This window comes from Pleurodeles waltl, chromosome 9 (assembly GCF_031143425.1).
Source record: "Pleurodeles waltl isolate 20211129_DDA chromosome 9, aPleWal1.hap1.20221129, whole genome shotgun sequence".
NCBI lineage: Eukaryota > Metazoa > Chordata > Amphibia > Caudata > Salamandridae > Pleurodeles > Pleurodeles waltl.
The window spans coordinates 1,041,492,993-1,041,781,350 of record NC_090448.1 but is presented as its reverse complement, the minus strand read 5'-3'; positions in this window follow the sequence as shown (position 1 = coordinate 1,041,781,350).

Here is a 288,358-nt window from a genome sequence, read left to right as displayed (position 1 = left end):
TGTTTTAGGTTTACTGGTTAAAGGGAAAAAATACATATGTGTATTTTTCTTTTCTTTTTTTAATTAGCATTGACACAAAATATTGGGTAGTCTGGTAAAATGGCAGTAAGGTGCATAGCTGCCAAGTTTTCCAGGTCAATGTGTGATGCACTAGTTCAGTCCAGGTTTTTTTCTTTAAATTGTGAGACTAGCTGTCCTGTTTTATAATAAAATAAACTACAAGTATCACAATTCAAAGGGAAGAAATTGGACTGGAGCAGCACACTATGCATGGATATGGGAGGCTCGAAGATGGCAACCTAGCTACTGCTTGAATGTAATCAAACATTTAATACTATTGAACTTACTCTGTAAGCAACGTGTTTGTCAATTACAATTTGTGACATGTTCTTTATATAAAAACCGAAACGCTTTAATTCACGGTTTTCATCTCTTGCTTGTCTTCATTGCCTTTTTCTTTCCTTTACCATTTATTCTTTCTCACATTTTTATGTTGTTTTTCTTGTTGTGTCTTTCTATTGTAAACCCTGCCACTAATTCCATTCTCTTCCTTTTTCTTGCCAGCATGTTTATTTTATTATATGATCGTATTTCCTCCAACAAATATTTTCATTGCTTTTACTGTGCATTTGCATTTATTTAATTGCTATTTATTTCATGTTTTATTCTTTGCATTATGCGCGCTTTCTGCCTGTCTCTACTCGTGCAGCAGTGACCCTGGCCTGCAGCAGTATTTAACAAGTGCCAGGTAATTTATAGCCTGAGCTGAGTTTGTTTACTCTTGAATCATGTATCCCGCAACTCAGCAGGAAGAGAAATCTGCTACTTCTGTCTGACTCCGCTCGAGTCGTCGTTTCCTTTCTGAAAAGAGACGAAGAGCAGGGGATACATGAATCTGAAGGGATACCCGATAATAAACAACACCGGGATGCTGAGAGCATGCCTAGGTACTTTGATTGATAGGTGGGTGTTTGGATGCGAAGTGGAAATCTAGAGGAGTTGCGGGTCGCTTAATAAGGTCGAAGGTTGCTCTCTGCACAAGATGTGGTAGCAGTACAGTACACCCCACATTCCGCTGCTGAATGTGGCCTCGCGCACGTCGAACCTCTCACCAGACTCCAACAATTCGTGCTATCCTGTGAGAACTGGTGTCCATTTTTAATTTCCACAAGACGTGGACAGTCGTGCTCATTTGAGGTATAGAGCTAATGGCGTCCCCTCAGTTTACCGTTCAGTTCAGTGGCACTGGCAGGACCTTCTTAAAGCCGGCACTAATTATACACCAGCTGGGAGCACAAGATGCTGACCGGCAGCAAGGCCTGAGACCCAGAAAGGGGAAGGGTCCTCAGCCTACACTTATTGATCAACATGCACCAATACAAATCCAGTCACCACTAGGAGTCAGTGAAATTAGAGTAATTTGCTTTCACATAATTATGCAAAATTTGGCAAATTTATGTAACAGTACACATAATTGTATCTTTTTGTCCTACATTGTAGCACAAAAAGCGACTTCGTGAATTTTTGGCCAAGAACATATCTAAACAAAGCACAACAAACAACAGCAGTTCATGTTATGCTATTTCTGTGCATTTGCTGTATGTTTTTCCTACATGACACGTAATTACACAAAATGGGAAAATGGTGTAATTTCAGGAGTTTCACTTGAGAAGGGCAATGTGAGATTCCTCAAATTATTCTAATTACGCTCTCATAATTTACATTTCAAGGAAGCCTGCACTGAGCATCACCAGTTAAAATTGGGTAATCCCCAAATGGCACATTTCATTATCCAGTTAGGCCGTACTATTGGATGCATGAAAATGCACCAATAGCATGAGAAGTTAAATGTCACCTGTGGATTGCATCCACTAGGCTCACAAAAACCAAGGCTACAGGTCTAAAGGTATAGTCTGACTGGTGTAACTTTTAATCCTGCAGGAAAACCTGTCAAAAAACCCTTTCGACAGCAAAGAACATTACATTTAAATATTCACTAAATCACACCTAGGTAGTCCATGAAGCCCATGAGGTTGTGGTCCAGTATTTAAAAATAAAGCATAGAAATATAACATTATGAGCCACCAAAAGCTATTTCACTTTAAAGTTCTGTGGCAGATCCTATGAGAAAAACTAATGTGCAATTAAAATGCTATTTCTGCTAACTTTTGTTTCAGATAATTCAACCTCCGTTTTTTAACATTCATTAAAATCCAATTCAATGGTGATGTTGAATTTTTGCTAAATATCCAAGGAGAATAGCTTCGCCTTCCTGACTCTCCAGTGGGCTTATTATTAGTATACAAGCAGCTTCTCCATCTGTGCTTTTCCCTTAAAGAGGTGCAAAAATGGCTCCTGAGAAAGTGATTTAGGCCTTTTGGGAGGAAGATATGTTTGTGAGGAATGACATCCTCTCTCAGAAAGATCAATTGGGGAGGATTTAGAAACCTCAATAACTTAAAAGGGACTAGGAGGCCTGCCATTCATAGTTCAGTGTGAAGGGAGAACAGGGGAAGATAGATATTTTGATCCCAGGGCCCATTATAGCCATTCCATCACCAATCCAGTGGTAGGAGAAACAGGTCCCGGAACCAGTTTGGTGTGTTCTGCTATGTTGGATTTTTCTAGGAATGATGCACAGTGGGATAGTTTGCAGTAAGGTTTTGTTAGAAATGGGGTCTTTGGTTGGCAGTCAGGATATCCCCTGTCCAAGCAAGGACCCTCACTCCGGTCAGGGTAAAAGAGAATCACCCTCAGTTACCCTCCGCTCACCTCCTTGGTAGCTTGGCACGAGCGTGGAAGCTTAACTTCAGAAGCAAGGTGTAAAGTATTTGTACCACCACACACAGTAGCTCAGTAAAAAAAAACTACAAAATGACGAAACACAGGTTTACAAAAATAGATGATGTTTATCTAAACAAGACCTAAACAACAAAAATCCAACATACACAATTCAAGTTATGCATTAAAAAAAGCAATAGAGACTTAAATCCTTTAGAAAACAGTGAGAACGTTGTTAGCGTAAAAAAGTACCTGGCGAGCGTGTGTCGAAAAAGGCCAGCGATTTGTCGATTTCTCACTCGCAAGCAAGAGCATGCGTTGTTCCTCCTCTGCTCGGGTCGGCGTGCGTCATTTCTTCTCTCCCACAAGAGAGTGATGTGTGGATCTGGATGGGCACCTCAGTCCAGGCAGGTTTTGCATTGATTTTCCACACCCAGCAATGTTGCGTCGAAATCTGGTTGCACGTGTCAAGAAACTGCACTGCGTGTGGGCTTGCGTCATTAACAGCAGCCACTGCGGGTGTTGCACGTTGTTTTTCCAGCCGTGTTGCCTTGGTCTTTGCGTGGATTTCTTTCCTTTTCCACCAGCTGCACCTTATAGGTTCCTAGAGACAGGTTAGGGCACCACTTGGCAGGCAGGATTCTCAGCAGAAAGCCCAAGTGCTGGCAGAGAGAAATCTTTGCTGTCCCTGAGACTTCAACAACAGGAGGCAAGCTCAGTTTCAAGCCCTTGGAGATTCTTCACCAGTGGGAAGTCACACAAAAGTCAGTTTTTGTCCTCTCTCAAGTAAAAGTAGCTACTGCAGGCCAACCCAGCAAAGCACAGTCACAGGCAAAGGGGCAGTACTCCTCCTCCCGCTGCTCCATCTTTTCTCTTTGGCAGAGGTTCCTCTTGGTTTCAGAAGTAATCTGATATTCAGCGGGTTTGGGTGCTCTTCTTATACCCCTTTCAGCCTATGAAGTAGGCCTACTTCAAAGGAAAGTCTCTGTTGTTCTTAAGATCCTGCCTTGCCCAGGCCAGGACCCAGACCTGGCCAGGGTTCTCCAACCCCCAGGCACCAGGGGGTTGGAGATTGCATTGTGTGAGGGCAGGCACAGCCCTTTCAAGTGTAAGGGACCATTGCTCCCCTGCCCTCAGCCCAGATAGCCCATCAAGATATGCAGGCTACACCCCAGCTCCCTTTGTGTCACTGTCTAGAGGAGAGGTGCAAACAGCCCAACTGTCAAACTGGCCCAGACAGGGAATCCACAAACAAGCAAAGCCACAGAATGGTTTAAGCAAGAAAATGCCAACTTTCTAAAAGTGCCATTTTCAAAAACACAATCTAAAAAACAGATTCACTAAATGATGTATTTTAAAATTGTGAGTTCAGAGACCCCAAACTCCACACGTTTTCTGCTCCCAAAGGGAATCTGCCCTTTAATCATAATTAAAGGCAGCCCCCATGTTAACCTATGAGAGAGATAGGCCTTGCAACAGTGAAAAATGAATTTGGCAGTATTTCAATGTCTGGACATGTAAAAGTACATGTCCCACCTTTAACATACACTGTACCCTGCCCATGAGGGCTACCTAGGGCCTACCTTAGGGCTGCCTTACATGTATAAAAAGGGAAGGTATAGGTCTGGAAAGTGGGTACACTTGCAAAGTCAAATTGGCTGTTTAAAACTGCACTCACAGACACTGCAGTGGCAGGTCTGAGCCATGTTTACAGGGCTACTAAGGTGGGTGGCACAATCAGTGCTGCAGGCCCAATGTGGTATTTGATTTACAGGCTCTGGGCACCTCTAGTGCACTTTACTAGGGACTTACTGGTAAATCAAATATGCCAAGCATTGATATTCAGTGTACACATACAATTTATACAGGGAACACTTACACTTTAGCACTGGTCAGCAGTGGTAAAGTGTCCAGAGCAAAAACAGAGTCCAGCACACAGAAACAACCTGGGAAGTAGAGGCAAAAGGTTAGGGGAGACCATGCCAATGATGCCTTGTCTAACAGGTATATAGGATGTTCTAAAAAAGTAGAAAGGGTTTCCCTAGTGAACTTTTCCCCCCATTAGATAGAAGGTGTCTAGGAGTTATTCCCACCAATTCCCACCCACTGGCTTGCACTTTTTACAAAATTCGCACCTAACCACCTCGTCCTCCAGAAAATACATTTTTGAACCAGCAGATGAACAGAAGACGACTAAATATGCTCTCTGCGACCTGTGTGAAGACCTGAAGGGCTGAATGTACTCCAAGGTTCCGTTGGCTGACCTCCTGTGTGGCTACAGCCACATTAAATGTTGCAAGAGTCCTTTTTCCTGCAGTGACCAGCAACCTAGTTGTAACTGCACCTAGAGTGGACCCTCCTGTTGGCATCTGCTGTAGGTGCAGTCCCTGATGGTCTGCGAGCCACACAAGTGACCTAGTGCAGCAGCTCCAGAAAGTCTTACTGCTGGTGTACTTTTTCTTGGCCCCTTTTGTCCTAAAATATTAAACAATCACCTCTCTTATTCCCCTTACTGGATTCCAAACATTTTGGGTAATTTTTCCAAATAAAATTGCGTCTATTCTAAGAAATTGTTTACGGGATTTTTACTGTGTTGCGTTTTGACTTTTTAACTGTTCTGACACTGGTAAAAACGTACATACTTTTCCTTACGTTAATCTTGTCTCCTGTCAGCCATAGCTACCAGGGGCTGAGCCCACGTTCATTTATTGCACTTGTACATTGGACCTGGCAATATTTTTGGACTTATGATCTGGTAAGAACTCACAACTAATAGTGCATTTTCTTACACTACTCATAAATACAGTATTGCTGCAAGAACTCTTCTTCTCTTCATGCCATATTGTGCATATGTTTTGGTAATTTTAACGTTATTTGTCATTCAACATTCAAGAAGTTGCTTTTCTAATCTTTTTAAAAGATAGTTTATTTACATTCCAGCATATAAGAAAAAAGATGTGAAATTATTTATTTATTTGTCATCTGTTTTTTCTTCAGTTTCTTCTTATAGTACATTATTTCTCTTGTTATGCATCCCGTTTTTTGTTTCACATTCAAATTTCAGGTGAGTTGTGAAGGCGTCCCTTCGTCACGCTTGCAATCATGGTATTTTCAGCTCTATGTTCCCTTGTTGGTTGGGTGTAACTGAGTAATGCTGTAATGCTCCTGAGCAGATGGTTACAAGATTCCTACTTTAATTAATCCACTATCCGAATGCTCATGTTTTTTCACAATTTCAACTATAGTGCAAGCTCCAATAATAAAATATTTCTGCCGAAGTGTTTTGCACCTATGATGTACATCTGCTTTAAGAATGTATTTTTGAATTCCCAAAATAAAAAGTGATATTGTGTGAGACAGAGTGCTTTTTCAGCTGTGAACATTCCATGTTGGGGGTAAAATGCAGAAAAGGTTAAACAAATGATAGTGTACTTTCAGCACTGGTATTTCTGACCCCCTTCGGAGGGCAGATTTCAGACAAACCAGATGCCAGTGAGTAACAATATAAAGAATAGCTGGGAGGCCAGTTCACCCAAACAATAAGACATAGTTCCACATATCTGGGCCCTTGTCAGTCTTTCTGCCTCTCTCCCCCATGGCAGACTGAATGTTCACCTTAATCAGCCCACCCGCAGTAGCAGAAGGTACATTAGACAGCAGTGATACTTTATACAGAATGGTGCAGATGACTGGCTCATGCTACTATCTGTTCTCACACCTCCACAATAGCAACACAGTCAGCTGCTGCTCCTCTATGGACAGATTGGTCAAGTTAGTCCCGATCTGTTCACTCCAACCAGGCAGAAAGTATAATAGGCATCAGTGATTTTCTCTTTATGAGGAATGGGATGCAAAGGCAGCTTGTCATGGCATCAAGTGAAAGATCCTCAGTCCAGAATTGACAAAGGCTTTCGCCGCCCTGGGGTGAAGGGCATACTGGGAACCGCCCACCGCCCACCGACCAAGCACGCAACCTGGGGTTCATCCTAGACTGCTATCAATGACTCAGCAAGTGAACGCTATCTTTTCCTTCTGCTTCAACACCCTCCACATGCTTCGGAAGATCTACAGATGGATCCCCAGCAGAACGAGAAGGACGATCAACCAAACCCTCGTAAGCAGCAGACTGGACTACGGCAACACCCTCAAGGAAGAGTAGTGAGCTCTACAAAAGCTTGATTAATTGATTTATTGGCAGTTTACCCCATTCTCAACCACATGGGGGACAAGGCACAGCTAAGACTAGGTATTTGTTTATGATAATAAATAAATGGGGTCGTCTTTCTGTCCGCCTTAGGGAGCATATCTTGCAAATGATCCACATACATCAAAATAGTACATAAAAAAATAATTAGCTCTCCACTTCCCTGGAGAGTGAGGTGGATTTGAGCCCTTTGTTGGAAAATCTCCAAGATTTACTGAAATCTAGAAATCAAGGGATTCCATGTTGGTGAGCTTGCCACGTTTTAATTCAGAGCATTCCCTGACAATGACAGAAATGTATCTAAAAAAATGTTTTCCCAGGTGTGACTTCAGTAATTAGGCTTGGGTCGGCCAACTCATAGTGACCTTAAAAATCACAATACTTTCTGGAATTCCCAGGGAAATCCTGGTGATGTGGAATATATAGATTGTGGTACACTTTCACAGAATGTCCTGAATAAACCAATCTACACTTAAAAAAAACAGAATTTGCTCTCACTTTTCATAACGAATAACTGCTTTACTTAGGAATGGTGTCACTAGCATCCAGGTAATACTAAAAGCCCAAGTTGGTAACAAACCCAGACCGATTAGATTTAGGTGCAGGAGGCCCAAAAACAAACAGAGGGAACTTCTTCATAGGTGATATAGGCAAGTGGCAAGAAGAAAAGACAGGGAAAACAAAACAAAGGTGCAGGGAATGCAAGCATGGTGATCAAACTGAGTGTACAGGACTTTACAATAAATAGTTGTGAGGAAACTTGTTTTAGCTATTCTGCTGCTTAAATTGTCCTGCATGAGGCCCTTCTGTTTTGAATGGTCTTTTTTCTCTAACTGAATTCTCCGAAGTTCCTGGCCTTGATGTTTTCTTCTATATCCATATTGCTTATTTATTGTCTGGCTTTACATTACATCCTACTTCCTGACCCTTTTCTACTCATGATATCAAGTTAAAATGTATGTTGCACCTCTACAGAAACGCAATCATAGATCAATATGTCTCACCTTTAAAATGCTAGTGACAAATTATTGTCCTTGAAATTAATTATTTCCCTTCACACTGCCAAAAAAAAGAAATCCCTGCATGTGCAAATATGGGTGACCATCTTTGAATGTGTCTACTTTACTTCACCACCTATTTGCATGCTTGGTACTCCATATCGGAAAGCATTATCTTATTTAAAAAAAAACTCATTTCAAGGTTGCCAAATTTACATATGCATGCACGTGCATGGCACAGCACAATGGCAAAGTTGAATTTTTTTAATAACATGTTTCATTGAGTTTGATCGGCTCTTTGCCAGTAAAGTCACAGTTACAATGGTTTCTTTTTTTGTTTTACAAAGTATAGGTAACAAATACCATTAGTCAACCATTTATCCGCAACCTCCTCCTGACCCGCTCCCTTTCCCAACAGCTCACTATCCCCAGTCAGCAGTGGCCTCTGCAAATCTCAAGAGGGAGGCGGTAGGAGGGAGGGACGGGAGAAATAAAAAAAATAATAATAATTAAAAAGTACCTTTTGCAGTCGCCTCCTGTCGTGGTGCTCCTCTTCCCTCGATGTGGTGTCCAAGCTTTCACTGGGACAGCAGCACAGGCTCCCCAGCAATCCTGGTGCTCCTTTCATGCTAAGCCTAGCATGAAAGCAGCGTCAGGATTTGTCTGAGTGGCTTGGACTGCCACTTAGAAACAACCCTGGGGTCTGTGCAGTTTCTCCAGCCCAGCTGTTCAACACAACACTTAAGTGTGCATGTGTCTTTGGCCAGCCTGAGATAGCCAGCCAAACACACATGCGCACTTAGGTGCACTCTCTCCTCCTCATTCCTTCCATGGCCCAGCCAGCCCCTCCCTTCACATGAAGCTGGCTGAGCCAGCAGCTGAAAGATAAAATTATAATGAAATATTTATCTTTCAGTTCCTGGCTTAGCCAGGAGGGCAACGCTCCTTCCCCATTGCGAAGGAGCCGCCTCTGCTCCCAGTGTCATTGCCTTCTACCTTATAGTGGCACGGCCTCTACCAATTTGGAAGTTTTGCTTCCCGAAGTACATCTGATATTCAGTTTTTTGGGGAGCTGCAAGTTATAAGCAAATTCCCCCATAGTCAGCCTATGCCTGCCAAATCTTGACATTTCCCAGGCCAACCTTAGGCTATGTATGTTGATTTTTCCATGTCTATGCAATACTCTAGGCCTATGTTTTAATTCAGTGACTTCTAGGGGGATAGTGCCCTTCTATCTGCTTGCCACATCTCTTTTAGCTACCATTACCCACAGGTGGAGTAGGAATTTTAAGTACCTGCCTAGGTCCTCGCTTATATGTGCAAGCGAAGGTTTAGGGTCTAACAGGAGTCTCCACCCCAGAACCAACCCCAGGCAGACCAGGACTCCCATCTAATATGTTCTCAGGGTTTTGAAGCCGACACTGTGTGTAAGATGTCTCCCTCTTCCACTTTGCAGTGGAGGCAGGCAGGGAAGGCCACCACTCCCATTCTTTACAACTTAATTCCTGTCAGCTATACCCTAGAGGTATTTTAGTTGTAGAAGGATTACATTCGTCACTATGGCTTCCTGTAGAGGGAAGGCTCTGAGATGTGCCCATTCCTCATCTGTAAACTACCTTCCTGTGTCTGCCTCCCAAGCTGAACAGAGGGCCTGAAAGTAGTCCGGCTGATTAAGGATTAGTGATTGATGTATTATGTTACCATGTTGTCTCCCAGGTCCCCATTGATCAGTTTGCCTTCTAGTAGGTTGAAATCAGGGAGTGCTTCTAACCTTAAGATGTATGGTGTCATTGCATGTCAGAGCTGGAGGAGTTTATAGAATTGACTGTGATGTAAATCAAATTCCGCTTGTAGTGCTTGGAAAGTTTTCAGCATGGTGGAATCTGTTTTGTCTCCAAGTGTAATCCCTATCATGTCCCATATCTGGTATCCCTCCAGTGTTGCCATCTGCCATAGTGTCTCTCCTCCCCATAACAGTGTTTGTTCTGTATGTCTGCCACACCAGCCCATCTGGGTCAAGGTTGATTTCCATGTCCTTGCCACTAACTTGGTTGCTAGTGGGAGTGTACACTTTTCCCTCCCCCTATAACAGGAAATGGGCTTGGAGCCCTTAGTTGACCCTTTTCTCTACAGCATATGCTCGGTTGCCCTGGGAGTCATTACCCTAATCATTAACAATAAATAAGTGTGATGCTCTATAGTAGCCCTTGACATCTGCTACATCGATTTAATGCATTTTAGTAAGGCTATGTGGAAGTAACTTTGGTTCCACAGGAAGCTGTGGAGCATGAAGTTAATTTTACGAAATAGGGAGTGCGAGTTCTTGCTGGGGTAGTTCTGCAGTTGGTAATGTAACAGGGGCTGAGACACCTTTTAAAAAGGTACTGAGATGCCTAGTAGGGATTGGGGAGTTTAAAACATGTTACAGCTAAGTTTCTCCATTAACGGTTGGATGATGTGGTACCACCTGTTTTGTGTCTCTAGCGTGATATACACAACAAGGTATCAAAAGTATTGTCTAACAACCTGCAGGTTGGTTACCCATTTGAGGCTTTGGGGGGTAAGACTTGGCTGGGAATACTGAGGACTTTGCAAATTTAGTATGGAGCCCTGAGGATTCCACAAAGACCTCATGGATCTTTAGTACTCTGGGACCTGGTTTGTTGGGGTGATTTACAAGGATTAAGACGTCATTTGCATATAGTACCACTCGATCAGATATTCCTTCTCCCAATGTCCAGTCTGAGCCATAGTGCTGAGGGCTCTATTGCACTGGCAAAGAGAAGTGGGGACAATGGGCACCACTGCCATGTGCCCTGTGGCACTGGAAAAGGGTCAGACCAGTCATTCCCCATCTTCCGCACCACAGTGATGTCAGTGCATAGAAATTTTGCAGGTGTTATGAATTTAGGTCCAAAACAAAGGCAGCAAAGAAGGACAAATAAGTACCACCATTTTACAGAGTAGAAAGCCTTTTTTATGTCGGACAGCAGTGCTGGCCCTGGCTTCCCCATAGCCAGGGCATTGTGGAGTCTGCTAATACTATGCCTGGTTTGCCAACCATGAAGCACACCTGGTTGGGGTGTATTAGTGTTGGGTTCACTCCCTTCCTTTTATCAGCCTGTCTGCCAGTGCCTATGAGATAATCTTGACCTTAGTATTAAGGAGGATGATTGGGAGGGATGAGGAACATTTATCATGTGGGCATCTCAGTTTGGGCACCACTACAATTTGTGCTCTTCAAAAGTCAGGTGTCAGTCATCGCTTCTCTGTGGCTTCCCTCAGCACCTCGGCTGTTGGGTCTCTCAAAGTGTACATGAATATTTTAAAGAATTCACCTGGGAGGCCGTTCTGGACTGGGGTCAGTTTCCCCTGTCGTAGTGCGTCACTTTGGGTGTATAAGTGTTAGTAGTATCATGCAAACTTTGGGGGGGTGAGTCTAGAGTCTGTTGTTTTCAGGTCCACTGAGGCTGTGAGGTAAGCATTTGTTGGGTAGTGTCTAATATAAAAGCAGAGGTGGTGCCATAATTTGCTTAATTTGTCTCCCCAGTGATAAAACCAGCTTGGTGAAGCCTTATATATCTGTTTTGCTTTGTCTAATTCAGATGGTCTTGTGCACATTGGCCAGTTCTCTTTGTGCTAGATTCTTAGTGGTTCCAGCTCTGTCTTTTTAAATCTAGGATATGGGATTCATGCAGAGATAAAGTGTGGGCTCTTCTTCACTTCTCTCCAGGCTAGGAGCTTATGCCCACTTCGCGTATAGTGGTCTTAAAAACCTTTCAGTGGGTTCCCCGGTAATCCATCAAACTAGTATTTTGAGCAAAGTACAAGATTATTGAGTCTCAGATGTATGTTTTGTATTGTGTGTTTTGCAGGGACCAAGTGAACATATGCCATTTGCATCATAGGGTGTTGATGGTGCAGCAGGAGGCTTAGGCTAACCAGGGAGTAGTCAGACAATTCTCCAGCCGGGATGTCTGTTGTCTAGGTCCTGTGGGTTTGACCCTGGGGCAGCAGGAATAAGTCACGGCAGGAGAATGGACAGTGCATGTGGGAGTAAAAGGTGTAGTTGGTATCTTTTGGGTGGAATAGTCTCCAGGCATCTGCCAGGCTCAGGTTCAGCAAAGGGGGAGAGGAAAAATCACCCTCCTGTCTTGTTGCCCTCCCCTCTCCACCTATCTACAGTTTCTTCCATCACTCCATTCCAATAGCCTTATGACCAGGAGCCCCTCTGGAACCTCAATTGTAAATGTAGTGATGGTCTTTAGGAATGTTGTTTCAAGTGTAGGGGTAGAATATACACTGCTCAGTGTCAGGGGTTTGCCATATAGGAGTCATGTGTTTGCTGGAAATCAACCCCATTGATCTCATCAACCCCATTGATCTGATTACACCTTCATCAATTCCAATGGTATGTTGGTATTTACTAAGCGGGTTGGCCCTCTGGAACCACTCTGGAACCTCTTCCAAGGCCCATATGATATACCTGACTAAATTCTTATCAAGCGAGGTAGGAGATTTTTGTTGCCTGCTTGGCAGGTTTCCTGTAGCAAGGATGTTGCCCCCCTCTTCTTGGCATTTTTAAGAACCGCTCCTCTCTTAATCTTGTGGAGCATGCCATTTAGGTTTCTGGTGACAATGTGCAATTGATCATGTTTAGTCAGTGGTGTGTTGTCAACCATTCGCCTGGGGGACGTTTGGTCCAGGGGAAGGAGTTATACCCTGCTGGGGAGATCAACATGATGCTGACTTTATAACCAAATTACTCAAATCCACCCACCCCATTTTGTTGTATCTGTCGCTGAACAGGCTGGAGCTCAGCACCAGCAGGCCAATGGAGCAGCCATGCACCAAATTTATTCCTGTCCCAAGCTCATGCACCCTAACTGTGGATATGATGGTGTTCCTTCTACCATGAAGAGGAGAGTAGTTTATGATCCTGAGTGTTCAGGGTAGTTCAGGGGCGTGTCTGGACTCCCTGTGCAGTCTGTTTTTACTGGATCCAGCCCCCTCTTGCTAAGGGCTCTTTCTTGCCCTGACAGGTGTTGCAGATATGTGTGTAATTTCTCCCTCAACAAGTCTGTGTTTACCCAGTGTTCAGGGGATCTGCTATTTCCTCATTTTCCATGTCTGTCAGATTGTCTCATCAGCCGTCCTGACCACTGGGCCTCTACTGTTTATTTCTCCATGTTGAACAACATCAGCTTATGGTGCGACCACCGGCATAGCTCAGACCACATGGGTCTATCTTGTGGGGGATAGTCATTGTTCAGTTGCAATAGAGTTTTAGACTTAAGGGCAATTCTTTCATCCATTTAGACAAATATTTTCTCTGGATTGTCAAAGAAGAACATCTGGGAATGGTAGATGACTTTGAGCCTGGCTGGCTATATGAGTAAATATCTAAATCTGAGATCCTGCAGATGCTTTTTGGATGTAAAGAAGGTTTTTCTCTTTTACTGGACCATTTTGGAGTAATCTGAGAAAATCATTATAGTGCCAGTCTGAAATTTTACCCGTCCCATTTTGTCAGTGTGCCTCTGTAGTTAAGGATTTGAGCAACCATGAGCAGCAGTGAAGTTCTGGGGGAGGCTGTTGGGTCAATAGTCTATGTATTCACTCCATTGAGAAGTAGTGAGTCAGGGCTTCCTTGAGCATAAAGTATTTGAGGCAATAAATTAGGAACTTTTCAGGGGAGGATTCCTTGCAGCCTTTAGGAATTCGCATAAAGCATAAATTATTTTTCTTTGCTTGGCCCTCTGCATTTTCCACCATATCGGCTGGTCCTTTGGTAGTCGACGATAGGTGTGCCAATAGTTGTGGCAGTGCCTGAACTGAATGTTTCTTTGCAGAAATCTGTGTTTCGGCATCAGTAATTTTATTTGCAGCCCTACAGAGGTATTGCCACAGAATTGCGATGTCACTATTAACTACGACGATTTGGGCTTCCAGCATGTCTCTGTTTTATGGCAACTAGTATAACTGCTCTTTCGGAGGGCCCAGCGTCACCTCATCCAGCCCCCACTTTCTGAGTGATCACCTCCTGAGGTTGCAGAGGGACCTCTGGCTGAATAAATATACCCAAAGTGCCTTGTTTGCCCAAAGGGCCACATTGTCTTCAACTATGGCAGCAGTGGGTGGTCTGTGGAAGAGTCTCTCAGCCCCTTTTCCCATACATGGACCAGGCACCCCTTGTTGTCATTCTGATGAGGTGGCGTGAGCAGCCGCTGGGACACGTGCAGGCCCCTGAGGTTTCCCATACAGTGTGACATGAGATCTTTTGGTGTCAAGACTATTGTCTGAGTTCATCAGCGGAAGGGAGAATGTGGACATTGTCTTTGGCCCTTTCCTTCTATTTGAGAAGGAGGGGATGGTCGCCCTCCTTTAAAGTATGTTTCCTTCTGTGTTGGCTGTCAGCTGGTGTTATTGGGTTCCTGGCTTCCCCTCTGTACTCTACTGTACTGTGGAAATATCCCATGACATGACCTTTCGGGTGTCCCACTGCTAACCTTGGCTCGCCGAGTTGCATCACCAAAGGGGACTCACAGCTCATTGTCATTTTATAGGCAGTGACGAGTTTAACTCTCACTACCTTGCACTGACTCCACCAGGGTTGGGCTGTTTGACCTTTTCAGAATTCTTGGCTCTCCCTCAAGTCTGTTTCTGACTTTGAGGAGGCCCCTGGTGACATTATTCCCAGGAGTGTCTTCCGCTCACTGCACGGTGATTTGCTGGCAGTGTCCACATTGGATTTGTTCGGGTCTCTCCCCCAGTCATGGACTTCTGCCATCTCTTGACAGCAACAGTTTTGGCAGCTGCCCAGCTGACCCACCCCACTGCAATCGTGCCAAGTTTCAGGGATTCATTTGGTAGGTTTTCTTCTGCATGGCAAATGTAATCTGTTGTTTGAGGGAAATATTGTTACAGGATGGGTGTGGGACACATGGAGCTACTCTAAATTGTGACCACCATCTAGGCCAGTCAGGCCACATACCCCAATTTTGATATTTCAATTTCAATGTTATGTTGCCAGTCCTGGTTACCCAAAAAAACTATTTTAGGGTATACATTTTTTAAAAAGTATGCATTGAAACACATAAAGAAAGAAGCCAGTGGTAGCAGTGTAAAGCTGCTGTAGGTGCTATAGCAGTAGCGTCATCAGAAAAATAATTAACACATTGGGAAAAAAGGAGCATGGGAAGGACAAGAGAAGGTTAGAGGCGAGGTAACAAAGAAATGGTCAGATAGCACGTGGCCTGTTAGCAGTGTGCTGCTGATGGGCCCTTGTAAACAGAATTTAAAAAATATATATACACTTTTGAAAAACTGATGCCGGGGGCAACAGAAAAGTGAAGAGGGTGGGAGTGGTAAGCCAATGGGGGAAAGAGCGAGAAAAGCAATGCACTTCCTTGGAGTGATGAAATACAAATTAAAAATATTTCTTGATGCCAAAAATGGAAATCATCCAATCAAACTGACGGTAAAGAAGCTATGGTAAAGGTGCGGGAAAACCATCACATTAGGAGAATCAAACTAAGATAGATAACAAGCTACCCAATCATGAGCAAGAGGGTTATTCAGAGCCACCCTATATATCACTCAATTCTAAAACAATAGGTATTCGACTACAATAAGCTAAACCTCATTGTATAAAAGAACTACAAATGATAGGTTAATTGGATCAGGTTGTCCAGAATTCTTAAGGGGTTTTCCTAGTACAACATAATTGATTAATTCTGGGGACTGATAAGACAGGTGAGAGGCCTACCTGATAGTGGCTGTGTATCATGTGTTTCCCAACACATTGCAATTAACTTTGGAAAAAAATCTATGTCAGGTTTTTGTGATGGCTTGGAAATTGAATCACTTTACCATTATTTACTCCCAGGATATGAGAACATTTAAAAACTTTTATTTCTCCTTATCCTATTTATTTTGCATGTTTAAAGGAACTTGACTTATTGAAAACATACACCATGGCAAGTACATGACTGGAGTCATAGGTTGTAAAGGACTTACTAATGATAGGAATGGTAAAGACACTTGGCACTGAATGGTAAATTAGTTCTACACAAAATGGTGCTAAGCCTAGAAACAATCAGTGCTAGGTTTGAGACCTAACAGCTCCCTACAGGGTATTTTAAATGATAGGAGAAGACAAAAATAGCGACATGCTTCATCATAGGCATATTCTCTCATCTGGGCAGGTGAATACCACCGGAATAGACTCAACCAAAACGTTTGAGCTTGCCATAAGATATTATTCTGGGCAAATACAGAGATCCAGCTGATCTAAAAAATATTATAGTTATACCCTTGATAGTTCTTTTGATTCAATGAGTACCAATATCAGAGTAAAAACTAAAGTATGGGTATTTAATGGCACATTTGTTTTGACATCCAACGTCCTGTTTTTCGTGCAAATTTCAAATGAAAACAGTTTGCCCTAATGAGTCATTCATCTTTCATCAGTGCATCTAAACCTCCCTGCCTATCTTCTCCTAATTTGTGGAAGAGTGTGTTAAAAAAACGAGGCATAAGACTCTCCTACCTGACAATACTGTAAACCTGTTAGATAAAATGAAATGGGAAAATCATGAAATTAACGTGTTGTCATGTTTCAGATAGAGATTTCGAATTCGGGATACAGTTACACCCAATTCCATGAACACTGCAAGCCAAAATAATCTCAACTGCTATTGTGAAATCCTATATCCCCTGGTAGGCATATATGTACGCTTCACACCACTAAAAAGCATAGTACTCTGGTCATATATAAAGATTTTTGATGAGGTTTGCGAGCCACTACTATATATGACGTACAACAGTGTAACTGAGTGGCTTTATAATAGTCAGACTCACCCTATTTTGCTTAATTTGAAACAGCTGCGAGGGAGTAGGCACTTCCTTGTAGTCAAACTCTTAAAGATAATCATAAGCAGTCATTACCAGAAGCTTCCTTTTTCTTTTTCTCCATTTCTTATTACAGTAACTTCTGTCATTAACATATCTGTTAAGGTGTCTCTCATTCATACCAAGAGTATTGTTATACATCTGAATGACAGGTATGAGATGAAAAAAACCACAAATGTAAGGTTTTTCAGTGAATCTTTCACACTGGTGGTGATGTAATATCATATGCCCAACACACATATATCTTACTCAGAAGCTCTTAAAGATGCACAAAGTGTGCTTAATACAATCCAAATTCCTCTGCCTAAGCCCATAGTTGGCCCAAAATCCACTCATAATTGAGCATTAAGATCACATAGTTGTGAGTGCACCAAATGGGTGTTCTGTCAAGGTAATAATTCTCCCTTTTATGTGAAGCCAATTAAAAGGATGCACCCCCTCTCCATATACAAGTAGGTTATGCTTCTTGAGTGTTGTACTCAATGCGCCAAGGGTACAGTACCATTTGTACCTCACCTACATGTCTCTCGTATACCACACTGGACAAGGAAATGTGTGGCGTCTTCCTTATTTGCACTCTCATCTCCCAGAATCATCTTGTCATTTGGCATGCACTGCTCATCGGAGATGTAGTCTCTGGTTGTTGTATATTCTGTATATGCTGGCAAAGTAGCTAGAGCAGTTGACATTTTAGGGAACTCAATTGGTAGATGTTCACCAGGGGTACCCTGACCCACAGCCTCTGAAGGACTCTTCCTGGGGTCAAACTAACACAATACTGCTGCACCGCTCAGTGTAGACCCATCTAAATTTGCAGTGGTGCCATGGAACTGCACTGCAGCAAACAAAAATGGCCAGCCTTGGGGCACTGCAAGACCATGGAGGGTGGCCAGCAACAGAGCCTTGTCCACCCATAGGGTATTGTGCCCTGACCCTGGCCTTATATATACTTGTTATAACCTGTCTCCAATTTATTGAGACCGCCAGCCTTGTGATGGCAGTCAGGACCACTGCTGCTGTGGGGGTCTGACTGCCACAATAAGACCCTGGTGATCAGACCCCCCAGGTTCCATTGTCTCTTCCGGGATCAGTGATCCCTATGGGTTGACGGCTGATGAAGGTCACAATCTGCCAGGGCAGCGCTTTATGGTGCGTCGCCCTGCTGATTACGACCTCGTTCTCCGCAAGCCTTTTCATGGCACTTTTACCACCATGAAAACGCTGGCAGAGAACAGGTGCAGGCCTGGGCAGTGCAGGGGTCCCCCTGGACAGCACCTGCAGACAGTGAACATTGCAAAGGTGCTGGTGCACCAAGCAGGTGAAAGCATTGCCACTGGCTCAATTTCGAGCTGGAGACAATGCTGACCACAGTTTCCTGTTAGGCTGATGGGCATAAACCTCGTTTTTTGCCCATCAGCCTAGCGGGAAACTCCTAATAGGTCCGGCAAAGTGGTCGCCACTATGGCGACAGCCACCCTGCCTGAAGTTTGGCAGACCGGAACACACGTCCGCCAAACTCATAATTAGGCTCTAAGTCGCTTTTTTCACTATCAGTGCTATAGAAGATTTGAAAATGCATTTTGTGAATAGAAATTGGCCTGCTCTTATATGTGTGTGTGCTTTTGTAGGAACATGTATCTCCCTAAACCCCAACTTAAATTTCCCTTAACTCCACTCATTTGTATTAATGATTCCCCATTTTCCCACCACATCCACTTGTTTCTCCCATATTTACCTGAAGCCTATGTGTGTGGAGATCTCTGCCACCAAGTCTGAGGTTTCTATACAAAAACCATAGGAGAGACGAAGGTGGATATCTCCAACTGTAAGTTTGTGAAATACATTATTTGGTACTTGAAGAAGTAATACATGCAAACTACTTTACATACTCCAAAATTATTTTTATAAATATGTACAGAAGACCTTTTACCTGTTTAATTTGTACACATGCCTACCATTTTGTGATGGCACTGAATAAGGAGAGATATTTCAGATTTGTTTTGCTTTTCTTTAGGCGTTAGGCATGATTTTTACATTTTCATATAACTATTTAAATTAGCTATGAACAAGTTAGGTGTTCAATTCAGTGGAAATGTGACCAATATTCTCACATAAATAGGTTGAATGGTCTATTATATTGACTGCAGGGATCCAAATTGGGTTATAGCCATCGATTAATGCTAAACAGAAATGTATGTCTGAAAAGAGGATTAGAGCCTTATTCAGAGATAACTGAATTTATGGGGAGATGGATGTCACAAATACCAAGAACTGTTGATTTATTGTGTCTTGTGAAATCACATTCTAATGGTTAGAGTAGCCATTTTGGTATAAACTAACGAAGTAGAATAGTATCACCTGGACACCTGGTTAGAGTATATGCAGTTAAATCAGCAACTTAACCATTGTGTCTTTCCAATATGGGATGAGACAAACATATCTGCAGTGTGGAAAGTGCTTTTTACAGTAAATGATAGGAGTACCTTAAACAACTAAAGCTAAACCTCTCAAATTACAATTGAACTGATTGCTTAAGAGTGGAAGAGCACACAGCTTCTTTTTGGATTTCTATTTTGAAGAACAAAATGTTGTCAACCAAACTGACAATTGTCAAAGCTAATGATTGGGCAAGCATGGTAGTAAAGGATATTCAAAACTAGTATTTGATCAATATTATTTTCTAACATGTTTTAGCATGGGCAAGGAAATGAAGGAGTTAGCATGAACAAACTGAATATGTAAAGACAAGCTGTAGTAGAGGAGAAACACCTCATGAGTGTCTAACTCTCATTTGACAGCAACATGTCTGTTTTCTTATGGAAATTAACTAATCCTGCTACATTACATGTTTTAAAATGTTCAAATGTCCATAAGTAACCTTGAGCTGAAGATGTGAGACTTTGATCTGACAACTAATAAATTGACTGTCCACTAATCCACTGAAACATGTTACTGCTAATAGAAAAAGCTTAAACTTAATTAATACACATTTAAGTCTCTGTCATCATACAATGTAGGCCACCTTTCTATTATTTTGAGTAAATGCATGTCATTCATATGTGCGTACATTAGTGTACTTTGTAACTGAAACAATGTTTATGGCTCATTTTGAAGTTACATCCTATAATTCATTTTATTGTGCACATAAATTAGAAAATTTTGTTATTAGCAGTGAGTTGTTAGAATGCTATTTTGGGATCAGACATATTTTTGAGAGGTCCCCTACTTTTTCAAGTAGATTTCTGGTGATTTGTTGACATTGTGCACTAGGGCACAGCCTTTCAGTGCATCAGTGCATGTCCTTAAACCCTACAACATGACTTAACATTGGCTACACTAAATTGGCTTATTTAAATTTCTTTACGGCCTCAGTAGTTTGGAAGTGGTGTGGAAGCTGAATTTCACAGATGGAATGCAATACGCATTTAAACCACACACATACATGCCTGAAAGGGTGTGGCTCCATGTAGCTGGCTGCATGTAAAAAGCCTCAGTAAAAGGGTAAAGAGTACTCCCAATCAGTAACAAAATGTGTCCTGTATTCCACCGATTTGATTGCTTAATTTATAAAGTTGAGGCCAGCTAAGTATCAAGGAAAATGTGTCTCTAGAATGAACAGTCACAAAATGCAGATTTCACTCTTTGGGTAAAGTGGAATAATTGGAGTCCTAATACTGCATTAACGATACAGCACACTGTTCAGCTCTAGTTTGTTGTGCACCCTTAAGTGTTTACACCAGGTGCAGACTGGGACACAGTGTTAAGCAAATGGACTCTCAGCAGTGCAAGTGCAAACACTCTTCTACACAAAGAACAACACATTAGTTTGTAGTTGCCAGTCCGTCTTTCACTGCAGGAAGCAAATAAGGATGCATTAAGGGGGACAGAGATCAGCATTCAGATGGTTGCAGTGAGTGACTGAGGATTCTTGCCGGGGGATGCCTGGGAAGTACCTGGGAACCCTGTGCCCTCCTCCTAAGTAGCACCCTTTAGGGGAGCCCTGACATTGCTTAACTTGTACGTTGCGCACATTCAGTGTGCCTTCAGGTCACATCTTTGACTCTCCTGCTATGGCACAGTCATAAAGACAAAGGATTTAATCATTTGCATAGTGTCTTTTCCCAGGCAAATGAGATAACACCTACCTGCACATATTTAGTACCAACCTTATCTGTATCATAGATGTGGCCACAAAAACATCTGCGGCCACTTCTGTAAGACCGAATTGTTTAAGCGTTGCAGAAAAAAGACACACATTCCTGTTGTGCCCTTGGTTTGAAAAATAATTTTGACGAGGAAAGTTTAGAAACCTGCTTAAAAGTTCATATTTATTGTTTATAAAAAATTTAGTTATTTGGAGAAGGTACATTTTGGATATCCAGAGTGGGATTTAAGGGCCCGATGCACAAAACAGTTTTGCGGTTGCAGAATCAGGCCTTTTGTAAATGCAAAAATGCCTTTTCTTATGTAAAAAGTCAAATTGCAATTCGGTCACCTGTTACCGAATTGCAATTTGGGTTTGTGAATCGGTATTTCAAGGGGCGTGTATGGGCATCCCTTTAAAATACCAATTTGCATTGGTATGTACAAATGTTTTGCAACTGAAATGCGGTTGCAAAACACTTGCACTTTACCGTCAACACAAAGTTAGTGATAACCCATTTGCAAATGGAAAGGGGTTCTCTTGTGATGCCTTCCCCTTTCACAGTTATTCAGTTTGAATAAATATTTTTAAGAGCAGGCAGTGGTCCATTTTCCTTTAAGGGAACTTGGCTGAATTTAGTAAACAATATAGATTGATTTGAAAGCAATCACAGATATGGTGGCCTGGTGACCCCAACAGACCACCATTACTGTGGAGGCAGCAAATTGTAATGGGTCACAAATTGCAAACCTCAATAATATTCATGAGGTAGGTCTATTTGTAACCCACTACAAATCACTTTATAGGGAAGATGAGCTAAATAACCCCTTTGTACAATAGTGTTAGCAATTACCAAATAGCAATTCACAAAAAAATCGCGATTTGGTAATCGATATTTCCGTGATTCGTACACCTAACCCAAAGTGCCATGTAGTAATAAGCTAGTTTTGCTTGTTTCCCTTCTCACCAATGACAGTAATTATCATCCTTTAAAAGTGTGAAGAGGTGCTCTAAAATAGATCAACTTCTAAAAGCGGAACACAAAGGGCACAGTCTTGGAACATTTATCTTGGATGTGCCATTTGGCTATGGATAGGAGAGGTGGCATTACAACAGGCCCAGGAAAAGTTATCATTTTTGACATGAACATGATAGACCTGTAGTGGAAAAACTCTTGTCTTAGCTGAGCACTTTCAGTTATTTCTCTCTGCTGCTTCTTGGGGAAAAGCCACCACCCTAGCAAGAAGAGGGAGCAGTAAATAATTTCCATACTGTTTGACCTAGCAGGGGACTAAGGGCCAGATGTAGCAAAGGGTTTGCACCTCGCAAACGGCGAAAATCGCCGTTTGCGAGGCGCAAAAGCCTCTTTGCTATCCAGAAATGCATATTGCGAGTCGGGACCGACTCGCAATATGCATTTCAGAATCGCAAATAGGAAGGGGTGTTCCCTTCCTATTTGCGATTCGGAGTGGAATGCAATTCCATTTGCGACCGCATATGCGGTCGCAAATGGAGTCGCAGTTACCATCCACTTGAAGTGGATGGTAACCCACTCGCAAATTGGAAGGGGTCCCCATGGGACCCCTTCCACTTTGTGAATTGTCCCACAAATATTTTTTCAGGGCAGGTAGTGGTCCAGGGGACCACTCCCTGCCCTGAAAAAATACCGAAACTAAAGGTTTCGTTTTTTTTTTAAGTGCAGCTCGTTTTCCTTTAAGGCAGTCACGAACATAGAGGTCTGCTGACGACAGCAGGCCTCCATGTTTGCGAGTGCCTAGACTCGCTATGGGGCCGCAATTAGCGACCCACCTCATGAATATTAATGAGGTGGGTCATTGCGACCCCATAGCGAGTCGCAGTCGGTGTCTGAGACACCGTACTGCATACCAATTTGTGAGTTGCCAATTGCGAGTCGCAGGGACTCGCAATTTGCAAGTCTCAAATTGGCGTTTTGCTACATCTGGCCCTAGGTGCTCTAAAAAAGAGAGCCTGACGACTGCAAACTCGAATAATTGCTTCTGTGGCAGTTTACAGTCAGGCAAGACAGTAAGTGCCAGCAGAGAGGGATATCTAGAGGTACATGGATGAAGTCATCGACCACAGTCTAGAGTACTGGATAAAAATTGGCCCTCACCAGCAGCTCATCATAACATTTTAGGACCATGATGACAGTGTATGAAAGAAGGATCCTGTTTGACCTGCTTGTGAAAAGACTAAGGTGTCTCACAATTTTCACTTGAATCCATGGACTGGATGTTCTTTCTATGGGTCAGTTGTCTTGCCACCTCTGCTGCCTCATGGACACAAAAGGTTAAAGATGGATGTCACAATGTTAGATAGAGCTACTTGTCTTTTGGGGGATTAAATGCATTAGACACTGTGAGAGCCCAAGCTGGAGAAAGACTTGGACATCAGCAGCATTCTTTGGAAGCCTAGGAACCTCAGTAGAGACCTAGAGTGACTTTTCCAAGCAACTTCAAAAGTATTACTTTTTCATTCTGTGGTCTCTGGAGAATAAAGACACAACACCAAATCCTTCTGGGGAATTTAGATTCACAAGGAATAAGGGATGATGGTTTCACCTACTGGGGGATTTTTCCAGTGATATTCGGGGCTACTGTGGTGATGGCAAAAGGCCGTATTTGACTCTTTGGACTTTTGCCTCCTACAGCCTTTTTGTCAAGCCACAAAGTAGATTTCTGTGTGTTGTGCTTCACTGTTATACATTATGTTCCAATGCTATACCAATGCACAGTATTTCTATAGTTAATCTAGAAACTAACTAGATACACCAATGGTATTTAAGACAAGGATCCCAGTAAATATTGAATATTAGATTGATTATGTCTTCAGTCCTTCTGGTTGATAATTACTCTCTGAGCCAGGCACTAATAAGATTCTAGCTTTGAATCATCCTACTGAGCTAAGTTAATTATGCTGAAGACTAGTAGGGGGGTCAAAGGCTTCTTGCACAAGAGAACAACTGGCCAGTGAGAAAGCATGTCACTGGTAGAGGAATGTGCTGAAGATCTTTTCATGTTAAACCAGGCCCAGAATAGTTCATCCCAAGGAGAACAAAGCTGGGCAGCCAGACCTCTGGAGCCAATCACAGGAGTGGCATTCCTTTGATGTTTTGGGTGAAAGGGACCATACAGCTGTGTCAATTAGGGGCATGGCTTAAGGTTCTCAGAAAACTCTTTCAGGAGGCCACTTGAAGTTACTTTCTTAGAAAGTCCAAAAATGCTATCCACGATGCTTGAGACAAGTGTGGAGTAAAGATGTTTCACCCTAGGATTGAGCAGAGGTGCCGCCCCTACCTAAAATCCTCTACAGAAGGGAGATACTAGGAGCAAGAAGAGGACCCTAAAGAAAACTCGATCCATGTCTAAAGTGCTGGAATGTCCTGGCTTGGACTAAGATCGACTCTATGGATCCACATCTCCGGGACCAGTGATGATGGCCGTCCATTTCCTCTGAAGGCTAGAAGAAAGGTGCACCTGATAGGCAACTCTAGATGAGAAGAGTTCCTCTGGAACTTCTGTTAACTGTGCCTCTCAGGTTCTGACCTCCAGCAGAAGTGGGCCCTCCTATAACTCCTACTAACACATGGATGCCATGCTGAAAGTGGCTAGGAAGTTCTGGGACCTTGGTGTGCAGTTGTACTTTGCTTTGAGGGCCACAGTGTGCTACTAGACAAGACCCTTTTCTGGGGAGAGTGGCGTTTGCTAGGCAGACAGCTGGTCCATAGGGAGCAAATGATCATCAGGGGAGGCCATGAGCTCTCCCTCACTAAAGGGCGAAAAGTGATGGAAACTGATTCTAGAGACAGGAACATTTGGAAGCTTGAAGATTTAAAGAAGACACTTTTGTTGGCTAGAGGTCAGGGAAAGGCGCATAAGAACTAAATCCATGTAATTTGACCTAGCGGGCCAAAGAAACCTCCTGTTTTTGGGCCCTTTGTGTCTGCACCTGTTGAGACCATCGGGCTGAGAAACAATGCTGATTGGTGCCCAGGGAACCTTGGTACATGAGGTGCCTCCTGAACAGGTTCTAGCTGGGGCACAATGGCGCACCCCTTCTCCATATTTAAAAATTCCATGGAATGGATCATGAATCACAGGACAAGACTACCAAAAGGTTCTCATGTGGTATTCTCACCTTATAAACTTTGACATACCAGGCAGGGTCACCCCCTGTGCCTAGGGGACCAGTCAGAAGAAAGAAAGGAATGCAGTGAGTTCCTGTCAAGCTCTAAGTTTGTTCCATGGAGACACAATGTTGACCAAGCTGCTTGTTCCCAATTCCACCTAAACGTTGCGTGCCTTCCACTTAAATACACATGATTGGCATCACAATGCCCGGGGGAGGGGATGGATGAGAGAAGGAGGGAGACACTGGAGTCGCAGAGCTGGATCCAGATGCTTAGTGATGGTTCTTCAAGAGGCTGTCTTTCCTGTTGGGCCCCCTTTCCCGCTTTTGATGGTTCACCCTCTCTCTAGGAACTTTCAGAAATTATGTGAATTACCTAGATGTACTTTGACATTCAGTGGATATCTTGCGTGTTTCACCTTGATGGGATTTCTCAAGATGCTGACTCACTCAATTCACAGACATTTACATAGGCAATAATAAAAAGAACAAACTCTCAGGGAATTAGATTCTCCAGATATTCATAGTTTAATCATTGTCCTGTGCTAGTTTTGCAAGGAACACAATTCAGTGTTTAAATCACACTGAAAACATAGGGTTAATATCAAGGATTATGATTGTATTACTCTGAAAACATAGGGTTAATCAATAGCATTCAACTTCATGAACAACCTGCAAATCACTGTTACATCACAGTGTAATTTTGGCAAAGATAAGCTTCAACTTCATTTAAGTGCCAAACACAGAATGTTCTGCATCATTAGCAACATTTTGAAATAATGTAAATGCCACTTTGAACTCAGCAAATATAAGGGTGTCCACAGTACATCATATCGCTAACAACAATAGTAATGCTACAATAAACTCAGCGATAATAAATGTATTCACAGTTTATCGTTTTGAAAATAATTGTTCAATAGAAACTCCTTTCTGTGGTATAATGCAGGTAACTACAACAAGTGTTATAGTGGCGAACATCCCAATGGCCATAAAAAACAACAGATGTGCCCTTTTAGGTGCATCGCATCCTGGAACAGGAACTCAGCTTGTAACAAATTTTAGCAAGGAATGCTCTTAATTCACGCGCAGCACACTACTGCCTTTTTAAGGGTTAATTCCCTCGGTCTCTTCTTCTTCCAGAAGAGGTCTCCAAGTTGCTGGACAGAACAGAACGCGAAGATCAAAATCGGAAGAGCAGAGATTCCTTCTGTGCGGCCGATGACCTTTACATCAAACAATTCACTCAGGCCTGGTGTGGTTTAGATGCCTGCTGCATCCAGCCACACCTAGTTTGAGTCATAGGGATGCTGGACGCATGTGCATCGTGTGTTCTCAAACAAGCTTTGGCCTCTATAAACAAGCATTAGTCTCTGTAAACAAGCACTGGTCCCTGCAAAGGCAAATCATCAATTCTGAAGTTTTTTACTGGGGCATATCCGGGTTTGTATACACAACATCTCCATCATGCCCTTTTATTCAAATGTCCTGAAGATTACCAATGCTCAGGGAACCTGCATGCTGAAATATTCAGAGATGCCTTGGGTCACCTATTGCTTTAGGGAGTGAAAAGGGACAGAGTCCCACCAAACTCAACCAGTATTTGGCTCCTGGGAAAGGGCAGAGCCTGACAAAAGGTGTTTGGTGTATCACTCTCCCTGATGCCCATGATGGGTGGGGAGCACTTAGCATAGAGCCTCTCACCCAGATGTTTGTTGTAACCTAGGTAAAACATGGTTGCTTCATTGGAAGAGTGAGGCAGGTTGGTAGACAGATGAGATGCTACGGGGAGAATTCATTTGTAACCCCCAAATGTAATGATACCTCTGCTCATGGGTTTAATACATCATTCTGAGAGATGCTGTATTCCAAATTCAGGCTCATATGAGAGTTGGCACCTGAATTGGAATATGTGTGCAAAATGTTTGCCCACATGAATAGTTTTTGAGATGTGGAAAAAATGCGGGGTTAAGAATTTTAAAACCCAAGATGGGTGAAGACTTGTTTTCACCAAGTCATTCCACATTTTGGCCCTCATTATGACATTGGTGGTCAGCTGACCACAACGCTGGTGATGGTGGTAGTACCGTCGCCAGGCTGGCAGTGAAGACCGCCAAACTATGACCATGGCAGTGATTCCCCTCATAGACAGCCAATGTACTACCCGAACTGCCAGTGCGGTCCATCCACTGACCACAGCGGTAGCCATCTTCAGGCAGGCAGAAGACAACAACCTGCCACCATATCATGACACAGCAGACCACCAGGATTTCCAGGGCAGGACCACCGGCACCAAAAGCCTGGCTGAAGCACAACATTTAAAAGGAGACACTCACCTCTAGGGACACAGAGGAGTCCATGGCCGCCATGGACCCCAAACTGGAAGTCCTGCTGATGCTGCACCATGCAATAACAGTCCAGAAGCAGTAATGCCGACGATGACGGTGAGTAAAGCTGCCTAGCACACAAGGGAGGGAGGGGAGAGTGACATGCCCACATGCACAACACACACCATACACACATACCACACATTGAGAACCATCTGCAGAGTAAATCAATGTAGGAAAGTACCATCTTGCCTGGCATGTTACCCCCATTTTTCACTGTATATATGTTGGTTTAGTTGTATGTGTTACTGGGACCCTGGTAACCTAGGGCCCCAGTGCTCATAAGTGTGCCTGAATGTGTTACCTGTGTAGTGACTAACTGTCTCACTGAGGCTCTGCTAACCAGAACCTCAGTGGTTATGCTCTCTCATTTCTTTCCAAATTGTCACTAACAGGCTAGTGACCATTTTTACCAATTTACATTGGCTTACTGGAACACCCTTATAATTCCCTAGTATATGGTACTGAGGTACCCAGGGTATTGGGGTTCCAGGAGATCCCTATGGGCTGCAGCATTTCTTTTGCCACCCATAGGGAGCTCTGACAATTCTTACACAGGCCTGCCACTGCAGCCTGAGTGAAATAACGTCCACGTTATTTCACAGCCATTTTACACTGCACTTAAGTAACTTATAAGTCACCTATATGTCTAACCTTTACCTGGTAAAGGTTAGGTGCAAAGTTACTTAGTGTGAGGGCACCCTGGCACTAGCCAAGGTGCCCCCACATTGTTCAGAGCCAATTCCCTGAACTTTGTGAGTGCGGGGACACCATTACACGCGTGCACTACATATAGGTCACTACCTATATGTAGCTTCACAATGGTAACTCCGAATATGGCCATGTAACATGTCTATGATCATGGAATTGCCCCCTCTATGCCATCCTGGCATAGTTGGCACAATCCCATGATCCCAGTGGTCTGTAGCACAGACCCTGGTACTGCCAAACTGCCCTTCCTGGGGTTTCACTGCAGCTGCTGCTGCTGCCAACCCCTCAGACAGGCAGCTGCCCTCCTGGGGTCCAGCCAGGCCTGGCCCAGGATGGCAGAACAAAGAACTTCCTCTGAGAGAGGGTGTGACACCCTCTCCCTTTGGAAAATGGTGTGAAGGCAGGGGAGGAGTAACCTCCCCCAGCCTCTGGAAATGCTTTGTTGGGCACAGATGTGCCCAACTCTGAATAAGCCAGTCTACACCGGTTCAGGGACCCCTTAGCCCCTGCTCTGGCGCGAAACTGGACAAAGGAAAGGGGAGTGACCACTCCCCTGACCTGCACCTCCCCTGGGAGGTGTCCAGAGCTCCTCCAGTGTGCTCCAGACCTCTGCCATCTTGGAAACAGAGGTGCTGCTGGCACACTGGACTGCTCTGAGTGGCCAGTGCCACCAGGTGACGTCAGAGACTCCTGCTGATAGGCTCCTTCAGGTGTTAGTAGCCTATCCTCTCTCCTAGGTAGCCAAACCCTCTTTTCTGGCTATTTAGGGTCTCTGTCTCTGGGGAAGCTTTAGATAACGAATGCAAGAGCTCATCCGAGTTCCTCTGCATCTCCCTCTTCACCTTCTGATAAGGAATCGACTGCTGACCGCGCTGGAAGCCTGCAAACCTGCAACATAGTAGCAAAGACGACTACTGCAACTCTGTAACGCTGATCCTGCCGCCTTCTCGACTGTTTTCCTGCTTGTGCATGCTGTGGGGGTAGCCTGCCTCCTCTCTGCACCAGAAGCTCCGAAGAAATCTCCCGGGGGTCGACGGAATCTTCCCCCTGCAACCGCAGGCACCAAAAAGCTGCATTACCGGTCCCTTGGGTCTCCTCTCAGCACAACGAGCGAGGTCCCTCGAATCCAGCAACTCTGTCCAAGTGGCCCCCACAGTCCAGTGACTCTTCAGCCCAAGTTTGGTGGAGGTAAGTCCTTGCCTCACCTCGCTGGGCTGCATTGCTGGGAACCACGACTTTGCAGCTACTCCGGCCCCTGTGAACTTCCGGCGGAAATCCTTTGTGCACAGCCAAGCCTGGGTCCACGGAACTCTAACCTGCATTGCACGACTTTCTAGGTTGGTCTACGGCGACGTGGGACTCCTTTGTGCAACTTCGGCGAGCACTGTTTCATGCATCCTCGTAGTGCCTGTTTCTGGCACTTCTCCGGGTGCTACCTGCTTCAGTGAGGGCTCTTTGTCTTGATCGACATCCCCTCTCTCTTCAGGTCCAATTTGCGACCTCCTGGTCCCTCCTGGGCCCCGGCAGCGTCCAAAAACGCCAAACGCACGATTTGTGACTAGCAAGGCTTGTTGGCGTCCTTTTGGCGGGAAAACACTTCTACACGACTCTCCAAGGCAAGAGGGATCCGTCCACCAAAGGGGAAGTCTCTAGCCCTTTTCGTTCCTGCAGAAACCTCAGCTTCTTCTGTCCAGTAGAAGCTTCTTTGCACCCGCAGCTGGCATTTCCTGGGCATCTGCCCATCTCCGACTTGCTTGTGACTTTTGGACTTGGTCCCCTTGTTCCACAGGTACCCTAGATTGGAAATCCACAGTTTTTGCATTGCTGGTTTGTGTCTTTCCTGCATTATTCCTCTAACACGACTACTTTGTCCTTAGGGGAACTTTAGTGCACTTTGCACTCACTTTTCAGGGTCTTGGGGAGGGTTATTTTTCTAACTCTCACTATTTTCTAATAGTCCCAGCGACCCTCTACAAGGTCACATAGGTTTGGGGTCCATTCGTGGTTCGCATTCCACTTTTGGAGTATATGGTTTGTGTTGCCCCTATCCCTATGTTTCCCCATTGCATCCTATTGTAACTATACATTGTTTGCACTGTTTTCTAAGACTATACTGCATATTTTTGCTATTGTGTATATATATCTTGTGTATATTTCCTATCCTCTCACTGGGGGTACACTCTAAGATACTTTGGCATATTGTCATAAAAATAAAGTACCTTTATTTTTAGTATAACTGTGTATTGTGTTTTCTTATGATATTGTGCATATGACACTAAGTGGTACTGTAGTAGCTTCACACGTCTCCTAGTTCAGCCGAAGCTGCTCTGCTAAGCTACCATTATCTATCAGCCTAAGCTGCTAGACACCCTATACACTAATAAGGGATAACTGGGCCTGGTGCAAGGTGCAAGTACCCCCTGGTACTCACTACAAGCCAGTCCAGCCTCCTACAATCAACATCACCATAATCCAGGAGAAGAGAAAGCCAGGACACATACCTCAGGTCCAACCACTGTAATAATGTGGGAACAGCAACCTCAATTCAAATAATATAGATAATAGATATATCCATGTATACAAATATACAGAAAGGATCATTGGCCAGTCCATAGTCAATTATTGGCCCCAAGGCAACGTCCAAGACCCAACTTGACTCCTTATAGCCCATGTCACTCCACTGGGCAGGGGCATCATGGTGATGGTAGGCAGGTACCTCAGGGGGCTGAGGTGTAAGGATGGGGGGTTTCTTCTCGGGAGGGGAGGCTCCTTGGACTTGGGTTTGGGAGGGGGAGGGTCCCTACTCTTATGTTTAGGGGCGGAGGATTGGGCTTGGAGAAGGGGTGGAGTGGTAGTCTTGTGTCCCTTACTGCTAGGTTTTGCTGCAGGGGGAGGGACATGAGAGGACTGGGATCTAGAGGTACTGGGCTGGGAGAGAGAGATCTTTCTCTTTGGAGGGAAGAGGTCAAGGTGGGAAAGGAAAACTTTCTTAGGTCCAATGGGGAGGGTTGTTGGAGGTGGTTTGGGAGTAGAGGTAGAGGGGTGGTTGTAGCAGGAGTACGTGTGCTGGACTTGGGTGCAGGTGCATGGACAGTGTACGTATGTGAGGTGGATGGCTTTGAGTGTCTGAGTGGGAGGGTTTATGTGTTATTGGAGGGGGCAGACAGGGTGGGAAAGGACAAACAGGACGTATGTATGTAAGTTGTGGTGGTGTCTGCAAGTGAGGTGGGTGTGCTGCATGAGGTTGTGATGGTGGTGTTGACTGCGCATGTGGTGTGTGGGGTGCTAGTCTGCATGTCTGCTGTTGTGACTGTGGGCAAGGTTGTACAGGTGGCAGGATCTGGGACTGATGATGCAGTGCATGCAGGTGTGAGTGTTGATGTGACTGTGAAGGAGGAGGGGAGACAGTGGAGGCAGTGGCTGTTTGTGCATCTGTGTGTTGGCTGTGTGGGTGCTTGTGGAGTGAAGTGTGGTGCCTGTGTTTGTCTGTGCGAGTCTTGTCTGTTGTTTTGGGTGCATGCTTGTTAGATTGTGTGCGTGGGATGGGTTGGGGAAGAGGGCTTTGGGACTGGGAACAGGTAGTTGAACTGGGGGATGGAAGAACCAGTAACACTGGCTGACTGCAAAGAGGAGCCCGGAGCCTGAAACAATCTCTGTAGGGCTGCCAAGCCACTGTAAATGCCCTCCAGATAGGCACTGCATTGCATTGCTGTCTCTGGGATGCCAGCCCCTGGATGGCATTCACTATGGTTGACTGCCCTACAGAGTTGGATCTTAGGAGGCCAATAGCCTCCTAAGGGAGGGCAGTGGGGCTGACTGGGGCAGGGCCTGAGGTGCCTGGGATGAATGAGATGCCCACCCTCCTGGGTGAGTGGGCACAGGCAACTAGATGGGGGCTACCGGGAGGGAGGTGCTGGTATAGGGTGTGGTGGAAGATCTTGTAGCTGGGGTGGCCTTAGAGGGGTCCACCACCACCAGGGAGCTTCCATCGGAGGAGGAATCAGAGTCTCTAGTCGTAGCTCCAGTCTCCCCCGTGGTGCTCTTCTCACCCTCCAACCCACTGGTCCCCTCGGCATCGGTGGACTCTGCCTCCTGGGTCCTGTGGGCTGCTGCTCTCCCACCCACCGGTGCCCCTGCTCCTTCACCAGATAATGCTAATGCACAAAAGGATAGGATGAGAAAAGGAGAGAGGGTGAGAGAGAAAGAAAGGGAGCAGAGTGTCAATCACACAGTCTGTTCTCACCCCCTTGTGGCTGCTGTGCTTCCCTCAAGTGCCCATCCAACTCAGGATTGGCCACTGCCAGTATGCAGGACATTAGGGGGGTCAAGCTCCGATAGGCACACCTCCATCGTTGGGAGGCCGTCCCCAGCTGGGCCTCCGCAGTCTTCCGGGTTCACCGTCTCAGGTCCTCCCAACTTTTCCTGCAGTGGGTTCTCCGTCAGCCATGGACCCCCAGGATCCACACATCCTTGCCGATGGCACACTACAACCCTTTCTTCTGATAGCCACTGACCTACAGAGAAGACACAGACAGAAGGACATCATGAACTCAACACTCCATTATGTAAAAGACATGGCTTTCATACTGCAGAGACCCCACATTAAGCACACACATGACCCGCACCCCTCCATACACATTGCATCCAGCCAAACCCCCCCAAATTACATACTGCCAGCACACATATACATCTTCATGTAGCCATGCCCCAAACCCTTGCACCCATGATGTACTCACCTGTTGGTCTGGAGGCCCATACAACTGCCCATGCAGGAGTAGGACCCCACCCACAAGCTCCTCCAACTCCTTGGATGTGAAGGCTGGCACCCTTTTCCCTGTAGCATGGGTCATTGCAGGTTCCAGACACAGGACACAGCAGCACATGCAGATGAGGTGTTGATCAGTAGAGAGTCAGGAATCAAGTGAAGTGGCACAGAGAAAATGGCGGTCACGTCCGCGGCAGTGAACACCATCACCTCCGGCGTTGATCATCATTGGTTTCTGTACTCCACAGAGCTCCATGTTAGCCAATGAGGAGTTGCACGGCAGTGTAGACTACATTCCGCCATGACTCCAAATGCTGATAGAGTGAGGTCACTTCAACCTGTTCCTGCATACAGGACAGGTGGTTGTTATTGACTCCAAATGCTGACGGAGTGAGGTCACTTCAACCTGTCCCTGCATACAGGACAGGTGGTTGTCATTTCCGTATGCTGGTACTTATGTTGGACAAATGAAAGTGTGTCATAGGTATTGATTGTACACACCAAGACAATTCCAGTATTCTACATACATACATGCTCTGTGTACTGTGATATTGTGTGTCCAAACTTCCTGTAGTCACATACATCTGATGTTTGGCTTACTTAGACTCTAACCACTGTGGAGGAGGCGGAGGAGACAAACACCCATGGACAGACCCCTAGTGGACTTAGCCACACTGGAGGACCGGCACATCAAACTCACCTATCGTCTGGACAGGGCCACAATTACTGAGCTGGGTCGATAATTGGAACCAGATCTGATTCCTGCTACCCATACCACTACAGCAATTCCCCCTTGTAGTACAGGTACTCTCAGTGCTCCACTTCCTGGCAAGTAGTTCATTCCAGGCGACAGTGGGCTTGGCTGCAGGAATGTCACAGCTTATGTTTTCGATTGTGCTTGGAAGGGTATTGGATGCCTTGCTCAAACACATTAGCAGCTACATCTCATTCCCCCAGAGTGAAGCTTTTCCCACTCTGAAGGCTGGACTCTACGCAATGGGACACATACCACATGTGACTGGAGTCATTGACGGGACCCATATTGCCTTGGTCCCTCCTAGGGCAAATGAGCAGGTCTGCCAGATACTGGTGGCTTGCTGCATGCTGCACAATTTAGCCCTTCGATGCCATGTGCCCTACCTGCAGGAAGAGGGGGGAGACAATGCACCTTTGGCAGCAGAGGACACTGAAGACAGTGATGAGGAGGAGTAGGATGTGGACAACAGGACACATATCATATAGCAGTACTTCCAACGGCACTCAGATAAAACTGTAATTCTGTTCATATCTCCATTTCAGTTATGTGCTGTGTGACAGGTGTGTGTTGTGCCAATCAATACCTTTACATTTCAATTGACTGTCACTTATGCCTTCCCTTTTTGCAGATGTTGGCAAGTTCACTGCTGTGTACTACAGACTGCTTAAACACAGTTGTTGGATGGATTCACACCTTACAGGACATTTGCACAGGATAATACAGTCCAGTACATTGCAAATTTCTGTATGATAGAGCACAAATACTCCAGTTGTGTTCAAGGGTGTTTATTGAAGTGACAAAAAGGAAGGGATAGTGCAATAGAGTGGCATGATGGTGGACAAAAATGTAAGTGTAGTGGCCCAGTTGGTTTGTAGCACAGGTCCAGTGTCCATGGGGCCATATGACAAGGAGAAATGGCAATCCAAAGTGACCAAGGTGACTCATTGGCACACAAGGTGGATATTCTGGAGGGGCTCGTTGCCTGGAAGTGGTCTCGGTCTTGGCAACAGTCTCTGGTGTCTGGGTCACAGGGAATGTTTCTGGGGTGTTTCACCTTCTGCAAGGGGGGGTGCTGTTGGCCTGTAGGTGGTGTTGCAGGTCCTCCTGTCCACTAGCTGCAACAGATGTTGATTGTTGGTGAGTGGACTGGCTAGTTGAAGTGGGCTGCTGGTGTGCTCTGTTCTCCCGCATGGTGTTGTCCATGTCAAGCAGCACCCCTACAATGGAGGCCTTTTTGGCATTTAGGCCCTGCAACTACTGCATGACCTCCTGGTGGTGTGCACCCTGCAGACGCTGGTTCTCCTGCATGATGGTGATTACCTGGCCCATCCTGTCCTGGGATTTTTGGTATGCCCCCAGGACATGTGTGAGTGCCTCCTAGGCAGTTGGTTCCCTGGTCTCCCCCTAGCGCACAACTGACCTCCCACTGTCCCTGCCCCCCCCTGTGCCTGTGTCCCCTGAATGGTGTGCCCACTCCTACTTACACCAAGATCTGTACCGTCTTGCCTGTGTTGTGTTTACTCAGGTCCCTCTACAGGTGGGCACACTAATGATCGACATGTCCTGGGGACAGGGGTTTGGGAAAATTGGCTGGCTGCTGTGGTGCTGGAGTCGGAGGGGTGGCCTGCGGTGGAGTGGCTGTAGGATGTGGAAGCCGACTGACCTGTGGTCCCAGATGAGCCAGGGAGTTCCTCTGGCTTGGGACATCCAGAGGTGCTGTCATCACTGAGGGCATGTACTGGTGGAGGACTGGGTTACTGTGGCACCTGCTCTCCGTTGACATTGGCTGGGGCACATGTGGAGATGTAAGTGATTTGTTAAGGTTATTGTCTTTCACATATTATGGTTTTCTGTATTTCCTTATGGGTTTAGTGTTGTCCTCCCACCTTTGGTTGGTGTATGGTGATGGATTGTGGAATTGGTAGTGCTACATTCTGGCCAAGCATTGCTGTTGTATGTGCATGCAAAGCTGAGAGGGGTGTGCTTGCAGTGGGTAGGGTATGCATGGGTACACAATTGAGGGTGGTTATTGGGGTGGTGCACTGTATGGGATGGAGTGGGGTGTTGGGAGTCAGGGTAAGGGGGTGACATGACATGCAGGTATCGGTGGAGGTAGGTTAGTAATGGTGACTTACCTGTGTCTAGCCCTCCAGTGACTCCAGTGAGGCATTCAGGATACAGGATTGCCAAGACTTACTCCTCCCATGCTGTCAGCTGTGGGGGAGGAGCTGGTTGTCCACCGCCAGTCCTTATAATGGCGACCTGGTGCATTGATGCAATGGAACGCATCTTCCACTGTATGTCATTCCACCTCTTTCGAATGACATGCCTTGTGTGTGGATATTGTCCAACGGAATTCACCCTGTCCACGATCCTCCACCATAGCTCCATCTTCCTGGAAATGGAGATCTGCTAGACCTGTGTACCAAACAGCTGTGGCTCTACCCCGATGATTTCTTCCACCATCACCTGCAACTCCTCATCATTGGAACGGGGGTGCTATTGTAAGGGCATGCCTATTGTGAGATGTGTCTGTTGTGCAGAGGCTGTTCAGTGTTGAGGGAGGGTGTGTGGGGTGTGATGTGTGACGGGTGTATAGGTAGACGTGGTTTGTGTGAGCAGTTCTCTAAGGGTTTGGCCTGGCAAGGTGTGGCAGTCTTTTCATGTTTTCAAAAGATTGTGGGTTATGGGGGGATGTGTTTTATAGTGCTGTTGGTGGGTGTGTACGGTGTGTTTATATATGTCAGGTGTGGGTTGTTTGATCTGTGCAATGTTGCCTTCTAGTGGTGTTGGGTGTGCAATTCCACCACAGCAGTGTGCACTGCCAATGGCTGACAGCCGTTGAATGTCAGCTGCAGTGACTCATGGGTCATAATTGGGAGGGCGGTGTATTGCTGGTGTAGCGGGGAGAGTCGTGGATTCTGACAGTTTTTCACCTTCGTTGGGTCTGGTGGACTTGTGTTTGCGGCTGGTTTCTGCTGTTTTTGTGTTTGTGTGTCATAAACTGGTGAGCAGATTATCGCCTCTGCGGCAGTCTGTTGGGGCCGTCACCACGGCGGTCTTTGGATAAGACCGCCAATGTCATAATGAGGGCCTTTGACTTGTGGAACTGGTAATGGAAAGTTAACATTGAACCAAGAAAGTTCTGCACACTGAAGCATCTAGGATCTCTGTTTACCAGGTGCAGTATTACCACCCAAAATTGTGGGCTACCGGGAGGGATGCCAATAGTAGCTATTTTCAAAAACAATCAAAGCTGAGATAACTAATTCTTGTAAACAATGCAAGGGGCTGGATGAAGATATTCTGCTCTGGCTACAAACTCCCACAATGATTTGGTCAGTAGCTTTTAACTTCCCAATTTTCCTCTTAGTTTATCTTGGCAAAGTACCTGGAAGAAGCAATTCTGTTGAACCTTGCACTATGTTTGAGAACATAAAACATCAAACTATATCTAAGATCAATACCAACAGGCCAATTGCTGGTCAGATTGTCACAGCCTGGTCTGTTTTATGTAACTACATTTTTAGACTATCAGAGTCATTTAGATACTGGTGTGTGACCCTTCGGCCCATCAGGTCTGCGCAGGCTACGCTCCCCCTCTTCAATGGCAGATTGAGGGAGATCAGTCAATCAATTATTCGTATTTGGGCATACACATCAATGACAATTTGATAGCAGGGCACTGAAAGATATGCTTAAAAACCTATATAAACTTGAAATCTGTTTTAAAATGTGAAGGTATTTTATACAGAGTAGAAACTAGTCCTTCTGTCTTCTAAGTTACTAAAGTGCGCCTGACTTCTTAATAATGAATTTAAGTTTTGTATGGTAATTTCTCCTTATGTGAGTAGATATAACACCATCTGTACACAAATACATAGTTTTTATCCTGAAAACTGTATGAATTGGAAAAATGCGCCTGCATTTAAATAAGCCAATTAATGAACAGAGATTATCTTCTGGTTGTGGATTCCACTGGAAAACAATTAATTTAAATAAAGATGTTCAGTATTTCCAAATTGCAAATATTTTGCTAACGATGATGATGTGATGACATTTCCTTTAATATCTGATACAGAAAAGGGCACAGAGAAAGGAGAGGTTTTATAGTCAGTAAAGCAATGAGAAAGATATTTACAAAAATCTGCCCTACTGTTTTATGACCCACAGTGCAGTTCACAAAGCTTAACAATGTTTATTGATGGAAGGAGGCATGGCTTAGGAGTCAGAGTTGATGACTGTTGCTGGGAAATCAGGTTTTTGTGTTCCATCATGGGTTTAACTTTCTGTGACTGTGGGCAAATCACCTAATCTCCCCATGCCTAAAAATACGAGTTTGGTCTTGTGTAATGTAGCTGGGTGCTTATGTAAATAACTTCAATGCCCTTAGGCTGAGTTTGCACTATATAAAGCTACAAAAAACTATAAGAGCAACTCTTTATTAACTTAGAGCCTGATTATGAGTCTGGCGGGCACAAGGCAGCCAGACTCGCTGTGGCAGTCAGAACCCTGCAGCTGTGGAGATCCGATAGCCACATTACGGGTTTGGCGGGTGGACCTCCGCCAGTATCCAAAATCCAGATGGACTGACAGTGGTCCTAGTTGTAATCAGCCAGGGCAGCACTGAACTCAGCGCTGCCCTGCTGATTACAACATTGCTCTCTGACAGCTTTTTTATGGCGGTGTCCCCACCATGAAAAGGCTGGCAGAGAATAAGTGCTGGGGGCCACAGGTGGGCCCCTGCACTGCCAATGCCTCTGCACTGCCTATGCCTTCCTGCCTAAAACCCTCAGAATGCACACTGTCTGCTTTGTAGACAGTACGCATTCTGAGGGTGCTGGTCGGGCCCCTCTGTGCTTTAAGGGAGCCGAGTGCTATCTTGTAGCACTTTTACTGTTGAAATGCTCTATTTAAAGGTTTCTGCCAGTCAGCCAGGTCAGACCAGCAGAAACCTTGAAATGCGCCGGGGGATGCCACCACCATAGCGGTGGCATCCTCCCCATGAGTTTGATGGTCCCGCTTTGGGAGAGCTTAACTTGTAACGAACTCCTTAAACTGCTTGACAAGGCAAATCTAAAAATAAACATAGGTGCAGTGCTTGACAAACTAAAATCACAAAATGCAAAGCAGCAAATAAAACAATGAAAAATGTCCAGAACAAGTTGATGTCAATGTCAGCAAAGGGGTTTTTGACATTGACATTGACATTAACCAGTTATCCCTACCACCTCACATACTCTGCTCAGTTAAAAGAAATGTTTGCTGAACCCCTCATAACTGTGGCAAACGCAGAAGCCAATCCACAGACAAGTGTGTGCTACATTGAAGCAGTACTCACAATTTTAAAGTAAAGAACACAACAAAATAAAAGTCCCAAACCTGTGTAAATAAATAGAGAATATTGAATGAGCACAAGGATCATGAAAATAAGTTAGGGGAACCTGTGAAATGCATTTTTGAGTCAGAAAAAGTAAATAAAAATACTTTGCATGGTTAAGTGGTTCTAGGCATGATGTCAGGCCCACCATGATGGAGTGGAGTACAGATATACCAAGTGAATCATCCTGGTCAAAGTTTCTACATACTTTTTTTTTGAAAGGCAAAATCTGTCAACTAGGCAAAGTCCACCTCGAGTGTGGAATCTCTGCACACATAACTACATGTTTTAGTAGTAAATGTAGGAGGGATTGGGGAGTAGCTATTATACTAAATTAGTAGGGAATAGGGAGAAGTAAGGAGGGGGTGATGGAGGGCTAGGGAGGGGTTTAGGGAAGAGTGTATACCCACCCACAAAACAGTACGCCCATTGCTATTCACAAACTGCAATTCTTAAATTAATATAAGCAGAAAGAGAGACAAAACTAGTAAATTACTACAGATTAGAGATGAAGTAACTCTAGCACCACACATGGCCATGCACTGGTACTGCAGAATCTTCCCTAAAAATCAGTGGAGTTAGGAACGTAAAATAAACCCTAACTCAAAAGGAAATATTGTCACATCAAAAAATTTAAAATATTAAAAAATATAAATGAATGTAATTTATTGTTAAAAAAAATATCAAAATAAATATATAAAATTAGCTCACTTTAACATTTAAAAGTAACACATTTTTACAAACTTTATTAAATGTTTTTATTTTTCCCTCTGATTTACCATAGGGGCAGTCCTCAATCAGGGTGGAGATCTCCCTATGGCGAAGATCTTCACATGGTAAAGTATAGGGAAGTAGTAAAAAAGTGTATTAAAGTTGCACACATATGATAAAACTACTTTTATATTAAATATTAATGTAAATGTTTTTATATTTATTTTAAATGTAGAACGAAATAAAAAAGCTATAGCACTACAAAAAATATTTGAAAGAAGTCTTAATTGATTGTAAACATATTCCCTTAAATGGAAATAATCTTCTCAATTTTAAATAAAAAAATCAAAATTCTGAAATAAAGTAAAAATGTCATGCATTAATAATGATTAGTGGTGGCTTATAGAGTGATTTAAAGGTAATGTAATTATATTTAATTAAATTGAAAAGGGTTATTAAATAATTAAAATATGAAATATGTTATATATTTGGTAAACATTAAAATATAACCATTTACATTTTAACTATTTTAAATAATTTAATTTAAATTTACATTATTTGCTATAGACTTTACATTTAAGTCCCGGCCTCCATTACTTTGTATGGATGGGTGTTGCAGTGGCAGGTGTTGGCCGTGTGTGGTAAATTAAGCTCTGTTCCATTTTTCATGGTGTGAAGATGTGTAAGTCTATGCTTTTAAGTAACTTTACACTCAAAGTTTTGAATAACAAAAAGCTGTAGAGTTACTCAAAAGTGTGACTTACCTTTGTAATTACCCCTGTAGGTCTTTCACCACCCGATAGTTTGCGCTGTCTGGTAGGCTAGGCCTAAAAGCACCACTGAGTGCATATAAAATTAATGGAATCACAAAGCCCCCACAGTGTCCTTGGGGTTCCTATATTGCACCACAAATGAAAGACAGTTTAAAGACAGACACTTTTTTAGTTGTCTTCCTTTTCATTGTTGACACTATCAACGAGGGGATAACAACAAAAATGAATACAGTATAGTAACTTAATACTGTATTACGTGATGTAACCTGAGCTGCAAATTCATACTGCAGCATGGACAACTACCATTAATTCCCCCCCTTAAACTTATTGTTTCTATAAATCAACTCTATTTCCCAGATATTACAGAATCAAAACGAAAGCTCCCCTTCTATCCGCTTTCTAAACATCAAAAACACCTCAACACAGTAGTCTAGTAACATAGGAGTTCCTTGCTTTTTAATCCTTGAAACAGCCTGACGTATATTTTGGCTATGGACCTTCAAAACAAGACAATTCTACTTTAGTATTTGGTGGGAAAAAATTGCATTTTAGATTTGTAAGTGGCCACATATTCACAACAAATTGCATTTAACAGCTTTACATGTTAACCCTGGAATGCATTATTTTTGATGTTTTGTCTTTATATATGCAGCGATTTGTGGATCATTTGTAAATGCAATAAAACACCCCAAATCTATGTAATGAATTATCGTACGTCTCCCAAAGCTCCAGGGTCATGAAACTCCTTACTGTCTCTGTTGCTTATAGTTGGACTACTCGGCACTATAATATAACAATATCTAAATGTATGGAAAGGGCCAGATAATTAGTTTGAAAGTTTCATTTTAGTAATTCAATAGTGAAAACATCCATTAGTTCATTAGGCACACTCCAAAGACATTACATTCAGTATGCTTACTTGAAACCAGCAGAGTCCCCATCTCATGGGTACAATGAAGATTAATTTACCCCAAGAGCCTATGGAGAAATTGTGAAAGAGAAAAACATCTAGATTAACTCCGTATTACCTTTGTGATCCATTATAAATTAAATACTTGTTTGTTGCCATCTAGACATTCGCCGGGAATTCCCAATGTGCAATTCAGTTGCCTTAATACAATTTGTTTAATAAACGTTGATGTATCATAGCTGTCTGCTGAGAATAAGTCTTGAAATCCCACTTTCAAAAAGATAGCAAGGAACGTCCTTGCACGCTGCTGAGAATGTTAATATTTAAGAAATATTTAACGATGGCGAGTAAAGACCAAAGTACATTTCTGTTCGCATTCTAAAGCATCACAAATTAAGGTTCTATTTGGTTAAATAAACAACACTCTAGTTGTTATGACCTAGGTTCGACCTAAAAAGACTCTTTTGATAGAAGGCGACTGCACTATCAAACGATTTAATGCCCTTGGTCACATGGCATGAAATCACATGCGAATGCGTTGCCTAGGGCCAGATGTACGTAACTTTTTGCATGGCGCAAACAGCAAATTTTGATGTTTGCGACATATAAAAAGCACATCGCGATGCTCATTGCCATTTTGCGAGTCGGCGAATCGCAAATAGGTCGGGGTGTTCCCCTTCCTATTTGCGATTCGCTTAGCGATGCAGAATTGCTTTGTGACCGTGAACGCGGTCGCAATGCAATTCGCAGTTACCACGAGTGTCACACTGTTGGTAACCCATTCGCAAAAGGGAAGGGGTCCCCATGGGACCCCTTTCCCTTTGTGAATGGCCCTGAAAACATTTTTTCAGAGCAGGCAGTGAAACAAAAAACGTTACATTTTTTTGTTTGTATTGCAACTCGTTTTCCTTTAAGCAAAATGGGCTGCAATACAAAAAAAAATGCTTTATTTAAAAGCAGGCACAGACATTATGGTCTGCTGTCTCCAGCAGCCCACCATCCCTGTGAGTGCTGCGAATCACACGGGGGTCGCAAATTGCGACCCACCTCATTAATATTAATGAGGTGGGTCTTTGCAACCCCCTTGCGATTCGCAGATGGTGTCAGGGACACCATCCTGCATCTGGGATTGCGACTCGCAAACTTGGAATTTGCTACAACTGGCCCTTAATGTCTTCCATCTTATCTTATGCTAAACCATGTTCATCAATCGTTACAGAGGATATTACCTTAGTAAAAGATACAAAACAATCTGCAAAACAGTATACCTGCTGTTACACAGACAACCAGAAAAACACTTTGCCTACGCATTTCCAAGGCAATGCTAAATAATTATTTAACCCTTTAAATGCTAGGCCTTTTCCCCTCCAGTGCAGAGCACTTTTTTGACTATTTGGAGTAGTTTGTACCTAGGCCCTATTATGAATCGGGTTTCTCGTTGGTTAGGGTATGCATCTAAGCCCCCCTCATGGCCCAGAATTAAAACAACAATAAACAGCGTTTCTAAAGGTTTGGAGCTCCAGCTGCTGCTGGCGGGGAGCGATGCTCCTCTGCCCTAACAGAGGAGCTGCCCTTGATGTACACCCTAAAGTTAACCTGTGCTCACCCCCAATACCTTGGCATAGAGCAGTCATCCCCAGAGGTCATGTGTAAAACGCTTGCACAATACACCACAACAGTGCCACAATAAATACACCACAAAAGAGATAGGGTTGTATAAAAATATAGTATATTGTACGAAACATAGACCAAAACAACATTGCTCATAGTCAGTACCCATTAACTTGGTTAAGCAAGAAAACAAAATGCCATTTATTACAACATCAGGGCATGAAACAGAGCAGTTAGGTTATAGCAGTAAACATATGAAGTACCTTCTGTCACAAACACTGTGCATGCTATGCAGATCCTGAGATTATACTTACTGTTCTACCAGTGGAGGGATTGGAACAACGTACATTATACATCAGGGCATTAAATTCAATTGTTTTGTTGAAAAACACACTTACATTACTAATTGCTGTCATGGGTCCCTAACTCACCCATGGTCATCACTAGCATACTATTAGTAATGAGCCCACCTCAGTACCGGGACTCCTGTCCTCCTACTAAGAGACTTACGGTACTCTTTGGAGAGGCTGGTAGAGAGACGGCGGTAGTGCCCAGGAGCACATGGGCACCTACCATTGATAATATGGTAATTTGGAAACAAACCGTATGTGGCAGGAACAGCAGCTCATTGCCTGCGGCACAGCTTCTGGTAGAAAGAAACAGGTCACGAGGCGGTCTCGGTGATGGGGTTTGGTGGGTAGAAGGAAATGCAAGAGTTGAACGGTGCTCCTGCCCTCCAAGAGGGGAGGCAAATGTGATGTCCACAGCCAAGCAGCCATCATGGGAAGGCTTCCTAGTTGCTTTGACAACACGGGGGACAAAGGATGCATTGTCTTCCCTCACTGAGTCCTGCCTACGGCACAGCAAGAGGAGGCAATTCCCGTGGTTCACACTGCCTCTCATGCTGCGGGGCTGAGAGAGGATAGGAGCATGGGAAACACTTCAGCCAGAAGCGTAGATAAAATCGCTCACCACATGCTGAAAAATTAGCCATGTGACTAATGAGTCCCATGTCCAAGTCTGGGCAGCCAGTCCCAGGAGAATACTTGTAGACACTAGGGAAGAGTGCAGGCAACAGATCAGCACACCAAGGCAGTTAACAAGTGGGAGTCTCTCCAACATGTAGGCAGGCCAGCACAACCAAGCAGGTAGCCTAAATGGTGGTTTCTTCTGATAGCCCACCAGTGCCTAGTGTAACCATGGTCAAGGAGCAGCTGGCAACAGGGCAACAGAAAAGCAATCCAGGTGAGACCTTTGGGCCACCCAGCAAATACCAGGCAGCAGTACAACAACAGGAGAGCATTCTAGATGAGTCATTTTGCAGCTCTGCAGTTCTTCTGGCACAGGTTCAGTCCCATTTCCAAAGTACTGTAAAAATCATGGGGCCAGAGCCCCTGTACTTATACGCAAGAAGGACATTTGATCGGGGTAACTTCAAAGAGCCCTTTAAAGTGAGGCACAATACCCTTTTAACTCAGCCCTGTCTCCAGACATCAGTAGGTGATCATAAGCCCATTGTCTGAGGGCAGGACACAGCCTATTCACAAGGTGTGAACAATCCTCCCTCTCCCTAGCCCAGGATGACTATCAGCATGCAGATGCCTCTTCTGGTGGCTGTCTGGAAAGTAGGCACCAAGTGGAGCTGTTACTCTGCCCCAGATGTGGAATGGAGTCAGGCTGCAAAGCACTTTGTTATTAGCACTGAGAAATGCACACTTTGTAAAAGTGGTGTTTCTAAGATAGTAATGTAAAATACACCTATACCAGTAAGAAGGATTTCTCACCACCATTCCAAACATACCCAACATGCCCACGCTACCCCTCACAGATCAGAAATTACCACTTAGACATAAATAAGGGAATTCCAAATGCAAACCTATGAGAGGAGCAGCACTCACAGTAGTGAAAAAACAAAATAGGTTTACTGTTATTTCTAGGACATGTGCTACCTTTTACATACAAAGCACCTGCCGGTAGGACTATCTAGGGCCTAACTTCAGGGTGACAGATGTAGTACGAAGGGACTTTAGGTCTTGGCACGTAGTTTCACTTGCCAACTCAATGTGGCAGTAAAATGCTCATGGAGGCACTGCAACAGCCTACCTCTGTGAGTGGCACAATCAGGGCTGCAGGCCCATTTGTAGCATTTAATTTACAGGCACTGGGCATATGGAATACCACTTTACAAGGGGCTTATAGGTAAATTAACTTGGTCCAATATAAATACAATTATACCCATTTTTAGGGGAGAGAGCACATGTACTTTAGCACTGATTAGCAGTGGTGAAGTGCCCAGAGTCCTAAAGCCAACAAAAAGAGGGTCAGAAAAATAGGAGGAGAAAGCAAAAAAGTTTGTTTGGGGATAACCCTGTAGAAAGGGCCATTTCCAACAAGCCACAATACCTTTTTGTCCACATAAACTATACTTGCCAAGTTTGGGCTAAAGTTTGGGTTTTCTGGGAAAAATTGGAAATAAATGCTGCAAAAGAAAGTGTCTGTTCTTTCCCCGCAAATAGCATCAATGGAGGGTTTGCAGTGCTAAAATCACCATCTTCCCAGCTTTCAACTACAGGCAGACTTGAATCAGAAAACCAACTTTTTCAACACAGTTTTGGCATTTTACAGGTACATAGCCCATTTTTCTTATTTTTTGTGCTTTCAACCTCCTTCCAGTTAGTGGTAGAAATGGGTGTAAAACCATTAGTGGATCCCAGAAAGCTGCACATTTCTGAAAAGTAGACAACATTCTGAAGTCAGCAAATGGTCATTTGTGTAGACCCTTCAATGTTTTTTTCTATAGAAAGTAAAAGTTTAAATAAATAAATATTAAAATTGAGTTGAGAAAACAGCCATGTGTGTATATTGTATCATCTGTAACTTCTTCTAACTATGGCAGATTCTGTAAAGCAACATACTGTTAAATGTGCTGGAGCCACAAATGTCCTTCCACCTGGCATTCCCCCAAGTCTCCCAATAAAAATGGTACCTCACTTGTGTGGGTAGACCTAGTGCCTGCAACAGGAAACATTCCAAAACAGAACATGTATGCAGTGCATTTTTCCACTGAAAACTGACCCTCTTTTTCTGATGTGGGTAGCTCTAGGTTCTGGACCCCCACTCAGCCGGACCCTTGGGAAACATAGCCAACCTAGAACACAGAGAGATATCCAGGGTGAGCTGACTTGTGTGGACCTCCCCCCATTCTTTTACCCAGAATCCCTCGCAAATTTCAAACTGTGAGAAAAAAAACAAATTTTCCTCATAGTTCTGTGATGGAAAGTCCTGGAAACTGTGAGGAGACACAAACTTCCCTACACCCTAAATTCCACTGTCTTCCGATAAAAATGGAACCTCATGTGTGTGTGTAAACCTATTGTATGCAACAGGAAATGGCCCAAAACACATCATACATACAGCACATTTTTTCCACCAAAAACTGACCCTCTTTTTCCGATGTGAGTAGCCCTAGATTTTGGACCCTAGCTCATCCGGCACCTCGTGAAACCTAGCCAACCTGTACATTTTTTTAAAACTAGACACCTAGGGGTATCTAGGATGTGCTGACTTGCATAGCTGCCCCCACGTTTGTTTACCCAGAACCCCTTGCAAACCTCAAACTGTGAGAGATAAAAACACATTTTCCTCACATTTCTGTGATTGGAAAGTCCTGGAAACTGTGGGGCGCCACAAACTTCCTTCCACCCCGCATTCCCTCAAGTCTCCTGTTAAAAATGGTACTTCACTTGTGTGGGTAGATCTAGTGCCCACAACAGGATATGGTCCAAACACAACATGAACCATTTCTTGACAGCGACAGGAAATGGCCCAAAACACAACATGTATGTAGCACATTTTTCCACTGAAAACTGATCCTCTTTTTCCCATGTGGGTACCTCTAGATTTTGGATCCTAGCTCAGTTGGCACCTAGGGAAACCTAGCCAACCTGTACATTTTTGAAAACTAAACACTAAGTGAAATCCTCCCCTACTCAAACGTTTCTTGAAATCACCCATTTTCCATACATTTCTGTGATGGAAGCTTCTGGAATATATAGGAATCTACAAAGTTCCTACCACCCAGCATTGCCCCACGTCTGCAATAAAAATGCTGCACCACCTGAGTGGCTGGGCCTAGACCTGTGACAGGAATAGATCAAACTGAGGACAATGGGATCGCTTGCGTGGAGACTCCTGTGACCTCAGATGGATCTGTTCTAGTCGCTAGCACTAGGCTCTAGTTTTTATCAGCACAGGTGGGGCAATGCTGGGTGGTAAAAATTCTGTGGATTCCTGCAGATTCTGGAAGCTTCCATCACAGAAATGTAGGGGAAATGTGTGACATCGAGCAAAGTAGAAGTTTTGCAGGGCATTGTGGGTAAAGAAATGGTGTGAAGTACATTTAAAGCACACCACCTGTACTTCCCCAGATGCTTACTTTTCAGAAGTGACTGGGTCTGGTAGGTTTTTCCAGGTAGCAGCCTACCGTAGACCAAAAAATGCAGCCGCTCAACATTGCAAGTGGGACGATATTGGGAGTTAGCCAAGCTCTGCTGGCCCATATGTAAAATCAACAAACAAAAAAAAGAGTCAAATCTCCTTTCCCTTGCCATTGGGATGAGATACTTTAGTCAGCGGGGGGAAAAAAGACTGTGCCCATTTTGGGGGGTGGGGGCATGGTGTGAGAAAGTAGCCTCTTTCTAGCCTTGTTACCCCCACTTTTGGCCTGTTTGTGAGTGTATGTCAGGGTGTTTTCACTGTCTCACTGGGATCCTGCTAGCCAGGGCCCAGTGCTCATAGTGAAAACCCTATGTTTTCAGTATGTTTGTTATGTGTCACTGGGACCCTGCTAGTCAGGACCCCAGTGCTCATAAGTTTGTGACCTATAGGTATGTGTTCCCTGTGTGATGCCTAACTGTCTCACTGAGGCTCTGCTAACCAGAACCTCAGAGGTTATGCTCTCTCTTTACAAATTGTCACTAATAGGCTAGTGACCAATTTCAACAATTTACATTGGCATACTGGAACACCCTTATAATTCCCTAGTATATGGTACTGAGGTACCCAGGGTATTGGGGTTCCAGGAGATCCCTATGGGCTGCAGCATTTCTCTTGTCACCCATAGGGAGCTCCGACAATTCTTACACAGGCCTGCCACTGCAGCCTGAGTGAAATAATGTCCACGTTATTTCACAGCCATTTACCACTGAACTTAAGTAACTTATAAGTCACCTATATGTCTAACCTTTACCTGGTAAAGGTTGGGTGCTAAGTTACTTAGTGTGTGGGCACCCTGGCACTAGCCAAGGTGCCCCCACATTGTTCAGGGCCAATTCCCCAGACTTTGTGAGTGCGGGGACACCATTACACGCGTGCACTACATATAGGTCACTACCTTTGTGAAGCTTCACAATGGTAACTCCGAATATGGCCATGTAACATGTCTATGATCATGGAATTGCCCCCTCTATGCCATCCTGGCATTGTTGGCACAATCCCATGATCCCACGGGTCTGTAGCACAGACCCGGGTACTGCCAAACTGCCTTTTCAGGGGTTTCACTGCAGCTGCTGCCAACCCCTCAGACAGGTTTCTGCCCTCCTGGGGTCCAGCCAGGCTTGGCCAAGGAAGGCAGAACAAAGGACTTCCTCAGAGAGAGGGTGTTACACCCTCTCCCTTTGGAAAATGGTGTTAAGGCAGGGGAGGAGTAGCCTTCCCCAGCCTCTGGAAATGCTTTCATGGGCACACATGGTGCCCATTTCTGCATAAGCCAGTCTACACCGGTTCAGGGACCCATCAGCCCTGCTCTGGCGCGAAACTGGACAAAGGAAAGGGGAGTGACCACTCCCCTGACCTCCCCTGGGAGGTGCCCAGAGCTCCTCCAGTGTGCTCCAGACCTCTGCCATCTTGGAAACAGAGGTGCTGCTGGCACACTGGACTGCTCTGAGTGGCCAGGGCCAGCAGGTGACGTCAGAGACTCCTTCTGATAGGCTCCTTCAGGTGTTGCTAGCCTATCTTCTCTCCTAAGTAGCCAAACCCTCTTTTCTGGCTATTTAGGGTCTCTGCTTTGGGGAATTCCTTAGATAACGAATGCAAGAGCTCATCAGAGTTCCTCTGCATCTCTCTCTTCACCTTCTGCCAAGGAATCGACTGCTGACCGCGCTGGAAGCCTGCAAAACTGCAACAAAGTAGCGAAGACGACTACTGCAACTCTGTAACGCTGATCCTGCCGCCTTCTCGACTGCTTTCCTGGTGGTGCATGCTGTGGGGGTAGTCTGCCTCCTCTCTGCACTAGAAGCTCAGAAGAAATCTCCAGTGGGTCGACGGAATCGTCTCCCTGCAACCGCAGGCACCAAAGAACTGCATCACCAGTCCCCTGGGTCTCCTCTCAGCACGACGAGCGAGGTCCCTTGAATCCAGCAACTCTGTCCAAGTGACTCCCACAGTCCAGTGACTCTTCAGTCCAAGTTTGGTGGAGGTAAGTCCTTGCCTCCCCACGCCAGACTGCATTGCTGGAAACCGCGACTTTTGCAGCTACTCCGGCCTCTGTGCACTTCTGGCAGAAATCCTTTGTGCACAGCCAAGCCTGGGTCCACGGCACTCTAACCTGCATTGCACAACCTCCTGAGTTGTCCTCCGGCGACGTGGGACTCCTTTGTGTAACTTCGGGTGAGCAATGTTTCACTCCTCTTTCCTGCAGAATTCCCCTATCACGACTTCTGTGCTCTTTGGGGAACTTTAGTGCACTTTACACTCACTTTTCAGCGTCTTGGGGTGGGCTATTTTTCTAACCCTCACTGTTTTCTTACAGTCCCAGCGACCCTCTACAAGGTCACATAGGTTTGGGGTCCATTCGTGGTTCGCATTCCACTTTTGGAGTATATGGTTTGTGTTGCCCCTATCCCTATGTGTCCCCATTGCATCCTATTGTAACTATACATTGTTTGCACTGTTTTCTAATACTATACTGCATATTTTTGGTATTGTGTACATATATCTTGTGTATATTTGCTATCCTCATACTGAGGGTACTCACTGAGATACTTTTGGCATATTGTCATAAAAATAAAGTACCTTTATTTTTAGTAAATCTGTGTATTGTGTTTTCTTATGATATTGTGCATATGACACTAGTGGTACTGTAGGAGCTTCACTCGTCTCCTAGTTCAGCCTAAGCTGCTCTGCTAAGCTACCATTATCTATCAGCCTAAGCTGCTAGACACCCTATACACTAATAAGGGATACCTGGGCCTGGTGCAAGGTGTAAGTACCCCTTGGTACTCACTACAAGCCAGTCCAGCCTCCTACTCATGGCCATGCCCATTCTGGGCAGACCCCACCCCTAATAGACCCTGGTGCCTCGTAGGCTTTGTGCCTCCCCGGGTGGCAGATGGGAGACTATTGCTGCCATCTGCTCCTCAAGGGGGGTGGCAGAAAGACTGTGCCCCTTTTTGCGGGGGTGGGATATTGACAGGGACATCATGGCCAGACCCACCCCTACACTAATAATAAAAAATATTCCCTGGTCTGATAGTGGACTTTCTGCCATCGGGGGCTATTGCTCCATCTGCCACCTACGGGGAGGCAGAAAGACTGAACTTGGAAAAAAACAACAGGAGGAGCAAAAACTCTTGCCCAAAAGGCCGCTCCCCCTCCCTTGGGTCTAATGGAGTGGATGCCGGCTTAGAGATCGGCTCCTTGGGTGATCCCCAAGCAGGGATCCACCAGGGATGGGTACCATTGGTTGAGAGTATCCCCCTTCCAATGATACGTCTCCCGTCTGGATGCAGAGAAAGTGAAATGAGCTGATCGGCTCATTTCACTTTCATTTTCAGAGAAATTTGATGTAATTTCCATGAAAACATAGAAACAGCATCAGGAGGTGGGGAAGCTTTTCCCAAGCTCTGAGGCTATTTTTTTGCTAAGGAAATCCCTCTAGTGCCTGCAGGGAGCTGCCAAACACAGACATCCGAGGCATACAAAGGGTTATATACACATGAATGTAAGCAACCTTGTAAAAAAAAAAAAAAAGATAATGATTGTTGACATTACCATGAAGGTACCAAATTTGCGCTAAAAATGTTAATGGTCCCAACATGTAGCATATATTAAACATTTTTTTTTATTATTACTTGAAGCTGGACAATTTGTACCGACTGGGCATTAAATTGAATGCCTTACTCCAACATTGATCAAAGTCTCCCAGTCCGATACAGTTCTGAAGATACATGATTTACATTCAACTCACCCTCCTCACCTGGTTGGCCCATATATCCCTATAAACGTAGCAGGATACATTTTACTGCGAATGACACTGCCTTCTCATTTGTGACAAAAACAGTTTTCAGCCAGATTGGAATTATACTAAATGTTCACAATGAGGTTATATCACTTAAACAAGAATGCACTCACTCACCTATTCACCTATTTACTGAGAAATACAAATTATTTAAGTAACTAACAAATGTTGATTTATTCTTCTACATCTTTTGTTGCTCGCACAAAGTAGCAAAGAGGAGCACTGTTTTTTTTTTAGTTTATCAAATAGATTGGAATTAAAGAACAACACAGTGCATGGTTGCTGAGAGAGCCAAGTAGTCAAAATAATTTTAGCAGGATAGAAGTCTCCATACCTTACTAGATGAAAAATAACAAATATCCCTGGTAAGCATCCCAGGTAATCAACATGCATGCAAGGTAAAGCAAAGGTGTACTGTGAGAAAGTAGTTTGGTAGTTGGGGAGGATGATAGACCACCACAAGTTATAATGCCACTAACTTGCTAGGATTTTTCAAAGTTTTCAATAATTAAACCTGAGATCAACTATTTGTAGCTAAGGCATAGACCAGACAAGTTTACCTTAGACAAATGTCTATGGCATTTAGAAGTGCTAAAATTGTTAAAAAGTCTAAAGCATAACACAGTAAAAATGGATTCCAGTTCATGAAAATAGAAAATAAATAATTGAAGCAAATGACATCAAAACAACAAACATAAGGAAAATTGCAGATGTGTTTATTTAAAAAATGTAAGTAAAAATAGTGTCAGAGAGTACAAAGCACCAGTAGTAGTCAATGGTCATTCTAGACCAGGAGTTAGGCACAAAATCAGGCTGACCTTGATGGAGCCTGGTTCGTATACACCAAACAGGTTTGACACCATCAGAGATTTTACCTATGGGCTTTGTCTATTTTTCTGTAGGTCAAAATCCTTCAGTGGAGCAGAGCAGTGGGATTTATCTGAGGAGGGCTACACAACATTAGATGGGAGTAGGATGTGGTTTGGGTAAAACCTAAACAGATACAATTTCTCCTGATGCTACTGCTATTGGTTTTGTGTGGGAGGGTGGAACTGAGCAAAGTGATTTTTTACTATTCGAATGCACAAGTGATAGTTGTTTTTCTGGTGTTAATTTTATAATATTGATTCTACTGTGGTTCTCTGTAGAGATGACTAAATAGAGCTCTTTAGTTGTACTTACTCCTGAATTGTTTCATTCTTTAATGTTCATTTCTTTGTGCAATCCCCATACTGCTCTAGAAAGGGAGTAAAACTAGCCAGTATGTTTGTACTGACAATCGATAACAGAGTCACAGAAGTAGTCATGGGATAATATTATCAGTTCTTAAAGCCTGTTAATTGTTTCTAGATTACTGATAAAGCTGTCAACAAAGCAGCATCTTTCTTATCCTGGTAATCTTTAATCGAATGCATTCAGGTGCACCTATACAGCACAAACATTCTCACACTCTTAAAAAAATACTACTTTTCCATCAGATGCTGACAAAGAAAAACTATTTATTGCATGATCTGTAAGGGCAGTAGTTGAAGCATTCATATGGAGTTTGCTCCTTATTTCTCAAAAAACTAAGATTAATTCTTGGATAGGTACTGTTAGGGTGTATGATTCTCTGTCCTTCCACGAAATAAAATGGTAGAAGGTCGCATGCCAACATTTTTGCATGCTTTCCATTATGTAAAACAGCTACTTTTTATTCTTATAGATATATCATTCTCTTACTGAATTGCTAGGGTAATGCTTGCATTTTAGGAATGGCCCTTTCTGAACTGACTTCTATTAAGACATGGTTTGAGGACACTTGGAAACTATACCATATTTTTTCTTACGAAAGCTCAATGTTTTTTCAACTGACTGCCAGCTATGGTACCTATCAGAAGCCACATTTTCTAGAATGCTAGTTGACCTGCATTAGTATTGCTAAAGTACTACAAAATGCTGTTCACTAACCTACATACGAAGATCTATGCCTCCACTTCCCCCCTACCTTTTTTGTGCGGGCCTACTGTTTGGGATCTGATGTGGAAAGCTAATTAGTGGGACTCGTAGACACTAACTCACATGTTAGAGTTGGCAAGCACATGCTGGTGGGCACAGTGCAGAATTCTTATAAGCACAGAAAGATCCAGCACTTATACCCAATGTGCCTTTAATGTGGGGGAGAATTTAAATAGTGGTTTTGAAGTGCACTAGTTCTCTTTCAGCCTAGTCCTGTCTGCCATTCTATTTGTGGGGGTTATCAGTCATTCATGTGGGGTCAGCCCATTGCCCTTTGAAGTGTAAGTGTAAGCCTCATCATCCTTTCTGCACAGGGAGACCCATAAGTATGCTGATAAATGCAGATGCAGTTGAGTGTCCTGGATTTGGGGGCATTCTGGATGGAATTAACAAGGGGAGCTGTCTCCCAGCACAGATCAGATATGTTTTGGAGACAGACTCTAAGGCACAAAAAGGAACAAGAGCAGATAATTGCCTACTTTATACAAGTGGCATTTATAAAATAGTAATGTTAAATATGACTTTACTAGTAAAGAAGATTTCTCATTACCATTCAAAAGATATGAAACATGATGTAGCTACTCTTTTCTGATCAGGAATTACAGCTTAAAAGTGTTTTAAGGAATTCCCAATGCTGGCCTATAGAGCTGCAGGCTTCACAATAGTGAAAAACAACTTTGGGAGTTTTTCACTACCAGGACTTGTAGAACTTAAAAGTATATGCCCTACCTTTTAAATACACAGCGCACTGCCCTGTCGGTCACATAGGGCCTACCTTTGAGGTGACTTATATGTAGTAGAAAGGGATGTTAAGGCTTGGCAAGGGGGTATAAATCCCAAGTTGAGGTGGCAGTAAACCTACACACACAAGCCCATACAATGACAGGCCTGAGACATGGTTAAGGAGCTACTTAGTTGGGTGGCACAATCAGTGCTGCAGGCCCACTAGTAGCAGTTGATTTAAAGGCCCTAGGCACATATAGTGCACTTTACTAAGAACTTATAAATAAATTAAATATGCCAGTTGGGTAGCCATGTTTAGGGGTGAGAACACAAGCACTTTAGCACTGGTCAGCAGTGGTAAGATGCGCAGAGTCCTAAGACCAGCAAAAATGAGATTGGAAAATTGAAGGGAGGCAGGCAAAAACTTGGGTGAAGACCACCCTAAGGCTGGCAGGTCTAACAGGCATACTGCCCTGTGCTGGGAGGGTAGAGGTGTTTCACTTTCTTCTCCGGTCTTGCTGGTGCAAGTGGCTGGGCAAACCAAGCAAACAGCACTTATGCACCAGCAATCCAAGTCACACACTGTATGTGACGATACGTGATAGTGAATTGTGGACCTCAGCATGATGATCCATTGTGCTACACCCTTAGCCTATGTGAACCGCTCAGCCTGCCTGCTGCTGCTCCACCCTCGTGCCCCCTGTCCAGTTTGGCCAAAGAAATCAGAAGACATTCTCAAGGCAAGTGCTCAGCCTGGCAAACACACTCCCCAGACATGTCAGGACTGCAAGTCTAGTTAGATAATTCACCCACACTCTAGCATGTACATTAACCTACTAGTCTGCCCTTCCAAATAGTTACACTGATAACCATAGGCATGTTTCACATTATATGATTACAGAGAATGAATGTGTGGTACACACAGTGAAATTGGCAAACTATCAACCAGAATGCTCATATTTTCTTTAAAGTAGAAAAAAAAATTGAAATGCAAAATTAAAACAGAAGATGACTAAAGAACCACTTCTCTCCCTTTAAAAATGCATCCTACTTGGACCTTAGAATTCATAGTTGATGTTTGTAAAGGGTATTTGCTTTCACTCACAAAAACATGTCACTCTTAAGAGTCATACATTTGGTCACTTGATGTCACTCATAAGTACCCTGAAACCATGAAATGTCACACATGATCAATGTTAAAACTTGGCATCTATGCCAGATTCATATTGTATGCATGGGTGGAGGGCATTTAAATGGGGACTGTTCTTCTTTTAGCAATTTGGTATCAATGGTTGGGTTTATATCCCCCTTTGAGTGGATCTTAAAAGATTTGTATTCAGCTCACCCTTGTTTCATTATTGGTTCTGGACATAAATGTTTTTTTGGTGTCATCATGGGCTAAGGTTATGAATACTGTAGGGCAATATAACTGTGGTTCCATATTAGGTACTTAGTCATGAGATTTTAGAATCCTATATGGCACAATGTGCTTAGTTAACACTGTAGGGTTTAACAACTATGGAAATAAGTTTCCTTTTGGTGGTATCTGGAGCATGAACAATACCTGATCATATTTACACTTCCTGTCAGAAACCCAGGAGTTATTGCTCCCTTTTATTATGCTGAGAGAAATTAGTTGATAATGAGGAGACAATGATTAGTACTACTGTATTGTTTATTGGTCTCGTCATGATAGAGGACTGATTCTGTACAACTGTAACTAAATAGATAGCAAATCCAGTATTTGTAAAGCACAGCAAATCACCTGTGAGGGTCTCAAGGTGCTGAATTGTAGGCATATGGATATTAAGTGATTTACCCAGAATCACAGGATGTTGAGCCAATGCTAAGACTCAAACCTGGTTCCTCCAGCTCTAAAGTCAGTGGCTCAGGCTGTTATGCCATACCCTCACCCTGTATGTTTTTCTGGATATGTTGGAATGTTATGATATTGTTGATATGTATTTATTTATCATGTGTATCTTTAGCTATTGATATACCAAAAGCCTCATGAACACTTATGCAGTATATTGAATATCCTAGCACCACTACAGTTATTGCCTAGAACATTTAAGGTATGATGGCCTTACATATTATCACTATATGGCACAGATTCTCTAACAGAAGATGCAGTCCTTCTGTTCTTCTACAGATCAAGAGTGTTCTAAAGAAGGTGCCCACAGGTGCCACCTTTAATCCTGGCACTATTCTATGGGTGCCGGTTCCTCCCTAACCAATCTGTAAAATGTCCCATGGGTAAGCCTACCCATGTTTGCAACAGATCATGTGTGCCCTACTGCAACCAATCTCACTATGATCCTCTCTCACTAAATCTAACAAGAATCAATACTTCTCCCAAAGTGCAGATCATGTGCTCTCCTTGAGGTGAGGCCATACTGATGACCAGACCTCTTTTCCTTGGTCACCCTCAACCAGTCTGGGGACATGACGGGCTTGAGTTCCCGCCTGACTGGGAGTTAGACAGGTACTAAAGAGACATCCAAATAAGAGATCCTGCGCAGGTGTGAAATTCTGCGGTGTGTGACTGGAGAGACACCTTTAAAGTAAATTAAATTCCTAGGTGCAGTCCAACAGGTTTTCTTGCCAGCAGAAAGAAAACACCACCCCACACAACTAGGCCATTGTCTCTGTTCTGAGGGCAGTTTTCACACCTCATCACAACTATTCATCAGCTGTGTGACTGCTGGGTGCTGTCACCATTCAGTTGAGCTATCAATAAATATTAAAAACCGTTCTTGAATTATTTTTTCTAGCTGGTAATTCTTTCAGGTAGCAGACTTATTATTTAATATTGCTTCCTACAATTTCCATATTGACCACCCATCATTCCTGCAGTGTAATAGGTTTTAGGTACTAGTCACTGCAAAGATATATTAACTTAAAATGTTCACATGTCCTGCTTTTAACTCTCAATTAGCATGAGTGACCTATTAGTATTTAAAACATAGTTTCTTTTTACCTATCAAAAGTTTTTTTTGACAAGTTGAGTTGCAGTGCTAAAACTGCCCCAACCAGGCGGTAGTGGTATGGTCTGAAATCATGTTTGTTACACTAGTAGATGACACAGTAGCGCTTTACTCCATAGGAGACATTTAACTGTACATGCCATGAGTGTACTTTGGACACCATATGCTATGGCCTCATAGTAAATTTAAATAGTCCATTTAGGGTTTTGGTCAATGTTCTCATGCTGTACGGGTCAGAGCACCTACAATCGACCTGGAAAGCAGTGTCATTGTGCACATAGTCAAAAAGCAGCATTAGTCGGCAAAAAATAGAGGTGACCCACAAAAAGTCAATTTCTCTTAGTACTGAAAATGTTTTTCAATAAATACTTCCTCAGTCATAAATAATTATTCTGACCCATCCCCACTATACTGAGAGAGTTGAATGATAAAGAGATAAGGTAAACCAGTACTAAGTAAATAGGAAAGTACTAATTACCACTCTGAAACCTGTGTGTAGGGATACCCAGTCAGCCACAATAAATGCAGCCCTTATAAAAAATGTCCCAATTTCAAGGACAAATTATCAAGAATCTATGTAATCAAGGAGTGTCCCTTTTGCCCCAGTCGGTGGGGAAAACAGGAACAATCAATAATAATATCTGGGCCTAAGGAAGGCCATGGGGCCACAGGACTGCACCAGGAAACGATCGAATTTTGATTAAATTGGCATGTGCACTCGAAGGGCAAGGCCTAACACATATCATGGTAATAGATAATCAATTTGGGAAAAAGCTAATGATTAATAAAACTATTTTAGGTAAGAAAGTGCACTCAGTGACCTGTAGACAGTGTTTGTCAGGGCCCTTAAGTCTGCATTACTCCCAACACAATGATTCTAAAATGTTGAACAAGTATTTCTCTCTCTCACACACACACACACACACACACATGCACACACATACACAAACATGCACACCCACACACACACTCAAGACAAATAATTCTCAAAAAACTCAATTGATTGCAGCTGTATGACTGTGAAAATATATTAAATCACATGTGGCATTTGCAGACTAATACACCTAGCCCGCACAGACAAATACTCCCAGGGCAATATTAGTAAAGCTGAACAGAAAAAAATGGAATGTTAGATAATATATTCCCAGGGATACATCAGTACAGAATAGAAAAAAATTGCACCTTCACTTACAGTACACCTTATCCCTTACGCACCACATGGGTCTTCCCTGAGAATGCATCCACATTTCTCAGGTCCTCTCCAATAAACAAGAATGAAAACCCAGAAATAGAAAACAAAATGGTGGTGTTGTTGTTCAAGATGTTGGACAAGCATCCTAAAAAGTGGTGCAAGGCCATTATTTAATACCATTCTTCACAAATTTCTAAATATTATCTCATACAATGTGTTTTGGATATTTTAGAGTTTTTAAATGCCTGGAGAAGCTGATTACTAAATACTAGAATGTTAGTATGTGGTCAAAGTGAGTTGGTCTACATTGGTTGCTGATTCATCATTATGTATGATTACTCAGTAGTTAACAGTAAGATGCCAGTTTGAAGAGTTTTCGAAGGTATGTCCATGTAGAAGTAGTAAAGATTCCTAAGGAACTTCCTGAGTGCCTGCAACGTAAAGCCATACAATATGCCACCATAATACTTCTGGATATGAGATTAATGACTGCCTTAGCACTTCTCTAGAGAAGAGATAGACTACATCATACTTCCATCATGAATAAAGTATGATGCTGAAAACAAAAAGAATCCAATTCAAACCTATAATATCCCTGGATCTTCCCTTTGATTGACATTTTATGAATTAAAGCAATCTGGGCTCCCATTATTGGCAGTGAACACAGTCTCTGTTTGCATGATGGTGTGACGTTACCTGGGTGGGAACAGTACAGAACAAGATAGTTCACTCTATTAGTTCACCCTGAATGTACTGGCTCGAGTGCAATCATAAATGTGTGTCTGCACTGTGGACAGCGCATTAGTAAGAGGCAAATTGGCTATTTAAAGCTGTAGTTTCTCTGTGCAGGTGGCAACCCTGCCTGCATTTGAAAGGGGACAGACAAACTCCTCCAGCACTGTACCATCAGAGGTGTTAGTTTAAAATGGCACCTGGGGCCATATGTTTGAAGCGCTTTTATCGGTCCCGTTTGCGACCAGTAAAACGCTTCTTCACATGTACCAACCCTATTTTGAGAGTCTGTAACCAGTTACCAACTTGCAAAAAAGGGTTGACAACTTGCTATTAGGAAGGGGCGTGCCAAGGGTTTCCCTTCCTAATAATGACTTGCACTGGTATGTAAGAATATTTTGCGACCAGGAATGCATTTGCAGTTACCACAAACTTCAAGTTGGTGGCTAGCCATTCACATACGGAAAGGAGTCCCCAAGGGACCTCTTCCCCTTTGAGAATAGGGGTGCAAGCAATTTTTAATTTGTTTAATTTACTCTTAAAAAATGAAAAGAAAACTTTTCATTCTTCTTTTTGTAATGCATCCCGTTTTCCTGCATTACAAATAAAAAGATTGCTTTATTTAAAAAGCAATCCCAGACATGGTGGTCTGCTAACCCCAGCAGCCCACCATCCTTGTGATTGTGGCCATTCCCGAATTGCGACCTGCCTCATGAATAATAATGAAGCAGGTCTCTTGTGACCCATTTGGGAATCACAAATAGTGTTAAACACAATGTAGTACATAGTTGTTTGGGATTTCCTAATAACAAAAAAGTAAAATTTGCTATTAGGAAATTGCAAACCTAAAGCTACATACATCTAGCTCCTGTGTTTCCTTTACAGGATGAATCAGATGAAGTTGCACGCCCACACAGGTACTATTTTAGAATTCTTTCAATGTACTGAATTGCTTTTTAATTTCATAGGGCTCATTGAACTGTGATTTTCTGCACTGGTGCTTTCCTTTTTTCTGCATTATTGTCTGTTTTTTGAGTTTTTTTAGGCAGTGTGCTCATTTCCCTTTCAAGCATGTGGGCGTTTTTCTGGATCAATCCCAGCCTGGGACTTTCCTCCATTCAGAGGGCTTATGACTAGGTTATGAATCCCTCTTCCCTGGACTAGACTGAAAGCAAGCCATTCACTTCTTAATGTATGTAATGAAGGGAATGACCAATGGCCTGTTCCTGTATCTCCTCCCCATTGTTTAGTTTCCTCAGGCAAATCAGGAGAAGTTCAGATTCAGGTTCAGAATTCCATTGGCCTGTTGATATTTTTAAATAATTTCACAGCACCATTTAAATGCTATTTTAATGTAAACAAACCAATTTTTGCTACATGTTTCTATGTTTCAGTGCTGCTTTTGAGTATTTGACTTATTTCCCTTTATTTTACTTGAGTTTGTTTACAGGCCTTTCCAGAGCAAGAAGTTGTTTTTGGACTCATAAAAGAACCTGCAAACCTATGACTAGGGCCGGCTTTAGCGTTGTGCGACCGGTGCCACCGCACCAGGGGCTGATTTCAGATGGGTTGCCTTGTTTGAAGGTATATTATGGTTTTAAAAGCACTTGCTGCATCGTTCCTTGCCTCCAGCAATTTTCAGCCAGCAATATAACTCTGCTGGTTAATGTTCTATCTGGAAAGAAATTGGAGTTTTCTCTAGTGGAAGATTTAAGGTAGGGGACAGAGTTAATATGCCTGCTGCAGAGAACATTTACTATGCAAATCACAAAGTGTATATAATGCAAATAGGTCAGGGGGTGACTACTTTTGTCAGAGAAGTACTTTTGTTACTTGCAGTTTATAAGTTAAAATCCTAATATAGAACAGTAAGCTATGAACTGTCAACAAAGAACTCCATGCATCCTGCAAGGTATAGATTAGAGCACTATAATTTTTCCCCTGTCTTTCATTATCTTAATGTTGAAAAAAGGTTTTGTTTCGGTAGAAATCAATTGTTATTATTAAAAAGAACTTCCAATCATCATGTTACGTGTTGCATTCTGAGTTTGTTTTTCTGTAGACCAAAAACTTCTAAACTATACAGCCTACCAGTATAGATGACATGTGACTCCTACTCCTTCTAGTCCTCTGTCTTATTTAACACTTCTTATACACAAATTTACACACCTATGGTTGATGGTCTCTGTGTAATGTGTGTGCAATGTAAAGTGCTCTAACACCCCACACTGGTATTGGTGGTCGTATAAAACTAGTTAAATGTATCTGTGAGAGAATGGTTATGGAGACTTGAGGGTCACTGTTAAAGCGTAGTAGAGAGGGAATCCATGGCAAAGGGTGCTTCCAGCACTAAGGCCAGCCCTGCCAACAGCCATAAATATGTGGGGACTACGGATACGGGAGCACTGGAGTAATGGAGTGTCAGAGTAACAGTGAGCCACACTATAGCACCCCACATCATACTGCTGCCTTCCCCACCATTTTGGCAGCTCATCCGCCAGAAGGAGGAATGCAGGAGAGGGTAAAAAACGATGCTGTCTGGAGTGGGGGAGGTGCAGTCATCCTGTAGGTTGTGAAAAACTCCATACTGTAAGGTCTGCTGAGTATCTCAGGTAAGCGGAGTGAGCCTTGCATCTCTGAGGGCAGCAGCAGTGCACAGGGTCCCCACCATCCTCTCACCCTATTTAAACTCAGGGGGGCAGGAAATAAGGGAGCCAAAGCAGGGGCCAAATTTTAGACACCTCGTTCACCACCAGGTGCTGCAGCAGCAAAGGGAGACAACACGTGGCTGGTGCAGCCTGCATCTGTGCTGGTCCTCCCTATGAATACAACAATCTAAGGACCTGGAGCTGCAGGAGCTGACAGAGTGCTCTCAGAAAAAGCAATCAGCAAGTGACTATAGACTAACGGACATTAGTGTTACCTGGATAGATCAAAAGTTTTGAAAGGCAAAAAGAGAGAAAAATGAAAAGACTCAGAAACCCCACAACCTGCAGAAAAGTAAGGAGTCACATTAGCATCATTTTTTGTACACTAGTGTGGTCCGATGAGGCCAAAATCGCTGCAACAAATTTACAGAGTGCTGCAATGTATGCATTGCACCACTTTGTGACCCTTTGTGCCACATTATGCCTACACCAGGCATTATGTGTGCAAAGGGGGCATTCCCCTGAAAAGGGGGGTGGGGGGCTAATGGCTCTAAGAAATCTAAGAGATTTCTTGCATCATTTTTCTGGCACTTTTAATGCCTGCTCAGAGCAGATGTTAAAATGAGGCTCCCAATAGTTTAAATGGGCCTCTGGGTGCTTTGATGGATTAGGGTCAGAAAGATGGGCACTAGGTGTTAAGCTGAACAGCAAGGAGGACAGAGAAGAGGGGGCAAGCAACACCAGGATCTAAGAGTCACTCAAAGTTTACCAACTAGGCCAAGAGGGTGAAATCTTCCAGGGAGGGCAATCGGTCATTGCCAGAGGGACCTGAAGCAAAGGCCAGCTGGTGGGCTTTTTTCTGCGGTACATTAATTCAGATTTGCCTGGGCCAGCATAGCAAAAACTTGTATTCAATCTTTGATCACTGCAAGATAAGTGTGAACAAGTTGTAAAAGGACTCACCTGCCAAGGTGCAAATATAAGCAACAGGCAAGGGCCAGGAGAAAAGTAACTTGCCCAATACAGAGACTGAGCAAAAAATGTCATTTGGCAAGAGCAATGTAAACAGAACAGAGAGCAAGCTGCAAAGTCACCATATAGGAGGATCCAACAGGGCAGATGATCCAGAATGGTGAAAGATGTAATCGAATTTTAGAGGATGACTTTCAGACTAGTCAGCAGCAGGAATTACAGGACCTTCATTGTGAAATGAATTACAGTCAGCAAACAGCTGGCAGCACAGGGAGTTCCATGAGATTAGGTGTAGCCACACCGAGCAAGGAGAAGCCCCCTTTTGTAGAAACAGCTTCCATGGCTACACAAACAGAGTGTGAGAGCCCCCAACTACAAAACTGTTCTACGAAGTTCTGATTAGGAAACCTGCATTCTCACCAACATACTGCAGGCTGGCACAAAACCATGTGGGCTTTCACAATAATTGACAAGGAGAACGATCTGGTGCAGCACCTGTCAGAATCATTAATAGTGCAAACTTCACAGTCAACTGAGAATCAGATGATGCTTAAAGATGCAGTCCCCAAGCAGAAACAGGTAATGAGTCAACAGGCAGAAATCGCAAGTATTTAAACAGGAACTGCATGGAAAATGATCAACAGTCTAATGCCAACCCACAAACTAGCAGTTGAGAACGACAGGAGGGAAGAAATAGTAAACAGCCCCATCAAAAATCAAACAAACATCAGTTCCCACCCTGTTTCAAACAAGCCTCTGTAGTGCAAAGAATACTAATCTAGGTGGAGGCAATGCATCCTCAGGCTCACTACAGAACTCTGAGATCTAACCAACATAAAATCAAAAGATGTCAATTGATTTTATCCCCAATGTAAAACACAAAAAACTGATTCCATAGTGTTAACCTTTGCCACATAATAAACTCGCTAAGCTCATTTACCGAAGGAAAATGTTAAGACATTAGTGCATAAAAATCACCCATTAAGTTGCAGATGCTTATCCCTCGGTGTTATCCACACTGAACCCACCCTTGTGGGTAACGCCTCAGTCGACTTCACCTTTAAGGAGTGCGGTGGGGCCAATAACAGCATTATGCATCACTAGCAAACCAAGCTCAAAATCACCACCTAATTCAGCCCCTCAGATGAAACAATGTAAATTACTACACGCTTACCAGCACCCAATGTACTGGAACTGTCTCATGGTGGTTTTCTCTGCCAAGGCCATCAGCAATTTACTACCCCAGAACAAAAGTCTGTCAACACCAATAGTGAAAACATGAGACCATCCACCCATATAGCAAATGATTTATAAATATGTTCTTGGAACCTGGGGAGCTTAAACCTAAAATCGATGACCATGACCTGACAAGCTATTGTCAACATGTATTTATAGTCATGCTGCAAGATACATGGGCTCAGACCACAATGCTGCTATTAGGATACACACAATTTATGAGCCTAACAATGAAGTTAAAAAAAATCAAGACATCTAAGGGGAGGCCCCTCCATTTATTTAAGCTGTGGGTTAAATTTGAGCCCCCACCTTTTGAAAACTTAGCCAGTGATCCTGGCAGTAAGCATTGAAGGATTAGCCTTGGATCCTGAGCTGCAATTAATTCTTAGCAACATACACATCAACCCCAATTTGAAAGAAAAAAGTTTAAGGATGGAAAAGCATTCATATTGTATTGGAGATAACAATTGAGCACAAGGACTGACAAATTATAATGAGAGGGCATTCTAATTTCAGCTTATTTCAAATTCAAGATGATGAACTTGGTCAATATGAGGTGAACAGTCTTGGAAAAATCCTAAATTAAACAGTTCTGGACAACCTGCACCAAGATTATCTGGGTCAGAGCATTCTTACCTTCTGCACACTAGTAGGACTAAGACTGCTGAAAAGCAGGTTTGTAGACAACATTCCACCTTCAAGGACTACTGAGAACTTTGTTCCCTACCTTGATTATATGTTAGCAACTGTGCTCTTGTTCGGCTACATCTAGCAATAAAGAATTGATCAGTCTACAAAAAACAATCATAAATCTCAGTCAATCATGTTTTCTGCGAGACTCCTCTATTGTCCTCCTATAGATATGCAACTAAGGTACCATTACTCAAGACACACACAACAAACCTGAGCAAATTGAGGTAGGATAGTGAGAAGCTGCCAGCAATTATAGATCAATGCATAGTTTTCCTTTTAAGCAACATTAAAGGAGGATATTTGATAAGCAATTGGCAGAAGTTCATGGAAAATATAGGAGCAAAATTCCCACAGAAGTATTGTGCCTGTGGTGATAACCACGAAGCACATTCACTTTAAGGGATTACACAGGAAATACAATTTATCAAAACACAATTGAATTAGGATCTGTGACAACTGAGAACCAGGCCACATGATAGCAAGCTAATATTAGTGGTAGAATTGGGCAGGAAAACCCTGAAAAGGGAGGTTTGGCAAATCAAAAAAGAACTAAAATGATAAGTACTGAGCTACCCTGGTATGTGCCAGAAAGAGTGAGAACTCTGCACATTTTAGCAGCTAGTCAATCAGAAAGAGTGTGGATCACAGAGTGTGAACAATGTGAATATCAGGAACCAAGAGTGGGTAGAATTTTGAACAACTCACCTGGCAGCCATAGAGCCCAAGCAGCATACAGGTAGAAGCCAGAGATGAAAACAAAGAGCCAGCCAATCAACTGTCAAACCCAAGCTACTAGACCAATTGGGCAGTAATATGCCACCTTCAATCAGAGACATATGCGGTGAAGGTAAGCAGGAAGACTACCCAATGGAAACCATAGAACTTATCAAGAGCAATATACAAAAAAACGATCTAAAAATCCTGCACTGACTGTGCATCAGGACCAAACAGGATTCCACAAGCTGTCCACAAAAATCCCCTAGAAATGGGCAGATAAATTAGCAATGCTTTTTAGGAAAGCACTTCACAAAGCAGTAACCCTAGTTCCTGGAGAGGCTCAATAATCCATAACATTTTTAAGGGAAGGAAGTGGACCCCATTATTGGCTGATATCCCTTTTGGATATTGAAGCAACATATTTTGCAGGATTACTGCTGAAAGACTTAAAGGCTGGTTTGAAGAAAAATGGCTAATACCCTAGAGCCAGACAGGAATTCGACAAAATCAAGGCTGCAATTCAAACCTGAATGCCGTCTCCATTTTATGGCCCAAGCCGTTCATTTACAGACATTACTGTATGTGTGTTTTGTCAACTTTAAGGCACCTTTTGACCAGGTCCCAAATAACTCTGAGCCGTATTTATGATGAAGTCACACAGTGCAGTGCAGCAAGTCACCTTGCTGCTCTGCAATTCATGATGGGGAAAGGGAAGGAATGTGCCACATTTAAAACAATATGGTGCATTCCTGCATTTGTCTGTGTGCTGCCTACATTTTGCCTGCCTAGCACCTATGAAGGCATCCTTGCATCATGGCAGGATTGCTTTTGTGCAAGAAGGAGCACCTTCCTGCAAAAAAACAAGCCCCTGAAGCATTTTCCTTTTTCTATGTGTGCTGAAAGATGCAGCACACATAGTAAAAGGAAATAATAGGGAGAAATAAGGATATTTATCCTTTTTACACCTCATCTGGGAAGATGTAGCATTTTGGCACATTCCCAGGTCAACAACATTTGAGGAATCTGGAAATGCTTCAAAAGTCATGGATGTTGCATGCAATAACCATGGAATGCCTCCCTGGGCCAGACTAACACAACACAGCAACTTGGATTGAATTTCATTACTCTGGATTTAGCAAGCTATAATTTGATAAATCATAGTTTGGGCTTGTGTTGCACATGCAGCACATTGCGTGGTGCAAGAGGGATAGAACTCTACTCATAAATATGCCCCTTTCTGTGAAAAAAACTACAATCATGGGCAATCTCCGCAAAGCTTCTGAGGGCCATATAACGTTTGAATACAGATACCTGGACAATGATAAAACTGGGTGATGGCAGGTTCCTCTATTGGAAAATCAGTGCTACATCAGGGTTGAAAATAAAAGGTGCATCTTGGCACCCCTGTTATTTAATCTGTACATATCGGAACTCACACCAGCACTGGACTTTGTAAATATTCATTTTTGGAGGGAGGTTTATTAGCAGGTGCATGTAGTTACCTACAGCTGGTAATAACACCACAATCAAAAATAAGCTCCAGTCAAAGTCTAAATAAAATAATCCTTGACCAACCCTTGGTAGATTGTCTGACCAGCAGTCAGACTTAACTTAGGTGGCAGGTGTGTAAAGTATTTTATATCAACAAAACGTAAATACGTAAGACACAACACAAAATAAAAGTCCCACACTAATTTATAATTATGGAGAATATTTTTATATTGCAAATGACACCTAAATGACAAATATCCAAAAGAGGGAACCAGAGACATGATTTTTTTAAGATTAAATGTAAAAATGTGCTTTCTAGTGCTAAAAAGGGAAAAGCGCAAACTGGGGCTATGTGGTCGCACCTGACCGGGGCAAAGTCAAAGTTTAGCTGATCTCAATGGAGCTTGGGTCGACTACACTGAGCAGTAGGCCTCGCTCAAAAATGTAAGTTCACGCTTATTCAGTTTTTTGGTTCTTTTTTCTCAACATTGAACAAATCATCTTGGCAGGCCTGCTTGCAATTTAATGATCCCCGCTTGCTTTAGCGTGAGGCCTTGGTGATTCTTTGAGGTCTTGGTTCTCTGCGTAAACGACAGAGAGCTCTGGAGCTTCAGAAGGGCAAACCTGAAATTCAGGCCGAGTTGTGGTTTGACGTTGCTGGCTTTATTCTCGACGGCGGGTTGGTCAACTTATCGAGCTTTTTACCAAAAAATCTCCAAATGATTCCAAACTTCTGGAGCTTCTTCTAGAAGGTCCTTTTGGAGTCTTGAAGGGTCCACAACACCATCCAAGGTTTCAGAAGCTCTGAGTTGCTCCTTGGAGAATTGGGACTACAGCTCCCACAATGCACCTGAGCAAATCCTTAAAAGTCCACTGGATGCTGGTCAGCTGGGCTCTTCTTGCAGTAATTGATGCAGTCTTGCAGTCTTGCAGTCTCAGTAAGTATATTTATACATTTAGCAAAATAATCTCTTACAAGAAATTATATATCCCATAAATTGCATTGAAGATTGTTCTCCGACAAATCACAATTCATAAATATAACTTGTTGCTGATCACCTGCGGCTCTTGGTAGCTCTTTTGTTGTTTTCAACTACTCCTTAAACTTTGAAGCAAGACAAAGACCTCTTTTGTGAAGCCCAAAGTGTGCAGCAGGTGCAGTCCTTATGAGTGCAGTCCTCCTGTGGTGCAGACCAAGGGTTCAGCAGGGCAGTCCTTCTTCTCTTGATGTTTCCAGACAGGCATCTGAGGTGCTGGGCAGCTCTCCAATATTTATCTAGGTTTCTGGGATGACAAGCAGGGAGGCACCCCTGCCCAATGACCTACAGGGTGCCACCCTCTGTGATGACAACTTCCTTAGAAGCACTGTTCCAGAAAACTCCAAAATGCAGAAAGACTCTCTTGGAGGTTCAGGTCTGGCTAAGCCCACCTACGGGTGTGGCTAACTTTTCCCTATACTCCCCTTCCATCCCCTCTCCTAATTCAATTACAGAGGCTCTCATTAGGTTGGGAGTGCAGCAAGTTGGGGTGGGCTTGGTGCTTCACTATTTGTCCTTCTCCCTTTGAAGACCATATTGCCTACCCATCCCCATTCCTGCCATAGTATCTACAGGCAACAGATCTCCTCTGACCAGAAGTCTCAGCCCAGGACACTTCACACCTCATACGAGCAGCTCTGCTTACCCTGTCAAAGGCTAATAAATTAGAAGAGGATGCTACAGGGCTGATTTTAGGCATTTTTAGGAAAGCAGTTCTAAAATTACTTTCCTGCAGTATCTGTAAGAAATCTAACCTTGGCAAATTGATGGATTTATTTTATCTTTTATTTTGACACTTTGAATGGGTGTTCTAGCTCACTCCTGTCACAAATTGGACTTCATTAAGGTTTAATAAAGCCTTCCCATATTAACCTATGGAGCTAGCAGTGCTACAATGGGGAAAACGAAATTTGCAGTTTTTCCTTCACAATGGCATATAAAACACCTTTTATAATGCCCTTCATATTAGTACCTTGCACCCTACCCGTTGGGCACCTAGGTTAGAACTTAGGGGTGACATATGTAAAAATAGAGTAGTTTAAGACTTTGTAATTATAGTTGACATAGTTTTATTTTAAAAGCAGCCTGCAAGGCACGGCTGGCTTTTAAAATGACAGCAGGCAATACAGTAGTGCACACTTAAATGTGTTAAATCTACTGGGTCTCTAAACCTACATGCCCTACCGTTTACTAGGGACTTACAGGTAAGTTGTCAGAGCTAATTATAATTATGCCTAATTGCCATATACCTTTGAAACTGAGCACTGGCCCCGGTTAGCAGAGCCCAGGGCACAATCAGAGTAATAACACACCAGTATCTGTCAAATATGGGGGCAAAAAGAGCGGGGACACTGCAAAAAAAGCCCTGTTTAATCTGCTGCACTCTGATGATCTGGCAATGTTAAGTGAAACAAGGGTGGGCCTCTAGCAGCTGTTTGCCAAACTAAGTGAATGCCTCAGGTCTAACAAACTCGAAGTTCATTTGATAAAAAACAAATGGCCATTACCTTTAACAAAAAATAATTAACAAAACTGGGACCTGGCAGCTGATATATAACTACATCGATAGAGTGCTAGAATACAAGTACTTAGGTGTGTGGATAGATTCAAGTGGAAACTTTGTATGGCAAAATAAATTGATCAGAAACAAAGAGCATACCTTACAATGTGCATTTACTGCTGCTTCAAAACTTCCATGGGGTCCCAGCCTTGGATTCTCAAAGTCATGAAGACAACGTTAATCGCAGTAATAACTTACAGAAGTGACATTATACTGGGAGAAGATGCACATCTTCTTAATGACTTGGTGGTTAAAACATAGAAGTTCATCATCTGTTAAAAGTTAAAAATAGCATCTCCAGTACGTCTGTATAAAACTTGGCCTACTCAATCAAATCACAGCCAGACAGTGTGCATTTCTTATATTCTGCCCTAAGTTGAGAGAATCAGAGGCAGACACTCTGGGTTATCTTAACTGAAAAAGTTATCAAGCAGATGCTACTACCTGGCCCGCCTATACCTTCTGAATAAAACCCTAGATATGTTACAGACAAGGGAGTTATAGGTTCTCCATGTGACTTATTCGGTGTTCGAAAAAAACGATCATCAGCAGCACTTAAAAACTGAGCAGATTGAAGGACATTTCAGGAAATAATTCAGTGACAGCTGTTTTAGTGTAAAAGGTCATTTATTAGGACAGGATTGCATAAGCAACAAACCTTAACTTTTAAACGAAAACCGCAACTTTAATAACGCCCTCCCTTTAACATCTCCTTGCTCATCCTTCCCCTCCAAACCCTTATTTTGTTTCCATTCCCCTACGCACTCCCCTTTTCCTTTCATGCCCCATTTGGTTTGTGCGTACCCCCCCTCAGAGCCTTCACCTGCTTGTTTATTCCCTGGAAGGGTGGCCAAGCCCGCATCTGACTCACCACCCTCCCCCATCTACTGCCCTCTCACTCCTGCAACCTGCCCTAACTGACGATTTCCCTCCCCCTTTTGATGTTCAACTCTAACTTCCCTCCTTCCAATCTCTCTTCCAATTGCCGGGTGGGTGGGAGGCCAAACTAGCCGCGTGATGGGCTGCACGGAAAGAGGCCGGTCCCTCCACCCCACACCCCTTTTATCCCCACCCAGTAGACCCACCCCCCACTTACCTGTTGCCCAATCCTGACTCCTGCCGTCACTTCCTTCCCGGAAGAGCCCGCGGGAAGACTAGATCGATGCTCCTGCTTCCCGCGAGCCCCTCCATCGGGAAATAATTCAGTGACAGCTGTTTTAGTGTAAAAGGTCATTTATTAGGTCAGGATTGCATAAGCAACATAACCTTAACTTTTAAACGAAAACCGCACCTTTAATAACGCCCTCCCTTTAACATCTCCTCGCTCATCCTTCCCCTCCAAACCCTTATTTCGTTTCCATTCCCCTCCGCACTCCCCTTTTCCTTTCATGCCCCATTTGGTTTGTGCGTACCACCACTCAGAGCCTTCACCTGCTTGTTTATTCCCTGGAAGGGTGGCCAAGCCAGCATCTGACTCACCACCCTCCCCCATCTACTGCCAACCAGCACAAACCCATTTGGCGTTTTGCTGCCCCACCCCCCCAAAAGCCACGCTACTGCAACCAGGACTCCTCATTCCTTATTCCTGATCCACAGGTTCTCTCCCCACAACTCCTCAACCAACAGTCTCAGATCCGTCAGATAGTATGCATTCCCTAGTGTGGACAGGTGCACACCATCGTCTCGGAATAGTGCTACATCCTGTTCTGTAATGTCCTCATGTTTCAGTGTTTTTATCCCCTGTGTCCAGCAAAAAACCCTCATCGCTCTGTTAAGCTTCCTGCGAGCCCGCTCCATGGCTCCATATTTGACAGCCCCTCTCCACACTCTACGGGGAACAAATTCTGTCCACACCAAGCATGTAACACGCAGTTTTTGTTTGATAATCTCCAAGTCTCTCTGCATGTGTTGCAGTGGCGTGAGTCCTGATAATTTCACCAGATCATTCTCCCCCAAGTGAATGATTAACAAGTCCGGACATCCCCAGTTCAATAAGTTAGATGTGATGAAAGGAAGCAGGTTACCCCACCTCATGCCGCTCTTTCCCCACCATAGCACCTCGTGCCGCCTGCTGGACAGTCCCAGGGCCCAACCATATATCTGTTTCTCCGTGAACTTCTCTGCCCAGTGGATAAATGAATGTCCTACCAGCCATGTTACCATCTTGCCCTGCAATGGACCAAACGCATCTCCTGCAATGGAAAAATAACTGCAACATGTGTATTATTATGTAGACCTCCCCACCCCCCTTTCAAACCCTCCAGCTGTCATCCTCGCCTTTCAGGGTCTCACATATCGTTCACAACACCTTGATTTCCAGCGGCCTATTGCCCTGATCTTTGCCCAATCCCAACCTAAATGCACCGCGGCCCTAGCTGCCCCAATTCTGAACGAATGTGTGCCAAAATCCATGGCCCGGCGACCTGTCCGTCCCAGCGCCATCCTCAGCACGTGTAAAAGCTGATAGATGGTGAGCTTGGACCCTGACCTGTGCACAAACACCCCGGCTTCCCTGCTTGATTTACATGAGGATTGAAACTTCCTCCATTCCATCACTGGGCAGGCCAACACGTTGCCCCCTTTCTCTAACCACACCCACTTTCCCCTGCCTAGCTGGTCGGTTTTAGATCGTCTAAGCCAGATCCCCAATCGATCGCCATGTACGCACACCTCCCTGTAGCGTGTCCCAACCGCTGCCCCAACACCCAACAACTCCGACACACTAAATGCTCCAAAAAACATCCACACCATACATAAGCGAAACAGTGCTAACTGATATGCGTCTGCGCAACATACCGGCAGTACGTGTAACAATTCCAGTAACAATTCAAAATGCCCCAACCTTTTAACATCCTCCCCAACAGATAATTTCTAGCTGAGTCATGGTCAAAAACCAATTTCCCGTAAAACGATACACCTGCCAATTTTCCCCCGATAGTTGCTGCTGATAAACCTTTCCGTATCATGGACAGCACGAAGTGCAAAGCACGATGCTCTAGTTGCTTTGCACTCTTGTGACAAAAACATCCTGCAAACCGCTCAAAGGACTGAAAATCCAACCAGGCCAGCCGGTAACTTCGCCGAGTGGATTCCGCTAAAGACATCTCCACCAGCCCCGTGATCATCATGCCCCCCACTCCCAAATGTCTGCCAGGACCGCTGTCTTGGTCTGTTCTGCTCCTGGCGCCAGGTAGTGGAAACGCTGCCACTGTGAACAAGACAGGGAATCCGCAATCTCATTGAAAACTCCTGGTATATGGACAGCTTTAAAAATCACATTCAAAGATAAGCACTGCAACATAAAACGGCGCAACAAGTGCAACACCACTTCAGGTCCCTCGCCTTCTGTCTGTTAACCAGCTCAACGACTGCCATGTTGTCAATTCTGAATAAAACTGTCCTATTTGCTAACTCCTGCCCCCATACTGCCATGGCTACCAGAAAAGGAAAAAATTCCAGAAAGGCAATACTCCTCCCTTACTGCAACCATAGAGCTGGCCACGCCTCTGCGCACCACCTGCCGTCCCAAAAAATCCCAAAACCATTTGCTCCTGACGCATCTGAAAATATCTGTACCTGCCATACTGTCTCTTCTTCACAGAAAAACATGGATACCCCATTGAAATGTTTCAGGAATGTTTCCCACACCCTAACGTCTTCCCTAAGGCCCATTGAAACTCTTATTCTGTGATGTGGCATCACTGCTCCTGACATAGCCAACCCCAATCGCCTGCAAAAAGTCCTTCCCCCTCTGACTGCCCTACAAGCAAAATTAAGGTACCCCAACAACTTCTGAGCTGTTCGCAAATCAATTTTCCGTGCCTCTTTCACTGTACCCAAGAAATCCAGCATGTCTTTTACTTTTTGTGCTGGTAGTCTGGCCGTCAGGGTAATGGAGTCTAACTCAATGCCCAGAAAGGTGAGAACCGACGAGGGGCCTTCAGTCTTTTCGGGTGCTATAAGCTCCCCCATCTGGTGCGCCATGTCCTGAAAACTTGTCAAAGCCTTCCCGCAATCCCCAGAATCCCTTTATCCTGCAAACAGGAAATCATCCAAGTAATGGGTCACCGCATAATGCCCACTGCTCTTGACAAAAACCCACTGCATGAAGGTGCTAAAAGCTTCGAAAAGGGCGCATGAAATCGCACGACCCATGGGCAGGACCCTGTCCACATAGATTGCCCCTTCAAACTGCATCCCCAGCAAATCAAAATCTCCTGGGTGTATTGGCAATAGCCTGAAAGCTGATTGTATATCGCATTTTGACAGTTCTGCCCCGTAGCCACAAGCCCTGACCAATTTTATAGCATCATCCACCGATACATAAACTACTCTGGTGTCCTCTGCCGCAATGAAATCGTTAACAGATGTGCCGTCCGGCCATGACAGTTGATTGATCAACCTGAACTCACCCGGGGCCTTCTTCGGCACGACTCCCAGTGGGGAGATCATCAAATCCTGGCTCGGCCACTCATAAAATGGCCCCGCAATTCTGCCCAATGACAGTTCCTTGTCCAGCTTTTTCTTTACCACCTGTGGTAGATCCCTTGCAGACCGCAAATTGTCTGCCCAGCGCCTTCTCCGTGGGCCTTGGTAACTGACCCTGAAACCCTCCTGAAAACCCTCTGCTAACTTAAACGCTGTTGCCCTATCCGGGTATCTGTGCAGCCATGGTAGGATGAAGTCTAAACTAACTGGTGTAGGCTCCTTTGGAGCAGGAGCACCCTGGGTCCCCCTTCCTTTTGTTGCTCTCCATTGCTCGGCTGGACTGGAAAGCGAAAAACATTGCGTGACCGGGTGACGGCCCCCGCATTTGGAGCAATCATGTTTAAATTTGCAAGGATGTCTTGAACAGAAACCCTTGTTGAAGTTCCAGCAAGCTCCCGTCGTGTTAGGTGCTGTTCTCTGCCCCACGCCCGCCCCTCCCGGGGCGGGATGTGCCTGAAACAGCTTATAAACCACCGGCAAACCACTGGCCGTGTGGGTCCAAGCCGTGGATTGCGACGACGCCATCCATTGCATCCATAATTCTGGGTCTACATCACCCCATGGCTTGTCTGGATTGATGCTCACTCGGGCTCTGAACTCCTCATCATAACTCAACCAGGCAAAACCCCCAAAGTGCATTTGCGCTTTCCTAATAATGTCCATATATTTAAATAGTGCTATAGCCCTGTCAGGGTATTTCTAGCAATAAATGCTTGCGAAAATCAAAAACGTTGGTGTCCAATTATCCATATTAATTGGCACCCTCGGCCTACGGGCCAACTCCCACTCTTCCTCCTTAGAACCTTCTTTGGCTTTTATGTCCCTATGTAAGAGTTTAAAAACGTCTACATACTTGTGTCTCCATATTCTGGCTTTTGCTTTTTTCCCCTATGTGTGAGCCCAATGGCATAGCCAAACCTATATAGGGAAGCATCTTCTTGTGATCTCCCCCTTCCTTCTCCTCTATCCCTGACTTCTCTCCTGTTGACTTGTCCCCGCTCTCACCCTCAGTTGAAGCTCTGCCTTGTAGCTCTTTACTTTTCTCACCGCCATGTGTGTCTTTCGTTGGTAATGGGTCAAGTATAGAACCGTCACCCACCCCTGACGGACCTACAAATCGGAGCGTCACCCCCCCATTGCATCCAAACTGACCACCATTGCCCTTTACCTCTTCCTTGTGTTCCCACAGGCCGCGAAACCTTCCTGGCCCCTCGGCCCTGTGCTTGGTCTTGCCATCTTTCATGTAGACCACCGCTGGTGACCTGGTCCTGAAAGATAGAAACAGAAAGAGGGGTTGCGCCGCTCCTGCGTCCTCTTCCCCTCCCCCTCATGCTGTGCACCTCCGTCTCCCTAATCTCCCCCTCTTCCCATTCCTCCAGCTCCTCTTCGTAGTCAAGTTCCAGAACATCGTCTTCGCCCACATCCATCCTTTTATCCACACTCCCACTCATCATTGTGTAGTTGGCTGAGATATCATCATGACCCTCATGGCGCCCACCATCTCTGTGTTGACCCCGATCCTGCGGAGGAGAGAATGCCGCTGAAGCCCCTCTAGCGCTTCCGACCTACGTGCAGGGGCTGTGTTGCGCCCCGTTGGCATCGCCATCTTTCTGCCAACCTCTTGTGTTGGCATTGACCTTCTGCGCCCAACGTGGCCGTGTGCGTCGGCCGCACCATCCCCACCCAGGCCTGTTCCAGAACCCCAGGCCTGAGGAGGTCAGCCCAGCCAGCTTCGCCGGGTATGCGAAGCAAGGCCTGTACCGCCTCCGCGTCGTGACTGGTTGCCATGGCGCCGGGGCGGGAGTTCCCTTTGCCCCTGCCTGTCCGCCCCCCCTACTGTGGGCCGAGAAAGGCCTGATAGGGAATTCTGCGGGGGCCCTGCGTGCGCACAAACACACCGCCGCTTATTCGTGGCAGGCACTCAGCCTCCCCTGGCCCTTGCCACTTTGTCAGCAATAGTTTCCTTTTGGATTGTTATTGTTATTCTATATCCTTTTTTTTTTTTTTTTAATTCCCCCGCTGTCAGCACTTTGCCTAGTCTGCACCGCCGCTATAAATGAATTAATTAGGCCCAGAAAAACCGGCGGGCGGGACCCAGCACGCCGCTTTTTGTATTGAGTGTTGCCCCTAAAATGATGCCGCGGATGTATATATTTATTTATTTATTTTTTATTTATTTTTTATAATTTTCTGCCCCCCGCGGCCAGCGCGATGCCTAATCTGTGCTGCTGCTATAATCGAATTAACTAGGCCTAAAGGCTCAAAGGCCAGCGAGCGGGGCCCAGCGCGCCGCTGTTCGCTCACTTGTTGCCTCTAAGCAAGTTGCTGTGAAGCCGCGGATGCGGCCCGGCAAGAGCACGTGTTCCCCCAGTGACGGCCGCTCAAAGGGAGAGCGCTGCCGCCCCCATAAAATATGAAAAACCTGCGCGGGGAGTAACGCGCGCATGCTGCCCCCGAATACCAAATAAATGTCCCTCCCTTCCTCGTCTGCACGCACACTACCTGAATAATACGAAATTCCCCTGGGACTGGCCAAACTAACCGCACAATGGGCTGCGCGGAAAGAGGCTGGTCCCTCCACCCCACACCCCTTTTATCCCCATCCAGTAGACCCACCCCTACTTACCTGTTGCCCAATCCTGACTCCCGCCGTCACTTCCTTCCCGAAAGAGCCCGCGGGAAGACTAGAGCGATGCTCCTGCTTCCCTCGGGCCCCTCCATTGTAGCACAAAGAAGTCATGGCTGGATGGGGATTAACACATACAGCATGAAAGGGAAACACATGTATATGGAAACACATTATTCAAAATCCATTATCATGATATATTGCGTCTGTCAAAGTTATATTTTTTGCCAAGGTAACAAAGACATCCCAGAGATTCCACCTGTATAGTCTCCAAAACAAGGAACGAAACATTTTTATACAGTCTTCCTGTGCCACTCACTCTCAGACGCTCACAGGAAGCTATTGCTTAAGTCTTTTAACAACCTGAAGGTGCAGACTTGCAGGTAGGCTATCACAGAGGCCCTGAACCTGCCAAACGCAGCCCTAAACATTAGGCCTGTTAAATTTCTCTCCATGTTTGAGGAAAAGCTCTGTACTCAGCAAAGGCAGAAAAAATAATTGCACAGTAGCATGCACTTTATTTCTTATGACATTTTTATGGACACTTTCAGATTGGAAGATTATTTGCACAGTAACTTTTCTCATGGACATCTTTATGGACATCTGGCAGGACCTCATTTACGGAGTAAGAATCTGCTATTGTTTGTCAATTGAATGAACTTTATTTATTATGGTAGTTCTGCCAATGTATCCTTTTGAATGCTGCAGAATGTATTTTAACAATTGATTTTATAAAGGCACAATTTTTGTACTGATCATTTTTAAAAGATTTTAATTAATCATGCAATAAACATGAAACTAAAATAAACGAAACATTTGCTGCACGTTTCTATATGTCTGTATTAGTTTTGGGCTTTGGGCATATTTCCCTTGAAGGAAGGTGAATGCCAAACCCAGCATGAGACTCGTACTCCCTTAGAGCTCATTGACCGGACTCTGTTTCCACCGACCTCAGACCCACACCTCTCATTTATCACTTAAACAAGACAGCCAAACAAAAGGAAGAGGGTGATGTGTTTTTCCCCTGTTTACGACTTGGAAGTCTCGGAGTGTTGATTGCCATCTTCACGTATGGGAAGATTTTTCCTCTGTCAATAAGGCTTAATCTGCACGATACAGGACACTCTTACAATGGAGATGTGCATATGTGCGACTGGGTCTTTTCTCGCACTTTTTGCCTACAACAGATCTTATGTTGTCAAACATCAAAGTACCCTCTTACTGGAGACTGCTATCCATAGACAAATCTACTTTCAGGGGCGTGAAATGCTGTATGAATGCAACCACAGTAGAACGGAACACAAAGCACAGGTCTAATACGCCTGCCTGCTTCATCGTTTTAGAGATATTCACAAAGGTGGCCGTTTGAGCTTTCCGCATAATCGTGGCCACGACCCACGCCTCAAGTTCATGTACCTATTTTATATTTTATTTGACCCACTAAGAAACAGAAACATAAATAAATAGATAAATAAATGTAATTCTCTGATTCAATAGTGCTATTTTAGATGACGGACTCATCCCCGAAATGTGGAAAATCGTGTCTTGTTTTATTTATTTGGAACATTTCTTTTGTCATCGTTTTCCCAGATGAAAAATAAAACTTTCATCATTCATTGTAATCACAAGAAAGTGCCTTGCTGGGTATATTTAATGCCCTCTTTTCCGGCTTACCGGCTAGATTCCTTCCATGTATTTTAACAACATTATTATCGCGCTCAAATAAAACATTTTTATAAGCACCTTCATTGTTCTGTCCTTGTTCAGTAATTACTTCTAAAATGTATTTCAGTAATGAAAGAAACCTGTTTAGTTTCGTAATTTTCTTTACGCAGCTTTTTTGTTCAGAGCTATTTCTTTATAATGTAATGATGCTCAGTGGAGGAGGTGATTATTAGCAATCCAGTAGTTTCTACAATCATGAATCTGACTGAGTTATTAATAAGTAAAACATATTTCTTCAATTTAGAGGATTACTCTTTATGCCTCTGAATAAACCACTACGACTACGAGCAATCTCTTGTAATTTTTTATTAGGTGAATTTCAAATGCGGTATAAGCAAAATATGTATTCTAAGCCTGTTTTAAAACAAAATATGCAGTATGTTGAGAACGCTTCTGAAATTTATATGTAACCGAGCAAAGCTTCGCACATTTTTCAGCATACGTCCGATTTTGGGTTATTTAGTCTCTGAAGGGATCAGAGTACCAGGCTCACAGCGGCCGAGACCCCTATTGCACACACCCCGCCTAAGCGAGTCGGATCAAAATAGAGCAGTTCTGATGAGAGGGATTCACCGCATGGTGTGAGCTAAATAATGGATGTCCTCAGCAGTGCAAGATAGTCTTACTGGCAGGTAGGGAAGTGGCTGTATTAAGCAAGGGAAAATAATGCTCTTGACTCTGAGTTGTTGGGACTCCTGCTAGTGTTTCCTCTAGAATGGAAGCAGAAAATAATCAATCCTCTCCACTGTTAGTATGAGACAACATTATTTGCAAGTCTAAACTATTAACTCTTTAGTACCCACCAATGCTCATATTCACTTCTTATCTATTGGCCTTCAATATATTGCTGTGTTTTTAGAAGGTTCTGCTGAGCTGGGATTTCCTGTCTTTTGGAAACTTTCTATCTAAAGGCAAGAAAGGAAAACACAATTATAATCAACCTCTCCCCATCTAACTACTCCCTCTGGTTAGAAATGCTATTCCATCTTACCTTCACAATCCTATGGTTTTATTTCTTTGAGGTTCCTAATTCCAATCAGAGTCTGAAGTCAAGTCTTACAAGTTTAAAGGTTTCCCACCATTTCTGAAAGTCCTAAAACAAATGTGTGTTCTGAGTCTTTTCTCAACTGTTGCCAAAGTTCACATTGTTGCAACACAACATCTTTGAATATACATGGTTTTTCAGCATTATTCTTTGTATCTATGTATCCTTGTCTTTGGTGTTGCGATAATGTTGTCTGAGAGCCATTTACTCTAATTGTCCCTCTTTTCTTTTCTTAGCAGGACTGGGGACCTGGATTCTGGATGGCTACCAGCACAGGTGAAGAGGACAACCCACTTGGGGCAGGAATCTTTGAAGAGAACAAGTGTCATCTTCAAGGGTATGTAGTTAAGAGATCAGAGATTCTCTCTCTCTTGAAACTCTAAAGCCAATCAGTAATTCAGGACCAGACCATGGTATATTTATAATATACCATCCAAGATGGCTGCTGACCCTGAAATCTTGCAGGGTTTCAGGAAGGGCACGGTTGTTAGAATATTCCCAGCCGGTGCCTCAACCTAAATGGAGACCTTTCTTTCTTTCCCTGAGAAATGATCTACAACACACCATAAGAGGCCACAGAGGATAATCATAAGGACTAGGGCTCCAAGAGAAGGGATTCCCCAACTAATGGAGAGACTATGGATCAAAAGAAGGAGATTACTGGGAGCCCGGGGGGGGGGATTCCCTAACTTATCGTGAGTCTATAGCCCAAAAGGAGGAGAGCAGACCACACAGTCAGTGCAGGGAACAAGAGACCTAATCTACGAGGAACAAAGTTGCCAATACCCGAGAGGACCAGGAACAAATAGACAATGAGTAACAGGACAAGGAAAACAGAACAAGGGTACTGGAACAAGGGTGAAAAAAGATCAGGAGGAGCAGAAGGATGTGGAACAGGGGAATCAGGATCCACTTTACAAGTGCCCGAAGGAAAAGAAGGACCAGGGATAGCATTAATAGCAGGCCCTGAACCATAACGATGAGGAAAACATGGAGAGTCTGAGCACACTGTGAAGACCATAGGGTACGTTGTAGCAGACACGGATAGACAGACTAAAGAGGACTAGTGCCAGGAAAGGACGAGAGATAGGAGGCCCAAGACCACAGAGAGCCCAGATCAAGGTGGACCAAGAATCCAGAAGCAAAAGGACCAGGCCAGGGAATACTGTATCCAAAAATGACCAGGGCTAGCAGGACCCATAGAATTTACATTAGAATGACCAAGGGGGATATGAAAGACCAATAATTGTCGGCCCACTGGAACCAGGATCTGAAGGTCTTTGAGGGTCAGACTCAGGGAGATCCTAACCCAGGATGACAAGGACAACATGAACAGGCAAACCCACAACATTGGAATTAGGAAGACAAGTGTTGGAAGGTATAGGTAAGACTAAACCTAGGTGGACCATTACTAGGAGGACCTGATATAGGTGACCAGGTTCAAATAGACAAGAGCACAGTGGAACAGACAAATCTGGAGGACTAGTAGGACTAGGATGGGGCAGGGGAACTGGGAAACTAGGAGGGCTAGGGAAGCTAAGGCCAGTGGGAGGAGCAGCTGAAGACCTGATATAGTAAGACGAGAAAAAGGAGTACAAGATCAAAGACAAGGACTACATGGACCAGGATAACCAAAAGCAGAAACAGGCAAACCAGGGGACTATATGAACGCAGAGGAATAGGACCAGGAGGAGCGAGGTCAAGAATATTAGTGAGTGAGGTGAAAAGGTTCAGAACCGGGAGCCTGTGAAACAGGAGACTCAGGATCCAAAGGACTAGGTACAGGAGTGCATGGGAATAATAACAAGCTAGAACAGGATATACCTGGACAGGAAATTCTAAGGTACTATGAACCAAAGGTTAAGGAATATCAGAACTAGGTAAAGCTAGGATGCTCTGTTGTGGGCCATAGCAAGTTATTGCAGAACTTTGAGTGCAAGGAGCAAGAGTACTAGGGCCAGGAGGATGAGGGTCAGATTGAAGAAGACTACAAAGATGAGAGGCTTGATGGCAATGACCATTAGTATTGGACAACAGGGTAGGCATGGCAGCCTCTAGCATGGGGGCATGGTCTGGTGCTGATGGAGGATCCCTTTGTTTGAAGAGCTCCTGGTGGCACCCTACCATCAGCTGCCATGCAGTCTCTAAAACCCCTGTTCCCCTTTACAGGGGACCACTGAGGATTAGTTGCTATAATGTGTGGGAGAAGGGGAAAGCAGTCAAATCCCCAGGACGGTCGACTTGGTAGTGGCGGACAAAAGATGGTGATGGCCTGCACCACTGGTGCAATTGGATGCAAACTGGTGAGGCAGGTGAGTAAAAGAATGATGGGTTTAACCGAGATCTGTGACTGGGGGTGAGTGTTTGAAAAGTTTCAGCACTCGGTCCATCATCCTTTTGTTTTGCCTTAGTCACCCTAAGTGGCCAGGGTATGCCCAGATGTGGGTCCCTTAATCTCTGTGCCACTGGATTCAAGCTAGCCTGGCTTATGAGGGATGACACCCCAAAACGTGTCCTAGGATGCTTGTTTCCAGCCCAGGGAGGTCCTGGCCTGGCAGTTCTAGCTGGACTGTTCCCATGGGGAGCAGGGTCAAGACTCATTTGCATATGGCTGGGTCCAAATTGGGGTGCAGGATGAGCAAATAATGATGGATTGAACCCAGATCTGTGACTGGGGGTGAGTGTTTGAAAAGTTTCAGCACTCCGTTAATGGTCCTTTGGTGTTGCATTTGTGGATGCCTGCACTATCGACAACAGATGTTGGGATAGACTGTAACTCCTGGTGGCCCCTTCTTTGGCTGTGGTGAGTCTGCAATGGTGAGTGCCGGGGCTGCTGCTGGAGAGGGTTTTGGTGAGGGATCGACAGGTGGTGCAGCCCAGTACAGGGCTACTAAGAGGAGAGATCAGGACAACAATGAGAGCCGGCATTGGAGTTATCTTTACACATTGATGGTTGCAATCAACCTAGGGAGGAATTTTGTGGCCTGGACCAAACTGTTATACTCTAATCCAAAAGTACGAGTTAAAGCAGGGGGCATAATCTCAGAAACATATGCAATAGGGCGGGGGACCTGGCAGGGATGTCCGCTGTCACCACTGTAATTTGCACTGGTGGTGGAACCCCTTGCTTGTAAAGCACTAATGGGCCTAGATCATGGTCAGTGGGATGTGCCACCATATTGCTTTATACACACATGACATGTTGCTCTTTTTATAGGCTACTCAAACAGACCTAGCAAGTGTGATTCAACTGTTTAAGAGCTTTGAGGACATTTTGGGACTCCTTATCAATTGGCAAAAGACCAGCCTGTTTCTCATTCAAGCAGAGGAGGTAAAAACACTAATATCAGAAGGGTTACATTGGGGACCCAACTCTCTGAAATAGCTGGGAGTACAAATATATCAAGAAGACTGAGACCTTCTAGAGGGAAACATAGGACAGAAGTGACAATGGAGAAACACTAGGTGGTAGGAATTTTGTGGATTCCTGCACATTCCTGTGATGAAAAAGCTTGGAAAAATAGTGGTTTTAATCAATGTTTCACTTTTGCAGGGTATTCTGGATAAGAAAACGTTGTGAAATCCAAACACACCACACTTTGTGCACTGCCCCAGCTGTCTAGTTTTCAGGAATGTATGGGTTTGGTAGGTTTCCCTATATGGCCGCCGAGCCCAGGACCAAATACTCAGGTGACTGTCCCACAAAATCAGGCTGTTTTGTGGTAGGTCATTTTCGATGTCTCACATCTGTTTTGATTGCTTCCCTGTTGTGGTCACTTGCCCACCCACTAAACTGAGGCAATGTTTTTCTCTGGAGACTTAGTGGAAGGCTGGGTGGTAGAAAATGTGTGCCTGCCTGCAGATTCCAGGACTTCCACTCACTGAAATGCAAGGCAAAGTGTTTTTTAAGCAGTTTGTGATTTCAAGGGAATTCTGAGCGAAGCAAAACTGGTTAGAGCCACCCAAGTCCTACACCCTTGGACTCCACTGGTTGGTTTTAGCACCTTCAGAAATTATGTTTTCAAAGCATGAATACTTATCAAAGTATCTGAATACTGAAACCAAACATTCTGAAGGTGGGGCATAAGGCCACGTCCAAGCACCAACCATTTTTATGGTCCATTTACACGCCATTCACGCACAACAAACAACCCTTTCATACCGCTGGCCAAAGGCCCAATCCAACCAGTCACTGCACTCACATTAACTTACCGCTGCCAGGCAAGGGCCCATCACATTCATCTGCCACAGGATGAAATAAGTTTGATTACATTTTACCAACTGTCAAGTAACCGCCTCCTTCTTCCTGAACACTACCAAAGACATGCGTAACAAACCTTTACTAATGACTCCTGTGACATCCACCCGAGGCTCAGGAAGACATATTTTTCATGCACCTTTAGAGCATTCACTGTGCTAAATCCAACTCCTTCCAGTTTGTGGATGCAAATTGGAGGGGGTGTCTTAATATGCCGTGCAAAGTGATTCCTCATACTGAGCAAGCATATCTACCTTTGAAACTAAGGCAGACATGCTGGGGAATTCTCACGATGTTCCCTAAAGAGAAGGTCATAAGCTATGAAAAAGGGTAGTGTTTGGCACACAGGGTAGTCCCTGAGAATTTAGCATATGTCCCAGCCAACATTATGTGCAGTGCTGTGACTGCAATGCACTTATCATACAGCAACTTGAACATCTAATAAGTTCTGATGGAGGATGAACATGAAATGCATGTCAAACACTGACTCATACCTGTCATTGTCCTTCAGTGCTGGGATAGCACCAATAGGTTTTAATCCATAGGTGTAGATGATGTACATCTGTAATCCATCTACTATCTGCCTTCTACCTGTGCAATATCCCTTTGAAAGCACACCTACCATAAGCTTTCCTTACTCATTCATGTCTCGGTCCTCATCAGAGTCCTGACTAATCCTGTATAATTGCCAAGTGAACCTGTACTAGTTTTTGGATGCAAGTTGGGGGTGTCCGATTATGCCTTGGGAGACCTATTCCTTGAACTGAGAGAGGATATCTACTGTTGAAACTAAGGCAGACATGCTGATGAAGAAATCCTAAGGTCTCTAAAGTAAAAAGTCACACAAATACCCTGTGGGACTCATTCACTAAAACTTCTACTTTTGCGTTGAAAGTGAAGCTAGAAATTTAGTTTGCACACTTTCAAATGAGTAGAAATGTTGGTGAATATGTCCGACAGGACATTTGTTTGTCATATTACACTTACTCTGGTTCTGGTTGGCAATCATGGTGGTCCTTGTGCAGCATACATAAGTTCCCTAACAAGCACTTCAAAATTCAGTGATGCCTTTAACATTTTGCCACACAGGGTACTCCTTGACAATGTGGCATATGTTCTGTCCACTAGTATGTGCAGTATGAGGATTATAATGCACCTTAATTGAACAGAACACCTACCACGTTCTGACGGTGGATATAGGTGTCAACCAGGCCATAAGGAAGTCCATGAATTATTGAAGTAGATGAAGTAAAATTCTTTGGCTGTTTGCCCAACGAAGCAGTGGCCCATGAACGTTCGGTATCCATGCACAGCCACCGAAAGGATTACCCAACGGCAACTCCACCTCAGTTGATTTCCTAGAACTTTGCTTTAGTTTGATACAATGTAAAGGAAGAAGGGACACAGTGGCCTGGTTGAGATGGGCACTTGGGACAGGAATCCCAACTCTCCTTCCACTTTCCATGCTTCGAGCACACTTTACAGCGACGACATTGATAATCCTTTTTGGGTGTTTTAGGAATGTGATCAGCAAAGTGTCACTCATGCAGCCTTGCCACATCTCCCGAAACACATGAGGTGTAGGCTGCTGCTGCTTCTGTAACAGCAGTGAGGCTTTCAATTGCAGGCAACTGGAAGTCAAGGTAAGTCATGAGTCTCCCTGTGGTTTTCTGACGGTAAACAACATATGCATTATATGTTGCCATCTGGATCAGGTGGGAAAACAGTTTCTTGTACCAAGTGCAATTTTTACGATACACATTGTATGGATGAAGAACCTGGTCGTTCTTGTCTACTCCACACATAAACTTATTGTAATCAAGTATGCAGGTAGGCTTGTGGACTTCGGCCATCTGACCCCAAACCGTGATGGGGGAAGTGCTCTCATCATGAATTGTAGTGAGCGTGTATACATCACACCTATCCAAGAACTTAACTGCGAGCCATTCGTTGGAATGCAACTCAGTACTCTGGGATTTCTGGAGCTTCTTGCAAACAAGCTCCTGCCGGAATCCTTTGTAGTTACAGCGAACTGCACCGCAGGCCATAGTGCCAGCTTTGTAGAGATCACTGAACAGCTCTACTTCTGTATAGATATTGCCTACATAAAGATTAGAATCTTTGTGAAGGAGTAGTTGGACAAATTCCCATACACTCCTACCTGTGACCCCCTAACGCTGGAGGGAAACCTACAGGGTTAAGAGTAGGGTCCTTCCCTGTATACACTCTCAAGCTCACACAGCAAGTACAGCTTCATGCCATAGCAAGCTCTTTTACTCTCAATGTACTGTCTGAACAGCAATATAATCACAAAAGGTGTGGGGTAGTAGGAACAGGGGGTAAGACTGGGTTAGTCTTTAACCAGTGCCTGGTTGCATTAGGTTGCTTGATAGGGGGTGCTGTGTTGCCCTACAGGAGTAGCGGGGGATTTTCCTTTACGGACTAGGTGGTCTCACACACATAATAGTGTCTTGCTTCATCATATGACCACCTAGCCCCACCTAAGTAAGATGATACTACTCAGGCGGACTCGACCTCTGGTTAAAAGAACCAGAGGGAGTGCTGAAATTAAATTGACTGGATAGTTACAGTGATCCAGAGGGGGTGAATAATAAAATTACCTAACATGTCACCGGTGGCTCTTGTTAGTTTTAATGGTGGTGCATGTTGGTAAGACTAAAACTAAGGGGGAAGGCTCGTTAGAGGATAATGTCTCTTGGAGTCTAAAAGGGGTTGAACATGACCAACATGTTTCTGCCCTCACTAAGTGCTGGTAGGTCAGGGGCATTCGTCAGGGTCGGAGCACCTGTAATAAGTACCGTGCTCAAAGTGAAAGTGTGTGTCCTACCTGAACAGGTAGTTCACGGTGGGGTAGGCCCCGGAGCTGGGGGCGTATTGCCTCTGGTCTGGCTAGAACCGAGGGGGGGGGTTTTCCCTTGTAGTCACACTCACGCCAAAGGGAATACCATGGGGGGTACCTACGTGCCGGAGCCAGGCCGCTCTGGAGATGGAGAGGGAGATTCCGACCAGGGAACCACAACTAGACGCTGACTGCCTCGTTGCAGATGCTGAAACAGATCACAGGCCTTTGCTCAGGTATGAGTGTGTCCGTCTCCCTAGTGATACAGAAAGGCAAGCTGAAAGCTTAACATGCTGTGCTCTAAATAGAACAAGCAGAGGGAGAGTAGAAACGGTTAGGAATTATGATAGCTTTATTTCTATGTTTTACTCTCCTGGTTACTATATCAATCCTACTATGTTGTATTGTTCTGGTTATTGCGGCTCACGCCTTAATATCTAAAATACAGTCGTTTTATTAAAACATTATATAAAACTTATACTGTCTTTGTCATTTGTATATGAGACCATATTGTGAATGAGAGAGTTGGATTGGATCTGAGTGACCACGACTTCCCTGAGAAGTTCCAAAGCTGTCATGCGCTCGGCTGCCCAATCATTTCTTCCCCGTGGGAGAAATGAGGCACTGCTAGTTAGCCGGAGCAACAACCGGATTTAGGGTGACAGAGTTCTTTACACGTGGGTCAGACTCAGTCCCCCACACCCCACAGCAGCCGTCCTTTGTACAGGATCAAGGACTCTACACTGCTATATTCCTTCCAGGAGTATAGATCTTTGGAAACCCCGCAGACAAATGTTCCACTACAGGCCGAATTTTGAACAATCTGTCATGGTCTGGATGGTCCGGGGCAATGCAGCAGAATTGTCATTGAAATGCAGCATGCACAGCAGTAGCAAAAAACAATCTCTGCTCATGTATGGTGTGAAGATGGGGGTTACCCAAACCATGCGAGTCGTTCAGTAGGACTGCAAGGTGGGTTTCTGCACCAACCGCATTCTGACCGTATTTTTCAATCCTCCAGCGAAGTGGGAGTCCACCGGCATGCCCTAGAACAGGGCCCTAGAGTGCCTCCATGCTCCCTCAGAAACAGGTCTGCACGCAAATCTGTTAGCTGCACAGTTTCCTGAAGGAAGTCAACATCCAAAAATAGATGGACATAGTTGACTGGCAAAAAGTTGGCCGTATCGACTTTACATCCAGCATCACCAGTAAAAGGTGGAATTTGGGGCTGAACTAAATTGTGGGGCTGCCGAGAGAACACTGTCTCTGTGCTTGCTGCTGCGCACACCTGCTCTCTGGGTTGGGCTAACCCGCTGTTGTCCCTCGGCACAGACTTGGCTTGCAAAGGGAACAGCACGACTGTCATCATCGATTCTGTCAGAATCACTGGAAGAGGTGTCTTCGGATGTGACTGCGCAGACTGAAAAATCACTCCCAGATTCTGCCCCATTTTCCTCTCCCTCAGATGCTGTCTCAGTCTCTGATCCTGCCTTAGAGCTATCCTCCATAACCTGAGTTAGGGCTTGAGCAGCAGTCATCCAATGAGACGCCATCTCTGCTATAGGCTAAACTGTCTCTCTAAAGTACTAGCCTACGTAGAAGGCAGATAGAGTCACAAAATTGCTCGTGGGTGTGTGTCCAATGTGTCCAATAGTAAATGTCATCACCTTACATTTGCTTCTTCTCTGATGCAGCAGATTCTCTGAAGACACTGAAACAAACAGAAAAGACACACTATTACTGCACCTTACCACAAACCCATCATTATAGCCTTTAGTGCTGGTCGCACCCAGTGCAACAGTCATTAATTCCCTCAGTACCACCCAGCAAAAGTGCCCCTCATATCTCCATAGCCGCCCTCCACATACATTTCATTTGTTTTAAAGCGCAGGTAATGCCTGACTTTACTAATCCACTCAGCTAAATACATATATATCCTTTGCAGCAGGCATATAAACCCCCTGCGCTGCTTTATAGCATCAAAACTGCCACTAGATAAAGACCAGATCTATTTCTATATAGAGATAATCTATCTCTCTCTACTCACTCTCTCCTTCCCCCTCTCTCTCCCTCTCTCTCTCTCTCTCCATATATATATATATATATATATATATATATATATATATATATATATATATATATATATCATTGTCAACTCCTGCTCCGTAAGGGGCCACAGACCCTGCAGGGCGGCCTGGGTTACTGGGGAGAAGAATCCCACAGAAAATATCTCCAAAAAACGAAAAGCCCAGGCACCAGTCCATGTTAAAATCCAAGCATTTAATAGCATTTCTGAACAGCAAGACAAAAAATCGTGACGCGTTTCGGCAACAGCATGCCTTGTTCACAGGTAAGTAAGAGCAGGTGTGAGTGAGCCAGTGCTTTTTAAATACACAGTCATGTGACTTCAGTAACCAAACTCCAACTCCCATAATGCACAGTTCCATATAAATAACTTCCTGAACTGGAGCGCTTAAATTCCATATAGCTGCAATAGCATCACAGGCACTTCAGTTCACCATATAAATGTTCTTGTGTGCATTAGGTATCCATTACTTGATAGTCCACTTGCTTTTACAGTTGCTGCCCAGCATGATAACAGCTATACAAGGAATACATGAAAATTAAGAGGAGAGGCACACTGTCTCCCTCCTATCCCTTGCTCACCTCCATCACAATATATTTCTCGGATAAATGCCTTGTTTGCATGAAGGAGAGCGGGTCGGGCCCCTTCCGTAAAACTATCATTGTCAACTCCTGCTCCGTAAGGGGCCACAGACCCTGCAGGGCGGCCTGGGTTACTGGGGCGAAGCATCCCACAGAAAATATCTCCAAAAAACGAAAAGCCCAGGCACCAGTCCATGTTAAAATCCAAGCATTTAATAGCATTTCTGAGCAGCAAGACAAAAAATCCTGACGCGTTTCGGCAACAGCATGCCTTGTTCACAGGTAAGTAAGAGCAGGTGTGAGTGAGCCAGTGCTTTTTAAATACACAGTCATGTGACTTCAGTAACCAAACTCCAACTCCCATAATGCTTTCGTTTTTTGGAGATATATATATAAAAACAATTCCTGCTTTTCTTCCTGACTTCACCACACGAAGTCAGTGCACCACTACGAGCGCAGGACCCATCGATAATCATAAAAGTAACTGAATAGTCAAACGCCGGCACACCAAACAACTTGAGTGTTTAATTGAGGTTGTTAACCTCTTAGCTGCTGGGCCTTTCCCCCCCCCCCAGTGCTGAGCCCTTTTTTGGCTATTTGGGGTAGTTCGCGCTTAGGCCTTCATAACGTTTTGTCCACATGAGCTATCCACGCCAAATTTGCGTCCTTTTTTTCCAACATCCTAGGGATTCTAAAGGTAGCCAGAGTTCTGGGTTCCCCTGGAGGAGACCAAGAAATTAGCCAAAATACACATAACATTTTGTTTTTTTCAAAAAAATGGAAAAAAGGGCTGCCGAAGAAGGCTTGTGGTTTTGTCCCTGAAAATGGAAAACAACAAAAGGTTTGTGGTACTAAAATCACCATCTTCCCAGCTTTCAAGAACAGGCAGACTTGAATCAGAAAGCTACATTTTTCAACACAATTTTGGCATTTTACTGGGACATACCCCATTTTTACTATTTTTGGTGCTTTCAGCCTCCTTCCAGTTAGTGACAGGAATGGGTGTGAAACCAATACTGGATCCCAGAAAGCTAAGCATTTCTGAAAAGTAGACCAAATTCTAAATTCAGCAAGGGGTCCTTTCTGTAGATCCTACAAGGTTTTCCTACAGAAAATAACAGCTGAAAAAAGAATATTGAAATTGAGCTGAAAAAAACAGCCATTTTTCTCAGCATTTTGCTCTGTAACTTTTTCCTGCAATGTCAGATTTTGTAAAGCAATATACCGTTACGTGTGCTGAACTCTTCTGGTTGCAGGGATATATATCTCTTGTAGGTTCATCAAGATCCCTAGATATCCAGAGCCAATAAATGAGCTGCACCTTGCAATGGGTTTTCATTCTATACCGGGTATACAGCAATTCATTTGCTGAAATATAAAGAGTGAAAAATAGGTATCAAGAAAACCTTTGTATTTCCAAAATGGGCATAAGATAAGGTATTGAGCAGCAGTGGTTATTTGCCCATCTCTGAATTCCGGGGTGCCCATACTAGCATGTGAATTACAGGTTATTTCTCAAATAGACGTCTTTTTTACACACTGTCTTACATTTGGAAGGAAAAAATGTAGAGAAAGACAAAGGGCAATAACACTTGTTGTGGTATTCTGTATTCCCTCAAGTCTCCTGATAAAAATGGTACCTCACATGCCTGGGTAGGCCTAATGCACGCGACAGGAAAGGCAACATGGACACATCAAATTTTTACATTGAAATCTGATGTGTTTTTTGCAAAGTGCCTAGCTGTAGATTTTGGCCTCTAGCTCAGCCAGCACCTAGGGAAACCTACAAAACCTGCACAAATTTGTAAAACTAGACACATAGGGGAATCCAGGATAGGCTGACTTGTGGGGTTCTGATCAGGTTCTGTTACACAGAATCCTTTGCAAAACTCAAAATGTGGCCAAAAAAACACCTTTTCCTCACATTTCAGTGACAGAAAGTTCTGGAATCTGAGAGGAGCCCCAAATTTCCTTCCACCCAGCGTTCTCCCAAGTCTCCCGATAAAAATGATACCTCACTTGTGGGGGTAGGCCTAGTGCCCGCGACAGGAAATGCCCCAAAACACAACATGGACACATCACATTTTGACAATGAAATCAGAGCTGTTTTTTGCAAAGTGCCTAGCTGTGGATTTTGGCCTCTAGCTCAGCAGGCACCTAGGAAAACCTAGCAAACCTGCACAGTTTTGAAAACTAGACACCTAGGGGAATCCATGATGGGTTGACTTGTGGGACTCTGATCAGGTTCTGTTACCCAGAATCCTTTGCAAACCTCAAAATGTGGCCAAAAAAAACACCTTTTCCTCATATTTCGGTGACGGAAAGTTCTGGAATCTGAGAGGAGCCACAAATGTCCTTCCATCCAGCATTCCTTCAAGTCTCCCGATAAAAATGGTTACTCACTTGTGTGGGTAGGCCTAGTGCCCGCGACAGGAATAGATCACACAACGGTCAATGTTGGTACTTACATGAGGCAACTGTTGACCCTGGGGTGATCCATTCCTTACGCAAGCACTAGGTATAGGCACTCAAGTGGGGTCGTGTTTTTATCAGGACAGGTGAGGAATCACTGGGTGGTAGGAATTTTGTGGATGACAGCATATTCCTGTAGTTTGTGTGACAGAAATGCAAGAAAAATAGAGCTTTTATTCAACATTTCAGCTTTGCAGGGTATTCTGGGTAAGAACACTTTAGGGAATCCACACAAGTCACACCTCTGTGGACTCCCCTGGATGTCTAGTTTCCAGAAATGTTTGGGTTTAGTATGTTTCCCTATATAGCTGCCGAACCCAGGACCAAAAACACAGGTGCCTGCCTTACAAAACCAGTTTGTTTTGTGATAGATCATTTTGATGTCTCCACAATACAATTTGGGCAGTGTAATTCAGGGCTGAACTAAATTTGGGAGCTCCCAAGAGAGCACCCTCTCTGTGCTTGCCCCCGCATTCACCTGCTCTCTGGGTTGGGCTAACCCACTATTGCCCTGTTGCACAGTCTGTGCTTGCGAAGGGACAACAGGACTGCCCTCATCACCTCCCTCACAATTTACTGGAAGGTGTTATCCAATGGGACTCCTCCAACTAAAAAACTCCTCCCAGAGTCTGCGCCATTGTCCTATCCCTCAGATGCTGTCTCAGTATCTGCTGTCTCAGTCTCTGATCCTAAGTCAGAGATGTCCTCTATAACCAGAGTGACGTCAGCAGCAGTCATCCATCAAGATGCCATCTCTGCTATTGCCTAAACTGTTGCTCTAAAACACTAGCCTACATAGACAGTCACAAAATTGTGGGTGTGTGTGTGTGATACGTGCAACAGTAGAGGCCACCTTACCTGCCCTTCTTCCCTCAATCAGCATGTTCTTTCAAGACACTCAAACACCTTGTCACATACCATTTGTCACAGTCTTTAGCACCTCCTGCGCCAAGTCCAACAATCATTATTGGTGCTCCCACTCCCATGTCCTCCTCCTCGTATTCCCTCATTACCCCCCAGCAAACGTGCTCTTCATCTCTCCATAGCCACCCCCCACCCCGCACATACATTTCATTTGTATTATAGCGCAGGTAGTGGCTGACTTTACAAACGTACTTAGCTATTTACTTAAAATACAGATTTGCTCTTTGCAGTAGTCACATAAACCTTCTGCGCTTCTTTATGGCATAAAAAAATGCCACTAGACAAAAGTCTGATCCTTTTGTAGCAGAAACATAATCACAAGACTTACTTGACTTCTTTATTGCTGCCTAAAAGCTACAGTTGAAATGCGTCAGTTGAAGTATGTGCACTGCTTTGAAGACACAAGCTGCAACTGCAAGACAACTGGTGGCAAATATATATATATAGATCACTTTTATATGTGGGTCTGGTTTTCCTGGGGGCCGATTGCAGCCCCCAGGGAAACCACACATGCACTTACAAAAGTTATATATATATACATATATACATGGATATATCTCTAGATATATATATACACACATATATATATATAGATCTATATATATATAGATCTGTATATAGATATATCCATGTAGATAGACATATCTATCTACATCGATTGATATATATATATATATATATATATTTATTTTTTTGGGTAGTTGTAGGGTTTCCACCCCCAGGAGCTAATAAAAAAAAATAAAAAAAACGCATTCAGGAGGGCCTCGTATGAAAGTGGAGAGTCTCCCCTTTCATACGAGGCCTTCCCGAATGTGGGGAAGGACGTTTGGGGCCGTTTTCCCCATCGGAGCAGGAAGTGGCCCTACGGCCGCTTCCTGCTCCGATGGGGTAAACAACAGTGTGACGCGAGGCGCGCTGACGTCACAAAGGGACGGGGGAGACACGGAAGCTCTTCCGTGTCTCCCAGGGATAAAAAAAAATAAGAAAATCATCGGGTGCGACGCAGCAGAGGATTTTCAAACACCCTCCCCGGTGTCGGCTACTGGTCGTGACCCACACCAGGGAGGTAGTGCGGTTGTCGGCCAGTGGCCGACGCCCGCACTAAAGGGGTTAAAGTCTTTTAATGATAACAAAGTATCAACTTGCGATGGCTATGCGTTTCAACCATTACAGTCTTCTTCATCAGCCCAAATCATTACAGAGGCCCCCTCTCCCTTAGAAAATATACCCTTTGCTTTACTAAACATAGAAGACCGATTGATGTATAGAGGAAATACCATAAAAACCCAGCATATAACTCTCAATAAACCAAAATCATGTATAAAGTACAGGTATCTAAACCAACATATTATAAATTCCAACATTCTATTTTCAAAATTAAATTAAAAATTTATTGTTTGACAAAACAAAACAAGCCAAGTGGCATCATGCTCATAACATTTTCAGGCCAAGTGGCCAACCTTTCATTTGATGCGCATAGGCCCTCATTACAACTTTGGCTGTCTTGCCAGTGCTGGTGGTATTGGTGGCTCCCTATTTTGACATTTCCGATGGGCCAGCGGACGGAAACAGCATTTCCGTCTGCTGGCCCAGCGGAAAAGTCACATGAACATTGCTTCCGGCTCATAATAGAACCGGAGGCAATGTTGATGTGCAGCGGGTGCAGCAGCACCTGTTGCACATTTCACTGCCCGAAACTCCGGCAGTAAAATGCTTGAGGGGGCTGTGCCTGGGGGCCCCGGTATTGCCCATGCCAAGTGCATGGGCTGTGCAGGGGCCCCCGGGGGCACCCCAAGTCCCCCTTACTGCCAGCCTTTCGCCAGTCTTTACCGCCTTAGACAGGCTGGCAGTTGGGGACTCATAATCCCCAGGGCAGGGCCGTTTAGCTGGGGATTATGACAGTGGAGGGGCTGGCGGTATGGCCGTGGCTAATGCACCACGGTCATAATACACTGGTGGAACACCGCAAGCCTGTTGGCGGTGTTACCGTCAGTGTACCGCCAGCCGCCTGGGTCGTAATGACCCCCATAATGTCTTTTAAACTCATTACATCAAATTGAAATCTTATCTGTGTATATTCTTGGGAGTACCGGCCAGTTGAATGCAAGTCAAAAGTAATCCGAGAACCACCAACAAATTCAAAATAAAGCAATCCAATATAAAATCAAATATGACACTATTTTCATACTATGAGGGTTAACCTATGTGAACATAAAGTTCCTCATCCTTGTTCAATCACCTTCTAGTTTTGTAAAGTAATTTTGACTCATGCCAATCTTGAATGTCCCCAAGTCCAGGTAAAGTCTTTATTTATGCATACTTTAATAAGAAAGGCGCAGTACTGTGGGAGGATAGACTTGAATAAATAGCTATTTAGGTACCACTGCTAGCCATCCTAGTCATGTGAGGCCTCCCACATGCCAAGATTATTTAGTTATGTCTAACTATTCTGAATGAGTGAATTGTACGTGGACACAAGTAACTGTTCTGGATCACTTGTTTTACATACTTCTAATAATTCATTGTGCTTAGTGGTTTATTTAATTGGGTAGCAAATTTTTAAAATATTTACTAGCTTATGTGGGCAGAAATTTTCAGTATCTGAGATTTTTGTAAGTACACTTAGAACCTGGAGACTTAGGTGGTCATTATGATATTGGCAGTCACATGACTGCCATGGCAGTGGTGGTGGTCGGTCTGCCGCCAGGCCTGTGGTGAAGCCCACCATATTACAACAGCGGCAGTGAACCGACCCACATCACCGCCAGTACCCCCAGTGCGGTCCGACCACCACCAACGGCAGTTGTCATCCCCAGGCCAACGAAAGGCATTTCCTTGCCCACCAAATTACGAGTCAGCAGATCACCACGATTTCCGGGGCAGACGAACCACCACAAAAAGCTGGGTGGAAACATGCAGTATATGAGGTGACACTCACCTCCAGGGACACAGACGAGTCCACAGCCGACATGGAACCAGAACTGGAACTCTCCCCAATGCCCTACCACGCAATCCAAGTACAGGAACAGTGTGCACACAAGGGAGGGAGGGGGAGAGTTACACACCCACAGACAAAACACACACTGCCACGGTCTGCGACGCACATATGCACACATACACAAACACCTGTCCCAATATACACATACCGCCACAAGCACACAAGCACACACAAATCACAGACAGGCACAACCAAAACTTACACACCACTGGCAACGCACACAACACACACATAGCATACACATGGATAAAAAACGTGTCAAAATTACAGAAATAAAATAAGCTCACAAAATGAAAGGCCGGACAAATCACTGAAATCGACACCAACATCATCAGTGGGGCAGATGTATTAGAAGGTAAGAAGGATATGTATGAATGATAAAACTATTTACAAGAATGGGCCATTGGCCAGTCCAACAAGTGCAATATGTAGACATGGGCATGATGTTGCCACAACTTGACTCCTGACAGCCGCAAGGCCTCCACTGGGCAGGGACATCAATAGAGCAGGCAGGTACCTCAGGGGTCAGGGGGTGGGTGGGTGGCAGTGATTTCGGTTTGGAAGTGGGTTCCTTGGTTTGGGAGGGGGTGGGGGTTTGGCCTTAGCTTTAGATGGTGGGGCAGTGGTTTTGGAGCTGGGGAGGGAGTGGCTACAATGTTTGTCTTAGAGGGAGGCTTTTGTGTTGGGGAAGGACATGGAAACCACTAGGGGGGCCATGGGAGGACTGGGAGTTGAGGGACTGGATTAGGGGAGGGGAACGTGTTGCTTAGGGACAACACGGGGTTGGGCTTGAGGAGGGAACGGGTCAAGGCACACAAGGAAACGTTTTTTAGGAACAGTGGGGTGGATTGTGGGAACAGGTATGGGAATGGAGGTCGAGGGAGTGGTTGTATGATTTGTAAGTGTGCTGGACATGGACGTAGGTGCATGCAAAGTGTGAATGTGTGATGTGGATGACTGATGGGTGGGTGAGTGGGGGAGTTTATGTGTCTTGGGAGGAGGGGAGGAAGAGAGGCTGGGAGAAGATAGGCAGGTTCTGTGAATGTATGCTAGGGTGGTGCTGCATGTGGGTGTGATGTGGTCAGTGCAGATTTAATGTCTGGGGTGTATATCTGCATGTCTGCTGTGGTGATGACTGTTGGCAAGGCTGAACTTGTGGCTGGATCTGGGAGTGAGGATGCAATGCTGGCAGGTGTGAGTAGTGATGTCACTGAGCGAGGAGATGGTGGGGGAGACAGTGGAGGCAGGGGCTGTTGTTGTGTTTGCTGGTGTGTGATTGGTGTGTGTATGATTGTGATGTGACCTGTGGTGTTTGTGTTTGTCTTTGCACGTCTTGTCTGTTGTATTGGGTGTATATAGGTCTGATGGTGTGCTTGGGCTGGGTGGGAGGAGATGCCTCTGGGACTGGGTACAGGTAGCTGGAGGGGGAGGGAAGAACTAGGGGCACTGGCTGCTGTCAAAGAGGAGACCGGAGCCTGAAACAATCTCTGTAGGCCAGCCAACGCACTGTGAATGCCTTCTAAGGAGACATTGCTTTGCTGCATCTTGAATGCCATCCCGGGGATAGCATTCACCATGGTTGAATGCCCCACAGAGATGGATCTCAGGAGATCAATAGCCTCCTCATTGAGGGCAGCAGTGTGTGAACAACCTGCATTTGCCTGGACATACCACATAGCTAGTCGAAACAGTAGTACATGAGAGTCAGTTATCTTAACTTTAGTCCCAGGATGTAGCCCTCTACATATGTAGCCATGTCTGTAACTTACATCTACCTATCAGACAGATTTATTAGCATTACAATGAGGACCTCAGCTACAAACCCGACCAGAGGTTACTTAGGCATCCATTAGCTATTACCTAACCATACAATCACTATGAAACTCAATACCAACATGAAGAACACTGTGAGTACTCACCCCCTTGTGGCTGCTGTGCTGCCCTCAAGCACCCATCCAACTCTGGGTAGGCCACCGCCAGTATGCGGGTCATCAAGGGGGGTCAGGGTCTGACGGGCACCCCTGCCTCATTGGGAGAATGTCCCCAGCTGTGCCTCTGCGGTCTTCTGGGCCCAGTGTCTCAGGTCCTCCCACCGCTTTCTGCAGTGGGTATTCTGCTGGCTATGGACCCCATGGTCTGCTCTTCCTTGTTGATGGATCAACACATTCACTTCTTTTGATGGGCAATGACCTTCATGGGAGACACAGAGAGAAGGACACATTTATGTACACTTCTCAACCAGAAACAACAATGGATACATTTACATATCACAGTCATGCTACACATGACACGTACCTATGTGCACATAAAGGTTGCACAACACAACACTCTCAAAAGGACATACTGCATGAACACACAGGCAACTACATACAACCATGTTACATCTACTGTACAGGTGCTTACCTGCTTATCTGGAGCCCCATACAACTGTCTATACAGGGGTAAGACCCCATCCACAAGCTTCCCTAGTTCTTCTGGTAAGAAGGCTTGGGCCTTATCCCCTATAGAACTTGTCATTGTGGCTTCCAGATACAGGACACAGCAACACACACAGTGGAGGTCTTGATAGCTGGACAGTCAGAAGTCAAGTGAAATGGATTTTAGAAAATGGCGTCACAGCCATAGCGCAGATCTTCATTGGCCCCTGTTCCCCATAGACATCAATGTTATCCAATGAGGAGTTGCACACATGTCTTCATTTACTGTACAGTTATGCTGTAGACATACAATATAATGAAAGGGGGTTCTATTAGATGTTCGTCAGTATGTAGGGTAGGAGCAACAAGAGCATAGATGGCAAATAGATTGCCTGTGAGCTTGATATTTCAGCATTGATTGATAAAATTGATGTTCAATATGTATTCTCCTTGCTATACTTGTATTGTTTTCTATGTGTAGATACCCACCAATGCGGAGCAAGAGGAATGCACCAGTGAACCAGCCCTAGTTGACCTGGCTACAATAGAAGAACGACATTGTAACGCTCACCTATGGTCTGAATAGTGTGACAATCAGAGAACTGTGTGCACAATTGGAGCCAAATCTCATGCCTGATAACCTTCATCCAAATGTTATTTTTGCTACTGTACAGGTGCTTTCAGTGCTCCACTTTTTGGCCACTTGCTCATTTCAGTTGACAGTGGCCTTGGCAATAGGTATGTCTCAACCAATGTTCACTTTAATGTTGAAGGATTTTCTATCTACCTTGCTCAAACACATTGATAGCTACATCAAATTCCCACATGGTGCATATTTGGCCACAGTTAAGGCAGAGTTTTATGCAATGGAACACATCCCACATGTGATTGGGGCCATTGATGGTACCCTTTTTGCGTTGGTCCCAGAATAAATGAGCAGATATTCGGAAACCAAAAAATTCATGATTCGATTAATGTGCAGATGATGTGACTCACTGATCAGTATAACTCACAAGTGACTACCAAGTTCCATGGATCTGTGAATGACAGCTACATAATGAGGAATAGCATTGTCCACACCTGATGGCAGAAGTACAGACAGAGGTGACTCAGGCTACCATAACCTATCCTGGCTGTTGACACCCTTGGCGAATCTGAGGACAGAGGCTGACAATCGCTACAATGAGGTAGATGGAAGGACAGAAGAGTGATGAAAAGGACATTTGGCCTTCTTAAAACAAGATTCTGGTGTCTGCAAATGTCTGGTGGATCCCTGGCCTATTCCGCTGATAAGGTCTGCCAGATAGTCGTGGCCTACTGCATGCTGCACAATTTGGTCCTCAGAAGGCATGAACCATTACTGGAAGAGGAGGGGTGTTCCAATGCACCAGTGGCAGCAGAGGGAACAGAAAACAGTGATGAAGGTGTGGAGAAGGATGATGTGGACACCAGGACTCAGCTGGTCCCGCAGTACTTCTAATGACAGTCAGGTAGGTTTGTGGTTGAGTTTATGACAATCACCTTGTGAAGTACAGTGTGCAGCTCCTATATTCATTTCAGTAGTATGTGGTTTGCTCTTCCTCAGTCATCTCAGTGCGGTTAGTGGTACAGGATGGAGATACAGAGTCACTGTACTCCTGCCTTTGCTATGTTTCAACTGTATGTTTGCTCAGATTGCTTTGGCCAACTCACATTTTTGACTCAGAGTGCCTCTGTAGTTGGGAAGTGCTGTTGGTAGTGTTATGGCTATGCTGATGGCCTCACACTTCACCTCTGTGATTAGGGTCTCCCTGACAGTGTTCCAAAGCACTGGATGCCATGCAGGAGAGTGTGCCATACAGACAACATGGAATGGCTCTATTTTTGGAGTGTGTTCTAAGACCATTATTGAGGTTGTGTGATGTGTGTAGTAATGTTGAACGTTTATTTCAGTGCTCTATTTGTAGGGCATGAGGTCTGTGAATCTAGTATGGTATATGGCACAGGATCATGTTGTTTGATAATCATCTGTTCCCAATGTGTATGTCATGAATGTTTTACCCTTTTTTCAGATATTGCAGTGTTCACTACTGTGTACCCATGGAATAGCTGCCTACTGCTATTCCTAAGATTGGTGGATCGTGAATGGTAAAAAGCACTTACACTGAGATACATTACAACAAGCTAACACTACTTTTAATAAAGCAGAAATACATCAGCTGTGTTTAAGTGTGTTTATTGTCATTACAAAAAGGAAGGGATAGAGCAAAAGAGTGGGCTGATGGTGGACAAAGTCTTCAGTGTAGTGGCCCAAGCAGATGGTAGCACAGGTCCAGTATCCCTGGGGCCATAGGAAAATGGAGCAATGGGAGTCCAAAGTCAACAAAGTGTGTCAGTGGCACACAAGGGAGACATGCTAGGAGAGGATAATTTTCCGGCAGTGGTTTTGGTCTTCGCTACAGTCTCTGTAGGATGTCTGGCTCAGAGGGAACATTTGTGGAAGGATTCCTCAGCGACAGAGGGAGGGGTACTGGTGGCCTGTGAGTCCTCTGGCAGGGCCTCCAGTCCACTAACTGCAGCAGATATAGAGGGCTGGCCATGACTCTGGCTAGTGGAAAGGGCTTGCTGATGGGTGGAGGACACACACAGAATGGTGGCTATATTCCTTAGCCTCCTGCAATGGAAGCCCTGGTGGCATTGTGGGCCTGCCACTGCTGCATGACCTCCTGGCCTTCCCTTTGCAGCCTCTGGTTCTCCTGTAAAGTGGTAGGTACCTGGCCCATTCTGTCTTGGGATTTTTGGTAGGCTCCCAGGAGTTGTGATAGGGCCTCCTGGGCAGTCAGTGCGCCGGGTTGCCTCACCCCTCGGCCCACAAATGACCTCCCACTGGCCCTCACCCCTTGCGCATGTGTTACCGGAATTGTGTGCCCACTCCCACTTGCACCAGGTCCTTAATCGTCTTGCCTGATAGCTCTACAGGTAGGTACACTGTTGATTGACGTGTCCTGGGGACACGGGTCTGGGGGTGTTGGACATCTGGTGTAGCATCTGCCTCAGTAGTGGGGGGGTCTGGCATGGCCTGGGTGAGGCTTGTGGAGTGTGACTGACCTGAGGTGCCAGATGGGCCAGGGAGATCTTCCAGATCCAACTATCCAGAGTTGCTGTCATCACAGTGGCCTTCTTCCGGTGGAGGACTGGGAATTCGCAGCACCTGCTGTTGGCTGACATTAGTAGTGGTACCTGTAGACAGCAACAAGAGATATTGAACTCTACATTACAATTTCACATTGCCTAACCAGGGACATGCTGCTGGATGGTTGCCCCCCATGTATGGCATTGGCGGTAGGCAGTTTATTGATTGCTTTGCGGCAAATGGAGTTTAATCTATTTGTTTGCATCTGATATGTGATGGCATATCAGTATGTTTGGATTACTGACATTGCCATTTCCTGGTTAGCTCTTGGGACCTGCTTATTCAGTGGTATATGTCATCCTTTCCTATGTAGGTGTACCTATGGGATCGGTGTTGTGAGTATTTCTAGGTGATGCATTGTGGAATTGGTATTTCTTCATTCTGAACATTCTTTACCAATATTTGTGAGAGCAGACATTGGGAAGGTGTTAGTTAAGTGGTGTGGACATGCAGGGGAAATGGTTATGGGTGGTTAGGGGGTGGGTTTCAGTGTGGGTTTGGGTGGGTTGGGCAGTAATAGGGTGACGGAGATACATGCAATACAGGTGTACATAGTGGTAGGGGAGTATAGGTGACTTACCACTTTCAATACCTCTGGTGATTCCAGTCAGGCCCTCTAGATGCAGGATAGCCAAGACCTTCTCCTCCCATGGTGTTAACGCAGGGGGAGGATGTGGGGGTATACCACCAGTCCTCTGGATGGCAATTTGGTGTTGTGATGCCATGGATTGCGCCTTCCCCTGTAGGTCATACCACCTCTTCCTTATGTCATCCCTTGTGCGTGGATAGTTTCCCACTGAGTTCAACTTGTGGACGATCCTCCACCATAACTTAATTTTCCTGAATATGGACGTCTGCCGCACCTGTGCACCAAACAGCTGTGGCTCTACCCTCACGATGTCATCCACCATGGCACGCAACTCATCATATGTGAAATGGGAGTTCTTTTGTTGGGGACATGGTGATGTTGACGTGTGTGTGGTGAATGGATTGTGCAGAGGGTGGTGTGTTTTGTGGGTAGTGGAGGGTGTGTGTTTATGTGGGATTGAGTGCTAGTGGTCTGTAGTGCAATAGAGTGGTGCATGTTTGTGTGAAATGTTGTTGTGTGGGGTGTGATGTGTGTTTGTGGTGTACAGGAGGCTGTTTTGTATATGTGCAGTTCATTGTCGTGAGTGGCCACGAGTTATGCAGCAATTGTTTTCCATTGCAGAGGATACTGGGTGTGTGTTTTATACTTGTGTGTGTGGCGTTTGTATGTGTATGAGGTGTGGTGTATTTGAAATGGCCAATGTGGGGTAGTTTTGTTAGGAAGTCAAAATTGGGACTGCAGTGGTCCCCACCACCAATGGCATACCGCCATTGAATAACTGCTGTGCTGATTAGTGGGGCGTCATTTGGAGGGCGGTATCTTCCTGGCGTGGCGGTGAGGCTGGTGGGAATGCCTTTCTCCTGACGTACTTTGGCCTGGCGATGTCAGATTTATGGTTGCTTTCGGGCAGTTTTGTGTTTGTGGCTCATAATACGGTGCTCAATTTACCGCCTCTACAGTGTCTTTTGGTGGCCGCCAGCACGGCGGTCTTTGGTAAAGAACACCAAAATCATAATGACCACCTTAATGATTTAACTCCACTTCCTGCATCAATGGAGCGGCAGAATGTTTTGCCTTGCGACCAGGATGTCATCAGTATACCTAAGCAATATTTAGGTTTTTTCATTTGTCAAACTCCCTTTATAGTTACAATATAATGTTATCTCTCTGTATTGTATATTCACTCTGAGTGCAAAACAGTCATATCCCAAAGGGTGATGATGCGTGTTCTGGTAGTTGCATAGTATCCATATCCGGAATTTGGGAGTGAGGCGAAATTGTTCAATAGTGTGTTCTGGAAAGTGCAATATGAATATGATTGAACATTTTTTCTGTGTCAAATGATAAAAAATATATTCTTATGGGCCTTGTGGATACCATCTATTATCTACAATAATTGTGGTATTGTCTGCAGAGTTTTTCCAATGAATAAAAAATGATTGACCAGGATTTTTCAATTCTGGCATGATCAGCCCCAGCATAACTGCAAGTATTTGAGTGAAGAGTTTTATGTAAAAGCTGAGTAGCAAGATGGAGTGGTGCAAGCTATAGGATCTCTCTCTGATTTTGAAATCGCTTTCACCATAGCTTATGTCAGAGTCTGTGTTACCAATTGCTGGTGTACAAAATACTTGAGTGCCCTATTGAGAAAGGGGTTGAGAATGAGGCAATATATATTGTGGAATTAAGTGATAAATCTATCAGGCCAGAGGATTTCCCAATCTGTAGTTTGGTTGCGCATGAAATAAAACCCTTTGGTCTAAGCTGTTCTAGCCTCTCTGCTATTTCTTTTGAGAGTTGCTGAACTTGTGGAAATTCCCAGTTACATAGTTTGGGTTCTTCTGTCCTCTGCTATGTAAAATTGCCCATAAAAGTGACTAAAGGTCTTTGCAATATCCAGGTCAATGAAATGCATCTTCTGTTTAGCATCTGTAATCTCTTTGGTTCAAGTCCATATACCCTTAGTTCTACATTTACTGGCCACTAATTTCTCTGCTTTCTTCACCAAAATATTTGAAGTAGGGTGTATTCTGTCCTATATGTGTCTAGAGCGTTATGTTGCACTCTGATTTGAAAACTCTGTGAAAATCTTTCTCAGCAGTGGCTCCTTTATTAAAATTCTCTAGCTCCTTTCATTTTGATTTCATATCGGAATATATATAGGACTGGATGTATCAAGGTTCGCATTAGCGAATACCAAATATCGATTTTTAGCGAATGGGTAACTAGGACTCGCTAAATGCGATGCAACACCATCACAAAATGTTTTGCGATTTCTTAAAATTCGCAATCGCAAATTGCAAGTAGCAAATAGCGATTCGGTAAAATTGTGAATCAGTATATTGAAATCACTAATTGTGATTTTTGTATTCTGAAGCAGCTTGATGGCATCATGACCAGGAAGTGAGTCAGTGCATGCTGTTTCCTGAAGCCTGAGCCATAGGAGCAGGCAGAGAGATCCAGCACAGCAAGAGGGAGGCACTCAGGAGAGTCAGCCAGGACCAGAAAATACTATGGCCACTTATGGGAATGGGAAGGACAAAGGAGAGAGGAAGCGCAAACTGAAATTCAGTGAGCAGCAATTGGAGATGCTCACAGAAGAGGTGGTCAGGAACCATGACCTGTTATTTGGCAAATACTCACTACAGGTCCCAGAAAGTTAGAAGAGAAAAATGTGGACTGACATCCAGACCAAAATATGCGTGGAGAGGAGATACGCATGCTCTGGTATGAATTGCCATGTGCCAAAGAGAGGGTAGCCAGCAGGCAGAAGGAGGCAAGGAGCACTGGAGGAGGACCACCCACCCAGGCACCGTCCATCCCCCTGAAAGACATTATGGAGTCAACACTGCTGCCTGAAGCTGTTAGTGGTGTCACTGACATTGACACCTCAGGCACACCTGGCACCAGCAAAGGTAAGGGCAGTAATGATTTGAATCACCATATCTGAATGTATAAATGCCCCTTAGAAAATTACAATGGCACTATGCCCAGTGATAAGTAGTCCATGCCACATATTACATACAATACAACAATGCCTTCTGGGAGTGGTAGTCTATACCCCTAAAGTGCCTCTACCACAGAAATAGCAAGATAGTGTAAAACCCAACAGATAAATGAAACAACAGACAATTAGAGATATTATAATTTAAGTAACTGTGAGAGTACAAATCCATGAATGACATGCTGCGCATTGTTGTTGCAGATGTTCCGGGCCATAACGCAGCAGAAAGTGGAAATAGGGGAAATTATGAAATTCAGCCACAGTCCAATTCAAACACCAGTGAGTCCATCATACAAGCACCAACTAGATGCAGGGCAAGAGTGCTATCCCTCTCTGAGTTTACCATGGACTCCGATGAATTGCCGGAAGAAGTACCCAAACCACCTCCAGAGGTTAGAAACACTGACAGACAGCAGTCCCTGTCCCAGCATCAGTCCACTCCTCTCAGGAGGCATTGCAAAGAAGGCAGACAGTGCACAGAGGAAGGAGAGGGCCCATCACTGTTTGGTGGCCTTGAGGCATCCATGCTGAAAGTGCAGCACCTGCAATGAAAAAACACATGAGATCAATATACAGGCAGTTGGTGTCAATCAATCACAACATGGGATCAATGCACAGGCAGTTGGGGTCTATTTATTACAAGATGGGATCAATGCTCAAGCAGTTGGGGTCTATCGATGACAACATGGGATCAATGCACAAGCAGTTGGAGTCTCTCAATAACAACATGTGCAAGCTGCATGAAGAACAGCGAGATGCAGCAGAACACGGAAGGGAGATGACAAATGCCATTAGGAAACTCTGCACTGTAATGCAGCAGGAGCATGTCACCCACTGTAGGCGCCATCACCAATTGATGGGCAGGTTGGAAGGGTTCAGCAGATCTGTCAATCAGCTCACGACCACAACTGCTTTGCTGTCACAACGTGCTGTGGGCATGAAAGTGGAGATGGCACATTTCAGTCAGGATGTTGCATGAGGATTGGTGCAATTCACCAATGTATTGGAGACAATGCAGACAGCCCGGAGCTCTACAAATAGCGAACTGGGTGGTGGAGGTAGTGAGGAACTCTTTAGCCCCAGCAGTGTCACAGCCCCTGTGATGGATCCTAGGCATCACACTTCCAGACACAGTAGTACCTCTGAACCCGAAACAAGAGGTGCCACTGAGGCCGCTGAGTGTTCAAGTGAAGTGTGTGGACGTAAAAAGTAATGTGGAGAGTACAGGGGACTTGCATATCATGTAGCAATGCAGTGATACTATGATGCTAATAGTGTCACACTGTAGCTGGGACCTGATTGTGTATACTGTATACCTATGTCCTATTCACACATATATTACATGAAGTCAAGGGAATATATGTGCTACCTACAGCAATACATGAAGGTAGATGTGGTGTTGTCATTACTTACATTAGAAATAGTTGTGCGTGATCTCAGCACATTTTTGTTTGCCCTCTGCTGTACTGGTTCTGTCTGCTGGGTGAAGGGGTGGCAAGGGATCGTCATCCTCATCTGAGTCAGGCTCTGTAGGTTCCACTGGTATGCCTCTCATCGTTCCGATGTTGTGCAACATAGCACATGTGGCCACGATTTTGCAGGTGTTTTCTGGACTGTATTCCAGTGCGCCCCCACTCTTGTACAGGCATCAGAAATGACTCAGGCCGAAGGTCCTCTCTATTGCGCTACGTATCCTCTGTGTGCTGCATTGTACCTCCCTTCACTTGGACAAGGCAGGATTGAGAGAGGGTGTTAAAATGAAGGACCACACTGCATATGCACTGCCTCCTAGAATGACAGTGGAGTAAAATGAGTTATTGTTATCTGTGACATCACATGGACGTTATGCGACATTGTTAATTGTTACATTACCAAGTAGGTATCCTTCGCCAATCTCCCCAGCAAGAAGTCCTGTGTGTATTCCACTGTGCCTAAAGTGGTAGGAATCATGTGTGCTAACTGGGTGTCTAGCCACAAGATACATTATTACGCTGGAGGCATTGCATATGACTTGTATGTTCATGGAATGTGTACTCTTTCTGTTCTGATAAACATACTCTGTGGCAGATGGTGGACCAATAGCTATATGTGTCCCATCAATGCAGCCTATGACATGTGGAAATTGGCCTTCCTGGTAGAAATAACATTTTGTTTTCTGCAAATTCTGTGGGGTGCTGGGGAATTTTATGCGCATATGGATTTCTTTTGCATGGCATTTAGGAATGCATTGAAGAAGCATAAAGGGCACTTTGAGAGACACCTCCAGCTGCTGCTATGACCCCTTGATAGCTTCCTGAGGCTAAGAGGTGCAGGGAGCATAATACCTGCACATGAGTGGTTATGGCATTGGTTCTGTGTGTGTTTCGCTGCAGTAGGGGTGGAGCTATCAAGTCAAGTATTATGGCTGAGTTTAACCTGTACTTATCAAAAATGTCATCCTCTGTCTGTTCAAATAGGGTAATGCGCACACTAAAAATGCGCTCCTGTCTCCTCCTCCCTGTCTTCAAACCTACCAGGATCCTCATCCTACTCGCCATGACATAGAGTGCAGCCATTTTGGAAAAGGACTGATGATTTCGGGGCGCTTTATGTAGGTTGCACCTGTTTACCACCTGATTTCAATTTGTGGTAAATTGCACATGCAAAAACCCATTTTGCAAATAATCGCAATTTGCGAATGCTTGATACATTGAATTGCGATTCGCTATTTGTAAATCACAGTGTGTGATTCCCATTATCTTCTTGAAATTTTAAGGAATTGCAATTTTGCGAAAATTTGCACTGCGAATGCCTTTCATGCATCGTGAAAGGCGATTTTGCATTCCAAAACAGTGGATTTTATTGATTCTCACCATTTGCGAATGCAAAATCATTTGTTACATCTAGCCCATAATTTCTCTAATTTTTGTTAAAGGCCATAGAGGCCGCAATTAGCTGCCAACCATCATTGGGTACTCATATCTATCTCTCTAGTGCCGTCCTCCTTTGAAAATAAACTTTTGTTTTCCCCTAGTGCATTTTGGGGGTGATTCTAACATTGGCGGGCGGCGGAGGCCGCCCGCCAATGTTCCCCCGTCAAAATACCGCTCCGCGGTCACAAGACCGCTGAGGGTATTTTGAGATTTGCCCTGGGCTGGCGGGCGGCCGCCAAAAGGCCGCCCGCCAGCCCAGGGCAAATCTACCTTCCCACGAGGACGCCAGCTCCGAATGGAGCCGGCGTAGTGGGAAGGTGCGACGGGTGCAGTTGCACCCGTCGCGTATTTCAGTGTCTGCTTTGCAGACACTGAAATACTTTGTGGAGCCCTCTTACGGGGGCCCCTGCAGTGCCCATGCAATTGGCATGGGCACTGCAGGGGCCCCCAGGGGCCCCGCGGCACCCCCTACCGCCATCCTGTTCCTGGCGGGAGACCCGCCAGGAACAGGATGGCGGTAGGGGGTGTCAGAATCCCCATGGCGGCGGAGCGCGCTCCGCCGCCATGGAGGATTCTGTAGGGAAGTGGTAAACCGGCGGGAGACCGCCGGTTTACCCTTTCTGGCCGCGGCTGAACCGCCGCGGTCAGAATGCCCTTGGGAGCACCGCCAGCCTGTTGGCGGTGCTCCCGTGGTCGGTGACCCTGGCGGTCACCGGCCGCCAGGGTCAGAATGACCCCCTTTGTGTTTGTTCATTGTGGGCAAAGCTGTCCCTGAGTATCCATTATCTGTCCAACCTTGGCTGAGCTGGCAGTTTGATAGTGATAGTTATCAGTCCATGATATGCCCAATCTCTTAATCTTCAACCTCTTCATGTAGGCAGGAGAAGGTGAAAAAACGGTGCAATACAGCAGAAGTCCAGTTGACAAAGGAAATAAAGGTGTGGTCTGTCCAGTCACAGTGGTGTACCTGCCAGCAGTCCACCATTTGGCTAAGCTACGTATATGTTTCCTTTTAAAGCATACCTGAGTACATTGCTCTCTATTGATCTAGCTATACTGCCTTTTTGTGTGTCGTACATGTTCACCGGAGTGGAGAAACCCACCTTAGTCTCCTCAACTAAAACACCAGCAATAACCCAAACAAACTGAGAATGACACATCTCTCTACTAAATGGAGGTGTCAACTTTGTGCTTCTCTTGCTCACAATAGGATCAAATAAGGATAATCTAACATTTGTTATTGATAGAAAGGAACTACCATGTGTTAGAAATGGGGTCTTTGGTTAGCAGTCCGGTTACCCCCTGTCCAAGCAAGAACCCTCAATCTAGTCAGGGTAAGTCACACACAATCCAAATTATCCTGTGCTCACCCTCTGCTAGCTTGGCACTGAGCAGTCAGGCCTAACTTAGAAGGCAATGTGTAAAGTATTTGTGCAATAAATCATGCAATAACATAGTAGAAAACCACAAAAATACACCACACAGTGTTTAGAAATAAATATAACATTTATCTGATAAGATGCAGGTCAAAACGATAAGGATGCAATAAGTATATGTTGAAATATCACTGTAAAAATAATATAAAATGTCTTTAGTCTCTTAAAAGCAACAAATGTCTCTTGCAAGCACAAAGTACGTGGTTTGTGTTCAAATTCTCCACAAGGGACCGAAGAGGAGGAGAGGCAATACATTGCTGAGTTTTCATGCCGTGCAGGCTTTGTGTCGATTTCCGGCGTTACACTGGGGTCCTCTTTGGGTTGCAGAGTTTCTGCATGCCCCAGTGACGATGCGTTGAAATCCAGCACTTGCAGGACGAAGTCACAGGGGCTGCGTCAACCCAGAGGGCGTTGCGTGGAAACTTCGACCTCACAGCAAGTGCTGCGTTGATTCCTTTCAGGAAGTCAGGCTGCGCTGTTCCGGCTTGGCTTTGCATCGATCCAGTGGGCCGTGTGTCGAAATTCCAGTTGATACGCTGGTGCTGCGTCGATCTTCTCCTTGTGAAGTTGGGCCACGTCATTCCGGTTTGACGTGCAGTGATTTTCTCACCACGGTGCAGGCTGTGCATCGTTTCTTGCAGGCTGTGTGTCAATTTTCCCCGCACAGGGAGTTCTTCTTGCAGGAATGAAGTCTCTCTGGTCCTGAGACTTCAGGGAACAGGTGGCAAGCTCTACCCAAGCCCTTGGAGAGCACTTCTCGTCACAGCCAGAGAGCAGCAAGGCAGCAGGGCAACAGCAAGGCAGCAGTCCTTCTCAGAAAGCAGTCAGGTGAGTCTTTTGGGCAGCCAGGCAGTTCTTCTTCGTAGGTTGCAGGTTCTGGTTCAGGGTTTCTTCTCCAGGAAGTGTTTGAGTTGGAAGGGGCAGAGGCCCTGTTTAAATACCCAAATGTACGAAGTGGGGAGACTTCAAAGAGTGGCTTAGAAGTCCACAATGTCCCCTTTCAGTTCCATCCTGTCTGCCAGGGTCCCAGTAGGGGGTGGGGCTGTCGTTTGTGTGAGGGCAGGCTACTGTCCTTTGACATGTAAGTGTCAGGCCCTCCACCCTTCCAGCCCAGTAAGACCCAATCAATATGCAGATGTATGCAAGTGTGACTGAACATCCTGTGTTTGGGGTTTGTCTGAGTGAATGCACCAGGGAGCTGTCAACTAAACCTAGCCAGACGTGGATTGTAAGGCACAGAATGATTCAAGTGCAGAGAAATGCTCACTTTCTAAAAGTGGCATTTCTAAAACAGTAATATTAAATCCAACTTCACCAGTCAGCAGGATTTAGTATTACCATTCTGGCCATATGAAATATGACCTTGTTACTCCTTTCAGATCAAAAGCTACCTCTCAAACAGTATATGAGGGTAGCCCTAATGTTAGCCTATGAAAGGAACAGGCCTCACAGTAGCGCAAAACAAATCTAGGGGTTTTATACTACCAGGACATGTAAACTACACAGGTACACGTCATGCCTTTGGTCTACGCAGCACCCTGCCCTATAGGTTACCTAGGATTTACCTTAGGGGTGCCGTATATGTAGAACAAGGGGCGTTTTAGGCTTTGCAAGTACTTTTAATTGCCAGGTCGAACTAGCAGTGAAACTGCATACACAGTCCATGCAATGGCAGGCTTGAGACATGGTTAAGGGGCTACTTAAGTGGGTGGCACAATCAGTGCTGCAGGCCCACTAGTAGCATTTAATCTACAGGCCCTGGGCACATATAGTACATTTTACTAGGGACTTATAAGTAAGTTTAATAAGCCAATTGGGTATGATCCAATGTCTCCATGTTTTAAGGGAGAGAGCATATGCACTTTAGCACTGGTAAGCAGTGGTAAAATGCGCACAGTCCTAAAACCAGCATAAACAGTGTCTAAAAAGTGGAGGGAGGCAGACGAAAAGTTAGGGGTGACCACCCTAAGGCTGTCAGGTCTAACACCATGTGATTCCAGCCCCCCATGTATCCCTGGTCCTCATCCATTCACTTCATATCAGGATATATCTCGGTAGAGTCCCATCTGCAATTATTTATATGATTACTGCACCCCCTGAGTTTTTTTCTTAGACCTGTGTTTTCATGTCTGCTAAGCCTGGGAGATGTTTGGCCTCCCTGACAGATTTGACAATGATGTTGCTTTTCCTGTGTTTAGAAAATTAGACAGAAAAGATGTTTTGCCTGATAGGTGAATTTTTCAGCAAGTAAAGAGTTTGTGATCTCTCTGCATCGTCTTTGGAGGTCAACGGTCTAATTGCATTAAACAAAGTATGGGAACTGTAATGCTGCTTGCAGTGGGGGTGGGGTCAGTGAGCGAGGGAGAGATCAAAGTTGTGGACAAAAAAATAAATTATTCTGTAAGAGCCTATTTTACTACTTTTTGACATAAGGCAGAACAGCACATCACTTTTCTGGGCTGCCCTGCATCAAAAGAACACCGCAGGAATGTGCTGTATCTATGAGATACACACATTCCTGTTCTCTTCCACTATGCTGCTGCACAATTGGCTGCCTTGCGCCAATGCAAGCACCCTTGCACCATGGTACAATGGTACAATAGTGTCTGCGATGTAGGAATGATTGTTTATGTGCAGGAAGAGACACCTCCCTGCACATAAACAATCAATGGAGGTGTTTTCCTCCAACTTTGTGCCCTGCAGAATGAGGAAAAAAACAAGGAGAAATAAAGTTGTCTCTTTGTTACACCTCCCCTGGGAAGGGGTAGACTTTCGATGCATCCCCAGATTTACATATCCTTGCAAATCTGGGAATATGTCAAAAATTCATGGATGTTACATGGGAACACCCCCCACAATGCCCATTGGGCACCTCTTTGATGCAGAGTAAGGCAACACAGCGGCTTATGCTGTGTTTCCTTACTTCAGATCTACCATGCCATGCAAAGTGGCTTTTTTATGACCTTGTAGATATGGTTCTGCAACCTGCACCACCAGTGCGTCAGAAAAAGTGACACACTGGCAGCAAAATCTGATTGAAAATATGTCCCTAAGATTTTTTTTGTTAGTCACCATCAAGTAGCTACATTTAAACTAATATGCAGCTTAAATGAAAAATACATTTTAAAAAGTTGTTACTCATTGGGTATACTACAGTACATTATGATACCTTTATAAGTCAAGGCAATGCAGAGGTCTGTGCGTAACCAGAGAGCCACATAATTAAGGGCCTAATTCAGATCTGGATGATGCTACAGCCAAGTCGCGGCAGCTGCAGACCCAAAAAGACCATTAAGTCAACAGCGTTCCTCCGGACGTATTTAGATGTTACAGCTCCTCAAGCGGTGGAATGGTGATGGATTGCTGGCAGACGACGGAGAGACCCAATGAACTTTGTACAATGGCAGGGGCTATAGAATAGAGGTAACTGACACAAACAAACTTTCCCTGAATTATTTGTGCCCCTTGGTACTACACACTACAGAACACACCACAAACACACTATTATCCACTACAATTCCAACACAACATAACACATCCCGTAAATGCCAAAAACACAGATTGATATATCTCCATTACACAACATAAACACACCATTGACACAGCACCCACACATAACACAACCACAATAACCAACACAAATACACAGCCATCTACACAAGCACACTCACACACAAGCACAAATACACACAACACAACAATGTCCGCCACACAACAACACTCACCTGAATGTGTCACATGGCAACACAACATACACAACAACATTGATCTCACATGCAAGTGAAACACATACAGATACAACAACACCATCCACTCCAGCCAATCCACACATACACACACACATACACCTACTGACTCACATACACAACAGATGGCACAAACCTACCAGTACAGGTCCCCTTGCCATGTGTACACATGGAGACCATTTATAAGTGTGAATGCACCATCATTTTGGTGCCAGCAGTGATTGGGCTATGAATGTTGACACCACAATGATGTGTAAATGTGTGCAATATTCATGCTGTGCCAGAGTGCCCCTAGACATGTGTGACACAATTGTCTGCCCATCATATGCATGGCTCAGTGATCAAAAACAATTACTGTGACTTGTACATACCTGCATTGGTCATGACCTCCTGAGCAGTGCCCACCAAACATACAGTGGCAATATGATGTTCCTATCTTTGAGTCCGGCAACGGAGGAGGGAAGTCATGTTTTCTCTGTGGGTCGGTGGCAGCAGCAACGGCAGGTGTTGTCCAGTCGAAGAGTAATCTGAGAAAAAGGAGAGTTTTCATCCCCCTCAAATCCATCAATTCAGAAGTGGTGGTAAGGCACATCCAAATCTGCACAGCAGAAAGGGTGGCTGGAGTCCTACCGGCATCCACTTTTCCCTTTCCCAACATCGACGTGGGCGGTGTTTCTTCACAGAGACAGCAGTCCAAATTTAGGCTTTTGGCAATGGGACCTCCAACATCGAAATATGGCGGGCAAACCGTTATGGCAACAGATCGGCTTTCAGATGAAAATCAGATGGCGGTACCATTACCGCCAACATCTAGATCAGCTCCTAAGTCTTGGTTGGTGCAGTGGAGAAAAGTGACTTGTGTATTTTTAGTGCTACTAGGACACAGCCTGTGACAGAAAGCACTATGAATATGTAATTTATCAGTTTAAACTTGTGTTATACATTGTATAAGATAGATTGCTACAAAATGTGCAAAAAGTTTAAGATAAAATGGTGTTTCCAAGATATAGATTTTGGAACTACCCAGAGTGTAAGTAATGGAATTTGTTGCTGTCCCTTCAACACCTCCATGTGTAGGAACTGTGATATAAACACAATTACAAGCACACACTTCAAAGCCCAGTTGTTAACTCTTTGCACTACCAGTCAAAAAGAATAAATCTTTGTCATCCAAAGCTTTGAGTGATTAGGTAAAATAAAGCCTGTTCCAACACCAAATAATCATTTACATTTGAAAATTAACTTGTAGCGCACATTTGGATTTCTTATAGGCAATCAGGCACTCCATCAGGAAGGCTTGTTTAGCTGTCTGCCCAGCTTCAGTTCACCGCAAAGGAGACTCACAGGATAGCACTTCAGCCTAGGCATTTAAACTGTTGGAATTAACCGTCCAGGAACAATTGTCTTCTTACCAAAAACTGGGGAACAGTGTTTCATAAATCATAAAAGTATGAGCAGGTCCTGTCCCACCAATCCAGCCCACTTCAACCAGTGCTGGAGGTAAACCGTAATGCTGGCTAAATCTTGCAATAGGTTGGATCCTGGTAATTGATTTTCCATTTTCATGGGCCTAGGTTATTATGTATTCATATTCCTCAAAGAAAAGAACTCTTGTGAGAATGTCAAGTGACAGGCCTCCTTTTGTGCTCTTGAGTTCCAGCTCTCTGCGTACACCCAACCTACACTGTTGGTCATTTGGTCAACAGGATCAAATGATACAGATATAAAGGTATTTCCGGAGCTGCAGCAACAGAGAAAGTGAGCCTGGTGATGCGGAGGTAGAGCAGAGGCAAAGATGCATCAGCTGGGGTATTTGTACCAGCATCATGAGTCAGGAGATACCAGTGAGGCAATACCAGCACTCTTCTGCTCCTCATCTCCTTCCGCCATTCACCCCACATATTAGCCACACCATGTGGTGGCATGTCAGCTCTGCTTTAGTGGCAGTTGTCAGGGGGGAGACTGACCATCGGCACTAGGTCCTGGCAGCTAGATTCCCCTGTCAGGAGAAGCAGTCAGCGGTAGACCCATGCGACTTGCTGGTATAGGGGGCAGCCAGCCATAGAAACAGTTTCACCCCCAATCTACCTTCGTATTTCCACCTCACCATCCCACACCTGCTCCTCCAACCAGGCCACCAGCTAGAGGGGCAAAGAAGACTGCATAGTGACTTGTCCAGGTGCACAGAACAATAAAGACCAGTCCAGGAGCGGGGTGCAGGAGTGGTGAAGCGTTCCCCAAACCATCAGTGCTAGACAAAAAAACCTCCAGCCCTTACCCCTTGTGTAGATCCTCACAAAGGGTTTAGTTTTCTACTCTAAATTAGCAAACACTTCTCCACATGCTACAGCTGACAGTTTTTGCAGCACTTGGCAATAGAAGAGGTGCCAGTAAACCAATCTTTCCAAATTTGGCACCTCCACCAAACAGGCACCTCTGCACGACCCAAGTTCCATGCAAGTACTGTAGAAGGAAAAGGTTTCCAAGTGCATGGATGTCTCAGAAACCCCACAGACTGGCTGCACCAAAACTATCACTCTAGCTGATTAGGCACAAGAGGGCCCGAATGCTGAAAACTATAAAAAAATTAGCAAGGGGAATACTACAAGGTACATAATGCATAGAACCAAATGGGCCCAACCAACACAAGACCCCCAAAGCCATTAGCAAGACTGACTAGCTCACATCTCACTGTGCCACCTCGCCCACCTGTGCCCTAGGCCGCAGTCATTGTGGCACAGTGTCTGAGCTTGAGTCCAGCATTTTCCCAAAACAAGGCACAGAAGAAGATACTACAGCCATCCATCTCAAAGTACCTCAGAAGACACGCAGTCACAAATCATTGCATCCAGGCAGGGTCCCTAGCCAAGGTTCAATCTCAATGAGCCTGATGAAGCACCCCATGGATGTGTGGTTAGCCCAGCCTTTTTCTTCCCACCTATGCCTGGCCAGCCCTGTTGTGGGCCACCAGGAATCACAAAGTACGAACTCCGTAGCACCAAAGGTCAGATTGCTCCTACCCACTGAGATACCCTGTGCGGTGTCATGGGACTTAACTACAGAATTCACCCAGCTCAAAACCCAAATGCTGTATCCACACGAAAATCCCCCTCTTTCGATCTCATAACCAAGTAGCTCAGGGCCAAGCCCATGGATCAATGAATCTCATAACCAGAACTGACAGTGTTTTTGGACACTTCTCTGACCACCTCTCAAATTTACACAGTAAATCCAATTTTGACAAAGATCAAGATGAAGAAGGCTCAACAATAGCAAGGGCACCCTGTAACCACAGTCTCCCAGCTGCTAACTCACTACCAACCACACCATGGATCAAAGTGAAAGTTGGGGACCCTCCTCCATACAATACAAGAAGCTGTCTCGACTCCTATTTACCAGTCCTTAAAAAATAGAGTACTAAGTTGATCTCTTGAACACTGTAGCAGTATTTGTGTCCAGCATCAATGCAAACTGGAGGCCTTGAACCGTCTACTTACAAGGGCAAGGGCAGATGCAGGTAACACACACTTCTGTGACTACTCCCCTTTCATACACAAAGTGAATGAACTCCCCTCGTGCATGGACGAGGTAATATTGGCACTGAAAACAAGGCCCAGCCTATTTGTGCCACAGGAATGCAACATTGTGTCCCTCACTACCAACTCCAAAAAAACAAATGCAAGGGCCTTGACTTCCCGACTCTCTTAACAGAGGAACTACTCGGCACATCCACCACTGCACCCCTGAAACAAGCATTTACAATGCAACGGGTCTCGCGTTTGCTCATGTTAGAGCTGATCGCGTTGTAAACTTCTAACCCGACTTTTCACTTATCAGGCAAAAGGGCATTTATGTACATAACCTGAGAAAGTGAAATTAACTGTGTAAAGCGCTCGACTTCTGCCAAGCGAGATCGCGCTGGTAAATTAGAGAAAAAGTAGTCCACGAGCCCGATGGAAAACAGCGAGCCTCGCATGTTTTCTGTACTTGGTCGCTGCGCTGGAGGAGGGCTAGCCACCGGAAAAGGCATGGCGTATGCGTGCCATCGACTAATGAAAGCAGGCAGATTTTACTAGGCAAGCCCACGAACCAATGAAAAACACTGACGTGAAGTTGACAGGGCTCAGAGCCCTTTTCTAAATACAAAAGAGTCCTACTGGCACCCAAGGGGACTGTTAAAAAAAATGTCCAGATCCAGCCTAACACCTGGGGAATTGCCTAAGGTAAGGAATCTGGCTAGAAGTGTCTATCAGATTCCAGCTGCATGACAACCAGTAGCGCTTTTTAAATAATTTTATAGTGTGACATTGGTCAAGCTCAGGCCGATGTTGGGTCAGGGTCTGATATGGGCAACAGCACCAGCACTGGTGGAGTTGGTACCAGTGTCAAGGGAAGTTTTCGCCAGCAGTAACTGGACTGGAGGCCTCTGCAGTTCCATGGGACCCAAAGGCACTCAAGAGGTAATGCATATTGATTATTATCAACTTGGCCTAAATCTACTGTGGGGTTACTGAGATCCCGGGAAAGTCAGACCTGTCCTGTTAGGAGTTTACAACGCTAATAGCTCTAACTCGATCAAATGCGAAACCTGTTGCAACTTTTTCTGTTTTCTCTCTCCATCTGCATCACGCAGCCATGCTACCTTTTCCATCGCCATCCATGGCGCTTTCAAGTTTCATGCACTGCGAACTCGCACTGAGGAATTGCAGGTGTTTGTATAAGTGTACGTCTGTTTTCGTCTCCGTGTTTGTGTGGTGAGTTTATAAACTGTTGATTAATTGTGTTTGTGCTTTTCATCGTGGGCGCATGTCTGTCTGCGTGCTTGCGTGTGTTACTCAGCACGCTGTCCTCGGAGGAACTGGGTGTCTATTTTAAACTTTGCACTGCTCTCCTTTCCTGGTGGCACATCACCAAAGAAGAGAAACATAAGCAGAGCAGCCTCTTAAATAATCGAGCGCGAGAAAGGCACTGAAAAATGTTCAGCTTGCCACAGCAGTATGCAGCAGAGCCGTGAAGTGAAACTAGGCTAGGCTCCAAAAACGTGCTCAGTTTTACTTCTCTTCAGTAAATAAGCTTGAAATGTATTTGTCCCTTTCTCATGGTCAGAACAGGCAAACATTGCAATCTGTTGCGCAAAAAAGATGCAGGTGCAGCGCTTCAATGCATTTTAGAGTTCACCTAACAGCACTGCTTAATTTGTAAATAAAAACGTGCCGTGCCCAAAGCCCTCCTTTTAAACATGCGGATGCTGCATTTAAATGTGCGAGCACTGAATAGTGAAGCAACGTAATCCCGAAGCCATCTCGGGCCTCTTCAATCCATTTAAAGCAGCTCCCTGCCGCTTCATCTCACTCTTACAGCTTTCTCCCATAGTGACCCTTTTTCGTGTATCTCTTCCTCCGTCTTTCCCATATGTGTCTTTTACTCGCAGCAAATGCTTGAGGCAGAAGAATAAGAGCCGGCCCTCACAAATAAGTGCCAGTGCTCCGCACCAGAAACAATAAGCACAAATTAAGCACTGTCTAACAGTGAAAAAACAATAGAAATTTGAGTCGTACGTGCTCTGTTTTACTTCTCTTCAGGAAAAAAGTGAGGAATTTATTTGTTCCTTTTTCATGGTCCAAGCCAGCAAGCATTGCACTCCATGCGAAGCGCCGTGCCTCCCGGAGTTCACCTACCAAAAGGGAGCTGCATATTTATAAACAAATGCGTATTTTAGTGTTACATGGAAATCATGGCAAAGGGTCACAGGAATCAGAAACCCTTCCCCACCCAAAAACAAAAGAACAGCACACCTCCAAGTAGGCTGCTAAAGTTAGCCAAGAAAATGAATAAATAAAATGTATTGTGTTCATATAATCAATTATTTATAAGTAATGCATAGCACGGGGAGAGTTCAGGTTAAATTAGCACGGCATAGTTGGCAGCCTAAGTCATGTTACTTGTGAATTTCATTTCTTCTTATATTTTGTGTATTGTAACCGCTATTAACACCCCAGTCACCTTTAACTTCAATTTATTTAAATTTTTACACAGAGCCCTGGAGGATCACCAGAGTTGTAATATGTATTGTATTTTGTGCTGGAGCCAGGATATTTTTAAATTCAGAAAAGAAGGTGCTCTCACTTTTCTAAGACAGGAAACAAGGGCGCCCAAAAGGTCAATTCAAACAAAAAGAAATATTTATTAATTTTTGGATCCCTTTTAAAGCAGCATGGCTTCCTGGCAGAAGGACGTTGCTTAATGTTAAAATGCAATAAATCACATGCAAAATAATATGTTTTTTAAAATTCTGAGCTTTTAGCCAGCACATTGGCCAGGTGAGAGTGGCAAAAAGGGACACACAATGCTATGTTATGTTACACTTGCTTACATTGCGTTCCTCTTTACACACCCTTCTCAATATCTCTACTCCTAGCCTTCCCCTAGGGTTTTTGTTAGTCAGCCGGCAACTCTGATAGTGGGGCGGTGCAAGGGCTATTCTTTTATAATTAGCATGGCAAAATAAAATTAGGATGGTATTAGACAATATTTAAAAAAAAAAATTTCTGCAGACAGAAGTTAACTGGAAATGCTTTAGTTATATGCAAGGGTACTGGAATTATGTGGCATGAAAAGACTAAATTATGAGGCAGTGTCGACCAATTAAGGTGGCAAGAAACGTCCAGTTATAAATATACAACGCAAATAGCTCTAACTCAAGCAAATGCGAGACCTATAGCATTGCATATGCCTGTTATTTTTTAGCTTCCGTTTGGACTTGGACTTACTTGAAGACTTCCCTCAACTAAAGTGCACAAGTACGCACTTATCACACAACTCTGAGCCCACGCACCAAAGACCCACTGCATTCCCGGCACAACTTGAAGCTTGTTTTCGGTAGGGTCATGGTACCCTACCACACTGTGAGAAGTTTCGGAAAACATGAAAAGGGAGCTTCAAATCTGCACGTGAAGGTGCGGAAAGATGTAAGTGACATCACTTGAGCTGGCAGTGCTTAAATGAAGCTCCATTCATCACTTCCGAGGCAGGACTGAGCCAAAGTGGAGCTCGTTGATGCTGGCTACGAACGCACGGGAAAACGGCTACGGGAAATCTCCAGATCCAGCCTTCCACGGTTAAAAGTATCCATGCGAATCAATATTATTGCTGCAGTCCAGCGAAAAAAGACAAGAAAACACTGCTTAATGTCTCAGACTACACCATTCGAAGGTATGGATAAAAAAAATACAATGGTCAAAAAGTATTTTTAATGTGATTCCATCCCAATGTACAACTATAACCGTTGTATCATTATTTTGTTTAAATACCTTTTAATAGCAGTTCACACGAAAACACCACGACATAAAAGAATTGGCAGAGGGTAGTACGCTACTACCATTGTTGAGGGAGGGGGCCATCAGGGTTCAACTCGAGGTTCTTCCTCTCGTTACCCATGCTAGGAGGCCTTCCCCGCACCCACCAATGGTAAATACACGGCGATCAGGTTGCCCACAGTGATGGCTAAATGCGAAGAAAAAGAGTTGGTGAAGACGGGCAGAGAGCGGGCTTACACAAACTGACTGTCTTCTTGACCCGCAGTGGAATCTCAACGATCCTGAAATTCCGAGAAATTCAAAAGATCAACAGTGAGGAATCCAGGAGCAAGAAAGACTTCTGCCAAGCGAGATCGGGCTCGTAAATTAGAGAGAAAAAAGTCCACGAGCCCGATGGAAAACAGCGAGCCTCACATGTTTTCTGTACTTGGTCGCTGCGCTCGAGGAGGGCTAGCCACCGGAAAAGGCATGCCATATGCGTGCCATCGACTAATGAAAGCAAGCAGATTTTATTAGGCAAGCCCACGAACCAATAAAAAACACTGACGTGAAGTTGACAGGGCTCAGAGCCCTTTTCTGAACACTAAAGAGTCTCACTGCGATATGCATGCGCGAGCGCATGCAACGCAGGCTCGACCCTAAAAATAGACATTATGAAAAAAAAAAAACATCCCTAGGCTCACTGGAGGCACTACACCCCCCTGTGGATATTAGACCACTTACCAAAGGGAAAAGAAACTAAGCGGAAAAGCCAAAACAAGCAACCAACATCGAACCAATGGCTCAAAGGATTGTAAGAGCTCAATCTTTCTCCCATATTTACCCCAAAACAAACCAGCAACCCTCCCTCATGGTTAACTCAAAAGCAAACGTGGAGGCACTCTCAAAGCACTCAAATCCTAACACATGCATCCCCTCTCAACAGGATCAAATAGCATTCTCAATACTTAGGTTCTAGGTAGGTGCTAGGTAAAGTACCAAAACAGCCTGCAAATTCCCTGCAAGGAGCATCAAAGATACTAAATGAAAAGGCTAAAATGCCCCAGTCAGCTCTCCACAAAAAAGAGTGGCACAACAAACAGACTTTCCAGTACGGCCTGCCTGCCCCTCAACAACATATGTTGCAGGAGAAGAGTAACAACAGTCTTCATTTTCCCAATGGACAGTATTGCACTCAATCACTCTTTAAGCCCACTAGCACTTGTTATGTAACCCTCCCAAAAAGTTAAAAGCTTTGACAGTGGCACAAAAGAAACCACCTCAACAAGCCCCCAAACAGCCTCAATGCCAAGGAATCAGAGCACACAACCTGATTTCTACCCTGAATACAAATCTAAAGGCCCTTAGGACACTCTCAAGCAAGGCAACATCATAATATTGCTCTATGCGAAGCCAGACCTGGAGCACATAAGATCTCAGGACATTCTATCTGTAAAATTCCTATCGACATGGTAAGCAGGATAAAGAACCAACATTGATAATATGGGTTTCATCCACAGTCACCACCCATGTCCAGCTAAAAAAGGCTCATCTCAGAGATTGGGGAATTAAGGTAGCAGAATATAGAAAAAATATCTAACCTACCCCCAGTCTCAGCTTTGCTGAGAAACACAACACTGGTCATGATTGCCCGCCCCAGGCCTCAGGAAACAAAAAAACTAACACTCCATCTTAAAGGGCACAAGAGAGGCCTCAAGCACAACTACACAGTCATTGAAAATCACTACATCTAAAGAGGTAAATCATAAAAGCACTCCATTACCACATGTAATGAGACCCCCTCCCAACCCATCTCATCTCCTGTATCGGACATGTGGAGTCCCTCTGAACCTTGACACCGTCCAGAGGAACAACAGTACGTGGGGAGAAAAACAAAGCAGGATCATGGTGGGTGAAGACAGTAGAGCCACCCTCCATGATGACAAACTTCTTTTGATAGGTGCAGGGGGACAGGGTCAATCCACACAAGAGTCCTGTTGATTGGGCTGGAAGGGAAAAGCCATAACTACTGCAGAGCTGAAGGAGGAAAAAGAAGGAGATGCCATCCTGGGGAGTGGAGAGAGAGCAGAGATGGAGCGAGAAACCAACTCCGACCTGAAGGAACAGGAGGGAGAAGAAAAGCGGAGCAGTGCCAACCAAACGAGGACAGGAGCGAAAAAGGTCCTACGGCACAGCAGCCAAGGAAAGCAGGAAGCAGATGCCAAATGTACGGTTTGACTCGGACTGGGATGCAGCACCGGTGATGTTGCTGCATCCTGCCATGGTCTAGGAAGGCTGTGACTTGGACAGTGAGTGGTGCTAGGAACAAGGAGGTGAGACCTGTATAGGACAAGTGGAAAGGAGAAAGCATATAATCCTGAAGTAACACTGTTGTTTGGTGGGCCATTTTGATGAATTCCCCTCACTGTATCACATAGTAGAGCTAATAACTGAGGGTCAGGGGGATCTCCTGTGATATAATTTAATAGCTTCCTTGCGTTGTTTTTTTTTGGTAGCCTTATTGATTTTTTGTGTGCTTTCGCCTTCTTTAAGCATTACCCTCTCTTCTCACAAAGACCTTTTGTCGCATGACCCTGGGCACTACCCAAAAACCCTAATAAGAAAGAAGAATAAAAAAAAAACCAAAAGCCATAACACATTTCACTAGGTGATCTGGTGACGAGAGATACATAAAAGAAAATAATTAGCATACTCACTGCATCGTTTGTTCTTCTTCTTCTTGGAGGGCTCTTGCCACGATCCTGCACCATAAGACTAGCAAAGGAAGAGAAAAGAGAAAAACAGAATACGTTCATCATACACAACTAAAAGAACCTTTCACTACTATCATACACTCCTGAGATTGTTGCCCTACCATCATTATGTTTCTGAGTATTCCTATCTCACCTTGAAACGTATTGTGTTTGAAGTGAAGTAGTTTACCTACTATGGTTTAGCTTGGTGTGGGACTAATACATTTTACCCCTCCAAAGTCCAGTGCTTTCCCTACTGTTGCACTGACTGAAGGGGGAACAGTAGATTTTACTTCTCTGAAGCACAACACTTTCCCAACTGTTGCATAGACTGGAGTAGTAAAAGTATATTTAACCTCTCCTAAGTCTAACATATTTCCTACTATTGCACAGACTGGAGTGAGAATGGTAAATGTTACCCATCTGAAGTCCAGAGCTTTTCTGCATGTTGCATAGTCTAGAGTGGGAATAGTAATTCAATCTGCTCCAAAGTCTAACGCTTTCCCTACTGTTGCATCGACTAGAGAGGCAATATTAATTTTTACCACTCCGAAGTCCAGCACTTCTCGACTGTTTCACAGACTGGAGTCTGAATAGTACATTTTACCTCTCTGAAGTCCAGAGTTTTCCCTATAGTTGCACGGAATAGAGTGAGAATAACAAATGTAACCCCTCTGAAGTCTGACACTTTCCCTACTATTGCGCACACTGGGGTGGGGTTAGTAAACCTTAGCTGTCCGAAGTCCAATGCTTTCCTTACTGTTGCACAGACTGGAGTAGGAATAGTAAATGTTACACCTCTGAAGTTTAATGCCTATCCCTACCATTGCATAAACTGGAGTTCAAATAGTTTATGTGTTATTCTCAGATTTAAATACATTTATTATTTTGTGTTTTATTTTGTAAGAATTTTTTATTATATTTTTTCTTTAATAATTTATATAATGTTTTGATGTTTTGTAATTTGATTGGTGATATTTGTATGTATTGTGTAATATAATATAATGTAATGTATATATATATATATATATATATATATATATGTATAGATAGATAGATATATATAGATATATGCATATATATATATATATATAGAGAGAGGGAGAGACAAAGAGAGATATCTATATATGTTTCTCTAAGTATATATTTTTATATTGTATCAATATTAGTGAGATTTATTTAACTAACATTATAGTCATGGTATATAGTAAAATATTTAACATTTACCACTTTAAACTATTCATACATATATTAGAAAGCAATATTTCTAGATGTTTTTATGATATTAGTGTAAACATTTTTTTAAATATTTGTGTACTTTCCTAAGTATAGGAAATATATATATTTTTTATTTAGTATTTTTGACACAATATTCGTGTAGTACGATGTTGTTGGTTCCAATATTATACCAATGATCTGATTTAAGCATGATAACTGGGCCATGCATATTAATGAGGTAGGTCACAGGTTGTATCCCACTATGGTTGTTTGCCATCCAAGGGATGGTAACCTGCCAGAATCAGCAAACCACCATGTCTGTTATTGCTTTTAAATTAAGGATTTTTTCAAAAAAGGCAGCTTGTTTGTCTCGCAACGGGCTGTGCAAAAAAATAATTGGAGAACTTTTTAAGGGTATACAGTGATCCTAAAAAATGTTTTTTACCACTCGCCAAGGTGAAGAAGTCAATGTGTTACCAGTACCTTTTAGTAGTCCCTAAAAATAACCGGATACACCCAAATATTGGTTTCAAAACATGTATATATACCATAAGGAACCAGTAATTTGCAAGGGACGCCTAATAAGGCTAAACACGCTCTTTTCAATTAAGGATTCAGTATGGGTTCCAAAACCCATTTTTCAATTTGGTAACCCAATCACTAAATGGGTTTAGTATATTGTGAAAACGCATTTATTTGTCTCAAACCCTGCAACTTTACGAATCGCAAGGTTTGCAACAATTAAAGGCCTTTGCGCATGCTCCCTATGGTTCTTACACTTTCTAACCTGAGGTGCAGCAATAAATATCATTACGAATTAATTTGGATCAAGCACTTTCGAGAGTTGGCATCATGAGGTGGCAGGAGCTTTGTTCTCAGAGTATGCCAGATAACTCTGTGCTGATTAAACGAAGGATAAGAGCCACATCCTGAAATTTACATCCCAGTTTCACCGTGCAGTAATTGAATGTATAAAAAGCAATTTTCAGTTGTAAATAGTGCAGATGTGACCTCCGAGGCGTAAAGCATTCACACATGCTGCAGGCAAGCCAAATATCTCTTTTGCGAAGAATGACTTTTATCAGCAGGGGAACTCTTTGAAATGTTTCCGCATGCAGCATGCACATCATAGCTGCACGCTATTGTTGTAATATTTAAATGAGCATGAATAAAGGAACTCTGAATAATCGTTATTTGGTGCCTTAAAATGTAATATATGCTAATAGAATTACTGAGGACAACTGTAAAAGTATTCTGCTCTACCATTTTAAAAAGTTGTCAGTTATAAAACTAATAGCATTTTGAAATTATTTCGAAATGTTCGTGCCCAGAGCTAAAAGAGTAATGGTGTGAGAACTGGCAGAACAAGTAACACCATTGTTTATCCCCTCACATTTAGAAATTATCACTTTTCTGTTAAAAGTGTACTTGTCATATGTTAGGCTAAGGGGATAAGTATTTACGAGAAAAGGAAAGGAAAGAAAATGTAATGCACACTTGCTTTCTTCCTATAAAAGTCAAGCAGTGTCGGTTGCTAATTTGGGCAAAAATGAATAACAGTTGTGCAGTTCATATACCTATTTGTATTATGAACATCTATAATCTATACTATGGACTGGCAGAATAACAGATGAAAGGTATATTAGTTGATTCACTAATGAGTATTGTCCTACAAGTTAATACCTAAAATTGGAAGACAGCAGATGTTATTTATTTTAAAGATTAGTGAAATGTGGCTTGTCACAATTACAGTTTAGATCATTGTAGTGTTATATCACTACAATTATCTACAAAAGATTACATGTGGTTACCTTTGACTTCTTTTCTATTCAAAACTTTTGCATTTAATATAAGCATTAATGATATTGGTATAGATCTGTTGACGCATATTACTTGTTTGCTCATAGTGTTATTTTTACATTTTGACTCAAATTGCTCCGGTGGCAGTGGAAAGTCGTGTGAGCAGGACAAACCAGACGAAGGATCCAAGGAGAATGGTACGTTCGTATGGCATGTAACCCCTGCGACCCTTCTCCAATGTGCACATTTTCGTGAAAAATTAAAATAAATCTCAATATTTTAGGCTTATAGGTCATAATTTCTGGTTGAAAGTGAGCTGGTTTAGCAGTAGAGTTTTGTGTAATATTTTCCTGGGACGCAGCTCATGACCGACTACTCAGCGGCGGCCACCATATTTTCCTGTGCTTTCCACTGAGGCCCTGGTGAGCAGAGGCAACAACCGGGAGGCCGTGCAGCGTACCTGGGGCTGATCAGTCTAGTAGGAATCGAGTGTTCATTCAGAGTGAGTGCTGTAATTTTAGGCCTAATGGAGATCTTGCCGGACAAGTTACTCCCTCAAAACTGTGATGGATATCCCATCCCTCAAAATATAAATCCCATTGCAGACGAGATATCTGTCACTGTTAAGACGGAGTAACTCCTCCACCAAGATCTCAATCAGGCCTTTGGTGATGTATATTGGAGGTGCATATGTACAGGAGATTTTGTGTAAATGAATCTGCAGTTTGAGAGTTGACCTACAGGTATGTGCCCAGCTTTGTACCTTGACCTCATGGGAACCATGCCTATAGCTCGGTGTCATTATAAAAACAGATATACATGAAGAAGCCATGCTCTGCTGCAGTTAAGTGAGGCAATAGGACCAAACCATAGGAGGACATAGAGTGGCCATTTATTTGAGATGGACCCCCGGCCACATAAAGGGGCAAGAGCACAGGCACAGACATAGACATTTGTAAAGCTGTCGTCCCCAAGGGCACAGCGAAGAGAGGGCTAAGTAAAGGGAGAAAACAGAGGTGTGGCAGAACAGTCAGGATTATTCAGGAAACTGCTAGAGTAACTCTAACAGTAAACCCTTCACGAAATTCCTTATACAAGATCATCACACATAAGTGGATGCAAAGAATAATGAGACATTGGAGGCCTCGTGTAAGGTTCAGTCTCAAAAGCAATCTGGGAAGCCAAAAATGGCTATGGGGAAGCCCAACTCAGACATTGGATTGACCCATACCACCTAGATTGTGCCCTAAGCTTCTCATTTGTTAGGGGAGGAAAGCAGTGATACTCTAAAGTCTGTTGGCACTCAAGAAGACAACATGAGTACCAATGAGTTAGGTCACTCAAATTAGCAATTGATTTGAATATTTAGAGAATATAGAGGTGGGGAAGTAGGTGATGATGAAACCTCTCCCTCTTCACAGAAGCATACAAGCAGTCTGTTTCCAGAAGGAGAGCAAATTGGAGGGCCTCAGTGGAATATCTATTAAGGAGACTCCAAACTGAGATTCTGAGATGATTCAACATTTCTGAGTTGAATCAAAGAGCAATTTGAGATACATGTCAGGTCTTTTAATCTAAACTAGATGACTTATCTAAGAGAACTGCCCTCTTAAAAGATAAAGCGGAAAAACTGGAGCATAATCTGAATCGTAACACTTCAGAGATAGCGGCCTTGAGGTTGCAAAACCAGATACTACAGAAGGAATTGGAGAGACTGGAGAATCACTCCAGGTGAACTAAGATAAGGATGCTGATTGTTCCTGAAGGACCAGGGTGCAATCTGGATATGGAGATTCAGAGGCTCACCGGGACCCACAGACACTTAACCCCTTTGCTGATGGGTCTTTTATCCCCAGTGGTAAGCGCTTTATTCACTATTTGGGGTAGTTTCTGCTTAGGCCTCCAGAACCTTTTGTCCATATAAGGTATCCATTGCAAATGTATGTTCTTTTTTTCCACTTACTGAGTATTCTGATGGTACTCAGGGCTTGTAGATTGCCCTAGAGGGGACCGAGAAAATAGCCAAAACATAGCTACATTTGGAGTTTTCTTTGAAAAATGGGAATAAGGTGCTCCTGATGGTATCAACGAACAGTATGCTGTGCTAAAGTCACCATCTTTCCAACATTCAGAAACATGCAGAGATTAATCAAAAAATCTATTTTTTACCATAGTTTTGCCAACAGGTAGCACATTTTTCCTATTTTTCGTGTTTTCAACCTACTATCAGTATGGGGTGGAAACAAGAATGAATCCCATGGGTGATCGAAGAAAACTATATATCTCTGATAAGTGGACAAAATTTCAAATTCAACAAGGGGTCATATGTGTAGATACCGCAAGGTTTTCTCACAGAAATTAATGGTCTCATTACGAGTTCGGAAGTCCCGCAAGTGCCATGGCGATGGTAGCGGCCCAACCACTACAGCGTTGGTGGTTTGACCACTGTATTACAATTCAGACAGTTGCATAGCCACAGACCACAGATGACCCGCCTGCAACACCAGCCTGTAGCATACCGCCATATTGGCAGTCTAGGAATTTCAGCTACCATAGGGCAGCGCAAATAAGGGGACTAACGTACAGATTACCAAGTGCCTTACTGTAGACTCGACTGGGGCAGGGGGCACCACCAGCCGTGAGCTAACCGAATGGAGGAAAATTGGGTTTTTGCACCCCCAATTCCTTCTTTTCACGTCAGTCCCTGATGTGGACCCCTTTGTCCAGGGCTCCCAATCACATTAGGACCACACCCAGTAAAACAGACAGGTAAAACCATGTAGGTACATGTCACTTTTCCTGCCAGTGACATGAATGGACATGTATGGTCTATTCCTCAACGATGGCACTGGAGCATATTCAGAATATTTTTTTACATGTGTCATGCATATGTATGTTTTTTAGACAAAATCTACACACCGGCATTGACACCTATCGAAAAATATATATTGTTTCTCTGACCACATCTCCACAGGGTCACTGCCGTCAACAAAAATACCGCTGCTTGGCTGGCGAGAACATCGTTGTATGGCATGTGTGGAACTGCCAGCACAGCTTTCTTTCTGAGACTGCTGCCGCGGCAGTCTAGTGGTCTGACTGCCAAACTTGTAATCAGGCCCTAAGTGTCAAAATAAAAAAATATTGAAAATGATTAAGAAAAACAGCAATTTGTGAGAAAAAAAAACAATATACCATTACGTTTGCTACGCCCTGTTGGTTGTCAGGATTTATAGAGCTTGTAGGTTCTCCAAGAACCCAAGGTACCCAGAGCCAATATCTGAGCTGCACCGTACAATGGCTTTACATTGTGTACAGAGTATAAACCTATTCATATGTGAAATATATAGAATGAAAAACAGGTATAAAAATAACCTATGTATTTCTGAAAAGGGCACATAATGTGGAATTTAGAAGCAGTGGCTATTTGTACATCTCTAAATATGTGGGTACCCATAGGAGCACTTAAATGAAAGGGTAGTTTTCAAAATGTCTTCTTTGATTCACACTGGCTTACATTTGGAAGGCACAAATGCAGCAAAATCTAATTTAATTAGTAATAACAAACATCCTACTATTCTATACTCCTACATGCCTTTAAATACAAATTGTACTTTACTTGTGTGGGTAGGCCTAGTGCCCATGATAGGAAATGTCCCAAAACGCAATCTGGGCACATCACATTCTTCCACTCAAAACTGGCCCTTTTTTGCAAAGTAGGCAGCATGGGGACTCTCATTGGCCTCTGCTTCATCTGTTCCTGGTGATTTGTCTAGGAAAACAATCATCTTGAGGAGTAATAGACATGGCTGTTGCTACTTTGTTTGACATGTCGGTCAAACAATCACTGTCTCGTAAACAAAATCATACTTAATGCAGATGATATTATTTTATATCCTGGTGCTCTGGGAAAACTCTGCCATGAATGAAGCAACTAATAGAATATTTTAGAGCTCTCTCTGGGTATACAATAAAGAAAACTAAGAGAGAGATTATTGTGTGAAATATATGGGGAGTAACTCACAGCTCTTACAGGCCCGATCTAAGTTTAGATATCTGGGTATAGAGGGATTCCCAAAAAATTAACATGAGCAGAATAGTCAGCGATATAAATGCCCTGGTAAGCAAAAGGGAAAACTTGCACTTGAGGATATGCAGGTAGGAGAATTCTGTGAAAATAATAATTATGCCTAGATTGCCTTTTCTTTTCGATAATATCAGTAATATTGTTTGAAAAAAGCCTGATAAGTAGGGGGGATTAGAATCTAGTATTTGGGTCGCAAAATCTCCAAGCTTGGCATGGAGGAAAATGAGGAGGAAATTGGAAAGAGGTAGACTACGTTTCTCAGAATTACAACTGTACTGTTATGTATTTTAAAAATATTACATTGGAGACTGCAATGGCACTTGAAGGGGGGAGATTATATGGAAGTATGATTGGTGAATTGGGGCAGGATGGCTCCTTAGACATGTTTCAAAATCCTACATTTCTCAAAAAAGTGTGATTGAAGCATTTGAAGATATTCCTACTAATTTAGTGTAAGATGAGGAATCTTCTAGGTTTCGACTACTATTCAAAGTTCAGTCCCATATGTGAGTCACCAGGTACCCATGCCTTTTTAGATGATAAACTAGTGGGACCATTTGAGAGATGGATCTGATCTTATCTCATGGGAAGCCATAAAGGAGCAGAATTTTGGGAGGGATATCCAGATTTAAGAACAGTGAGCTAAAATCCTCATGAAAAGATCTGTTGTGGGAGAATGAGGAAATAATACATGTCCTCTCCCCATTTTCCTAAGAAATTGCAACATGATATAGGGAACTGGTAAATACATATGATCTGAACAGGGTGATACCAGAACATGCATGGGAATCATACTTGTTAACACCACAACATAGAAACGTATGGCAAGTGTCTTTGAGTCATCTTTATACAAGTGTAAAATCCACTGTTTCAAAGAAAACCCATGTCTACACACTGCAATTGATCTACCGGATGCCAGATAAGCTGTCACAAATGGTCTGAGACAATGTCATGTTGGTGATGTGGGAAAGTTAGTGCTAATAACATCCATAAGGTTCATGGGTTGCCCAGCGCTTCAGAACTACTGGAAGGCAGTAAGTGATGTATTATTGCAAATTCAGTTGTGAATAGTGGAGGTAAGCACTTACTTGGTTCACTTTGGCACTGACTCTCAACTAGATCAACCTGTATTGACCAACTTGAGACAGTTAGTTTTTTACCTAAGTCTTATCGCCAGAAGAAAGATTTGTATTAAATGGCTATCATGTACCTCTCCCACAGCTAATGAATGGCTGACTTTGGTGGATAAAATTTGAAGGCTGGACAGAAGAAGCCGAACAATTGAGAAAGTAATAACATTATTGATTGATTATGTGAAGCAGATTGAATTAATTGTTCAATGATTAAACTGGATAGGCTTGATACAGTTATAGCAAGGTAACAACCTGCTAGATTGTATCCAGTAAAAGTGCATTCAGTTGATGGGGGAGTCCCCCAAAAGTACTCATATCTGCTGCTGAATGATGACAATGAATAGAAAAAGAAAATAGTAAGAACTATTTTTTAATTCATGGAGTCTTTGTTCTCTTAATTTTGCTAGTTGTTTCTCTTACTTTTCTTTTTTCTTCTCTATGTTTTTCTTAAATACTTCATAAAATAGAAAAGTGTTTTGCATATTACTAAATCAGTCTTTTTGCCATGTATTGGATTATAATTTCAATAATGTTCTCATGTGTCATTTTATTTTATGAATTTGAACACCTCTTTATCTAATCTGCATTGCATTCAAATAATTCATCAATTGTATGATTAAAATTAAGAAGTCTTTATTAGTTGAAACAGTGTTGTCTTCATTTGGGTCATAACTAATTTCTGCTTTGGCAATTCATTATGAGCTGGGATTATTTGACTGAAAGTTCAGAATATCTTTACAGGTTCAAAATCCATAAGAACTTTACAAGCCAATGAGAGTGTCTGTATCAATACAGAAGAATGCAGTAAAGATTGCAAGCAATTATAAAACAACCTTATCTAAAAGAAACTTCAGATAATCTGTGAGAATACTTGGGACACTATGGGGGTCATTACAACATTGGCATTAACAGCCGCTACCGCTGTGCAGAAGACCGCCAACACACAGCTGCGGCCACGGAATTCCGCCACAGCTATTATGACCCACATCTCGAAATCCGACAAAATTCAGACAGCCACACAAGTCCGCCACACCAAAGGTCAGTGATAAACTGGCGAAAAAAAAAAACCTCCACCGGCACGCCAACAGAAATACGCCCACGCTATCACGACCCATGAATCCACGCAGCGGTTTTTCAACCGCGGTATTCCATTGGCGGTACACACCGCCGCGCTCAAAATACACACACTTCTACAAAACACTGCCACATTTGACAATTGGAAATACACACACCTGATACACATACACACACCACTCCCACACACCCATTACAATATAAAGGCCAGAGAGAGACACCACCATCCACAAACTAGCAGTCACAGGCACTCAACACCATCACCCACATAACTTCCACACACAAAACACCACACACCACTACATATCACCACACTTATCACCACAAACGACCTACGGGGGAAGGTGCGTTCCGTGGTCTCTGGCGGTTCAGCGGACTGGCGGCGGACCCCCACCTCCTCACCCACAACTAACAACATGGGAGGAGCAGGTCTTGGCGATTCTGCATCCTGAGGGCCTAGCAGGAGTCGGTGGAGGAATGGACTCTGGTAAGTCCAACCTTTAACTACCATATCCCCCACCCTACCTGCATGCTATCACATACCCCCACCCTCGCCCCCTGCCCTATCACTCCAACTCCTCACAAATGTACCAATATCACAAACCACACATCCCAACACCAAGCCCTGCATGCAACACCAACGCATGGACACCCATCACTAAAGCATGCCCACTGCACATACCCATACAACTCCCCTAAACCATCATCACACAAGCCCCCACACAGGAATGCAAGCACTGGGGTACACGGTCACCCACCCATTGCACACCATGACACACACAGATACAATAATCATGCTTTTCCACCCCTGCAGGACCACTACCGAACGTCACCAGACAGGAGGGTCCAGACATCTCCACCCCACCCACAGGAGAGGCCCACAGTGATGACAGCATCTCTCTCCAACTAGATCTAGATGACCAGCCCGGACCATCGTGGGCCTCGGGACAGTCGGTTCCCCTCACACAGGCACAGGCCACCACAGACCTTCCACCCTCTGGTAACACCAGCACAGCACCCACCCAGCGGGCCCATACCTCCGTCCCGAGGACACGTCAAACAGCTGTGTGTTCACCACTACAGGGAACCCAGGATAATCCACCATCCCAACAACAACAGGGACCTGGGGGCAGTGGTAGTGGGCACACGGTCCAGGGGACGGAGGCCCAGGAACACAGGGGAACTGGGAGGGCTGAAGTGCGACAGGGGGCGGACAGGCCAAGGGAACCCACTTTCCACGAGGCCCTCTCCTCCATCATAGGAGCATACCACCACTCCCAGGAGACGATGGCAACGGTCCTGGCCAAGTTTCAGGAGACCCAGTGCATGCAGGAGGACCAGTATTTGGGGTACAGGGAGGAACTCAGAACCATCAGCTCCGCCCTGGGCACCATCGTAGGGGTGCTGATGGAAATACTCAACACCAGGAGGGACACTGTGGCACTCCAAGGGGCCCCTGACACTAACATGGACGATGAACTGCCCACCACCTCCGCCGGCGCTAGTGGACAGGAGGCACCGCCACAGGACCACCACACCAGCACCCCACCCCCTGCAGATGGAGAACCACCCCGCAAGCGGTCCCTCAGATCCAGGAACAAGACAGAGCACGATGCCAAGACCCCCGCCAAGAAATGAGACCACACTGATTGTCAACCCACTGTCCCACTTTGTCACCCTGTCCATATTGGAACTGCCCCAGCTCCACTTCCTATGCCCATATGGGCAATGCACCTATGAGACAAATAGACTGGACTCTGCCATGGACACTCCTCTGCCATCACCCCTCATCATTTAACTTCCCACTCCAATATTTTGTATGTAAATAAACACACCTAAAGCACCAAAAGATCTGGAGTCTCTCTGTGATTTTGAAATAGTGTATTTGCAATTACAGTGACAAAATTTCCAGGAAATAGTAATGTCAACATACCTATGTCACACAGCTCTAGTCCATGAGAAATCTAAGCAGATGACACACGTTGGGACCCACACCTGTGAAACCGTAAGGGAAAGTGACAACTCAGTGACCATACACTGGGTGAAATCGAGAGACAGGATAGAGGTAGAAGTGTAAAAGTACTTGTAGTAGGCAAGAATGTATTCTCACCTGTGTTTCACTGGAAATATTGCTGGATGACTGAGTCCCTGTTGTCAATGTCTTCTTCCTCTGCTTCCTCCTCATCACTGTCCACAGGCTCCACAGGCTCCACAGCTGCCACAACACCGCCATCTGGACCATCCTCCTGCAGAAAAGGCACCTGTTGTCTCAAAGCCAAGTTGTGAAGCATACAGGAGGCCATGATGATCTGGCACACCTTCTTTGGTGAGTAGAATAGGGATCCACCTGTCATATGGAGGCACCTAAACCTGGCCTTCAGGAGGCCGAAGGTGCGTTCGTTCACACCCCTACGCCGCCCATGGGCCTCATTGTAGCGTTCCTCTGCCCTGGGAATCCTCACTGGGGTCAGTAGCCATGACAGTTTGGGGTAACCAGAGTCACCTAATAGCCACACCCGGTGCCTCTGTAGTTGACCCATCACATAAGGGATGCTGCTATTCCGCATGATGTAGGCGTCATGCACTGAGCCAGGGAACATGGCATTCACATGGGAGATGTACTGGTCTGCCAAACATACCATATGTACATTCATCGAATGATAACTCTTCCGGTTCCTGTACACCTGTTCACTCCTGTGGGGGGGGACCAAAGCCACATGGGTCCCATCAATGGCACCTATGATGTTGGGGATATGTCCAAGGGCATAGAAGTCACCTTTCACTTTAGGCAAGTCCTCCACCTGAGGGAAAACGATGTAGCTCCGCATGTGTTTCAGCAGGGCAGACAACACTCTGGACAACACGTTGGAAAACATAGGCTGGGACATCCCTGATTCTATGGCCACAGTTGATTGAAAAGACCCACTTGCAAGGAAATGGAGCACTGATAGCACCTGCACTTGAGGGGGGATTCTTGTGGGATGGCGGATTGCTGACATCAGGTCTAGCTCCAACTGGGTACACAGTTCCTGGATTCTGGCACGGTCAAACCTGTAGGTGATGATCACATTTCTTTCCTCCATTGTTGACAGGTCCACCAGCGGTCGGTACACCGGAAGATTCCGCCATCTCCTCACATGTCCCAGCGGACGATGCCTATGAAGGACAACAGCGAGCACAGAGTCAAACAACTCAGAGGTATGTACCCACAGTCTACACAGAACACGATTCATACATAAAATCTGGCCTGTATGTGTGTTGAGAGTAGGCCTAGGTATGTGTGACGCAGTTGGTAATTAGGCCATGTGGGCCCCTGAACTGGCGGCTGCCTGACTTCTAAAGTGGGACAAGGGGATGTGAGGTAACTGCGCTGGCGTTGTACACCGTCGCGGTAGGCGGTCGAAGACCGCGGCGCAATGCCGCATTGGTTAAAATTCGACCCTATGGGTCCCAGGAGCCAATGACGATGTACGCCGGCGGTGATGGTACTCACCGCCGTGGACGTGACCGCCGCGGATGTGACCGCCATTTTCTATCTGTTGAATCACTCGATACCTGATCTTCGACAGGAGAGGACCTACACTGCAAGTGCTGCTGTGACCTCGGTCTGGAAGAGACAATGGCTCGTGCGTCTGGGTAAAGGGCCCCTGCCTTCACATCAGAGGAGTTGGAGAAGCTCGTCGACGGGGTCCTCCCCCAGTACACGCTACTCTACGGTCCTCCAGACCAACAGGTAAGTACACAGGGAGCATGTTGTATGGGCTATACCTGTGTGGAGAGGGCTGGTTGTAAGAAGGAAGGGGGCAGAGTTCTGCGTGCATGAAAGACGGTGGGGGCATGTGCCACATGGCAAGGGTAGGGATGGGGGCCACTCACTTTGACGGTGCAGTTGTTAATGACTTCTCTTCTTCCCCTGTACATTTCATGTAGGTCAGCGCCCACCAGAAGAAAGAAATTAGGCGTGCCATCGCCAAGGACGTCCGGACCCTTGGGGTCCACCACAGACGGAGCACCCACTGCCGGAAGAGATGGGAGGACATTCGCCGCTGGAGCAAGAAGACGGGGAAGGCTCAGCTGGGGATGGCCTCCCAATGTGGGAGGGGTGCCCGTCGAACCATGACCCCCCTGATGTTCTGGATTCTGGCAGTGGCCTACCCTGAGTTGGATGGGCGCATGAGGGCATCACAGCAGACACAAGGGGGTGAGTACACTCTCATTCTGCTGACTTTGCGCGCAGTGGAGGTGTCTGGGTAGGGGAGGAGGGCTGTGGGTTTCCCTAGGCCAGGGCGAGTGCCGTAGGCTAGGCCCCTTCGTAAGGCATGGCCCTGTGGCCCCCCACCCCACCTCTGTAGAGTGCCAAGTATAGCTATTCATGCACCTGTGTCATCTATGTGTGCAGATGTCGTCCATAGCCTTGTAGGCCATTTCCCAGGAATTGCACTGTAGAGCCCAACAGCGAGATGTAGTGCAGGGGGCTGCTGTGTCTGTTTGTCCGCCAACTGTAGCGGTAAGCCATGCACTCAACTTGTCTTTCTTCTGTTTCCCCCCCTCCTTTTTTGCGGTCCCCCTGGATCCCTCCCAGGATCTGCAACCAGCGACACGGACTCGTCCTCCGATGGGAGCTCCCTTGTGGTGGCGGCAACATCTGTGCCCTCCACTTCAACAGGTACAGCCACCAACCCCCCTTCCAGCACCGCCCTCCCAGCAGCCCCTCAGCCTTCGCCCGTGTGCGCTCACCCAGGAGGGTGGGCATCACCTTCGCCCCAGGCACCTCAGCCCCTGCCCCTGTCACCTCTGCTGCCCTCAGTGATGAGGCCATTGACCTCCTCAGGTACCTCACTGTTGGGCAGTCTACCATTTTGAATGCCATCCAGGGTGTAGAAAGGGAGTTGCAACACACAAATGCATTCCTGGAGGGCATTCATTCTGGTCAGGCTGCCCTTCATCGAACCGTTCAAACTCTGGTCTCAGCACTGATGGCAGCCATTGTCCCTGTGTCTAGCCTCCCCCTCCATCTTCCTCCACCCAGACCCAATCCCCTGTACCTCTGCCAATCCCAAGCACACCATCAGACCAGCCTACACACACCTCACCACACAAGGGAAGCTCAGGCAAACATAAGCACCACACATCCCACAGACACTCACGCAAGCATCACACACATACAGACACAGCAACATCCACTGCCTCCACTTTGTCCCCCTCCTCTTCATCTCCCTCCTCCCTCCCAGTCTCATCTACACTCACACCTGCATGCACTACCACTACAGCCACTACGTCCCTCTCCAGCACACCCACCACCACACCCCGCTCACATGCACTCACCACCCCCATAACACGTCTCCTGTGTCCTCTCCCAGTGTGTCTGTGACACCCCCTCCGAAGATACACAAACGCAGGCACACACCCACCCAACAGCCATCCACCTCACAACAGCCTCCAGCGCATGCACCTGCACCCAAATCCACAAAAGTTACACCTCCTACAACCACCACCTCTTCCTCCACTCCCAAACCCCCTCCAGCTACCCGTCCCAGTGTCTCCCAAAAACTTTTCATGTCCACCCTTCACCTATTTCCCACCACCCCCGTCCAACTCATAGGTCCCGTACTAGCACCTCAGCCACAAAATCACCGGGACCAGTGGTGCCTGTTGTCACAGGTATGTGGAGAGCACCAGCCACCAGGCCAGCCAGTGTATCATGGAGCCAGAGCACAGCCAGCCCCCCCCCCTGTGAAGCACCAGAAGTTGGCCAGTTCCCGGCGGGAGACGGGGAAGACTCCAGACACCCAAGCCGCTCACAGGGGTCCCGGGGGGTGTGTGGATTCAGCTGTGACTCCTCCCAAGGTGGGGAAGGGGCAGAAGAAACCTGCAAAGTCTGGGTGGACCAGCACGGCGGAGAAGACCGCCATCATACCCGCTGGCCAGGAGGCCACCACCAGCCACAGCCCAGCTGCCCAGGAGGGCCCCACCAGCCACAGCCCAGCTGCCCAAGAGGGCCCCGCCAGCCCCAGCTCAGCTGCCCAGGAGGGCCCCGCCAGCCACAGCCCAGCTGGGCAATGAAGGACCGCCAGCCCCAGCCCAGCTGGGTAATGAAGGACCGCCAAGTCAAGCACTGCTGAACAGGGCAAGGACCGCCAAGTCAAGCACCGCTGAACAGGGCAAGCACCGCTATACAAGGCAAGGACCGCCAAATCAAGCACCGCTGAACAGGGCAAGCACCGCTGAACAGGGCAAGGACCGCCAAATCAAGCACCGCTAGCCCATGAGTGGCAGGGGCAGTGACGCAACAGGGAGCGTCACGGGGTGAGTGATGCACTCTGGGCACCAGTCCCCCTCCAGAGCCAGTGGAGACTTGCATCCACTCCGTCTGTCCTGCACAGGATGAAGCACTCTGGGCACCAGTCCCCCTCCAGAACCAGTGGAGACTTGCATCCACTCCGTCTGTCCTGCACAGGATGAAGCACTCTGGGCACAAAGCCCCCTTCAGAACCAGTGGAGACATGCATCCACTCCGTCTGTCCTGCACAGGATGAAGCACTCTGGGCACAAAGCCCCCTCCAGAACCAGTGGAGACTTGCATCCACTCCGTCTGTCCTGCACAGGATGAAGCACTCTGGACACAAAGCCCCCTCCAGAACCAGTGGAGACATGCATCCACTCCGTCTGTCCTGCACAGGATGAAGCACTCTGGGTACAAAGCCCCCTCCAGAACCAGTGGAGACTTGCATCCACTCCGTCTGTCCTGCACAGGATGAAGCACTCTGGGCACCAGTCCCCCTCTAGAACCAGTGGAGACATGCATCCACTCCGTCTGTCCTGAACAGGATGAAGCACTCTGGGCACAAAGCCCCCTCCAGAACCAGTGGAGAAAGGCATCCACTACCTCAGTCCCTGGCAAGATGAAGCACTCTGGGCACCAGTCCCCCTCCAGAACCAGTGGATACATGCATCCACTCCGTCTCTCCTGCACAGGATGAAGCACTCTGGGCACAAAGCCCCCTCCAGAACCAGTGGAGAAAGGCATCCACTACCTCAGTCCTTGGCAGGATGAAGCACTCTGTGCATCAGTCCTCCTCCAGAACCAGTGGAGACATGCATCCACTCCGTCTCGCCTGCACAGGATGAAGCACTCTGGGCACAAAGCCCCCTCCAGAACCAATGGAGAATGGCATCCACTACCCCAGTCCTTGGCAGGATGAAGCACTCTGGGCACAAAGCCCCCTCCAGAACCAGTGGAGACTGTTCTCACTTGAGAGACTGTGGCTTTGCACTCCCCAGGATGGTACAGTGGGCAACCCACCCACTGTAGAGACTTGAGAGACTGTGGCTTTGCACTACCCAGGATGGTACAGTGGGCAAACCACCCACTATAGAGACTTGAGAGACTGTGGCTTTGCACTCCCCAGGATAAAGCAGTGGGCAAACCACACACTGGAGAGACTTGAGAGACTGTGGCTTTGCACTCCCCAGAATAAAGCAGTGGGAAACCACCCACTGTAGAGACTTGTGAGACTGTGGCTTTGCACGCCCCAGGATGGTAAAGTGGGCAACCCACCCACTGTAGAGACTTGAGAGACTGTGGCTTTGCACTCCCCAGGATAAAGCAGTGGGCAAACCACCCACTGGAGAGACTTGAGAGAGTGTGGCTTTGCACTCCCCAGGATGGTACAGTGGACAACCCACCCACTGTAGAGACTTGAGAAACTGTGGCTTTGCACTCCCCAGGATAAAGCAGTGGGCAAACCACCCACTGGAGAGACTTGAGAGACTGTGGCTTTGCACTCCCCAGGATAAAGCAGTGGGCAACCCACGTACTGGAGAGACTTGAGAGACTGTGACTTTGCACTCCCCAGGATACATCAATGGGCATGGAGCCCCCTCGTGGATCTGGAGTCATGCACTCATCCGGCTGAGGTGCCCCCCTTCCCTTCCCCCTGAGGTGCCTGTTGTATTTCTATCTGATGCCCCTGCAGTGTTCTCTCCGTCATGTTAGGGTATCTTGTGTGGGCCTCGCCCATGCATTTTGGGCCCAGTGGTCCACGGACTATGAAGGGTGCATTACCTGGACTACTATTCGTGGTGTATATTTTGTTAATAGTGTGTATATGTATATTTATGCTTACTCTATTTTGATATATTACAATGGTTACACTCATTTCCTTTTGTCTTTGCATTCTTCCGGGGGGGTTGGGGGGGTGTTACTGTAATGTTTGGACATGCATTGGTGTGTGTGTTGTAGTGGGTGAGGGTGGGGGTGGGGGTTGGGGTGTTGCGTGTGTGTGTCCCTGTTTTTTGCCTCTCCCCTCCCCTATGTCATAGGTGCAGTACTCACCATGGTCTTCGCCGCCGGCATTGGTGCTCCTGGTACAGGAGCAGGAAGACTAGCGCAGGAAGAATATGGAGTTCCTGCTCCATGGTGTCGTCGTTCCTCGTGGAGTGTGTAGAGGTGAGCGTTTTCCCTTCGAAATGCCTGTTTCTGCCGTGTTTTTATCTGCGGTGAATCCGCCCTGGAAAAGGTGGCGGATTGGCCTGTCATAATAGTGTGGGCGGTACATTGTCTCCCGCCTGTCTGTTGGTGGTGACCGCCGCACTGTTTGTTTGTACCGCTGTGGCGGTCGGAGTGTTAAAGTGGCTGTCTTTGTTGGCGGTTGCCGCCACGGTCGTAATTGCAAAATTTTTACCGCCGGCCTGTTGGCGGTCTTACCACCGCTTGAACACCGTCTGCCAGGGTTGTAATGACCACCTATATGTCAAAGTACATACATCAATAGATATATAAATATGACTTTCTGTTTCTTTGCCCGTGTATGGTTTTCTCTACCATAAAATATTTTACCCACTCCCCCATTTTCTAATTATTTTGTTTTTGTTGGCTTTAGGATTCTGTGCTAACCAGTGCTAAAGCTTAATTTACCTTCACATCTCTAGTAAAGAGGTTCAACATGCACCCAGGGCCTGAAATGAACTGGTACTAATGGGCCTGCAGCACCAATTGTTCCACCCTTTTAAATAGCATTTTCAAACATGTCTCAGTCTTGCCATTACAGCCAGTGTGAGCAGTTGTTAGCTGCCATTTTTACCTTGCAAAATAAACCCTTTGACAGCCTAAACCTTCCTTTTTAATAGAAATCACTTCTAGGTACAGGCCCCACATGGCCCAGGTGGCAAAATGCAGTGTATTTAAAATGTTGGGAATGCACGTTTAGGTTTTACATTTCCTGTTAGTAAACAACTCATAACCCTGTCCTCCCTACAGTGAGGCATATTCCTCCAATAGGATAATGTTGGGTAACTTTTTTACATTTAATAAATGTTAACAGTCAGTGTGAGCTGGTAGGAAGGTCGAATTTGGTGGTCAAAGAATTGAAATTCAAAGTCAGATTTTAAGTCACAATCCTGAAAACAGCACTTTTAGAAACTTGGCATTTTATTGTCCCAGTAATTAGGTATCTGCTGGTTGTATCATGGCTCACATGGCCAGGTGTACATGGCAGTTGCATTTTTGTATTTCTGCCAGACAGTGAAACAAAGGGCCATAGGGGTTGGCACCATAGGCCATCTCTGACTCAATGAGGGGGAGAATCTGTCACATATCAATCAATCAAAAACATTTATAGAGCGCACTACTCACCCGTGAGGGTCTCAAGGTGCTTGGTGGGGGGGTTAGGGGGGGGCAGGGAGGGTCACTCTTCAAACAACCATGTCTTGAGGTTTTTTCTGAAGAGCAGGAGGTGTTTGGTTTTGCAGAGGTTGGTGGGGAGGGAGTTCCAGGTTTTGGGTTCGAGGTAGGAGAAGGACCTGCCTCCTGTGGTGGTACGTTGGATGCGGGGGACTGTGGCTAGGGCGAGGTCGGCTGATAGGAGGTTACGGGTGGGAGTGTGGAAGTTCACTCTGTCGTTGAGGTAGGTTGGGCCGGTGTTGTGGAGGGATTTGGTGAGTGGATGAGGATCTTGAATTTGATTCTCTTGTCTATGGGGAGCCAGTGAAGGGATTTGAGGTGTGGTGAGATACGTTCATGGCGGGGGAGGCCAAGGATGAGGCGTGTGGCTGTGTTCTGGATTCTCTGGAGTTTGCGTTTGAGTTTGAGTGTGGTGCTGGCGTAGAGGGCGTTACCGTAGTCTAGTCTGCTGCTGATGAGTTTATGGGTGACTGTCTTCCTGGTCTCTGGTGGAATCCATTTGAAGGATTTTTTTAGAGTGCATAGTTTGTGGAAACAGGAGGCGGTTAGAGCATTGATTTGCTGTGTCATGGAGAGGGTGGGGTCAAGGATGATGCTGAGGTTGCGTGCGTGGTTTGTGGGGGTGGGTGTGGGGCCTAGGGCGGTGGGCCACCAGGAGTCATCCCATATGGTTTTGTTGGGGCCGAAGATGATGATCTCGGTTTTGTTGGAGTTAAGCTTGAGGTGGTTATTTCACATCCAGTTGGCGGTGTCGAGGAGAGCAGCGTGTAGGTTGGTTTTGGCGGTGGTGGGGTTGCGGGTGAGGGACAAGATGAGTTGGGTATCATCTGCGTAGGAGAGGATAGTGATTCCCTGTGATCAGAGGATGTTGGCTAGGGGGATCATGTAAATGTTGAAGAGTGTGGGGTTGAGGGAGGACCCTTGGGGGACTCCGCAGATGATCTTGGTAGCAGAGGAGTGGAAAGGGGGAAGGCGGCCTCTCTGGGTCCAGTCAGTGAGGAAGGAGGCCAGCCAGTCTAGGGCTTTGTGGTGAATTCCTATGTTGTGGAGGTGTGTGCGGAGTGTGTGGTGGCAGACAGTGTCAAAGGCTGCGGAGAGGTCTAGGAGGATGAGTGCGACGGTCTCATCTTTGTTGACTTTGGTCCTGATGTCGTCAGTGCATGCGATGAGGGCGGTTTCCGTGCTGTGGTTCTTGCGGTACCCGGATTGTGAGGGGTCAGGAGTGTTGTTTTCTTCGAGGAAGTGGGATAGGTGGGCGTTGACTAGTTTCTCTGCAAACTTGGTGGGGAAAGGGAGGAGGGAGATGGGGCGATAGTTGGAGAGGGTCTCCAACATACCATAGTTGCACATCACAAAGGCTCTGCCTGAACATTTCACAATAGGATTGAAACTAGTCTATTGTGTCCCCAGACAAGATAGGGCAAGGGCAGGGAGGCAGGAAATTCCAAGTACTTCTAGGGATGGAAACCTCTAGAAACTACTCCTACTTCAAAGTTGGCACCAGCTATAAATATTGGACCCTTAGACCCAATACTCCAGTACACCTCTGTACCTGTTGAAGACTCAGATGGACTGCTGTGCTCCCTTGCAAGAAGGAATGCTACTCTGTTGCCCTGCTGTCTGACGGAAGGACTCGACCTGCATCATTACCCAGGACCACCAGAATGCTTCCAAGGGCCTGTTGGCTGGCCTCCTGATCAGATGCCTCATGGATACAACAGATTCTGACCATATTTAACCTAGCACCTGGTCTCAGTTTGCTGTGAGTCCTGTCCCCCAAGTGGTTCCAACCCAATCCTGGACACTTGGAAGTAGACCGAGAGGTGCCCTACCAGCCCAGGTGTGGACCCAGCAGAACCAATGTAGCAAGATCCATTGCCTCCTAAAACTGTGCTTCGGAAACCGCTCCTTGCTTTCCCAGGCACAAGACTTTGCATCACAACATGCACCCTCTTTGAAACCACCTCTGCAAAATGCATTCTTGATGTGGAATTTACACTTCAAGCCCCTTGTCGACGGCATTCTGAATGGTGATTCAGGACTTTGCATTGCAAGCCGAGCAACTTCTTCTTAACCAGCCAGTGCATGACTCATTGTCGATGCAGGACTTCACATCGCAAGCCCCTCGTCAACAACATCTCGATGATGAGACAGGACTTTGCATGGCAGCTCCTCAGAATCCCCACTGCATGACAAATCTCCACTCCAGGACAATGCATCAAGTTGGTTGTGTGGTGCATCCTCGATGTAGGATCTTGAAACCCTCTACAACCAGGATTTAATGTACTGTATCCAGAGGGCCTAACTTGCTTCATGTATCAGGCCCACACTCCATCATGGATGTCCTGATCTTTTGACTTTGTCCCCATCTGGAACGACCAGATGACCACAGTTGGCGCTTTGTGCTTTTAGGGAATATTTTCAGTTAAATCTTTAAACTTCATATCTCTTGGTTTATTGATTCAATTTTTCTTGTTTTGATCTAAAAAAAAAATATTACATTTTGCTCTATGTTCCTAAACTGGTGTGGACTTTTTCTTGTGTTGTGTTTTGACTGTATTAATATTTAAAAGTCCTGCATAAATACTTTACAAGTTTCCTCTAAGTTAAACCTGACTGCTTTGGCCACCTACCAGAGGGTTAGGCACAGGTTTAATTGGGAATTACTTGTGTTTCACGTTGACAGAGATTGTGGTACCTCCTTGAGTATGGTTGGTTTCACCCCCTCGACCAGTGAGCCAATTTCCAACAGCATGGCAGTCAGGATAGGGTACAGAAAGCAAGACTCTATTTTGTAATTATGAACAGTTTAATTGCTTTCATGGTATTTTTTTTTTTACTTTTACTGTTTATTAAATAGAAAAATATCTATTTGTGAATTTTGTCAATGAAGTATAGATGAGGTGCTGGTAGAGGGTGCCATCATCACCCCTTCACGTTATTGAAAGATTGAAGTGGATTTTGAAAGTTTTCCTTTTACAGCGATGGTGTACTATAGGCTTTATTAGTGATCCACTGATGAGAACATGCATGCTGGTGCTAAATGAGCAGAAGGTACCAGTCATTAAAGACAAATTGTCAGCAGTCGATGTAGGTATATGCGCGGTATTGGTAGTTGAGACAGGATTTTTTTTCATTGTAGAAAAGAATGGAGCAGAAGATTCACAAGTTACAGGAAGACATTCACTCTGACACACTAAACTAAAAATATATGGGTTTGTCTGAAATTCAGCATTATTTCTCTCTTTGGGTTGAAGTCTGTTGGAGCATTTATGAATGTGACATACAAAATATGAAGAGGTGGTGAAGCCTTGTGAGAGGGAGGGATAGGTTACCATGCATCAACAAGCTAATGAGTAACTACCTCTGACTTTATTTAGTTTAACCATTGGAAGGTATTTGTGAGGCTTTCTTCCCTACTCAATATGGAAATATTGAATGAGGTGTGCAGGTAGTCCTTAAAGAAGGTGTCCATTTCTATGGACCTTTGGATGAGAAGTAATAAAGACCTGGAGTAAACAGCAGAACAATCAATATCTGGTCAGGAAGAATAAAATGGGCAAGTATGTCTTTGGCTCAATCCAAGCTTATGGCAAGTTGCAAAGTCACAGGTCTCATACTTCTTTTAACTATGGTTAACTAGTGTATAAAATGTAAGGGGCTGCTTAGACAATAAGTGGTGCTGCTAGGCACCCATTCACCCCATCCCCGATGAGCATTCCCCTGCCCACGTGCATTCATTGATCACCCAGAAGCTGACCCACTTTTTAAATCCTCTTACCCTCCACAAAGTTGATTGCTGGCCTAGCCTGCTTGCTCCACTCACAGGCAAAGTACACAAAACCCTGCAAAACGGCCATCCTGAGTCTTTATGACACACTCTCCCAAATGTCCTAACCAGCACTTACTCTTGTTATGTGGGAGGGTGCAACATTTTTTGATACAGAACAAGGGATTGTTGAAAGGCATACTTGGTGAAAATCAGAAAACACTAGCTAATACTGATTGTCAAACTGTTGAGTTTTTCCCAAACCACACACACATATTTTTAAATTCACACAGGCTGGGCTGAGTCCAGCATGACTGCTATTATATGATGGGTGCGTTCCTCAATAGGACTGCCTTTAGCTATTGTATATGAGAGGCTTGGGATTTTCCAGACAGTTGGTTCTAACCTATCTTCAGAGGACACTGCGGTGAGGTGCTCATTGAGCATCACTTATGTGTCCATCCTCTGGGGTCTTGTCCCAGCCATGTCCTGCTATTTTAACAGTTTCCAGAGAACACTCCCATTGCAGAATATCCTTAGAGCTAAGAGTCCTCTGCCTAGTGGACAAACAGACCTGACCTTACTTTACTCAAGAACACTATGGTCAAGGTCTTGACCACATTGAGTCACTGACAGGCAGAAGCCCCAGGGCCACCCTGGCCAGAGCCTTTCCTCAGCAGACATCTGGCATAATGAAGAGCGAATACTTGAATACTGACCTGAGTGTTCAGTAAGTAGGTGATATGCTGGTAGTCATCGATTTAGAACTAAAAACCCTGGTGGGTGAAATCATTTCACCTGACACTATCCTTCTCCACTTCCAAGGGACAGTACCTGTTCTGAACATTGGCCCACTGTCATCATTAGCATTGAATTCATGGTTTAGTGCCCAACCATTCCAGAATAAATATAGAAAATCCTGGCTAGTCACCGAAATGAAAATAGAAATGCCACAACTCGTATTGAAAAGAAATATATACTTTCCCATTGCATGTGTGTTTGTGTGCATGCATATGTGTGTCTGCATACACATCTGTGAATGCATATGTGTTCATGTATGTTTTGTGTGTGTATGTACTTTCACAAGTCTATATGTATGGTTTAGTGTTAAAGAGCCACAAAACCATGTGTGCTACAAGGTCACAGAGTGAATATGTTTTCTCCTGATCAGGTGTGTATCATGCTTGGCTTTCAGGAGAGCAGAGGACTTCCAAGTAGTTATGTTTATACCTTGCTGCCACAGGCACATGTTTGAATACACTTTAACAGTACAGCATAACGTCACTCTTCACATCTTTACAATGTGCGTTTTTACTACATGTTTAACATACTTTCTCCACAATTATGTAATCTCTTATCACATTCTAGTCCATACACCATTAGGTTTCATTATGCCCACTGATCTACTGTCTGCTCCAATATTATGTTGTTGGGCTTGGCCCTCTCTGCATTGTCACCCCAGATTTTTGCCTCCATTTGCTGAACCAATTAACCATTCAGGTTGGCTTTAAAGGCTCTGTGCATTTTCCCCTGCTAACCAGTGTTAAAGTGCTTGTGGAATTGACCTACACCTGATTGATACACTTAATTGACTTATAAGTCCCTAGGAAATGGTACTACATGTACCCAGGACCTGTAAATAAATGCTACTAGTGAGCTGCAGCATTCATTGTGCCACTCACTAAAGTGGAGCTGTAAAACATATCAGGACTACCACTGGAGCCTGTAGTGCAGATTTAAACTAAAAAGTCAACCGTCCAAATTTAAGGTTTACATTAAATTTCCTGACAGGGAAAACACCTAATGTGGTTTTACTCACTGTTGTAAAGCTATGCTTCCGATAGACTCCTAACACTAAGGGCCTGATTACGACCTTGGCGGATGGGATACTCCATCACAAACGTGACAGATATCCTGTCTGCCTTATTACAAGTTCCATTATATCCTATGGAATGTGTAAAACGACCCGCAAGCTGTACGTCACATTTGTAACAGTGTATCCCATTAGCCAAAGTCATAATATGGCCCTAAATGCTTCTTTCAGTCAAATGAAGTATAATTTAAAATTTGCTCTAATGGTAAAGATGCATTTTGAATTACAATTTAGAAAATGCCACTTTTTGAAAGTTGGTAGTTTTCTGCCTAAATCAAATTTGTCTTTCTACCATTGTCCAATGTCACATGACTATGAATTGCTCTACTGTGGTCTTTTGTGTATTCCTTTGAGACATGGGGACAAAAGGGCTTTGGAGTGGGGCAGGGTGTGCTTCTCCTGAGCAGGATATGCTGAGGTGTCTACTCTGCCTTGATGAGCTTGAGAGGGTAGTGTGAGGGCTATGCCCACCCCTTTCCTGACTTCTGAACTCCTGCTTTTCTTGCCAGTGACAACTGTAGCTCACATCAAGGCTTGTGTACCCTTCATTACCCTGGATAGTTTGGAGCTAAACCCAGGAAAGGGGGAAGGTTAGACAAACGGGAAATCCCCCACTAACAGGCTAGCACTGGAGATAAAAATGGACCTTCAGAACGTCTCATCAGAACACTGCTTGACCAGTGGAAGATTCAAAATAAGGTCTGCTCAGCTGCCTGTAGAAGGAAGACTGGACCCGCTTGCCTTGAACCCCGAAGTGACTACAAGAGTCAGTTGAATGACCTCCTATTTGAGCTACAGAGACAAAATACATTTTCAGAGGTCCCCCTACAACTGCCTAGCTGACCAGCAGAGCCAGCCTGAAACTGCCTAAGACACAGTGCTGACCTCTGTTGAATTGAGTCCTCTGCTTCAGGACCCTTGACCAGCATCGGCATGTACTCCTCCTGCCTCAAAATCACAGGTCCTGAGCCCTAGATGAAAATCAAGAAGTTTGCGAGATTTTCCCAACTGCAAATGGAATGCTTAGATCTCCCAATGACCATCTGAGATGACTGTCAATGCAAATCTCGAGCGACTGAACAGTGACCGTCCACAATGCCCGCCCTGCTCCTCAGGTCTACTCAGTCTCCTTGTGTTAACCGCAAAACATAAAGCTTTGTTGCATCTCCCTGTGTGGATTTTAACTCAGAGTTAAAATCTTAAACTGGACAACCTGGTCCCTATTTCCATTGCGCGCTCAATCATGGTCAGCCTGAAGTTGTGACATTGACCTCGTTGAATGCGACCACATAATTACAATTGGGGCTGCTTCCCGAATAGGTGAGATGGTGGGGGTCTTTGTCAACTACCAGAATCTGTTTTAATGCAGGATATTAAAGTCTCAGCATTCACACAGTGAGCCACCTTTATCTTGATCTTGTTCTTAGTCTTGACTGTTCTCTCCCTCATCATTCTTTATTTTCTCCTGCTGACACAGTGGAGATGGGTTTTGTGCTATGCAGGGGTACAACTGACTGCCTAGCAGTCTGTGTCTCCATTCAATGTAAATGTTGGCTGAACTATGTGACCAATGAACTCCAATTTAGTTTCTTTTGAATACTGCGATTCCAGGGGTGGCTCCTCCACAATGGTGGAGGGGCGTTGCCCCCTGGCTGAGCCAGCTGATGAAAAACAAAAGGTCGTTTGCTATACTTTTATTTTTCATCTGCTGGCTCAGCCAGCAAATCCAGGGAGGGGCAGGGCTGGGCCACAGGAGGAGGGATGGGATAGGAGGGGAGAGTGCACTAAGTGCACATGAGTGTTTGGCCGTTCGTCTCAGACTAGCCAAACACATATGTGCATTTAGGCTTCTCCAACCCGGCTGTGTTTAACAGCCGGGCTGGAGAAACAGCACATAACCCAGGCTTGTGTTTGAGTGGCAGTCACTGCTCTCAGACCAATCCTAATGCTGCTTACATGCTATGCTTACCATGTAAGCAGCACCAGGATTGCTGGGGAGCCGGTGCTGGTGTCCCATCGAATGCTTGGACACCAGACGAAGAGGATGACAAGCGAGGAAGCAGGGTGCAGCGGTGACGAGGAGTAGAACCAGTAAGTGAGTTTTATTTATTTATTTTTTCTTTCTGTTTTCCCTGTCCCCGTCGTCACCCCCGCCCACCTCCCTTGACATATGTGCAGCCCCCGCCGTGCGATTCCTATTCTGCTTCATGGATATCATTGAGCGACTGTTGATGGTGAGAGATGCGAGGTTCAGTGCAAGAGGCACGTCTAAAGGTATTTTCTTCTTCTTGTCCAGTTGACATTGACAATATGGTGTCAAAGCTTTTGTTAAATTTCTTTCACATTCACTTTGTTTTGCATTGATACATTTGTAACTGTCCCCTTTAACTCCTAGATAAAAGTGTCTGTATTGAATTTAGCTCACTGAGTGTAGCATGCAACCTCTGCCACTCTTGGAGCCCTTGTCCATTGAGACCTCAAAAGCAAATTCCCTCAGTATGTAATTCTGGCCTTCCTAACAGGGTCTTTTATGAACATTTCTGTTGATTACATTTTTAAGGCCACAAGGCCTTTGGGTTTCTAAGGTTCCCCTCTATATATGCTAATCTGAGACATCTCTTGAATACATTTTTGGTCTCTCTCTCTCTCTCTCTCTCTCTAGAAATTTTTGACAGTTGAAACAGAAGTCATCTCAGGCAAAATTGGTTTATAGCTGGACCTCATCTTCATACTCACGTAGGGCCCTCTTTTGCTAATGTGCTCATGTTGAATTATGTTCAACTATGTCTTGCTCACCTACCTTCCAGTTTGTGGTGCCAGTTATACATAGTATCCAGATCTTAGTAACTGGAGTCTACAGTTATCTGGCACCATATTAGACACAACGTTTGAGGTTTCAGAGAATAAGAGTGTGACTGCATTTGCACTAGGGTCACCTTAAGGTGCATTTCTTAGATATAGACGTACTAGGATGATGGTGATTTATTCATGATTTATTCATTTTTTTGCCACCTGCCAAGGAGGCAAATGACACAGCAGGTGGCTAGAAATTTTATTTTCAGTGTTCTTGCATGCATGTATGTAGTGCTTACTCTTCCTGACATGATGTGTACACATTTTACAGATGAGTAGCTCACTATCCATAGTTTCCAAGGGTCAGTAGTTAGTCAGATTCGAAGATACGTTTGTTCATCTTTATAAAGTGAACAAGGATACAATTTAACAGATGCAATTTCCCATATAATGTTGTACAATTACTGTCATTTATATCAGGCCCGTGGTAATGTTTACAGTTTACTGTTTGTCACCAGTTGCATCTGCTTGGAAAATATTGGCAGACATCGCTAAGCCTGTAACTGCAAATAGCCTTATTAGGTGTTACAAAAAGTGACAATGAGTACAAAGCTGTTACAGCTACATACAGATTTGGAAAATTGAGCAAACACAGTTGAAACAAGTGCACAAAATAGCTGCAAGTAGTGGAAGGCAGACTGATTGGCCTGGAGAAGGCCGTTACCACTCTGCACTTACTAGTATTTGCAACCTGGTCATACTGTACTTGATCAGGAGCTGTCAGTTTCTCAGTCCCTTGATGTCCTAAAATGGATTTGCTCCAGTCCAAGAGCACCTAATTGACATTATGTCAATATCAATATGATGTTTGGTGGTCCAATGTTATGTTATGTTGCAGTATGTTATGTTATGGTATTGAAAATCTGTAAAGCGCGCAAGCACCTATCAGGCCCCTTGGCACTGTTAAGAGAACAGAAGAGAGACTGTGAAGTGGAAAATATTAAGTGAATAATACAATTTTCTGTTCTTTTCTGATAACCCAGGTAGGCTGAATTGGTTCTCCTTGACAATTGACGTATTCCAGAGCGCAATCAAAGAATTACCTCAAATTCTAGTTTTCTGATATTTGGTTCTATACAAGAAAGCAATATTTACAGGAGAGGAACTTTCTAGACAGGGAGTCGGGGTTTGGTGATGTACGATGAATTTTGGTGTATGTGTGTGTGTATGTATATATATATATATATATATATTTTTTTTGTTTGTTTACCTAGTGGCAGTCGTCACTAGGTAGTTATCGGCAGGGCCACGTTCTTATACGAAAAGCATTTTTTAACTTGCCTATAACTTTGGCATCACTTGACGAATCTTCATGAAACTTTCAAAAGAATTTGCCAGTACCATCAGATGCAGCTCGGAAAGTTTTGGGGTGATCTGCCTGAGAAAAAAGGGGGTCCCACAGCACATTTTCCACATTAATTTTTCAATAGGGATTTTGAACAGCAACAGTGCAAAAACTACTGGATGGAATTAAACCAAATTTGGCAGGAAGGTAGGTCTTGGTCCAGAAGGAGTACTTTTGTTGAGAAATTAAGGGGAAAATAATTAGTATATCTAGGGACATGAAGGATTCGTGACCCCTAACGATCTTGTGCTGAGATCTGACTGGCTGATAAAACTTCAACAACAGAAGCTGTTGAAGTGTTGTCACCCATCTTGTGCCTCAGCTTCAGCCGAGTCCCAAAATAAAAGTTAAAAAAAAAAAACTTGCCAGGGTACGAACACCCTGAACCGTTAGCTCTGGTGGTGGGGTCCCACCAGGGATAAAGAGCATTTTTTTAATTTCACAAGTGGAGACAAGGTGGATCCGCGAATCTGCTCGTAAAATAAAAACAAAAATGAAGCATGGTCTTCCGTGCTTCATTAGTTTAATGCCCCTGGGTGGGCCAAGTCCCTGGGGTCCTTTTTAAAAAAAAAAAAAGAGGGGGCCTTCTGGCCCTCTCCTGATGCCCCTGGGGACAGCCACCTGCCAGGGGTTCATTTTTATTTTTTGGGATACGGGTGGAGCGACTCCTGCTGCCCTGGGGGCAACACTATCTTTTTGGGGGGGGCACACACCCCCTGGGGTGCATGTTTACAAAAAGAAAGGGGTCACAATGGGATCCCTGCACCCTGAGGACCACCACGCCCCGGGGCTATGTAAAAGTTGCGGTGGGGCGGTGCAGCCCCCAACGAGGAGCCTCTGATGGCCCTGGAGACCACCACCACCCTGAAGCTGGTTCCTGCTATGTTCCGGGGGTGCCCACATCTGGGACCAAGCTGTTTGTTGTTGCTTGGCTGCAGCGCTGCTGCTAAGCCACAGCAAACACTTCAGGTTTTGACAGCAGTACCTTTAAAGCAGGTCGCACTGTCAAAATCTGAAGTTTCATCTCTGTCCTCCGCATGCGTGCAGGGGACGGAGATGAAATGCTGCAGCAGGCACGGACCTGCTGTCAAAGAAGTGCCTGGTAGCCCATAAGGGCTTTGTTTAAAAAATAAAAATAAAATGTTTAAAATGTAGTGACCTCGGGGGGAGCCCTTGAGGGCTAAGGGCTCCCTCGCAGTCCCACATAGCCCACAAAGGGCTTTTGATTATTTAAATGTATTTATTTTTTTCAAATATTTAAATAAATAAAAAATATACAGGGACCATGGGGGAGCTCTCCCTCCTGGTCCCTGAAAGCCCATAAAAGGCTAAAACAATAAAAAAAAACATAGCTCAGTGTAAAGGTTGCAGACATTTACAGTAGCTATGGGGGTTTGAATCCAGCTGGACTTACTACAATTTTTTTTTATAAAAAAAGTATACCTTTAAAAAAAATATATATGTTTTGTTAAATTCAACAAAAATATCTCATTTTAAGTATATGAGATATTAAAGCCTAAAAAAACCTCTCTTTCTCTCTCACTTTCACTCTTTCAGCCTCTCTTTTAATCAATTTCTCCCACCTACATACCCACTTAGACACTTATGCACCCATTCACAGACCCACTCAGACACTCACACACCCTCTCACAGACCCACTCAGACACACACGCACCCACTCACAGACCCAACGACACCCTCATGCAGCCACTCACAGACCAGTGCACAGACTGATGCACCCATTAAAACATTGATGTATGCAGTCTCACACCCAGACAGACAATAAGACAGCCACTCTCACCCCCGATACATGCTCTCACCCAGAGTCACACCCAGAGTAGCTGTGGTTAACTCTGGCCGCCCACTGCAAAAGAGCTGTGCACAGCATGGGTTTGAGAGGTCGGGGTGTTGACCGCAGTATCTGGCTGCAGGCCCGGAGGTCAGGACCTGTGGCCAACCGCCGCTGCGCACAGCCAAAGACCGTCCGCGGCGGTGGTTGGATTAATGTATATTAATTAAAATTACTATGGGCCTCATTACAACCCTGGCGGTCGGTGATAAAGCGGCGGTAATACTGCCAAATTATGACAAAGGCAGAAGCAGCTCAGACAGACAGCTACTTTACCACACCGAACGCCAGGGCAGAATCAACAGGCACCACAGCTGTAGCCGCCTGCAGCCAGGCAGAAGTCAATCTTCTGCCCACCATATTATAAGACAGGAAATCTCCACCTTTTCCGGGGCAGTACCAACAACATCAAAAGCCTGGTGGAAACAATGCACAGAAGGGAAACGACTCACCTGTGGAGACTCAGGGAAGAACCACTCCACCATGGAGCACGAGCTGCACATATTCCCAATGCTGTTATACATCCTGCTCCACTACAAACACCAACGACGGCGAAGATGACCACGGTGAGTACAGCTGCTTAGCACACAGGTGAGGGAGGGAGGAAAAAGAGAGTGACACACACACGCAACACCCCCACCCCCAACACCATACACACAAGCAGATGCAGTAACATAACATATTTACCCTGTACCCTTCAGGAATAATGTAAGGACAACACCAATAGATCCAAGTGAGTGAAATAAGATAATAGGATATATATATAAATATAGTAGTAATACGTGCATCCAAATCAAAAAGTATATACATATGTACAAATGAAGGGACACTGCCCAGTCCTCAATGTTCGTGGGCACAGGGCTACATTACAAAGTCCAAGGCCCCACTTGACTCCTGCAACAACACAGAGAGAACACTGCAAGGGCATCAGGTCAAAAATAGGCAGGCTCCTCAGGGGGACGGGAACGGGGGGCACCTTAGCCGGCAGATGAACAACACCACTGGTCCTGGAGGGGGCAACATGCCCAGTACTCTGTCCTGGGTAGTGCAAGGCCACAGTCTCTCAAGTGGGTGGCTTGCCCACTGGTTCTGGAGGGGGCATTGTGTCCTGTGATCTTCATACTGGGGAGGATGGGGTGAGTGGATGGCTTCTCCACTGGTTCTGGAGGGAGCATCATGCCCAGTGATCTTCATCCTGGGGAGGATGGGGTGAGTGGATGGCTTCTCCACTGGTTCTGGAGTGGGCATTGTACTGAGTGATCTTCATACTGGGGAGGATGGGGTGAGTGGATGGCTTCTCCACTGGTTCTGGAGGGGGCATCATGCCCAGTGATCTTCATCCTGGGGAGGATGGGGTGAGTGGATGGCTTCTCCACTGGTTCTGGAGGGGGCATTGTACCCTGTGATGCAGATCTTGAGTAGTGCAAGGTCACAGTCTCTCATCTGGGTGTCATACCCGCAGGATTTGCAGGGGACAGGCCGCACAACAGCCTATGGATGCAAGTCTACAGAATGTCCACCGGCGGTGACGGCTGCTCAGTGGTGGCAGTGGTGCTGCTGCTGGTCATTGTGGAGGGAAGCTCCTGCCCATCCCCTGCAGCCTCGGACGGCTGCCCACTGGTGGTGCTGGTGGTGGTGCTGGTGGTGGTGCTGGTGGCGGAGCTGGTGGTGGAGCTGGTGGTAGTGGAGGAGGGAGGCTCCAGCCCTTCTCCTGCAGCCTCAGACGGCTGCCCACTGGTGCTGCTGGTGGTGGTGCTGGTTGCAGAGCTGGTGGTGAAGCTGGTGGTAGTGGTGGGGGAGGCTCCAGCCCATCCCCTGCAGCCTTGGATGGCTGCCCACTGGTGCTGCTGCTGCTGGTTGTAGTGGTGTGGGAGGCTCCAGCCCATCCCCTGCAGCCTCAGAGGTTGCATCACCATGGTTGGTGGTGTGGGCTCTGAATAAGTCCCAGCACCAGGCCCCTTGTCCTCTCTGCCTGCTGGTGCAGGCCCCTTGCCCAGCTGGGGATGGGTCCTTGCTCCTTTTGGCAGCAGCTGGGGATTGCTCCTTGCCCTTCTTTTCAGCAGCTGGGGGTGGCACCTTGCCCTTCCTTTCAGCAACTAGAGGTGGCACCTTGCTCTTCCTGGCAGCAGATGGTGGTGGCTCCTTGCCCATCCTGGCAGCACTTGGGGTAGGTACACTTTCTGTGTGGCTGCCGGGTGCTCAGCATCCTTTCCCACCATGAGTTGCTGTGGACACTACTGGGCCCGTGGACTGGGTGGCTGAGGTGCTTGTCCGGGTTTTAAACACCCTGGCCTGATGTGAAGGACGGGGGGAGGAGGACTAGGTAAGAGGTCAACGGTGTAGAGGAAAAGCTTCTTAGGGACATTGGGATGGGAAGAGGGAGAGGGTTTGGGAGTGGAGGAAGAGAGAGTGGTTGTAGGAGGTGTCTCTCTGCTGTGTTTGGGTGCAGGTGCAGGTGCATGGGCTGGATGCTGTTGTGAGGCTGATGGCTGTCTCAGTGCTTGTGTTTGTGTAGTTTGAGAGGAGGGGACACAGACAAAGTGGGAGAGGACACAGGTGACATATGCATGGATGTGGTGGTGGTGACTGACAGTGAGGTGTGAGCTCTGATAGGTGTTCTGGTGATGGTGGTAGTGGATGAGGATGTAGTGCATGCAGGTGTGAGTGTAGACGCAACTGGGAGGTAGGTGAACAACAAGGAGGAGGGGGACACAGTGGGGGCAGTGGATGTTGGTATGTCTGCATCTGGATTGTGTTTGTGTGAGTGCCTGTGGGATGAAGTGTGGTGCCAGTGTTTGCCTGTGCAACTCTTGTGTGTTGTCCTGTGTGCATGCTCGTCTGCATGTGTGCTTGTGATAGGTTGGTGTTGAGGGGAATGGGATTGGGTGGAGGAAGTTGGAGGGGGAGGGTGGAAACAGGGACAATGGCTGCCATTAGAGAGAAGGACAGAGCCTGGATTGATCTCTGCTGGGCCGCCAAGCCAGTATGAATGCCCTCAAGAAATCTATTGGACTGTTGCATTTGGGCTGTCAGCCTTTGGATGGCATTCACAATGGTTGACTCCCCAACAGAGATGGATCTCAGGAGGTCAATAGCCTCCTCACTCACGGCAGCAGGGCTGACTGGGACAGGGTCTGAGGTGCCTGGGGCGAAGGAGATGCCCACCTGGGTGTGCAGGCACGGACAACTCGCTGAGGGGCTGCTGGGAGGGCAGTGCTGGTACAGGGGGTGGTGGCTGTAACTGTAGCAGGGGTGATCAAAGAGGTGAAGGTATCCGTGTCCAAACTGTCCCCTCCAGTCTCCGCCTTGGTGCTCCCCCTGCACCCCGTCCCACTGGTGCCCTCACCGTCGGTGGACTCTGCCTCCTGGGTCCTGTGGGATGCAGCTCCCTCCGTCGCCGGTGCCTCCACTCCTCTACAAATTATGCTAATGCACATAAGGACAGGGTGAAGAAAAAACAAAAAGTGGGAAGAGACAAAGGATACACTTGGTTAATTGCTGCACCAACACCACCATTGGCATACACAACTCACTCACAGGGAACAGCCCTACGCACTAGGCAATGCACTACCAGTAACAATGCTAGTCACCAGGGCATGGGGAGGGACACAAACCGCCAACTGCAGCATACCTGAAACCCACACAGCCCTGCCCAGTAGTGGATGCCTACTAGCTAGGTAGGAGGAATTTCACATCAGAATCTTTGCCAACATGGGACCTACTCTGCAATGTCAGGCCTGGCCTAGGGGCACCCACAGGTATACATCCCCCACCCGGATACCAACCCACCAGGTGTAAGTAGTAATGACGGGCACTGTACTCACCCCATGTTGCTGTTGTGATGGCCCCAAGTGCCCATCCAGCTCCAGATAGGCCACCACCAGTATGCGGCTGTAGGAGGCTGGACTGGCTTGTAGTGAGTACCAAGGGGTACTTGCACCTTGCACCAGGCCCAGTTATCCCTTATTAGTGTATAGGGTGTCTAGCAGCTTAGGCTGATAGATAATGGTAGCTTAGCAGAGCAGCTTAGGCTGAACTAGGAGACGTGTGAAGCTACTACAGTACCACTTAGTGTCATATGCACAATATCATAAGAAAACACAATACACAGTTATACTAAAAATAAAGGTACTTTATTTTTATGACAATATGCCAAAGTATCTTAGAGTGTACCCTCAGTGAGAGGATAGGAAATATACACAAGATATATATACACAATAGCAAAAATATGCAGTATAGTCTTAGAAAACAGTGCAAACAATGTATAGTTACAATAGGATGCAATGGGGAAACATAGGGATAGGGGCAACACAAACCATATACTCCAAAAGTGGAATGCGAACCACGAATGGACCCCAAACCTATGTGACCTTGTAGAGGGTCGCTGGGACTATTAGAAAATAGTGAGAGTTAGAAAAATAACCCTCCCCAAGACCCTGAAAAGTGAGTGCAAAGTGCACCAAAGTTCCCCTAAGGACAAAATAGTCGTGTTAGAGGGAGAATGCAAGGAAAACACAAATCAGCAATGCAACAACGATGGATTCCTGTCTGAGGGTACCTGTGGAACAAGGGGACCAAGTCCAAAAGTCACAAGCAGCTCGGAGATGGGCAGATGCCCAAGAAATGCCAGCGGTTGGTGCAAAGAAGCTCTTACTAGGCTGAAGAACTGTGAATACTGCAGGAACGACAAGGGCTAGAGACTTCCCCTTTGGAGGATGGATCCCCCACGCCTTGGAGAGTTGTGCAGAAGTGTTTTCCCGCCGGATGGACGCCAACAAGCCTTGCTACACGCAAATCGTGCGTTTGGCGTTTTTGGACGCTGCTGGGGCCCAGGAGGGACCAGAAGGTCGCAAATTGGACCTGCAGAGAGAGGGGACGTCGAGCAAGACAAAGAGCCCTCACTCAAGCAGGTAGCACCCGGAGAAGTGCCAGAAACAGGCACTACGAGGATGCGTGAAACAGTGCTCGCCGAAGTTGCACAAAGAAGTCCCACGTCGCCGGAGACCAACTTAGAAAGTCGTGCAATGCAGGTTAGAGTGCCGTGGACCCAGGCTTGGCTGTGCACGAAGGATTTCCGCCGGAAGTGCACAGTGGCCGGAGTAGCTTGCAAAGTCGCGGTTCCCAGCAATGCAGCCCAGCGAGGTGAGGCAAGGACTTACCTCCACCAAACTTGGGCTGAAGAGTCACTGGACTGTGGGGGTCACTTGGACGGTGTCGCTGGATTCGAGGGACCTCGCTCGTCGTGCTGAGAGGAGACCCAAGGGACCGGTAATGCAGCTTTTTGGTGCCTGCGGTTGCAGGGGGAAGATTCCGTCGACCCACGGGAGATTTCTTCGGAGCTTCTGGTGCAGAGAGGAGGCAGACTACCCCCACAGCATGCACAAGCAGGAAAACAGTCGAGAAGGCGGCAGGATCAGCGTTACAGAGTTGCAGTAGTCGTCTTTGCTACTATGTTGCAGGTTTGCAGGCTTCCAGCGCGGTCAGCGGTCGATTCCTTATCAGAAGGTGAAGAGGGAGATGCAGAGGAACTCGGCTGAGCTCATGCATTCGTTATCTGAAGTTTCCCCAGAGACAGAGACCCTAAATAGCCAGAAAAGAGGGTTTGGCTACCTAGGAGAGAGGAAAGGCTACTAACACCTGAAGGAGCCTATCACAAGGAGTCTCTGACGTCACCTGGTGGCACTGGCCACTCAGAGCAGTCCAGTGTGCCAGCAGCACCTCTGTTTCCAAGATGGCAGAGGTCTGGAGCACACTGGAGGAGCTCTGGACACCTCCCAGGGGAGGTGCAGGTCAGGGGAGTGGTCACTCCCCTTTCCTTTGTCCAGTTTTGCGCCAGAGCAGGGGCTAAGGGGTCCCTGAACCGGTGTAGACTGGCTTATGCAGAATTGGGCACATCTGTGCCCAACAAAGCATTTCCAGAGGCTGGGGGAGGCTACTCCTCCCCTGCCTTCACACCATTTTCCAAAGAGAGAGGGTGTCACACCCTCTCTCAGAGGAAGTTCTTTGTTCTGCCATCCTGGGCCAGGCCTGGCTGGACCCCAGGAGGGCAGCTGCCTGTCTGAGGGGTTGGCAGCAGCAGCAGCTGCAGTGAAACCCCAGGAAGGGCAGTCTGGCAGTACCAGGGTCTGTGCTACAGACCACTGGGATCATGGAATTGTACCAACAATGCCAGGATGGCATAGAGGGGGCAATTCCATGATCATAGACATGTTACATGGCCATATTCGGAGTTACCATGGTGAAGCTACATATAGGTAGTGACCTATATGTAGTGCACGTGTGTAATGGTGTCCCCGCACTCACAAAGTTCAGTGAATTGGCTCTGAACAATGTGGGGGCACCTTGGCTAGTGCCAGGGTGCCCTCACACTAAGTAACTTTGCACCTAACCTTTACCAGGTAAAGGTTAGACATATAGGTGACTTATAAGTTACTTAAGTGCAGTGTAAAATGGCTGTGAAATAACGTGGACGTTATTTCACTCAGGCTGCAGTGGCAGGCCTGTGTAAGAATTGTCAGAGCTCCTTATGGGTGGCAAAAGAAATGCTGCAGCCCATAGGGATCTCCTGGAACCCCAATACCCTGGGTACCTCAGTACCATATACTAGGGAATTATAAGGGTGTTCCAGTAAGCCAATGTAAATTGGTAAAAATGGTCACTAGCCTGTTAGTGACAATTTGAAAGTAATGAGAGAGCATAACCACTGAGGTTCTGGTTAGCAGAGCCTCAGTGAGACAGTTAGGCACCACACAGGGAACATATACATGCACACCTATGAGCACTGGGGCCCTGTGTGACAGGGTCCCAGTGACACATACATATAGGCCACAAACCTATGAGCACTGGGGTCCTGACCAGCAGGATCCCAGTGACACATAACAACCATACTGAAAACATAGTGTTTTCACTATGAGCACTGAGGCCTGGCTATCAGGATCCCAGTGAGACAGTGAAAACAGTGACAAACATCCTGACATACACTCACAAACAGGCCAAAAGTGGGGGTAACAAGGCTAGAAAGAGGCTACCTTCTCACACAACCCCCCCCCAAACGAAGGACAATAAGGCTAACCTTGGCCAGTTGAGACTTTATTGTCTAAGTGGTGATAAGTAGAGAGTAGCTCTGCAATAGACTGGTTACTCCCTTTATCATCCACTATATGGTTACTTCCCTGTGGGGATGTAAACCACCCTGTTTGAAGTTTTTTAGCTAACCAACAATGTGAAGATGTATTTTCAGAGTTTCTATCAGTAAGTTTTAGTTTAGAGCAGTGGGAATTATCCACTGAACCTATTTGTAATGATGGAAATGCCAGACAGGGATGCTGTCTCAGTAAAGCCATAGCTGGGCAAAAAGTTTGTCCATTTGGCTGGAAGAGAGAACAGGGATGCTGTTTCTCTTGAGTTGGAGAAGGGCAGGGATGCTGTCCTATGAGCTCCACACTAGGGCAGGGATGCTGTCCTAAGTGTTGTGAGGTAGTGCAGGGTTTCTGCACTAAAGTTTCTCTGGGAGGGTTGGAGGGATGCTCCATGTTAACTAAAATGGTGCTGTTTTTCTCACCAATGTTAGTTATCCCACAGAGAGGTACTTCCACCTCAGGGAGTCCAGCTTTGCCAGCTGATGATTCCCTTGGAACAGGTGCCACCCCAGGAGAGGTTTCTCCCACCACAGGAATGGTATCCTGAATGGTAGGGTGGTTAGGGGATACTGTGATACCCTTTTTACCTGTTGATGGAGAGGGATCCTGAGTTTTCAGGCCTTCTCTCCTTTGCTTTTTCATTTCACTTGAAATGAGAGGGAACAATTCCTCAGGGATGCCCAGCATGGCTGCATGGGCATAAAACTCTACATCAGCCCAACCTGAGGCCTCTAGGTCATTACCTAAGAGACAGTCTACAGGTAAGCTAGGTGATACCACCACCTGCTTAGGGCCAGTAACTCCACCCCAACTAAACTGAATTATAGCTAAGGGAAGAAACTTAGTGGAGTTATGGACATCAATAATCTTATACTGTTGTCCAATGATGTGTTGTTCAGGAGGCACTAGGTTTTCAGTCACCAAAGTGAAACTGGCACCTGTGTCCCTGTAGGCCAAGGCCTGAACACCATTTATTGAAACTGTCTGCCTGTACTTATCCATTGTAAGGGGACAAGCAGCCAGTGTGGCAAGGCCAATGCCACTAGGTGTGACAGAAACTGTCTTGGGACTGATTACATCAGTTTCCACTATGGACCCATAAGTGAACCCAACTACACCCTTTGCTTGACTGTTGCCAGCAGTCCCACCACTAGTACCACTACTGCTAGGGGCACTAGAGCTTGATGTATTAGTGGTGGTAGGCTCAGGGGGTTTACCTGGACAGGACTTATCCCCTGGCCTATGGCCTCTATTTTTACACACAAAGCACCAAGGCTTTTTAATGTGTGCAGGTTGGGAAGAAGAGGAATAATTTGTTTTATCCCCACCCTCTGAAGAGTGTTTAAGATTTGAAGTGGGATCTTTGGTTTTACCCTTATCCCCATGCTTATCTTGAGATTTTTCACCATCTTTCTTCTTATTGCCATCTTTGTCACCCCCTGTATGAACTTTTCTGTTCACCCTTGTTCTGACCCATTTGTCTGCCTTCTTTCCCAATTCTTGGGGAGAGGTCAGATCAGAGTCTACCAGGTACTGGTGCAACAAATCAGACACACAATTATTAAGAATATGCTCTCTCAGGATCAAGTTATACAGGCTGTCATAATCAGTAACTTTACTGCCATGTAACCACCCCTCCAAGGCCTTCACTGCCTGGTCAATGAAATCAACCCAGTCTTGTGAAGACTCCTTTTTGGTATCTCTGAACTTTATCCTGTACTGTTCAGTGGTTAAGCCATAACCATCCAGGAGTGCATTCTTAAGAACTTGGAAATTGTTAGCATCATTTTCTTTTACAGTAAGGAGCCTATCCCTACCTTTTCCAGTAAATGATAGCCATAGGATAGCAGCCCACTGCTTTTGAGGGACATCCTGTACAACACAGGCCCTCTCAAGTGCAGCAAACCACTTGTTAATGTCATCCCCCTCCTTGTAAGGGGGAACTATCTTATGCAGATTCCTGGAATCATGCTCTTTTGCAGGATGACTATGGGGAATACTGCTGCTGCCACCATGGGTATCTAAACCCATCTTCTGTCTTTCCCTCTCTATTTCTAAAGACTGTCTATCCAAATCCAGCTGTTGCTTCTTGAGCTTCAGTCTGGTTTGCTCCACTCTCAATCTATTGAGCTCCCTTTCTAACAATCTGTCATCAGGGTGGGTGGGAGGGACATTTCTAGATACAGAGGTATGATGGGAATGAACAGAAGGAGACCTGTCCCTTACAGAGGGCACCCTAACAGCTTGGCTACCAGCATAATGTGAGAGCACATCATCAGTATGATGTGATTCAACCTCTGTACCAACTATGCTAGACTGTCTAGTAATGGGCAGGCTGAGAAGTTTCTTTCCTGAACCTTTTCCTGGGGGAGTCCCTGGATCAGATTGAGAACCATTAGCTACTTTTTCTACAGATTGGGCACTTATGGCCTTATCCTGTACTCTAAGCATATTAATTAACAGTTCTAAGGAAGGATTCTTCCCTACACTCAAACCTCTCTCTATGCAGAGACTCCTTGCTCCTTTCCAGCTAAGGTGATCATATGCAAGTTTGGACAGTTCAACTTTTTGGCCTGTGCCAGACATTTTTAGAGAGAGTTAAAGTGATAGGCAAAGAGAAAAAAGTTTTCAGAACTTTTTGGAAAGACAGAAAAAACTTTTTAAACTTTTAAGAACTTTTTGAAAGTTTAGAAGTACTTTTCAGCACTTAGAAAAGAGTGAAAAGAGGAAATGCAAAACTTTTTGGCTATGTGTATATACACTGACCTTGTTTTGTATATTTTTCTCTTATGAAAAGTACAATGACAAGAGTGGTAAGTAGTCTCAAAGCACTTATCCCACCACTGCACAACCAATGTAGGAGGCTGGACTGGCTTGTAGTGAGTACCAAGGGGTACTTGCACCTTGCACCAGGCCCAGTTATCCCTTATTAGTGTATAGGGTGTCTAGCAGCTTAGGCTGATAGATAATGGTAGCTTAGCAGAGCAGCTTAGGCTGAACTAGGAGACGTGTGAAGCTACTACAGTACCACTTAGTGTCATATGCACAATATCATAAGAAAACACAATACACAGTTATACTAAAAATAAAGGTACTTTATTTTTATGACAATATGCCAAAGTATCTTAGAGTGTACCCTCAGTGAGAGGATAGGAAATATACACAAGATATATATACACAATAGCAAAAATATGCAGTATAGTCTTAGAAAACAGTGCAAACAATGTATAGTTACAATAGGATGCAATGGGGAAACATAGGGATAGGGGCAACACAAACCATATACTCCAAAAGTGGAATGCGAACCACGAATGGACCCCAAATCTATGTGACCTTGTAGAGGGTCGCTGGGACTATTAGAAAATAGTGAGAGTTAGAAAAATAACCCTCCCCAAGACCCTGAAAAGTGAGTGCAAAGTGCACCAAAGTTCCCCTAAGGACAAAATAGTCGTGTTAGAGGGAGAATGCAAGGAAAACACAAATCAGCAATGCAACAACGATGGATTCCTGTCTGAGGGTACCTGTGGAACAAGGGGACCAAGTCCAAAAGTCACAAGCAGCTCGGAGATGGGCAGATGCCCAAGAAATGCCAGCGGTTGGTGCAAAGAAGCTCTTACTAGGCTGAAGAACTGTGAATACTGCAGGAACGACAAGGGCTAGAGACTTCCCCTTTGGAGGATGGATCCACCACGCCTTGGAGAGTCGTGCAGAAGTGTTTTCCCGCCGGATGGACGCCAACAAGCCTTGCTACACGCAAATCGTGCGTTTGGCGTTTTTGGACGCTGCTGGGGCCCAGGAGGGACCAGAAGGTCGCAAATTGGACCTGCAGAGAGAGGGGACGTCGAGCAAGACAAAGAGCCCTCACTCAAGCAGGTAGCACCCGGAGAAGTGCCAGAAACAGGCACTACGAGGATGCGTGAAACGGTGCTCGCCGAAGTTGCACAAAGGAGTCCCACGTCGCCGGAGACCAACTTAGAAAGTCGTGCAATGCAGGTTAGAGTGCCGTGGACCCAGGCTTGGCTGTGCACGAAGGATTTCCGCCGGAAGTGCACAGTGGCCGGAGTAGCTTGCAAAGTCGCGGTTCCCAGCAATGCAGCCCAGCGAGGTGAGGCAAGGACTTACCTCCACCAAACTTGGGCTGAAGAGTCACTGGACTGTGGGGGTCACTTGGACGGTGTCGCTGGATTCGAGGGACCTCGCTCGTCGTGCTGAGAGGAGACCCAAGGGACCGGTAATGCAGCTTTTTGGTGCCTGCGGTTGCAGGGGGAAGATTCCGTCGACCCACGGGAGATTTCTTCGGAGCTTCTGGTGCAGAGAGGAGGCAGACTACCCCCACAGCATGCACAAGCAGGAAAACAGTCGAGAAGGCGGCAGGATCAGCGTTACAGAGTTGCAGTAGTCGTCTTTGCTACTATGTTGCAGGTTTGCAGGCTTCCAGCGCGGTCAGCGGTCGATTCCTTATCAGAAGGTGAAGAGGGAGATGCAGAGGAACTCGGCTGAGCTCATGCATTCGTTATCTGAAGTTTCCCCAGAGACAGAGACCCTAAATAGCCAGAAAAGAGGGTTTGGCTACCTAGGAGAGAGGAAAGGCTACTAACACCTGAAGGAGCCTATCACAAGGAGTCTCTGACGTCACCTGGTGGCACTGGCCACTCAGAGCAGTCCAGTGTGCCAGCAGCACCTCTGTTTCCAAGATGGCAGAGGTCTGGAGCACACTGGAGGAGCTCTGGACACCTCCCAGGGGAGGTGCAGGTCAGGGGAGTGGTCACTCCCCTTTCCTTTGTCCAGTTTTGCGCCAGAGCAGGGGCTAAGGGGTCCCTGAACCGGTGTAGACTGGCTTATGCAGAATTGGGCACATCTGTGCCCAACAAAGCATTTCCAGAGGCTGGGGGAGGCTACTCCTCCCCTGCCTTCACACCATTTTCCAAAGAGAGAGGGTGTCACACCCTCTCTCAGAGGAAGTTCTTTGTTCTGCCATCCTGGGCCAGGCCTGGCTGGACCCCAGGAGGGCAGCTGCCTGTCTGAGGGGTTGGCAGCAGCAGCAGCTGCAGTGAAACCCCAGGAAGGGCAGTCTGGCAGTACCAGGGTCTGTGCTACAGACCACTGGGATCATGGAATTGTACCAACAATGCCAGGATGGCATAGAGGGGGCAATTCCATGATCATAGACATGTTACATGGCCATATTCGGAGTTACCATGGTGAAGCTACATATAGGTAGTGACCTATATGTAGTGCACGTGTGTAATGGTGTCCCCGCACTCACAAAGTTCAGTGAATTGGCTCTGAACAATGTGGGGGCACCTTGGCTAGTGCCAGGGTGCCCTCACACTAAGTAACTTTGCACCTAACCTTTACCAGGTAAAGGTTAGACATATAGGTGACTTATAAGTTACTTAAGTGCAGTGTAAAATGGCTGTGAAATAACGTGGACGTTATTTCACTCAGGCTGCAGTGGCAGGCCTGTGTAAGAATTGTCAGAGCTCCTTATGGGTGGCAAAAGAAATGCTGCAGCCCATAGGGATCTCCTGGAACCCCAATACCCTGGGTACCTCAGTACCATATACTAGGGAATTATAAGGGTGTTCCAGTAAGCCAATGTAAATTGGTAAAAATGGTCACTAGCCTGTTAGTGACAATTTGAAAGTAATGAGAGAGCATAACCACTGAGGTTCTGGTTAGCAGAGCCTCAGTGAGACAGTTAGGCACCACACAGGGAACATATACATGCACACCTATGAGCACTGGGGCCCTGTGTGACAGGGTCCCAGTGACACATACATATAGGCCACAAACCTATGAGCACTGGGGTCCTGACCAGCAGGATCCCAGTGACACATAACAACCATACTGAAAACATAGTGTTTTCACTATGAGCACTGAGGCCTGGCTATCAGGATCCCAGTGAGACAGTGAAAACAGTGACAAACATCCTGACATACACTCACAAACAGGCCAAAAGTGGGGGTAACAAGGCTAGAAAGAGGCTACCTTCTCACAGCGGCCCATCAGGGGAGTCAGGGTTCAACTGACACCCCTTCCTCGTTGGTAAGCCACCCCCAGCTAGGCCTCCACCATCTTCCGTGCCCAACGTCTCAGGTCCTCCCACTGTTTCCGACAATGGGTGCTCTGCCTGCCGTAGACACCCAGGGTCCGCATGTCTTTGGAGATGGCATGCATTATAACCTTCTTTTGTTTGCCGCTGATCCTGCACAGAGGAAATATACACAGGGGAAGGTATTACTCCGTCTGTCTTGCCTGTTACACTCATGGACCACCATATCCCTTCCCATCACCTTACGCACAGACATGGCCCAGCGTACATGCTGCATGCTGCCCAGGGTCCATCCACCAATCCCCCCTACACAAGGCCTTCACACACACCACTCCATGCATTCATGCCCCATGCATCGTGCTCACAGATGACTCACCTGTTAGTTTGGAGGTCCATACAGCAGTTGGTACTGGGGTAAGACTCCATCCACCAGTCTCTCCAACTCTGCCGAGGTGAAGGCAGGGGCCCTTTCACCAGTCACATGAGCCATGGTAGGTTCCAGACACAGGTCACAGCAGCACATGCAGTGTAGGTCCTCTCCTGTTGAAGTTCAGGTAGCAAGTGAGTGAACAGTTAGAAAATGGCGGTGACGTCCATGGTGGTGCATACCGTCACTGCCGGTGTACATCACCATTGGCCACTGTACCCCATAGGGCCCAATGATAACCAATGAGGAGTTGCACGGCGGTTCTCGACCGCCTCCCACAACGGCGCACAACATCAGCAGAATTACCTCACTTCCATCTGTCCCTCGATACAGGACAGGCGGACGCCATTTGAGGGGGGGAGGCAGGCCATGGATCCTAACTGCGTCACAGTTCACAATTGTACATTCAGGACCTATGCCACCAATAAACAGTAAAAATCATATCACGCATTGAACTGTAGTGGTTACAATGTACAGATTATGACCAGCTCCTCACTTTTTTGCCCCATAGATTGCAACCACTGCGGATGAATAGGAGATGGAGACATCCCCCTGTGAACAGACCCTGGTGGACTTGCCAACAATGGAGGACAGGCACATCATCCTCACCTACAGACTTGACAGGCCACAATCAAAGAGCTATGTGCCCAATTGGAGCCTGACCTGATATCTGCTATTCGTCATCCCACTGGGATCCACCCTCTTGTGCAAGTGCTAATAGTGATCCATTTCTTGGCTGCTGTTCTTTCCAAGTGACAGTGGGCTTGCAGCAGGAATGCCACAGCCAATGTTCTCAATAGTGCTGACAACAGTGCTGTCTGCCCTGATTAAACACATGTGCAGCTACATTGTTTTCACCCAGGTGGAAGATTTGGCCCCAGTGAATGCTGACTTCTATGCAATGGGACATATCCCCAAAATTACTGGGGCTATTGATGGAACACATATTGCATTTGTCCCCCCTGGCAAAATGAACAGGTCTTTAGAAATTGAAAAAGTTTTCACTCAATGAATGTGCAGATGGTGTGTTTGGAGGACCAGTCCATCTCCCATGTCAATGCTAAGTATACAGGCTCAGTGCATGATGCCTTTATCCTGAGGAATAGCAGCATCGCAAATGTGATGGCCCAACTCCAGAGGCACAGGGTGTGGCTAATAGGTGAGCCTTGGTTCCTACCCAGTGGATGTTGGTGTATGGGTCAAAAGTGTTAGTGTGTGGCTAACAGTTGTCCCTCGTTATTTACAGGGGACTCTGGTTATCCCAACCTTTCATCAATACTGACCCCTGTGAGGAATTCCAGGACAAGGGCAGAGGAACTTTACAATGAGGCACATGGGTGAACAAGAAGGATAATTGAAAGTACATTTGGCCTCCTAAAGGCCAGATTTCGGTGCCTCCATTTAACAGGTGGATCCATGTGCTACTCACCCAGGAAGGTCTGCCAGATCATCGTTGCATGCTGTATATTGCACAACCATGCCTTGAGACGCCATGTGCCTTTTCTGCAGAAGGAGGAGGTTGGAGATGGCCGTGTGGCAGCAGTGGACCCTGTGGACAGTGAAGATGAGGAGGCAGAGGATGAGGATGAGGACAACAAAAGTGCAGTGATTTGTCAATACTTTCAATGACACACTGGTAAGACAGTGTAACTTCACATTTCATTGACAGTTTAATGTTTGACATTGTCACTGGCAGGCTGTGAATTCCTACTTCTATGCCCACTCACTCTACCCTTTGGCATCTCTTTTTGCAGATGTTGGTGCCCCACTATCGCTCCTAGTGTGTTCACTGCAGCCAACTACAGGTCTTTCCTATGTAAACGTTACTGTACAGTTGAATTAGAATGTTTAAACCTTGTTACATGAATACATACTTAAATCATTTGACATATTCCATACTTGTATTTTTTTCAAAGTGTGTTTATTGCAGTGCTCTGATGAAAAGAGGGAAGTGCAATGGGCTGGGGGAATGATGGAGGAAAGTCCAGGTTAGAGTCCAGTCTATTTGTAGCACAGGTGCAATGTCCAAGAGGGCATAGGAAGAGGAGCAATGGCAGCTCAAGGTAGACAGGGTGACAGGGTGGGACAGAAGGGTGACAATCAGGAGAGTCTAATTTCCTGGCGGGGGTCTTGGCAATAGTCTCTGGCTTCTGCCTGGATCACAGGGAATGTTTGCGGGGTGGTTCTCCTTCCTCAGGGGAAAGGGTGCTGTGGCCTGTTGTTCCTGTGGCGGGACCTCCTGTTCACTAGCTGCAGCAGAGGTGGCGGGCAGTTCAGTGGTTTGGCTAGTGTCAGGGGCCCACTGGTGTGCCACTGCCTCCTTCATACAGTTGGCCATGTCCGCCAGCACCCCTGCAATGGAGACCATGGTGGTGTTCATAAGCTATAAGTCCTCCCTGATCCCCAGGTACTGTCCCTCCTGCAGCCGCATGTTCTCCTGCAACTTGTCCAGTATCTGGCCCAGCGTATCCTGGGAATGTTGGTATGCTCCCAGGATTGCGGTGAGTGCCTCCTGAAGAGTCGGTTCCCTGGGCCTGTCCTCCCCCTGTTGCACAGCAGTCCTTTCAGCTTCCCTGTTGTTCTGTGCATATGTCCCTTGAACCATGTGCCTACTGCCACTGAACCCAGGTCCCTGATTGTCTTGGGTTTGTGGGGTGGCCTGGGGTCCCTGTAGTAGTAGACACACTGCTGATTGACGTGTTCTGGGGACAGAGGTATGTGCCCGCTGGGTGGGTGTTGTGGTAGTGTTTCCTGAGGGGGGAGGTTCTGTGGTGATGTGAAGCTGTGCCTGGGTAACCAACTGTCTGGAGATCCCTGATGGACCAGGTTGGTCATCCAGATCCAGGCGACCAGAGCTGCTGTCATCACTGTGGGCCTCTTCTGTGGGGGGCTGGATGTTGCTGGCACCTCTTCGCTGGTGAAATTTGGTGGGTTACCTGTGAGGATGTATATGCTGTGTTATTGTTTCTTTGTGTGACATATTGTGCATGAGTGGGTTGCCTTCTATGGTTTTTATTTCCCACGCAGCGTTGCCTTGTGTGAGTTGTTATTTGGTGGGCTATCTGATTGTCTTTAGTGTGCATGCTTTAGTGATAGGTGTCCATGCAGGTCTGTGAGTGGTGTCCATGCATTAGTGGTGCATGCGGGCTTGGCATTGAGATGAGTGGGTTGTGATGGTGGGGTGTGTGGGAGGCGGTGGAGTGATGGGAATTAAGGGTGGGGTGGGGGAATGTGATGGCATGCAGGTAGGGTGGTGATAGTAATAGAGAGTTGACTTACCAGAGTCCAGTCCTCCTGCTACTCTTTCTAGGCCCTCAGGATGAATGATTGCCAAGACTTGCTCCTCCCATGTTGTTAGTTGTGGGGGAGAAGGAAGGGGTCCACCGCTAGTCCTCTGTACAGCGAGTTGGTGTCTTGCTGCAATGGAACGCACCTTCTCCCGTAGGGTGTTCCACCTCTTCCTGATGTCATCTCTTGTTCTTGGGTGCTGTCCCACGGCGTTGACCCTGCCCACGATTCTCCGCCATCGCTCCATCTTCTTAGCAATGGATATCTGCTGCACCTGTGATCCAAATAGATGTGGCTCTACCTGGATGATTTCCTCCACCATGACGCTTAGCTCCTCCTCAGAGAATCTGTTGTGTCGTTGTGGTGCCATGGGTGTAGTGTGAGTGGTGTGGTTGAGGGTGTGTAGAGTGATGTGTTGGGGTGTGTGATGTAAAGTGCGTGGGTGGTGTATAGGGAATGGTGGTATGTGGCTCTGGTTGTGTGAGTGCTCTTGCTGTCTCTCTCTGTTGGCAATTGTTTGTAGTCGCGAGGGGTTGTGGGTAATGTGGGTGTGTGTTTTATATTGGTATCGGTGTGGTGTGTGTATGTGTGTCAGGTTTGTGTAGTTTGAATTGACCGATGTGGTGTTGTTTTGTTTGAGTGTGTGTATTTTGAGCGCGTGTGTATTTTGAGCGCATCGGTATATACCGCCAATGGTTTACCGCCATTGAATGCCCGCAGTGGGGATTCATGGGTCATAATGTTGTGGGTGTTGTTCTGTTCGCGTAACGTTGTGGGTTTTGCTACTGCCAGTTTATCACTGATCTTTGGGCTGGCAGACCTGTGTGTATGGCTGTATAGTGACAGATTGGTATGTGTGTGTCATAATATGGTAAGCGGATATGCTGGAGGTAAGTGGGATTTACCGCTAATGTCATAATGAGGGCCTATATGTTAAAAAAACATAGAAATTCACAGAAAAAGACAAAAGATACAGGGACATTATAGTTAGGAAGTAGAATTAAAGGAAAACCATAGAAATTCACTAAAGAAAAGAAACTAAAGGTTACAATGAGGTTATTGTTAGGCTCACATTTTAAACTTACAAAACCATAGAAATTCACCAGTTAGAGTCAGAGTTACCACAACTAACTATAACTCGTGCTCTAAGGTAACTATAACTCACGCCCTAACCATGCACTGCTAATTAACCCACAAATTACGGCACTCATGACATCTTTGATAACATCATTCATAATATCAATGTAATATTTTCAGTAAAATCTTTGTTTGAAAAAACTGTGCACAGCGGGTGCATGAGTTTTAGTGACCTGAAGGCACAAGTTATAGTTACTATAGGTAACTCTAACTACAACTGGTGAATTTCTATGGTCACTCTTACACCACCCGTGAGGTGGCGTAGGAATCTGATGCATTCCTAGACTTATAAATATGGGAATGCATCAGATATTTTCAGGTTCCATGGGTGTTGCATGAGGACTCCCCAAGCAACACCAATGGATCGCCCTTTCAAGCAGTGCTATGGGTGAAAGGGGTCCATATTTAAAAGGCCATGAAAAGCCATGCAATATGGCTTTGCATGGCCTTGTAAATATGGGCTGGCAGAATGCACCATTGGAGCATAAAAAAAAAATTACACTCTAGTGGTGCAGTGTGTGCCACTAGAGCTTCGTAAATGATTCTGCATGCTGAGTAAAATGGCGAACTGGTGAAATTTGAGTACACTGAAGACTTGATGCCCATGTACGTGTTGTTACTGCAATCAAATCTGGAGAAAGGTAGTTGTAGTGGCACAATGACAATCCTAGAGATGTGTGGTAGAACTGAGGGGCTTGCCAGTTTGTTTAACATCTAAAGTAGCAGCACCCTCTTTCACACTGGTTGAACCACCACCGAGAGCTGATGATGGAAAATATTTACCCACACACTCCAGCATGGAGTTACTGATAAGCTCCATTGGCCTCCGACATGGTCAAGTGTGCGGAAAGTGTATGCATCAGGCAGTCACTTATGTAGGATATCATCTCAGAATATATAGCACAATAAACCAGGAATGCAGGCTAACTCCTGTACAGGGTACCGTTAAAACCAAGGTCTGGGCTTAAAAGAGATGGTGATAGCCCTATAGAATAATGAGGGCTACATATGTAACATTTAAGTAAAAGAGACCAGAAACAATAAAGCACTCATGTTACTTAAAACATCTAAATAGTAACAAAACTCTCATAAAATAAGTTGACATAGTTAATTTGCTTATAATTCCTTATTAAAGTGCCCAGGGCCTGTAAGTTGAATGCTACTAGTGGGCCTGCAGCACTAATTGTACCACCCACTTAAGTTGCCATTGGAACCTGTCTTAGGCCTTCCATTGCAGAGCTGGTGTGCAATTTAAACTGCCAAGTCGAATTGACATATAAAACCCCTTGCCAAGCCTTACACCCTCCCTTTTTATTACATATACGTCATCCTTAAGGGAGGCCCAAGGTAGCCCATTCATTATGGTGAGGCCTACCCCTCACATAGGATATAGTTGGGGATTCCTTATTACATTAACTTAGCTGTATTTCCCAATTGGGAAGGGACAGACCTGTCATGTTTGGTACCTATGGAATTGTAATGATAAATCCGCTTTAATTGCTAAGTCAAATTTATTATTACAATTTTAAAAATGCAACTTTTAGAAAGTTGGAATTTTCCTGCTTTTAAGCCCTGTGTGCCTGCAGCCTGTCACTAATATACATCTGGGGTCGGGTGACAGCTAGGCTTACGGATTCTCTCAAGACAGGCACACACAAAGGGAGCGTAGGTGTGAGTGATGGACCATTAACATCCTGATGGGCCATTCTGGGCAGGGTGGGAGGGAGGAGTTGGCCACAGCCTCACACTTACACCTATTGTACACACAGATAGGCCTCATGACCCTGTATTGTCACTTCAGCCAGCTTGGAGCAAGGGCAGGGGAGGAATGGAATTCCCTTCACTTCAAAGCCACTGTCTAGGAGCTTCCCCTACCTTCCACAACCATGGCAGCAATGTATCAATACTGGAGCTCAGACACACCACTTCAGTACACTTCTGGACCTGTGGATACTCTGCCAGGATGAAGTGACTGCTGTACTGTTACAAGGATTACCACTCTACTGGATCCCTGCTTTGCTGAGCTGACCTGCTGCCCTCTTTACTGGGAAAGGAGAACAGAACCTGCAACCCTTTATCTTGAACCCAAGACCCCAGAATGACTCAAGGTCTAGTCTGCTGTCCTCCTGATCTGACCGTATGAACATAACAGGCACCTCACAGCTCCTAGACTCACCTCCAATGAGCTCCTGACCTCCACTAGAGGCACCTCTCAGGCCCTGGGTCCTTGGAAGTGGTTTCTGGCTCCCAAAACCAAGCTTTTGGGATCTTTGGAACCGCAAACAAACCCGTTCTCTAGTGAACCACAAAGTTTGCTTGAAAAACCAGCGAAAGCCACCACAAGCTTGTTTCTTCGCACTGCAAGCAATGCTGCTCTCGACCACAAGGCTCCAGTCCATCCGTCTTCGAAGTACAGCTGATGCTTCATGTCCGTGGGCCAGCGATGCTCTTCTTGCTCCCGGCAAAATTCTTGCCTGTGATTGTGACTCTTGGCTCTGTTCTTGAGAAGGTAAAAGTTCAGCCGGTCTTGTCTGGGACTGTATCCAAACCGCAAAACATTGCGGTCGGCCTCAACCTTTGGATTTAACCCCATCTAGTGCAATCACACAGCCCTGGTAGGTGCGTTATGCTTTTAAGCTCTACATTTCAGTTTATTCCTTAAAAAATAATATCTCAACATCTACTTACTGGATTTTTGCCATTTTAGTCTTGTTTTGTTCATTAAATTAGACTCTATTTTTCTAACCTGTTGTTAAATCTTTTCGTGTGGTGTTGTACTCTGATGGGTCTTCCTGGGCTACAGTGTAGGGAGGAGCTGACACTTGCACCTGAATAGGGCTGTGCCTGTCCTTACACAAAGCAGTCTCCAAACCTCTTCGGTGTTTCTGGGGCCAGGAAAGGGAGAGGCAGGGTCTAGTGTACTACAAAGACTTTCCTTTGACGTTTGCCTACTTTAAAGGCAGAAACGAGTATAAGTATTGGATCGCTGACCTCACAACTTCAGAACACTTCTGGACTGAGGACATTCTGCCAGGGAGAAGAGCTGCATGCTTGAGGAGGACCTGCCACTTTGCTTGTTGCTTAGTTGTGCTGGTACTTCTGCCCTGGGAGTGAAAGGACGGGACCTAGCTTTCTACATCCTGCTTTCCCAGGTTCTCCACGGGCTTGAACTGAGCTTTCATCCTGTTGTGAAGTCTCAGGAACATCACAGACTTCATCTGCCAGTGCCTGGGCTTTTCTGCTGACAGCCCTGACTTGTCAAGTGGTGCCAAATCCAGTCCCCAGAAGTGGAAGCTGGTAACCATGAAGAAAAAGCCATTGCTGCAGAAAAATCAATGCAGAACCTGCACCGCGGCAGAAAAATCGAAACAGCCCCAGGGAAATTCATGTATTGCCGGCTTCAGCACGTATCCATTGTTGCAGTGCATCTGGATTTTTCACACATCATCCCTGGGTGTCAAATCTCCAACATCACAGTGAGAAACCGAGGCTGCATATCTGAAAATTGACGCATCGTTCTGCGGGGAAAAGAATCAACATATTGCCTACAATATTGCCTTTTCCGGCAGGGAAAGAATCGGTGCACTGTCTCACTTGCGAGTAAGGAGTCAATGCATTGCTTGCTTTTCTGAGGCATCACCTCCTCTGTGGCTTTATTTTTTATGCATACCAGATCCTAAAACAATGCATCCTTTGATTCCTGGGATTCAGACTCTTTTAAACTTTAGAAATTGATATATTTTCTTGTGTATCTGGGATTTTGTTGTTTAGGTCTTGTTTAACTTAGATAAATACTAGCTATATTTCTAAACTGGTGTGGAGTGCTTTTGTGATGTTTTCACTGTGTTACTGTGTGCGTGGGTACAAATACTTTACACACTGCCTCTAAGATAATCCTGATTACTTGAGCCAAGTTATCAATGAAGTGAGCAGGGGTTATTTCAGGTGTAGGACTTCCTTACCCAGGCTAGAGTGGGGGCCTTTACTTAGACAGGGTGGAAACTGACTGCCAACTAGAGACCCCATTTCTAACATTGATGATCAGCTGTGAGGATAGGACTTGTGTTTGTACCTGACATACAGTGATAGATATACACTACTTCCATATTGCAGACCATCACGCAACCACATGCTGTTTTTTTATTTCTTGGATTTTGTTCTTTGCCTTCTGGGAACTTTTGCAACTTTGAGTTTTATCTACAAGCATGTCTTCATTGTTTGAGCAGGAGAGGTTGGAAATCTATATGGTGCCTCAGCTCAAAAAGTTCTGCAAAGAGTTCAAATGTCCTATTCAAAACTACACTAAAGAGGAGGAGCTGTAAATGATGCTGAGGGCCTGGCTGGCAACAATGGAGGCTGGCGGACACACAGAGGAGGAGAATGTTGTTGTGGAGGGTGAGGTGGTGGATAACCAAGATCTGCTTAGGAAGGAGGCAGCCACCAAGGCAGGTAGCAGTGTTTCCTCAAGAGGTCTGTCCCTAGAGAAGCTGGAGGACAAGCAGAGGCTAGGCAGCTGGAGAATTTCAAGATGTAGAAGGTATTTCAGCTGGAACTAGCCATACTCAAGAGAGAGGCAGAGAGAGAGAGAGGAGAGAGAGCACTGCTATTGAGAAAGAGAAAATGTTTTTGCCTCAAGAGCTAAATTTGAAGGAGCTGGATCTGAGGAGCAGGCCCAGCACAGATGGTGGCAGGGCTTTATCAGTGCAGTCTGAGAGGAGGGTGCACCTTCTCAAGAATCTAGGGAAAGAGTACACTAAGGGGGTTTCAGGGCTATGAGGCAGTACTTCACATGCATAGGATCACTGAGAGAGATTGGGGACGGGCATGTGGAACTACTTCACAGCAGAGGGGAGGGACACAGTGTTGGTGCTAGGGGCAGCTATTGAGCTCACCTACACCAGGATCAAGGATGCCCTTTTTACTAGGTATGGCCTGACAGTTCAGGGAGAGAAAGAAAATTGATTGTCAGACCTGGCCTGAGTGTGTGGATTCCTTCTGCAGTGCACTGGATGGTTGGGTGAAGGGCAGTGAGGTAACAGATTATCAGGGGCTGTACAATTTGATTGTATGGGAGCACCTGTCTAGTCTGTGTTTTCCAGAGCTGTGCCAGCACTTGATTGACAGCAAGCTTACTGATCCCAGGAAGCTTGCTCAGGAGGCAGACCGTTGGATGAGTACCAGGGTTCACAAGAAGTTGTATGTGGGAGGCTCAGCCAAGGGTGGGCAGGGTCCCCAGCAGAAGAAGGAGGGGGGGCAATGATAAAAAATAAAGAGTTCTCTAAAGGGCCCGAGGGTAAGGATCCCTAGCCCCCAATTGAGAAAAAGGTGTTTCATTTCAGGAAAGCCTGTAGGGAAGGGACACATTAAGGGGCATTTTTATACTCTGTTTGCACCGGATTTGCGTCGTTTTTTTTTACGCAAATTCGACGCAAAACTAACTCCATATTTATACTCTGGCATTAGACGCGTCTAGCGCCAAAGTCCATGGAGTTTGCGTCACTTTTTAGTGTGGACACCTACTTTGCGTTAATGATATGCAAGGTAGGCGTTCCCGTCTAAAAAATTGACTCCGAGGCATGTGCGCCGTATTTACACTCCCGGGCAAAAATCACGCCCGGGAGTGGGCGGGTCAAAAAAAATGACGTCCAGCCGCTTTTGCGTAGTTTTTTAGCGCCTGGTCAGGGCCGGCGTTAAGGGACCTGTGGGCTCGGAAGGAGCCCAGAGGTGCCCTCCCATGCCCCCAGGGACCCCCCCTGTCACCCTTGCCCACCCCAGGAGGTCGCCTAAGGATGGAGGGACCCATCCCAGGGAACATAAGGTAAGTTCAGGTAAGTAATTTTTTTATTTTTTTTTGTGGCATAGGGGGGCCTGATTTGTGCCCCCCTACATGCCACTATGCCCAATGACCATGCCCAGGGGACAGAAGTCCCCTGGGCATGGCCATTGGTCAAGGGGGCATGACTCCTGTCTTTGCTAAGACAGGAGTCATTTCAATGGGGGTTGGGAGTCTAAATAAATGGCGCAAATCGGGTTGAGGCGATAATTTTGCCTCAGCCTGACTTGCCCCATTTTTTGGCGCCCAAGCTCCATATTCCCCTACGCCGGCGCTGCCTGGTGTACGTCATTTATTTTCACGCACACCAGGCAGCGCCGCCGGCTAACGCCGGCTAACGTCATTGTATAAATACGGCGCCCGCATGGCGCTTCAGAATGGCGTTAGCCGGCGTTAACATTTTCAACGCAATAAATATGGCCCTAAGTGCTTTACCTGTAGTCAGGAAGGGCACATGAGAGGGAGACCCAAGTGTCCTAAGTTGCCACACAGCCCCCCACCTGGGAGCAGTCACTCGTGGTACCCAGTGTAGCGCTTATGGAAGTCTTGGCCCCAGTTAGTGTTCAGAAACCAGCTGAGTTAACCGTAGTCTCTCCGGGTGAGGGTGAGGTGGTCCAAAGAACCCTCGTGCCTGATAATACAAAGAAGTACAGGCAGTGGGTGACCATCATTGGGAGGTGGGAGGGGGCTCTGAGTGACACAGGGGCCAGTATGACAACAGCTGCTGTAATCTGGTGTCTGAAGAATAGATAGTCCCTAATGTGCTCCACCAAATTGTAGCAGTAGACAACAGTGAGCACCAGTGCTTGGTAGCTCAGGTTCCCTTTGAATGGGGCAGGGGGATCTCAGGCTCCTTGAGGGAAGATGTGAGTCCATCCATGCCTGTTGACTGTCTGCTAGGGAATGATCTGGAGTATACTGCCTGTAAGGAGGTGGAGCTCAGGTCGCAATTGGAAATGTTGGGATTGACAGAGTGGGAGTGCATGAACACATGATCCATGGCCACTAGAGAAGAAGATCAGAAGGACCTGGAGCCTAAAACAGTCGCCCAGGTGCCTGCCAGGAATGGAAGGGTCAAGGGGTGTGGAAAACCTGCTTCAGAGATTCCCATGGTCCAGGAGGAGGCTGAACCTGAGTGGGACACCCTGGAACCCACAGGGAAAGAAGTGGCTAAACTGGGGGACCTGCCTGAGCTGACCCATTGGCAGCAGGAGGGAGGTCCCACCAGGTAGGTGTTCTGTGCACTGGAGGGCCTTCGGTAATGGGCTGAGGCCCAGGCAGTGGGTGACACCTCTGGTTCTCACCTGATATACTGGGAGGAGGATGTCCTGTATAGTGAGCCTAAGGTTGTTGAACCTAGGGCAGCCTGTGTGCTGGTGGTACCTCAGTGTTTCCATGGAGGCTTCTTCCTCCTTCTATGTACACTGCAAAATGCAGCAGACATAGAAAGAGGACGAAACTAGGAGAAATTAGGGGGTTGCTTTAAGAGCCCCTAGCGCCTTATTGCGCTACATTAGCATAATTTTTTTTATGCTAATGTGGCCCAACAAGGAGAAAATTGCTGTGCCAAATTTACAAAGTGGCGCAATGCATGCATTGTGCCACTTTGTAACCCTGTGCGCTACATTATGCCTGCACTAGGCATAATGTATGCAAAGGGGGCGTTCCCACGTTAAACAAATGACATAAAGAAATCCAAACCATTTCTTTGCATCATTTATTTTGCCACTTTTAACCCCTGCTCAGAGCAGGTGTTAAAGGAGCCACACCATTGTTTTCAGTGGGCCTCAATAGGCTTTGCAGGATTAGTGTCAAGGTTTTTGACTCTAATCCTGCAAAGCTCCGAACTAGCGGCACACATTTTGAAGCTAGTTCCCCTAACTACCGCCATGGTGCGCTATATCTTAGATTTAGCACACACATGTTGGCGTTAGGAGGGTGCTTAGGGACGCACAAAAAATGGCGCTCCACTGCGTGAAGCGCCACTTTTCTCAATTCAGGACCTAAGATTTTTCTTCTTTGTTGCACCTCCCCTGGGGAGGCGTAAGATTTTGACACATCTCCAGGTTTCCAATTTCTTGTAAATCTGAGAATGCCACAAAAGCCATGGCTGTTGTGAGGGAAAACCTACTGCAACACATGGAATACCTCCCTGACACAGTGTAAGGCAATCGACAAGGCCATAAAAAGCCACCCAAAGTCGGTTTGCTTCGCCTTGCAGATATCAGCCTACTCTATGTGCCGCCGATGCATCACAAAAAGTGACGCATAAGCGGCGCACAGGGTCATGGGTTGTATGCTTGGACTCCTGACTTCAGAGAATTATGTTTCTTTTTCCGTTTTTCTGTCGCTTTTGAGCTTTAGAACTCTATGGAAGTATGTGCCTTGCTCATTTTCCCTTGTGCAGATGTGTGTTTCCCCCCTGCTCCGACTTCCCCAGTTATAATTGCTATTAAGGGATATATGATAGATGTAGTCATTGTCACAAACGAATGTACTTCAGAAATGGGTACCACTTTCTCCCTGTTCTGAAACCTGTAAAAAGACCAGTAAAAAGAATGCAAATTCAAAGGAGACGAGGCACATGGCCCAATGTCGATAATATGTGCCTCCTCGTAATGAAAGGGCTTTGAAATTAATTGCCGCTCTTGCGGCCTTCAGCAGGCACCATTTGCCCTACAGCTTAATGTGCGGCACAGTTGGCGACTGAGAAGAAAGGCTTTCAGAGCTGCAAGTGGTGCTGCACAAGGCTCTTGTTTTTTCATTTATTTTATGTGCATCCACCGCATATGTAGCTCAGAGAAGCCTTTTGAAACATTGGTTGTGTTTGAAAGTGCTCCGCAGTAGACAGTGGAATGCCTAGATGGGTGCGTTTTTGCAGAGCCCTCTCTGCAATTGTGTCGTGTTACTCATCCTTCGTGGTTTCTGGTGAGTTCTCTCGTAACTAATTCGTACATCATTTGACAGGAATCAAGGGCAGAAAAAGTGTGTGGCTCCATCGCTGATCTGGAGAGAAAACTGTATTTTCAAGATGATTTTTTTTATTACTTTGTTGATTTTTGAGAGCTCCTCTGGGGCTGTCTGTCAGGTGTCGAGTTCTATATAGGATTCTATGTAGGATTCGATTTTTCTCCCAAAGTAGAAGATACGGTGTTTAAGTGTCAAATCAAGAAGGACACATGGACTTTACATGAAAACTGGATGTAGCCTGGGTCCCTTTACCTGGAAATCCAACCATCCTCCCGAAATCTACCGTTATTCTTGTGCGAAATTTGTTCGGGTGGGTGGGTGGCATGCACACTAATGAACATGGGATGGAATGCACACTAATGATCATGGGATGCGAAATGCATGATGTGTGTAGTTTTTAGCAATATGTACATTAGTTTAAGGTGGGAGGGGTCTCCCTGTGGCTGGGAGCAGAGGGTTATGGCATCCTTCCATCTACATTCTGACAGCAGCAGGCTATTATAACGTTTTCTTTGCCCTACTGCTTTACTGCCTGTTTTGCACTAAACGCATGGCTTACTGTTTTCCTAGAGCTAGAACTTCCCCGTAAACCACTTTGCTAGGATGGGTATTTTACCTGGTACCAGAAGCCTTGCAGGTTCTTGGAAGAGTATGTTGTTGGAGGCTAAGTTTAAAATGAAAATCGAGGATGCATACACACCATCCCTGGAACATAAAGGCACAGGGACTCGCAGACATTGACATTCTGAGACAAAGACATGAGGAGACACAGACATCCAAAGACATAAACACTGGGTCTACATAGATACTAGGGCCCAACCTTAGAAGGTCCAGCTCACTTAGGCCCAAATTTGAGGTTGGCTTTGCATCATCTAATGCAACATTAGCGTTGTTTTTCTGACGCTAATGTGGTGTTCGATTCCCAAAAACGCCACAACATATCTACAAAGTGGCACAATGCACACATTGCGCTTCTTTGCAATACTTTGCTCCACATTATGCATGCACCATGCATAATGTATGAAACAGGGGTGTTTTGGCACAAGGAGGCCCATAAAAATGGCTAAATGAAACCTACAAGATTTCATTCCGCCATTTTTGGCATGATGTTTATTACCTGCTGAAAGCAGGAGTTAAAAGGACGCACCCATTGGAATCAATGGGCCTCCTTGCACTTTGCTCCATTAGTGTCAGAATTTTTGACGCTAGTGAAGCAAAGAACCACAATACTTAAAAAATGTTGACGCTATTGTTCCTAATATCACCTTAGTGTGACGTTTCTTAAATACATGGTGGCACCACATTTCATAAATTTGGGCCTTAGTTTTTGAGTTTAGTTTAATGTTCATCGGGACGAAACTGAAACACATTTGGTTCCGTTAAAAGCAGTTTGAAATTCCAAAGTTCAAACCATTGCAAAAAAAGTTAACGGTCAGAGAGTTAAAAATGAAGTTTTTTTTTTTTTAAAGTTTTCAGCAGACAGTTAAAAAAATTAAGAAGTACGACGTTACAATTTTAAGAAAAGTTAAAAAGGATGATATTCCATTAGTACTGGTTAAGACTAGCAGATATGTACGCCCAGAGCCTGGGGTATAGACTCGGACACCGATGCATCCACATGGAGATAGGAGGCTGTAGCAAAGAGGATGGATGGCTTAGACCTGGAAACTGAGATGGAGACATATATCTAGAAACTCGAGATAACGACCCTTGAATTAAGACTTAACAATAGACAATGTGAAGACACAGGCAAAAACAAGTGCAAACAGCGCTACAAGTCTGCCAATTGCAGAACTTTACCACTCAATTAACCTGTACTTTAAATAATTGCTGGCACCTTCTGCTGGGATGATTTTTTGTGGCGAGGAGTTGTCTGCACCTTCCTGTTCTGTTAAGGTTGTGCCATTTCTACTTTAACATCCCTGGCACAAACATCATTGTACAGCAGATCAACTGCTCATCTAATGCCTTAAGACACCATCTAAGTCAACCTCCCAAATTATTCAAAGCAACAAAACGCAAGAAGCTACAGGGAGACTGACAGTCAAAAGAATGCTTAAAAAGTTGCAAATGCAATAACGTCTGTCCTGCAAGGAAAAGCACAGCTGGTAGTTCATTTGAGAAAAGACCCCTAAATCAAGGTGAGTTAGTTTAGTGTGGTGTGTCTGAGTTTGCAGCTTGCAGATCTGTATGTTAACTTCCCGAATGTTAATTATGCAAGTGGTGTTCTTCATAAAATATGTTGTAAAAATGATTTTGCCGCTTGAACTAATAATACATGTAACGGCCCATGCTCTGACAGCAAATTGTCTTCCACTGCCAGTAAAAAATTTAGGGCCAGATGTAGGAAGCCTTTTGCGCCTCGCAAACTGCTAAAAATGCAGTTTGCGCGGCGCAAAAGGCTGAACGCAATGCAGAATCACATTTTGCGAGTCGGTACCGACTCGCAAATTGTGATTCCGACTCGCAAATAGGCAAATGTGTTCCCTTCCTATTTGCGACCGCATCACGATGTAGAGTTGCTTTGTGACCGTGAAAGCGGTCACAAACCAACTCGCAGTTACCATCCACTTGAAGTGGATGGTAACTCATTCGCAAAAGGGAAGGGGTCCCCATGGGACCCCTTCCCCTTTGTGAATGCTCACAAAAATATTTTTTCAGAGCAGGCTGGATCACTGCCTACTCTGAAAAAAACGAAACAAAAAGGTTTCGGTATTTTTTCTCTTTGCAGCTTGTTTTCCTTTAAGGAAAATGAGCTGCAAAGAGAAATAAAAAACTGCTTTATTTAAAAGCAGTCACGGACATGGTGGTCTGCTGTTTCCAGCAGGCCACCATCCCCGTGAGTGCCTAGACTCGCTATGGGGTCGCAAACTGCGACCCACCTCATAAATATTCATGAGGTGGGTCTTTGCCACCCCATAGCGAGTCGCAGAATGTGTCTGAGACATATCAGTTTGCGAGTTGCAATTTGCAAGTCTGAAGGGCTCGCAGTTTGCAAGTCGCAAATTGTTTTGTACCTACATCTGGCCCTTCATTCGTTTTCTTCCTTTCAGTAATTTTTTAACGTTGGACGAAAGGAAAGAGGGCCACATTTACTGCTTGTTCACTTGGGGCCATGTTTCCTAACAGTTCACTCACTACAGAGCAGCAAGGAAAGTTGTTGTGGTCTGTTGCCTGAAAGGGAGCAGAAATATGCCACATCTGGTCAAATCTGGAACAGTTCTGCTCTCTTGTAGTGCTGGTGGACTTCTGGCTGCCTATGGCCAATGCAAACACCCTGTATTGTGGTCATAATAGGTTCTGTGGAGCTATTCATAGAGGCTTATTCCCCTTTACATGTTTGCTGCAGAATGCAGCACACGTGCAGAGAAGAAGTAGCAAGGTGAAATAAAGATATTCCTCCTTATTACACCAGCCTCGGGTAGATGGACCATTTTGGCAGAAGCCCATATTTACTGACTTTAGTAGATATTGGTTTGCATCAAAATACTTGTGTACAAGCACCAGGATGCCCATGTTTCACCCATGTAATGCCTCCTCAACTCATGGTAACAAAAGGAAGCATTATGCACAGACTTGCTTGACTGTTTTTTTTTTTTTTACAAAGCCACAAAAAGTGGTGCAAAGTGGATTATGCAGGGTTTGTAAATCCCAAAATAGATTTTAAATCAGGGCTGCGCCACAAGTGATGCAATCCTGATGCAGAATCTTAGTGAATCTGGGCCTTGGTCTTTTAACCTGTTAAGTGTGGACGACACCCGCACTACCTTCCTAGTGCAGGTGACGACCAGTGGCCAACACCAGGGAGGGGGTTCAAAAATACTCGGGGGTGTTGCACCCGAGGATTTTATTTTTCTTTTCGCTCCCCGGGAGACACAGAAGCTTTTCCGTGTCCCCCCCCGACCCCCACACGCCCCTTTGTGACGTCACATTGTTGTTTTCCCCAAACAGCCTTCCCTACGTTCGGGAAGGCCTCATATGAAAGAGGAGACTCTCACCTTTCAGACGAAGCCTTCCTGAACATGTTTCCTGGCCCTCGAGGGCCAGGAAACGCCACTAGACACAAGGGGTTTTACTTGGGGGGGTAGGCCCCCTTGGAAAATTGCCCCCCCCCCCCCCCCCCCCGGGGCTATTTTTTTTTTTTTAAATAGGAAAATAAAGAATTTGACAGGGGGTCGCTCGTGGGCAGAGCGACACCCTGTGGGGGCCATACTTTTTTTTTGTAGTTGCAGGGTTTCCCTGGGGGGCATTTTGCCTATAACTATATAGTATATATCACTTTTGTCAATGCATGTGTGGTTTCCGTGGGGGCTGCGATTGGCCCCCAGGAAAACCAGACCCACATATAAAAGTGATATATATATATATATATATATATATATATATATATATTATTTGCCACCAGTTGTCTTGCAGTTGAAGCTTGCATCTTCATGCACATACTTCAACTGACACATTTCAACTGTAGCTTTTAGGCAGCAATAAAAAAAGACAAGTAAGTCTTGTGATTACGTTTCTGGTACAAAAGGATCAGACTATTGTCTAGTGGCAGTTTTAGTGCCATAAAGAAGCGCCGAAGGTTTATATGCTTCCTGCAAAGAGCAAATCTGTATTTTATGTAAATAGCTGAATACATTAGTAAAGTCAGCCATTACCTGCGCTGTAATACAAATGAAATGTATGTGCGGGATGGGGGGCGGCTATGGAGAGATGAAAGGCACTTTTGCTGGATGGTAATGAGGGAATCCGAGGAGGAGGACATGGGAGTGGGAGCACCAATAATGATTGTTGGACTGGGCACAGGATGTGCTAAAGACTGTGATGAATGGTATGTGACAAGGTGTTTTTTGAGTGTCTTGAAAGAACGTGCTGATTGAGGGAAGAAGCGCAGGTAAGGTGGCAGCTACTGTTGCACGTATCTCACACACACCAGCAATTTTGTGACTATCTATGTAGGCTAGTGTTTTAGAGCAACAGTTTAGCTAATAGCAGAAAGGGCATCTTGATGGATGACTGCTGCTGACGCCGTCACTCTAGTTATAGAGGACAGCTCTGACATAGGATATGCGACTGAGACAGCAGATACTGAGACAGCTTCTGAGGTATAGGACAATTGCGCAGACTCTGGGAGTGATTTTTCAGTCGGAGAAGTCCCATTGGATAACTCCTCTTCTAGTAAATTATGAGGGAGGTGATGAGGACAGTCCTGCTGTCCCTTCGCAAGCAGTCTGTGCAACGGGACAATAGTGGGTTAGCCCAACCCACAGAGCAGGTAAATGCGCCGGCAAGCACAGAGTGAGAGTGCTCTCTTGGGAGCTCCGCGATTTAGTTCAGCCCCAAATTCCACCGCCCAAATCGTATTATTGATACATCAGAATTATCTATCACAAAACAAACTGGTTTTGTAAGGCATGCACCTGTGTTTTTGGTCCTGGGTTTGGTGGCCATATAGGGAACATACTAAACCCAAACATTTATGGAAACTAAACATCCGAGGGAGTCCACAGAGGTGTGACTTGTGCGGATTCCCCAAAGTTTTCTTACCCACAATACCCTGCCAAGCTAAAATGATAAATAAAAACTCAATTTTTCTTGCATTTCTGTCACACAAACTACAGGAATATGCTGGGATCCACAAAATTCCTACCACCCAGTGATTCCTCACCTGTCCTGATAAAAACACTACCTCACTTGAGTGCCTATACCTAGTGCCTGCGTCAGGAATGGATCACCCCAGGGTCAACAGTTGCCTCATGTAAGGACCAACGTTGATGGTTGTGTGATCTATTCCTTTCACGGGCACTAGGCCTACCCACCCAAGTGAGGTACCATTTTTATCGGGAGACTTGGGGGGATGCTGGGTGGAAGGAAATTTGTGGCTCCTCGCAGATTCCAGAACTTTCTGTCACTGAAATGTGAGGAAAAAGTGTTTCTTTGGCCACATTTTGAGGTTTGCAAAGGGTTCTGGGTAACAGAACCTGATGAGAGACCCACAAGTCAGCCCATCCTGGATTTCCCTAGGTGTCTAGTTTTCAGAAATGTGCAAGTTTGGTAGGTTTCCCTAGGTGCCAACTGAGCTAGCGGCCAAAATCCACAGCTAGGCACCTTGCAAAAAACAGGTCTGTTTTTTTAGGAAAATGTGATGTGTCCACGTTGTGTTTTGTGGCATTTCCTGTTGCAGGCGCTAGGCCTACTCACACAAGTGAGGTACCATTTTTATTGGGAGACTTGGGGGAACTCTGGGTGGACGGAAATTTGTGGCTCCTTTCAGATTCCAGATCTTTCTATCACCGTAATGTGAGGAAAAAGTTTTTCTTTGGCCACATTTTGAGGTTTGCAAAGGATTCTGGGTAACAGAACCTGATCAGAGTCCAACAAGTCACCCCATCTTGGATTCCCCCAGGTGTCTAGTTGTCACAACTGTGCAGGTTTGCTAGGTTTTCCTAGGTGCCTGCTGAGCTAGAGGCCAAAATCCACAGCTAGGCACTTTGCAAAAAACACGTCAGATTTCAGTGTGAAAATGTGATGTGTCCATATTGCCTTTCCTGTTGTGAGCATTAGGCCTACCCACGCAAGTGAGGTACCATTTTTATCTGAAACTTGGGGAAGCACAGAATAGCACAACAAGTGTTCTTGCCCCTTGTCTTTCTCTACATTTTTTCCTTCCAAATGTAAGACAGTGTGTAAAAAAGACGTCTATTTGAGAAATGGCCTGTAATGTACATGCTAGTATGGGGCCCCCAGAATTCAGAGATGTGCAAATAACCACTGCTTCTCAACACCTTATCTTGTGGCCATTTTGGAAATACAAAGGTTTTCTTGATACCTATTTTTCACTCTTTATTTTTCAGCAAATTAATTGCTGTATACCCAGAATAGAATGAAAACCCATTGCAAGGTGCAGCTCATTTATTGGCTCTGGGTACTAGGGATCTTGATAAACCTACAAGCCCTATATATCCCTGCAACCAGAAGAGTTCAGCACATGTAGCAGTATATTGCTTTAAAAAATATGACATTGACGGAAAAAGTTACAGAGTAAAAAGTGGAGAAAAATGGCTGATTTTTTTAGCTCAATTTCAATATGTTTTTATTTCAGCTGTTATTTTCTGTAGGAAAACCTTGTAGGATCTACACAAATGAACCCTTGCTGAACTTAGCATTTTGTCTACTTTTCAGAAATACTTAGGGCCATATTTATACTTTTTGAAGCAAAACTGCGCTAACGCAGTTTTGCGTCCAAAAAATTAGCGCCGGCTAACGCCATTCTGAAGCGCCATGCGGGCGGCGTATTTAATCAATGACGTTAGCCGGCGTTAGCCGCCGGCGCTGCCTGGTGTGCGTGGAAAAAAACGACGTACACCAGGCAGCGCCGGCGTAGGGGGATATGGGACTTGGGCGTCAAAAAATGGGGCAAGTCAGGTTGAGGCAAATTTTTTGCCTCAACCCGATTTGCGCCATTTTTTTCGACTCCCAACCCCCATAGAAATGACTCCTGTCTTAGCAAAGACAGGAGTCATGCCCCCTTGCCCAATGGCCATGCCCATGGACTTCTGTCCCCTGGGCATGGTCATTGGGCATAGTGGCATGTAGGGGGGCACAAATCAGGCCCCCCTATGCCACAAAAAAAATTAAAAAAAATTACTTACCTGAACTTACTTTAATGTCCCTGGGAGGGGTCCCTCCAGCCTTGGGTGTCCTCCTGGGGTGGGCAAGGGTGACAGGGGGTGTCCCTGGGGGCATGGGAGGGCACCTCTGGGCTCCTTCAGAGCCCACAGGTCCCTTAACGCCTGCCTTTTGCAGGTGCTAAAAAACGGCGCAAATGCGGCCGTACGTCATTTTTTTTGACCCGCCCACTTCCGGGCGTGAATTTTGCCCGGGAGTGTAAATACGGCGCACATGCCTCGGAGTCAATTTTTTAGACGTGAACACCTACCTTGCATATCATTAACGCAAAGTAGGTGTCCACGCAAAAAAATGACGCAAACTCCATGGACTTTGGCGCTAGACGCGTCTAACGCCAGAGTATAAATATGGAGTTAGTTTTGCGTCGGAATTGCGTCAAATAAAACGACGCAATTCCGGCGCAAACGGAGTATAAATATGCTCCTTAGCTTTCCGGGATCCAGTATTGGTTTCACAACCATTCCTGTCACTAACTGGAAGGAGGCTCAAAGCACCAAAAATAGTAAAAATGAAGTATGTCCCAGTAAATGCCAAAATAGGGTTGAAAAAGTGGTTTTCTGATTCAACTCTGCCTGTTCCTGAAAGCTAGGAAGATGGTGATTTTAGCACCGCAAACCCTTTGTTGGTGCCATTGTCAGGGAAAGAAAGCACAAGCCTTCTTCTGCAGCGCTTTTTCCCATTTAAAAAAAAACAACTAAATATTAGGTGTATTTTGGCTAATCTCTTGGTCTCCTCCAGGGGAACCCAGAAACTCTGGGTAGCTTTAGAATCCCCAGGTTGTTGTAAAAAAAGCACACAAAGTTGGGGTGGATAGCTTATGCGAACAAAAAGTTATGAAGGTCTAATCGAGAACTACCCCAAATAGCCAAAAAAGGGATCAGCACTGTGGGGGAAAAGGCCCAGCAGCTAAGAGGTTAAGAGTGTTTTGCTTCTGTTCATTAAGTGATCCGTTTTATCTCCTCCCCAGTGTAATTAACTTCTGTTGATGTTTTAGCAACTATTCACATCTCTATAGACGCATTGTATTCTGAGCTCTTGGTGATGTTTGTGACATGAAGTTCAGGTTAAATACCGATGAAGGTCTATTGTTTTTATTCACATACCTGTCATAAGATTAGCAAAAAAGGTAGATGAAGTTTATGTTATGCATTGTTACTGGTGAATCTGACCACAGGATGAACATTATTTGTAAAAGTAGTAGTGTTTTACTCCCCGCATTTCGAAATGTAAACATATACATGTTTGGCAGACAGGGGTTTAAGTTTGTGCTTAAAGATGTTTTCATGAGCCATTCAAATGTACCATGGTGAGGGTAATTCCCACTAATGGTCTTTACCACTGAATAGTACAGCTGTTAAGCCTGTTTTCTAATGAATACTGTTCACCTTGTGACAGAAAGCTGAATGTTGGTACAGACATTCATCTTTGTAATAGTAATTATGTAAGATTTGTGTGATTTGTTGCACAGGAAACATGCGTTTCTTTCAGGAATTTTATTTGCTACTGGAATTGCCAAACACGTTTTAACTGGGCTACCATATAGATCCGCATCACTATGTTTTCTTTTCTGAGCCTGTTGCAGCTTTAGATTGTTGCGCTTGTTAAAACACAATTTATACCACACTACATTGTTAGTCCTTAATGTCTGTTCTATGTTGTTGTTCAAAGATATATATTCCAATCCTTTGCATTTTTTCATATTATGGTCTAAAACACTAGATCCCAATGCATAATGTTTGTATGTAACATTTGCTGGGCTAAGAAGTCTTTCTGAAGTGCTTTCCTGACAAAGATTTGTTGCAACAACATCACCATGCTGGACAGCTTAACTACTGGTATTCTGTGTTGCAATCAAGTACTGTTGCAACATGCTACTCCTCTTGAGTCATTACAGAATTCGTGTTGAAACTAAAAACAAAAGAAAGGTACATATTAATATATAATTCATATTAATAAATGTTGATCCACATCAAAAAGTATGGATATTTACATCAAATTCAACAGTCTTGAATTTTAACGTTTTCTACATGATTTTGGCTGCAGTTTTGGATTCATATTTATGACATCACAGTCTACATCGATCACGGGCATTCACATGACTTGCACTGACGTGTACACGTGAACTTTTGTGCCCCATTTCTTGCAACTCAAGATTTAAAATGATTGGATTTCAATTAAACTATGTGACATCATAGGCAAGATCCACTTGGGGTCTTGCTCTTACGTGATTACTGTTACAAAGAAAAAAGTCTGTACACATTTTCAACTATCTATCGCAAGGTGAACGATTTTTCAGTCTAACAGCTATACTTAAACAAAAGGTTTTGCATCTAAATATTGGGAGAAAATGTGAGAAATTAGACTGTTAGTCGACTGGGGTGTGTGCCCTATTCAAGCAACAGCCAAACTCCCATGCAGGGTGGACAACAAAAATTCACTACATTAATTCGTGCTTAACTCTGGGTAGCTTGGCACAAAAAGCAGGCTAATTGGGAGGCAGTTGTCATAAATTATTTGACTCTAAAATGACAAACATTTAATCAGTAGAACCAAAGTTATGAATTTTTAGTTTTTAGTAAATCTAGTCCCTAAACAGTAAAAGCACCAACCACGGACATATAGTCACACAAGACCTGGTAAAAGTCAAGAAATATGCCTGGCTGCGACGGAAAGGAACTCAATTCAGATGAAAGAAGTGGGTTTGTCCCCGTTAGCGCTTACCTTCTGACTTAATAGAAATTTTGTAAAAAATGGTCAGAGAAGGTAAAGTTTAGTGGGGCAAAGCAACAGGGAGTCTTGGACGACAGTGTGTCATTGGGGAGCCTTGGCTCGGAGCTGCAGTGAAGATTTTTACATTCAGTCTCAGTGCCTTTTTAGGAGAAGTCAAAGTCTTTAGTTAGATGATACAGAAAGTTGTAGCTGACAAAAGTTCAGAGGGCTCAGAAACCCCTTCAGCGAAGAACAACTGAACAGGATTTGCTGATGCTGAGAAGATCATAGCAGGAGAAGCAGCAAAGTCAATCTAACCGGTAATACACCTGGGGCTGATAGGAAAGCAGATTGGTCCCTGTTTCCTTTTGGTTCTCAGAGCAGTTTTTGGCCAAAAGTATTCTATGTCAGCAGTTTTGGATTTTGGCCATATGGGCACATTTAGCACAACAGCCAAGGATCTAAGTCAGGTGGGACACAACCTGGGGGCCCAGGAGTCACTTATGCTGGGTTGAGCTGGGGGTTCATGAAGGTGGAAGCCTTTTGTGTTCCTGTGGTTCTTAAATGTAGGCCAGTAAACTAGCCCAAGGAGCCATTCTGGTAGTGCTGGGTTCAGGTGAAGATGCTAGGCTCAAAAGCAGGACTGGCCTCTAAGGGTTCAAAACAGGCTCCTGTTAGCAAAGCAGTCCTTCTAGCTACAACAAAACAGTTTTGCAGAGTGCACAGCAGGTCACAGCACCAGGTAGTCCTCTGAGAGTACTTTTTCAGATCCAGAAGTGAACTGAAGAGTGCGTCTGAGGGTCCTATTTTTATGCCTGATGTACGTCCTCTGGCAGGTGGGGGAAGCTACCAGAAATATTCTTTGAGTACATGGAATTTCCTGACTCTTCCACCCTGACTCCAAGCTGGCTACAGTGACAGTTTGGAGGTGGTAGGTCATTTGCATATATGCAACACACAGCCTGTTCAGTTGCCAGTGGGGCTGTGTTCAGCTCTGCCCACCTCATCCTGACAGCAGGTGGCCAAACTACGCACATCCCTCTGTCATTAGAATGTCTGGGAGGAATTTCCAAAGTCTGTCAGTTGTATCCAGTCATATGACCTAAGACAGACTGCAGGCATAAAAGTCAGAGGGGCAGAAAAATGGGAACTTTCTAAAAGTGGCATTTTCAAAATTGTACTTAAAAATTACAACTTTACCATTAAAGAGGCTGTGCCACCCATATGAGTAGCCCTGTAAACTTGGCTCAGACCTGCCACTGCAGTGTCTGTGTAGGCAGCTTTTATAACTGCCAACTCGACCTGCCAAATTCTGTTTTCAGTGTTGCAAGGCCTATCTCTCTCACATGTTAACATGGCGCCTGCCTTTAAATATCCTTAAAGTGCACTGTTTGAAAGCAGATAGAAATATTGAGTTTGGGGTCTCTGCACTCATAATTTAAAAATACATCTTTTAGTGAAGTTGGTTTTTAGATTGTTAGTTTGAAAATACCACTTTTAGAAAGTGGGCATTTTCTTGCTTAAACCCTTCTGTCGCTCTGACTGTTTGTGGATTCCCGGTCTGGGTCAGACTGGCAGTTGGGCTGTTTGTGAATCTCCTCTAGACAGTGGCACAAAGGGAGCTGGGTGTAGCCTGCATATCGTGATGAGCCATCTGGGCTAGAGTGGAGGGAGGAGAGGTCACTTACACCTGAATGGGCTATGCATGCCCTCACACATTGCAGTGTCAAACCCCCTGGTGTATGTCTGGAGCCTGGCCTGGGCAAGGCAGAATTTTGTGAACAACAGAGACTCTCCTTTGAAGTTTGCCTACTTCAAAGGCAGAGAGGGGTATTAGTATTGGACCCAAAAAAGACTTTAGATCACTTCTGGAACCAAGAGGAACCCCTGCCAAGGACAAGAGCTGAAGAGCTGGAGGAGGAGCACTGCCCCTTTGCCTGTGACTGTGCTTTACTGGGGTTGACATACAGTTGCTGCTTCTGCCTGAGAGAGGACAAACACTGGACTTTGTGGTATATTCCTGCTTGTGAAGAATCTCCAAGGGCTTGAACTGAGCTTGCCTCCTGTTTTGAAGTCTCAGGGCCATCCAAGACTTCATCTGCCAGCACCTGGACATTCTGCTGGGACTCCTACCCTGCCAATTGTTAACTTATCCAGTCCCTGGGCCTTTGAAAGGTGAAGTTGGCATAACAAGTACTGAAATCTTCACGTAGAACAGAGTATTGGGAAATTTTTGATGTACTACCTGCAACGCGACTGAAAAACAACGCGCCTCCCACTTTGCGGCTAGAATCAAAGCTCCACCTGCATTGCGGCTGGGAGATCGATGCATCACGACTAGAGTAACAACGGAACACTTTCTTGCGGCTGCTGATGACGCAAACCCCACGCAGTGCAGTTTTCTAACACTCTGCAACAGGATTTCTCAAGCATCCATGCTGGGCGTCAAAGTCATTGTGAACCTGCACAGATTCGAGTTGCCCTGTCCAGAATTCAATACATCATCTCTTGCAAGGGAGAAAAATTACGCATTGCCTACCTGACCGGAGGAGAAATGATGTATGGCCTCACTTGCGAGTAAGGAACCGACTTTTCAGACGCTCACTCATCCGTGTCACTTTATTTTAGATGCAAACCAGGTACTTTGTGTAGCAAAAACTTTTCCATTGTTTTCCATGGAGTAAGACATTTAGGGGGTCATTACGACCTTGCCGCCCGCCAGACGGTAACCGATGTGCGGCCGCACTCACGCGGCCCCCATTATGACATTCTCACTGGGCCGGCGGGCGCAAACCAAGTTTGCGCTCGCCGGCCCCGCTGGGATGAGGCCGCAACATAGGAGCCGGCTCCTAATGGAGCTGGCGGTGTTGCGGCCGTGCGACGGGTGCAGTTGCACCCGTCGCGTTTTTCACTGTCTGCTATGCAGACAGTGAAAAGCTGGCCGGGGCCCTGTTAGGTGCAAACCACCAGAAACAGGCTGGCGGTAGGGGTGTCATAATCCCCAGGGCAGCACTGCTTGCAGCGCTGCCCTGGCGGATTATCACCGCCGGGGCTAAAACATCGGGAAACCGCCGGCCCCGGCGGTGCGACCGCAGCGCTTCCGCCGCGGTCGTAATAGGGCTGGAAGCACCGCAAGCCTGTTGGCGGTGCTTCAGTCCTATTAGCCCTGGCGGTCAAAATGACCACCTTATTCTTTTGAAAATTGACATCTTGACTTGTGTTTGTTGGATTTCTGTTGTTTTGGTCTTGTTTGATTTAGATACAATTTTCCTATTTTTCTAAACTGGTGTGGTGTCCATTTTGTAGTGTTTTCACCGTATTACTGTGTGTGTTGGTCCAAATACTTTACACTTTGCCTCTGAGATAAGCCTGACTGCTTGTGCCAAGCTACCAAGGGGCTGAGCAGTGTTTATCCTAGGTGTGTATCACCATTACCCTGACTTGAAAACTATTACCCTCTTGTTAGAAATGTGGTCTTTGGTTGGCAGTCAGGTTACCCCCATCCAAGCGAGGACCCTCACTCTAGTCAGGGTAAGTCGCACACAATCCAAATTATCCTGTGCCCACCCTCTGGTAGCTTGGCACTGAGCAGTCAGGCTTAACTTAGAAGACAATGTGTAAAGTATTTGTGAAATAAATCATGCAATAACACAGAATAACACCACAAGAATACACCACACAGGTGTAGAAAAATATAGAATATTTATCTGAGTAGATTAAGGTCAAAACAATCAAGATTTGATAAATACAAGTTGAAATATCACTTTTATAATGATACATATAGGGGGTCATTCCGACCCCGGCGGGCGGCGGGCGGAGACCGCCAAAAGACCGTACCGCGGTCAAAAGACCGCGGCGGTCATTTTGACTTTCCCGCTGGGCAGGCGGGCGACCGCCAAAAGGCCGCCCGCCCAACCAGCGGGAAAGCCCCAGCAACGATGAAGCCGGCTCCGAATGGAGCCGGCGGAGTTGCTGGTGTGCGACGGGTGCAGTGGCACCCGTCGCGATTTTCAGTGTCTGCTTTGCAGACACGGAAAATCTTAATGGGGCCCTGTTAGGGGGCCCCTGCAGTGCCCATGCCAGTGGCCAGTGGCATGCCACTGGCAATAAGCCAGTGGCATGGGCACTGCAGGGGCCCCCAGGGGACCCACGACACCCGTTCCCGCCAGCCTCTTCCTGGCGGTGTAAACCGCCAGGAACAGGCTGGCGGGAAGGGGGTCGGAATCCCCATGGCGGCGCTGCTTGCAGCGCCACCATGGAGGATTCCCTGGGGCAGGGGAAAACTGGTGGGAAACCGCTGGTTTCCCTTTTCTGACCGCGGCTTTACCGCCGCAGTCAGAATTGCCCCTGAAGCACCGCCAGCCTGTTGGCGGTGCTTCCTCCGTCCCCGGCCCTGGCGGTCCATGACCGCCAGGGTCAGAATGACCCCCATAGTCTTTAGTTCTTAAAAACAACAATGGTCTCTTGTAAGGAGAAAGTACCTGGTTTGTGTCTACATTATCCACATGGGACCACAGAGGAGGTGATGTGTGGAAAACGGGGAGGTGTGCATCGGTTTCTCCAAGTGCACACAGCCAATGCATCAATGCTTTCCATGCAGCAAGGGCTTTGCGTCGATTTCCGGTGCCCAGTCTTGGATCCTCTTCAGTTTGCCGGGTGTTTGGATGCCCAAGGGACGATGCAGAGAATTCCTGAGGGTGCAGGATGAAGTCACAGGAGCACCATCGATCCGATGGGTGATGCAGGGAAATTTCTGTTGCAGGGCAGGCGCTGTGTTGATTCTTGTCACAGGAAGTCAGGCTGCATCTTTCCGAGTCAGCGCTGCATCGATCAAGTGGGCCTTGTGTCGAAGTCCTCGTAGCAATGCTGGCACTGTGCTGATCTCCACTCCATGAGCCATGCTGCGTCATTCCGGTTTGGCGTGCAGTGATTTTCTCACCACATGGCAGGCTATGCATCAATTCCGGCAGGCTGTGCTGCGATTTTAACCACACAAGGAGTTATTTTGCAGAGATGAAGTCTTTTTGGCCCTGAGACTTCAGGAACAGGAGGCAAGCTCAATCCAAGCTCTTGGAGAGCCCTTCCCAGCAGAGCCAAAGAGCAGCAAGGCAGCAGTGCAACAGCAGGTCAGCAGCCCTTTGCAGAAAAGCAGTCAGGTGAGTTCTTTGGGGAGCCAGGCAGTTCCTCTTAGCAGGTTGCAGGTTCTGGTTCAGAGTTCCTTTCCCAGTAGTGTCTGAGTTGGTACGGTCAGGGACCCCGTTTATATACCCAAAAGTGCGTTTGAAGTGGGGGAGACTTCAAATAGTGGCTTAGAAGTGCACAAGGTCCCCTTTCAGCTCCATCCAGTCTGCCAGTATGGGGTTTGGCAGTCTATTGTGTGAGGGCAGCCACTTTCCTTAGAGATGTAAGTGTCAGGCCATCAACCCTTCCAGCTCAGGAAGACCCATTCAGTATGCAGATGTGTGCAGTTGTGCCTGAGCATTCTGTGTTTGGGGTTGTCTGAGTGAAATGCACAAGTGAGCTGTCAACTCACCCAGTCAGACATGGATTGTGAGGCATAGAAGGATTTGAGTGTAGAGATATGCTTACTTTCTAAAAGTGGCATTTCTAGAATAGTAATATTAAATCCAACTTCACCAATAAGCAGAATTTTCTATTACCATTCTGGTCATACTAAATATGACCTGGTTATTCCTTTCAGATCAATGCTATCTTATGAAAGAAGATGGCCTCACAGCAGTGTAAAACAAATGTAGGAGTTTTACACTACCAGGACATATAGAACACACATGTTCATGTCCTGCCTTTTACCTACATAACACCCTGCCCTATGGCCTACCTAGGGCCTACCTTAGGGGTGACGTATGTGTAGGAAAAGGGGAGTTCAAGGCTTGCAATTACTTTTAAATACCAAGTCAAAGTGGCATTGAAACTGAACACACAGGCCTTGAAGTGGCAGGCCTGAGACATGGTTAAGGGCTACTTATGTGGGTGGTACAACCAGTGCTGCGGGCCCACTAGTAGTATTTATTTACAGGTCCTGGGCACATGTAGTGCACTTTGCTAGGGACTTACAAATAAATTAAATATGCCAATTGAGTATGAGCCAATGTCACCATGTTTTAGGGAGAGAGCATATGCACTTTAGCACTGATTAGCATTGGTAAAGTGCCCAGAGTCCTAAAGCCAGCAGAAATGAGGTCAGAAAAAGAGAAGGAGGAAGGCAAAAAGTTTGAGGGTGACCCTGCAGAAAGGCCATTTCCAACACCTCTTATATCAGGTTGTTGGCTGTTTGGTGCATCACTCCACCTTCTAAAAAGTTATTCTATTGGAATGCATGAGGGGCTATTTCACACCTAAAAATAATATTGAATCATTACACTGTTCACCATGAACAGTTCTTTCTCTCCTATGTGTACTCTATACAGAAAACAATCCATTTTGGTATTTTTACCATCCATGCCTATTGAATATGCCAATGCTTGTTCATTTAACTGTGGAGCTCTTGAAACTATTTCTAAGATTTGGTATTCATTAGCTGTCAACGCAGCTGTTGATGTTAATGCGAAGTACAGATCCACTCTTGTAGTGTAATCATTAAATACTTGTGGTGTTTATGTTTTTATGTTCCAATTACAGGATTCCTAGAGTCTAAGATTTGAAACTAAAATGTGTGTGTTTTTTCAGCTGTTCGTAATTGATTTTCTAAAGCAAGACATGGCTGTAATGAAACCAAAGTGCCATCAGGTATTCAAAAGTATATGTGATTTTACAACATTTTACATTACTTGTATTTAAACACTTACCTGCCCAGCCGAGGCCTGGTGTCACTTAGAACAAAATATAGTGTTCTATATTATCTTCACTGTATCATTTCCGTCATTTATCATGATGGTTTATACAACAATATTCTATGAAACAATTGGCCTCTAACATACTGATGCTTGACCATCCCCTCACTGTCTTTGCTCTGCCCTTTTATGTTGTTAGGGGCAATTCACACTTAGGCCTTCATAACACTTTCACAAAAAAAGTTCTTAGGGTTTGTGTTTTCTGGAGGGAGTTGATTAAAGAACTGTGCAAGAAATTCAGATTTGTTTTAAACAAACAGAATTTACAGAAGCATTGTTTTGGTAAAATGTCCACCTACCCAGCTTTTGGGAAAGGCAGAGTAGTAAAAAAGAATCCCTTTTCAGCAGTTTGAGAGGTTTTGTAATTTCCTATTTTTAAAGTTTTAACCTACTTGCAGTTTGTTGGGGAGAGGTGTGAAGCCAGTGAGTGAAATCAGAAAGCTTTTAGAGTTTTGAAAAGTAGGCCAAATTCCAAATTCATCAAGGGGTTGCTGATATAGGACACTCATTGTTTTCAAAAGAAACAAATTGTTGAAAAAAATGAATGAAAGTAAGCAAGAACAATTAAAAATAGATGATAATGTTTTAATCTGGATAGTGTTGCCCCAAAGACTAACCTACCAAACAATTATACTCTTACATCTGTCTGACTCCGCTAGTCACATGGATAAATAGTGTTAATTTGTTCTCCAAGAACATGCGATACCCAGAGCCATCAATTGAGGTGCAGATTAGCTTTGATTTTCATTGTTTATTGACCATGCATTGAATCATAACTGTAGGAAAGAGACCATTTTGGATGATCACCCCCACACACTTTTTGCTCTAGATACAGCTGGTTATGAGTTATGACCATACAAGTGCACTGGAGCTTGCTAACCAGGCCACAGTACCAGTGCACTCTCCCTAAATTGATAACTGGAAATTGGTAGCCCCAGTTGGCAAGTATGTTGATCCCTCGTAAGTCCATAGCATATCGTACAAGTGGTACCAAGGGCATGGGTGTTAAAGTGGTGACCAGGGCAAGAAGCACTGGTTGTGCCACCTAACAAGACCCAAGCAACTCAACTGTGCCCACACCATGTGTAGCCCAAATAATGCTGTTAATATATGTGTCACCCCTAAGGTAAGGCCCCATAGCCCAGGAGGTAGGGTGCATTATAATGAAGGTATGGACGTATAGTGCAAGCTTATGTTCCCCTAGAGTAGCCTTTTCCATTAAAGGTTACTATAAGTGAACGACGTTCTAAAGAATAACACAGGATGGCACTCGGGCAAACCTGGAGTCACCAGCTCCATTATGGCACTGTCAAAGTGAGCCATGTTTGATATCAAACACACCTTTATACCCCTGACACTAATCTTGTGACTTGAATGAGGTAGCATGGATCCAAAAGATAAACTTTAAGATTAACCATTGACTTACCCCACTGTTCCTGTGATCTGGCTGTCAGCACGCAGCCCCCTGGGCAGAGGTGTGAACACGCCCAGGAGTCAGGACAGTGGTTTAAATGGGAACAAGTTCAAACCTCTCTCCCACCCAAGAATGCTAGTGTAGTGGTACATCAAGGCAGTGATCTTCAAAAGGAACACCGCCACCTATATGCAAGCAGGCTGTCTCCCAGTAGAGGACAAAGATAGAAAGAACATCTTAGGGCTTTTTAAAAACTAATCAAAAGTTATCCTTTGTCTACTTACCTTAAAGATTCTGAATGTGGGTCACATCTGAAAGATATTCATTTTGATGCCATTGAATCTGTAAAAGCACATAGGAGTGGTAGTGATCATGTGCAATGTCTACGTGGGAGAGATAGCTTTTGGATTTTTAAACTTTAGGCCTTTGCTTTTGGTCTGAATAAGGAAGAAGAATTGCATTATTTACTGTGATTTTGGTCTCTTTTTGTATCTCTGCTTTTCTAGATTCCTATTCATTTCCACAATATTTATTTAACAAACAGGTATTTTGAAATATTGTGTGTATTTTTTGTGCTACTCTGTGCATGAGATTGAACGAGCATGATTTCCTTGAGGTGTGCATTTTCATATGTTTTACTATATAATTCTCTTTTGGCTTCCTCTGCTGCACTATTTTTGATGTGATTGATAATTTGGTTTTATATCATTTTTTTAATTGTTCATAATAAAACGTAGGTTAAATTGTGTTTTTCCTGTGGATAAGTTTTAATGCGCAATCCGTTTTTAATGCCTTTTTTTTTGTAGGTTTGGCACTTTGTTAGTAACATATATGCTTGTACTATTTCAGTCTACTTACTGTCTCTTTTCTAACACCAGTATGGCTTTCATATTACTTCATGCAGACTCGTACTAACATTACTTATTTTGATCCCTTAATTGATCTTGTACTTAGTCATGTGTTCCGGCTTCCCTATTTTAAGACTGATGAGACCCAACAATGGCATCCCGTTAACTTATCATTGCACGTGTGTGGTTACCATGCTGAAAAGCCATGTAGCCGTATTCACATTCTTTAGTGCACAAATTACTTCAGTTAACTGGTACTATTGGTGATTAATCTTTGACCAATATATTTTTGCTAGTACTTCACATCCGTTAATTTGTACTATTGGCACTTAATCTCAGTCAGATATATTATTGCTATTACATGGTGGACTATCTGTTGGCTCTTGTTTGCCCTGAATACTTACCTCATTACTCTTAGTCCTACTTGTCCTCAACCCAGTACTTATATCATGGGCCTGAAAAGGGTGGAAATAAACTAAGGACTGGGTTGAGGACGAGTAGAACCAAGAGTAATGAGGATTACTGGTAAGTAATCAGGGCATTAGGTATACATTCCTCGCCCTCGACCCAGTCCTTACGTCATGAGGCATACCAAAGCAACAACCCCAGAAGAAGGCCTTGTGTAAGCTCAGAAAGAGAAAGAAGCACACATCGCTAGCAGAAATGAAATGCAGAGCTCTTTAATGAATATACAAAAACAGTCCAAATGAAGGTTCCAGTGCAACCGCCTGCAGAACCCATAACCAAAATTCCCAGTGGTTGGCTGAGCACAGTTCAGTAGACAGTGCCTGATGAAAGTGGAGTCTACAGCCCATGTACCGGCCCTACAAATCTCTGCCAAATAGACCCCAGGGAAAGCAGCCCAGGAGGCTGAGACTCCCCTAGTGAACCGGGCCTGGATGGACATGGGGCAAGGCAACGCAGCCCCTTCAGAAGCCAGGATGATTGTCTCCTGAAGCCAACAGCAGAATGTCAATTTGGAGGCTGCCTTAACATGACCAGCAACCTCAGAAGTCACAAACAGACTATTAGAGGATCTCAAAGGAGCAGTACATTCCAGATAGACAGAAAGGGCACAATTCACATACGAGGTATGGAGCTGTATCTCTTCTGGAGAAGAAGGATAACGACAAAAGCTAGGAAGAATCAGCTCCTCTGAAGATTGGAAGCAGGCAACAACTTTAGGAAGGAACGCTGGATCCAGACAGAGGACAGCTGCATCCTCCACAAACCTCAGGAAACAGCACACAGCAGTCAGCTCCCCCAGCCACCTTGCTGAAGTAAGAGCCACTAAACTAAAAAGGCCACCTTACAGGACAGAAAATTGAGATCAACAGAGAACAGAGGCTCAAAAGAAGCAGGCGACTGAAGAACAACAGAAAAATCCCAAAAAGGAACAGATGATCTCATCACCAGTGCAGAAATGAAAAAACTGTGAAACAATTGAGAAACCAAAGTAGATGCAGAAGCAGACCAATAGGCAGGATCTCTAAAGACCCAAATAGCATCGCATTGCTTTTTCAGGGTGGAAAGGACATAACCCTAACCGAAGCAATCCACAAAAAAATAGAGAAAAGCACAGACAAGACAAGATACAAAAGAAAAGTGATGAAGGGAACACCACGAAACAAAATGAGCCCAATGCTTAGAACAGGGGGAGAGTGTAGACCGTCTTTTGGAACCCTGCACCAACAACAAAAGGTGATCTGGCAAACCATTCCTCAGCAAAGTTCACCATTCAACAATCAGACCAGAAGTGTCATGGTAAGTGGAAGACAGAGACCTAGATGTCTGTGGGGGAAGTGAACCCATTGAAGAACCCAAGGAGGAAGAACTGCAAGGCTCTGCAGCAATGGAAACCAAGACCTGCGTGCCAGAAATGGAGGAATACCACCACCTGAGCCCCCTCCAATCTCACCTTCAGGAGAAAGGACTGAACCAGAGGAAAGGGAGAAAAAGCATATAACAGACCCTGAGGCCTTGGGACCGACAGGGCGTCCACCCCCCAAGGCCCCACTTCTGAGTTCCTCCAGCAGAACAGAGTGTCATAGTTTGTACTCTTGCTCTGGGCAAGACTGATAACAGTATTTATGTTTGTAGGTGACTATGCCTATCCCACAACTAGTTACAACTGCAGTCCCAACCCTTCTGGCTCACTAGCAGTACCTCACCAACATCCCAAACAGTTAAAGGTGATTTGTGGCAGCCTTTATGCATGGACTCAGAAGTATGACATCTCAGGGAGTGTCATGGTTAAACAGAGATTACCCCTTTCTCACAGATATAGGTGGTCATTTTGAGCAAGGCAGTGTGGCCAGCCATGCCGGCGGTGGCGGGAAAACCCACCAGCCGGCATGGCGGGCCACACCGCCAAATAATGAACACTATACGGGTGCCATCAGCGGCCCTCACTCACCGCCAGGCTGCCTCCGTCAGGCAGCCTGGCGGCAGTCGGAATCATTATCTGACAGGGCAGCAGTGCTGCCCCTCGGATAATGATTCCTAATCCTCCAGCATTTCCCGGGCGGGAAAGGCTGGCGGAGGGGGTGCGCTGGGCCCCCCCTGGGGGCCCCTGCATTGCCTATGCACTTGGCATGGGCAGTTCAGGGGTCCCTGTGCAGTGTCCCATCGCCCAGGTCACTACCCGATTTTCAATGTCCCGGCCAGGCATTCCTGTGGGCTGGCGGGCGGAAACAATGTTTCCGCCCGCTGGGCCACAGGAATGTACATTATACGCCTGGCGGGGATCCGGGGATGCTAGCGGTCAGTAGTTCCGACCGGTGTGTTCATAATGAGGGCCATATTATGTCTCAACCAAACACAGGCAATAACGAAGATGCAGTAGTGTTTCAATAGTTTTTATTTAATACAATGCGGTAAATCGTATTGGCTGCAATGATTAAGATAATGAACAGTACAAGAGATAGAATTGTAAAGACGAGGGTCATGATTATGAAGGCCACTACCATTTTGTATTAGCATAGAAAGACAAAGTGTATAATATGTCCTTGTACCCTATCATAATAGGCCTAACCTTCTACCTAGAGGAGAGCTGGGTATGTTAAACCTAATCTGCCAATGCCATGTCCCTGGAAGGAGCCCCCAACCCTGGTTACCTTGAATGAGGTCTCGAGCTCAGACTTCGGAAGAACACAAAGTCCGGGTCAGCGTCAAGACGACGTGCAGCATCGATAGCAGCGATGGTATCTGGTCAGAATCCCTCGGATTATCTGTCTAAAATGTGATGTATTTATACAGATCTACTTGGACCCCCGACGTAGGTTGTTCCAAAACAATAGATAACGCTGCATGTTTGGGACAGTAATTTCTAATGTGGGCACCTACAATTTGTTTGTCTTTGTTGTATGAGTTGATGCCTTAGCGTGGTGACACTGATAACATAACTCTAAACAAAAGGGCATAACTATAAACAAGGCAGCCATCTTAGAAGAATTCGTTAAGTAAATGGTCTAAGATAGAGCAAGCTAAGTAGGTTAAAAGTCACTAGGTGACGGTGGCATGAGTCTGCAAGCCACAGGCTAAGCTAACTCCTGCTATCCCATTAAAACAAACTAGGATTTACTACAAGAGGAAGAAGGGCATTCCGCCTCAAGGCAAACAGGTCCAGGCGAACCTCCTCCCAGTTACGTGAAACACCAGAGGAGAGAGCCTCAGTTCCAGAGAAGAGGGAAACCTCCAACTCAGAGTCTGCAACTACATTGTCCACTCCTCTGATATGCTGGGCATGAATGGACTGCATTTGATTCCCCGCCCAATGTGCAATCGAGCATGCCACCAGATTCAGAGAGCGAATATGGGTATTGCCCTCATGGTTGATATAGGCCACAGTCACAGTGTTGTCTGAATGAACCAACACATTGCAACTGAACAGGTGAGGCTGAAAATGACAGAGGAACATTTCCACTGCTGACAGCTCCCACCATTTGGACGAATGATGAGCCTCTGCGGGAATCCATCATCCCTGGACCACCTGAGGAACCATCCAAATAAGGGAAAATGGAAATACGCTGGAGATGGAGAGAAGCCACCAGTGGGGACACAACCTTTCTAAATACCTGTGGGGATGAACGAAAGCCAAAGGGCAGGACACAAAACTGCCAGAGGTGACCCAGCATGTCAAACTTCAGAAACTGTTGAGAGTCCAGATCCACTGGGACATGCAAAATTTTCTGCACTGACTTGTTCAGGCCCTTCAGATTGATTACAATCCTGAAGCTCCCATTCACCTTTGGCAGCAGAAAAGTGATGGAGTTTACTCCGGAGCCTCTCTGGATAGGAAGGAGGGGTACAATAGGTTTCTTCAACATGAGGTACTGGATCCCAGAGAACACAGATCAAAGCATCAGATGTCACCACAGTTCCGGAGGGCACTGGACAGCTAAAGAACTCGATCTGGTAGCCTGACTCTAAAACTCCCAGCACCTATTTGTCTGATGTGGTAAGGCGCCAAGTATTCAGAAACCAATGAAGTCTCCCTCCTACTACAGATGGAACCCGGGGGAGTGTCTGCGGCAGAATCAGGACCACTGAAAGTCAGTGCGTGGGTCAGGGCAGTAATGGTTCTGAAACTTTCCAGACAATTCTTTAGCATGGATCTTCGGACTCCCAGCCCCTGCTGCCTGTCTGTGGGAAGTCTGCCAAAAGGTCCTAGAGGTGGACCCCCCAGGAAGGTCTGAACTTCTGAGGCTTCCATAAAGATAGGGGATGATTCTGTTCCTTAAACACACTATGTAACATCTCCTCCAACTCATGTCCGAAGAGGCGTGATCCTGTAAAAGGCAGATGCAGGGCCATGGTATTTTGGGCAGTATCTGCATTCCAACCCTTTATATAGAAGTTACGATGGGCCACCACAGAAGCACCACATGACAGTACTGAAACCCTCACAGAATCAAAGGCAATCTCCAATAATAATTCAGCCTGCTTCTCCATAGACTCAAGAAGATCAATGTAGGAACTCCCCTCCTTCAAGGTGGCAAACAGGGTTTTGAAGTCAGACAAGAGGGACTGAGACACATTTGCCTTTCTCACAGAAGAGCCCACCTCCTTGCCAGCGCCATCCTTCAGGATGTTTTCCTCAGCCATGGAAGACCTACCCACCAGACTGGACGCAACTGAGTTCACTTGCACAGAATCAGGTAACTTCTCCTTATATCCACCAAGGGTTAAAGTTTGGCCATAAAACGAGGTACAGCAATACAGTCAGGGCCTTTCCATTCCTACAAAATCACATCCATGGCAAACTGATGCAGCAGAAGGTCCACACTAGGAAGTCTCTTAAACTGTGGTAACACTGAGTCCTGAGAGGTCCCAGGAACAGCGTCTTCTGGGAAACCCATATTAATACAGACATGAATCAATAAGGCAGGCAGCATTTCCTTAGAAATATACTTTCCTATCCAGTCAGTGCAGTGCAAGGAGTCCTCAGAGGAAGAGGAACTAGAAATAACCAAGTATAATGCCTGCACCAGACGGGTACAAGACTTCTTCTTTGTCAAAGAGGACAACACATCCATAATCAACCGTCTCAGTCTCTCCTTTTTCTCCACCATCACTTTGTAGAAGGACGGGAAGAAGGCAAAAATACTGCAAAGGATGAAGAAGAGGAAGCCATGGATCTGGGAGAACAATGGTGCCTCTTAGCAGTATGCTTCCCCATCATAGAATCAGGACCAGCCAATACCAAATAAAGATACAATCAGTGCCCAAGCATCAGCACCTCTTACAGTGCCGTTGCACTAGCCAAAACAGCTGCGGTATCACGTGCTCTGCCCAGGAAAGCAGAAGCAAAGATCATGCAACCGCTACATAAGGGCGGTCAAATGCGGTACACCAAGAATAAGTGATAGGAAATGACCTTGGACACAACTGAGCAGAACCCACAACTCCCAACATGTGGGTCTGTGACAGGAACCAAGAAGCCACAGTGGACTCTTTAGGATAAGTGCCAAGGCAACCCCAAAACCGGCACCCTGCACCAAATGCCCTGAAGGGGTGCACCACCACCCAGGACATAACCAAGCATTAACCGTCCTATGCACATGGACAAAGTGCGCTGGGCGACCCTGGGAAGTGACCACCAAGCAGCGCTGAGACATACCTGCAGACAAGACAGGAGGCCAGAGCTGTCCCGCCATCATTCGCTGCTCCCACTGAGGTCATAGGGTCTCCTAGAGCCTCCCAAAAGGGGGAGCCCTGCAACAAGATGGAGGCAAAGCCCGGCAGTCACCACAGCGTCACCTGTTAACTCCATTCTGGACAGGAAACAAAACAGGACGTCTTCCTATTGGTAGGTGGTTTCATGCCTGACCTGGAGGGTGGGTGAGGCAAAGGAGTGTTTCCTGGTTTTCCTGTTCGGATAGGGGATAACCTCTTGACTTAAGGACTTAGATGAGCACGAGAGACATAGAGGTAATGTACGTTTTGGTAACTTCCTTCCTTTTTGTCATCCACTTTTGGTTATGTCCTTCAAGGGACTACGTTTTCAGTTACAGTGGTCCGATACAGTTATTGCGTTTGGACGTAATACTTTGCATTCAAAATGTTTTGGTTACCGCGACTGTACGGTTGCTTCATTGCTTTGTTTGTCGACTGGGTGCGTGCATTATTTATAGTTTTGACACATGACATGACCAATTGATGCAAATTATCTTTTTGATGTAGTCCTCTCCATTATTGTTTCAATTTTACACTTTGAGTGCTTTCGTGCATGTGGCGCACGTTTGGAGTTTGCCTTACAATATTTTTTTCCATGCTACGTCATTATCAGTTTTTTACTGATTGATACTGATTATGGCAGAGGTTGTTCATTTGTGAAGATGAGTGCTTGTGATCTTTTCACTATGTACTTCACCATGATTCAGTTACCTTATTTATTATTTGTTTCTTTGAATTGTTTTTCTATACCTGGAATCTCTTGTTAGTTTTTTTCCTCTTTCTGGCTTTTTTCTTCTCTTCTACTCCATACTGTTACCTATCATATCTTCCAAAACACCATTTCATAGGTAATCTTTCTCATGTTGACACAATTTTGATATTTCTGTTTTTTCATTACAGTGAATTGTTGAAAGTTATGCATTTTTCGTGCTTTGATTTTCTTCTAATTAATCTTGTGCAAGAATTTACTTAAATTTGTAAGTACATACAACGTTATTAGGGGATTACAATATTGAATCTAATGTTTATTTTATTTCTGTGAGAAGTCTCTTTTTATGTGCAGGAAGATGTCTCCATCGTTACTCTTCACCAATGCATTAACGTATTAAGATTGTAATTGTGATGATAATTTGATTAGAAATGGCTTCATTTTTATTATGATAAAGTTTATGGTATGATTCGATCCTTATTTTTTCATGCATTCACTCAGAGTGACTGCTGTTGCCTGTTAATTTTGAATAATTCTTGTTCTTTCTATTGGGTCCCATCCTCTGGAACTCGTAATACGGCGGGCAGGATATCCGTCACATTTGGGATGGATTAACCCCCTCCACCAAAGTCGTAATCAGGCCCATACTCTCTTACGAGGTATTAACTGATTTCTCTCACAATCACATTCTGAACTGCACAATGGAGCACACTATTGCGATTCATTTGATATTTTTCATACACTTCCGGGGTGTTTTTTTCACAGACTTTTAATTTCATTCTACGACTCTCTTCTCTTTTATTATTCCTTGAGCATTATTTAATTTACAGATGATGACTCTTTATTAGCTTGTTATATTTATCTACTTTTTGAGTCATGTATCACTCATTTATATTTTTTCCTTTTTATATTGTTTCCTTTTTACTTCTTGTCTCCCTATTGTCGCTTTTCATGTCACCGTTTTCTTCTTCTTTCACATGAATTCCTGTTTCATATTGGTTAATCCCTGTTCATTTTGATCATTTTTGTTACTCAAGTGTACTATTTCTTGGCCCTGATGAAGCAACATTTGTTGTGAAACAACTGTTGGTCTAAACTAAAAGAACTGCATCAGGAAGAAATAATCAAATAATCAAATACAGCACACTTTTTTATTATACTCTTATTCTTGTGGGACTGAAACATATTACTTTTGACCTGAAAACATGTCTTATTTTCTGCTTCTGAGCATGGGATTGGGGAGGTGTTGTCACAAACAAATAATGAGGGCCAGGATCAGCCAATTACCTATATCAGTAGGCAACTCCTCCCTAGAAAGCAATGATGAAGTGCCATTGATAGGAAAGTATTTGCTATGGTTTGACCCTTGAAGAAGCTGAGATCCTATCTGTTTGCAACTCACTTTAAGGTTCAAATTGACCACAGGCCTCTCAGATGGCCAATGTCAATGAGAGGAAAGAATTCCAAACTGTTGTGGTGGTCCATTTCCATACGGGTTATGGACTTCGCAGTGGAAAACAAACCTGAGACTGACCATACCACTGCAGATGGGTTTTGTGTTGAGAACCAAGTGACAAGGACCCAGAGAGCAAACATAGCTGTTGCCCATGAAGTTGCCCCCGTTTTCCTGTGCTCTGCCTGCCAGCTCATGACTGCTACCACCACAACCAGATTCAAACCACCTGGGCAGTAGTGTGAACACTTCTTGGAGTCAGGACAATGACCTGGACAGGAAGGAGTTCACACCTCCCTCCCTCCCAGGAAAGCTTGTGAAGTGGCACATCACTTGGAAAACATCAAAGGGCACACCGCCTTTGTTATGGAAGCGGGCTGTCCCCCAGTGAGGAACAAATCCGACCCCCTGCCCGTGACACATTTGCACACTGGCAAGTCAAAACATTAGTTTGTCAGGAGGTGTACACCCTCTTAAGGCTAGCCACAACTCTAGGGTGGGCAGCCTGGTCTGTAAAGCCAAGGAATACTTCTAACATCTTGAAAAGTGGAAAAATAGAGAGTTCTGGGTAGAAAAGTTACCATAACCCACCAGATGTGGTCACCTCAGGTGCGTATTAGCCACTGGAGCTAGTAGCCCATTGTCTACTTGCACCCACAATTCTAACACCACTCAATCTAGAATTTAAGGGACTCCCTAGGCAACAGAATCTCAGATGTGCAACAGCTTGTGAAGAAAGGACTCAAGAAAACCTGCACCAACCACAACAGGAACCTACACTAACAAAAGGCATGACACAATGAACCTTTGGCAATCTTCCTGGAACTGCTCTACTGCAGCTTTTCTTGACAAATGGCTGATTCCCCAGTAAGTGGGAATACTTTGTGAGACAAAGGCAAGGACAGACTCCCTTGGACTAGTAGCCCTAGTCCCCTCCCGAACACAGGTAAAATGTAATCACCAGATATGAAGAATAGCTAGATATTGGGTCCTCCAAAGATCGCCCAAAGATAGGTGGTCCAATGCATTGTTGGATATGCAGTCCAGCTCCCGGCCAAGTTACAGCCAGCTAAAGTTTTCCCCTAGACCTGCGTAAGAGGAGATAGCTTCTCCTTCATCTTACCACTGACAAGGCTTTTTGGTGGCAAGTCTTGTTGTCACCACCTTTACTCGATGCTGCAACACGAGAGCACATACTCCACCTTCAGCGGATGTCACCTATGGCGCCATTGTCAAGCTTTTATATTCATTTCCTCACCTGCACCATCCCAGTGGTAAAAACAGCACATACAGCTCCCATTCAACATCAAAGATAGAAAAGCACAGTTCTGCATCCATGATGCTGAGACTAAGTGGAGTTGTTCTGCCTGGTAAATCCTGATTCACGGGCCCACACAAACCTAACAACTAGTGGGCTCCCACAAGCCTAACCCTTAGGGGTTCCTATAAACATGACCTGCAAGTGACCAAGTGTCACAAGTACCATTTTTCAGCAACCGTGGCTCCCACGTTCAGCACCAAGTACAGCCAGTACACCTCTGCACCCGGGCCCCACAAGCCAGGTAAAAGTGGTCTGACTGTTGCAGCTTGATCCTGGACCCACACAATCTTATCTATGAGTGTGTTCCTTTGCACTCCACCTGCAAGTGACAGAGTGTCACTAGGAACTTTTCCCATTGACCACAATGGTGAGATTTGACAGCTTGTGAATCCACTGATTTTATTTCTGCTGTAAAATCCATTACTCTGGTCATACATAACTGATTTGCTTTGTTTTGGTGTCTAAAATTATAAAATAATCTGCTCTATTTTTATAAATTTGTGTCAGATTTCTTTTGAAAATGTCAGTTTCTTATTATCCAGGTTAGTACACTGAAATGCTTAACACATGTTTTTCTAGTACAGCCTGACTGCTCTTTGCCACACTACCAAGACTGAGCTAAGGATGTATTATTGTAAATCCAAGAGACCATCTTTGGAGTATCATAATAATATTACATAGTGAAGCCTAACCAGACTCACTGCACAATACTCCACTTTCCTAAAATAAGACAAAATCTTAAGAATGAAATGTGTATGAATAAAAGCTATGCATTTTAGAAATATGGCCAAAAATCTGAGTTTAGAAATATTGGGCATTTTTAAGAGTATCAATTTGGGTTTATCCATAATATAATGTGATTCAGATTGTGTTTTGAAAGATATGTTCTTTCTTGTACACCAACCTACATTTGGAAGCCAAAAAGAAGAAAATTAAGTCGGCAATTTATTTTTTATCGTTCTGTGTTTCCACATTTCTCATGATAAAGAAATGTTACCCCACTTGTGTGTGTGTGGGCCTATCACCCACAACATGAAGCATGGAGACATCACACATTTTTCTTGGAATTTAACTCTTTCAATGGATGTGGGCAGCTGTGGTATTTGGGTCAAGTGTTGATCATCACTTAGGGAAGCCTACCAATCCCAGATATTTTGAAAAACTAAACACCTGCTTGGATCCCGGGTGTGTGGCTTCCATGGATCCCACTGTTTTTTATTACCAGGAATACTTTGTAGACATCAAACTTTGGCTACATCACTGAATTTCCTAATATTTTTGGGAAGAAAGTTCCATAATCCGTGGGTATTGACAAATGTTCTTTGACCCTCTATTTGTATGCTTCTGCCAATAAATGGAATACACTGTTTGTATGGATGGGCCACTAACTTGTTACAGGAAAGGCCCCAGAATTCAATGTAGAAACATTAAGATTTTTTATCGGAATTTAAATTTTTCTGGGGATGTTAGTAGCTTTGGTATTTGGGCCCAGCCTCAGGTGCCACACAGAGATCAAATATGAAACTTTGGGGATTGACACAAGTTATATCACCCAGTGTTCCCACTCTAATTCATTTTAATATCTCAAACTTATTTTATTCATGCATAATTAATTAAAATCTTTGCATGCCGTTCCATACTAATTGGAAAAAGTCTAATTAAAATACATTTTCATTCAGTCATTCAAAATAACTTTCAAGATTTTAAAACAGAGAATTAATTCTCCCTTGTTTCAATCTGTGATCTCAATATCAATATTAGGGCCTTCAGTTACTGAATTCAGTAATTCTTCTGGCTGTGTCAAAAACTTTATAAATCAAGTAGTCTAAAAAGGATGATTTGAATTAAACAAACTAATGATGCCTGTATGTACAGATATTCCCTTGCTTAAATGGTCGTGACAACAATGTCCTCTCATTTGAGAGAACAGGACAAATGCATTTCAAATGAGTATTAGTTTAATACAGTTTGCACATATTGCTATTTGTTTACTTTGTCTAAAAGAAGTCATACTAGAAAGTATGAATTTCTGTGCCAGAAGACCCCCAAATGGTACATCATAAATGTTTGTTTTATATGTTTTGAATATATTAACTTGAGGTATATTTGACTGTGCCGAGCTGTAAAGTTTTGTCCTGGCAGCAAGATAGACTCCTCATAATTGTGTTCAGATGTTTTGTGATGTTTTTGGTGCATTCCTCAGCTCTCATATATGAAGGTTGTTTATTGATTCCTCCATAAAATGGTGATTGGGGGTTTTCACAATACACTTAATTTCTGTCTCGAGAAGTTGACCTAACTGCTCCTCTTCAGTTTACCTAAGCTTCCAGCATAGATCTGTGAAAGGCTCTTATATTGGAATGACTTGTATAGGTAATCTAAATTCCAATTGAATTTGCACCTAAAATGCAGGTCTTGGGAGAAAAAACAGTTGTTCATGGAAAATAGACATGACTAAATCCAGGACTTTAAATTTTCTATCATGCAGTGCCTCACAGCCATAGGTAATGGTGAATAGTAGTTTGGCGTTAACATTTTTCAACATGGAATCCAATGTGGGACCCCAAGATATTTTGTATGGGGTAATAAACATTAACTTTAAAGCACAGGCACAGGCTTTGATTAGCAGATTATGAGTCAGGAAGGAGTCTCTGGAATCAATCCTCACTCCCAGGTATTTATATTCAGTTACCCTCCTAATTTGCTGATTGTTTACGTATCCTGTTTCATACTACTTGATCTTTTTATCTATAGCCAAGATTTTTATTTATTTGCTTAAAGTAATTATATCGATTTTGAGGAGCCTCTGAAGGCCTATTTTTGTTTTTTTTGCAAACACAACATTGTCTGAATACAGTAAATTTGATATTAATCATCCATCAATCTCGGAAGGATGCACATTGAATATTTCTATGTACAGCAGTCCCACAAATCTGCTCTATACCAGTAGCCATGATGACTTTCCACGAGGCATGGGATCCATTACCGATCTTAACTCTCATCCAAATGTTTTATACAAGAGTTATATGTCTCTAAGTAGCGTCATTGGAATTGCCCAGAGGGCTAATTTCTCCTATACTTTATTTCTATGAATGTGGTCAAATGAGGATTTGAAGTCCTCAAAACATAGACTTATGAGGTCATTATGACCCGGCGGTGAGTGTTAATGTGGCGGTAGTACCGCCAACAGGCTGGTGGTATATACCACCACATTATGAGAATGGCGGGTTGGATGCAGCAGTATCAGCAGCCGGGCCGGAGATATCAATCCCCAGCCCGGTGACCGGCATGGTACTGCTTGTTGCATTATGAGCCTGCCTATCACCATGGTTTTTGGAGTGTTAGCAACGCCACTAAAACCATGGAAGTAGGCCCTACCGGTGACTGGGAATTCCTTCCCTGTCACCGGTAGGCAGCTCCCCCACCCCCCCAACACACACCTGACACCCCACAGCCCCCTCCATCCAAAGCCCCACACCACCCATACACACACTAACCTCCCACCCCGACATTCAAATATACCCCCACCTCCCAATCCAAACACACACAACCCAACCCCCTCCGATCATCACACCCACCCCTCCGATCATCACACCCCCTCAATACATGCACACACCCGCAGACACGTATATGCATACACCCAATCACTCACACTAGCATACGCACATTCATACACGCATACTTCAAGACATGCTCACACACATTCTTACACACAATCACACTGACATGCAGACACGCACTCACTTCACCATTCTTACACACATTCACTCACACGCATACAACCACACAAACAGCACAACACACACAGATGCATTCACTCACTCACTCACTCACATATTCATGCACACACTCAGACACACACAACACTCTTGACCCTCCCACCCCCTCCCCTGTCGGAAGCCCGACTTACCTTGAGCAAGGAGGTCTTCCGGCAGGGAAAGAGAAGGGGCCCTGCGACCACCACCAGCACTCCGCCAGTAGAACACCGCCAGGCAGTATTACTTGTCATAATATGGCTGGTGGCATTCTACTGATGTGGTAATGCTGGTGGTAGCAGCACCACCTAACCACTGCCTGCCACCATGAACACTGCCAGGTTTCTGCCCTTCTAGTGGCAGAAGTCCAGCAGTGCTCATAATATGGCGGACGGATGGTAGTCGCAGTGGCGGTATTTTTGAGGCCATCACTGCAGCAGTAGGTAGTTTGTACCGTCAATGTCAAAATGACCACCAAAATATTGAGTTGGTCTGTAGGGTTTTTTCAATGAGTAATGAAAGGGCCGTTAAATTAAATGTAGTGCCTTAACAGAACCATGTTTGGTTTATCACAATTGCTTTATCTCATTGGCCAAGATGTTTAGTCTTGTAGGAAAAGGCCAGCAATATATTTGGCTTCATTATCAAGGAGGGCAATTAAATAGTAGTTTTCCAGTGGGGAGTTGTCACCCCTCTTGCATATTGGAGGAAATATGCCCCCTACCCCTAGGAGTCATGAACTTCCTCACACAGGAGGGCATGGTTATACAACAAAATCAAGTTTGATGAATGAAACTCAGGGTTTTCCTTGAAGAGGGCTATGAGGAAGGCCATTGGGTCCAGGTGTATCATCAGACCAGCTTTTAATGGTTTTCAATTGGCTTATCTCATAAGTCCAAAAAACCAGAAGTACACAGTTCCAGCCAATAGACTAGTGCAAATGTATACAGTAAGTAATAGAGTCTATGAGTCTGCTCTCATTAGAACAAGAGCCCTCACTCACCAAATGGTGACATGCTTCATCATCGGGCTTTTGCTCCTCGTCGGGCCAGCACTGCAATGCCTGATGGGCCCCTCGTGGGGGCTCTTTGCCGGTGATATTTTAAGTGTAAAGAATGCCGGTAGCTGAGTGCTGGTGTGTGGGATTGGTATATGGGTATGGGAAAATAAAAATGGCTAGAGGTCTGGAAATATCGTATTTAATCAACCCAGACCCCTGTCATTATTAAAAACAAAGTGTGGATAAGGATTAGAAGTAATGTCTAGTCCACCCTCAGAAACAAAAAAACTGTCAGTCCCTGAATTGGGGGAATGTGGAGAGTTAGAGTACAGAACTAACTATACTTCTATTACCGGGGTCAACATGTTTCTCACAAAAAATGTCTGTTAAGATCGATGCGATTCGTCAGGACCAAAAAACTTACCTAATCTACATGTTATAACCCAATACGGGATTTCTTCGTACCACAAAAACCTACAAAGAGCAAAAAAACAGACTCAAAATACAAATATAACCATGTGCACAGTGAGCTCATTCCGGTAAGAAACCCTAATGTGCAGTGTATCACACAGTGAAATATAAATCAACCAGACTCCTCTCAATTCAGAGGATGAATCCTTACCCTCCTTGTATTAAAGGATGGGCCCCATCGGGATAGCTATAAGCATCAGTGGTCCAGGCTTGTATAGTCAACTCCGTATAGATATAGATGACATGTCATACATAACAAGTATAAATATCTCAAGGATTATAAATCTATTCAAACTATTCAGGACAAACTTAAATCATGGCTCAAACATGTCCAATAACAGAAAGTCCAAAGTATGAGGACACAGGTAATCACCATAACTATGTGGAATATTGTTAGTCAATTCAAATTGTCAACATAATCTTAAATCACGAGTCAAACATGTCCAAAAAATGTGTATAGTGTAGACAATCACCAGTCCAATAATGTACACCTATAGTATTAATAATAAGGACACAGGGTCATAGTAGTGTCCAATGTTTAATGACAGCTCCCACCAAGGATCAAGAAGGGGCAAAGAAAGTGGTCTGCAATATAGATAGCTACTCTTCTGCTCCTTAAAGAAAGGTAACATAGGACTTACCCCGCTCATGTGGCCATCGGGTGGATAACCTACTCCGCGTCCCAGAAAAAGTTAGACATAGCCGGAGAGGGGTTTATAAATGGTGGGGTGGCATCAAGCTAGAAAGAGGACTGGAGAAAAGCGGCGGCCATCTTGAAGGAATTCCCTAACAGTAAAAGAGTGGCGGCCATTTTGTAATGGGGTTAGGAATAGGAAATAGTGGCAGCCATATTGTAGAGATGTTTTTGTAACAAAAAATGGCAGCCATACTGTAGTGGAATACCAATACAGAGGGGGACCTGTGGTCAAACAAGGGTGGCAACCAATAGCTGTACCCCCAAAATGGTAATCCCAAAGGACTGTCTGTAGAAAGATAATTGAAAATAGAAAATATCCCAATCTTACTGAAATGAAAGTTGCCATCAAGGGGGCATAAACAGTGTAGGAGGGTGCACTATGCAGCCACTGACGACAGATGGAGTCATAATAGAATCAGTTGTGGTAACACAATCATAAAATGATGTCAAACCTCAGAAATGGTTGTATATTCGTAGATCCAAGCATAATGGAGGCTGCCATTAAAAAAAACGATATATTGATTGTGATATCTCCATAGCGAAAAGATCGAACCCTGTGACTATCGATTAGTAAATTCCAACCTGGGTATATCATCATTTAGTCCAGTCCGATGTGTTCCTAACCTAAACACCCAGCGTTGTTCTCTCTCAAAGAGTCTCTTGGTACAGTCTCTAGTGTTTGTAATGCGTTCCAATACAACCCATCTCAGGTCATCAGGTGTATGTTGGAATTCAATGAAATGTTTAGTCAATTTCGTTGCTGCTCGTTGACATCGTATAGTGCTCCGATGCTCATTGATACGTGTTTTGACCATTCTGGTGGTCATCCCGATGTATCGGTGTAGGAAGTTGGCTCTGTATGCACTATTTCAAAGTAAGGAATAGTATGCACAGAGTCCAAGGGTTCCCCTTAGAGGTAAGATAGTGGCAAAAAGAGATAATACGAATGCTCTATTTTGTGGTAGTGTGGTCGAGCAGTAGGCTTATCAAAGGAGTAGTGTTAAGCATTTGTTGTACATACACACAGGCAATAAATGAGGAACACACACTCAGAGACAATTCCAGGCCAATAGGTTTTTGTATAGAAAAATATCTTTTCTTAGTTTATTTTAAGAACCACAGGTTCAAATTCTACATGTAATATCTCATTTGAAAGGTAATGCAGGTAAGTACTTTAGGAACTTTGAATAATCACAATAGCATATATACTTTTTACATTAAACACATATAGCTATTTTAAAAGTGGACACTGCAATTTTCGCAGTTCCTAGGGGAGGTAAGTTATTGTTAGTTCTTGCAGGTAAGTAAACCACCTACGGGGTTCAAATTGGGGTCCAAGGTATTCCACCATTGGGGGTTCAGAGCAACCCCAAAGTCACCACGCCAGCAGCTCAGGGGCGGTCAGGTGCAGAGTTCAAAGTGGTGCCCAAAACACATAGGCTTCAATGGAGAAGGGGGTGCCCCGGTTCCAGTCTGCCAGCAGGTAAGTACCTGCGTCTTCGGAGGGCAGACCAGGGGGGTTTTGTAGGGCACCGGGGGGGAAACAAGTCCACACAGAAAGTACACCCTCAGCAGCGCGGGGGCGGCCGGGTGCAGTGTGCAAACAAGCGTCAGGTTTGTAATAGGAATCAATGGGAGACCAAGGGGTCTCTTCAGCGGTGCAGGCAGGCAAGGGGGGGGCTCCTCGGGGTAGCCACCACCTGGGCAAGGATAGGGCCTCCTGGGGGTCACTCCTGCACTGGAGTTCCGATCCTTCAGGTCCTGGGGGCTGCAGGCGCAGGGTCTTTTCCAGGCGTCGGGATCTTAGAGTCAGGCAGTCGCGGTCAGGGGGAGCCTCGGGATTCCCTCTGCAGGCGTCGCTGTGAGGGCTCAGGTGTGACAACTTTGGTTACTCACAGTCTCGGAGTCGCCGGAGGGTCCTCCCTGAAGTGTTGTTTCTCCACCAGTCAAGTCGGGGTCGCCGGGTGCAGGGTTGCAAGTCTGACGGTTCTGGCGGGAAACGCTGTTGCCTTTAAGTTGCTCCTTTGGAAACAAAGTTGCAGTCTTGGGTGAACTGGGCCGCTGTTCTCAGGAGTTTCTTGTTCCTTCTAGAGCAGGGCAGTCCTCTGAGGATTCAGAGGTCGCTGGTCCTGGGGAAAGTGTCGCTGGAGCAGTTTTCTTCCGAAGGGGGGAGACAGGCCGGTAGAGCTGGGGCCAAAGCAGTTGGTGTCTCTGTCTTCTCTGCAGGGTTTTTCAGCTCAGCAGTCCTCTTCTTCTTAGGTTGCAGGAATCTGAGTTCCTTGGTTCTGGGGAGCCCTTAAATACTAAATTTAAGGGCGTGTTTAGGTCTGGGGGGTTAGTAGCCAATGGCTACTAGCCCTGAGGGTGGGTACACCCTCTTTGTGCCTCCTCCCTGAGGGGAGGGGGGCACATCCCTAATCCTATTGGGGGAATCCTCCATCTGCAAGATGGAGGATTTCTAAAAGTCAGAGTCACCTCAGCTCAGGACATCTTAGGGGCTGTCCTGACTGGCCAGTGACTCCTCCTTGTTTTTCTCATTATCTCTCCTGGACTTGCCGCCAAAAGTGGGGGCTGGCATCTCCACTAGCTGGAGTGCCCTGGGGCATTGTAACACAAAGCTTGAGCCTTTGAAGCTCACTGCTAGGTGTTACAGTTCCTGCAGGGGGGAGGTGTGAAGCACCACCACCCAGAGCAGGCTTTGTTTCTGTCCTCAGAGAACACAAAGGCTCTCACCACATGGGGTCAGAAACTCGTCTCTCAGCAGCAGGCTGGCACAGACCAGTCAGTCCTGCACTGAACAATTGGGTAAAATACAGGGGGTATCTCTAAGATGCCCTCTGTGCACATTTTTTAATAAATCCAACACTGGCATCAGTGTGGGTTTATTATTCTGAGAAGTTTGGTGCCAAACTTCCCAGTATTCAATGTAGCCATTATGGAGCTGTGGAGTTCGTTTTTGACAGACTCCCAGACCATATACTCTTATGGCTACCCTGCACTTACAATGTCTAAGGTTTTGCTTAGACACTGTAGGGGCATAGTGCTCATGCACCTATGCCCTCACCTGTGGTATAGTGCACCCTGCCTTAGGGCTGTAAGGCCTGCAAGAGGGGTGACTTACCTATGCCACAGGCAGTGTGAGGCTGGCATGGCACCCTGAGGGGAGTGCCATGTCGACTTAGTCATTTTCTCCCCACCAGCACACACAAGCTGGCAAGCAGTGTGTCTGTGCTGAGTGAGGGGTCCCCAGGGTGGCATAAGACATGCTGCAGCCCTTAGAGACCTTCCATGGCATCAGGGCCCGTGGTACCAGGGGTACCAGTTACAAGGGACTTACCTGGGTGCCAGGGTTGTGCCAATTGTGGAGACAATGGTACATTTTAGGTGAAAGAACACTGGTGCTGGGGCTTGGTTAGCAGGGTCCCAGCAGACTTCTCAGTCAAGTCAGCATCAGTATCAGGCAAAAAGTGGGGGGTAACTGCAACAGGGAGCCATTTCTTTACAATCGGAAATTGCATGGACAGGTGATCATGTAGATGCAGTTCTTTGTACGGCAGTTAGTATGTGTCTGTATGCGAAATCAACAGGCACCGGGGGGGTAACCTCCAATAGACAGGTGGAAGACAAAGTACCGCCCACAGTAATATGACCCACCTATCCGCCATGTTTTCCGGGCGGTACCAACGACATCAAAAGCCTGGCAGAAACACTGCACAGAAGGGAAACAACTCACCTCTGGACCCTCAAGGAACAACCACGCTGCCATGGAGCCCCAGTTACATGTTTCCCCCATGCTCTTCTACCTTCTGCTTTAATATGAACACCAATGCGGGCAAAGACGAACACGGTGAGTACTGCTGCCTAGCACACAGGGGAGGGGGGAGGAAAAAGAGAGTGACACACACACACACAACACACAACACCCCCACCCCCAACACCACACACACAACCAGATGCATTAACATTACATATTCACCCCGTACCCCTCAGGAATAATGCAAGGACAACCAAAATATAGTAAAAAGAGTGTAATAAGATACATATATTAGTAATACGTGCATCCAAATTTAAAAGTATATACATATTTACAATGCAAGGGACACTGCCCAGTCCTCAATGTCCATGGGCCACAGGACCACATCACAAAATCCAAGGCCCAACCTCACTCCTGCAACAACACAGAGACAACACTGCAGCTTGAAAATAGACAGGCACCTCAGGGGGACGGGGAGGGGGCACCTCAGCCAGAAGATGGTACAACGTCACTAGTCCTGGAGGGGGCAACATGCCCATCACTCTGTCCTGCGGAGTGCAAGGCCACAGTCTCTCAAGTAGGTGACTTGCCCACATGCTCTGGAGGTGGCAACATGCCCTGTGCTTGGTCCTGGGGATTGCAAGGCCACAGTCTCTGAAGGGGGTGACTTGCCCACGTGCTCTGGAGGGGGCAACATGCCCTGTGCTTGGTCCTGGGGAGTGCAAGGCCACAGTCTCTCAAGCGGGTGATTTGCCCACTGCTTGGTCCTAGGGAGTGCAAGGCCACAGTCTCTCAAGTGGGTGATTTGCCCACTGCTTGGTCTTGGGGAGTGCAAGGCCACAGTTTCTCAAGTGGGTGACTTGCCCACATGCTCTGGAGGGGGCAACATGCCCTGTGCTCGGTCCTGGGGAGTGCAAGTCCACAGTCTCTCAAGAGGGAGATTTGCCCACTGTTTGATCCTGGGGAGTGCAAGGCCACAGTCTCCCTAGTCGGTGATTTGCCCACTGCTTGGTCCAGGGGAGTGCAAGGCCACAGTCTTTCTGGTGGGTGATTTGCCCATTGCTTGGTCCTGGGGAGTGCAAGGCCACAGTCTCTCTAGTGGATGGCTTCTCCACTGGTTCTGGAGGGGGCATTGTGCCCAGTGTGCTTCATCCTGGAAAGGATGCAGTGAGTGGATGGCGTCTTCCACTGGTTCTAGAGGGGGCATTGTGCCCAGTTATCTTCATCCTGGGAAGGATGCAATGAGTGGAGGGCTTTTTCCACTGGTTCTGGAGGGGGCATTGTGCCCAGTGATGCAGATCTTGGGGAGTGCAAGGTCAAGTCTCTCACCTGGGTGTCAGACCCACAGGATTTGCAGGGGCCAGGACGCACAACAGCCCATGGATGCAGGACTCACACTGTCCACCCATGGTGATGGCTGCTCAGTGGTGGCAGTGGTGGTGCTGGTGTCAGTGCTGGCAGTGGTGGGGGGAGGCTCCAGCCCTTCACCTTCAGCCTCGGATGGCTGCCCTCTGGGGCTGCTGCTGCTGGCAGTGGTGCTGGTGGTAGTGCTGGTAGTGGTGCTGGTGGCGGTGCTGGTAGTGGTGCTGATGGCGGTGCTGGCAGTGGTGGGGGGAGGCTCCAGCCCTTCCCCTGAAGCCTCAGATTGCTGTCCACTCAGGCTGCTGCTGCTGGCAGTGGTGCTGGTGTCAGTGCTGGCAGTGGTGGGGGGAGGCTCCAGCCCTTCCCCTGCAGCCTCGGAGGGCTGCCCCCTCGGGCCTCTGCTGCTGGGAGTGGCGCTGGTGTCGGTGCTGGCAGTGGTGGGAGGAGGCTCCAGCCCTTCCCCTGAAGCCTCGGACGGCTGACCCACCATGGTTGGTGGTGGGGGCTCTGACTGAGTCCCAGCACAAGCCCTCTTGTCCTTTTTGCCTGCTGGTGCAGGCCTCTTGCCCTTCATGCCAGCAGCTTGGAATGGTTCCTTGCTCCTCTTGGCAACAGCTGGGGACTGCTCCTTGCCCTTCCTTTTACCAGCTGGGGATGCCTCCTTGCCCTTCTATGCATCAGCTGGGGGTGCCTCCTGGCCCTTCTTTGCATCAGCTGGGGGTGCCTCCTTGCCCTTCTTTGCAGCAGCTGGGGGTACCTCCTTGCCCTTCTTTGCTGCAGCTGGGGGTGCTTCCTTGCCCTTCCTTGCAGCACTTGGTGCAGGCACGCTATCAGTGTGGCTGCCTGGTGCCTGGGAACCTCTCCCACCTGGTGTAACTGTGGACACTACTGTGCCCCTGGACTGGGTGGCTGAGGTGCTTCCCTGGGTTCTGACCACCCTGACCTGATGTGAGGGATGGACTGGGGGTGGGCTAGGGAAGAGATCAATGTTGGCGAGGAAAAGCTTCTTAGGGACATTGGGGCAGGAAGAGGGAGATGGTCTGGGAGTGGAGGTAGAGGGAGTGGTTGTAGGAGATGTCTGTCTGCTGTGTTTGAGTGCAGATGCATGGGCTGGATGCTGTTGTGAGGTGGATGGCTGTTGGGTGTCTGAGTGCTTGCGTTTGTGTACTTTGGGAGGAGGGGGCACAGACACAGTGGGAGAGGACACAGGGGACGTGTGCATGGATGTGGGGTTGGTGCCTGCCAGTGAGGGGCGTCTGCTGATAGGTGTGCTGGTGATGGGGGTAGTGGATGAGGATGTAGTGCATGCAGGTGTGAGTGTAGACGCAACTGGGAGGGAGGTGGACGACAAGGAGAAGAGGGCCATAGTGGAGGCAGTGGATGGTGGTGACTGCCAGTGAGGGGCGTCTGCTGATAGGTGTGCTGGTGATGGGGGTAGTGGATGAGGATGTAGTGCATGCAGGTGTGAATGTAGACGCAACTGGGAGGGAGGTGGACGAGGAGGAGGAGGGGGCCATAGTGGAGGCAGTGAATGTTGGTATGTCTGCACCTGGATGGTGTTTGTGTAGTGCCTGTGGGATGAAGTGTGCTGCTTGTGTTTGCCATGTCCACTCTTGTGTGTTGTCCTGGGTGCATGCTCGTCTGACTGTGTACTTGGGATAGGTTGGGTTTGAGGGGAATGGAATTGGATAGAAGAATTTGGAGGGGGGGCTAGAAACAGGGGCAATGGCTGTCATCATAGAAGAGGCCAGAACATGGATTGACCTCTGTTGGGCCGCCATGCCAGCGTGAATGCCCTCCAGGAATGCATTTATCTGTTGCAATTGGGCTGCCAGCGCCTGGATGGCATTCTCAATGGTTGACTGCCCAACAGAGATGGATCGCAGGAGGTCAATATCCTCCTCGCTCAGGGCAGCAGGGCTTACTGGGGCAGGGCATGAGGTGCCAGGGGCGAAGGAGATTCCCAACCTCCTGGGTGAGCGGGCATGGGAAACCTGCTGAGGGGATGCTGGAAGGGTGGTGCTAGATCGGGGGTGGTGGCTGTACCTGTAGCTGGGGTGGGCACAGAGGTGTCCGTCACCACCAGGGAGCTTCCATCAGAGAAGGAATCCGTGTCAGTACTGTCCCCTCCTGTCTCCGCTGTGGTGCTCCCCTTGCCCTCCGTCCCAGTGGTGCCCTCACCGTCAGTGGATTCGGCCTCCTGGGCCCTGTGGGATGCAGCTCCTTCACCAGATGATGCTATTGCACATAAGAATAGGGTGACAAAACAAAAAGGGGGGGCAAGACAAAGGATACACTTGGTCAATGGCGCAAACAACATCAACCTTGGTGTACACAACACACACACACACACACAGGGAACAGCCCTACTCACTATGCAATGCACTACCAGTCACAATGCTAGTCACCAGCCCAGGGATAGGGACACCTAACGCCACTTGCAGCATACCAGAGACCCACAGACCTCTGCCCAGTAGTGGATGCCTACTAGCTTGGTTGGAGGAATTTTACATCAGAACCATGCCCAACATGGGACCTACGCTGCAATGTCAGGCCCGGCATAGGGGCACCCACATGTGCACATCCCCCACCCAGATACCACCCTACCATGTGCATGTTGTATATTGGGACACTGTACTCACTCCCTTGTGGCTGCTGTGATGCCCCCAGGGGCCCATCCAGCTCTGGATAGGCCACCGCCAGTATTCAGGCCATCAGGGGGGTCAGGGGTTGATGGGCATCCCTTCCTTGTTGGGAGAACATCCCCAACTGGGCCTCCGATGTCTTCCGTGGCCAGCGTCTCAGGACCTCCCATCCTTTGCGACTGTGGGTGCTCCGCCTGCCGTAGACCCCCAGGGTCCGCACATCCTTGGCAATGGCATGCCATATACCTTTTTTCTGATGGGCGCTGACTTGCAGGGAAATGGACACAGGGAAAGATATTAGTCCTACTGTCCTGCCTGTTACACTCATGGCCCACCATGCCCCTTCCCATTCCCATTAGCACACACATGGCCCATCATACATGCAGCATGTTGCCCAGGGCCCATCCACCAACCCCTCCTACATAAGACCCTCACACACAGCACTGCATGCATTCACACCCCATGCATCATACACTCGGTGTATTCACCTGTTGGTCTGGAGGCCCATACAGCATTCGGTACTGGAGTGGGACCCCATCAACCAGTCTCTCCAACTCTGCCGAGGTGAAGGCAGGGGCCGTTTCCCCAGTGACACGAGCCATGGTCAGTTCCAGACACAGGTCACAGCCGCACTTGTAGTGCAGGTCCTCTCCTGTTGAAGGTAAGGTAGAAAGTGAGTGAACAGATAGAAAATGGCGGTGACTTCCACGGCGGTGCATACCCTCACTGCCGCCGTACATCACCATTGACCACTGTAATCCATAGGGCCCAATGTTAACCAATGAGGAGTTGCACTGCGGTTTTCGACAGCCTCCTGCAACGGCGCACAACATCAGTGGAATTACCTTATTTCCACCTGTCCCTCCAAACAGGACAGATGGATGCCACTTCAGGGGGGGGCGGGCAGGCCATGGCTCCTAACTGCGTCACAGTACACATATGCACCATTTGGACCTCTCCCAAAAAATACTGTTACAATTACGACATGCATTGAAGTGCAGTGGTTGGAAATAAGAGATACTAACCAGCTCCTCACCATTTTGCCCCATAGATTGTAACCGCTGCATATGAATAGGAGATGGAGACATACCCTCGTGTACAGACCCCTGGTAGACTTGGCAATAATGGAGGACAGGCACAATATCCTCGCCTATAGACTGGACAGGGCCACAATCACAGAGCTGTGTGCCCAATTGGAGCTTGACCTGATATCTGCTATCCGTCACCCCACGGGATGTCCCCTCTTGTGCAAGTCCTATCAGTGCTCTATTTCCTGGCAACTGGCTCCTTCCAAGTGACAGTGGGCTTGGTAGCAGGAATGTCTCAGCCATTGTTTTCTGCCCTGATTAAACACATGCGCAGATACATCGTTTTCCCCCAGGTGGAGGATTTGGCCACAGTGAAAGCTGACTTCTATGCAATGGGACACATCCCCAAAATCATTTGGTCAATTGATGGTACAAATATAGCATTTGTACCCCTCAAACAAAATGAACAGATGTTCAGAAATTGAAAGAGCTTTCACTCCATGAATGTGCAGATGGTGTGCCTGGTGGACCAGTATATCTCCAACGTCAATGCGAAATATCCTGGATCTGTGCATGGTGCCTTTATCCTGAGGAATCGCAGCATCTTATATGTGATGGCTCAACTCCAGAGGCACTGGGTGTGGCTAGTAGGTGAGCCCTGGTTCCTACCCAATGGGTGTTGGTGTATGGGTATGGTGTGGGCCCTAAGGGTTGGTGTGTGGCTAACAGGTGTCCCTCGATATTTGCAGGTGACTCAGGTTACCCCAACCTCTCATGGCTACTGACCCCTGTGAGGAATCCCAGGACAAGGGCAGAGGAACGTTACAATGAGGCACATGGGCGAATAAGAAGAATTATGGAGAGGACCTTTGGCCTCCTGAAGGCCAGGTTTTGTTGCCTCCATCTAACAGATGGATTCCAGTACTACTCACCCAAGAAGGTGTGCCAGATCATCATGGCATGCTGTATGTTGTACAACCTTGCCTTATGTCGCAAGGTGCCGTTTCTGCAGGAGGATAAGGCTGGAAATGGCCGTGTGGCAGCAGATACCCTGTGGACAGTGAAGATGAGGAGACAGAGGATGAGGCTGACGACCACAGAAGTGCAATAACATACAGGTAAGAAAGTGTAACTTCACATTTAATTTACATTTTTGTGTTTGACATTATCACTGGCAGGCTGTTTTTCCCACTTCTCTGGCCACTAACTGTAGCCTTTGGCATCTCTATTTGCAGATATGTGTGCCCCACTATCACTCCTCATGTGTAGACTGCAGCCAACTCCAGGTTATTCCTATGTTTAAATTTCTCTACAGTTGATTTTCAGTGTTTAAACCTTGTTAAACTAATACATACTTAAATCATTTGACATACTCCATACTTGTATTTTTTCAAATGGTGTCTATTTAAGTGCTAAGAGGTAGAAGGGGATGTGCAATGGGCTGGGGTGATGATAGAGGAAAGTCCAGGGTTGAGTTCAGTCTATTGGTAGCACAGTTGTATTGGCCCAGGGGCCTTAGGAAGGGGAGCAATGGCAGTTCAAGGTAGACAGGGTGCCAGAGTGGGACACAAGGGTGACAATCAGGAGAGTCTTAATTTCTGACAGGGGTCTTGGCAATAGTCCCTGGCTTCTGCCTGGATTGCAGGGAACATGGGCGGGGTGGTTCTCCTTCTAGATGGGGAGGGGAGCTGGTGGCCTGTTGGTCCTGTGGCAGGGCCTCCTGTCCACTAGCAGCAGCGGAGGTGGAGGGCTGTTCATCGGTTTGGCTAGTGGCAGTGGCACGGTGGGGTGCCACTGCCTCCCTAATAGTGTTGGCCATGTCTGCCATCCCCCCTGGGATGGAGACCAGGGTGGCAATAATGTTCTTCAAGTCCGGCCGGCGGAAACAAAATGGGATTACGATCGTGGTGGAAACCTCCAACATAGACAGCCACTTTAACACTCCGACCGCCACGGCAGCAGAAACAAACACCGGGGCGGTAATCGCCAACAGACAGGCGGAAGACAAAGTACCGCCCAGTGTATTATGACAGGCCTATCCGCCACCTTTTCCAGGGCGGAACCAATGCTATCAAAAGCACAGCGGAAACAGTACACAGAAGGGCAAACACTCACCTCTCGACAGCCAATGAGGAACCAGGACGCCAAGGAGCCCAAACTTCAGGTGTTACCTATGTTGGTTTACCTCCTCTTCTACCAGGAGTACGAACGGCGGTGGCGCCGACTACAGTGAGTACTGCACCTACAACACAGGGGAGGGGGGAGGAAAGAGAGTGACACACACACGCAACACGCAACACCCCCACCCTCACCCTCACACACAACAACCTACACACAAATACATGCATCAACATTACATATACACCCCCCACCCCCTGGAAGAACGCAAGGACAAACGGAAATGATTGCAACGATTGTAATCATGAAAAATCCATTAGTCAAAAGTCAAAATTCAGTAGAAACAAATATGTACACCAACTACACAAGTCTGGATAGTGTACCAATCATTGTCCGTGGACCACTGGGCCCAAAATGCATGGGCGAAGTCCACACATGATACCTGACTGGAAACGGAGAGAACACTGCTGGGGCATCAGATCGAAAATACACAGGCACCTCAGGGGGAGGGGGCACCTCAGCCTGATGAACGCACAACACCACTGCTGCACGAGGGGGCCCTATGCCCACTGCTGTATCCTGGGGAGTGCAAAGCCACAGTCTCTCAAGTCTCTCCAGTGGGTGGTCTGCCCACTGCTTTATCCTGGGTAGTGCAAAGCCACAGTCTCTCAAGTGGATAACAGTCTCCAATGGTTCTGGAGGGGGCCTGGTGCCCAGAGTGCTTCATCCTGCCAAGGACTGGGGTAGTGGATGTGATACTCCACTGGTTCTGGAGGGGGCCTGGTGCCCAGAGTGCTTCATCCTGCGAAGGACTAAGGTAGTGGATGTGATACTCCACTTGTTCTGGAGGGGGTGTGGTGCCCAGAGTGCTTCATCCTGCCAAGGACTGAGGTAGTGGATGTATCTCTCCACTGGTTCTGGAGGGGGCATGGTGCCCAGAGTAGCACACGAGCAATGTGACCGGTACAATTACCTCACCTGGGTGTGCGTGCCACGACATTGGTGAGGTTCAGGTAGCATGATACGCCATGGAGGCAGCGACATACCCCACACTGCTGCAGCTTCGCCTTCCACCTACAGGTGCAAACAGTGATGGAAGTCATGCCTCATGGAAGATGCCCAGGGTCCAGGAACTCTCCTCCATCCTCAGACGACTGACCACATGGGATGGTAGCCATGTCAGCGGTGGTGCCAGTGTCCGAGGATGCTGCAGGGCCGGTGGCAGTGCTTGCGGTGGTGTCTGTGGTGGTGGTGCTTGGGGCGGTGTCTGTGGTGGCGGTGCTGGTGCATGGGTCAGCACCTGCTGAGGGACAATGCAGGACGTCTCCTGCAGCCTCGGACAGCTGCCCACTGGGGAAGAGGCTGGGGACTGTCGCTGAGGCTGTAGACATGCCGGTGGCGGTGCTGGTGGCGGAGTCTGTGGCGGCGGTGCTGGCGGCCGTGTCTGTGGCGGCGGTGCTGGCAGTGGTGCATGGGTCAGCACCTGTTGAGGGACAAAGCAGGACGTCTCCTGAAGCCTGGGATGGCTGCCCACTGGGGAAGAGGCAGGGGACTGTTGCTGAGGCTTTAGACGTGCCGGGCCAGTGCAGGTGGTGGTGCAGGTGGCGGTTGTGGTGGCGGGGCAGCTAGCGGTGTTCGCTGCCATACAGGTTGGCGTGGTCATGGACAGAAAGTGTGACACTGGTCCCTTAGTCGGTGCCACCATGCCCTCTCCTGACCTGATCTTCGGCTTTTGGCCCTTCCCCACCTTTGATGGTGCAGCAGTTGTCTTGCCACTATCCCCTTTTGTTTTTGCTGAGCCCTTGGTGGCTGGTAGTTTCGGCTTCTCCCTCTGGGATTTGGGCACCTTTTTCCCCTTGGCAGGTGGGAGAATGTCCTCGCCCTCGCTACGTGGCACACTGGCAGCCCTGATGGGTGGCGCACTCGATGACCCCACAGTTGCTGGCACCACTGTGCCTGGGGATGTGGTGGCTGAGGTGCTGGGCTGGGACCTGGAAAGCCTGGCCCTAGGGGAAGGACAGGGGGAGGTGTAGGGAAGAGGTCAGTTTTAGCCAGGAAGAATTTTTTAGACAAGTTTTTTAGATATGTCTGCTGAATGTGGGTGAAGGTGCATGGGCCAGAGGCTGTTGTGAGGTGGATGGCTGTTGAGTGGGTGTGTGCCTGCGTTTGTGTACTTTGGGAGGAGGGCTCACTGACACACTGGGAGAGGACACTGGGGATGTGTGAATGGTAGTGGGGGTGGTGAGTGCATGTGAGCGGTGTGTGGAGATGGGCGTGCTGGTGATGGAGGTAGTGGCTGAGGATGTAGTGCATGCAGGTGTGAGTGGAGACGAGACAGGGAGGGAGGAGGAGGACGTGGAGGAGGGGGACACAGTGGAGTCAGTGAATGTTGCTGTGTCTGCATGGGGATGGTGCTTGTGTGAGTGCCTGTGGGATGTGTGGTGCTTATGTGTGCCATGTCCACTCTTGTGTGTTGATGAGTGTGCATGCTGGTCTGATGGTGTGCTTGGGATAGGCTGAGATACAGGGGATTGGGTCTGGGTGGAGGAAGTTGGAGGGGGGATGCTGGACACAGGGACAATTGCTGCCATCATTGCTGAGGCCAGAGCCTGAAATGCTCTCCGTTGAGCTGCTTGCCCAGAATGAATGCCCTCCAGCTATGCATTTGTTTGCTGCAAATGCCTCTCTACACCCTGGATGGCATTCACAATGGTAGATTGCCCAACAGTGAGGGATCTCAGGAGGTCAATATCCTCCTCAATGAGGGCAGCAGGGCTGACTGGGGCAGGGCCTGAGGTGCCTGGGGAGAAGGACATGCCCACCCTCCTGGGTGAGCGGGCACAGGACACACGCTGAGGGGCTGCTGGGAGGGCGGTGCTGGTAGGGGTGGTGGTGGCGGTACCTGTTCATGCGGTGGGCACAGAGGTGCCCGCCACTGCAATGGAGCTCCCATCAGAGAAGGAGTCACTGTCACTGCTGTCTGCTCCTGTCTCCACCGTGGAGCTCCCCTCACCCTCCGTTACAGTGGTGGCTTCAGACTCCATTGCTTCCTCCTCCAGGGCCAAGTGGGTTGCAGCTCCCTACTGCTCCGGTGCCAATGCTCCTACGCCTGATGATGCTAATGCACACAAGGACAGGGAGACCACAAAAAGGGTAGAGGAAAGACAGAAGAAAGAAATGTTCAGTGCATGCAACACCACTACTGTTGGCGGACACAACACACATGGAGCAGCCCTCTGCACTACGCCATGCACTGAGAGTTCCTAAAAAGTTCAGCTGACCATGGTGTATGAGGCCTAAGACCAATTACTACACACCTGGAAGTCACAGGAGCCTGACTAGGTGTTGATGGCTCTTACCACTGGTGATGTTGGGGTGCCACATAGCCTGCCTCACAAGGGACCTTGCCTACCAAGTTCACCCTGGCCTAGGGGAACCCACTGCCCACCTCCCCCAACCAGACACCTCGTAATGCGTGCAGAGTCAGCTGAATGAGAGTTTACTCACCCCCTTGTAGCTGCTGTGATGCTCTCATGCACCCATCCAACTCCGGATAGGCCACCGCCAGGATCCGGAATATCAGGGGGGTCATGGTGCGACGGGCACCCCTCCCACATTGGGAGGCCATCCTCAGCTGGGTCTCCGCCGTCTTCTTTCTCCAGCAGCGCAGATCCTCCCATCTTTTACGGGAGTGGGTGCTCCGTCTGTGGTAGACCCCCAGGGTCTGGACGTCGTAGGCGATGGCACGCCAAATACCCTTATTCTGGTGGGCGCTGACCTAGAGGAATGGTACAGGGGGAAAGGAAATTACTTACCCGTCCAGACCATCATACTCATTGCCCACCAGTTCCCACCCATGCCCTGACGCACATACACTCACCATCTGCACATGCAGGCCTCAGCCCCCCCATGTACCTTCCATCCACACCACTCAGACCGCTGGTGGACCTGTCGACAATGGAAAAGAGACACATCCTAGTCACATACAGACTTGATTTTGCAACAATCCAGGAACTATGTGCCCAGTTGGAGCCAGACCTGATTTCATCTATCCGCCATCCCACAGGAATCCCCCCTCTAGTGCAGGTTCTGTCTGTACTCCATTTCCTGGGCAGTGGGTCTTTTCAAACAACAGTGGCCATGGCATCAGGGATGTCCCAGCCAATGTTCTGTAACGTGTTGTCCAGAGTGTTGTCTGCCGTGCTGAAAAACACATGCACAGCTACATCGTGTTCCCTCAGGTGGAGGATTTGCCCACAGTGAAAGGTGATTTCTATGCCCTGGGACATATCTCCAACATCATTGGTGCCATTCATGGGACACATGTGGCATTTGTACCCCCCCGCAGGAATGAACAGGTGTATATAAACCAGAAGAGCTACCATTCGATGAATGTGCAGATGGTGTGTTTGGCAGACCAGTACATCTCCCATGTCAATGCCAAGCATCCTGGCTCTGTGCATGACGCTTACATTTTGTAGAAATAGCAGCATCCCTTATGTGATGGGGCAACTCCAGAGGCACTGTGTGTGGCTAATAGGTGAGGCCAAGGTCCAAATACAGTTGACATAGGTGTCTGGGTATAGGGCTGTCCCTAAGGGTTAGTGTGTGTCTAACAGTTGTCCTTCAACATTTGCAGGTGACTCTGGTTACCCCAACCTGTCATGGCTACTGACCCCAGTGAGGAATCCCAGGACAAGGGTAGAGGAACACTACAATGAGGCACATGGGCGAACTAGGAGGGTGATCGAACGCACCTTCGGCCTCCTGAAGGCCAGAGTCCGGTGCCTCCATCTGACAGGTGGCTCCCTATACTACTCACCAAAGGTGTGCCAGATAATCGTGGCCTGTTGTATGCTGCACAACCTGGCTTTGCAACAGCAGGTGTCTTTTCTGCAGGAGGATGGACCTGATGTTGGTCTTGGGGCAGCTGTGGAGCCTGTGGACAGTGAAGAAGAGGAGGCAGAAGAAGAGGATATCAACAACAGAAACAACATAATCATGCAATACTTCCAGTGAGACACAGGTAAGAAGACGTCACAGCTTCCCACATCTCATACTATTGTTTGAACTAGCTTAAGTCTGTCATTTATATTCAGTGTATGGTCCCTGACGTGTCACTTTGACTTTTCATTTCACTGATCTGGGTCTCACTTTGTGCTCTCTGCTATGTTTACAGCTGTGTTACATTGGTATGTGAACAAGTAAATTGACATTGCTATATTCCATAGTTATTGCAATTACCCATTTATGAAAGCACAGACTGACTCCAGATTGTTTTGTGATTGAAGTGTGTTTATTCCTGTGCAAATAAGTGTAGGGGTTTGAAAAATGGGCTGGGGTGATGGTGGAAGTATGTCCATTGCAGAGTCCAGTCTATTTGTTTCACAGGTGCATTGTCCAAAGGGGCATAGGAAGTTGAGCAATGGCAATTTAAGGATGGACAGGGTGACATAGTGGGACAGAAGGGTGACATTCAGGGGGGTCTTATTTCCTGGCGGGGGTCTTGGCAGTGTTCCTGGATTTCAGGGACCGTTTGCTGGGTGGTTCTCCATCTGCAGGGGGTGGGGTGCTGGTGTCCTGTTGTTCCTGTGGCGGTGCCTCCTGTCCACTTTTGCCGGCGGAGGTGGAGGGCTGTTCATCGTCCAGGCTAATGTCAGGGGCCCCTTGTTGTGCCACTGTGTCCCTTCTGGTGTTGAGAAGGTCTGCCAGCACCCCTGCAATGGTGACCAGGATGGTGTTAATGGACTTCAAGTCCTCCCTGATCCCAAGGTAGTGTTTCACCTGCAGCCGCTGGGTCTCCTGAAACTTGGCCAGTACTGTTACCATGGTCTCCTGGGAATGATGGTAAGCTCCCATGATGTTGGAGAGGGCTTCGTGGAGTGTTGGTTCCCTGGGCCTGTCCCCCCCGTCACACAGCAGTCCTCCCAGTTTAGCTGTTATCCTGTGTGCCCACTGCCACTGCCCCCAGGTCCCTGATCGTCCTGTGTTAGTGGGGTTGCCTGGGTTCCCTGTAGTGGTGGACACACTGCTGATTGACGTGTCCTGGGGACAGAGGGATGGGCCCGCTGGGTGAGTGTTGTGCTGGTGTTTCCGGAGGGGAGAGACTCTCTGGTGACTTGTGACAGTGGCAGGGGAACCGACTGTCCCAAGGTCCCAGATGGGCCGGGCTGGTCATCTTGATCCAGGTGTGCAGAGCTGCTGTCATCACTGTGGGCTTCTTCTGTGGGGGGACTGGATATGTCTGGCACCTCCTGTCTGGTGACGTTGGGTAGGGGTCCTTTTGGGGTGTAAATGCATAGTTATTGTATCTGTGTGTGACATCGTGAGCAATGGGTGAGTGACCCTCTATTCCTGTGCTTGCATTATTGGCTTGGTCCTTGTGTGATTGTTGATTTTGGGTCACAAGTGAGTCTCTATACTGGACATGCTTGGGTGATGGGTGTCCATGCATTGGTGTTACATGCAGGGCTTGGTTGTGGGATGTGTGGGGTGTGTTGGTGGGATATCGATGGGTTGTTGTGGTGATGGGTGTGAGGGTAAGGGTGGGAGTATGTGATGGCATGCATGTGGGGTGGGGGGGATAAGGTGGTAAAGATTTGCCTTACCAGAGTTCAGTCCTCCTGCTACTCCTGCAAGGCCCTAAGGATGCAGTATTGCCAAGACCTGCTCCTCCCATGTTGTTAGTTGCGGGGGAGGGGGTGGGGGTCCACCGCCAGTCCTCTGTACAGCAATCTGGTGTCTGGATACCACGGAATGCACCTTCCCCCGTAGGTCGTTCCACCTCTTCCTGATGTCATCCTGTGTTCTTGGATGCTGTCCCACTGCGTTTACCCTGTCGACAATTCTGCGCCATAGCTCCATATTCCTTGCAATGGATGTCTGCTGCACCAGTGATCCGAATAGCTGTGGCTCTACCCGGATGATGTCCTCCACATGACCCTGAGCTCCTCCTCAGAGAACCTGGGGTGTCTTTGAGGTGCCATGATGTGGTGTGGGTGATGTGTGAAGTGGTGTCTGTTGTGATGTGTGAGGGGATGTGTTGGTGTGTGTTGTTTGAGGTGTGTGGATGTTCTGTAAGTGATGGTGTTGTGTATCTGTGGATGCTGGAGTTGTTTTAGGTAGTGTCTCTCTCTGGCCTGCTTTCAAATTTCTGGTAGTAAGGTTTTGTGGGTAATGTGGGTGTGTGTTTCATAGTGTTGTGGGTTTGTGGGTGAGGTGTGTGTATTTTGAATTGTCCAATGTGGTTGTGTTTTGTAAATGTGTGTGTATTTTGAGCGCGGCGGTGTGTGCCTCCAATGGTTTACCGCGGTTGAAAGACTGCCGCATTGATTTGTGGGTCGTGATAGTGTGGGCGTATTCTTGTTGGCGTGGCGGTGTCGGTTTTGTTATCGCCAGTTTATCACTGACCTTTGGTGTGGCGGACATGTGTGGGTGTCTGTATTGTGGCGGATTCCGAGCTGTGGGTCGTAATACCTGTAGCGGATTTCCGCGGCCGCAGCGGTATGTTGGTGGTCTTCGGCACGACGGTAAGCGTGATTTACCGCCAGGGTTGTAATGAGGGCCTTTGCCTGTGGTTGAGGAGGCAGGCTAGTGGTCAACTCAATGGTGTGTGGAAGGTGGCCTCTTTCCTGCCAGGAGCCTATTTTAAAACACATGATATATCCTAAGAGAAGGAGGCTTACTATTCTGCAACCGATGATGGAATTGGTTTTGGGTGAAATGTGTGTCCAGGCTGGTGGCCTCTCTTAGCTTTCGGGTGAGTGTTCTAAGCCGTACCATTGAGGTCTCAGTTACCAAGATTTCACCAGGATTGTCATGTTGCTTGCATTTCAGAATGGCCTGAGTAGGGACATTCCATAAAAAATATTGGTCAGGAATTTGGTCACTAACCTGGGAACTGAAAAATCGGTTCATGTTGAAATCTCCTGTTAACATGAGGTATGCGTCATTATGTGCTTTTTCAAGTGGCTTAAGAAGTGTTGATAATTTGTCCGTCATTTCATGCTTTCCCGTATGCAACAGTTGAGAATAAATATATACTATTATCAAGGGGGGTTCCCACTGCTCTTTCAATAAAAACAGTACATCAATTGTATGAGCCACAACAGGAAAGGCCCTAAAATGCACTGTAGAAACATTAAGATTTTTCCATTGAATTTAAATTGTTCTGGAGTTGTGAGTAGCTGTGGCATTGGAGCCGAGGGCCTGTCAGCACAAAGGAAAACATATGAACTTGAGGCATTTCTAAAAAATAAACACTTTGGGCAGTGCAGGGCCGGATGAATTGAATGGATCTCTCTACCGTTTCTGAATATTACCTGCTCTTGAATCCTTAAAATGCCTCCCCCTGGAATTTTTTCTAAATTTTCAAAACAGTTTGTCATACATGTGAGATTGTGTAACAATTCTTTCTCTTACTCAAGTAAAACAGAATTGTAAGAAGCTATTCTCTACTGGACCTAAATGCCCATGCATCAGGAAACGTCTACCGCTGAACACACAAGTATGGAATACCATTCCCCCCACATAAAACGTATTGTCTCCCTACAGATCATTCAAGCTAATCTGAAAAATCATGTATTTATTTCCAGATAATGGTTGACTTTTAGACCTGTCATTCTTAAGGTAGTCTCCCCCAAATGCTGGAGGAGGCTGGCCTGGCTTGTAGTGGGTATCTTGGGTACTTACACCTTATACCAGGTCCAGTTATCCCTTATTAGTGAAATGTAGTAGTGTTCTAGCAGCTTAGGCTGCTAGAGGTAGCTATAGCAGAGCAGCTTAGGCTGAACTAGGAGACATGCAAAGCTCTCGCAATACCACTTATAGTTACACAGTACTTATACACAAGCAAAAACAATACTCAGTGTTACCAAAAATAAAGGTATTTATTTGGGTGACACAGTACCAAAAATATCTTAAGACAATACTCCTTCTGGAGGAAAGTATTATATACAATATATACACTAGACTCCAAAATTAGACAAGTAAATAATCATAGATCAATGCAAGCAATATGAAATGCTATAGGTTGCAATGGCAGAAAATATGTCTAGGGGCAACACAAATCATATACAAAGAAAGTGGAATGCGAATCACAAATTCCCTCCTAGACAAGTGTAGTATGTGCAGAATCGCTGGGAGATTAAGAATACAGTAAAAGTAAGTAAAGTACCCCACCCCAGAGCCCAGAAAAGCAGTAGTAAAGTACTGTAAGTTTCCTCAGGACACACTTCACCTTGTGTTTGGGATTTTGCAGCAGCCAACCAAGTCTGCAAAGAACAACTGCTGGATTCCTGGACCTGAAGACCTGCAAAGGAAGGGGACCAAGTACAGAAGTGGAAAGAAGCTCCAGGAAGGACAGCAGCCCCTGCCAACCCAGAAGAGGGTGCAAAAGAAGAGTCCACAGTTAGTCAAGGACTGCAGAAATGCACCCTAGGAAGATGCCAGCGGGTTCCTGCATGATGCAAAGGCTGTCGCACGATAAGAAGATGGTTGCAGACGTGATTCGATGTTGGAAGTTGCCAACAAGCCCTGGCTACGACAAAAGTATGTTTTGCATCAAAATGGTGCTGGATGTACCCAGGAGGGACCTGGGGGCCTCAACTCTGTGTGAGGAGGAAGAGGGGCCTCTCAGTACTTTAGAGAGCCCTCAGGATGCCGGCCAACACCCCCGGAGGTCACAGGACATGGGGACAAAGGAGGTGCAAAATGCAGTTGATGCAGCACAACAAAGGAAGGTCCCACGCCACCGGAGAACAACTCAGCGAGTTGAGCATCGCAGGATGGAGTGCTGGGGACCTGGGCCATGCTGTGCACAAAGACATTTTGCAAATAGTGCACAGAGGCCTCAGGAGGTGAAGAAGATGCAGTACACAGGGGTACCATTGCTCTCTGGGAAGGCAAGGTCTTACCTCCTCCAAATTGCATCAGCAGGACCTCAGGACAGTCTATGTCGATGATGTCCACCCTCTGTGTCACCCCACGAGAGATTTCTTCAGTCTTTCTGGTGCAGGATGAAGACAGGGAGTCCTCAGAGCATGCACACCATGGAAACTGTTGCAGTTGCTGACTTGGAGCTGAGGTTGCTGAAGAAAAGTATCTCTGGTGGATACTTTGTTGCAGTTACAGTGTTTGTTGGAGCAGGCTGCGGTTGATCCGAGGTCAGAGGAAGCTGAAGTTGTTGCAGAGGAATCCTGAAGGAAACTTGCAAGCAGAATCTGACGAGAACCCACAGGAGAGACTCTAAAGAGCCCTGAGAGGGGGTTTGGCTACCTTATCAGGCATGGACCTATCAGGAGAGGTCTCTGACGTCACTTGCTGGCACTGGCCACTCAGAGGCCTCCAGAGTACCCCCACATCTTGCAAAGCTGGGGCACACTGGAGGAGCTCTGGGCACCACCCCTAGGGTGGTGATGGACAGGGAAGTGGTCACTCCCCTTTCCTTTGTCCAGTTTTACCCCAGAGCAGGGGACAAGGGGTCCCTGAACTGGTGTAGACTGGCTTATGCAAGGAGGGCACCATCTGTGCTCTTCAAAGCATTTCCAGAGGCTGAGGGAGGCTACTCCTCCCCAGCCTGTAATACCCATTTCCAAAGGGAGAGGGTGTAACACCCTGCTCTCAGAGGAAATGCTTTGTTCTGCCTTCCTGGGACTGGTCTGCCTAGGACAGGAAAAAGTAGGACATGTACTTTTAAGTGCCCAGGTAGTGAAAACACCCAAAGTCATTTTGTCACTACTGTGAGACCGACTGACTTCATAATCTAACTTTGGGAATTCCTTGATACACTTTTAAGTTTTAGTACCTGATTGGAAAGGAGTAGCTGTGTCGTGTTTCATGTCTTTGGAATGGTAATGATAAATCCTCTGTACTGGTAAAAATGGATTTACAATTACTATTTTAAATGATGGTCATTTTTGAAGGTTTGCATTTCTCCGCTCTTACAGCTCTGTGTGCCTTCAGACTATCTCCAATGCACATCTAGGGTGGGTGACAGCTACACTTTTTTCATTTTCTCTAGACTGTCACAAATAGAGGAAGAGTAGGTGTGCCTCAGTGCTCCTCTGCATTCACCTTAATTTTGACGGCTATTCCCCTGGCTGAAAGGCAGGAAGGGATGACACCTACACCTGAATAGCCTGCCCCCACACAAACGGTTGATTACCTCCTACTGATAGTCTGGAGCCAGGCCTAGAAAGAAAGGACCTCTGTGCACTTCAAAGACCCTTCTTTGAAGGTACCCTCATTTCTCTGGCACTTTTGGGTATAAGTACTGGGTCTCTGACCACAACAAATCAGACACTTCTGGATTCACAGGTGGACTCTGTCAGAAGCACTGCTGTGCTGCGTCAAGGACTGTCACTTTGTTGGACTGCTGACCTGTAAGGACTGCTTTTCTGCTGTGCTGCCTGCTGCTCTGTGACTTTTCCAAGTGCTCTGCCTTTCACCCCAAGTGATCTCTAAGGGCTTGTAGGCTTGCCTTCTGTTGCTAGAGACTCAAATATATCAAATTCTCTTCCCCTGCTCCTGTGCCTGGTTCACTGAAAGTGGAACCAGATGCTTGCATTATAAGAACTGAAGCATTTCCAGTCTGTGTGTAGCAGACTTGGCGCATCGACCTAGTTGCAGGAGCAGAATGGGCACTTCACTCTGAGAACCACTTCATTGCCTTGCGAGCCCCAACACATTGGAACCGCGCAGAGCTGCCACAGAGTCTACAGAGATCGACTGCATGGAGAGAGAGCCAAAGCATTTTGACTCCAGCACTTGTCTTCGGATTGACACATTGCCTTCATAGAAAGAACCCGATCAATGCATCTGACCATGTGTCTCACTGTTGTGACCAGGAAAAGCACTTTTCTCACCTTGGCCTATGTGTGTCCTGTAGCAGGCCTGTGCTCCATTGAGGTAGGCCCGAACTTTAACTTCATCCTGGTCCAGCTTGACCTAAAGTAACCCCTAAAGAGCTCTTGGCTTCTAAGCTCCAGAACTATTTTAGTCTTCTAAACTTCATAACTCAACTTCTAGTTATGTGATTTTTGTTGTTTTGGTCTTGATTTATTTGTAAAATTGTCTATTTTTCTAATCTTGTGTGGAGTCTTTTTGTGGTGTTTTCTTTGTGCTACTGTGTGTGTGTGTGGTGCACAAATACTTTACACATTGCCTCTTTAGATAAGCCTGTTTTGTGCCAATCTACAAAGGGTGTCTATCCAGCTTACTATGATTAGAGTGGTGGTTCCTGGTCTTACAGGGTGGATACAACCAGAAGCCCCAGTAACTACAGTGGCCCTCTCTTGGGTGTTACTTTTGTAACATTCTTTTACCAATATTGTCTGATATTGTCCCTGAAACATTTCCAAACATTTCCAAATAGGTATGTACTATCTCAAACCAACTTTTCTATAAAAAATTTAACTGTCTTTCCACTTGAATTGTGTGAGCTTGTTGCTGCATATATATTCATAGATCCATACCAGTTCTTCCTATGTATCTCCCATGCTTTCAATAGGGTATTCTATACTCTCTATACTGTACCCATGTAAACCTTTCTGTGAGTGAAAAAGATTGAAGTATGTGTATTATTTTTCTTAATTCTGACCTATATAAATGTTATTCAGTCAGATATTGTACATTCCATTACATATAAATTGCCTAGACAAATGGGATTTTTCATAAAGATAACCTTACATTCCTAATCAAAAATGAGGCCAACCAAGCTGTTTATGTTCAAAAGAACAATAGTAGCATATCAACCACACACCAGTTGATGGGAGGAAAGCTTGCTCTTATTCTAATAAACAGGCAATTGCTCAGGCTAGCAGTCCAACCCACTGCTTTTCTGACTGTCCGATAGACACAGTCCATCCTGAACTGTCAAGGGAGGTCCTCTTTGAAACAGAACAAAAAGAACTAAGACTAATTTCTGCCGGATTGGGCCTCTTCAGTCAGTTGATCCCAGTGGCACAGTGAGCTAGGGATCCATGTTTGAGCATATCCTTAGCTACTTAGGGCATTGTACTAAACACATAAAATGTGATGCAAGGACTGCTTGCAAATAGTTTAGCCTCTGGCAATTGCTTGCACTAGCATTCCAACCCATCATTTATTGCCTAAAATGCCACCTCAGATTAATCCCAGCCATGTGCAACTCAGTCTTGGTTCTGCTCCAAATGTCTACACTGGCAGAGTAGGTAAAAAACTATTAATTGGAATGCTACCCTGACCAATTGCCAGTGGTCAGACAATTTGCAAGCATCCCTCTCTCTACTTGTTGGTGTGTTAAATGTAAATAATACCACATGGCTGCTAGTGGATAAGAAAGTTATGTTTAGAATTCATTTAGTCTGGCCAATTTGTTTTTTCTTGCTAAAAGTGATAATTGATTTGAAACAGATTTACTCTACTCTGCTTTTAAGAAAAGTATTTTTTCATAATTCAGGGTTATTTTTATTGATCTGTCAGAACACTGTTTAACGTAGCTCCAGTGTGAAACGAATAGCCATTGTTAATAGAAGAATCAAATTGTCAGCACAAGATATCTATGGAGTATTGATACGGTTCAGCAAGGCTACCAACAAACTTAAATGTGTGCGGAATTTGCAAAGTTTGCTTTAGCTTAATTACACAAACTTTTGTAGCATTTTGTGAAATTACCGGTAATTATGTGAATTGCAAGTCTGTCACTTTGCCCTATTATTTGAGCGTGACATGAGCCATGCATCAATTTTTGACACACAGTATAAGAAAGACAAGCCCAAACAAAAGTTGCTTGTGTTTAGTTTTGCTGTGTGTTTATGGTTATTTTTTACTGCGAAAGGTGTGTAATTGCATAAAGAGGCATAATGGCAATGTTTATTAAATGTCGTGTGACAAGTGTAACCTGAAATTCCCGAGGCTATGCCAGCATAATTTAAGATCTTTTCCAGGCCTACTGGCATATGTCAGCAGGGGCTCTAGTCTTAATCAGTGAAAGAATTAGGTGCATGGGGCATGTCAATGCACTTGCCTAAATGAATGTTGAGACGTTAAACCAGAGCCTAAATGAACGTCCGTTTGGGCAGCAAAGGAGTTGAAGCAATTCCAGCCAAACAGGAACAAACAGACACTGGCACCAATAAAATGCTGTTTTTCAAGGGAATTGTTATAATTATAAAGCACAGGAAAAAGTGTGAATGGAGATATTAAGAAAAGTTCCCTAGACTTCCTTGTACCGAATGTTGTTACTCTGCTACTATTAGAGGCAATCATCACGGATTTAAGGGAAATGTGCATTCTTAGACCCATATCACAATCAGGCCATTAGTTTAGCATGGTTATATAATTTGTTTTATAATGCAGAGCAGGGTTCAGTATTTACTGGGTACAGTATTATTGCATTGTTCCAGGTTTTGTACATCACAATGAGAGATTATGCAGTAGTTATGTATGGCTGTCACTGAAATTTGAAACTTATAAAGCGTATTATAACGTAGGTTATCAAAGCGCTATTTCACCAGAGAGACCACCAGAGAAAAGACAGCAATACTATTCCCTACAAGAGAAGAGCCAGGTTTTCAAGTTCTTCCAAAAGGCCTCATGAGAAGAAAGACCCGCGATATGGGTGGGCAGGGAATTTAATAATCAGAGCATGGTCATTTGGAGGTCGCCAGGGGTCACAGCTGCAAACCCTGGCTTGTTCTTTGGTACCCCTGGCACTGCCTTTGACCCCTGGCCACAGAGGTGGCAAATTCAGTGCCAGGAACACTGGCAGCTCGGACATCAGTTAAGACTCCTCCCTCTTTTTTTCCTGTTATTTTTTTGTTACGCTAATAGTGAATAATAATGCATTATTATAATAGTAGCGTAATAAAAATGGAGTACAATTAGTTGGAATATGCCTTTCTATGGGAGCTGAGGTGAGTAAAAAAATGCTTTTAAAAATGTATGTTGTGTGCGTGTTTGTGGGTGAGAGTGTGTTTATGTGAGAGTGTACGTAAGTGTGATTTTGTGTGTATGTGTGTGTGAGTGAAAGTGGTGGTAAAGGGTGTGTGATGTCACTTCTGCTAACCCTGGCGTTTCAGTGAATTGACGTCCGTGACTGAGAGTTACGATTTTGAATACCAGATTCTAAATCTGATTATTCACAGCAGTGGGAAACACAAGGATGGAATTCCAGACAGCTTTGACAGGGCTCTCAGAGAACACTTCAGTAAAGCACTCGATACAACACAGGGAGAGGATAGGGTGGGAAGGCCTAGAGGATGCTTGTTGTAGATAACATTAGAAAGCTTTTTCCTCTTTGCATTTGGGACAGGAAAGCGAGGCCATGTTACATGGCTCCCCTATTAATCCTCTACCCCAGCATAGTAGGTGAACATAGTGGCAGGTCATTTTGAAGGCCCACAGCATGAACATTGCAAACGAGTGAAAAAGTGAATACCAGGAATGTTTATAACCTCTTGGTCCTGAGTCTTATCATAGACAACTCATACTTTGTCTTCTTTGTCTATATGATGTGACTTAAAGTCCCTTGTTCCAAAATATTCCAGCTTTCACTGTTAGCCATCAATAATTCTATATATGCTGAACAGTTTTGACTGTTCAAAGTAACAAAGCTCAGAAGGTAATAGCTTCATAAAGCAGATTTCTGTCAAAAACTGTGCAGGAAAAAATCCAATGTGATGCAATAATTTCTGCACATCCTGGAAAGATCGTTCAGGGAAAAAAACAGTTTTGCGTCAAGAAGTATAGCGCTGGCTTGCATCATTCCAGAGCACCAGCCAGGTGCCAAATTTATGGAATCCCGCCAGCCGGCGCAAAGGGTTGGCTCATATCTTGGAAAAATAAGTTAGCCAAATCGGTGAGTTGTATTGGGGAAGGGGGATTTGCACCAAAAAATAATGCAAGGCCGGTTAGAAGCAAAAAAATGCCTTTAACCAGCTTAGTGTGATTTCCTGATGCAAAACCATCCATACCACATGACTCCTGCCTTATAAATGACAGGAGTCAAGCCCACCACCCCAATGGCCAGCCCAGGTGACAAGGGTCCTCTGGGCATGGCCACTGCACCCAGTGCCATGTAGGGGGGAGGCATTTCAGGCCCATCAATGGCACCTTAAATACAATTTTTAAATACATACCTCTACTTACCCTACTTACCTGGAATGGGGTCCCCCATCCTCTGGTGTCCCTCTGGTGTGGGTGGGGGTGTTCCTGGGGCTTGGGGTGGGCACCTGTGGGCTCTTTTCATGGTGGTGTCCCCTAACGCCTGCTCTGACCCAGGTGTTAAATAATGGCTCTATGCAGGCTTGGCCCCATTATTTAGGCCGTGCATCATTTTTGCATGGGAGGATAAATAAGGCGCTAGGGGCTTTGAGTCATTTTTTGGACGGGAATGCCTCATTGACGCAAGGAGGTTTCTCGCATCCAAAAAATGACTTTAACTCCAATATTTTGAGGCTAGATGGGTCTAGCGTCAAAATATAAATATGGGGTTAAGTTTGCGCTGAATTATCATAAAAAAATTACACTAATTCAGTGCAAAGAAAGTATAAATATGCCCCTAATTTTCTACTGAATTGAGATTACCACAACCTATTGAAAAGGATTCCTAAAAGTAACTGCTTGATGTTAACAATACATAATGTTTATATTATTGTTAAAATTATATTCAACACCTGTGCCTGAGGGCTGCAAATGTCCAACACCAGCACAACATTTTGTTTGAAGAAGAGTCAAAATTATCAGCAGTGAGGACTAGGTCCCACCTGTTAATTATATAATGTGATAAAATTCATATCCTTGTTAAATTTCATCAGTTAAAACCTGCCAGAATTTAACAGGGTAAAAAAAGCCTGTTAAATACCAGGACTTGGGGACTTTGCTCCAAAAAGCACCATAATCCACATGGCGTACCCCTTTTTTTAGTACTGACCTCATGAAAGACACAAGTAAGTGAATTATTAATTAGGGTGGATGTTAATCCACTACAAGTGATAAAGTCACTAACCTATCAGGCCCAGTCAGGGGTTTCAGTACTTTAAACCTAATCCCAACCCCAATAGCTATGGCAGACCTTAATTTAAAGAAAATGTGTACACCATTTAGAAGTACCAAATAGTTGAAAGGTCAAAACACAACATAATATAAATCCTACCCTAATTTATGCAAATAGAGAAACTTTTAATCGACAGAATGGCATCAAAATGTCAAACATCTCATAAAGGGGCACAGATATATGATCTTTGAAGATATAATGCAAAGAAAACGCCAAGAAAAAAAACACCCAATGTAAGTCAATGATAGCAGTAGACATGGAGCACGGTGCAACGTCAGACTGACTGCGATGGAGTCCATGTAGGACAAACCAAGTGAATTGGTCCTAGTATAGGTCTGGTAGTCAAAAATCTAAAAATGTATAAGTCCCACTTCACAATGGGGATTTATCACTTTTTTTAACAAAAGTGCTGAAATTCTCTAGAGGTCCAATGCAGAATGAGACATAGGCCTGATTTAGATCTCGGCAGATGGAATATTCCATTACAACCGTGATGGATATTGCGTCCACCGTATTACACTCCCCAGAGGATATAATGGATTGTATAATGGCAGACGGGTTATCCGTCACGTTTGTGATGGAGTATCGCCCTACGCCAAGGTCTAAAATAGGCCCCTGGTCACTTTTTGAGAAGAAAAATCCTCCTTGCCTGGGTCAATGCTGAAACATTTCTTCCATGGCACCAAAGGATGGCTGCATGAAACAGATTAGTCCTGCTGGTGGTTTGATGGTTTTTTATTGAAAATAGTCCCAATACAAAATGGGTCATTTTTTCAGTTGTGTGGGGAGCTTTGAGTGGGACAAGGCTTGAGTGCTTTTCCGAAGATTTGGAAGACCTGGTTGGATACTTTGTCAAGCAGACCCTGCTGAAGCGCTGAAGGAAAAGTTAACCCAATTTTTCAAACCACTCTCTGTTGCCTAGACATCCACAGAAGTACACTTCCATGGCCTCCATAACCTCAGGGGAGACACTTATGGCCCGACTATGAGTTTGGCAGATGGGAACACCCGTCCGGCAAACTCCCAATGGAGTGGTTGCCACCATGCTGGCCACCTCCCTGCCGGCCCCATTAAGTCTTTCCCGCTGGGATGACCGGCAGAAACCAAGATTTCCACTGGTCAGTTCAGTGGGAAAGTGGCAACAGCAATGTCGCCGGCTCGTAATCGAGCTGGTGGCAATGCTGCCGTCTGCAGGGGCCCCCCAGCACCCTCATAATGCAGACTGTCTGCCCAGCAGACAGTCTGCATTATGAGGGTGCTGGGCAGGGGGACCTCTGCTTTGCCCATGCCATGCCACTCCCTGTGGCCATCTGCACCTGTTCTCCACCAGCCTTTTCATGGTGGTGAATGCACCATGAAAAGGCTGGCAGAGAACCAGGTTGTAATCAGCAGGGCGGTGCTGAGTTCAGCTGCGCCCTGGATGATGCCAACCTGCACTGTCGTCAGCCCATTGGAATCTCTAATCCCAAGGGAAATGGCGTTAGGTTTGCGCGGCTGCCAGCCAACCACATAATGTGGTAGTCAGACTGCCACAACCACAGCAGTCCAAAAGCCACCTAGCGTGCGGCGGTCCCACGTCCACCACACTCGTAATCAGGCCCTTAGATATTTTCATTGTGTCAGACAGAGACCAGAAGCAGGTCCCAGTCCAATTGGTATTGATCTGCTTAGGACTTTAGGAAACAGGCCTCTTGCAACATGTGTCTTTGTAGCCACACAGGAGACCATAAAACTGCTCCTTGGAGTCACTTCCTTCTCCTGGGTACAAGTGGGAGCAGGCCCAGCTATCTAGGTTACCTCACAGGAATCAAATAACAGGTGTAGCCCTTCTTCTGTTCCTCCACAGGTCCAGAGAGGTCAGGATCGAACATTTGGGTGCCACATTTATGGCTGGCACCAGATAGAGGTTGGGGATGGCTACTGACTCTTACCTAAAAAATGGAGTAAATGGTCCAAAAGGCTACCGTACCCACCTTTGTAGCATATTCTGTGTCCCCTACTTCGTACAATCCCACAATGTACCTTAGGCCCAAAAATCCAATGCAGAGAAATCTTGTGCAGAGCCTGTATACTCAGAGGTACAGACAGCGCAATGAGCAGGCTTCTGTGGTCACTCAAAACATGTTCTGTATGTAGCTTTCATACAACTGGGATGGTTCAAGCCTGACTAAGGAGAAAAAGGCTGGGTCTTTCCAGGTGTTGCCTTACATTTACTTGTGACAGTACAGATCCCTTTGAAGTTAATTAAGTTCTTGGGCCCAACCCAACTGATCTTCCTTGTCAGCAGATGAAAAAAACCTTTCCACTCCCACGTCATTGTCTTGGAGCCGTTTGTGCATCATTAAGGTCAGGCACTGCCTGGAAACTGCTAAAGACATAATGTAAAATATTCTCCTGGACCGTCAGGCAGGGAAAAGGTACATTTCTAAAATGAACTTCTCCTACATATTTATGGAAAATCCAACTTCTAATTTAATTAGCTTCCTAATAAGTAAAAAGAAGAGTGGTTGAATTACTTTTCAAGCTGGTCCCAAACCTGAGATACAGAATTACAATGTTATTCTGTATTCTAGTTTCCTTATAGAACAGCATGAGCTTTGCACAGTAAAAATAGCTTTTAGAGGCTTGTCACTGCTGGGACATGACAGAATTAAATGTCTTCATGAGCCACTGATAAATACCATTCACCCTGCCTTTAGAGTTACAAGACCTGCAATAGGGTGACATTAATATTTCAAAAGTCGCTTTTTCTCCAGTCAAAAGGGTTATTTTTCCAGGTTGGGCTGCAGGGTTAAACTGAAACAGTTAGGCTACCAAGGTGGGCCTGAAGCCATGTCTCAGTTTTCACACTAATAGAGGACACAGTAGGTGCTGCACTCCACAGGTCACATTTAATTTTCGATGTTGTTGGTGTAGTTTCTATATCACATATTTTGACCTTACAGGAGAGTAAAATATTGCATCCTGGTGTTAGCCAGCTTATACATGTTTTATGGGTCTGAGCAACAGTGCCCAAGGGTGCAGAGTCTTGATATCAGCAATAAATGGAGGTGACCACGCACAAACTGGCATTTTATCATAATAGGTGATTTAGAATTACACCTAAAAACAACCAAAGAAAGGGTTAATAGATTTTATTAGGTGCAATGATGATTGCTGACTACTCCTAAGCATTCATAAACTGGGCTAAGTGTGAAACATCAGTATTTTGTGTGTGCAGTTCCTTGGTTGTGCAGCCCCACTCTCTCTGCACATTCATGCAGGTTTTGTGTTGATTTACCATTTAGAAAGTTTGGGCTAGATTTACTGAAAAGTGGCGCAGCTCGGTGCTGCCCCAAAATTACCAGCACTGCATTGCTTCACTTTAGAAGCAAAAGGATGCACTGTATTTATTAGAATACAAGGCCAGTTTACAAGGTGGCGTTAAGCCAAAAAAAGAGGCTTAATGCCACCTTGTAAATACGGCGCAGGCAATAGCGCCACCAGAGCGTCATGTGAAGTGATGCTCCGGTGGTGCTAGGGGCTCATAAATATTCTCCTTTGTTTGGTATTATATGTGCATCTTTACTTTCATTTGGGTAAGCACAACATTTCCAGATAGCAAGACATGCAAGGTGGATAATATTTCTTGATGTGTCTATTACACATATTTGTTCTCTTTTCATACTCTGTGTGACTGTTAATAGTTTATTCTGCATGTTGGTTTATAAGGTACAGAATATTCTTGTACTCTTCCCATTAATAATATGAGTTGGTTAGTTTATGACCAAAACTATCTTTTAACTTTCAAAAAATATAGATAAAATAATGAATGTCTGGTTATTACAGTCAACAGAATAATATTTCAACACCAGGAGAGCCCTTTGCTGGCAACAGATCAGATTTCCTTTAAGTATTGGTTCAGAGTTATTACTTCAGATGGAACTAAAGTTCATGAATTCACTTAGTAGACTGTGTTGTTTATACCGAGACCCCATGTGTAAAGAAATGGCTCCCTGTTGCAGTTACCCCCCACTTTTTGCCTGATACTGATGCTGACTTGACTGAGAAGTGTGCTGGGACCCTGCTAACCAGGCCCCAGCACCAGTGTTCTTTCACCTAAAATGTACCATTGTCTCCACAATTGGCACAACCCTGGCACCCAGGTAAGTCCCTTGTAACTGGTACCCCTGGTACCAAGGGCCCTGATGCCAGGGAAGGTCTCTAAGGGCTGCAGCATGTCTTATGCCACCCTGGGGACCCCTCACTCAGCACAGACACACTGCTTGCCAGCTTGTGTGTGCTGGTGGGGAGAAAATGACTAAGTCGACATGGCACTCCCCTCAGGGTGCCATGCCAGCCTCACACTGCCTGTGGCATAGGTAAGTCACCCCTCTTGCAGGCCTTACAGCCCTAAGGCAGGGTGCACTACACCACAGGTGAGGGCATAGGTGCATGAACACTATGCCCCTACAGTGTCTAAGCAAAACCTTAGACATTGTAAGTGCAGGGTAGCCATAGGAGTATATGGTCTGGGAGTCTGTCAAAAACGAACTCCACAGCTCCATAATGGCTGCACTGAATACTGGGAAGTTTGGCACCAAACTTCTCAGAATAATAAACCCACACTGATGCCAGTGTTGGATTTATTAAAAAATGCACACAGAGGGCATCTTAGAGATACCCCCTGTATTTTACCCAATTGTTCAGGGCAGGAATGACTGGTCTGTGCCAGCCTGCTGCTGAGAGACGAGTTTCTGACCCCATGCAGTGAGAGCCTTTGTGCTCTCTGAGGACAGAAACAAAGCCGGCTCTGGGTGGAGGTGCTTCACACCTCCCCCCTGCAGGAACTGTAACACCTAGCAGTGAGCTTCAAAGGTTCAAGCTTCGTGTTACAATGCCCCAGGGCACTCCAGCTAGTGGAGGTGCCCGCCCCCTGGACCCAGCCCCCACTTTTGGCAGCAAGTCCAGGAGAGATAATGAGAAAAACAAGGAGGAGTCACTGGCCATTCAAGACAGCCACTAAGGTGTCCTGAGCTGAGGTGACTCTGACTTTTAGAAATCCTCCATCTTGCCGATGGAGGATTCCCCCAATAGGATTAGGGATGTGCCCCCCTCCCCTCAGGCAGGAGGCACAAAGAGGGTGTACCCACCCTCAGGGCTAGTAGCCATTGGCTACTAACCCCCCAGACCTAAACACGCCCTTAAATTTAGTATTTAAGGGCTCCCCAGAACCAAGGAACTCAGATTCCTGCAACCTAAGAAGAAGAGGACTGCTGAGCTGAAAAACCCTGCAGAGAAGACAGAGACACCAACTGCCTTGGCCCCAGCTCTACCGGCCTGTCTCCCCCCTTCGGAAGAAAACTGCTTCAGCAACGCTTTCCCCAGGACCAGTGGCCTCTGAATCCTCAGAGGACTGCCCTGCTCTAAAAGGACCAAGAAACTCCCGAGAACAGCAGCCCTGTTCACCCCAGACTGCAACTTTGTTTCCAAAGGAGCAACTTTAAAACGACTGCATTTCCCGCCAGAAGCGTGAAACTTGCAACTCTGCACCTGACGCCCCCGGCTCGACTTGTGGAGAAACAACACTTCAGCGAGGACTCCCCGGTGACTCAGAGACTGTGAGTAACCAAAGTTGTCCCCCCTGAGCACCCACAGCGACGCCTGCAGAGGGAATCCCGAGGCTCCCCCTGACCGCGACTGACTGACTCTCAGATCCCGACGCCTGGAAAAGACCCTGCACCCGCAGCCCCCAGGACCTGAAGGATCGGAACTCCAGTGCAGGAGTGACCCCCAGGAGGCCCTCTCCCTTGCCCAGGTGGTGGCTACCCCGAGGAGCCCCCCCCTTGCCTGCCTGCATCGCTGAAGAGACCCCTTGGTCTCCCATTGATTCCTATTACCAACCCGACATGTGTTTGCACACTGTACCCGGCCGCCCCGTGCTGCTGAGGGTGTACTTCCTGTGCTAACTTGTGTCCCCCCCGGTGCCCTGCAAAACCCCCCTGGTCTGCCCTCCAAAGACGCGGGTACTTACCTGCTGGCAGACTGGAACCGGGGCACCCCCTTCTCCATTGAAGCCTATGTGTTTTGGGCACCACTTTGAACTCTGCACCTGACCGGCCCTGAGCTGCTGGTGTGGTAACTTTGGGGTTGCTCTGAACCCTCAATGGTGGGCTACCTTGGACCCAAACTTGAACCCCGTAGGTGGTTTACTTACCTGCAAGAACTAACAATTACTTACCTCCCCTAGGAACTGTGAAAATTGCACTGTCTAGTTTTAAAATAGCTATATGTGTTTTATTTGAAAAGTATATATGCTATTGTGATTATTCAAAGTTCCTAAAGTACTTACCTGCAATACCTTTCATGCAAAGTATTACATGTAGAATTTGAACCTGTGGTTCTTAAAATAAACTAAGAAAATATATTTTTCTATACAAAAACCTATTGGCCTGGAATTGTCTCTGAGTGTGTGTTCCTCATTTATTGCCTGTGTGTATGTACAACAAATGCTTAACACTACTCCTTTGATATGCCTACTGCTCGACCACACTACCACAAAATAGAGCATTAGTATTATCTCTTTTTGCCACTATCTTACCTCTAAGGGGAACCATTGGACTCTGTGCATACTATTCCTTACTTTGAAATAGTGCATACAGAGCCAACTGCCTACACCATGCTTAAGCAGAAATAGTAGACTTCATGAGATCAAAAAGCATTAAAAAAATCAAACCCCTAAAGTATGTTAAAGAAACATTTTCTCCTTCTGGACAATGAAAAACTAATCAAGCAGTCCCCATAGTAATACTCTAACTATGGAAATGTAAATTAGGAAGGCACCGAGAATGCTAATAATTAACTACCTGTATGGTTAACTAACTTTGAAGGACAGAGGGTCCTAATTAAAGTTCTCTGGGAACTAATAAACCTCTAATTTCTGTCAGAAACTTTAAGGGTTTGTTTAAGAGTCTCCCGGCACTGAGGCCCTCATTATGACATTGGGTTTAAATCCCGTTTACAGCCATGGAGACGGCCGCCAACTTAACGCCGCTCTGGTGAATATCCGTTCACCATATTATGACACACACATACACCAATCTGACAGAATACAGCCACAGACACAAATCCGCCAGCCCAAAGGTCAGTGATAAAGTGGCGGTTCCAAAACCCATTATTGGTTACGCCAACAGAACAACGCCAATCACATTATGACCCACAAATCACACACGGCGGACATTCAATGGAAGTAAACCACTGGCGGTACACACCGCGCGCGCTCAGAATGAACACCCACATACAAAACAACACCACATTGGACAATACCAAATACACATACATGACACCCATACACACACCACACCCACACCACTGTGAAACACACACCCACATTACCCACAACCCTTCTGTACAACAATGGACACCAGGAGACTTAGAAAAAGAGCACAGAGACAACTAGACACACACACCACATACACCTATACACCCTCACACACTCCACATCACACACCCCACCACATTACCCAACACACCCTCACCAACACACATCACATAACAAACCATGGCACCACAAAGGCACCCACGTTTCACTGAGGAGGAGTTAAGGGTCATGGTGGAGGAAATCATCAGGGTAGAACCACAGCACTTTGGAGCACAAGTGCAGCAAATATCTATAGCAAGGAAGATGGAGCTATGGCGGAGAATCGTGGAAAAAGTCAACGCTGTGGCACTGCACCCAAGAACAAGGGACGACATCAGGAAGAGGTGGAAGGACATATGGGGGAAGGTATGTTCCATTGCAGCAAGACATCAGCTGGCCATACAGAGGACTGGCAGTGGACCCTACCTCCTCCCCCACAGCTCACAGCATGGGAGGAGCAAGTACTGACAATACTGCATCCTGAGGGACTCGATGGAGTTGGCGGAGGACTGGACACTGGTAAGTTAACATTTAACAATTATCACCCATCATACCTGCATGCCATCACACACCCACACCCTCACTCCCATCACTCCACCACATCCCACACACTCCACCAGCACATCTCACTTATCCCAATGCCAGGCCCTGCATGCTGTACCAATGCATGGACACCCCTCCCAGCCCTGCTTGGACACTCATCACTAAAGCATGCACAGCATAGGGAAACTGACAATCCCACAATACACCAAAATACACAAGCAAAAGCTGGCAGAGTAACACCAACCATAGAGGGGAAGCTATGGAAGTACAAATATCATACACCTGAAGCATAGTACATCATTTACATCCCCACAGGTCCCTCAGCCAATGTCAGCGGAGAGGAGGTGCCACCACTATCCAGTCCCCCAACAGAAGATGCCCCCAGTGATGACAGTAACTCTGGACTTCTGGATCTGGATGACCTACCTGGCCCATCAGGGACCACTGGACAGCTGGTCACCCAAGCCCACTCACAGACCACCACAGAGCCTCCCCTATCAGGACCCAACACCACAGCACCCACCCAGCGTACCCACACCTCTGTCCCCAGGACATGTCAATCAGCAGTGTGTCCACCTGCACAGGGACCCCAGGGCACACATCGCCCACAAGACAATCAGGGACCTGGGGTCAGTGGCAGTGGGCACAAAGTTCAGGGGACAGAGGCACAGGCCAACAGGGACAATGGGAGGACTGCTGTGTACCAGGGGGAGGACAGGCTCAGGGAACCGACTCTCCAGGAGGCACTCTCCGAGAACCTGGGAGCCCACCAACATTCCCACGACATGATGGGCCAAATCCTAGACAATGTGCAGGATAACAGGTGGCTACAGGAGGGACAGTATCAGGGGATCAGGGAGGACTTGCAGGCTATCAACACCACCCTGATCTCCATAGCAGGGGTGCTGGCAGGCATGGTCAACTTCATGAGGGAGGCAACAGCACACCAGCGGGCCCCTACCACTACCCCGTCATCCGAACAGCCCTCCACTTCCGCTGTAGCTAGTGGCCAGGAGCCCCTGCCCCAGGACCCACAGGCATATCTCCCCCTGCAGAAGGTGAACCACCCCTCAAACATTCCCTGCAAACCAGACAGAAGCCAGAGACACTTGCCAAGATGACTGCCAGGAAATGAGACTCTCCTGACTGCCCCCCTTGTGTCCCACTCAGTCATCCTCTCCACCTTGAACTGCCATTGCTCCCCTTCCTATGTCCTCATGGACACTGCACCTGTGCTACAAAAAGACTGGAACAATACCCCGGACTTTTCTCCATCATCACCCCATTCCATTGCACTTTCCCCTCTGTATTTTAGCACAACAATAAACACCCTTGGATAAAACTCAACTACTAGTATTTAATGTATTGCAAATTTGTATTGATTGAAACAGCTACAACCATTGCAACTGAATGGTACATAGTATGAGCATATTATTAATGACCTGTTGATGACTATTGTGATCACATCAGGACATTTTTGTCATATCACCAACATCTGTAAAATGAATATCCATAGGTAACACTAAGTAGGGGAAAGAAGTGGGTAATGTCAGCATGCCAATGCCAAACAGAATACACCAATAGTCATAGAAATTTGAAGTTTCACTGTCTCACCACCTGTTGTCCTTATCCTCATGCTCTGCCTCCTCATCCTCACTGTCCTCTGGGTCCACTGCTGCCACAGGGGCATCTCCAGTCTCCTCCTCCTGCAGAAAAGATACATGGTGTCTGAGGGGCAGGTTGGGCAACATGCCACTACTATCTGGCAGACCTTCTTGGGTAAGAAGCACAGGTATCCACCTGTCAGATGGAGGCAGCTGAACCTGGCTTTCAAGAGGCAGAAGGTCCTCTCAATGGTCCATCTGGTTTGCCCATGTGCCTCATTATAACATTCTTATGCCCTTGTCCTTGCATTCCTCACAGGGGTCAGCAGCCATGATAGGTTTGGGTAACCAGAGTCACCTGCAAATATTGAGGGACAACATTTAACCACACACTATCCTATATGGCCAAAAGCATAGGCATACAACAACATATACTGGGTGGGGACCAAGGCTCACCTATTAGCCACATCCTATTCCTCTGTAGTTGGGATATCACATTTGGGATGCTGCTATTCCTCAGGACAAAGGCATCATGCACCCACCCAGGATACTTAGCAATTATATTGGGGATATTTCCCATTGCATAAAACCCGGCCTTTACAGTGGCCAAATCATCCACCTGGGGAAAAGCAATGTAGATGCACATGTGTTTTATCAGGGCAGACAAGACTCTTGCCAGCACTATTGAGAACATTGGCTGTGACATTCCTGCTGCCAAGCCACTGTCACTTGGAAAGAACCAGTTGCCAGGAAATGGAGCACTGACAGAACTTGCACAAGAGGGGGATCCCAGTTTGATGACGATAGCTGAGATCAGGTCAGGTTCCAACTGGACACATAGCTCTGTGATTGTGGCCCTTTCCAGTCTATAGGTGTGTATAATGTGCCTGTCCTCCAGTGTAGCTAAGTCCTCCACGGGTCTGTACATGGGGTATGTCTCCATCTCCTATTCATCCACAGCGGTTGGTGTCTAAGGGACACAAGAGTGAATAGGCTGTCACAATTTGAACAACTATACCACAACAGCAGTCCACTTCGTGCAATCATGTTTTGTAATAGTGTAATTTAAAAGTATGTGCCTATATATCCTGTGACGCAGAAATATTCGATAGGCCTGTTCACCCCCCCCCCCCGGAATGGCGACCGCCTGTCCTGTTTGGAGGGACAGGTAGAAGTGAGGTAATGCCACTGACGTTGTTTGCTGTGGCGGTAGGCGGTCGTGAACCGCCATGCAATTCCCCATTGGTTTATATTGGGGCCTATGGGATACAGTGGCCAATTGGGATCTACGCCTGCGGTGATGGTATGCAACGCCGCGGAATGTGACTGCCATTTTAATTCACATTCCTCACTTGTTTCCTGACCTTCCATAGGAGAGGACCTACACTGCATGTGCTGCTGTGACCTGTGTCTGGAACCTACCATGGCCTGTGTGACCGGAGAAAGGGCCCCAGCCTTCACTTCAGAGGAGTTGGAGTGACTGGTGGATGGGGTCCTACCCCAGTACGGACTGCTGTATGGGCCTCCAGACCAACAGGTGAGTACACTGTGGGCAGGAGGCAAGTGGCATGAATGCATGGTGTTGTGTGGGAGAGCATCGTGTGGGGGGGTGGATTTCCTCTTGGCAGTGTACATGGTGTGCGCTGAGCTATGTGTGTGCCAATAGTGATGCAAACGGGTATGGTGGGCCATTTGTGTAAAAGGCTCGACTGTTTGTCTAAAGGTGTTCTCCTTTCTGTATTGCCTCAGTAGGTCAGTGCCAATCAAAATAAGGGAATATGGCATGCCATCGCCAAGGACTTGCGGACCCTGGGGTTCTATAGCAGGCGGAGCACCCACTGTCGGAAATGGTGGGAGGACCTTAGATGCTGGGCACGGAAGACCATGGAAGGCCAACTTGGGATGGCCTCCCAATGAGGAAGGGGTGCCCGTCGGAACATGATCCACCTGATGGCCCGCATACTGGCAGTGTCCTACCCTGAGCTGGATGGGCGCCTGAGGGCATCACAGCAGCCACAAGGGGGTGAGTACAGTGGCTATCATTACAACTTATCGCTGGTGGGGTGGTATCCGGGTGGTGGATGTGTGTTAGTGGGTGCTCCTAAGGCCAGGCCAGACATAGCAGCATAGGTTCTCTGGAGGCTAAGGGTTGAATGGAAAATACTAGTTACCTAGCTTCTTAGTATTCACTTCTAGGCAGGGCTGCATGGGTCCCAGGTGTGCTGCAGTTGGCGGTGTGTGCCCCTCCTCATGCCTTGGTAACTAGCCATTTCACTGGTAGTGCAATGCATAGTTCGTAGACCTGTTCCCTATGTGTGAGGGTGCTGTGTACACCAACGGTGGCGCAGTCATTGACCCTTCCTTTGTCTCCCTCCCCCCTTTCTTGTATTGTCATCCTGTCATTATGTGTTTTAGCATCTGATGGTGGAGGAGCAGAGGCATTGGTGACAGAGGGAGCTGCATCCCATAGGAGCCTGGAGGCTGAGTCCACCGACTCCGAGGGAACCAGTGGGATGGAGGTGAGGGGAGCACCATGGTTGAGACTGGAGGGGACAACACAGACTCTGATACCTCCTTCGATGAGAGCTCCCTGGTGGTGGCGGACACCTCTGAGACCACCCCAGCTGCAGGTACAGCCACCACATGCTACCAGCACTGCCCTCTCAGCTCTCAGTAGCCCCTCAGCAAGTTTCCTGTGCCCGCTCACCCAGGAAGGTAGGCATCTCCTTCGCCCCTGCAACCTCAAGCCCTGCCCCAGTGAGCCATGCTGCCACGAGTGAGGAGGCTATTGTCCTCCTGAGGTCCATTTCTGTAGTGCAATCAACCATTGTGAATGCCATCCAGGGGCTGGCATCCCAGACGCAGCAATGGAATGCATTCCTGGAGGGCATTCACGGTGGATTGGCATCCCAACAGAGATCTAATCAGGTTCTGGCCTCCTCTCTGGTGGCAGCCATTGTCCCTGTTTCAACCATCCCCCCTCTAACTTCCACTTTCCAGTCCCATTCTCCTCAACCCCAACCGATCCCAGACACACAGTCAGACGAGCATGCACACAAGACAACACCCAAGAGTTCACAGGCAAACACAAGAACCACACTTCATCCCAAGAGGCACTCACACAATCACCATACCGTTGCAGACACAATAACATCCACTGCCTTCACTGTCTCCCTCTCCTTCTCCTCCTCCTCCACCCCTCACCCAGTTATGTCCACACTCACACCTGCATGCACTACATCAATATCGACTACCATCATCATCACCACACCAAGCAGAACATACACCTCACTGGCAGACACCTCCACAACATCCATTCACTTGTCCCCTGTGTCCTCTCGTACCGTGTCTGTCCCCCTTCCTTCTAAAGGACACAAACGCAAGCACTCAAACACCCAACAGCCATCCACCTCACAACAGCATACAGCCCATGCACCTGCACCCAAATCCAGCAGACATACACCTCTGACAACCACTCCCTCATCCTCCACTCCAGTTACACCTCCTGCCCCACCATGCTTAAAAAGCTTTCCCTTTCCCAGATTGACCTCTTCCCTGCCCCTTCCCTTGTCCTGCACGCATAGGCAGGGTACCAAGGACACAGCCCAGCACCTCAGCCAAACAGTCCACTAGGACAGTGGTAGCATCACCTTCTGGTGGTGGTAGGGATATCAGACCAACAACACTGAAGGGGAAGGAGCCAGCACAACCTGGGATGAAAGGCAAGATTCTGCCACCAGCTGTGAGGAAGGGGAAGGAGCCTGCACCACCTAGGATGAAAAAGAAGAGTCGGGCACCAGCTGTGAGGAAGGGGAAGGAGCCTGCACCAGTTGTGAAGAAGGGGAGGGAGCCTGCACAAGCTGTGAGGAAGGGGTAGGAGCCTGCACCACCAGCCAAAGAGGGGAAGAGCCCATTCACCCCTGCCAGGAAGGGTAAGGGATCCCCAACCAATGACCAGGAGGACAAGAGGCACAGCGGAAGCTGTCAGGTAAACACCGCCACAACCAGCAGCTGTCAAGGGGCCCCCACCACCAGCCATGGATGTGCAGCCATCAGTGAGTGCAGGGGCTGCCCAGGATCCTCCCACAAGCACCACCAACATGCAGCCATCAGTGAGTGCAGGGTCTGCCCAGGAGCCTCCTCCAACAACCACCACAATGCAGCCATCAGTGAGTGCAGAGCCTGTCCAGGAGCCTCCCCCAACCACCACCAGCATGCAAGCATCACTGCCAGTGGATGCCATGTAGTTCACCCTCCAGGGGCTACTGTGCGGGTTCACCCTCTCCAGAGACTGTTGCCTTGCACCCCCAGGACTAAGAGCAATGGACATGTTGCCCCCTCCAGAACCAATGAGAAAGACACCCACTCCAGAGACCGTGGCCTTGCACCCCCCAGGACTAAGAGCAATGGGAATGTTGCTCCCTCCAGAACCAGTGAGAAAGACGCCCACTCCAGAGACCGTGGCCTTGCAATCCCCAGGACTAAGAGCAATCAGCATGTTGCCCCCTCCAGAACCAATAGGAAAGACACCCACTCCAGAGACTGTGACCTTGAACTCCCCAGGACAAAGAGCAATGGGCATATTGCCCCCTGCAGAACCAGTGGGAAAGACACGCACTCCAGAGACTGTGGCCTTGCACTCCCCAGGACAATGAGCAATGGGCATGTTGTCCCTTCCAGAACCAGTGGGAAAGACACCGACTCCAGAGACTGTAGCCTTGCACTCCCTTGGACAAAGGACAATGGGCATGTTGCCCCCTCAAGAACCAGTGGGCTTGTTCCCACATCGGACTGAGGTGTCCCCACTCCCCCTGAGGTGCCTGCATATTTGCAAACTGATGCCCCTGCAGTGTTCTATCCGGATGTGCTCAGGATTTGAGTTGGGCCTTCGACTGTGCCCTGTGGCCATGAGGGCCCTTTGAACTTTGGACTGGGCAGTGTCCCTTTTTTGTACATGTGTACATATCCGTTTCATTGCCAAATCGGATTAGTAATTTTTATGTTGAACTGATTACAATCACTTTCGTCAATTCCTGTTGTCCTTGCATTGTTCTGCCGAATTTTGGGGTCAAATTGTTTTTGTAGTGCAGCTGGTTGTGTGTATGGTGTGTGTGTGAATGGTGTGTGTGGTGCATGTGTGTGTCACTCTCGTTTTCCTCCCACCCTCCCTTGTGTGCTAGGGGGCTGTACTCACCAGCGTCGTCTTCGGCAGCGTTGGTGTTCTAGGTGGAGCATAACGTAGAAGATCATCAGGAAAACTTGCAGTTTGGGTTCTATAGCGGCGTGGTTCTTCCCTGTGTCTCCAATGGTGAGTCCTTTCACTTCTGTGCTCTGTTTCCGCCAGGCTTTTGTGGACGTTAGTACCGCCCCTTAAATGATGGTGGTTTGCAGGGTCTTAGTATGGTAGGCGGAACTTTGCATTCCACCTGGCTATTTGCGGCAACCGCTGTGGTGGCTGTTGTTTCTGCAATGATGTGGTACATTGGCTGTCTATGGGCGTTATCACCGCCATGGTCATAATTTGGCGGTACTTACCACCAGCCTTTTGGCAGTAGTACCGCCACTTTATCACCCACCGCCAGGGTCGTAATGAGGGCCTGAGTGTTGTAACTATTCCACAGATAAGATATGACACTAAGGTTTTAGGAATTGTTTAAAAGTGTTATTTGTCATATTTTGTGAGTTAACATCACAAAACCTAGGGACTGATTTAAGAGCCCCTAGCACCTCCTTGTGTCACATTAGCATCATTTTTGTTATGCTAATGTGTTCCTAAAGAGGCCAAAATCGCCACACCAGATCTACAAAGTGCATGCACTGCACCACTTTGTAACCCTTTGCATTACATTATGCCTGCGCCAGGCATACTGTATGCAAAGGAGGCGTTCCCTCATTAGGGGGATAAAAAAAATGGGGCAAAGAAATATAAGAGGATTCTTTGCGTGATTTATTTCTAGACTCTTAACACCTGCTCAGAGCAGGCGCTAAAAGGAGGTACAAGGTGGCATTAGGGGGCGCTAAGAGGGGCAATAAAAGTGGTGCTGCACTGGGTGCACAGCCACTTTTCTTAAATCACATCCTTATTTTCAGTGGAGGGTGTTGCAGTACCAGTGGCTGGCCATGTGTGGTACTGGACTTACTCCAGCTCTGAGCAATTTACTAAAGTGTTTTGTCCCATTTGGGCTGTGGTAACTTCAGAAGTGCAGTTTATAAATTGCAATGGACTTAGGTGCGCATTAACTAAACTTTAACGCAACTCAGGGCAACAAGCAAAGTTGCAGTGCTGAGCTGCATTACATGAAAAGGAAACGGCAAAAACGCTCCTTATTTACAAATATATGGAGTATTATCTGCTCTCTTCTTGAGCTGACACACTGTGTGCAGCCTAGCACCAATGCAGTCACCCTTGCACCCTGTTACAGGCAGGATTGTTTTTGTGCAGGAATACAGCACACTTGGATAGAGAAAATAACAAGGAAAAATAAAGAGATTTCGCCTCATTATGCCCCATTTGGCAAGGAATAGCATTTTATTGCATTACCAGGTTACACATCTTTGTAAATCTGGAAATGCGCCAAAATCCATGGATGGATGGATAAATGCATGGGTAATGTAAGGCAGCTCAAGCAGCTGCGTTGTGTTATATTTTGTTCACAAAGCCATACACGGCCACACAAATCAGGCCTTTAGTGGCTTTGTAAATATTATTGAAACCTTTGTGCTGTCTTTGTTTTATCTAGCGTGACACACGGATAACACAAAGACTTCATAAATATTAGCCTTACTCTTTTATAGGTAAATGCATGACCCGCCATCAACCTCTCCATTACCCCTTTCTAAACCCTACTTTAGACTTCTCTACATCCATCCGAATCAGTAGTAATCATGTCCCTAGTTTTAGCCACTCTCCCTCGTCCCTCCCATATCTTCCCACAGAAAGTATCTCCCCATAGAAAATATTAAGGCATCACTGGAGATTTACATTCATAGGTTTCCAAATAGCATTTTGGAGTACTTTACCAGTACTACTGCAGTACTACTGCAGTACTCCTAAATGTACTACAAAGTGCAGTTTGTGAATAGGCATCTCAAAACATGCTTTTCTCTGCTTAAGTTCAGCAGAAATGATGTTGTACTTTATTGAAAATTCATATGAAATACTTGTAACAGCAGATCCATAGTTCATTACTTGTTCACATAGCATATGCCCTTATAGTAGCTGCTAAAACACAGAAAAGATTTTGCCACTGGGCAGATCTGTGCAGTGCGCTTAACATTTGGCACTAATCCACACAAAAAAAAAGAGATGTGTGCTATACGTCCATCTGCTGGTATGGAGGGGTGTGGCTCTCAGCTCACCAGGATGGCCACACTTGCCTGAGCTCTGGAAATCCAGCTCCAATTACTGCTTCTTGTAATGTACCTCAGCCCGAAAACTAGCCAAGAACTATGAGAGGGCTGCACAAAGAGCAGGGGAATGCCCCTTCCATGGCGGCAGGCGGATAAACACAGAGCGAAGATCCTCAGGAGGCACAAAACCTGGTGAGGGCACAGCTCCCATGATAAAGAGAAGACTGGGAGGAGGAACCCTGCCCCACTCGATGATCTCCACAGGCACTCAGCAACACACAACAGCAGATTCACTGCAGTACCTGTGCGGCAGCTTAATGCACCCACCAGCTCCGGGAGCGTGAGGACGGGATGCAGAGAAAAGTAGTACTGGCGACAGACCATGGGCTCTTAATTGCTGATAGCTATGGCCTTGTGAATCATTGATGCTATGGCTCTGGTGGGCTGGGGTGCTGCACTAGGAGGTCAAAAAGATTTCCAGCTGTTCTTTCCCCCATGATTCCAGAGAGGCCCGGGAACAAGCAGAGCAGGAGGTCCCTTGATTTCATGGTAGACATGCTATTGCAGCTGTGTCATTGAGAGGTGGGCAGAGTGCCTTGATTGGGCCTGCCTGAATATTTGTGCATAGCCACACTACAAGTGTGGAACTGGCTCTGCAGGAGGACTACCTGCTGGCGCAATCACTCATACTGAGAGACTATGGAAAAAACAATGCACCCTTATCATAGTTTTTGTGGTTTCTTTGTTGGTACTTTTCACTGTACATGTTATGCAGTTTTGGATGGTTGGTCATTGTCAGACCAACCTGGGGAGAGGAATTTGGGGAATGCTGTGCTCCAAAAACTAAGTCTAGACTGTGTGGGGGTCACCAACAAGTGTGACAGAAGGTTATAGCACTGCACCATGAACCAGAGTTTATTGGCAAGAGGGGCGATAAGTAGCAGGGCACACTTGCAGGGGTGAAAGGGTTTGCTCACCAAACATGATGACAATCAGACTTACACAATTTTCCATTCTGATGTGGAATGTTATGGCTTGGGCTCCAAAGTAAATGCTACAAAATATTGCATTCATGAAATGTTGAGGTGTGGATGCAGCAATCCTCCAAGAGTCCCATCTAGGGCATGAAGAGGAGGCTAAGATATAACAGAAATGAGGGGTCAGATTTATGACATTGATTACTCTTTGTTCTCCAAGTGGGTCCTGATTTAGGTGAGGCCTTGGTTACCATTGGCAGTCACAAAACCTTTCATAGCTAAGGAGGGATGCTATGTTTTCTGTTCCTGAAGCTGAATGGGCTGCAAATTCAGCTGGGCAGTATTTACAATCCGAATGTATGGCAGCCACACTTCTATGAAGCCCTGTCTCTCGTACTCTCCCTGAATGACAGAGAGCTGCTGGTAGTAGGGAGGTACTACAACCGTGAGGTAGATGTTCACTTAGATCATTCATGCACCTGTGGCGGATTCTCTACAATGAAACTAGCGCAGGACTTTTGGGAGTGATTGTGTAACTGGGGTCTGAGTGATCCCTTTTGACTGAGAAATGCGGGGTGGAGGGTATATTCATTCTGCCTGCCAGTCCATGATCTTCACATTCATTTAGACAAAATAGTGTGATCCCTGCTGTTGCAGTACTACTTGCGCACATGGAGTACCTGAAACCACCTCATCAGAGCACAACCCACTGTTCATCTGCCTAAACTGGAAGCAAGAGGCCTCCTGATACCTTCCTGGAGGCTCCCAGTCTCCTACCTCTTTGAACTAATGCTCCAGGAACCTCTGAGGAACTTGATTGTGGAATAACCAGAATAACCAGCATATAGCATCCAAGGAAACATTGAAACAGATGATTTCAAGCACTGTATAGGCCAATCAGTGGAATTCTGTACTTTCCTTCATAGTGACCTCTCCTGGCTCGATGTTGAGATCTGCCATCTGGAGGTAGCAGGGCAGGGATGTGCACAACCTTACCCTCATCTACCAGAGGTTCAAGAATCCCACCCAAGTATGTTAGACAGCCTGTGAGCACTATATAGACATGAGTACCTGTCCGCAGGCCATGTGTAGAGTGACTCAGCAGGAAGGCTCCTTTCATGGGTGATGTACTCGGAGGATAAAATATGCCTTTTCACTAGGGTCACTGCTTTTCGAGGGAGATGGTTTATGCCTGTAATGGCATCCATTAAGTATTCACCTAGCATTACAGAGTGTTGTATGGTGCACGCGATCTGCCACCTGAGGGCCCTGTTGCAGCTTTCTTCTCCAGGGTGACCATCCCTTGACTATCAGCAGAGGACAAGTAGACACTGGGGGGGTCCCATGACTGAGGCCAAAATTAGTAGCACTATTGAATAATTGTTTAGAGGTGAGGCTCCAGGCTCAGATGGCTTACTGGTGTAGTTCCATCATACATATAGTTCTATGGAAGTTACCTGGCTGGCAGGGATTTATAATGAGGTCTTCAAACTGGTGCAATTACCAGACACCACCAGAAAGATGATCATCATCTCCATTTTCAAACCCTTGGGCAACTAGCTGGATGTTGTCTTCTACATACACGTCTTCATGCTTAATGTGAATTATACAATTTTCAGCAAGATATTAGCCACTCGGGTACAGCCCAACTTATCAACACTGGTGCATGATGACCAGAATGGTTTCAATCCCCAACACAACACTTCATACAATATAAGATACCTGTATCTAATTCAGGATGAATGGCCACTGGCGCAGTGCCAAAATGTTGTGCATGTCAGAAACTTTCACATTCTATAGAGAGACACAACAAGGTTGTCCATCTCACTGATGTTATTTGCCTCAGCAATTGAGCTAAGGGGATGCATGTTGAGGCAGGAGGACAATACAGGGTATTTCGCTGCAAGACAAAAACCATCTTGCATCACTATATGCAGACAACATGCTAATGTAGTTGAGAGATGTTCTGTTGGGGATCCAGCAGAATGTGACCATACTCAAAGAATTGGGTCTGGATTTGTGGTTGTGCAATAACAGGCAGAAGACCTCCCCCTTGTCAGAGGGGATGCGGGAGCCCCTGGAGGCAGTACAAAACTGACGCATCAATCAATCAATCAATCAATCACTGCATTTGTAAAGCGCGCTACAAACCCGCTAGGGTCTCAAGGCGCTGGGGAGGGGGGTGCTACTGGTCGAAGAGCCAGGTCTTGAGGAGTCTTTTGAAGGCCAGCAGGTCCTGGGTCTGTCGTAAGATGGTGGGGAGAGTGTTCCAGATCTTGGCGGCGAGGTAGGAGAAGGATCTGCCGCCGGCGGTGGTTTTTCGGATGCGGGGGACTGTGGCGAGGGTGAGGTTGGCTGAGCGGAGGCTTCAGGTGGGGGTGTGGAAGCTGAGTCGGTTGTTGAGGTAGGTGGGTCCGGTGTTGTGCAGTGCTTTGTGTGCGTGGATCAGGAGCTTGAAGGTGATCCTTTTGTTGACGGGGAGCCAGTGCAGGCCTCTCAGGTGGAGTGTGATGTGGCTGCGGCGGGGGACATCGAGGATGAGTCGGGCTGAGGTGTTCTGTATGCGTTGGAGTCGTCTCAGGAGCTTGTTTGTAGTTCCTGAGTAGAGGGCGTTCCCGTAGTCGAGTCTGTTGGTGATGAGGGCCTGGGTAACGGTTTTTCTCGTGTCGAGGGGGATCCATTTGAAGATCCTGCGGAGCATATGGAGGGTGTTGAAGCAGGACGCGGAGACGGCGTTGACTTGCCTGGTCATGGAGAGAGTGGAGTCGAGGATGACCCCCAGGTTGCGTGCGTGGTCCGTGGGTTCCGGGGCTGTGCCTAGTGACGTGGGCCACCAAGAGTCGTCCCAGGCTGATGGGGTGGGTCCGAGAATGAGGACCTCCGTCTTGTCTGAGTTCAGCTTCAGTCTGCTGTCCTTCATCCAGTCGGCTACGGCCTTCATTCCTCGGTGGAGGTTAGCTTTGGCGGTGTGGGGATCTTCGGTGAGGGATATGATCAGCTGGGTGTCGTCGGCGTAGGAGATGATGTTGAGGTTGTGTTGTCGTGCGATGTGGGCGAGGGGGGCCATGTAGATATTGAACAGTGTCGGGCTGAGGGAGGATCCCTGTGGGACGCCGCAAATGATCTCGGTGGTTTTGGGGCGGAAGGGTGGGAGGCGGACGCTCTGGGTTCTGCCGGAGAGGAAGGATGTGGTCCAGGCCAGGGCCTTCTCTTGGATACCGGCGTCATGGAGGCGTGCTGATAGGGTGCGGTGGCAGACCGTGTCAAAGGCTGCTGATAAGTACAGGAGGATGAGGGTGGCTGTTTCTCCTTTGTCCATCAGGGTCCTCATGTCGTCAGTGGCGGCGATGAGGGCGGTCTCGGTGCTGTGGTTACTGCGAAAACCAGATTGGGAAGGGTCCAGGATGTTGTTGACTTCGAGGTAGAGGGTCAGCTGTTTGTTGACAATCTTCTCGGTCACTTTTGCCGGGAAAGGGAGCAGGGAGATGGGCCGGAAGTTCTTGGGGTCCGCCTTGGGCTTCTTCAGAAGGGCGTTGATCTCGGCATGCTTCCAGCTTTCTGGGAAGGTTGCTGTCTCGAAGGAACAGTTGATTGTTTTCCAGAGGTGGGGCGCGATGGCTGCGCTGGCTTTGTTGAAGACGTGGTGAGGGCAGGGGTCCGATGGGGATCCGGAGTGGATGGAGTTCATGGTTTTGATGGTGTCTTCGTCGCTGATGCTGGACCAGATGGTCAGGCGACTGGTGCGAGTGGTAGTCGTAGGGGTGGTGGACTCGGTGGTAGGTGCGGGGGGTCGGGGTTGAAGCTGTCGTGGATGTCGGTGATCTTGCGGTGGAAGAAGGTGGCCAGGGAGTCGCACAGGTCTTGAGATGGCGGGATGTCATTGGTGATGGACCTGGGGTTGGAGAATTCTTTCACGATGCTGAAGAGCTCTTTGGTGTTGTGTGCGTTGTTGTCTAGGCGGTCCTTGAAGGCGGTCTTCTTGGCGGTCCTGATGAGTTGGTGGTGTCTGCGGGTGGCGCTCTTGAGGGCTGTGTGGTTGTCTGGTGTTCGGTCGTGGAGCCATTTCTTCTCCAGCTTCCTACAGGTGTGCTTGGAGATCCGGAGGTCCTCGGTGAACCAGGCGGCTTTCTTGTTGGTGCGGTTGGTTGTAGAGGTCTTTAGAGGGGCGAGGGTGTTGGCGCAGTCGTTGATCCACTGTGTGAGGTTGGTCGTGGCGGTATCTGGGTCGGTGGGGTCGGTGGGTGGTCTCAGGGCAAGGGCGGTAGTCAGTTGGTCCTCGGTGACCTTGCCCCAGCAGCGGCATGGTAGCTGTTGGGTGCGGTGGTGTGTGGTGGGTTTTCTGAAGGTGAAGTGGACGCATCTGTGGTCGGTCCAGTGTGGTTCGCTGGTGTGGTTGAAGGAGACAGGGGGGCTTGCGGAGAAGATGGGGTCGAGCGTGTGTCCAGCGGCGTGAGTGGGTGTCGTTATGAGCTGTTTGAGTCCGAGGTTGGCGAGGTTGGCGATCAAGGCGGTGGAGTTGGCCTTGTTGTTCTCGAGGTGGAAGTTCAGGTCCCCGAAGAGGATGTAGTCCGTATAAGCGAGGGCGTGGGTGCTGATGAGGTCGGCAATGGTGTCACTGAACTGTGGGCGGGGTCCGGGAGGTCTGTAGATGAGAGTTCCTCTGAGGGTGATGTTGGGGTCGATGTGGATCTGGAAGTGCATGTGCTCGGCGGTGGTGAGGGTGTCATCGGTGTTCGTTGAGATTTTGATGGAGTCTTTGTGGATGATGGTGATTCCTCCTCCCACTTCGATGGTACGGTCTCTGCAGGAGATCTTGTAGCCCTGTGTGATGGCTATGGCGATGTCTGGTGCTGAGGTGGCGTTCAGCCAGGTCTCCGTCAGGAAGGCGACGTCGGGGGCGGTGGAGTCTAGGAGGTCACAAAGTTCGATGGCGTGCTTGCGAGCGGAGCGGGTGTTGAGGAGGATGCAGCGGAGGTGGTTGGGTTCTCTGGCTGGTGGTGTGGAGGGTTGGATGCTGGTGAATCTGCAGTTCCGGCAGGTGAAAGGCCCCTGGGTGCATTTCAGAGTGGCCCGAAAGCAGGGTTGGTCTCGTCTGGTGTTGAGTGCGTGGATGGTGCTTGCGTCGTAGTGCAGTCTGACGTTGCGGGGGTGCGGGTTCCAGGGGTTCTGGTGCTGGGTGCGGTCCAGGCACGGACGGGCGCAGACGGGCTTGCCTTAGGCGCGCCCGCTGCGCGCCCGCTTCGTGGCCTCCATATGTGGGCGGAGGGAGGGAGGAGCAGCTGGGAGGTGGGAGCGGGCGGCCAATGGGAGTGAAGGGGGCGGGGCAGCAGGGGCTCAGCGGGGAGGGAAAAACTCGGGGAAAAAACGGCGGGAGAGGGACAACAGAGCACAGGGGTACAGAAAGCAAAACACAGGGGCACAGAATGAAAAAACTAAGTGGCACATAAGCCAAGCGCAGGGCTACAGAAAAAAGGGAGCGAGTAGTCAGGCGGCAAAAGCGGCAACGGAGGTTCAACCCACAGGGGGCTGCGTGGCAGATGGGGGGCGCGACCTGCCTGGTGACAGGGTCAAAGGTCGCTTTGGGAGCACAGATTTCTTTAATACCTGAGGGGAGCAGAACCTGTCACTCTAACATGGATACTCAAGAGGGTAACTTGGGTGGTGCTCTGTGGTCCTTGCGAAGAAATGTGATATTCTGGAGGATGATACGGTTGCTCTTCATGGCTAGACTGGTTCTGACAAAGATGATAATTCTCTTGCATTTCCTTTACTATTTTGCAAATTTACCAGTGTGGATTCCCTCATAGCTGGTGTTGGTCCTTGGATACTGCTCCAGGAAGTGCTATGGACAGCCACCGGGCTCCCTGTGCACCTTGCAATGATCACGACAGGAAGGAGGACTGGGGGTCCTAAATTATGAACTGTACTTTTATGTGCCACAACAGCAGTGGCTAGCCAAATGGTTTGTGTGTTTCTGCCTGGTTGAAGTTGGGGAACTTGGGGATGAAAATAGAGAGGATGCTTTACCTGCCCTGCTACTATATGTGACCTCACAGCTGCCACGCAAACCAAAAATATTAAAATAACCATCTTATGCTGGAAGGGTGTGCTTAAGCGGTTTGGCGAGTGATAAGCTCTATGCACCAGCTGTGCCTCTGGTAGGGCTACCTATGTCTGGGGAAGATTTTTCACATCGCAGTAAATGCGGGAGTGGATGTTGGCAGAATTGGCGACACAAGGGAACTGCTTTCATGAGGGAAGTTTTTGTAGTCTAAACGTCTGATTGGAGACTGCAACCTTCTGAGCACCCAGTTTCTGGTTTTGGGAGTTCTCATCCTAGCTAAGCTCAAGATAGACCTTAGCTTGGAACCCCTGCACATGACCTATTGTGGGTTCTTCTCACTTTTCAGAATAGTTGACACCTCATCTCTTGGTTGTACAAAACAATGGTGGGCATTCCCCTGGATAGTTTGTCACATTGGTGTGCCTAATGGAAGAGCATTACAGACTGACAGTTCCAAAGAAAGGATTGAAAAGGGACCCTAGCACATGCATACACCCTATCCTCGAATCCGGGAAATTTCCAAAGTTTAAATATTTACACACCACATATATTACCCTGCACAAACTGAACATTATGATGGGTACCTCCAGCTGCAACTGACCTCGATGTGCACAGGTTGATGTGGACTTCGCACACATGGTATGGAACTGCCCGGCGAGTACTACATTTTGGACAGTGGTAACCGCACAGTTGGAGAGAACATTGCACAGACAGGCACTTCCCACAGTGGTGATCTGTCTACTGGGCCTCTAGAGCAGCAGACTATCACAGGGCGGGCAACAGGACTCTGGATCTACCCATGGGCATCGTTCATAGGGATATTGCGCTACATTAGAAGTCTCCGGATGAGCCTCTTCATAGTCACTGGAAACAGTGGAGGACTGGGCACCAGCTGAAGGAGCTGCTCTCCAGTACAGAGGAGTTAGAGGAGTACAGACGTATCCGCGGGCAGAGCAATGATTGGTAATCCTTGCCAGGTTTACTGGGACAGACCCATCTACCCAATAGTACCCCCTGTGTGGTCAAGGATATGGCCCTTGCTGTCCCGGAATTTGGGGATCCCACAATAGTAATTTGCATAGACCTCCTTCATGGCTTACAGACACGAAATTGCAGCGAACTTAGCTGGGTACCTAACACCGTCGCTTCTCCCAGCTTTCAAGTATATTTATGTCTCCCACTTAGACTGTGACTGGAATTGTTTATTGGTTTAGAATTGCAATCATGCTCATGCCTTTAAGCTGTCACAAACATGATTGTACAGTGGGTAAGTTATATACATGAAATGATGGTATAGTGCTGGAAAACTGTGTTTATCGTGAACCACTAAATCAACAGAAATATTTAAAAAATAGTTGGCACTCCACGGAGTATGGATACGTAAGTCAATTGTACATAGATACCTAACCTCTGAAGTACTTTTGTTATATTCATCCTGTGGAGCAAAGAAGCTGTACACAAATGAGCAGCGACAAGAACGTACTGGAAGCCTTTAGGGCATCCAGCTGCGTTCAAGTGAGAATCGGCATTGGTTTGTGCTATGCGGCAAATTCTGCAGATTGCACTTTGAAACATGATGCCAAGTGGTGGTTGTTTTTTAAATGTAAAGAGAGGATGTTTGATAACATTCTAAGAAATGCTCATGCAGTACGATGAAAACGCACTACCTATTAACTGTAGATCGAATTTCTTTGCTCAGTATAATGAAAGGGAATAAGTCCTCAGAGAACATTGCTTTGCAGCATTAAATTTCCCTTCTGGTAATGTGGTCTATCCATTCCTGGTGAAGCCTTATGGTACTTCAAATAAGCTATACCAACTAGTCTGTAATATTTGAACTGTTACCGCATACCTTTATGGTCACTTAAAGGGTCGTATTGGTTGGCTGTTACCAACCCAGTTTCTCCTATGAAGGAAGGTTAACGACTACTTCTTGAAAATTTACGTAGATGACTTAATCACAGTACATATTTGGAAGTGTGTGTCTGATATTCAAAATGTAGGGGCAATTTAAGAGCCCCTTGCACTACCTTAATGTCGCCTTAGCGTCATTATTTATTTTTACGCCAAGGTGACCTTTTTCCCCAAGCCTGCATTGCGCCACTTTGTAACCCCTTGTGCCATATTATGCCTGTGCCAGCCATAATGTATGCAAGGTGGGCATTCCAGTGCTAGGAGGCCTGCAAAAATAGTGCAGTGAAATTCAACAGATTTCACTTCGCAATTTTTGGCTTCCTTTTTAATGCCTGCTCAGACCAGGCGTTAAAATGATGCACCCATAGACACCTATGGGCCTCCTTACACTTTCCTACACTAGAGTCAAAATTGTTGACGCTAATGTAGCAAAGCGCCACAATAGCGTGAAAAATGGTGAGGGCATTTTGCCAACAACAGCCATGGTGCGCTGTTTTATAAATATGGTGCACCATTGCGCTGTTAGGTTGCAGTAGCTGTGACGCAGAAAAGTGGCACAACTTTTTCATAAATATGGGCCTATGGGTCTGATTTAGATCTTGGCAGATGGGGTTACTCTGTCACAAACGTGACAGATATCCTGTCCACTGTATTACAATTCCACTATATCCTATGGAAATTGTAATACGGTGGACATTAAAACTGTCACATTTCTGATAGAGTAACCCATCTGCCAAGCTCTAAATTAGACCCATAAAGACTAAGGGCCTCATTTATATTTCGGCTGACAGGTTACTCTGTCACAACAGTGATGGATCTCCCATCCACCGAAATATAAATTCCATTATATACTATCAGATTTATTTTGAGCAGATGGGACATCTGTCACCAATGTGACAGAGTAAACTATCTGCCAAAATATAAATCAGGCCCTAACATATAAATTCTGTGTTTTGTAGAAGAGAGGATAAAGACTGCAGTTGGATATGGGTCCAATCCAATAATGGAATTTATACCATCCCATTTTCTTTTCAAATGGTGGGGTCTTTTCTTGTTCAGCAACAGTCATATTTAGGGCTGGTCGTCAAATGCTCTAAAAGTGGCAGCCTCCATAATCAGCAGAGTCTCCACAGACAAACACTCAGCGATTATCTGACCTCCAAATGAGGCAGAGGAGCTGCGAGAATAGCACAGATAGAGATTTTCCTGCTTATAGCAAATCGCATGCATCCATCAACTCCTAACTAAGACCAAAGTCCTATTTCTTTATGAAGAAGATTGAGAAGACTAGGAATTACCCCAAAAATCTTTTTGATATCCTTCATTCTCAGACCACTGCTGCTGTTATCACCTTCTATGAATCAAAAGGTAATGAACTAGCCAAGTACTTCTCAAACAATACCCACCACAAGAGTGGCAATAGATGCTTTTCTCTCTTCCCAGAGCAATTTGAAGTTTATTATAACCTAAGGAAATTAATTAGCAACTCACAGCATGTTCATCTCTAAGATAGGTCATCATTTATAGTTTGGTGTGTGGCCCCTATCCACCAAGACAATGGAGGTCATTACTTCTGCTATCCCGGCGGACTACTGACCAGAATATTCGGAGGCCTCCATCATTCTGATGGTGATGTCTGTGCCTTCAAAGGAGCTGCAACTGTGGTGACACCTCTGAAGGCACAAAAGCGGACATGTTTCTGCGACAGCATGTCAAACTTTCTTGTTTTACAAAACCAAAATGCTAACGACCCTGTGTGAGGGTAATTTTTCTTATTTTCCGTCAAGACTGCCAAGCCTTTCCTGGTGGTTCCAAATAGAAAAAAGTGCATCAGTCAGTCTACTCTAAATAGGGCAGACTCTGACGATTTTACAGTGACAACCCCAATTTTTTTTTGCCATATAAGCGAGTTTTCTGCCAGAAAAGACAGCAGGGTAACACTGAAAGAAATATGACAGTGTGCCTGACTGTAAATAGAGTAGGTGAATGGCCAATTTGTCAGACAGGGTGTTTCATCATGTTTGTGACAGAGTCAAACTGTCTGTCAAACTCTAAATAATTCAGATAATTGTAAAAGTGGTCAATGACTCTGCTGTCTCAGTACTCAGAGGATCCCATTTAACCTCCCAATAACAAAGAGAACATGAGTTTTTAGACTTCATAAAGAGGGGAGAAACGAGAGAGACACAGACCTCAGTCGCCACCTCCATCACTACATGCCCAGGGTCAGATCCTACTATCGTGAAAGCTCCCTTCCCCATTGTGGGATCAAATCTAACCCAAGAATACAGCCATCCAGACCAGAGACACTTACGCCGGCTACTAGACCTGGAGATGCTTAACTGTAAAGCTACTGGTAAAGCTACTAGTAAATCAGAGAGACAACTTCTCTTCTCTGAAGCCCTCCAGCACTCATGAGCAAAGGCCATTACAAAGGGAACACAGCCGGAGGCCCTGCCTAATGCCACTGATGCACCAAAGCAGGACCCCACAATGGAGCCCGAGTTCCAAGAAATATTGGCGGTTGGTCGCAAACTAGAAGGAATGGACTCAAATATATCCATATTAGCAGAAGAGATGAAATCTATATGAACAGACATAGCAGGTTTCCAAACTCAAGTTCTGGGGCTATAACAGCACGTTTCAGCCATAGAGGATCACCGTAACACCACACCAGACAGAGACCAGGAAATACTGTACCTAAGAAGCAAGCTTATAGACTTGGAAGACAGAAGTCGTAGGGACAATATCAGGTTTTTCGGGATCCTGGAACAAACAAAAGGAGCGGACATCCAAACCTATTTACAAAATACTCTCCCCATGCTTACTGGACTCTCCTTTGACCTACCGCTGGAATTCCAGAGAGCTCATCATCTAGGCCCTAAATCGGTGGATGGCGCCACCCTACTTTGCCCGATCATCATTTGTCTCCTGTGGCACAAACAGGCCCCTCAACTTCTCCTGGAAGCTCGCTCTCCTGGCCCATTCAAGGCTGAGTGATATGAGGTCAGAATAACTGCAAACTTTTCAAAAGAGACCAACAACCGCCACAAAGCATTCTTGTCCCTCCGAACCTGGCTTCGCCAACTAGAAGTAAAATATGATTTGTTTGACCCAGCATGAATGTGGATTACCAAAGACGGCAAGTCTTAAGACTTTTATGAACCGGAGGACCTACATCTTTACTTGGATAAACTATCAGCCCAAACAATGGACATGAACCCACTAACCGTACACCCGGAGTAGGCCACCGACCGACAGGACAGTTTACCTCCCTTTGTTGCACCTGCACAACGAAAACTGAATAACCCCGAACCCCACCGGAGGGGCAGGGACTCCGGGAGATAAGCATGAGCTCAACACGATAGAGACCATGCGTTGCAAGCAGTGGCACACCATACCCAAATATCAGAAAGAGACAAGTGACGCTCCCCTTTGAAACCTTATAACCCGTACCATCAGCTCACAAGGCTACGGAAGCTGAGAGGCCATTGCCTGCTCCTTGAGACAAACCTAAATAGTTGGAACTACACCCTGATGATAACAACAATAGAATAGTACCCCACAATCTGTTATTGACTTTTATGGTTGAGTATTGTAATGTACTGTAATGTAAAGCACTGTACAGTAATGCTATATTGAAATCATTGCACTGGCACAGTATTAGGCTAGGTCGTGTAACACTCCTCCCCTTCTGCTTCTAACCACCTTCTCCCACCTCTTTTTCTTTCCTCCTCCCTAACTTGATGCCTGAATGGTATACCAGCTGTATATTCTTATGAAAACGAGACACTGAAAACTGTGACCTGCAAAGTGGAACGAGTAAGATGTAACCGTCACTAGCTTTAAATAGCTTGTAACTAGTAGCTACCAGTTACCAACCCACAGATTTAGGATAGGATAAATCGTTGGAAGCAAATGATGGGCTATGCTTAATGTCCTCTGTTTAGAGTTATATGTGTTCAAAATTGTGGTATTGCTGTAATGATCACTAGCAGTAGAGACCCTCTGTAAATGTTATAATGTTACCATAGTTGGTCATTCTCACCAGATCTGTCTATTGAGGATGCACATGCATTGCACTTCACCACTCCTTACAACCACCTTCTTTATGCACTAGTCGATGACTGTAACCAGAAAGTATCTTAGGATAGGCGGGCTCCCCTCTCCCCCCCACACGAGAACGAAAAGGGATCAGAAGTGGTAGATGGCGACATAAGAGATATGAACACCCTCTTTCCTTCCCAACGATGGATTGAGGGGCAGACAACTTCTCCCCCACCCCACCTACTACTCTTACCCCTCCCTCTCTCTGCCCCTCTCTCTATGACATTGACCACTGACTGGTTCGGATTGTGATTAAGATCGACGATCAACGCTTGACGCTTGCTCACATTTTCCCTTCAGGGATGGCTGTCCGTGGGTGGCCCGCCTCGGCCTGGGGCCCCTCTGAGTACACTGGCTCTACAGGTTCGGATCCGCAGTCCACAGACCCGAACTCCTAGGGCCCTGCTCCTGCCCTAAGCAGAAAGCCGGGTGCCCATATACTTTTTTCCCTCCTTTTTTCCCTCCTTTTTCCTTTTTCCCATTTTCCTATAATTTTTCTTTCTTTTTTCCTCCTTTCCCCCGGCAATTGCTTTTTCTGCTCCGCACCCACTCCCCCTCACCTTCTCTTTTCCCTATTTTTCATACCTTCTCTTTCCTTTTCTGGACAGTATCTTCTCCCTTTTTCTTACTTATCAATCCTCCTACTCCCTCTCATCTTCTTTACCCTCATATTCCAACATTTTAATAACTGCTCCGAGAAGGCACCCGCTGCTCCCTCCCCAACAGTCTCAGACCTGTGTGAGATACTGTCCTCTAGGATCAGATATTAGTCAGACACACCTCTAACCCGGGACTCCATCCCTACACGATCTGGGGGCCCTTCGCCCCATCCGATACGCTAATCACTATAGCCACTGCTGCCCGCTCCCGATCGTCACCCCTGCACCTCGGAGTGTCGCATACACCCGCTGCAGTTATGAATAGCAGAGACACAACTCATATCTGATCACTCCAGCTTATATCCTGGAATGTTAATGGTTTCACCTATTATGTGAAAAGAAAGAAGGTACTCTCCTACCTACTGTCAAAAAAAGTGGATGTGACCCTCCACCAGGAGACGCACCTAGATGAGACAGAATCCAGTAAGGTATGTCGTGACTGGGCGGAGAGGACGATATACAGCTACTGTACAACATAGAGGTCCCAAGGCAGCGGGAAACTCAGGAAATGTGGAGTGGCGATTCTCATTTGCAAGACAATCCCTGTGGCACTGATTAAAATGTGGACGGACCCAGAGGGGAGATAAGTCTTTGCAAAACTGAAAATAGTGGATTCCTCGACATGCGTTGGCTCCATATATGCACCCACAGGAGATTGTTCTTCTTTCATATTAACCAACTTTTAATGAGGATAGGAGTGACATGCAACATCATAGGAGGCGACTGGAACTTGGGCCGGGACGCAGTGGTAGACAGAACTGGGCCCTTGGACAAATGTAACAACTAGAACAGAGCCATTCTCTCAGATGTGTCCTCAGACCAAGGACTAGTGGATCACTGGAGGCTTACACACCCAGCCAATAAGGGGTACACACTTGTGTCACCAGTACATGGGACTCAGTCCAGATTGGACTACTCAATGAGATCTACATCTCTCTGGCTGAATATGCACTAAAACGTATGCAAGGAACGCAGTATGAACAAGGGGAAAAAGCCAGACAGAGAGAGGCGACTCAGGCCATTCCTGCTATTACATATGCCAACGCAGAAATACTCACTCAACCTCAGGATATTGTGAATGAGTGTGTGGATTTTTACCAACATCTATATACCACGGAGGAGGTAGCCAGCTGCGAAAAAGTGTGAGTCTTCTTGGAAAAGCACATCTTCCCCGCCTCTCAGCCAAGGGTCATGCCCTGCTAGAAAGGGAGATCAGTAATGGGGAAATAGCACAAGCCATCTCTAACCTCCCTTATCATAAATCACTGGGAGAAGACGGGTTGCCCACAGAATTTTATAAATGGACAGCAGAGGCAGCGGTTGATTCCCTGCATGAAGCATTCCAGGAGGCTGACCGGGAAGAGTCATTGAGCGCAATCTCGAACTAAGCAATGATCTCGGTGATACCTAAGCCTGGACGGGACCCCCTCCACTGTGGTAATTATCGACCAATCTCTCTCTTAAACAGGGATATTAAAAGAGGGTAGGTCGCTCCCCCTGCCGCTGCAGCTCCTCCAGGTTCCTGAGTTCCTGAGACTCACCTCACAGTAAGTACCCCCCACCTCCCAGCCCCTCGTTCTGCCCCGCGCTACTCACCCTCTCTCCTGCTCCTGCTTCTTTTCCTCTTTTCTTCTTCTCTGTTCTTCCTCCTCTCTCCTCGTCTGTATTCTTCTTCTGTACTTCTCTTCTCCCTGTCTTCTCTCCTCTTCTCTTCTTCCTCATCTTCTGCTGTGGTCTTCTGCACTCTGTCTCTTCGTTTTTTGTATCTTCCTCCGTGTTCTTCTGTGTTCTTCTGTGTTCCTCTGTCTTCTTCTGTCTTCCTCTGTCTTCTTCTGTCTTCCTCGGTGTTCTTCTGTCTTCCTCGGTGTTCTTCTGTCTTCCTCTGTGTTCTTCTGTCTTCCTCTGTGTTCTTCTGTCTTCCTCAGTGTTCTCCTTTCTTCCTCTGTGTTCTTCTGTCTTCCTCTGTGTTCTTCTGTATTCTTCTCTGTTCTTCTGTCTTCCTCGGTGTTCTTCTGTATTCCTCTCTGTTCTTCTGTGTTCTTCTGTGTTTCTTCTGTTCTTCCGGTCTTCTGCTCTTCCGGTCTTCAGTCTTTCTGGTCTTCTGTTCTTTTCTTCTGTTCTTCTGTTCTTCTTGTCTTCTTGTCTTCTGCCTTCTGCTCTTCTGCCTCCTCCGTCCTCTTCTCCCCGCGCCTGCCCTCCTGCTCCTGCCTCATCCCCCTCCCCCACTCGCATCCCCCATCTATCTCCCCTATCTAACCCGTTCACTTTCTACCTCCCTCACTCCTCCTATCTACCTATCTCTCCATCTCTCTATCCCACTATCCAACTCCCTCACTCTCCACCTCCTCCTATCTTCCTATCTCTCTATCTTTTTCCCTATCTATCGATTTCTCTATCTACCTTTTCTCTCTACCTATTTCTCTATCTCTCCCCCCCTCCCGCCACCCCCTCTATTACCTATCTTCCTATCCCCTCACTCTACCTCTCACCCTCACCCACCTCTACAACCCCCCCTCCCCTATCTTCACAACCCTACACCTATCTTTCTCCCTAATCTCCTAAACCTCCTAACACTCTCCCCCTCCACCCTTTAACCCCCCTCCCCCAGCTCTTCTCACTCTACCTGTCCCCCCCTCCCTCGCGCTTTCCCGCAGCGACCTCCTGCACGCCCCCGCCCCCCAGCTCCCATTCGCCCCCAGCTGACCCCTCCTACCTCATATGGCGCCCGTCCGCGCCTGGCCTGCGCCCAGCGCCACGACCCCTGGTCCCCAGCTCTCCCAAGCCCCGCTGATCCGCTACGACCCCACCACCCTCCATGCCCTCAACCCAGGACGCTCCAACACCTGCTTCCAAGCTCACCCCAAACGCACCCATGGACCCTTCGCCTGCAACTCCTGCAAACGCATCTTCCACCACGCAACAACTACGACCACAAGCCCACGCGCCATCAACCACCTCAAGTGCATCCTAGTCAACGCTCGCTCCGTTCACAAACACGCCGTTGAACTCTGGGACCTCCTAGACTCCACAGCACCGGACGTCGACTTCATCACGGAGACCTGGATGAACGCCTCCTCTGCTCCAGACATCGCCACCGCCATCCCCGAAGGCTACAAGATCTCCTGGAAAGACCGCACCAACCAAGTAAGAGGAGGTATCGCCATCTTCTTCAAAGACTCCATCAGCGTCACCACCTCCACTGAAGACTCCCCTCTCGCCGCTGAACACCTGCATTTTCAGATTCGCACCGACCCGAGGACCACCCTCAGAGGATCCCTCGTCTACCGTCCTCCCGGACCTCGCGCCCCTTTCAGCGACGCCATCGCCGACTTCATCTCCCCGCACGCCCTCGCCTCACCAGACTACATCCTCCTAGGCGACCTCAACTTCCATCTGGAACAAAACAACGACCCCAACACCACCATCCTGCTCGACAACCTCGCCAACCTCGGCCTCAAACAACTGGTGAACACTGCCACCCACATCGCCGGACACACACTCGACCCTATCTTCTCCGCCAGCAAACACGTCTTCTTCAGCCACGCCTCCGCCCTACATTGGACCCACCACAGCTGCGTCCACTTCACATTCCGACGCGAGACCCGCCACCTCCGCACTCAACCCATCCCTCGCCGACAGTGGAACAAGATCCCTGAAGAGCAACTCTTCTCCGCACTCGCCGCCAACCAACCCACCCTCACTACCGACCCCAACGACGCAGCCCTCAACCTCACAAACTGGATCTCCAACTGCGCAGACAACCTTGCTCCCCTCAAACGCTCGCAGCGACAGAACAACACCAAGAAACCCCTCTGGTTCTCTGACACCCTCAAAGAATCAAAGAAAACTTGTCGCGCACTTGAGAAAGCCTGGCGCAAGGACCGCACCGCTGACCACATGACCGCCCTCAAGAACGCTACCCGCGAACACCACCACCTGATCCGCGCTGCCAAAAGGAATTTTTTCACCGACAGACTGGACAAAAACAGCCACAACAGCAGAGAACTCTTGAGCATCATCAAGGAGTTCTCCAATCCCAGCGCCAACGCCAACGCCGTCACGCCCTCACAGGATCTATGCGAATCCCTCGCCACTTTCTTCCATCGCAAGATCAGCGACCTCCACGACAGCTTCGGACACCAGACCCAACCAAACACCACAGAACCCACATCCCCGACCATCACCCTCAACAACTGGACCCACATCAGCACGGAAGAAACCAAATCCATCATGAACTCTATCCACTCCGGCGCCCCTTCGGACCCCTGCCCGCACTTCATCTTTAACAAAGCCGACGACATCATCGCCCCGCACCTCCAGACCATCATCAACTCTTCTTTTTCTTCTGCTACCTTCCCCGAATGCTGGAAACACGCCGAAGTCAACGCCCTACTAAAGAAACCTACGGCTGACCCGAGCGACCTGAAAAACTTCCGCCCCATCTCCCTTCTGCCTTTCCCAGCCAAAGTAATAGAGAAGACCGTCAACAAACAGCTGACCACCTTCCTGGAAGACAACAACCTGCTCGACCCCTCACAGACCGGATTCCGAACCAACCACAGCACTGAAACCGCCCTCATCTCAGTCACAGACGACATCAGAACCCTGATGGACAACGGTGAAACAGTCGCCCTCATTCTTCTCGACCTCTCGGCTGCCTTTGACACCGTCTGTCACCGCACCCTAATCACCCGCCTCTGCTCCACCGGGATCCAAGACCAGGCCCTGGACTGGATCGCCTCCTTCCTCGCAAACCGCTCCCAAAGAGTCTACCTCCCTCCGTTTCGCTCAGAACCCACTGAGATCATCTGCGGCGTACCTCAAGGCTCATCACTCAGCCCGACACTCTTCAATGTCTACATGAGCCCCCTCGCCAACATCGTACGCAAGCACGACATCATCATCACCTCCTACGCCGACGACACCCAACTTATACTCTCCCTCACCAAGGACCCCGCAAGCGCCAAGAATAACCTACAAGAGGGTATGAAGGACGTCGCAGATTGGATGAGGCTCAGCCGCCTAAAGCTGAACTCTGAAAAAACTGAAGTCCTCATCCTCGGCAACACCCCGTCCGCCTGGGACGACTCCTGGTGGCCCACGGCCCTCGGCACCGCACCGACCCCCGCAGACCACGCCCGCAACCTCGGCTTCATCTTGGACCCTCTTCTCACCATGACCAAGCAAGTCAACGCCATGTCCTCCGCCTGCTTCCTCACCCTCCGCATGCTCCGCAAGATCTTCCGCTGGATCTCCGCCGACACCAGAAAAACCGTGACCCACGCCCTCGTCACGAGCCGCCTGGACTACGGCAACACCCTCTACGCCGGGACCACAGCCAAACTCCAAAATCACCTACAACGCATTCAAAACGCCTCGCCCGCCTCATCCTCGACGTACCCCGCAGCAGCCACATCTCCGCACACCTGAGACACCTGCATTGGCTCCCAGTCAGCAAAAGGATCACCTTCCGACTTCTCACCCACGCACACAAAGCCCTCCACGACAAGGGACCGGAATACCTCAACAGACGCCTCAACTTCTACGTCCCCACCCGCCCCCTCCGCTCCTCTGGCCTCGCACTCGCCGCCGTCCCTCGCATCCGACGCTCCACGGCGGGTGGGAGATCTTTCTCCTTCCTGGCGGTCAAGACCTGGAACTCCCTCCCCACCAGCCTCAGGACCACCCAGGACCACTCCGCTTTCCGGAGACTCCTAAAGACCTGGCTGTTCGAGCAGCGATAACCACCCCCTTTGTCCCTAGCGCCTTGAGACCCGCACGGGTGAGTAGCGCGCTTTATAAATGCTAATGATTTGATTTGATTTGATTTGATTTGAAAATACTGGCCAGTGTCTTAGCGGCCCAGCTGCGCAAAGTTATCCCGTCCTTAATACACAAACACAGGTAGGATTTGTCCCAGGATGCACCTCAAGAAACCACCTACTTGCTCTTTCCCATACCCTATTGGAAGCCAGGAGCATGACAAACAATGCTATATACTTATCTTTAGATGCTGAAAAAGCATTTGATCATGTGGAATGGGGATACCTGTTTATGACCCTACGCAAATTTGCATTGGGAGACCAATTTATTGCAAAAGTACACTTACTGTATGATAGTCCCTCGGCTCAGGTTAACTGTGGGGGCTTCCTATCAGACCCTTTCACCATATGCAGGGGAACATGACAGAAATGCCCTCTTTCACCATTGCTATTCCTATTAGCCCTAGAACCACTAGCAGCAGTTATACGTCGCTCTCCACTACTTACTGGTACACCAATACGAGGGAAAATTTCCAAACTATATCTCTACACAGATGACAGTCTACTTACCCTGACAGATCTCGACCGGTCCCTCTGGCATTCATGGAGATTATTGAAGATTTTTCAGTCCTCTCTGGTTATCGAGTAAACTGGGACAAATGCAAAGTGTTACCCCTCTCCCTCGTCACCACAAGTGCGGCGTTACATGGAATTCTGTTTCGATGGACACCATGCCATCTCAAATATCTAGGGATCCTTGTCAAACAAGGGTTGGAGAACATAGTGGCCAATAAAGTCGACCCACTCATTGCACGCATGAAACTGGACTTTGAGAAATGGTCCCAACTGGGGCTCTCAATGTTGGGTAGGGTACAGGCAGTACGGATAGTCACCTTACCGCGCTTCACTAATGTGTTAGGCATGCTTTCTATCCAAGAACCGCTATCAACTTTAAGACCAATAGACACCGCAATAATGCCTTTGTATGGGGTACTTCTCGCCCCGACCTCTCCTTGGCGAAACTCTTTGCATGCCACTCCTGCGGAGGATTGGGGCTCTTGTCAATAGAATACTATACCCTTGCTCTCCACCTTTCCCAGCTAGCGTATATGCTACCCAGAATACCTGAACCACCGCATTGGGTCACAACTGAAAGTCTACTACTCTCTCACCAGGGTGGGCTCAGAGGCCTTTATAATACTTGTATCTTGCAACCCCACTCCCATCCACAACCTACCAATCCAATGCTGAAATCTATGCATGCAGCTTGGCGTAGAGCGCATCGCCTCCTAGGCATTAACCCGCTTTTTCACTCTCGAGCTCCCCTCTGGGGAAATGAAGGCATATGGATCGGAGGGCACCCCCTATACTGGTTACGCTGGAGTACAGAGGGCATAGAAACACTAGACCAGATCACAGAGAACGGTGAGGTAAAATCATTTGAGTGTCTACAAAAAGAATGTGGCCTCCACTCCAATCAGGCATGGCAATATCAGCAACTTAAACACTGCCTGCACAGCAGTATGGGAGCTACCCCATGGGCACTTCAGATATCTCCATCGTCTCCTCTCTCAAAACTTGGGGCCACCTCAAAGGCATGATGGCAGGACTCTACAATGTCATCACACAACACCTCTATTTACAACCCCTCCTCGAAACATTACACCTTAAATGGCAAGTATGCCTACAAACAGAACTTGAAGTAGAGAGTTTGACCGAGACATTTCTGGCCTTGGATAGAGGCGTCCGGGGAGCCTGATTGAAGTTCTGCCTTTTAAAAATAATTCATGACTGGTAATGGACCCCTACGAAATTACAGAGAGTGGGCCTACTACGACATTCGGAGTGCTGGTGTTGCCCGGAGACTAGGTGTGATTTGCGACATATCCTTTGCAAATGTCCATTGGTCTGACCCCTATGGGATACAGTGGGTGCAACTCTAGCAACCTCATTGACATTACAGCCACCGCTCTCCCTTTCTCTCATCCTTATTCATGACATGGAAGCGCTCCCTGGCCTATCCCAACCACAATGCAGACTGCTGGAGATCTCCTACACCCCCCACCCCGGAAGAATGGATGGAGCAATGTTTTAGACTGCAGCCTTTGAAGGTCCCTTATATAATGTTCAGGATCAAGCAGCCCTATTTCAGAAAACGTGGGCATCTTTTCTCACTGATGACTCACAGTGAGTTCAATACCTGTTCACCAGTTTATATATATGTACTTCACTTTTGCTAACACTAATCGCTCAGGCCCCTGCCTCCATACCCCTCTGCCTTTTCCCTCCCCTCCACCCTCCCACAGTTTCCTTGAACAAAACCCCAAATAGGGTGCTGGGTGCCCTTTTCACCTCCTGACCTTCTCACCTGCTTACCCTCTCATTGTCTCACATCCTTACACTCCCCCCTCATCTAATCCCACTTCAGCCTGGTTCAGTTTAGTTTCTCATGGCTTTCCTCTCCCTATCAACCGTCTGCCTCTCCCCCTAGCCCTTCCTCATAGCACCTTGCCTTTTTCGAACTCTCAGACTTTTCTTTTATGACCTAAACAACACCATATCTATGACTTTCCACCAATTCTTTCCTACCTTTATAACCTACCTCCACCACCTCTATGACAGCCTGCTTTGTCTTTCTCCTTGCCAGCTTATAAAGACACACTCTCTTATATTAACCACTACTCGGCATTCCTCAGACCTATTAAATGCAATACTCAAACACTCCACCTACCGCTGATAAGTGCGACCTCTTGTCACTGCTCCCCCTGTTTGTCCAGAGAGTACGTCGAATGCGTCCCCAGTCCCACTGGAGTCCCTCGCTGCAGCCCCCCTTCATCAAGGTCAATGGCTCTAGTACATATTGCATAATAGGTGACTTTGAGATGTGGTCCACTACCCAATCATAAGTATAACCGTTCCCCTCCCATCCCCCTACGGCTGTGTCTGGACGACCGTGAGACATAATCCCAACCCTACCTCCAAGGCCTATGAGATATGAGGTGACAAGACAAATGATCTGCTTAGTTTCCCCTGAGTCACTAGGTGTAGCATATGTCACTGGATTGTCACAGAACCTGGCATTCTCTGAACCGCTGGAATGCTGTAGGACATGGAGTCATTTGCAAGCCAATCATCAGTGTCCGCAGGATGTGGCGCATAGGTCTATTCAACATATGTCTCCCCGCTTCACTTGAATTTTTAGGCAACTTTGTCCTTGCCCCTCTCTGTGTCTAGACCCTCCCCCTCCATTCTCCCCCCCACCTGTGCTTCCTTCCCAATAAGACCCAGCAGAACCATTACGAATGCCCTTCCTATGTTAACTGACGATGAAAAACAAAGGAAAACTACTCAATGTAATTGTATAATCTTGCATTTTATTTATAAAAAACTTTTTTTTTTTAAAAAGAGAACATGAAAGCACTCATCTCAGACTGGCACCAAGTCATCAATGTATCCCTTTGAAAATGGATCAGTTATTAGCCTCTTAAAAGTTGTCCACATGTGCCTTCTCACACACAAATCACAAAAAGAACCTGACCACAACACAAGTTGCTAATCCTTTGGGGACTTCAACTATCAAGCAAAGATCTCTATAATATGTATAGTTTATCAACTTGAACAATAAATCTAGGGTGACTTCCAATCTAGTTTCTGATGTCATCATTGCACAGAAAACACTTGTCCCAAAATCTTTCATGCACTTGACTTTTTTGTTTTATCATTGAAACTCCTTCTTATGTGTCCTGTTGACTTATATAGTATATTTGAGAAGGTGGATCATGATATCCTACTGAACATTCTCAGAAAGATAATTTGACTTTGAAATATTGTCTTGGAATGTTTTCTGCAGACTCATCCCATTTCCTCAGAGATCTAATCTAGTACCACTACTTCATAATATTTATGTTTGAAGTTATTATTTTAATAATGCAAAGAAGAGGAATATTGTCTTCTTGAATATGCCAATTATTCCTCTTGGCATAACAAAAGAAAGAGCACATGTAGCATTGAAATCCTGATCAAATGTTTCACATTGTCTCACATGAAGATAACCAGATTGGCACTTTTTGTTTCTATGCACTAGAAAACATTGATTCTTTAAAAATTCATGTATCATTCATTTTGGTGTCATTTTAAAGAGAGAAATATGATATATTGTTTTAATTAGTGTTGGATTTGTATTGTGTTTTGTGTTTTGCTTATTTACTGTTTTGTGATTTTTAAATGACACCACTGAAAACTGAATGGTTTATCATCTCCCTAAACTAGAAGTATGAGCTCACTAGCGGAAAGGTTGACAAAGAGTGATATAACTGTCACCCCAAGGAAGAAAGTGCTTCATTTTGTATGGTCAGTCCCATTTTGTGTGGACTGATACTGATGTCTTTGTTTGGCTGTGCTTTGGGACACTAGTAACCAGGCACCAGTGAATGTGGTCTGACTCTTAAAATATGGTAAAATTGAATAACCTAACTGGCACATTTACATTTTCCTTAAGGCCTTAATAAATGGTATGGAAAGTTATATGTTGCCTATACTGTAGACTGCAGCGCCACTGTGCCTTGCAAAGGTATGGCAGGTCAAACATGGCTCCATGCCTAACACTGTAGCCTGGCTGTTGCAGTTTTGAAACTGCAACCAAACATGTCAAGATAAACCCTATCAACAGGATAAATCCTCCCTTTTGAATATTGATAGGTCACCTATATGTAAGCTTTATAATCCAACAGGCAGGTTATTTAAACATAGGACATGTAGAAATTTAAAGTTAACATGTCTTTACAGTAACTGACTGTGAGAAAACAGTGCTGATTGCAGAGGCCCCCTAACTTTTAGCCCCTATTTTTCAATATTTGCTGCTGTTTTCCTGACTCTGATAGTGCCCTGGGTACTGCTAACCAGCCCCAGGGCCTGTGCTCTGTGTAAAATGAGTATGAAAGTGAGTATGCAAATTAGGCTTATTATAATTGGCTATGTCAACCTACCTATAAGTCCCTAGAATATGGTAGGGCATGTAGGTTTAGGGACCCCAGTATAAGTACTGCACCCATAGGTGCACTGACAAGGTGTCCAGGTTCATTTTACAGGCAGTCCTGCCTTGCTGGCTTCTTTTAAATCATGATATGCAAAACAGGCTTAGAAATTAAAAGAACTTCAAAAGTCTTAAACTACTGTATTTATACAGATAGGTCACCCCTAAGGTGTGCCTTATGTGCCCCTAGGGTTGGGTGCCTTGTAACTATAAGCAGGGACCTTATAAAATTGTTTTATAAGCCCTGGTGAGGTAAAATAGCCAAATACAGTTTTCCCTCATTGTAGTGAATGGCCTCCATAGGCTAAAATGGGTAAACTTTATTTTCATTAACAAAGTCCCCTTAAGTGCCAGATATATGGTATCAAATTAATTGTTATAATAAATCCCACAGATTGAAATTGTTGGATTTAATATGACTTGTTCAGGTAAAGAGTTTTAAAACTCTACCTGAAAGTTGCCAGCTTCAGCTCTGTAGTGCCCTTCTCTGACTTGCCAGCCTCTGGCAGCCTGGCCAAGCTACCTTGATGAGGTGTGAAGTGGCCTGGGCTGAACACAAAGGATGTGCCTGGGGGAGGGGATCTGCCTCAGCAGATGATGAAACAGGATGGGGGAGAGGAGCCAAACTGGTCTTCAAAGGCTGGGAAGAACATTAGGAGCAGGGAAGGACCTCCCTCACTTCCTGCAACCCCAGACAATTAGGTGTCCTCTTGATTAGATTAGGAGAGGGCAGGAGAGGGGTGTGTTTAGGATTGTTAGCCACACCAGCGAGTGGTCTCAGCCAGATCTAACCTCCAAAAATCACTTTCAGCCTTGTTGGATTTTTGAAGAATGTTGCTCCCCGGGATTTATTTTTGCCACAATTCCCAGGAAGTGGTCATCAAAGTGGAAAGGAGCCTGCCTGTGATTGGACATCCAAGACCTCCCTGCTTTCCACCCAGGAGCAATAATAAATATGGCAGAGCTGCACCCACAACTCAGATCCCTACAAGAAAGAACATCAGAAGGAGAAGGACTGCACTGCTGGACCCCTGACCTGCACATGGACACTGCACTCTGAAGGGCTGCACCAGCTGCACAGATGGGCTTCCCCACAAAAAAGACTTTGCCTGGCTTTACCTATGAACCCTCTGTTTGGTACAGGGGAAAACTAGCTAACTAGCTAATCAGAGTCTCCTGCATCAAATCCTGAAGAAACTGACCAGCTGATCACTGTCCAGTGGTCATTTGGGAGTTTGAGACAGGTGCATTCTTGGAGTTGGAGTCCTAACCCTCAAAGGAGCAACCCAGAGCTTCTGGAACCTTGGGGTGAGCTGTGGATTCCTAAAATGCCTTCAAAGACCTTCTGGAAGAAGCTCCATAAAGTGACCTACCCGCCGTTGAGAGTCAAGCCGGCATACATTAAACGTGACCCAGCCTGACTTGCAGATTAGTCCTGCTGAAAGGCTCCGGAGCCCCAGACTTCCAGATTTTCACTGGGGGCTCCTTAAAAGGCAATCCGACGACATTGTCTAGAAATCGGCTTGCTGATAAAGGTCGTCTGAAGTCGGAGACAAAAAGTTTTTAAAAAGTGAAGTCCGAAGGTAAAAAAAAAAGTCTTGCTTCAGCTGACAGGGCTCCATTACGGATTTTCCAAGATAGAGAGAACAACCAGTGGAATAGTATAAACAGAATGAGCAGTTTGTGAAGGTTTCACAAGTTTTGTGGGTGGATCTGAACACCTTCTTTGACATTGTAGTACTGAGTTACCAGTGGGCGGGACGTAAAATATTTATACAGTGGCCAGAAAGGGAACCTGAGAGAAATCTGATGGCAAATGCTCCTGATGAGAAAGTATCAACAGGTCATGACCTTTTTTTACTGACAGGACAACACAAGAGCCCAAAGAGTCAGCGCATGCTTACTATGAGAGATCTTTGTAGGTTTTCAAGCAGCATAGTGGAATGGAGATCCTTGAAGATAAAGACATAGGAAACTTTGTGTCCCAGTTTCTGACGGGACTGAGACACGAGATTAGCTTGATGATTCAACAGCATTTGATATGCTGGATTGCTGGCAGAACAAATCAGTTGATGAGATCCTGAATTATGTGAACTATTGTAGTGATGAATTAGAAATGAAGCAGAAACGATTGGAGGAAAGCAGCTCAGAGAAGAAGCTAGAGTCAAACTTTTGTAGGTAACATTTGTTCTATGCAAGAAGTGTATCAGCTGGGAGCTCCTTTAATGCAAGATGGAAATGGTTCCCACAACAAGGTAGATGTTGTGGTGTTCCAATCGATCTGAGTACTGGAACTGATATGGTTACTTTAAAGAGATTGAATCCTTGTCATTATTGCACTGTTAGGCCATTGGAAGTGGGAATGTTGTCTTAATCCAAATAGAATGATAAGCGAGAGCCAGGATCACAATTCAGAGTTTGTATACACACAAAACAATAACTTTGTACAATTACAGAATTTACTGAGACTGAGAATGCAAAACATAAATGTGGCCCAAGCTGCAGTGATGCAGGTTCCACAAACCCCAATGCTGCAACAAAATACAAATAGTTCCCAATTTAATTTAAATCAAGTCTCAAATCTAAACCAAAATTATTTCCAGAATCAGAACCAATTCTAGTAGTTACCCGTGTTTTATGCCTTTGAGGGCTACAACTCTGACCAGTCACAATAACGGTGCTCGAGGGGGAGGGGATTATGATTGCATACTTGGCACAGTCTTAGTGGTAGACTAGAGTTGACCATTCACAGAAGGTATCATTTCTGATGGATATTGGTGCTACACTCTCTACAGTTACAACACTGCAGGATCCAAACCTACCCCTTGCGGGAAAATGAATCCAGGTTGTGGGAGTTGCAAACAAGCAAATGACAAATCCTGTAGCAGAAGAAATGTGTGTTAAAATAGTGCCTTTTGAGGATAAAAATGGCTTGTTGTGAGCGATTTGAGTCTTGTGAGTATACTAGGACAAAGTTTGTTGTGTAGATTGAATTGCACACCAAAAGGTGTTATGTTTCAGACTCAAAATGAGGATGTCAGTTTTAAATTGATGAGTTAAGGGCCAGAGGTTGAATTGTACTTTGTGATGACATCTGAAGACTTGCCACCGGATCTTAAGGGTATGGTGAACCCTGAAATCTTACCCTCTCAGGAAAATAAATTGGTCTCCTAAAAGGAGTTGAGCCAATTAGAACCCCACAGTTCAATCTGACCCCTTAAACAATTGCTGGGATTACCCCTGTGATTGAGTCAATACTACAATAAGGAGTTTTGAAGGAAATAATGGGGAGTCCATGTAATTCTCCCATTATGGCTTTGCAGAAGCCTAGCAGTAAGTACAGCATAGTGTAGGACCTGAGAAGAACTAACAGTATTGTTGTTCCCTGTTGTCACGTGGTACTGAATCCAGGTGTGATCTTGCTTCAAATTCCATGTTGGGCTGAGTGGGAGACTGTCATTGATCTGAGTCAGGCCTAGTCCTCCGTTCCCTTGCATGAGGACAGCCAGTATCTTTTTGTTTTT